The sequence below is a fragment of the Gopherus flavomarginatus genome, chromosome 9 (assembly GCF_025201925.1).
Source record: "Gopherus flavomarginatus isolate rGopFla2 chromosome 9, rGopFla2.mat.asm, whole genome shotgun sequence".
Classification (NCBI taxonomy): Eukaryota; Metazoa; Chordata; order Testudines; family Testudinidae; genus Gopherus; species Gopherus flavomarginatus.
In genome coordinates, this window is record NC_066625.1 from 8,220,521 (window position 1) to 8,479,805 (window position 259,285).

The 259,285-nt window shown below is 43.0% G+C and overlaps 3 protein-coding genes across 10 annotated transcripts; 2 read left to right on the forward strand and 1 right to left on the reverse strand.

Annotated features, from left to right (window-relative positions):
- The first annotated feature begins 13,734 nt into the window (after positions 1-13,734).
- Positions 13,735-21,743, forward strand: TNFRSF13B (TNF receptor superfamily member 13B). The gene is made up of 5 exons (XM_050966599.1): positions 13,735-14,008; positions 14,917-15,057; positions 16,365-16,481; positions 17,140-17,358; positions 21,257-21,743. Exons 1-5 carry the CDS (start codon positions 13,735-13,737, stop codon positions 21,529-21,531), a joined length of 1,026 nt encoding a protein of 341 aa, XP_050822556.1. The 3' UTR covers positions 21,532-21,743.
- Positions 21,744-30,234: 8,491 nt separating this feature from the next.
- Positions 30,235-206,182, reverse strand: USP22 (ubiquitin specific peptidase 22). 2 transcript variants are annotated; one of them, XM_050966575.1, is made up of 14 exons: positions 205,956-206,180; positions 127,833-127,965; positions 102,229-102,342; positions 101,647-101,691; positions 96,699-96,800; positions 63,006-63,175; positions 53,832-53,979; positions 44,647-44,752; positions 42,370-42,528; positions 39,233-39,359; positions 37,226-37,317; positions 35,670-35,732; positions 33,502-33,651; positions 30,235-31,140 (listed from the first exon to the last, which is right to left on the reverse strand). In XM_050966575.1, the coding sequence occupies exons 1-14, from the start codon at positions 206,079-206,081 to the stop codon at positions 31,098-31,100; spliced, it is 1,578 nt and encodes a 525-aa protein (XP_050822532.1). In that variant the 5' UTR covers positions 206,082-206,180; the 3' UTR covers positions 30,235-31,097. The 2 variants fall into 2 exon arrangements, with proteins under 2 accessions (XP_050822532.1, XP_050822533.1); XM_050966576.1 differs by lacking the exon at positions 101,647-101,691 and having other exon boundaries at positions 205,956-206,182.
- A 27,590-nt stretch (positions 206,183-233,772) lies between these two features.
- Positions 233,773-256,833, forward strand: DHRS7B (dehydrogenase/reductase 7B). Of its 7 annotated transcripts, none has more exons than XM_050966589.1 (8): positions 237,430-237,595; positions 240,862-241,027; positions 243,269-243,450; positions 247,395-247,510; positions 249,132-249,342; positions 250,659-250,751; positions 253,135-253,287; positions 255,190-256,833. In XM_050966589.1, the coding sequence occupies exons 2-8, from the start codon at positions 240,885-240,887 to the stop codon at positions 255,393-255,395; spliced, it is 1,104 nt and encodes a 367-aa protein (XP_050822546.1). In that variant the 5' UTR covers positions 237,430-237,595; positions 240,862-240,884; the 3' UTR covers positions 255,396-256,833. The 7 variants fall into 7 exon arrangements, with proteins under 7 accessions (XP_050822547.1, XP_050822546.1, XP_050822548.1 ...); XM_050966588.1 differs by lacking the exon at positions 237,430-237,595 and adding an exon at positions 239,094-239,162; XM_050966590.1 differs by lacking the exons at positions 237,430-237,595; positions 240,862-241,027 and adding an exon at positions 233,773-233,852.
- Positions 256,834-259,285: the final 2,452 nt, after the last annotated feature.

Consider the following 259,285-nt stretch of genomic DNA (forward strand, 5'->3'; position numbering starts at 1 on the left):
GTCAGAGCATTGCAAGTGATTTCTTTCTCGGATGCGCACTAGCCTGTCTAAGTTGGGTTGATCAGCAGGGGCAGGGCTGGCTGCAGCAGTGTGAATTAAAGAGGGAATGGAATGAAAATTCATGGGTCCCCAGAAGGGACCATTGTGATCACCTCGTCTGACCTCCAGGATAACACAGACCCTAAGAATTCCCTGACCGCATCCTGTTCAACTACAGCAGCGTGGGCAGGATTATGGGAGCAGTTCTCCAGTTCTTTCCCTCTCTCACACACACACTTTGCCATGTAACATTTCCCAAATCACTCAAGCCTGTGACATCTACACAGCCTTGTTACTCAGGGACAAGAGCTGCAGAAAGTACTGTTAATATGAGGCTTATGTGGACTCTTGGCCATGCATTCTGCAAGCTGCTCTCAGTGGCTGGGCTGAAGCTCTGGGCTGAGGGGTTCAGGCACCAGCTCTGCTCCTAGTCCACTCCACAGGTACAACCTGTTCATGCAGGAGAGCCAGGCTGTGGCACAACCTCCTGCAGGAGCTAAAAATCACCCCAAAAGCCACCACTTCCCGGTGCACGTCTGAGGCATGTGCCTGTCCACTCTGCCGCCTCCCATACTGACTACAGCTGAAAATCCCACACCCGCCAGTTCCCCCTGGGGAGAGGAAGGAAGAAGCCCCACGTGATAGCTGCTTATCATGCCCCTCAGTGCACTTGTGGGGGTGCCCAGTGAGGAGAGGGGAAGGGAGAAGTCCCCTGTGAATGCAGGGGTGGAGAGATAGGAGGGGGAGCGAAGGGAGCAGGTGAGACATGCGGGGAGGCAGCCGGCCCCAGGATGGGCCGAGGCATCCCGGTAGTTCCTATGGCAGCTCTTGAGCAAATGGCACTGTGCTTCCCCCCAGCCCTCAGGGCTCTGTGCACCAACACCGCTTGCCCAGGTGCCAATGCCCTTGTCCTGTCCCTGACCCACCCTGGCAGCTGGTGCATGTGCTCCTGCCCCTTCCCCAGGCCAGCTGTCTCCACTGTGGCTGGAAGGCAGGACCTTACTGGGCCAGGGAGTCCTACCTGCTTGCTGGCAACCAGCCCAATCTCCTGCACTGCAGGTTAGGGGCTGCTCCAGCCCTTCCTCCAGGTCCTGCTCTTGCCTCCATGAGAGTGGTGGGGCAGAAGACACTGGGAGGGAGGGACAACAGAAACATAGACACTTCCAATATTTCCACTGCAAGTGTGCCAGCCCCTCCTCAGTTCCCCAGCCCTGGAGGACCTCAGTACAAGGGGATATGTGGTGGTAGCTATTCACAGAGTAGGCACAGTGGCTCTGATTTGTCTGCAGTTGTGGGCCTCGTCCACACACACATTCTCAGATTCCAAGCCCAGAAGGGACCCCTGTGATCATCTAGTCTGCCCTGTTGTAGAACACAGGCCCTGTGACTTCCTCGAATTACTTCCTGTTCGATCGAGAGCAGATCTTTTAGAAAACATCCAGGCTTGATCCAGTGAGGGAGCAACCCCCACGACCCTGGGTAAGTTGTTAATCACTCTCTCTGAGCCTTCGTTCCAGTCTGAGATTAGTTCCATGCCTACGTCTGGAAAAATCAAGCTGACATTGTCAACTGCTCGTGTCCACCCAGAGTTTTTATGCTGTGCAAATTCCTATTAGTGTGTGGTGACAACGTGTGTCCCCAGGATGCAGAGGGCAGGACATTGGAAATAGCAAACCGGTTCCTGTCCCCCTTCCGGGAGGGCCCAGCTAGCAGCAAAGCAAAGACTGTTGCTGTTTCCTGTTGGAAGCAAGTATTTTCTGTTTGAACATGACATTCCTGCTGCTGCATCATCTTCTGAGCACCCAGCCACCCCACAAGTGCGTGTGTGTGTGTTCGTGTGCGCACGTGCTGGGAGTAGTTAGTGTGGTAAAAAAATTACTATCCTCAGCCGTGGTGGTTTGGAGCCAGCTGGGCCGTTGCCCTCACCGTACAGTTGCTAGTTTCAGCCAAAAGCACAACCCCCGTCCCTCCCCCAGTGCCTGTTCACATTGCCAAGTGAGCGCAGCTTGCCCTGGAGTGCAGTGTCCCCAGGCCGGCCCCAGATCGCAAATGGAGGGGCTGGAGCTGAGGCTAGAAGAAAAATACCACCGGAGAGCTGGGGCTTCAAAGAAGGCTGCGAGATGCTCAGAGGAAAGCACCCTGGGCCTGCATGGAGACAGCACGTGTCCACAACACACCTCGGGGTGAGAGCCGAGGCCCAGAGCCCCCAAGTCCGTGAGTCAGAGCTGCCAGCATCAGAGACAGTAAAACCCATGTTTGGCCTAACCTGGCTTTTCGTGCTCCTGGTTTTCCCCAGCCCAGCCTGCCCGACTCGCCTACACACTGAAGTCACGCCCACAGAAGATCTAGGTGATTAGTTACATTGACCCTACCCCTTTGGCTCCATGTGTCACACTCTTGCACTGGCACAAGCGACATCGCCTGTATCCCCACAGGTACAGCATGGCGCGCTATCCCAGAGCCCCTTGCCCTGCCTGCGTCCCAGCGGCATTCTGGGTAACGTTCACAGCTCATTGCGGGATGCCTGCTGCCATCCAAGGGTGCAACACCCATCACCCCTCTGCCATACCCCAGAATCCCCAGGGTACTCGGAGAAATGCAGGCCTCCCGTCCGTAGTTGGATGGGAAAGCAGATTCCATGATACCAGAGAGGCTGAATCTGCAGGCACAAGGAGTTGCCAGAGGAGAGTCTGTGCATTGATCAGTTCTCGGAGCAGCGGCACTCTGCGGCCTGGCCCGCAAGCACACAATGGTGGGAGCCAATGGTTCTGGAGAGCTGGGGTGGCCACGCTCCTGGAGCCACAGGCCTGCTCACTCCAGCCCTGCAGCAGCAGGCCAAGTGGCAGATGGTGCAGAGGCACCGGGGGCTGGCACAGATTGCTACTGTTTGCGGGGGGGTGGGAGGACACCAGCTTGCAGAGGGGGTCCTTTGGCAGGGGTGGAGTGCTGCTGGGAAGGTGGGTTTTCAATTAGATGCACACATGTAGCAGGGGGAAGGGCTGCTATACAGGGTGCTTGCATGGCTGGGGCATGTTGGGGACTGTGCCAGGCATGTGCTTGGCTGGGGGGGGCGGGCATCAGGGGCTGTCCAAGGTGCTTGCTTGGCTTGGGGGGCGCATCGGGGGCTGTGCCGAGTGCGTGCTTGGCTGGGGTATGTGTGTCTGGGACTGTGCTGGGCATGTGCTTAGCTGGGGGGGCATCAGGGGCTGTGCTGGGCACATGCTTGGCTTGGGGGGGGGTGCATCGGGGGCTGTGCCAGGCACGTGCTTGGCTTGGGGGGGGCGCATCGGGGGCTGTGCCAGGCACGTGCTTGGCTTGCGGGGGGCGCATCGGGGGCTGTGCCAGGCGTGTGCTTGGCTGGGGGGGTGGCCTGCTGTGCTGGCTGAGAGTTGACATGCAGGTAGTTGAAGCTACAGTCAAATCACCAGGTCTCAGCTCAGCCAGGAGGAACAGACCTGCCCAAAGTGCTTCTCACTTCCTTGTTAAGGGCACGAGAAGGCGGGATCCACAAATCACCAGCTGCTATTTACAGAGGCAGGTTTCCCCTGCCAAGCCCTGAGTAAGAGGGTGGGTGGGACAGATTGTGTGCTCCTGGCCACATGCCCTCCCCCGGTTCATTCAGCAGTGCCAGTGCCCCAGCAGCTCACCCAGCCTCACTGCAACAGCTGGGGTCAGGCCCCAACCTTCATGAGACTGGCTGACAAATCATGAGACCTCAAAACCCGGCAGCTGGGTTCTGTGTATTCGCTTCCTGCTCTCTGTGCTGCCCTTGGTCACGTTTGCAAACTTCTCTCTGCAGCAGGGAGGGCTGGCAGCTCCCTTTTACTGGTAAGGAAAGCTGAGAGTCCCCCATAATCCCCTGCCTCCTGGAGGTAGGGATTGAGGAAACTCCCCAAAGAGTGCCAGAATGGTGCTGAAATCCTGAGAGGTGGCAGCACTGCACAGGTGGTGCCAGGCCAGTGTTAACCCCTGGCTGACAGCCTGAGCCCATAGCCAGCTATTCCAGAGGCGTGGAACAGGGACTCAATCTCACACATTCCCACAATGCATCCTGGTCCCCCACCATATGTGCTGTCCAACCCCCTATACATACAGTGCACCCCCCACCCCCCTGCTATACTCCCCCACAGTGGTGAGCTGCCAAAATCTTAACAACTGGTTCCCTATAAAAAATTCTGATTTAAAGGGGGGAGTGGGGGAGGGGCAAGGGGAGACATATCCGTGGGGCTGGGGGCCCCTGCAGAGCCTGGACCAATTGCCCCACTTGCCCCCTCCCCTCCCCTCTGGCCAGCCCTGGAGCTTGCAGCAGGACCCCCACACACACCTTGCCAGGCCTCTCAAAAAGCGGCAGCAGGACAACTCCAGAGCTCAGCTGAGCTGCCCAGCTGATGCTGGTGGCTGGCCACGCCGCAGCTGGGGGGAAGCGGGGGAAGGGCCGGGGGAGCCTCAGCCTCCCCAGCTGGGAATCCTGGGTGCAACAGGATGGTCCGAACTGTCGACCGGAGTTCTTTGCCCACTCCCAGGCCCTTTAATAAATGGTTCTCCACGGAGGTCTAATTTTAGCAACCGGTTCTTGGGAACCTGTGGGAACCAGCTCCAGCTCACCACTGCTCCCCCACACACTACTCCCCCTCCACTATTGACTGTATCTGGGATCTCTGAACTGGGGAGATCTGCCACCCACTGGGATGCTGGGCGAGGGAAACTGAGCTGGGTCCCTTCAGTGTGATCCTCCCTGTGGCTGCGGTACAGAAACTGGCCTCCTGCATGGCAGCCCTGGTGCCCTTGTCAGCAGACAGCCTGAGGGGGCTTCAGGACTGAGCTCTGCTCTTGCCTGCCCCTTGTCCCTTCTGGCTCTGGCAGGAGATGCCCTGGAAGGGCCACGGAGAGATGCTTGCCTTGCACCCCCCGGTGCTGCACCAGCTCCAGGGCACCTTGGCCAGCACTGGCCTGCCTTTCACGGAGGGCTCTGCTCATGCACCCCCACTGCCTGGATCTCCCAGCTGAAGTTGGGGCTGTTCACCAGGGTCCCCCTGGCTCTTGTACGACGTTCTCTCCAAGGACTGGCAGGGTGATTTCTTCAAGCTCTGCCTGAGCTTGTCTCGGATGGGGGAGGGAGGGGTCTCTTCTAGCCCGTGAGCCCCTCAGGCAGGGATCTCTCACCATCCCCAGCGCTGGCAGTGAAGCAGAACGGGGGCAGGTGAAGAAATCTCAGGCACTGCTGTAGGGGAAATACAGGCTTTACAAAGCCACTTGAGCTGGATTTCCCCACAACTCCCACAAACACCCAACCAAATCAGCAGCGCCAGGTTCATAGTCTACGTCAAGGGCAGGCCAAGCACCTCCAGAGTGAATGCCACAGCAACGCTGCTCTTCGTTGCAGGCCTGTGGACTCAGTTCCAAGTGACTCCAGTGTTCCCAGAGGCACCTGCTCTAGTGTATCACTGGCTAGATGAAGGCATAGGTTACAGGCCATAGGTAGGCCCTGCCCAGGGCCCAGCTCATGAAGCCACTGATCAGGAGCTCCACTTTCATTCAAAGTAAATTGTCACTTGCCCTCATGGGTGCACAGACAAGCTTGGAAATGGGATAGGAGTAACTGATGCTGCCACTGCCCCATTCATCTGAACTGTAAAACCCACTGCCACTCCACGGACAGCTTGGACACTGACAGGGGGTTGGGGCCTCATGTAGGCCACTGTCTTAATATGGCCTAGTTTTCCCCACATGAGGTGCCATCCTCCAAGCTCCTGGCATGTTGACAATTCAGCCCCCCCTCACTTGGACAATGCAGGAGGCTAAGACCCAAACCCCTTGCTCCCCAGAGCAGTGGCTGAGTAAGAAGTGGTGCTGAGGGATCGCGGGCAGGCAAGATGGAGGTTGTGAAGAAGGGATGAGGGGGAAACCTGTCACAGAGAATGTTCCAGAGGCTCCCCTTCGAGTCCCCAAATACCACACCCTCTGCGGCTGAGCGGCCTCAGGTTGGAGCCGACACGTCTTCCGCTCAGTCACTGCAGGAGCTTGGGCAATATTTGCCAGGTCTTTTACCCCTGTGGGGCCGGTGGTGGCAGACTCTGGGCTCTGCCGTGCAGCCAGGATCAGGTTTCTAAGCTTTGGGGCTTTGTTTCCGTTGAGCAGGTTTAGCTTCAGCCCTGCCTGCAACTGAGGAAAAAATAAAGATTTCTCTTTTCAGTTGAGTCAGAAAATGTAAATCTTCCACCAAGGAGCCCACAGGCCCCTGGGGAGGACAGTGCAGCTCTCTGGTGGGGCCACGTGGCTCATCCTTTGAAAGTCCCCTGCCCCCAGCACAGGGCCTGAGGAATGGGCTGCATGTACAAAGCTGCCTCTTGAATATCCTGCTCCACAGCCAGTGGGGACCATATGTGGCCTCAGCTTCTGCTCCCCCATGGCTAGAACTGCCTCGCCCTACAGACCCCCCGTGTGCTCCAGGGGCTCTGCCATGGACCTCCAGGGGAGTTGGATCACTCCTCAAGTTCACAAAGAGCCACCACAGAGCAGCCCCTCTACAGCCACCCTCACTGCTAAGCCGGCATTCGCCAACACCTGACTCCCAGCCCCCCCATGCTCCCTGCACACCAGGATTTGCAAGGGAACAGACAGGGTCAGAGTGTTGCCTCTCATCCCCAGGCCTATGATGGCCACCACTGAATGCCATGAAACCTGGCTGCCTGCCTCCACCCTGGACAATCAGCCTTGGTCACAATAAGGGACTCGGTGACTCTTTGCTCTGTACACATCAGTGACTGAATGGTGCCTCGTTCCTCCCCAGCAACAGAGCAACTGCCATGAAGGGAACAGTGGCAGATATCTGTTAGAGCCCACACCCCGTGGCTGGATAGCTCATCACTAGTGCCTTGAGCTACACCTGGAAATGAACAGCCGGCCAGCACACAGCTCTGGGGTGAGGAGCCGCCTGAGATCAGCCACCAAAACCTCCTGTTCTTTCTAAGTGGGAAGTATTGATGGAATGTAGCCTCATATATATGGCTGCGTGTCTCACTCACTCTCCTCACCTATTCCCTGCAACCGCTTGGCGATGGTAGCCAAACATTTCATGTGGCTCATTGCAAACCCAGGTCACCACTCCAACCCCAGAGTATCACTGGTAGACAAATGCTATACCTATAGTTGGGAACCTAGCGAAATGAAAACTTTCCTCCATTCAGTTCTGCCCAGTACACTAACCTCCTGCCTGGAAGCAGACTCTCCGGGTTGCAATGGCTCCATTTTAACCCCACCAGTAGTGTCTGCCCTAGGGAGAGGGAGAGGCACTTTGGTAAGGCCGTTTCGGGGGAGCTCCTGCCACCACTGCCTGCCCCTGTTCATAGCCCTGTCCAGCTGAAAGAACTAACTTCCCAGCGTACGGACTGGTGGGATCTAGCAGTGACGTGAAGGGTAGCCCTATCCTGCAAAGCAGCATTCAACCCACCCAGTCCTGCTCCCAAAATCAAGGGCTGGTTCAAAAAGTTACTTGTCCGGCACCAGATGTGCAGTGCAAGATTCAACAGATCAGACTCCGGGGAGGAGAGAAACAGGCACTGACATACTAAGGGCTCAGAAATTAAACTCAAGGCTGAAATAAGCCTTAGGATTTGTGGTGTATTCCCCAAATGAGAAGTGGGTAAACTCCGCTTACCCATATTTACCCTCAACTATGCTACTGCCAGGAAAGCCAGCTTAGCTGACATTAAACACTTCACAAAGGTTACGTGCAGAGCAGGAGTTTTGAAGCGAGTAGGGAAAATACCTTCACTCCCCCTAGAGATGCTGCTTCTCCCCCTCACACACCACTCGCTGAACTGCAGCCTGGCTGAGTCAATTCCTAGCTCACTGGTTTCTGCTGTCTCACCAAAGAAACCTGACACATCACTGCACCTTTCCCCAGCTGATTAGCTGGGCTGGAGGAGTTGAATTACTCAGGTAACAGAACCCCCAGCACAAACGAGCAGAAAGCTGGATAGTTTGTAGACTTGTCACAATCGCTTGTCATTAACACAAGTCCTACGTGGGGTGATTTCAGGGGGTGAAGCACTCAGCAGCTTAGAGAGTGAAAACCCGCTCTGCATTGAACGCCGTATTTACACATTGTATTAGCACATCTAATGCAGAAGCTGCCCGGCTCTCTTGCACAGGCCATATTAAGGAAGGAGATTTAAACATTGTCACAGCCTGAAAAACCCCTCTGTGAAAATGGCCTCATGGGGTTTCACATTTATGCTCCTTCGGCGATTTGCTGATCAAATTCACTCCATTTACAAGGCCAAGTAAGATTTTTCAGGCTGCCAGCCCTGCCAGTGGGACTTGCTCTGAACAAAATCAAGCTGTGTTCTTTGTGCTTCGTACATCACCAACCCTGGAATCAGGGCAGGGCAGCTAATTTTGCTGAGACAACAGAGCAGAGCAGAACCCAGCTTGCCTTCCTGCAGCTGCTCTGGCTCTGCAGACCTGTCGATGACAACAAAGGGGACAAGAAGCACTGTCTCGTGGTTAAAGCACAAGACTTGGCACCAAGGGAGATGGCTGTGTGGCCTGGGCAAGTCAGCCCCTTTATGCACTCACCAGCTGGTGCGCCTCCCTGTGGCCAGGTGCGGCATTGCAGGTTCTCCTCATGCAGCGCCCCCTGGCAACAGCTGTGCTGGCCTTGCGGATGGTCGACTTCTCGTAACTCAGCCCTCCGGCCAGGTCACATATAGATCCCCCCACTTCCCGGGTAGTAAAGTCCCATGCCCAAAATAGGTGCATCAGCATCGGCATTCACACTAGCTTCAGGCCCTTGGGACTTCCCCGGAGTCCCCACAACAAACTCATCCCAACACCTCCCACTTGGGCTGATGTTCCACCAAAGCCCTGTTGCAGGTTCCCCCAAGCAACAGCCTCTTGGTTCCTTGCTGGCTCTCTTGGGCTCAGCTGCAGGTCTTCCTCCTGGCCTCACTCAGGCTTTGCAGGTTTTCCAGCCTCCTTCAGGTTTCCTGCTGACTCTGGGACCTCCACCTCCTGCCACCCAGGCCAGGCTCTGCTGTGCTGTGCTGTGCTGTGCTGTGCCGTGCCAGACTTCCTCACCCCAACACTATTCTGAGGGCTTCCTTCTGTCTGGGCCTGCCCTCACAGCCACATGCCTTCCCCAGGTGTACCTAGGCTCTCCCAATTAAGCCCCTCTCCATTTCATTAACCCTTTCCTGGCTTCTGTTCCTTTTTACCTAAAAGCCCTGGGGAGAAAAGTGTTTACAGGTTCTACCGATGCAGAGAAACAAAAGCATTACATGTACCTCAGCTTCCCCAGCTGTAAAATGGGACTAAGCTTCCCTACTCCCGAGAGGTACTGCATGGATCACAGTTTGTAAAGCACCTGGAGCTCAGTAGGTGGACTGTGGAGAAGGATGTTTGTGTCTATCTAATGGTACAAACACGGTCTCATCCTTTTCTCACCTTCTTTCAGTCCGGTCAAGAATTCGGAAGGGAACGCGATGTCCTGTACTGATCATCAGCAGGGTCCTCGCCTGCCTATGGAACTGGAGTCCTGATTAGCCCCCAAATTCAGCCCATGTTCAACACAGGAGCATGCTGTCAGTCCCGTCAGGTGAATGCACAGCACGCTGGATAGAGGCTGTCACCCAGCGAGATCTTAATACTGAGCCTTACGGGGGGTTTATATGTTTACACAAGGGCATTTTCTTTCCTGCCAAAAGTTGTCCACAGTCGCTACCACCAGTGCAAAGCAGCTACTGTAACAGCAGTGGAAGCACAACAGACAAGGTGCAGGTGTAGGCCTGAGACCTGATCAACACCTACCCCCCATATTAAACCAGCTTTGGGTGAAACTCAGGGAGTTCACCCCTAAAACTGAAAAAAGACTGTTCTGCTCCTGCTAAAGCACCCCCACCTCAGGAATGTGCCTAGAGAGTTTTAACCACCAAGGTTGTAGAGACTGCCAAGCACTGGGAAATTAGGAAGACACAGAAAGAGACTAAATAAATGGTAAGATAAACTCTGACCAGCATTTTAATGCTGAGCATCTGCATGAGCAGAGAAGGTCACAACTAAGTTACAATTTGGGCATAAAAGATAAAATGTAAAAAACGTGGGCGGGAAGGACACAGAGGTGCCAGTGCGTAATTGGTTAAATGCTTGTTATTTAGGTGCATGGGATAATATGATCCCATTACATGAGTACAAATGTACAGTAGTACATTTGAAGGAGGGAGCTAGCTTTTCCTATAGAATGTAAATGAAACACAATGCTCTTTGGGAACTGTTTCCGCCCTGCAGGGTGACATCAAGCTGCGGGAACTCTGACCCTTCTGCACAACTGTGATGTCCAGAGGCATCGCCAGGAGCCCGCAGATGAATGAATCCCTGACTGGCTCTCAGGTAAACATCTGTCTGTATATTGGGAGCAGTGAGCATAAGAGATTTGCTTGGTATCCATATTCTGTGTGTTGCTAATTAATAGATGTTTAGAGCACAACTGCCTAAGCCTCTTCCACTAGGAAAAGGTTCCGCTGACCCGTAGAGCCCTGAGAGGAAGGGTGGGTACTTAAATTGACCATGTTTCTTCCTGAGCCCCGTGGGTAAGGATAGGTGCCTGACACACCCTGAGCCCTTGGAAGGGAAAGGGGGGGGGGTGCCTAAATTGATTGAGTCACTCCTTGAGCCCTCAGAAGGGTATAGGCAGGGTGCCCTAAATTGAGCGGGTAACACGGGGTTGCGAGCTTAAATACCACTTTACGTAGCCCTTCCCTGACCAACATTAGATTACACACTTTTCACAGTACAGTGCTTAAGGGTCAGGGAGGGATTCTCCCCAACCTATCTGGTTTTGTTTGACCTTCTTCCTCTGCAGTATCAGGGCTGGCCATGGCTAGAGATGGGTCTTTGGGTGGAGAGGGCCGGGACTCTCTGTCTCAGTTGCTTGGCTGGCTGGTTCTTGCTCACATGCTCAGGGTCTAACAGTTTGCCCTACGTGGAGTCAGCCAGGAATTTCCCCCAGCTCATATTGGCCTTGAACTTGGTTTTTTTGTGTGTGGGTCACTTGCCGGGATTAGCTGAGTATATCTCACTTAATTATTTCTCTGACATCGTGGGGGCCTCGGTCTCTTCTGTTCTCTGCTGGTGGCATATAATAATCTAGTCCCTTGCAAGCTGAAATAATTCGGTCTAATTTCAGCTGCTGGGTTTAGGGGGCAGGTGGTGGCAGTGGCCTATATTTCTCGCCTTACACTCCATAACTCCTATCATGTTGATGGTGGCTGGCACCTTGTCTACATTATGGACCAGATTTTCACCAGAACTCAGCATCCACGATCGTGGCTTGTTAGGGGAGTGCCTTGTGTCTTAACGTAGGGAAATTGTGAGTTACTAACATGCCAGGAATTGGTGCTCAGGTGCACGTAGCATCATTCATGGGTTCTGTAGGACCAGTAAAACTTCTCGTGCATTGCAAATGGCTTCCTCTGGCAGCTCTTTCCATTCCTGCTTCATCGGCTGGATTGTCAAAAGAGCTCAGCTCCCATTTAGGCTCCCAATTCAGTGGCCCAGTGGATGCTGAGCTCTGTTGAAAATCTGGCTGCAACTGAGGGCACAGAGCACTGGAAAATCCGACGCCAGCTGGTGGAGCTGGACCAGAGGTAGCAAACATAGGAGATTGTAGGGAAACATTCTCAGCACTCACAAAGCCTCAGCATACCAATTCACTGCACTGGAATACAACCCGATCAACACCAACTACATAGACCAGCTGCACAGTGTGCTTCACATAGCAAGACCTTCCCCCTTTTGTTGTCTTTTAAAGATGCACTATTCTATGGTAATTTTAGTCTGGAAAATGTTTATTGTAATGTGGTGGAAGAACCTCTCCCCCTCCTGTTTTCTCTTCTTTGCATGTTTGGTTCCTGACCCAGGGGGAGCAGAGCATGGACAGACCGACAGACCCGTGGAGGTGCCATGGTAATGTGACGTGCCTCCAGCAGAAGTCTCCTGCTGGTTCAGCTGAGCTGTTTTCCATGAATTAGCGACTCTGGGGTACCACCAAGCCCGTGTGCTGGAGGCACCTTGCGGCAGAATTCCATTGATGAAGTTGTGGCTGCTGCATCCGCTCCCTTCCTGGCGTTTTCACACCCACCGCAACACGGCACCACGCCAAGGCCTGTCGGGGTTCTGTGGCCATTGCACATCTGGCCCAGGGATGCCCCACCAGAGTCAACTCAATCATTCACATGTCAGGTTCATTTGCGTAGAAAGAATGTGTGGGGAAACCCCAGGAAACACATGGCCCAGGCTCTAATCAAATCTAACTCTAATAATAAACCTCATGAGTAACGAGCAGGCTCAGGGGCTGGAGCTCACAGTGAGATGGCAGGACCTGGGGGAGACTAGACTTGGCCTGAGACGAGACTGAGGGTGAGTATCCTGCCCCCTCTTTTATTAGGCAGCAAGGCTGGGTGAGGGGAGTAGGCTGGGACTGGAGTGGGCAGAGAACAGCAGAGTCTGCTGCTATGGGGCAGCCGTGGAGGTAGGTGGCTGGTAAGATCTCCTGCACGGAGGGGAAGGCAGCCTCAGTTGCTTGGAAGCCTTTAATTTAACTGCGTGCACACTCCACTGCCATTTTGAAAACCCACCTACTGCTCCCTCGGGAGGTTGGGGGAGAATGCATCCATCCTGAGCTTCTATACAAGAGATGGAAGGGGAACGTAGCCCCTACTCGTCCACCACGGGGAGGTGAAACTGGGGCCTCTGCTGTGCCTTTAACATCTCTTCCTCAAGAGAGGGCAGGACGGTGCCACCCTGCTGCACATGGCCAGGCTGGATCGGGCTCAGTGCCTGCACTGAGGGGTTGTTAACACGGTGCTAAGGCCCACGTACTGTGAGTGCCTCTTTCAAACCATCGAGTACCTAGCACCCAGGGAGCTTGGAAAGATTTGGACCCTTGGCGACTGGATGGTAGAGCAGGAGATGAGGAGTCAGGCATCCTGAGTTCCACCTCCAGCTTGGCTACCGGAGAAAGGCAGAGCACTAGGGCCCCAGAGACAGGGTGGTAGTTACCATGGTGCAGATGCCCAGTCAAAGGCCTCCCCTCAGGCCACACAAACTCAGCAGGTTTCTAGAGTTGTGTGTTACAAGCAGCTGTTTGCACACTGGGTGTTGTGAATGCTGGAAGCCACAGTCCCAGGCCAGGCAGGGAGGAGGTGCTGAGCTCTGCCATGTGGCTGCACCACTGAAAACCCCAGCTGTGCTGCCAGGCAGCTCAGAGAAGAAGCCACACGTTTGTTATTGCTGAGGACCTACCTGGGTGAGAAAAGATCAAAGATAGGCACTAGAACAGCAACTATGGGCCAATCCCACAACCTCAGAGCCAAACCCTTTCCAAATATCCCGGGGGCTTGGGATCAGCTTGTGGCATCCGGAATCACCTATGTGGTTTTGGCTTCAAGTTCCGGCTGGACCCCGCCATGATCTCGGAAGCACATGGACAATCTCAGGCCCACGTGGCACCATCCAGCCCTCGTCACTGTCACATTCAAGGGGGCGGAATTCTCCTCACACCCCAAGTGTTGGCTCTTTGGTGGCAGCTTCTTGCCAGAAGAGCTGATGAGCTCAGAGGCCTCCTGAGCCCAAGCCCACTCTGGAGATCAGCTCATTGTTTCTACTTAAATAGAGACTGGCCAATTTCCAGTAGGAATGCGAACAACTGTATTTGCCATTGAAGATGATCCGGTCAGGCTCTCCGCAGCCTTTCACCTTGTGCAGTTTATAGTTGTGCAAAGTAGGGGTAATACTCCACCCTGTCAGAATGGGAGCATTTTACATCCACTTATCTCTGATGTAACGGGCACCCCGAGGCACATGGTGTGGAGAATCAGGCCTCAAGCACCCTGGAAGGGGAAGCTCCTGGAAGTCACAGGGGACACCAGCAAGCTCTTTGCCCTCAGCCTTGGGTCTGGTACCTTTACAGGTAAGCAGACGCTTTGATCTAGGCCTCTTCAATACTGCAAATGCAGCTGGGTTCAGGGCCCCACTTCTCAGCTAGCTGACACTGGCTGTGATTAAAACCCAATCCTGTTTAGCAGCACTGCTGGGAGCTCGTTGCTCAGATCCACAGCCCTGGTTCTGCCCTTTGTTGGGTCCCCTGGAAGCAGGCCAAGCCCGCCTGCATTAGAGCAGTTTGATGGGGCCCGTGATACAAAAGTGCATGGCTAGTTGTGTCTCACTTGAACACAGTTGTCTGCCAAGCCCTTCCTATTTGTAAATTTCACACCTTCATCATGCCTGACCTTTTCATCTGGCAGCCTAGTCCTTTCTGCACATGTTCAATCATATCTGATGAAAAGCCCCCCTCTCTCTCTCTCTGACACACATACACACACGCACACACAATGTGCAGCTCACAAAGCGGAGCAAGGGAGGCATGGTACCATGCCACTGAAATCAATGGAAAATAGGTGCCTAACTACTTGTGTGATTCTGGGCCCTTCTCATCTAAATCCCGAGGAGGATGCAAATAGGAAGGGGTTGCTATGGGAATCAAGATGTTCTCCCCAGTGTCATAGCCTGGACTGTCCTTGGAATAAGTAAAGGCAGGGGATGGGTGGTTGCAGCTCCAGGCCCTCAGTTGATCTGACTCCGGAACAACTCCCCAAGAACACTCCTTTTGTCCAGTCTTACAGTCTTGACAAATGCCTGGCTGGCGGCTTAGGGCACACAAGGGACGGGCACATGTTCACCCCTAAGGCCCATGCAGGAGAATATGTCCACTGCTCAAACACACTCTGTGCTAATTAACCAGGTGACTCCTCTCCAGCACTCAAGGCTACCAGGTTTGGGGTGTCTTCAGATCTCCCCCCATTCCCTTCTGTTTTTCAGACATGCTTTTGATGTGCCCAAGGTGGAAGGCCATGACCAATTGCACAGAACAGCAGTACTGGGACAATCTCCTGTGCCAATGCATCTCCTGCAGAGTTGCATGTAATCGGCCCAGTGTGGAGAGATGCACTACCTTCTGCGGTGAGTGCCTAGGGAGCTGGCTGGCCAGCCACGTGCGTATACTGGGCACTGCACCACATTTGACTTGTGGGTGAATTTGTCTTCAGACATTTCTATTATCCCATTGGGCTGCAACAGGGAGGTGACTTGGCTGAAGGACTTTAACAGCGTGACACTGCAAGGGGCTGGGTGTAGAGGCTTTTGGATAACACACAGGAACTCAGCCCTCACCCCTGGGCGCCAGTGCCTTCCCACTGAGGAAAACAGGGAGGCTGGGGGCCAATATGCTGGTAGGAAGCGGGACAGTACTGAAGAAGCAGCTAGCAACAGGGGTGATAGTGAAGTCCAGCTTCTAACTGGCACTTGAAAATATCTCTGTCAAACTCTGCATTGGCTTCAACTGAGTCGTTTTCTCAGACAAGTATCTGACGCCAGAATGGTTAGGGAAATGCGACAGTTAGTGCCTGCTCCCCGCATGGCTGGCTCAGCCAGTCCCAGCATGCCCCAGGAACCAGTTTGTAGGAGATCTGTTCCTTGTCCCACAGCTCCAGCTGATCCCCCCTTCTCAGGGCCAGTTCCTTGCAGGCCCCCGCAGCTGCTCACCCCTCCTCTGTGCAGGGAAGAGGCTCGCTCTGTGAGATCTGCATCTTAAAACTAGAATGATAATCAGCAGCCCACAGGTTCCAGTGAGGGGGCAGGGGGCACTGAGCTCACCACCACCTGCATCTGGATGGGACACCCTCAGGGCAGATTTCCCATACTGCTCCAGGTGATAGGACCTGGTTATTAACTAAAGACTGGCGTCTCAGACTGGGGGCTTTCCTCAGCCCCTCTCATTCTCTGCTTGTGGGACAGAAGAGTTTATGCTGCTGAGGACTGCACTCCTTAAGTCTAATTCTGGTTTGGGGTTTAGTGTGTAGATGCTGGGGGGGCTTCGGCTAGTGATATACAGGACGATGTGGTAGACTTTTCTGGCCTTAAACTCTAGGACTCTAAAAACAAAACCTTTGGAAGATTTTTCTTCTGCCTTCAGGTTTTTAATCTCTGAGGTCATCCTGGGCTCACAGTTTCAGGCTGTTCTCTGCCCCACGAGGCCAAGGCCTTTACTTTATTAGATGTTCCTGTCTTCCCATGCTGGGGCTTTAGCAAAACCACCAAATATTGTGAGTCTCCTGACAAAACTGGCAGCACTGGTTCTGCTCGGATACCAAGGCTACCCCAGCCCCTGTAAGCAGGCCCCAGCACGTAGCTCTAGCCTCTCCCACAGCAGCAGTTCCTCTCGTGACATATTGAGCAGGATGCGTTTCTCTCTCCCTTTCACTCTCCAGCATCAATGGACTGCATCAAGCAACCCGGCTCCTACTACGATGAGCTCTTGAGAAAATGCATCAACTGCTCGGGCATCTGTGGGCAGCACCCAATCCAGTGTCTCCCGTTCTGTGAAAGTAAGGCTGCAGAATGCACCTGGCAAGCGCTCTCGTGAAGGGTGGGAGGCAGGCTCTGTGCTCATGCAAGCTTTGCTTTGGGGACATTTAAACCTGAGGGCCAAGGTAGGACGACGTATAGGTGCAACTTCTGTCCCTGGCTCTGGGCAGATGGCAGCTGACTCCAAGCCCTCTCAGGAGCTTTTGATTAGACTGTATTAGCTAAGAAGGTGGGGAAGGAAATACCAGGGCATGCTCTTCCCTCAGCCTATGCTATCTGCCTTTGGCTCTCCATCTCCTGCCAAGAACTGTGTTTCCCCCTCCTCCTTTGTACGTTTCTTTGTTTTGCACTATTGTTTGCTGGATCTATCATGCTGTAGTGCTTCTCACCTTGCTGTGCTGCCTTGGGCCAGGGGTGGTGGTGGGGAACTTCTCCATATCCTCAAGAATTGCACACCGTAGGGGGAGGAAGAGTCTTGCAAGGTGCTTACATAGAGAGGGGGTGAAGCTGAACAGAACAAGGGCTGCTCCACTTGCCACATGGAAGGGGACACCCCTGCAGATGGGAACATTTCCAAGGCAGGTTCAGAGTCTTCATCTGACTGCTGTATCACCAGGACAACGAACCCCTTCCTGCCCTGCACTGGACAACATGGATGTGGTTGTGTTTGACTTTCAGATAAACTGGTAACTACCTCATCCAGAATGCCTGCTCTGGAGCAGAAGCTAGGCAATGATCAGGACCAATGGCTGGTTGTCTACCTGCTGCTGGCGCTCTGCCTTTGCACCGTGATCTGCTCTTTGCTGGTGGGCTGGACCCACTTCAAAAGGAGGGGAGCGGAGGTCTCCTGCCAGCCCACCCCTGGGACCTGCCACAAGAGAGAGGATTCCGCAAAAGGTAAGTAACTACCAGCTGCTGGAGAAAAGAGAGAGGTTATGGGACAAAGTCAAACGGGGAGATTGTGAATGGCTAGAAGTACCCACTAACAAACCTGAGCTAGGAGATAGATTCAGACACCAAAGAACATGCCGTCGCAGTCTCTCTAGCTGGGAAGAGGACAGCGTTCCATACCTGCTACTGGCCAGAGGAATGGTTATAGGATGAACTGGTGCTCTCTGGCTGCTGCTCCATGCCCGAGGGAGGAAAGCAGTGACTAAGCTCTTAGGCATGTACCGTAGAGAAAAGGAGGAGGTACAAAGGGTACTGTCGTTCCTGGGGCACAGGCCTGAGTTCTTGTGTCTATCTCAGTATGTCACACAGTTGCAAACCAGGCAGGCCCCTGAAGGGTGTGTGCTGCTTCTCAGGAGCGGAGAATGTTTCTGGGTACGGGTCTGTCCTGGGAGCCTAATGCTGAGTTCTCTCACCTGTCCCCTAAGTGCATCTCTTCGTGAGCCTCTGAAAAGATTTTGCTCACAGAGGGGAAGGCCATTCTGATCATCTAGTCTGACCTGCCAAGCACAGGCCAGAGAATTGCATCCAGAACTACATTCAAGAATGTTCCCTAGCAGAACAGGCCAATGGATTAGCCGTGAACCCAAGAGCCTAGAGACCAGGGACGATGGTCATGTGGTTAAAGTAATGGACTGAGACCAGCACCTGTCTCTCCATTCATGACTATGCTGCAAAGTTCCTGTGTGAATTTGGGCAAGTCGCAATCTCAGAGCCCTAGAGCCTCACCTGTAAACTTCCTCACCTCAGACTGGTCGTTATACAGATGCATTTATTAATAGCTGTGAGGTGCTCAGACACTACAGCTCTGCGGGCCATGTCTGTAGACACATCTAGGCCTAATCCTGGTTCTGACATTGGCTTGGTGCATGATCTTAGCCAAGATGCAGACTCTCTGTACCTCCATTACACCTGTACCCACCTTGGTAAAGGCTTTGAGATCTTGGGCATTTAATGCAAGCTACTCTCTGGAGCCCTTTGAACTGCTAATGCTTATTAAAAGAGGACATTAGCATAGGACATGATCCAGTCACCAGCGTTCAGCTACCAAAGTGCAACCACAGGTAAAGAGAAGACTCTTCAGAATGGGCACGAGGTGGTTTGTGGCACACCTGGGACAGCTGCCACAGAAATGCTTGTCAGCTGAACTATGCAAGCCAAGCCATCACTGTTTCAGGCTCCCCAGGCCTGCAGCTGCCGTACAATCCTGACGCAATCCTCTCGTTCCACGGCAGCTCGCTGCTTGTAGCTATATTTTAAACTGTACAACAGCAGGCATGAAAGCAAGAATTGGCACCTAAAGCTAAGCCTGCTGTCTAGGAATAATCAAGCTAATACAGCGCTTTGATCTAAAGCACCATGCATCTGAGGATCTCAAAGCACATCAGGAACATTAAACATCGTTTATGTGAGGTTCATTTTACAGCTGGAGAAACAAGATCCAGAGAGCTTTAAGTCCATGGCAGAGGTGGGACTAGAACCTCAACTGCCAGGCTGGACTGTGCATTGCTGTTCAAAGGAGCAGAGCTGTGTAGCCACTGATTAACGGCCCTGGGCTCTCCCTCCTCAGGTTGGCAAGGGCTAGGAGGCAGCTGGTGAAATCCCAGGAATGAGAAGTAGTGAAAAATAAGTGTCTCTAATTAATCAGCCAGCCAATCAAGAAACAAGGCTGATCATCCTTTGATAATGATCACAGGTCTGTGTTCGTTTGGTCAGGGCGGTGATTTGGCTGCCCTGGGGCTAATTTAACAGTGGCTTCCCACTTGCTCAGTAGGGGCTGGCTGGGCAGGCTGAATATCAAGGGCTTCAGAGGCAGATCGAGGCCCAAGGCAGCTGCAGGCTCAGGCCCTAAAGACTTGATTGTGGCTTTGGCTGAGCAGTGAGCCAGCCTGTTTACAGGCAGGTGGGCCCTTGCTTTGAAAAATACTCTGGGCAAAATAGCACTATTTTGGTTCCTGATAGCCTGGACATACACAGGATGGGCAGATCCCTGTCCTGGGGAGTAAGCAGCTGAATGAGAGAGAGAAAACAAAGACTAGGGAGAGGCACCCGAGGGCAGGGAAAGGAAAAGAGAATTGAAAACGGTTCTCCTCCATGCTAGCCTGGGACTCAGGAGACCCAGTTCCATTCCCTGCTGTGCCACAGACTTCTTGTGTGACCTCGGGCCGGTCACTTAGGCCCAGATTTTTAAAGATATTTAGGTGTTGCGCTCAGCCAATGGGATTTAGACACCTCAGTGCCTAAATTCCTTTTCAAAATGAGATTTAGACTCTTAAATCAGCTAGTGGTGCGACGGTGAGCGCTGACCTTCACAGATCTGAGTCCTAACTCTGACTGATTGCAATGTAAGTTCGGTGTCTAAATACCTTAGCCCAGGAGTTCTCAGACTTCACTGCACCGTGACCCCCTTCTGACAATAATTACTACACAACTTCTGGAGCGGGGACCGAAGCCTGAGCCCACTTGAGCCCTGCTGCCCCAGGAGGGGGGCCAAAGCCAATGCCCAAGTCCCACTGCTTGGGGGTGGGGCAAAGCCTGAACCCCACTTCCCCAGGTCGAGGGGCCAAAGCTGAAGCCCTTGGGCTTTGGCCCCAGGAGGTGGGACTTGGGCTTCAGCCCAGCCCTAGCAACCCCATTAAAATGGGGTTGTGACCCACTTTGGGGTCCCGACCCACAGTTTGAAAACAGCTGCCTTAAGGCCATCTGGGCCCTGTTCTCTGTGCCTCAGTTCCCCATCTGTACGATGGGGATAACAGCTCTGCCCTGCCTCACAGGAGTGTTGCGAGGATACATTCATTAAAAAGACCATGAGGGCCTCAGATGCACCAGTGATGGGGGCCAGATAAGAACCTAAGATTGATGGTCTCTCCCTTCCATCTCATCAATATGGAAAATCAAACTTGCAACCTAATGGGTCACTTTTAGGTCACTTTTCAGTGCAGAAACGTAATATTCCTATCAGCATTTGTCTGAGGACACTGTGGCACCGGTGATTGATTTTAAAGGGCCTCCTTCAGGTTGGAAACGATTTATTGTATTTTCAGAACAATTATTATTCCCCTTGGTCCTAAGAAGATCCTAGGTGACAAGGACGGAATGCTCTGCCCGTCTCATTTTGAGAATTCTTTCAGCTGTGGGGTAGTTTTTTGCATTTCACTCCATTTGGACAATGGATCAAGGGGCCAGTCACTTGCACTCCGGTTTCTCACATCGCTGCAGTCTTCAAGCTACACACTCAGCTGTGGGAACGGCCAATCAAAGGGCAGTACAACTATTTTAAGTATCAAAGTTATTTATATTCCTAGTAGTGTTGTAATAACCCCCATCACCACTGCCACCCACCTGTATCTGAGGACTATATTACTTGATTCAGCCCCCGCAGCAGAGATCTGGCTTTCCTTGAGATCTACATCTCTACACAAAGTCAAGGGGTTAGACCTAGGCAGCTACACAGCCCTCAGTTTGTTCAAAGGCAACAGGACACATACCATGTACCAGGTTTTGGTTCAGGCAGGGCAGGAAATGGATGTCCTCTCCAGTCCTAGGACGAGCCCTGTATATTCTCCCATCCATTGGTGTTCGACACTGCATCATATGGCACTGGTTCTCCTTGCTCCTAGCTGTTAAATCTCATTTAAAGAAGTCAATAGTACATGGCCTTTTCCTAATGCTGCCCTTCCCCGTCAGCAGTTGCTGTAGTCTCAGGGCTGTTGTGTGGTCACGAAGGAGGTGGCTCTCCATCCAGGATCACACATGGAAGGGGAGGAAGACACGAGCTAGCCTCCTACAAAGATGTGGCACCTGCCCCTTGGGAACCTTTGCTCTAATACAGGTTGTGTCTTTACAGATCACTTAGTGGAAGCGGGGAGCGTTGGAGGTGGCTCCACTGGGAGCAGACTACCAGAGCCTGTGGAAACCTGTGGCTTCTGCTTCCCTGAACAAGGGCCTGCCATGCAGGAGACCAAAGCATGTCACAGCTCCTCCTATCATCCTGGAGCAAGGGCTACTGCCTCACAGGCTGGGATATCCAGCACAGGAAGTGCTGGGGCTATCCCCACCCCTGAGGATGGCCATTTCAAAATCATATGCTCCCCATCACAAGAGAAGACACCGATGACATGAACTCATTGAGCAATGCAGTGATCAAGGAGAGAAGTAACACTCCCCACACTCAGAATAAAGCTGCTTGCATTTGATCCTTGCTGTCAAACACAACTGTACCTTGCCTGCCAATCACGATAGAAGCTACCTTCACACCATGGAAACAGACTGTGGACAGTCACTATTTTCCTCTACTATGGAAATAAAATTCTCATGATTGTTATGCACTCACCATAAAAGTCTCTTGCATCCTTTCCATATAGCATCACACATCCTCTAACCTGACCTCTCCAGGTTCTTCGAAGACTCTAGCGTCAGTGGAACCAAAAATTAAATCAGGCTTTTCAAAGCAATTCTCAAGCAACGGGAGTGACATGTATTTTATAAAGGGGACAGATGCAGAGAAACTGGATCCACTGCAGCTAGTCAGTGCTAGCCCTAGTCCACCAGAGCACAAGTAGCAAGTTCTTCATCCCCATATTTCATAAACTCCCGAGATATTGTGCAGCTTGACACTTCACCCATAGACTCACAGAAATGTAGGACTGGAAGGGACCTCAAGAGGTCCTCTGCTCCATTTCCGTACTGAAGCAGGAACCAAGTATGTACATCATCCCGGTCAGGAATTGTCTAAACTGTTCTTAAAAGCCTCCAATGGCAGAGATCCCCCAACCTCCCTTGGTAACCTATTCCAGTGCTTAACTAGCCTTAGAGTTAGAAAGCTTTTCCTAATATCTAACCTAAATCTTCCCGAGCGCAAACTAAGCTGATTGCTTCTTGTCCTACCCTCAGTGGACGTGGAGAATAATTGATCACTGTCCTCTTTATAAACAACCTTTTACATATTTGAAGATGTTACCATGCCCCCTCCCACCCCAGCCTTCTCTTCTCTAAACATGCCCAGCTCTTTCAATCATCGTTCTGGGTTTCAGCCAGGAAACCTCCCTTCTCCCAAAATTCTTTTCTTAATGATTAAAACGAACAGGGATTTTAAAGAGCTATTTTAAAAGTTGTTATAAATGTCTCGGACCTTTGTCTTCTAGTTACAGATAACATTTGGCCTTGATGCTTCTCCTGCCACCTACCATTATGGCACCATGAGTTCAGATCCAAGCTTCAGTAGCAGCCACTGCTAGCAGAGGAAAGCTAAACTATACTAGCCCTGTAATGGATTAGCTGTGCTGCCCGGCAGGACCGTGCTGCCTTGAGAACTCATTGATGGCTACGTGTTATGGTGACAATAGGAGTATGTTTTTCAGCTTCCACAGGCCTGGTCTACACTACACGTTTAAACCGATTTTAGCAGTGTTAAACCGATTTAACGCTGTACCCGTCCACACAATGAGGCCCTTTATATCGCTATAAAGAGCTCTTTAAATTGGTTTCTGTACTTCTCCTCGACAAGAGGAGTAGCGCTGAAATCGGTATTACCATATCAGATTAGGGTTAGTGTGGCCGCAAATCGACGGTATTGGCCTCCGGGCGGTATCCCACAGTGCACCATTGTGACCGCTCTGGACAGCAATCTGAACTCGGATGCACTGCCCAGGTAAACAGGAAAAGCCCCGTGAACTTTTGAATTGCATTTTCTGTTTGCCCAGCATGGAGTTCTGATCAGCACGGGTGGCCATGCAGTCCCAAATCCAAAAAGAGCTCCAGCGTGGACTGTACAGGAGTAACTGGATCTGACCGCTGTATGGGGAAACAAATCTGTTCCATCAGAGCTCCATTACAGAAGACGAAATGCCAAAGCATTTGAAAAAAATTTCCAGGCTATGGTACAGAGTCCACAGCACAGTGCTGCATGACAAGCGTTAACAGAAAGCCAAAGAATCAAATGGACGCTCATGAAGGGAGGGAGGGGGTACTGAGGACTCCAGCTATCCCACAGTCCCCAGCAGTCTTCGAAAAGTATTTGCATTCTTGGCTGAGCTCCCAATGTCTGTAGGGTCAAACACATTGTCCAGGGTGGCTCAGGGTACAGCTTGTCAATGTACTCCGTCCCCTCCCCCCCATGAAAGAAAAGGGAAAAAAATCGTTTCTTGACTTTTTTCAATGTTACCCTATGTCTACTGAATGCTGCTGGTAGACGCGATGCTGCAGCAGTGAAGAGCAGTATCCACTCCCCTCCCCTCCCCAGTGGCAGACGGTACAATATGACTGCTATCCGTCATCATCAGCCCGTGAGTGCTCCTGGCTGGCCTAAGGTGAGGCTAGACGGGGGCGCCTGGGTAAAAATAGGACTAATTCCCGGTCATTCCCAGCAGATGGTACAGAACGGCTGGTAACTGTCCTAATCATAGCAACTGGGGGCTGAGCTCCATCAGCCCCCTCCCTTTCATGTGTAAAGAAAAGATTCTGTACTGCCTGGACTATCATAGCAGCGGGATGCTAGGCTCCTCTCCCCTGCACCGCTTAATGTCCTGCCTGGACTGTCATAGCAGCTGGAGGCTGCCTCCCCACCATTTTATCTCAGTAACAAGCCAGTGTTTATTCCTGCATTCTTTATTACTTCAATCACACAAATGGCGGGGACACTACCATGGTAGCCCAGGAAGGTTTGGGGAGGAGGGAAGCAACGGGTGGGGTTGCTGCAGGGACACCCCCTAGAATGCTATGCAGCTCATTTCTGCGGGATCTGACATGGAGCAGCTGTGCTCTCCGGTTCTCTAGTACACTTGCCCCATATTCTAGGCAGGACTGACTATTTTTAGATACCATAAAGGAGGGAATGACCCAGGGGGTCATTCTCATTTTTGTCTTTGCGCCCCCAGCTGAACTCAGCCAGGGGCACCCATGACAGCAGCAGACGGTACAGAATGACAGATAACCGTCTCTGCTGTCATGCAAAGGCAAATGAATGCTGCTGTGTAGTGCTGCAGTATCGCCTCTCTCAGCGGCATCCAGTACACATACAGTGACAGTAAAAAAAGGCTGAACGGGCTCCATGGTTCCCGTGCTATGGTGTCTGCCAGGGCAATCCAGGGAAAAAGGGTGCAAAATGATTGTCTGCTGTTGCTTTCCCGGAGGAAGGAATGACTGACGACATTTACCCAGAACCACCCGCGACAATGATTTTTACCCCATCAGGCACTGGGATCTCAACCCAGAATTCCAAGGGGCGGGGGAGACTGCGGGAACTATGGGATAGCTACGGAATAGCTACCCACAGTGCAAGGCTCCAGAAAATCGACGCTAGCCTCGGACCATGGACGCACACCGCCGAATTAATGTGCTTAGTGTGGCCACGTGCACTCGACTTTATACAATCTGTTTTACAAAACTGGTTTATGTAAAATCAGAATAATCCCATAGTGTAGACATACACACAGAAGATTCCTTGAAGCAGAGAAAGTTCTGCAAGGAGTATGGGGCAAGCCAGATTGCCACTTGCATTTCTGAGATGCTAAAAATAGACCTCCTGGGTGGGTGGGGAGGTGACTGGCTCTGACTGATCCATGACACTGCTGAGGTGGCAGCTAGGACAGACACTAAAACCATAGTAGCGACTGGTTAGAATACTCCCAAGAATCACTTTTTACATACAATGCGTTTCTAAAAATTATTTTGAAAACCTTCCCCAGTTGAGTGGCTCCATTACTGAATGGGACTCGTCTCTGGGGGAGCTACCATTTCAGTGACTCAGCAGTGAATAGACATGTCCGATATCACCTTACACCTCACAAAGAGGAGAAATTTCAGGACTCAACAGAAACCAAGTAAAAGTGGAGCACTTCAAAAACTGTTTTAATGTGAGTACTGTAACTACACACATCTTGGTTTGAATTAACTGTTTCTATTTGGTCCTGAATTTCCATTGTCAGTCTGCTTTATGAGATTCAAGAGACATGGTGGCCCAACTCCTTTGGGTGACAGAGACAAGCTTTCAAGCTATACAGAGCTCTTCTTCATGACATTCCAGGCAGCAATTGTCTCTCTCATTATTCTTGTGTGTTGTATTTTTGGCCCTTATATTGGCTAGGGATATTCTCTTTATAGTGCAGTGACTGGGACATCTTTTCTATTGCATGGCATTTACATTTAGAAAAAGGAACCTTTCCAAACTTTTACTTAAAATCTCATTTATCCTGCCTGCTTTCTCAAACACAAGGAGATGTCGAAACGTTGCCAGCCTAAGCGTAACGTCTGCTTACCAGGATGCTGAAACAAACTAACAATATTTTATAACCGGTTAAAAATATGAAGTCACTTGTTTGCAGCACTGCAGTAACTATGTGCGAGGTGCAATACAGTGCTCGAGATCTTTTGTCAGTGAGGTTTAGAATAGATATTTCCTATCTTACTGAGCAATTTCCAGTGTCCCATGCTTAATACACTCTGAATTTTAGTGCTAGGACAGCTTGTTTCCCAGCCCTCAGCTCTGAACTCAAGGTCCTTTTAGAAAGGAGAATATTTTTTTCTTGAGTTCCTTGAACACTACTAGTACAAGCCCACTGTATCGGGAGGGGGTGAAAGTATCAGAGCCAGCACTACCACCATTTAAAGGTCCAAGCAGTTTTAAACCAAGCACCTGTGGTTAAAGGAGAGGGCTGTTTCCTGACTGTTGATGACCAGCTGGGGAAGTGGAGGGAATTGATACAAAATGAGCCAGTCAGTAGATGCCAGGAAAAGCCTGACCTGAAGGTCATTATTGCTCTTTCTAAACCATGTGATGTTTTATAAACCAGGAAGATAAAACTGCAGTTTGATCCAGTTTCTTTTCAGGACGAGGCTTTTGCTGGCAGCACTGGGAAAGCAGGACTAGGAACTTTAAATGTCCTATTTGAACTAACAGAAGTGACACAAGGATCATTTGCAGTGATGCGGCACCAATATTTTGTTTGTGGATGAACTTAGTACTGGTGAAAGTACTTCACTGACAGCCCTGGAAAATGACACCCAGTATTCAGCAACAGAAAGTTGTACAGGTACAAGACAGCTGTGTTAGTGTGGCTCTAAGCATGCAATGGACGGAGTGCACTTAGGAGTGAGAGGAGGCCTCAGGCTCCAAGGAATAACAGTTATGATCTCCCCATCCAGTCAGCACCAACTACGATAGTTGTCAGGTCCTTGTTCATTGGAACCTGGGTTGAGACTACAGACACTTGGTTTTACATAAGCTTCATAGCCTTTGATGGTAATAACTTTCAGCCACCACCACCCTGGGCTGGGCTGAATTGGCCACCTTCTGATGAAAGGCTCAACCTCCCATTACCAAACTCCCAAGATGTGGCACATGAAGCTGTAAAGATCTGACAGGTGCCAGTTTAGCTCAAATGCTCTGGGTTCTCAAGTGCAGCTCCTTCCAATGCATGGGTAAGCATCTTAGTGATGCAAACTATGGTTGCCAATTTTGGTTGGAGATATTCCTGGAGGTTTCATCACGATAATCTTTAATGTCTGGAAACTCCAGGACAATCCTGAAGCGTTGGCAACCCTAAGAGAAACAGCTCAGACACCTGCTTCCCTGACTCCCAGGAAAATATCCTCATTGTTTAAAAAGAGCAGCAGTCTCCTGTGGAAAGGGACAAATATCAAAGAGCTCACTCCGCCACTACCAATACGTTTTCAGTTGGGGCACCAACAGGCTCGTGTGCACGAGGAGGCCACGACACCGTTCACATTCATTCAGAGTCCACTTGCCCTCTGGCAGGCCTCCTCTCTGGTTACCAGGCAACCAGAATGGCAGTGATGACCACTAAGCACTGCCCATTCTCTGGCACTCACTGCAACAGAGGAGGGAAGAGCCGCTGTGGCCCACAATAGCATGCACCTTGCGTAGTCCTTCCAACATGACCACGATAAATGGGAGGGGAACACTCCACGTAACCACACACACGCCTTCCACCTCTGACAGTGTTTAAACAATCTCTGTATGACTATACTACAGAAAAAAGTAGCCTGGGATGCACCAGTCAATTAAACAAGGGGACAAATTATTTACATAAACTCCAAAGTACAACAATTAGAGATGTTGAAGCAACAGACGCAAGAGAATCAATAGACTTTGCATCAAGGCTGCTGCTGTTGCTGCTGTCTAATGACAGGCCCGATAGCTCTGACCACACATGACAGAAGGTACTTCCTCTTTTGAGACACTGGTTACGTTTCCCTCTATTACTAGGAATTGAGCTAGTGGGTGCAAACAGTTCCTCTCATACTCACAATTTATAGTACAAGCCTCTACTGGGCACCACAATGAAGCAGTTGTCTCCAGTAACTCCTGGTCTAGAGGCAGGGAGAGGGGGTAGGGCCAACATGCTATATTGTAATTTTCTCTGGGCTTCATTTTTCTGTCATGTGCAGAACCAAGCACACTGCGGGCCCCTAAACACACCACACACACACACTTTATGATGAACCTGGTTCTCCAATAGCAGTCTCAGTCATTGGTAACTTCTTCTGATCCTTCATCAGAACAGAAGGAGCAATGCAAAGGAAAAAAAAATAGCTGTTTTAAAGAAGTGTTTAAGGTCAGGGGTTGAAACAACAGGAGGATAACCAGTTGGTGAAGCAGGCAGGTTTTAGCTACTGGCTGTCAACAAATTAGGTAGCTGTAACTTGATCAGTAAACTTCTAAATCAGCGGGAAACCATCTTATTGCATGGTAAGACTTTCTTATACAGTAGGAGCTCTGTTGAAGGGGATGTGGCCCCCTCTATGAGACAGCTGGATTAGGAGTGGTGGGGGTGAAACTGGGGCAGGTAATCTCCCAGTTCTACAATGTATGTAACTACAGAGTGTGATCTGCACGTCATTTAGAAAGAGGAGATGAACAAGGGTAGGGCCTATTGGTCTGTATAGAGCAAAGGGCATTCCACTGATGTAGCACTGGTTTTTAGAACAGTGGCAGGCCTTCCACTTCTAAAGGAACAAAGATGATCCCCTCTTCCCTCAATAACCAGGATTCAGTACTGTGATTTACCACTGCTGAAGCAGCAACAAGCCTTTCAGTACAGGATATAGAGATCAATGTTACAGCAAAAACCTGTGTTCAATATGCCTCAAATTCTAGGCTCAAAAGCAGAAACAGAGCAGTGAAAAAGTCAGTGAAGATCCATTAATGCAAAGGATGGTCCTTTCACAGTGCATGAGAGAAAAAGGCAGCAGTGTGGTTTGCAGGGTTGGCCTTGTCACCCAAACGCTTAGGCTGCAAACAATAAGCTCTAGTGGCCTAGTAAAAATAGAATTCATTTGTTTGACTTCTAACAGCTCTCACCATCACAAAGCCAATTGACTCACTGTACAATAATGCTTATACGCCACACGGTGGTGCCCCTTCTTCAGTAACATAGCAAGGTGGTGGTTTGAACTGCATCAGTACACACAGGCTAGGGAATAGTGAAAGGCTGATTCTTGTCTTCCACTGCAAGCTTACTGCATTATTAAAAGGTAGCAGGAAGCCGTTGTTGAGTGCCTACAGAATAGCACACAGCCCTGGCATGGAGGGATCTTCCTTTAGAATCAGCATGCCATCCACTAGTATTGCTCTAGCAGGCTCTCACTGGCAACAACAAACAACATCATCATAATCATGAATTTAAACCCTGCAGTAGCCAATTATGATCTTTACCAAATCAAGCCAGAAGTATTCTGAGTTTATGCGGTGGAGGAGACAGGCTAAGAAACCCTAGAAAAATACTTACCATGCAGGAATAGTACTGCCTAGCTGCCCCGACCCTTTAACATGATCTTATTCTTTTCCCTGTGCATAGACTAGCAAGGTGCTCATACCAGAAACACCTTTACATGTTCTCCACCCCCCAAGTCTTTCATGAAACAGATCAACATGCTCCAAGTCTTTCTTAAGCAGGCAGACACCTGCAAGTTTTCTCTAGGGTAGAGGGACTGGTCTAACCTTTTCAAATTCTATGTTTAGCTTTGCAGCCAAGGTGTCTCTGCCTCGCCCCCCAGTCTTGACCTAGGCCTTGGAAAGGAGAATATTTGCTACTACAATCAAAGCAAGATTGCTTAAGTATGTTTGCAGGAAAAAAAAAAACCGACCTTTTCAGTGTGACCCTTACACAAAGAAATACAATGGCTAAATCCTTCAACAGACTAACATTTGCAAATTTTCCACGAGGAAGCAGCGGCAGCAGCCAAAAAACCAATTTTTCTTTCCTTTTTGAGCTCTGCATTCTGAGGGGTTAAGAAGTAAATAAACCCTTTTCTCATGGACTGCAATTCTATCTACAGTCCTGCTTCCTGGGAGTTAAACATAGTTACAGTCAGTGTCTAGACAGGTAAATGGGCTGCTCTTAAGTGGGAGGGGTGGTGGGGAAGAGAAGGGTGAAAGAGTGGAGAACAAACATATTTGTGACAAAACAGAAGTGAGCCTGCACACCAGCTGCTAAGTGTTAAGGACGTACATAAGGATTGGATTCCATAAAGGGGAGAGGAGTCTAAGGAGTTAATAAATGTGGGAGGAGAGAAGGAACCAATAAAAACATAGCACATACCAGGAAAATGCTTTGTTTACTTTAAAGCCTAGCATACTGCAGAAGTGCTCAATAGCTGCAAATCTAGGCCTCCATACTGCACTCAGCAGCAGCCACAGCTAGCAGATGGCAGATTTGCAATACTAACATCAGGCCAAATGCCACCTCTCTTTGAGGGGACTTGGCAGAACCGGGGGAGGGAGCAAAACAACCAGCAAACAACAAAACCGGTGATTTTAAGAAATCAAACTTATTGACAACGTTGAAAAAAGAACCAAGACCACTGTTACAGTATAAACACGCCAATTCATTCATTTTACTGATGGTTCCATTTATGAATTTCATTCTCGTGAAAAAAGGGAATAAAAGGAAAAAAATTAAGAAAATAGCTATTTATAGAAAAACAAAACAAAACAAAGGGCTCAAACAGAAAAGAATCTGTGCAGATGCTTTGATGAGCAGTCTGATGGCAGATTACCACCTGTGCAGCAGGCATGCTTGAAAACCTGTCTCAGTACTGTAGCTTCAGTTCCACAATCCAGGATTTCTTTTACTTTTGTCGAAAAAAAGAGCCTAATAGTTTCATACTGTATTTATTTAATAACTAAAATTCACAAATAAAAAGATACTTGCAAAGTCCTTTAGTTGTGTCATCCCATTCTCCTCCACTTTACTGCTTTCAGACCCATATGCATCAAAAATGGGCTTGGATTTTTAATAATAACTGTTATATGATTGGTCAGTTGGAGCTGAAGCACCAATGGAGAAGATGCTTTATGGAGATGATGGCACACCCCCTTGCCTTCCCACACACTTTTTGGAGGAACATAGGAGATGTACCAGTGCCCGGACTCCTCTGCTCCCATTTCCCCCACCCAGAGCATTCCTCTCATTTTATATTTCTGCTCTTAAGTGACTGACTGTAGCCTCTTTTTTCCCCCCCTTTCTGTCCTTGCGGGACTGCATACACGTTGGACATTGTTCATTTCTTACTCCGCCAGGCTGTGAGCCAGTGTCAAGTAGGTCTTGTTACTGCTCAGTGCTAGTTGTTGTTTAATGGGTCTTTTCATTTCAGGTAGGTTTGTGTGTCATTTTAGAAGGCTTGCTTATTTTCTTCCTTTCATTTATCTGACAAGCTGCTGGATAAGGCTACTCATATTCCAGGAACTGTTTGTGATAGAACAGCAAATATCTGCAAAAAGGAAGACACAACACAACTTTAACCTTATGCTGTACATTTTAAATCCCAATGACCAATCCAGCTATGATAAAAACAAGGACTATTAGTGCTATTTTTCTTTGACAGCTGGAACAATTCCAGGGAAGTGTGTTAGTTTCATAGGATGACCACAAAAAATAAAAAAAAATAAAAAAAAAAAATCAGCATACAGAATTTCATCAGTAGTTCAATGTGCTCGGTACCTATCTGTCCTGGACCCTGACTACCCTGTTCTGTAACCTAGCATCAAGTCTTGAAAGATAAACAGGATTGGACCAGGTTAATATTTGGATGGGAGACCCCCACGTAACACCTAAATACTGGAAAAAGTGGTGATGGTGATTCTGTAGATGCGCATCTCCCTCTGAGTTGGTAGTGGGAGCCATTGTCCCAGCATCATAGGGGGTGCTGTTGGGTTGAGGATGCCACCTTTTGGATGAGATGTACAAGTAAGGTCTCGACCACTTACAGTCATTAAAAAAATAAAAAAGTAGCATAAGATCTTTAAACAAGAGCATGGATGGAAACGCTTGTGGCCCAGCCAAATCTGACATGTCTACCTATACTCCTCTTGGCAGGTTCAACTGGGTAAAATTCTTCTCCTCTTGTCCTAAACTACTGTGCAGCATTTCTGTGTACTACAGCACAGCTGCTGAGCAGTATCCTTGAGGCAGCTACATTTCAGTGGGGAGCAAAGTGATTCCTGTGCATCCCTTACCCACTTCATACTGGCAGGGTTGCTGCAAGGCCAGTTAAAATATTTCTAAAGCCCTTATGATAGCTCCACATTAAGAGCTGCTACAGAATGATTATCATCTTCCACTTCGCCACTCCACAGGGTTTCCTGAATCTTTCCTCTCCTTCCACAGGTGGAGGTCCAGTCAGAGCCACCATTTATCTGAACAAGGAAAAAATGGGCAAGACTCCCTTCCCAGTCAGTCAAAGCTGTTTCTTAATCAGCTGGAGATGCCACTGGAATGATACAAGCCACCTCCTCTTTTCTTGGACTGGGTAACTGCCTCTACAAATCGCCCAGCCCCAGGAGCAATGCTACCTGTTTCCTAACAAAGAAAAACAAACCAATCTGGTCTACTGACCTTTTTGTTACATGAATTAATTAAAATAATTTACACTAAAAAGTCAAATATTATAGAAGAGATGCACATTGCCAGGCTGAAAAGCAGAAAAGGAAAATATGAAAACTTATTAAAAATTCCAAACCAAGTGCCTGCGCTTGCAGCAATCAGAGGAAATGTCAGGTATAATTAAAAACTAGAACAGAACAGATTTGATCTTTTCAGTACCAAACCCATGGTTGATATGCCAGAATGGAGGCGATTACAGATTTTAAGTTATTTTTTCTTGAAAAAGAACCCAATTCCTGATGCTTCTCAAATGATAAACATATTAACCTTGCAAAAATACTGCTCTATGTAGCATCCACAGTGCATGTTTGAGGGAAGTGATTGAAATGATACTGTCCATGTGAAATAATTATTAAGGCAGGATATGACAGAGGTCTATACAATCTTGAATGGTGGGGAAAAAGTGAATAGAGGTGTTATTTCTCCTTTCTCACAATACAAAAACCAGGGGTCATCTGATGAAATTAACAGGCAACAGGCTTAATAAAAACAAGAGGCAATACTTTTTTACACAACGCACAGTCAACGTGGCTATATATATGTGCACAACTAGATACATCAAAGTCCATTTCCCAAAAGAAATCTGTGAAACAGAAACCAACCCTCAGAAGTGGATATCAGTAGTACTTTTTGGCTATGTATCTAACCACTGTGTTATACAGCCTGTTGAATAAACTGCCCTCAGAGGAAAAAGTCTAGTATAATATGGAATTGTGCCTTATGAAGCTTAAATAGCTAGTCCATATGGTTGTGGTTGGCCAGTGGGATTACGCCAATCCCTATTACAATGTGAATTCATAATACATGTATTTAACAATGAAAGCAACATGCGTAATAACCTATCACACACTCACCACTGTGGCTAGCAAGGCTGTGATGAGGCAGATATTACTGCAGCCTACTGGATAAGCCAGAAGGTGGGTGGACATACAAGAAACTAGTTATCTCGCACAGCGGCACAATGCACCGCTACCTTGTCCTTCCCTTTTCTCCAGTCTAAACAAACCCAGTAGGTTAGACCAGCTTTCTGAAGCACTGACAAACAATCACTCTGGAGAGAAATTGTTTTACACGCTCAAAATCTGATAACTGAAAGTAATAGAGGTTCACCCACCCAGAGGGGACCTTTTATGAATGATAACCCTGCCCCCATTCTTTCCTCCCCATACCCTTTGGGTTCACAACCTACCCTTCGCTGTCTAGTACATCCTTAATGCTAGCCTTGGTGATGATGGCATCATCACATTTGAACCACTGGTCCTTGTGCTGCCGGATGAAGCTGGTATAGTGCCCACTCTCCAAGGTGCCTTGGTGATTAACTACTGCAAACAAGGAATACCTGGGGGAGGAAAAACAGGTAAAGAACTCTTGGATCCAAAGAAAAAGGAGTAGAAGCTTGTGACTGTCTATCCATGTGTACAAAGAACGGATGCCACATGTCACCTCTGTAATTAAACACTAGTGCTCAACACTGGTCGGGGATAGGGCATGCTTTTCTCCCCACCATCTTGCTATTGCCTCTAACTGCCTGTTTTACTACAAGTGTCAGTTTTACCGCTGGAAGCTTTGCTCACAATTGAGTAGTTAACAGACTTTATTTTTAAAATAAATCGATTAGGATGATTAATTCACAGATACGTGGATTATAAAGCCAGAAAGGATCACGGTCATCACCTACCTAGTGTGACCTGGATAACACAGGCCATAGGACTTCCCTGGATTAATTTCAGTTTGCTCTGAGCAGATTTTTTTTGAAAAATATTCAATCTTGAGTTAAAAATGTCCAATGATGGAGAATTCAGTAGAGCCCTTGGTAAATTGATCCAATAATGAATTACCCTGGCTGTTCAAAAGATGCGGCTTATTTCTGATCTGAATTTGTCTAGCTTCAGCTTCCAGCTACAGGATCTTGTTATAGCTTCGTCTGCTAGATTGCAGAGTTCTCTAGTATCAAATTTTGTTCCCCATGAAGGTATTTACAGACTATGATCAAGCCATCGCTTAACCTTCTCTTTGTTAAACTGAACAGACTGAGCTCCTTGAGTCTATCACAATAAGGTAGGTTTTCTAATCCTTTAAATCATTCTTGTGGTTCTTCTCTTTCTTGAATTATGGACACCAGAGCTGGACAGTATTCCAACAGCGATCGGCACTAGTGCCAAATATATAATCTCCTTAGTCCTACTCGATATTTCCCAGCTATAAATCCAAGGATCTTATTAGCCCTTTTGGCCACAACATTGCACTGGGTGCTCATGTTCAGCTGCTTGCCCACCGAGACTCCAAGTCTTTTTCAAAGTCTTTTAGCAAAGTCATTGCTTCCAGGGATAGAGTCCTTCAATGTGTAACTATGGTTTATATTCTCTGTTCCTAAATATACAGTTTACATTTAGCCATATTAAAAACATATTGTTCGTTTGCACCCAGCTTACCAAACAATCCATGTCACTGTATTAGTGACCTGTCCTCTTTATTATTTACCACTTTCCCCATCTTTGTGTCATCTGCAAACTTTATCAGTGAGGACTTTATGATTCCTTCCAGGTCGCTGATAAAAATGCTAAATAATGCACTGCCAAGAATTAACCCCTGCAGGACCCCACTAGAAACACATCAGCCCAATGATTCCCCATTTACAATGAGTTAGCCAGTTTTTGATCCACTGAATGTGTGCCATGTTGACTATGTATCGTTCTAGTTTCTTAATCAAAACGCACGTGGCACCAAGTCAAATGACTTACAGAAGTCTAAGTATATTAGCTCATCACTATTATTTTTACCAACCAAACTTTTAATCTTATCAATAAAAATCAACTAGTTTGATAATATCTATTTTCTATAAACCTATGTTCACTGGCATTAATTACGTTGCTTTCCTTAAATTCTTTATTAACCTAGTCCTGTATCAGCCATTCCACTTTTTTGCCTGGGATTGATGTTAGGTTGATAGGACTATAACTATTCGGGTTGCCCCGTTTATCCTTTTTAATATTAGCACAATGTTTGCTTATTTCCAGTCCTCTGGAACTTCCCCAGTAATGAGTGTTTCAACACTCAGTTGCAATAAACGTAGGAGCATTTAAAGAAAAAGCCTTCCCTTTCATCCTATACCAACGACTTTTACATTCCTCCCTATGCTATTGCTGGTGTTAACACTAGAAAGCCAATAGCCATTCATAGCTTTTAGCAACTAAGCTAAGTAAACATGCAATGATCTTTATTTTGCCAAAGAGCAGGCTTGCTGTTCTGTAAAACATAGCAATGCTTTATCACTGCAGGACATAGAACAGATTCTACTTCACCTTGCAAAAGTCATCCACCTTGCACAATAGGAGAGTACTGGAAGGCACCACTTACTTATTATCATTGTTTAGACTATCCGTTGGCTGTTGGTACTGCCCATTCATTCTGCTCTCTTTGCTGCAACAAAACCACACAAGAATCCAGTCACTTAAAAGCAGTGGTTTCTCAAAGGGAGGCAGTGGGTCACACATGGCACAGAGAGCCTGCATGCTACCTCCAGGGGCAAGTGCAATGATGCTTAGTGGCAGAAGAGGATTGCTGACTAAAGTGTTACAGATATCATATTTGTGCTCACGGTGATGCTGTCTAGGAAGTTGATTTCTCCTCCTAACTGAGGCCCCAATCCTGCAAACACGCACATGCTTAAGTCACAACTTCCCATCCCCAGATCTTAAAAACAGATTAAGGAGAGATTAATTTGGCACTTAACCCTGAACAAAATATAACTACATTAACCTTTTAAACTCCTTTGGATCAATAGCTCTTCTTTTGACTTGTGAGTTTACTTTGCGTTTTTGATTACAGCAATAGGATTACCTTCCTGGTTTCAGAGGTTGATAAAATTCTGATTACAGAGCTCCCTGCTGCAGAAAAATAATTTTCCTGATGTCACAGTGGCTATATTCCTTCATACCTGAAACCTTTCATCAGCACCCAGCTATTTTATCCACAGAGGACTCACCAGAGAATAGCAGAAAAGCCTCAAATACTCTGGAATGTATTGATATAAACTAACCTTCTCTGATATCACACAGGCAATTTAGTGGAGGCTTGGAACTGTCCCTCTTTCTTGGCAGAAATAACTACGTTTGTCTGTAGTAAATAATTTTGAAATTGTTATTAAAACTGTATCAGTACGGATCCTGAATTTAAGAGATGTGTTATTTTTGTGCTTTTGGTATTGGTTAAGATGTGATTTATGTAGTAATAATTTAATTACAAATGATACTTTAAGTATAATACTTGATAATTTATTATCTCAGGTCACTAACTGAACTTTTATAGAAGGATTTTTACACAGGGGTTTGTTTTTGTGACTGAGTTTTGAATAAAAAAAATTAGTCTTGCTATGTCTGGAGAAGCTTACTAGCTAAATCGCTAAAAGCAGACAACCCTAGTTAAAAGTATTTTAATTGGGCTTGAACTTTTTTGACTCTCTAATCTCAGGAGTGGCTGAAGAGGGCTTTACATAAAAAGAGGAAGGGAGATTTTTGCACGTTTTTGTTAACATTAAAAATATTAGGAATGTTAAATTGGATCCTCTCTGATTGCACTGAAGAATGTACTTAGCTGAAAGGACAGCATTTTGAAGAAAGGATGTCTTTGTTAATTATCTACCTTTGAAGTTAAACAGCTGTTAACAGAAAACTAAGTTTTTATAGGACCTTGTTTAAAACGCAAGATCTGAATTGGTTTTACTAAAATGGGTTTTGAAATGGATTTAGTTAAACCAGAGCACACCCTTTCATGGACATATTTACATGGGTTTATCTGTATATACACTGTGTCATAGCCTTGACTCAAAGGATATTCCATCTTCACCACATGCACGTGCAAGACTGGTATCCAGACTAACCTAGCCTCTGGGGGATTTTTAACACTATACGTACCTGGAAGCCATAAATGGCGTCATGTCCAACTCCAGCGGAAAGGAGACATACGTAGTGATCTTTCGCCTCAGTTTGGCTGAGTGTTCAAACCGCTGAAGACAGAAAGTGGAAGTTTCTTTTAGAGAAAAGACTCTGATTTCCTTTCCTTGTACATGTCTTACACATTGGGCAAAGTGTGATGAAAGGAAAGTAGGGAGATTGTCACACAGCCACGAGAGAAGGTGAATAAATTAGGTATTTTTTTGGTAGCTTTCAGGTACCAGTTAGGTCAGCATATACAAGCGCTAACAAATTTTCCATAGAAAATCCTAATTAATGAGGGAGGCGGGGGTAAAGGGCAATCAAAGCATAGTGCTTAGAATGGTGACTGAATATCTAGGGAGTTAATATCAATTGGGGATAAGTTCAAGATAAACGTTTATACTGTGGCCTCAAACAGAAAGGTCCAGTGGGATAGGCACTATATAAACATATAGCAAATGACAGTCCCTGTTCCAAAGAGCTTATATTTGCAGCAAAACTGGTGATAGACAAATGCTACCCTGTGGGGACAGATATGCCTTTAAGGATTCTTCCCCCTTACTGGTGTATTTAATCTACCAACATCAACAAGGCAAGAAATCATCTCAAGTGACTGTCATCATTATGCCAGTTGTCTGTGCACACGAATCCTAAAATCAAAATAAGGAACAAATGGAAGGTAAAATTAAAGAAAATAATCGTTCTCCTTTCTCCTAAAGGGGGAGATGAATTTGTGATACACGTCACACTTTCCTCATTCTTTCTATAAAAGTGGAGAAAGGAAAAAATAGCAGAATGAGATGAATGAGTTTCTATTTAAAGAAGGCCCCTTTCCCTATTTCTCAGTACCCCTGTCCTATTTACACTCCTAGCTAATTAGTCTCCCTTTGCAATGCCATAACAATTCCCTAGCAACAGAACAGGATGTCAAAAACTCTGACTTATATTCTTTTGATTCTCTGTTCATCTTTCTAATTGCATTAACAACACTGTCAGAACATAGGTTCTTTATGATGACTTTGATATTAGTTAAGCCATATTAAATACCTTACAATTTATCATTACAACAACAACTTTTGGAATTGAGAGAGATTGGTATAGTGCTTTGATGCATGAAATGTTACATCTTAACTTTTACCAGAGAGGACAACAAGATGAGTTCCCAAGATCACTTATTTTCCAAAACCTTCTATCGCCATGGCTACATAAATGCTAAATTGTACTAAAACCTCTTTCCTATATTGTCACCCACACTGCCTTGCCCCTGAAGCAGTCTCACCTTCTGGACACACTTTCCACTTTGCTAAGGAAAACAAAGAAGTCAGACACCCATGCTCTGCACTGGCTGCCTGCTTTCCAGTACGGCATGGTCATATTACTTGCAGTTAAAGCCATAAACAGTACAGGGCTGGGCTGAGTGACCACCTATTCCACTGTCTCCCATCACGGCATCTGACCTCAATGGTGAGTTGGAAGTGCTAACTGCCACCACAGTATGATCTTGAGACAAATGGTTGGGATGTTACAGGAAGCTTCTCCATTGCGGCCCTGTAACTTTGGAATGTTTTCCCTTCAAAAAACAGAGTACATCTGTGGCAGCCTTCCAGTTGAAGTGCACAGTACTTTTTTTTTTTCTCTCTTATTCTCTGTGGCTTGTGGGTAGTAGCTGTATTGTACAGGAGGAATAAGTGCCACAAGGGATTTGTTTGTTTGGTTCAGAAATTTTTATTACTTTTTAGTATTTTTTTTGAAAAGGTCTATTTTGATCGGGACCCAGAGACATATCGGCAAGGCTGCATTATACAAACAATGATAATGTCCTTAAATTAAACTCTAACTGGAAAAGCCAGCTGTCCTTTAAGTCAGTTTATGTTACAATAAATGAATTATAGTGAAGTTAGAGACAGCAGAGAGATCTACAGAAACCAACTCACCCCCTAGAGCAGAGTCTATGTTCTTTCATCCACCTGTCCTCTGTGAACTTACTTTGAGATGAAAACAGGCCACAATGGGTAATTTCTTCATAGTGAGTTGTTTTGTAGATTCCTGGTAGCTATGGCAACCACTGCATTTGATTTTGGCACTGCTTCCTAGATGTTCTGGCCTTGTAAACCTGAAAAATATTAAGTGGGAGGATGCACAATACAGGCAAATTGTTTTCAATGCATCTTGGAAACAGTTTGCATTTCCACTTGTAGCCACTTAGCAGCACGCGAGATAAGCTTACATCTTCTCTCAGGAAAGCCAGAGGTGACCTGCTGCACCTTTCTCCACATATTTCTTAAAGTGCAAGACCCACTGAAAATCATGCACAATTTTGCACAGTGCATATTTATAATGTGTTATAGAAAGATTAGGAAATTGGGCAGAGCAGAGTCATTAGTTATAGCTCTATTATACAAGGTAAGTACAAGCCCTGTGTTGAGATAATTATACCCAGAGAACAGATGCTAAGGAAATATGCTTTTCTTCTTTTTGCAAGATAAATCAGAATTTAAAAAGCTACCAACATAGGAGAGCCCTGTTTCAGATTTCCAACTCGGACATTTACATTTGCTTCCACTTGGGCAAGTTGCCCAGAAATGCATCAGTGGCAGAGAAAGGAGATTGAATCATGGCTCATCTACCACAACAGAATAGTTCATTTTGAAATAGCTTGTGCAGACTTTGTTTTCAAAACCAAAAACGTGGACATGGGAATTCTGAAGCAAAGCCAGATGCTTGCTGTGCTCAGTTATATGCCAGTCCCCAGGACGCTCTTCCAGCTCTCAGGCTGGGGTCAGAGCTCTAGAGGCAGAGAGAAAGGTTTGGATGCAGAGTTCTGTTCAAGGGCAAATTATTGACAACTTAAGATTTGCTTTCAAAATTTAAGTTTTAAGAACTTCCAGCCTGTTACTAAAGTCAGGTGGAAAGGAGTGCTTTATAATCGCTTAATGGGGTGCAATGGACAGTTCCTGAAGTAAACACTCAGCCACTGCGTAGACACTCCTAGAAACACAATAAAACAAAAAACGTTCAAGCTCTGGGAATCCTAATATTAAATCTTCTGTTAAAAAAAAAAAAAAAAAAAAAAAAGACTAAGAGGACTGACTTCTAGTTTTTCTTCTAAATTTAAACATTTACAAGCTGTATGCATGTTCCAGTCTCTCTGTTAATGTTGGGTTCAAAGTTATTGAAGCTTCTTGTAATAATACATATTAAACTATAAATTGGGCATTTCAGACTACTACAGACCTGACACATTCAAGTGCCTATTGGTATTGCTTCTGATCAGCAATCCAACTCTGTTCTCATTTTGCTTGAGGCCACTGCGGCTTCCAAAACTAACCCTAGCCTTCCTGATTGTCTTGATTGAGAAACTTGTATTTCCTTTCCCCATTTGAATACTACCTCTAGCTGTTCCTCTGTTTCCGTCAGAAACTTCACATAATCTCCTGCCATGAAGCATGAAATGCCTCCATGTTTCTGGTCTTTGTCACTTTTCTGCTCAGCCCATTTTCTTCCTTACAGCCAGCTGCAAGCTGTACCATCACTTCTATATAGATACCACCCAGCCGTACATCTTCTTGGTCTCATTCTTTGATGCTCAATCTGCCTATCAGCTCTTGGCTGAATCAGAACCTATCTACTCGATAATTCAATGAAATCCTCTTCTTGGCACAAAAAAGCCCTCTTTTACCATGTGACTTTAACTTTGATACTAAAACCAGACATCTTAGTGGTATCTTTGAGCCTGAAGATTCTTCCTTCCACATGGCCTTTTTTTGGGGTGGTGGTAGAGGTGGTGTAATTCTACTTATCATTCTCAGAACATCACCAGAATTTACCCACCTTTGCCTGGATTTTGCCTTTGCAGAAATCTTTATTCAAACATTAGTCACTTCTCCTCACAGTTGTATTAATACCCTGGTTTTACTGAATCCACAATTTTTAAAAACTTCAGGGAGTTTAGAATTCTGGAGCACTATAAAAGTACTCTCTTAGTCCAGGAAGCCAGAATAGATGCATCTGACTCTTCAGTCACTTTTGCTGGCTCCCTATTCATCTGTATGTCCAATTCAAAACTGGGGGCAGTTTTGAAAACTCCATGATTTGCTTCTCTCCCACCCCCTATGGCAATTTTACAGTGGGGGGGGGATGGGGGGAAGGGGAGTTGTGTCCACTTGTGTCTCTCTACCTTACAGCAGAGTTAAGTATCACACTTGACAATGCATTATGCTCTATATGAACATTAAATGTGTAACTAACTGCGCTGTGAAGCTTTTTTTCGGGTACTTGTCCAGCTGTTTTGAGCCTCAGGAGGCTGAACCAGAGCACAAAATGTAGTTCTATCCCAGATGCATCACTTCCCTTGTACAAAACGGTTTAAGTTAGTAGATCTGTTTTGTTTTTAAACAACTGTTATAATAGCTGTGAATGAAAGAGATTTGAGTTAAGGTGTCTTCCTTAACCTTCACTCAACCATATCATGGTATTACAGCTCAGAGCAGGCAAGATTAGTATCTAGTCCAACACCCAGCAATGCCAATTATAACAGTCTGGCTGAAGGACAGTCTCAACTTTACATTTTCTTATTTAATTTATTTTCACTTATTATGAGTGAGGTTAGTATCTTCACAAAGTGCTGCACTGACAGTTCTGGAGACTGAAGTCTTCTATTCACGTAACAAGCATGAGTAACGTAGGCTCTCTCACACTGTGCCCCAGCCAGGCCTGGAGAGCCCATCTGTAAAGGTGAGTGGGCAGAGAACTCTCCATGGCCCGTTCGACCCACGGCTTCTCTGCAGACAGCACCACAAAGGGGGATATTTACTACCAATTGTGTCGGAGGTTTTTGTGATATGCACACATAGCCCTGAGTGCTGGATTGAGAGCCAAACTCATTTCTCATAGAATACAACCAATAGATAATCACATGGCAACTGATGTTGGTCACACTTTGTTAGAGATTAAAATCAAACAAAAAACAAAACCAACCACAACAAATTTAAGTGCATGTTATGTACTACAAGATGGCTGAGGAATATTGCTGTGGTAACATGTCAGTTTGCTTTGCTAGTTGCCATTCTTTCTTCTTTGTGGACAGCAGAAGGGAGCAAGATTCTGTTTGCCATATGTTGTACCTTCGCAAGCAGTCTGTAAGTGTGGTGGTGCCCGATACATGGCTTTCCCCATTCACCACACTGCCGTCACTCCCCGGGCTCAGCGGCCAAAATGGTGTAGAAGAGCCTGGCAAATCCAAACTGATGTCCCAGAACGGGTCTATCGTTGTGGAAACACCACTAGAAAAAAGAATGGAGTTTAGCATTTGACCCAAGGAGTTAAAAGTACCAGTCCAAAACGTATGATTTACTATATGGTATAAACTGGACATTTACTGGAAAAGGCAACCACTTTTACTTCATCCCTACAGGGCGCTCAGACTACATAAAGCATGTCTGACAAAACAGCTGCACTCAGTACTATATTTACACAGCCAATTCCGTTACTGGAGATATATTTAAAAAGCACAAAGGAAAACCACTGATTTTAGGAAATTTACTGCATGTTTTGAATGCAGGATATAAATTTGCTACAGTCTACAGTTTAATGGAGTTCAGTGATTTAGAGCCAAATTGGGTTCCTCTGAGATGCAGAATCTGGCCTGCATCTTGGGATGAAAGTGCTAAGGTGTTTCTATTTAGACTGCTGCACTATCTGTGTTCAGACAGAAAAAAGAGAACATTGAATATCAAGAGTATTTCTGGTGTGCTTGTTGGAACTTCAGAGTTCACTCTACAATCTGCCATGGCACTTGGAAACTGAGATCTTAGAGCATACCAGAATCAGAAAGTACATTATATTCCTGCTCATGTTTCTCTACAAGGCATCTGAAGACAAACCCAGTGGCTACAGGTGATTGGAGACGTTGCTCAGAAAGCTTTAACCTCCATTTCCTTGAACCTTTCCTTCTACCATTCAGATTTGTATGCGATTCTTGCTTCCAAATGCTAACTTTTTTTGTTTATGAAAGAATGTCCCACCTGTGCTCTTTATCTGCTCTTCTGGCCTCCTCCTTCCTCTAAATACCACCTCTCTTGGACTAAAAATCTAAGTTTACAACTTCTCACTTTCATTCAGCTTCACTAGGGCAAAATATTTGAAATGGTCAAAAGAAGAAATATGCAACATTTACAGATACTAATTTCAAGCTGCCAAACTTATTTTTATGCCTTGAGCCACCCGACTTTTTCTTTAACTCCCATCTTTCCTTGTTAATTTTCTTACAAATTCTGACATCAGATATTATTCTTAGTAGAGATCAGCAGTGATGATATCACACCCAGGCTACCATTGTTAGATACGGACTATGTGGGTCCAAAAGACAAAGACTAGCATTTCACGCTTTTTCCCCCATGATGCTCAACCATTCCTACAGTGAAATGTCTGTAGGTCAGTCCAGGAGCGGCACCAGGGTTTTTGGTGCCCTAGGCGGGGGTCCTTCCGCGCTCCCGGTCGGTGGCAATTCTGTGGCGGGGGGGGGGGTTGGGAGGAGGTCCTTCTGCGCTCCCGGTCTTAGGGGCACTTCAGCAGCGGGTCCTAGAGCGAGTGAAGGACCCGCCGCAGAATTGCCACCGAAGACCTGGAGCGCGGAAGGACCCCCTACCGCCGAATTGCCGCCAAGGGCGGCAAAATGCCACCCCCCAAATCCTGGTGCCCTAGGCGACCGCCTAGATTGCCTAAATGGAAGCGTTGGCCCTGGGTCAGTCCTGAAAACTGAGTACAACAACTGATTAAAATGAGCTGCGTACAACAGTCCATCTGCAAGATAGTGTAGACAGTCTGGGGAATGCAAGATAAGACCAAAAAATATGTAGTGGAGCTCCAACTCCCAGAGTGATGTCAAATGACTTAAAGTAAGCCACCTTGTCCCATAACATACAACAGAAAGAATTCTTCCTCTGACTCTAGTAAACTTTTATTTTCCTCTTATTTAAGTTTACCTAAAGCCAGACCTCTAGAAATCTTTGCCTCCAAAACCTAAGGCTCAGAATTGAAGAAAAATGATAAATGTGGCTGCATGTAAGAGTTCTCTTACGTCAAGTCTGGTACACCTGCATATTCCCTATCAAAAGAAAATTTGCCTTGGAAGTCTTCTGATAATGAATTTTGAAATTAACCAAATTTTGGTAGGCTAATGGAACTCTAACCTAAAAAAGCAAAATTCCATAAACGTGTGGTATTTTTTCCAGGCAGATTTTTCACTACATCTTGATCTATGACCCTTGCCTTCTATTTGCTTGTGTTTAGGTGATGCTGTAATTAAACAATACGGTGCAAGAAAAAAGACCCAGTATGACACTGCACTGTTGGACCAGCCCCATCCTGTCTGAGTGCAGAATTAACCAAATGACACTTACTGGCAGACTTGACAAGTGACATCAGACTGCAGTCCGCCTGTGAAGATTTGGTCTATGATGCAGTTACAGTGGTTGGGGTTGTTGGCCTTCTTCCCATTATCGTCACCTGCAGGAAAGCAAATGAAATCTTTGTAATACATTCTCACATGTGCCCCACCAGTTCCTATGGGCAGTTTGGAATCTCATATTCACTATATATTTAAGAAAACAAGGGTTCAAGAACATGCCTCTGGTGGAGTATAAAATACTGTGGAAAAAAGTTTAAATGCAATTTTGTGTTTCAGCAGAGATGAGGCTTTAAGGTAATGTGGACAGCCAGCCAATCTCAGTTCTACTCTGAGATAGCCCACTCTTGCTTTGTAGAGAGATCTGCTTCGCTCTGTCAGGTATGAGGGTTGGTTCCAAAGCTAAAAGGTGCTGCCAAGGCAGCTAATGAAAATGACCATTTAAAAACCACTAACAGGGCCACTGAGTGGCATTCACAGTTGAATAAATGGACAGCCTTTGCTGTAGCAGCAGTGATTTCCACACAAGTACAGCACACAAGTGTGTGCTATTTTCTTACATTAATTCAGAGGATAGGTTATGCAGAGATGAAGATAATGGCTATTTTTAACTGTCCTTCCTTAATCAGCTTGCCAGAGCAAAAGACTAAGGTTGTGTTAAGGCTCCATTAACTTTCAGTCTGGTGCCTATATCCTATCCTTTCATCATAAACACTGTCCTTGTATTCTGAAGTTTTCATCAGTAAGAAAATGAAAGACAGTCTAGCCTCCCAGAGAGCATTTACTATAAGGTAAAGTCATGTCTACTTCAAGCTTATTCATGGAGAGACTGAAGCTTCTCTGCTTTATGACTGGGATCCTAATGGCATTAACTGAATGCATCATTCATAAAGGTTTGGTCTAGCAATCACAATGCAGGTCTGATTATCAAGAACTCTAAAATACAAATCTCTGCTCTGATACACATTCTTTATCCAGCTTTGGGCAATTCTTAGCCTCTGTGCCTCAGTTTCCTCATTACTAAAATGAGGATAATACATTTACTTTTCTACCTTACAGTTTGTTGTGAGGATGAATCAAAGTCTGCGAAGAGCTTACTCCTATATCTACAGTAGGGCGGCTGTTGTTGAAACAACACATACTCATGAGTGGAACCAGTTCACAACAGCTGGTAACTATTTCGTAAAGTAAGTTTTGAAATTTTTTCCAAAAATCTATTATAACAGAGGCTGCTAGCAAAGCTAGAATTAGGTTAAGAAGTGCAAAACACTAAAAATTGCTTTAGACTATATTTTAGTTTCGGAAATGAAATGCTAAGGAGGCTTAGCACTCAATCAACAGAGCTCCTAAAAAAGATTTTCAATCACTAGGACAAAAGAGCAAACTAAAAGCACACAAAAGCAGAAAAAATTAGAGTTACATTTCAAGTACTTTAATTTGGCTCTGACTGTTTACAATAATCTAATAGCAACAGATTTTTAAAACTGAAATTATGGAAAATTGTTGAAAATATAAATTGACGGACTGACAAAAATTCCAACCTGTGCCTAATGTGGAATAAATGAGATAAGATCATAAGAATGGCCATACTGGGGTCAGATCAAAGGTCCATCTAGCCCAGTATCCTGTTTTCTGACAGCGGCCAATGCCAGATGCCCAAGAGGAAATGAACAGAACAGGTAATCATCAAGTGATCCATCCCTGCCCATCCTGGTTAATAGGTGAGAATTACTTAGTCACACTGGGTTTTTTAGGTTAATCATATCCTAAAAGGCTCAGAGAAGATCTCAGAGATTAAGGCAAGAAGCTGCAGACAGGTACTTCTGGTCACTAAAATATACTCAGGAATCGTTTGCAAGAAAGAGAAACAAACGGCTTAAGTAAATAACATTTTAAAAAAAGTTAGACTATATACATTGCAAGTAGATTTACAGTCCAGTTTTAGAACAAAGTGCTCTTGCCTGAAAGTTGCTACAGCCCCTATACCTTGGGAATTTTATGATTAGAGTTTCAACATGTGGATTTCCAAAATACAGGTTTCAGTTACCGTATTCCTGAACCTGGAACCTTCAAGATTTTTAAAACATTTAAGTTATGCTCAAAGTTCAAATCAACCTAATGAATTTTTAAAGAATATAAAACCTTGCTGTTCACCTTTATAAAACACCATTTATAATTCGTAACACATGGATTTTAATAATGATTTAAGATATTTTATCTTCGTTTTTAAATGTGCATTTCAGTTCCCCTTTAAAGATACTGTAGAGATAGTTACGTCACTATAATCCCATCATCTGAAATTGATTCCTCCCCCCCAGCCCGCCCTTTCTTGTTTTGGAGTGGGCAGAAGCAGAGAAACAGGCTCCACAGATTTTCATTGGCCCTCAGGTAATGTCCCCGCTGCATACTTTAATAGACAGCCATTTCTGCCCACAGGAGACTAAGAATACTCCCTTTTCAATTACACAAGTCAATTAGGCTCAGTGATGAGAGGGTCTCAAAAGAATATCTTGCAAGCTTGTTCACAGTTAAACAGAAGGGCATTACTACTCACATCATCTCCCATGACATCTGGTTAGAAAGACGGAAAAAAATAATACTGCCACCTCCTTGCACTTGTCAATCTATATCTATATCTATCTCTCTCTATATAAAAAAAAAGGAACTGAAAAGAGGCAGGGAGAGGAAACATTATGCACCTGAATACTAGCAGCTGCAAATGACTGTGCTGTTGTAGTTAAGGTTGTATTCAGCATATTTACCATATCATGTGGTAAATTCTACTTTCACAGGCTCATATAATAGCCATAAGAAATCACACCATGTACAACAGTAATTTCTTATAAAAGAAATCAACCAAAGTTTCTTTTTTTATTTAAAAAAAAAACAACACACCACACCTCACAATTGCTTGAATATATGCATATACAAATTGCTCTGATTAAATATAAATAAAATAAAAAATATAAATATATGGAGATATACCTATCTCATAGAACTGCAAGGGATCCCATAAGGTCATCAAGTCCAGCCCCCTGCCTTCACTAGCAGGACCAAGTACTGATTTTTGCCCCAGATCCCTAAGTGGCCCCCTCAAGGATTGAACTCACAACCCTGGGTTTAGCAGGCCAGTGCTCAAACCACTAAGCTATCCCTCCCCATTGTGCATTTCTTCCAATTCCCCCTCTCTGCCTCCACTACACTCCCCAACCCCCTTCTCCACAATTCACACTCCCCACATACACCCATCCCCTGGCTGGCCTCCACTGTTAACCCTCCCCACATACATACACCCTATCCCCCTTGCTCACCCACTACACCCAAACTCCCTCACTAGTCCCACTCTTCACCCTTCCTACATCACACTCCAATCCCCCACACTACACTCTCCAACCTCCCCTTCTGGCCCCTACTATTCATCCTCCCCACATACACCCCCAACCTCACTCGCTGGCCCCCATTATTTACCTTCCCCACATACACCCCATGCCCCTTGCTGGCCCACACTACACCCCCCAACCTCACTCACTAGCCCCCATTTATCCACCCTCCCCACATACACCCAGCCCTGCCCGCCCCAGCAGCACTCCTGGCAGCCCCGGGGAGAAGGAGGCTGGGGGCTCCAGGCCCCACCACGACCGAGGCGAAGCAAGATGCGGACCCATCCGCCGCCTGGGCTCGTGCAGCTGCAAACAAAAGGCCAAGGCGCAGAAGGTGTTTCCCCCCTCCAATGTTAAACAGCTTGGATTTAGATTAAATGTAAACATTCTACAATCAGCCTAGTAGTGTAATCATTTCCTTAATTTGGAAAACTGAAAGAGTGGCTACAGTTCACAAGTAGTAGTTCCTTTAAGTATATGAGATGTTCCTTCATATGCATACTAGTTATGTTTATAGAAAGGCCATAAAATAATCATCCGCAAACATTATAGTAGCATTTGCACGTTCGTTTCTCCAGAGTCTGGTACTTCTTTAAAGGTATCACAATGCTTTGTTTTACAACCATAGTTTATTTTTAACTAAAAAAGGGACACATCAGAAATTAATTCCACCAGCTTAACTTTGGGGACATGTGCTATGAATATATACTTGTTCCATACCTCTGTTGAAAAGTTCCATTCTCACAAGCAGGCAGTACTTACTGAAATTTATAAGAAACTCAGAAGACTAGAAGTTTTGCAGATTTCTCTCCCTTACCTGCTCACAAGAACTGGGCAGTCAGGCAGAATGTGTGACAGCATAGTGCAACGTGCATACCCCTGATTCCCAAACCCAGAATTCTGGGCTTGCTGTATGTCACTTAGAATCCAAACTTCTCAGCTACGTGGCAAACCTTGTCAGGGGTAGGTGCTGACAGGTTCTTCAGAATCAGGAGAAAATATATATAACGTCACGCTCAACATCAGAACTGTCAATTTTGACAATGACCCTTTAAAATTATTGAGCTGTAAAAGCTAGAGTCTAAACAGTAATGTTATTTGAATTTAATTTTTGTATGCAGTATTCTACCGTATTTTGAAAATGCGGCTACTGTAATGGATCAGCTTTTGTTCATAGTTCAATCTGCTCAAGACTGTTATATGCCATACTACAGCTCAATATCTCCTCCATTGTAGTGACTCAGGCATGCATCTGCTGCTACCCATTAGTGCCTGTGCTACTCTTTGCTGCTTGGTTGGGGGTGTCCTCACAACAAGAATAGTCAGCCAGTGGGGGCTTTCATCTTTAACAGGGACCTCCATAGGCCTGAATTTCAACCTTTAACTGTGGTCTTGCACATAAAGGTTGGCCTACATATGGAGCTATTCCATACAACTCCACTTGTGCACTCTTATCCTGGGATTAGCAAATCCACACATGGAGTTATTCCAGACTAACTACTGTGCTTTAAATTCACACCCTACCTTAATCTGAATGAAATTTCAAGTGCAGCCAAGACCTAAAGAAGAAAGAGAAACTAACTAGGTACAAATTATCCTATGTTCTGGGATACATACTAGGTAGAAACAAAAAATGTTCAGATGTCATCAGCTCTATTTTTTAGGGGCGCTTGTAAGATAGGAGCTCTTAGGTGCATTTCTTTCAAAGAAGGGATCATTAAGCTTAGACTGATGTCACCTTAAAGCTAATTTTCCAATTTTCAGGCAGGGTAGCATTATACATTTTTACTTTTCTTTAATACAAGTTTAGAGATTTGCAAATCCCAGAGAATCCCACATCAAATACTGGGATGGCAAGTTGCGAACAATGCCTTTACATCTGGATTACTGTATAAAAACGTAAGCAACAGAGGTCAGGTAACTGTTCTACACATTTTCTGTACCTTCTTCAGTTCAGGTCAAGACTTCAAAGTCTGCATATTAATTTGTCATACATGGTTATTTAGAGGTCCAAGTCTCAAAATTATGGTTTTACGATACATGCCAATGGACTGTCTGATGTGCAGTTTACTCCTCAGGCAAATAAAGTGCAAGATGGGAAAACAGAGCAAGATCTCACTGCTTGCCCAAGGCAGTCTGAACTTTAAACACACTTTGTCTTGTTGAGATAAAATCTAATAAAGATCAAAGCCTGAATCTCAACGGTGAGCAAGGTGGTGAAAGTGGCCCTCAGCTACAGAATCTGCAAGTGCCCAGATACGATGCTGCCATAACAACATAACCATTAAAATTACCCTGGCCAGTGAGGCAGATACAAAGCACATTGCCATTTATTAACCTGCATAGTCTGGCTGAAAATGCTTAAGAGCCCAAATAAGGGTTTTTTAAAGCTAGAGGCAGAAGACAGCAATGCACCATTCAGACTTCAGAGAAGGATCAGGTGCCACCATGAAGCTACTGGATTACCTGTTTTCAAGGACAGAGCAGTTTGCATTTTGGAAAAGAGGCAGGGAAGAGTAGTAAATCAACAATTCACCAGTTTTGTCTTCCCAGAGGCTCCCTCCCTTTTGCTAATCCATCATTTTGGCTGGAAAGAGCTCAATCTAGCTCCCTTTCCAACACGTCAACACTGCTTTTTCGATTGGCCCATTGGAAAGGAATGGGGTTCAAGGCACGGGTGCTACACAAGCAGGCCTGATTCTCAGTTATTCTAAGATACTTTTATGCTACCCCTGCAGCAGAAAGGGGCTTTAAAGTGGGGAAAAAACAGATCCCTGAAAATACCCATGCTTAGAGGCCCTTCCTGGCCAATGCAGAGCTGGCATAAAGGGTCTCTTCCAGCCCTGCTCCCTGGCACGGAGGGTGAATCAGGAGCATGGCTGGAGTGCACTGATGTATGATTATTCCATGTTTCCCAGGCCATTAAATTAAACCAGCTTCAGAGTTTCTCTGACTTACGTCAGGGGTCAGGCAGGCTCCTGCATGACCTGAGAATACACAGCTTTTAGCCACCTTAATTATACACTTCCATGATCCCCCTTTCCACTTAAAGTGAAGAAAAGGAGTAACTCAAAATCAGTGCCCCTCTCTCCAGCTTGGGGCCCAAACAAATCCACACCACTCAACACACTCTTTTCCTGAAGACCATCAGCCTGTCCTAGATATGGACCTTTAGCTGCTTAAGTGTATAGTGGGTCTGAAACAGTGCTGCAAAGTTTAATTTTTACTACCACTAAATCTTGGTGGCCTATGTTTTACTATTCAAGCTCAAAATGGAGTGTGCACATAAGATACTCCAAACCTTCCTCTGTTCCCAGGGTGGAGAGGACAGTGTTCTAAGAAGCTGGGGAGAGAGTATGGAGAAGAGACAAAAGATTAATCTACAGCAAATAGCTCCACTACCCCTCATTCTACTAGTTGAGCAATTATGCAGTTTACAGCATAAAGGCACCCTGAAATTTGGGGGATTCCAAACCGATAGTCAGTAGTGATAGAGCGATGCCCAGCAGCAAGGGCTCCTGAACAAAGAAGTAGTGTTTGTGACTCTACACTCAAAATATTTTGATGGTAACGTTTGAGGTAGATTGCTACAGAACTGCAAGCCTCAAAAGCTCTGTCTAGCCAATCTGAATTTACACTACTGGCACAGGAGGAATATCTGATCAGTGCAGTATTAGTATGCATAACCTCACTAGCAGCAGTATCTAATGAGTACATAAATATATGTAACCAGGACAGTTTTCACAATATATAGCTAAACAACCAATTTCCTCCTGAAACAGTTTAAAGTGTGTCCATACTAGCCTCCTGGTTTGTGCAGGAATCAAACAGTTCAATAACTATCTGACTGTACCATTTACCTTGCAATGACGCAGTCTGCAAACCTACATCATCCCCTAAGGATGCCTCCGTTTCTTCAGAAACTGAGCTTTAAAAACCTTCTGAATGCATAGATGTCACGGTTCTGGCATCCACACTTCAAACTATTACAACACTGTAAATGGTGAGCTACCTGCATGGATGTAACCAACCCTTGGATTAACTGTTGCACAGCACTGACCTAAAGCTAGCATTGGACAACATGGTAAACTATATCGTATGGTTGGAAACTTACTGACAGCTTGAAAAAACTCAAGAGATGTGAAATGCTCCCACATTTATCTGAATGAAATATTAGCTCTGAAGCCTAATGACTGAGTATTTTAACAGAGCTGTGCAGCCACTGTACTTCCCTGCTTGGTTGGAAGGGAAAACTTTCTCCTAGGCCTGTGGTGTAAAACACCCTTGGCTTGAATAAATTTCTGGCAGAGTGGGTGGGTGGAGAAGAGTAGAAAGCTTCTGTGATGCACTGAATTGATCCAGAGGTTTTAGCAGTGGTGGGGGAATCTTGGGGAAGGCTCATTCTAGAGTTAGTTCTGTAAGATTTATCACATAGGTACATTACCTAAAGCTACTACTTGACTCTCAGTTGACAAAATATTTTCAGATACTTTAATATTAAACTTCAAAAGAGTATAGGGACCTTTGCTGGCAGCTGTAAGCTTTCTCATTACAGTTTCAGGGAGAAAGTTACCATTCTCTCTTAGACTTGTCAATAAAAGCCCAAGAAACAAAGTGGCTCGTAGCTAACAGATGAAGAAGCATCAAGATTTGTAATATCAATGATTCCGAGACTTTAAAAAGTCTAAAGGAAAAAAGTGTTCAAGTGTACAGACTGCTTCTTCAGGATCAGCAGAAAATGAGGGCAAAGTCCAGATAGAATCTGTTATTTACATACACAGACACCCACTCCCCCTCTTTGGGAAGATACCTTGTCTATTATTAATCTGAACAAATACATTCACTGTAATTACCCAGTATATTCAAACTTGCATTCCATAACGTACAAGGGTATTTCAAAGAAAAGCCAGACTCAAGACATTTCAGTGAAGCAGTGGTATTCTTCCCTCTGACAGTCCTCTTGTAAACCTCCAAACTCATTTGTTTGTCAAAGTACTGTGTACGCCTACAGTGCTCTACAACTTCAAAAACAACAGCGTCTAACATTTATAGCAGCAGATTGTTTTAAGTGCAACAACACCTCAGGTATCTAAATAAAACGAGTGACAAGACAATAAATTTAGACTTATGGAGTACCAATTCCCTTTATGCACATCAAATAACTAGTTTAGCTAACTGTGGGTCTGACAAACAAGGTTACATATACAGTATATTCTCTTCAGTTTACAGATTTTGTGTGTCTTAAACCTTTCTTAAAATCTTGTTAGTTCATCTTTTAAAATGCGCTAATGAACACTTCAAGACTGAATGGATTTTGAGGTAAGGGTTCCATTCGGGGTTCCATTCAGAGTGCTGTTAAAATGCTGTGTATCACGAATACAGTACTATAATATTTAAGCAAAACAGTCTTGGACACTTACTTTGCCTCCTTTTGTGTGTTTAGTCAGTACCTTATTGATGCATTGAATAAAAGTTTAAAATACCTCAAGTATAAATAAAATTTGGATGGCAATTTAAATTACAAGATACTGACTCACATAACCAATAAGGGCAAGCTCGTGACTCAAACCAATATGTGCTCTCTCTCTCTCTCTCTCTCTCTCTCTCTCTCTCTAAATGTGGGTATTTTGGCAGGAGGACAAGTCTGTTTGATAGATGTATGAGAGAAACACAAAAACATATTTAAAAAAGAATTTGCTAAATAGGGAGAATACTGCGCTGGAAGACCCAACTTGAGAAGAGATCTAACTTTTTTTGATTCACTATTCCTTGTTCATTGACATGCCAGTACAAGCCTTACCTTTGCAGTGTCTGTGAAGCACATCTAATGCAGCAATGAGGAACTCGTGTGCATCCTGTTGCTCGTACCCTGCTAAATGCCGTGCATGCGTCCATACCAGGTGCAATAACCTATATGGAATGTGAGGAGATCGGTGCCCAGAGTAAAACTGCTCAAAGCAAAGAAAAGGACATGATTGTTAACATGATACACAGTCGCTGTGCATTTAGCCATAAAAGAAGTTAGTGACTGGAATTAGGCAACTGAAGTTGAACGAAACTTTAGCTGAGACAACCTTAGACTGAAATGTCAGTTTATTTTATTTTTTTTTAAAAACAGATCCTTCAAGTAAATGGTTTGAGAACAGAATACACTGGACACATTATTTAAATTACAGGCACCTTTTATAGTTTTCATTCTTGCAAGTTCCTGGCTTTGTGATGATTAGCCTGCATTATGAATAATGTCATACTGAGGACAGAAATGAGCAGTACTCAAATCTGCTCACTCTGGATAGCACGCCGGAATCTCTAAAAACGTATTTGGTCTAGATAGAAGACATACCCACGCATGTAAGGAGTTAACAAGCATATTTGTACATTCTACTCTTATGTAGAATTAAGGAAAACAACAAACAGTATTGGCCATTGGAAAAAATAAATCAACGTCTACTATTAACTACCCCTAGATACCAATGTATGGTAATTGCTGGTGAGTAGTGGCCACTACACACTAAAGCTTTGTCTATATGGGGAAATTTACGGGTATATACATACCAGTATGTCATGTACTGCTGTCAAAGCAACATAAGCTAAATCAGAAAAGGGCATTTTTATTCCTGAGTAAGTGAGTCCACATGGGAAGTTACACTAGTATAACTATACTGTTATGGTTATAGCAGCATTGTCTATGTGGGCAAATTTACCAGGAAAACTCTCTCTGCGTCAAGAGTTCCTCCTGCAAATATAAAAGTTCAATTCCAAATTTACTAACTGAAGTGACATTTCATTTCAAACAAGTGAAATATGTATCATTTGACCTTCCCTGCCCTTTGAAGAAACATTCTCCAGCAAGGGTGCCCTGCAAGACCATGCTAACTGTTGACAAGACCTCAATAAGTGACACTAATGTTTATGTTTGAGGTATATTTTCCAACAAAACTCTTCCATCACATAAAAACGAATATGCAGAGGATTTAAAAAAAAAGAAAAAAGCAGTGTGTGTTATTTCACTACCGTGTGGAGAAAAGTTTTTTGTTTTTAAATTATTTCCAGGTTTCTCTTTGCTCTTTTCCTGTGAGCTTTTTCACACCAGTAAAATTGCAAAAACTGTGCGACAAGGTGGCTAGAGGAATTGTACTGTCTCTTTTGGGGTTAGCTGTAGGTGAAATTTGGTCTAAAATTATTTTTTCACTAGTCCTCATTTGTGTATAAAGCTTTGCAGTCTTTTGCCAAATTTCTCTGCAAATAAAGTTCTCTTCTTCTATAAGCCCCTATATTCTCAACAAGAAACTATACCAATGCAGCACAACAATGCAAAAAAGCCTTCTATAAATAAGAGGATCAATAGGTAACTCTGATGCCAACAAGAATGACACCAGGAGACTGGAGCGGTAATTGAAATCTGCTGATGCAGCTACTGTTCAACATTATTCAGGAAACTGCAGCAATAAAACTTCTCTGTTCTGTCACTCCTTACAATTAGTCTCAGAGCTCTCTGGTCATTTTAACCAAGAGCACTCTCTATAATTACTCCACTGCAGACACTAGACCTGCCAGCAGATTTTAAATTCTTTAGTGCTTCATTAGGATGAAAGGAATCTAAAAGAAACTATCAAATTATTGGCTATTACCATATGGAAACTGGAAACACACCCAATCATAGTACTGTTAAATATATAGTACAAAAGCTTCACTCAGACTATATTTAGTAATAGTCCCTATGCCTTTTACTTAGCAAATTTTTATTATTTACAGACAAGGATGCTGGAACAATTTGTATACTGGGGGAGCTGAAAGTTATTGAATCAAAACTGTAAATCCTATATATAATGGAAACCACTTCAAGCCAGGGTGATCAGATGCTCCGTTTTTAAAGGGACAGTCCTGTATTTAAGACCTCCTGCAGGTGCCCTGACTTTTCTTAAAAATGGGCAAATTGTCTCATTTTCTGTCCTCCTCCCGCCACCAGTATAGGCAGGTCCCGCTGCCGGCCAGATCCCTGCCAGTGAGTGGGCGGGCTCCAGTGGCTGAGAATGGGGGTGGGTGTGCAAGGCTGGTGGCAGAGCTAAGATGCAGCGCGTGGGGCTGGCCACTCCCCCTGCTGGTCTGCTGCGTGCTGGCTCCTGGCCAGCAAGGCCCTGCCCCACATCCCACTTCTGGCTGGCACTGGCTGCGTGCTGCAGTGGCTGGTGAATGCAGGCAGGCACCAAATGGTGGTCAGTTATGTGTTGCCTCTGCTGCCCATCCGTCGACCCTTTATGTGCTCTCCCTATTGCTTTCCTCTCCTTGCTTTGCCCCTTCACTCCCTTAGTCCCGCTGCTCCTCCATATCCCACCCGGCGGGGCATGTCCTGCCCCAGCACTGTGCAGCAAACCAGCCTCTGGTTGGAGCACTCAGTTCATCAACAACCTGGTGGGCAGGCGCCTTCCTTCCCCTATGGCTGGGCTGGCACCCCAGGAAAGCCCCAAACCCTCCAGCCCAGGCACATGTGCCAAAGCCCCGCACTGCGCTGGCATGGGGAAGCCTCTCCATCCCTCAGCTAAGCTCTGGAGTGGTGGTCGGTGAGTGATTTCCAGACTGTTCCTGCCCCGAACCTGCAGGCTCCACAGCAGCCCCTGGGGAAGGGGCTTAGCACCCACTTCACCTCCCCCCCCCCACGGGGTCCTGCCTCGAAGAAGCACAGTGCTGTTCTATCCCCTAGACACCCCACCCTCCACTAAGCCACCTCTTTGGCGGAGTTCGCCGAAGCCCCTGCAGTCAGGTTCCCTGGGCCCTGGTGCGCAACGCAACCTTAGAGCTTAACCCCTTCCTGCCTGCACTATAGCCGGAGGCAGCTGGGTTACATAAGTGGCCAACAGCAGCCTGGAGGTGTTAGCTGTGTGTTAAGGTAAAGATAAGGTGGTAAATAAAAAGAACCCATCTATGCGATATTTCTTTTTAACAGAGACTCAGTCAACTTGATACTAATTTGAATGTTTGTACTGCATAGTTCTGATTAACTGCCGTTGAACTCGCTTGAATATGAGTAATTTTCACCAAGTGTCCATATTTCCCTGTGCTGAATACCTATTTCAAGCCAGGGAGTGCGGCAGCACCCCTCACACACCTAGTTCCAGCACCTATGCTTACAGAGTACCAACGTAAGTGCAATTCTACAGGCACATTACCTTTGTGAAACAGAAACAAATCAACCAACACCAATATAGACCCTAGAAGGACCTGACTAACTGCATCTTCTACTGCGGTAAATATATATTTTTCTAATTTCAGAGTGCGCTTACCAAAAAAAATGTAGATGCATGTGACAATATGTTGTCCTCATCGTTCTCCAACCTACAAAGATCAGTGTGTCCCGCTGTATGTTGAAAAATGGAAACATAGTTGTGCTTCTAAACCTTGAGCTCATTGGAATATAATTTGTGTGCTTATATCTAAGGACTAAAAGAATCTCACTACGGAAAAACTACTGAAAAATCTTTCATCAATAAATATTTAAGTGTTACCATTATTGTATATTTAATACTTGATATTTTAAAGCTTCGTCATCACTGATTTTTAATTATAACTGCTGTAAGGTTCTCTAGAACTTTAAGTATTTCAGGAGACAGAACATGGAAAAAAGTGACTTTGCTGCATACAAACATATGCAGCCATTTAGTTCTAGAGCTCAGACATTACAAAGAGTTAACAGAGCTAACCAGGTACAAGGCATGCTTATAAAGCACACACTGATCTCTTCTGCGCTTTTGAAGGTGGCTAACAAAAATGCCAGGTTATGCCTTTTTTGCCTCTTTGTGATGTATAAAATGGTCTAAAACACTGAACGTTTTTTCAAAAAACCTTCAAAAATCTGCTCATTTATTCTCTTTGAAATATCAAGAATGTCAAATTTGGTCTTCCCTAGTTTTATTGGCAAACTCTTTGGGGCTCTCAGAGATGTGTACTGTGGGCTTTCCACAGACCTCAACTCAAGGGGCAGTAGTGCAAACTCCTTAACAGACATCTATTTCTTCCAACTGTTTGCAGGCTGAGGTCTCCGTTTTTAGATATGCCCTGCCCTAGTATTTTTACACTGGCTCATGGCTACCTCTAGCAGTAATGTATATAGGATTTCTAGATTTCATCAGACATTTTACACAATTAGCACTCAGCAGCAATATACAGCAACCTCGACTCATTGGACAGAGCTAGAATAGGTAGACCACACAGACTATATCACTGCAGGGATGCTCTTTTCCCACCAAAAATGGATGTGTGGAGGTGTTCCAGCTATGGGAATAAACAAAAGTACTTGGGCAATCTTGCATACATACCAATTTAACATTTTCTCTGCAAGTAAGAGTTCTTATACGTCTAACTCCTGTTTTGGACTCCATTCCAAGTGGAAAAATTAAAAAAGCTTCATTTATGAATTATTTTTCAACTTAACCCTAAATAGACAGGAAGTCTACAGTGGAGGATGGGGGAAGAATATGTTTTGGTTTTTAATACCAATATCTATCCTAGGTCCCTCAACACTCAGTAATGTTTCATGCAACTTGGAAGATCTCAATTTCACAAGCATGGATATAAATTTGATATCTGTTTTAGAAGCAATAATTTATTATGGTTTATGGCATGGGCACAATTTCCACGAAACTTTACTGTGTATGGAACTTTAAGGATACCATAGGCTTGTAAGGCGTTTCTACTGTATAAATCTACACAGATGCTTTACTGAGCATATGGTATTAATTCCCAAAATTTCTTCTACTTTTCTTTAACTCTTGACTTTATAAAAACATTGCCTAGACTCTCAAATAGAGAACAATACTGTACGTGCCCAGTAAAGCCCCAGTCTGTGATGTTTGGTATGAAGGCCTTAAGATACTTTTTCTTCCCTTTTTGGAGGTTTCAGCCAGAATTTATTTACTTTTATTTTCTACACAAACCATTTCAACACAGCCTAACATCTTAGACATTAAAGTAATAAATCTTCTCATTCTCCTCTTTTTCCTGTTTCTATTTCTAAATTCTCTCTACCTAGTTGTACTGTATTCTTTTGCAGACTCACAGGGGTGGGTAATGAAAGGAAAAGAAAAGGCTTTGTTCTTTACATTGTGTGAGTGCATGCACCACAACCTGCAATATCCCCAGGTGTTCCCGCTATTCCACTCACAAGTAGATGGAGACAGACACTCTGCTAATCATGCCATATTGCAAGGTCATTCTGAAAAGTGAATAAATATTGCCTAGGGACTAGACCATCACTGAACTCATTTTCATTGGTAAACCAAAAGGAAACACAAGTGAAAAGCTAGTACATGAATCCATTAAGCCAACTAGCTCAATGAACAGATTCTATATATTTTTATTTTTGATTTTTTTTAAATCCAGTTTCAACTACATTGGCCATTCCCAAATCCTTCTTATTCTTCCTGCTATGCAGTACAACTGGTTTCATTATATTATTATTTCTCTGAGAGGCAAACTGCATGAGTTAAAATGTTAATAGATGTAATTATACATTTTAAAAACAAAACACCAGGAATTTGATGCTGAAATATTTGCAAAGCTGCGCCTAGTGAATTTACAGGGAAAGAACTAGTCCCTTGATGTAAGCAGTGACAAACAGCTGACACCTTCATTGCTCACCATCAATCTATTTCAACCAGAAGGAACTTGTCACTTCCAAACATGCAAATGCAATGGACATTTATCATGGAGAAACAACTTGTACAACATACACAACTGATCCTAAACTCAAAAGCAGGACAACATTATTTCTTTAGGGATCACAATGGGCAAAATTCACCCTGATTTTCAGATTGCAGATCTCACTTTTTTTAGTTTTCTAAGCTGAACTTATTTGCATGCTCTCACTAGAGTCCCTGGCATTCCATTTGGATAAGATCACGCCTTCAGGAAAGGGGGGGGGTGGAGGAGCGATAAAATTAACCCTTGCCCTGATTGTCTGACATTTAATAAGATGGCTTGAGACAACTACATCAATTAACACCCGAGAGAAAGCCAGGTAAAAACCAGATCACACTGAAAACCAGAGACAGAATTTGAACTGCAGTTGCCCTGGTAATTAAATTACAAAAGATTCCTTCACACTGCTGAATCTCTATTGGTTAGCCCTCCCTGATCACTGGAAATGCAACATTCTGTATAAATGCATGTGTGTTTTTAGTGAGGAGACTGGAGATAAGCAGTTCAGTGATTAATTATAAGACATTAGATGGAAATGTGTGTGTGCAGAAATTCAAAATGCTCCCACAGGGAAAAAGGGGCTTCTAATAAAAATGCTGAGAGATTTAACCAATGTAGCCAATAATATAATATTTACTATTCACAGATAGGAGAAAATATTCTGGAGTTGGGTAATCAACAGCACAGTTTTGCTTCTGAGGGACTAGGTGTTAAAATTTTTACTTCTAGGTGCTTGTGTGGTAATTCTCTCTCCCATATTACTTACAGTATCCCTCCCCAACATTAGACTCTTACAATAACCTAAATACCTCAATATGAGGTACAAAGATGGACACAGATCACTGCAGTCCTGTCTCTACAATCTGGTATTTTAAACAGCTGCAATTCAATACTCTTTCATGGTATCATAAACCTCACAATATGAATTACACAAGATTTGGTGAAAACACAGGTATGGATTTTGATTTGAGGAATTTTCAAAACTGCCTGTGGAATAGGGTGACCAGACAGCAAATGTGAAAAAAATCAGGATGGGAGTTGAGGGGTATTAGGCTTCTATATAAGAAAAAGCCTCAAATATTGGGATTGTCCCTGTAAAATCAGGACACCTGGTCACCCTCCTGTGGAATTTAGAAGCATAAGCCACACTGAAATTGATGCAAGTTGTGCACTTAAATCCTCTCCAGGACTGGGACAGTTTTTTTTGTTCCAGGTTTGTACGATGTCTAGCACAATGGGGTCCAGACTCCTATATATTACACTCGTAGAAATAATAAATCCCCAGGCAGCTTTTCCAATCTCACCCCCAATTCATGACATGGTAGTTATGTCCCCCTCTCCCATCCACCTTTTTCAAAGGGACGATAGTGCTAACAGACCACCAAAATTATTACAAACCAATGGGATGAAGTAATGTTTATATCAATCTGATGAAGGCACATCAAGCTGACTGTAGATGATATTACTACCTATATACTTGGCTTTTTACAAATCAAATCAGATTTGCAAATGGATAGCCTACAGAAATTGGTATTTCCACTCAGTGCCTGGAATACTTTCCTATGCAGAGTGGTATCCCCTGCCTGTGATATTCTGATTGACCACATCTAGTGTGAATTATCCTCTAGCTGCTACCTACAATAGCACATTTTCCTTCTCTCCCACCTCTAGTCCAACATCCTCAGTAGTAAATAGGAAATGAGCCCACATACAGGATGTTTAATATGTAATTAGTTAATGTTTGTAAAGCACTTTGAAAGCGCAAATTGCTATATGAAGTGTTAAGCACTATCTCAGAAACCAACAACTCCCTAGTAGAACATTTAAAAAAGGACTTCACTTCCCCACACAAGATTGACTGATCCACAATAAACAAGAGAGTTATCTTTGGCAAAGTGAAACCTACTGAATAGCAGTAAGTAGATTTTAGGTGTGCCTGGATTTCTATGCCATGAAATATAAACATATACTAAAACACACTCTGAATACAGACATTATTTCGAAGCAACATGCACCTACCTTCTAGTAGCATAAACTACAGTTTTAACCAAGGAAAAAAAAGTTCTGAGCATTTAATTTGCTTACCATGAAAGCAGGTCTCTCACGAAGGGGGAAAAAGACACAGGGCAGATGAAGAAAGTTCATCTTAAAACCTAAAATCAAAGTCGCCTACAATCCTATCATGTGGTCTTATATTTCTGAGTCAGAAATAAGACTGCAAAAGTACCTTCAACACACTGACTCACAAAGTAAACATCTTTCAATGCCTATCATGGAGCAAAAGCCTACTGAGAGGAGGTGGAAACTTCAGAAAGGTGTACTGCAAAGCCAGGCATCTTGTTGAACAAAGGGAAAGAGTATATGTACAAACAGGCACTGACCTTTGTTTTTACCGGTGGGTGCTCCTCTTCCCCTTTGCCCTCGCCCACGTGCAAGCGGTGGGAGGGGTCTCAGAGGGAAGAGGCTGGACAGGGGCATGGCCTCTGGAGGAGGCGGCTGAGCAGGGGTGGGGCCCACAACAGATTAATCCAGCCCTGTGCGTGCTGAGCACTCCCTATTTTTTCTTCCAGTCTGTGCTTGAACCCTGGAGCACCCATGCAGTTGGTGCCTATGCATGTACACACTGTACATACTGTACCAACATGGTTGCTTCCGATTATCCTCCTGCAATTAATGTGTTTTGGTATAGGAGAGGCTAGCAAATGTTTTTAAAGGAAGGAATACACAGAATTAAGATCCTTATAGTATTTACACTAACAAATGTAACCCAGTGCCTTAAGGTACAATGGTACATACTGTAGTTTCGCTCACTCTCCTCTCCACCACTAGAGCCTGTTACAGATTCCTACAGTTAGACCTTGGACCTTATACATAAGATGCACTTGCTTAGCTTTAATAGTGTCCTTACAAGGTTTCTTACTCGGTCCTTACTCAGACAACTTCTGATGACTTCAGTGGCTGCTTTGCCTGAATATCATGCATCTGAGGAAGTGGGTATTCACCCACGAAAGCTCATGCTCCAAAACGTCTGTTAGTCTATAAGGTGCCACAGGATCCTTTGCTGCTTTTACAGATCCAGACTAACACGGCTACCCCTCTGATATTTGCCTGAATAAGGACCACAGGACTGGATTCAACTATTCTTGGACAACAAATTCACATTCCCTTTTTATCACTGTATTTTGTCATCTGATAAATGTAAACAAAATTTATGATGCCTCTGCATAAGAAAAATTGTGGAAAGTTACAGGGTGCTGCTGTAGTGGTGAATGGCACTCACCTCCTGAAAAAGTGTAGACATTTCACAGACCAGACATGAGCTGGGGCTTTGCATTTCACATTTGTGCCTGTCGGAGAGGAAGAAATCTCGCAGTAGTGGAGTGTGGGTAAGTGCCTGGACAATACAGTTCATAAAACATGTGTTCCCAAGATTGATGAGCCCTCGTAGACCTGAAAGAGAGAAAGGGAAGGGGAAGTATAACTACTGCTGAGTTAAAAACAAAAACAGAACTGAGCATTTCAGTCATTTGCATCTTTTGATATATTCAAAATGCTGCCCTCCAACGTCTTAGAAGATTTTATATCCTGTAAGGATTTATGACCAGTTCAGCCACTAGTAAACCAGAAAATGCTTCAAGTTTACAATTTTATTATTATTATTTTTTTTTTTTTGCAACTGTGGGTTTTGTGGGGCTAGGGAGGAACCCAAAAAACAAAACCCCACAAACAAAAAAATGAATTGCCGCTTGTGTTACTGATCAAAGAAGCTAATGGTTAAAGAGTATGGTAACAGGCATGCTCCAGACACCTAGAATGACATTTTGTCAACATGCCATAATGTTGATCAACTGAAGCAAACAAAAATATTCACAGCTCAACACAAAAAAGATTTTCTTTATGTAGGGCACTAGGCCAAAAGATGCTTCTGTAATTTTATTATGTGCCATTTTATCTTGCAGTAACAATTTTCTTGTCTGAAACACATCGTAGATAACAAGGGGATTGTTTTTCCTACCCAGCTATGCAGATGAGGAGATGGTGCTGACGGTGGCAGACCGTACCCAGGCCATTAGGCCCAGTTTATAACAGTGCTGATTTTACAGAGGTTGGGAGTCTGAAAACAGCAGTTTTAAAATAAGTAAAAGTCTAAGGATGTTGCTACCCAGCTCAGCTCAAATAAAAGACAAGTGAACATTAACTAACAGCACAGGGGTCTCGGTTCAAACCCACAGAAGCCAAATGCAGGTATGCCCTATAATGCCCATAGATAATATCTTCTGCATGAAAGCCAAGATGCTTAAAGAAAACACCCTTTGTTGCACACCATGAAGAGGCCACAAATAGGGAATGCTTTTCAGTTGCTTGCAAAGCTCATTTGAGAAGAAAACCATGCTCAGCTTCTTGTGTTTGTCCCCAAGACACTGACACAACCACCTCTATGAAGTAGTTGTGAGCCAGAAAGAAAAGCATCATGAGGACGAACATGATTATTTTAAATATACAACGATCCTTAAAGACACAATCACAAAACAAGAGAAAATGCTCTGATATTAGTGACAGGTAAAACAAACGCATTTCCTCTTGTGCAATACAAATGGAGCCGTTGGAGGCACTGCAAACCTGAAAAGAAATGATCTGCCAGAACTGGAGAATTTTCCTGCCATTCCATGAAAAGACACCAGATGGCAATGCGGAGGTGATTAAAAATGCTGCAGTTCTCTTGCAATACACCAGATAGTGCTCAAAAAGCCTTTTAGCTTCCTTCACCAGGAGGGGCGTGTGGTCCCGTTGCTAGGTTACTGTAGACATTATTGTGTTGAACTGCATATTGAATTTAGGTGATGGATACACAGCTGTCCTAAATCATCCCTCCAGCATGCAATATGACACTGCCCTGCCCCTCCAGCATCCTGTTGCTCTTGTTTATTCTGTAGTGCAGCGCATAAAGTTTTCCATTTACATTACAGTAATTTCTGTCGGGCAGGAAGCACACTGTAATCATTTGTTTTATTATCATGCTGGGAGGCAGAGCAGCTGAATGAGCCACATTAGCAACTTGTTAAATAGTTAATTTGTCGTAGCACACTTAAGCATAGTAGGATGCTACAGATAGCAGAATAATCTTCCGACTAGCTCACGCATCTCTGTGCATCATGTCGAGATACAGAGATATTCATGCTGGGGTAAAAGTCATTGTCTTTGATCAACAGTGCTTTCTTAGCCCCCCCGTTATCACTAGATTAGAACTAACTGTATTTGCTGTGCAATGACTGAGGCCTTGGGAAACCCCTGGCAGGGGATATTTAGCACTTGTCTGTCTGAACAGGAGTGCTTGTCTAAGCATGAGAAAGTCTCTTTCCATTGTCCCTTGCAAACATTAGCCCCTATAATTAGTGACAGAATTCAAACCAAGTCTGTGCTGTACAGAAGCCTGTGACGGGATCCCCGGAGGCTCTATTTAGTTGAAAAAATGGTATTGCACATAGGTATTTATATCCTATTACTTTTGTTTTTGGTGTCTGATTTAGTGCTCCCAAATAAAGGTAAACAGTATAGACAGCTTTTTTGAATTCATTTATTGAGCACTGTATATTACATGCCTCTGGCTGAACCTTGCTTTGCTATGATCACAGGCAGCATCTTCTTCAAGATGGTCACCAGAAGACAAGCTGCAGATTTCCCTATTCGGAAGGCTGGCTTGGTTACTCTCTACATGGTTGCACAAATTGTTTTGATGTCAGTTTTGCATGTGTCCAAATGTGGTGCTTCATATGGAGCCATAATAGCTTGACTGAGTTGAGATTTGGCGACCTGTAACACACACAAATAGTGCTGAAATTTAGATACCCCTGACCCTAATGACCACTCTGCAAATGGAGCTTTGTAGAAAAAGATGTGGACTTACTTGGCTGGGGTGACACTCAGTGTAGCCCTCAGGCAGCAATGAATGCAGCAGCCACAATACGATTTGAGTTGTTTTCTGAAAAGAAACAGTACAGTACATTGAATGAGAGGTAAGATACTGCACCACAGACCAATGTTCTCCTGTAACGATTACAGCATCCTTACCTTGGAAAAATACAGTTAAATTTTATGTACATAGGGTCAACTGTGGCTGGGACTTGGTTCAAAATACTCCTGTTTGTAATTCCTGAAAAAGAAAAAAATGATGTTTTAGACATAACAGGTAGCGTAAAATGAAAGACTGTCTTAGTACAGAGACGCCTTATGCTGTACCTGGGCCATTAAAGAAAAAAAAAAATAGAAGGGCCTCTGCTTCTCCTTATAATCTGTCCCAAGAATTTTACTGACTTGTTTTGTGACGTCTAAGCTGCCTAAAATACATGGCAATATGTTTAGCATGCTTCATATCATTAGAAGAATAATAAATCCAGAAACCTCTACTGCATCGTCCCTTCTTGCCTGGGGTAACCATTCTTCTTCATCAGTATCTGACCATAGGACAGTGCCTGTAGGGAGGAGTGGATACATTTGTTAAGACTGCCCACAGCATTCAACTTTGAGCTAACAGAACTGGTTGCTGTATTGTGCAGACTCTTTGCTGTATTTTACAGTACCTTAGCTTTCTATGTTTCCATTCATGCTTGTGGTGCACTGTCTCTGGAGTGGACTTGAGAAATGCAGACACTGAAGATGTACAATACATATTATAGGCACAGACCCGTGTGTTCTGGGTTGTGAGCTCGTTCTGTATGTTATTGATTTCCTTTTTAATCTTACTGTTGGAGAAAGGAAGAATTGGAAATAAATGAATAATACCACTATGAAACAGGCATACCGTAATGCAGGGTACAAATGCAAAACACAGGAAAAAAATTGTGTGGCCACTCTTCAGCACCCTACATCATGTGTCTCTTTTTAGTGGTCCATTATATAATGGACAGGCAGGGTATGAATGAAGCTAGATCTTCAACACCTTGAGCATGGACTGTGCATCTGAGAAATGTATAAATCCCTTTTTCCTTTGTTCTCAAAATTGGGTGCTAACCAGTAGCTTTACCTTAGTAATCTGTAGTTCTTCACTCTTCTTCCATCAACATATTTTTAAAAAATTGCTTGTTGTAGAGAGACCTACAATATTGTGTTACTGTATACTTCGCAAGAATGCGTGGAGAATCAGAATACTGGCTGTTCATACCCACACATACAGGTAACATAAAACAGCAAGAGTTTCACTACTGGGAAATCAGTAACTGTACAGACGAGCATTGGATTAATAGCATTTGAAAGGAGAACCACTGCCAAAGGAATGCTATGAATTCACAAGCACTGCGTGCATCCAATCAAGTCTTTAACATGCTTTCTGGTTAAGGTATAAATTGTGACCATCATTGTTGATACCAGTTTCTGGGCAGATATGTCAAGGCCAGAAGATAGGCCATCCTGACAAAGAGGTACCATGCTGAAACCTATAAGCAGCTGAAATTGGAGAGTCTGAAAGCATGAAGTTTAAGTACAGGTCCCTGTGTGGTCACAATTGGAATGAATAACTTAGTTCTGTGCCTGGCAGCAGTGGCTTCTCTAAGCTCTTTCAAACAACTCTGGAAGCCAACACAAGTAGAGAAAGTACCTGGAGAAATGCTTGAGAAAGTGATCCAAAGGTCATCCCTGAAAATAAACAGGAGGACTTGGCAATGAAGGTTTCCAGAAAACACAACTGGTCATCCAAGATGGGCCTTCCAGACTACATCCATGCAATGACAAGTGCAAAATCATTAATGCACATCTTCCTGAAACTCCATTTCACGAGACACCAACCTACTACTTAGTAGCAAAGAACTCACAGGCTTTCCTCTGCCACTCCTACATCTTCCCCGCACTGTTTCAGGTGCAGACGATACATTACCAGACCAGATAATCGATCATGGACCTCGACCAGGCTTGAACAGAAGTGCAGGCTGACACACCTGTTACTATGTCCCACCATGTCAGCAGACATGTTATCTGTGCTAATGGTGGTCGATATGATTAATGAGATAAAATCATTTTCATAGATTCTGAAGAGGCAGTCGGTACACCAGTGCTCTCTGTTGGGGCATGCTACAGACACTAGAAATTCACAGAGAAGACACTGAGTGACTGGCATGTAAGCCTACACAGGCAACAGCATGACCTTTTGTGAAATTAGTGCACTTTGGCTGTCAAAACCTAACAACATGCATTTTGATTAATTCTGATGCTTCCAAAATGTTGTCTGGATGCTTCCATTTCTTCATTGTTTAGGCTGGTGTGTTTCTTTTGAAATGGCCGACTGTGGTTGTAGGTACTTACAATGCCCCAATCACAACAGTAGTACCTGAACAACTCAAGTTTTGTTGTTGTTGTTTTTTTTAATTTACTGTACCCTCGCAAGACCCCTGTGAGGTAGGGAGTGTTGTTATCCCCTTGCGCAAAATGGCATACAGGTCCAAATCGCACAAGAAGTCTGTGGCAAAGCTGGAAATTGAACACACACTTCTGATCTCCAGTTCAGTGTCTTAACCATAAGAGAAGTCATGTCTCCCTCTTTGTGTTTAATGGTCACTTAACAAGGTTGCTGTGGGCAGAAGGAATTTTGTGGCTAGGAAAAGAGATGCTTAGTAAAAGCGGTTGAGAATCAAGTTAGAGTAGATTTGTATCTAAGATTTCTTGTAGCATGGTTCATGTGCAAACTAGAAGATGACAGCTGTAAATTCATTTAGTCTGTCAACAGTTTAACACAGAGCTACAGTAAAAATTTCATCGCAGCCAAGTTTAAAAAAAATTCAACCACAAGCCTCTAGACTAAATCAGCAACTCATCTTCTCCTTCTAATTACTTTAAGAGAACAAACAACTTAACAGTCTGCTGTAAGGAAAAGGGGTTTCTGCAGATGCTTGGTGTCTGGAAAGGTGTACTAGTTACCTTCTTTAAACACAAATACAAATCTCTCTTATGCACGTAGCGTTAGGATTTGTTTACCACTACTGAATTTGTTTACCACTACTATTTATATTACTCAGTTTATATTTCTAACAGGAGGCTTCTGCAGACCGTAGCCCATATTTTGATATGGAAATTCCTCACAATTAATTCTGAGATTCTACTGACTACTGTCAACATCGTAAGTCACCTGCTTTTGGAGAGATGAGGGAGGAAGAGTAATTTACTGTTTCAGGGAAACAACAACCAGCAGGAATTATTATTAGATTTCATGCCCTCTTTACATTTCAAAATGTATTATCACCAAGATGGATGTTGTATTTTTTTACATCACAGAAATCAGCAGTGCCAGTAAAACTGCAAATTGACATACAATATATATTTCAAATCTTAAAAACGTTCTGACTGCTTTGAGAAACCAATTCTCTCCTTCCCCTATGTATGAAGGTAGGCAGTTAGAGTGCAATATATTGGACCTGTGCTTGTTGCAAGTTAACAGTAAGTTTAACTTCTTCATGCTTGCCCAGATGGTAGGACTAATTGTCATTGCTCCTGGTCAGGTCAGGAATTGCATAGTTAAATGAGGGCACTCTTCGTAGAACCAGGTAAGAGCTGAGCTTCATTAATAAAAAAAATCCACAAAGCTTTGATGGGGGAGACAGAAGGATAGAAGACGTTTGTGTGACCTGGTACGCTGCTGAACTGAAATACCCGCCAAAGGACTGTACTGTGGTGCTTTACTAGGAGGAACCCTGCAGCAACCAGTAGGAGGTTTCGGTCCCAGGATGCCCATAAGAGGAACAGAGGTGGAATGGAACCCTGGGCGAATGTTCTTCCTTTTACACACACTTAAGAAATTCAGGGGAAACCCACCTCCCACACAAAATATAGTCTTGTTCTGTAGCCTGCCAGAGCTGGGGGGGGAGAAACACCACCACCTCAAACAAGTGCCACCTTAACAGGCAAAATTGACCTGTTGGACATGCAAGTTATGTAAACTGTATTTAACATCTGGATAACTGAACTTTTAGATTTTGTAGTTGTAAGGATTAAAATACAAGACAAATGATGCCTGTATAATACAGGAGTAGGTAATTTCCTCTTACTGGCAAATGTGCAAAAGAATTAAGTTTCAAATTGCGAGTCCATAAAGATCTACAAACAAAACCTGGAACATCTGTAAATATCAGGCTGTTATTAACTGTAAGCCAATTTATTTGTACAGTGACCTGCAACCGCGCAAAAATGCCCTGCAGATAGAAGGTAAGCCATTGCAGGAAGGCAGTTATATCCTATTCAGAGTAAGGTTAAAGATGTCTAAAAATAACTCAAAGTGAATCTGCTGTGGCCCAGACGCAGCTTAAAGCCAGATCCATTCTTCTGCAAACCTGGGCCCCTGGGGGACACAGACCACATTTGTCAGTCGAAGGGGTGTACCCATCACCTAGTCTGCAGAACAGGTAGCCAGGAGCAGCAGCATGGTTGTTGCCTGACCCCTGCTATCTTTCTGGGCCAGTCATCTATCAGCTGATCTCTCCTGCACCCACAGGTTACGTGTTGAGCTAGCTAGTGGTGGTGGTGTCACGGAGAAGACAGAGAAAGGGCCAAATGATTGCTCATAAAAGGTAAGTAAAGAAATTAATATATTCTGTCAGATTAGAAACTGGTTACAACATAGAAAACGAAGTTCAGGTATAAATGGTCAGTTTTCAACATGAAAGAAAGTTAACGGGATTGCCCCAAACATTTATACTATGACCGGTGTTAGTTAGCATATTAGTGAACTTGAAGAAGAGTGGCAATGAACAATAAGATGGAAAAGTTTACAGATGTCCGAACTCTTTAGACTAGTCAGGCCTAAACATGTCTCTAGGGAACTCCAAAAGGATCTAACAAAGAGAGGTGATCTGAATAGCAGATGAAATTCAACATGGACAAGAACAAGGAAGTTCATGCCGGAAGGAACAATATGAACTACGCAGATATGCTTATGAGTTATAAACTGTGAAAGTTCAGGAAAAGATGACCAAGCATCTTTGAGGACTGCTCTCTGAAGACATTAGATATATGTGCAATGGCAGTCACAAATACAAACAAGAAAATAAGGCTGAAGCAAGAAACTAAAACAAAAAAATTATTAAAAAAACTGTGCAGTCTGTTCAGTTTTGGTTATCTCATCTTTAAAAGGATACAGCACTAGACAGAAAAGGAACCAAAAAGGGCAATGGTTTTGATGCTTAGAAATATTTCCATATGAGAGATTAAAAAGATTAAGATAATTTAGTTGGGAAGATGAGTAAGCGATGGCAAGCTAGTGGTATATAAAAATAACGAACAGTCTAGAAAAAGTCAATCAGGAGCTCATATTATATCTTGTGCTATGATACAAAAACAAGGGAATACTGAACCACATTAAAAGGCAACTAATTTATAACATACTTTACACAGTGAGTAATTAAACTGTAAATAACTCACAGCCACAAGATTATGATGGAGGACAGACTTTACTAGGCTTCACATAAGAACTCTATAAAATGCCTAGACTATCTAGAATAAAAGCTTATATGGGATATCAGTCTTCATGCTTCAGGATATAAAACAAGTACTAACTGCTTGAAGTCACGAATAATCTTTCCCAAAAGCATACTGTTGCCTAATCAGCTGCTATGGGGAATCTTACATTCTTCTCGGAAGTGCTTGGTATGGGCTACTGAGAGACTGGATACCAGTAAATGGACCTTTGGCCTGAAATGAGTTAGGAGCACTACCTATGTTTCTAATCCCTAATGTGCTCTGGGTTGCAACAAAACATCCATCTCTCATTATCGCTACTTGATTAAACCCAATCTAAGTACACTCATCTCCCATTCTTCTTACAGTGCCACTGAAAAAAAGTGCACATATCCAAGATAGGAAGCCAAATTAAAATTTAACAGACTTCAGTTCTTAGGATCTTATGCTTTCTATTTTAGCACGAGCAGCAGCTGTGTCCTTTGGATTGTGTGTGCTCCAATTAAGAAAACTAAATGTCTCTTCATTCTTGTTATGTGTCATCATGTTAGAGGCAGCATCTACAAGTTGTTTGACTGTTAGTGTTTTGCACCACCCAAATCTATTATGATGCTGTGCTTGTGCAACGCAACTGATGAGTTTCAGTAACTTGCTTAGGCTGTTGCTATTTCCTTGCAACAGAGAATGAGTTTGATATATTGAGTTATCTGCTCAATATATCACGGTAAGGTATACACAAGTAGTAGGCTTTCTGCAGACTGTTGCTGCTATATCTAATGGGAACAAGGTGATGCAATGTATAATTATCCTCACTGCTGGTTAAGGGACACAGTTAGGCGGTTTAGGGCCAAAACCTAGTAACTCTTAACATTTTTAAAAGGAGCAATGAAATAGTTTGTATTTAAATATCCCTTGGAAGTATTTGCATTTTGCTGGAATGGCCAACATGGTCAACTACGGTGAAGGTTTTCATCATTCTGACACTTGCCAGTTTGTAAATTAACCGAGACCACTAAATACAGATTCGTTTTTATTGTCATCTCTAGTCAGAGCACCTTTAATACATTTCTTTCACTGCTCTTCAAGAATAACTTCCTTAAAGGGTTATCTGCATAAGAAAGTTCACGTGTTGTACTCAAACATTTGGTGAAGAGGCATTCAGAATGGATCTTACCTTGGCTGGCAGCTGAGCTTTATAATGAAGCTTTAGGGAAGAGTTAATACAGATGAGATTTGTGTCTTCCCATATTCCTTCCTTGCCTGACTTTCAACCACTTCTCCTTCCCTTTTGGCTCCTTTTCCTCTACATTCAATTGTGCTCTTCCCCCTATCCACAGGGAGCTTTCACTCAGTCACACTGCCCCTTTCTAGCTATAGCCTCTCGTGCTCACATCCCTTCCCTCCCCTTTGACTTCCATCCAGTCTCTCCAGCGGGGCTTCTGTCTTCTCTCCTCCATTGAAATGACCTTCCCCCAAAAGACACAAACAGCCTCTTGCTTGTCAAGCATAAGGGTTACACTATGTTTATTCTCCCCATTCTGCCCCCTTGATTCGCTCACCTTTGGATGTTGTCATCACTCCTTATCCCTGAAATCATCTCCCTGCCCTAGGCTCCGACCGACTCAAATCTCTCCTATAACCCACTTCTTCTGCACAGGATTTAAGTGCAAATCCACCTGAATATACTTCTACCACCACTTCCATTTTTTAACTCAAACAAAACTGCTAAACCAACAAGGAGGTTCTGAAGAACTTCATTAATGCTTCTGCTCTTTGCTGGCTTGTGACTTCCAGCTGGCTTCTGAAGCCCAGCTCACAAGAGAGCTCTAGAGCACTGTGGGAACTGAACAGGTAGTGTCCCTGTATTTTAAATTAGATGAGCTACAGAGTAGAAATAAGCTGGTTGGCCACTACCTGTAAAAAATCAACAACATTGACCTATTCCTAAATTTGGCATGGGTTCATTTTCCCTCTTTAATACCAGTATAAGGGCTTTATTGAGGAAGACAACTAATGTAAGAGCTAGAAGAATTTAAAGGAAGAACAAGTCAATAGGAAACACTATGAAGAACCAGAGCCAATAACAGATGAACTAAACTAGAGGACTGTTTTAGAGCCATTACACACTTGTTCCACATTGAACAGCTGCAAAGCAACTATATTAGAAAAGTATCAGAGGGGTAGCCGTGTTAGTCTGGATCTGTCAAAGCAGCAAAGAATCCTGTTGCACCTTATAGACTAACAGATGTTTTGGAGCATGAGCTTTTGTGGGTGAATACCTACATGCATCTGACAAAGTGGGTATTCACCCACGAAAGCTCATGCTCCAAAACGTCTGTTAGTCTATAAGGTGCCACAGGATTCTTTGCTGCTATATTAGAAAAGACACATAGGAAAGAGTACAAATTTCAGTGGCAAAACTCAATGTTTGGATTTTAAAATGAAACCCATCTATCTGAATTTTTAAATATCATGCAAAAAGTTTTCTGTAACTTTTTTCATTATTTGAGTTATGGTTGAAATAACTGATTGCATAACAGAAATCTTTTGCTAGTATGGGGGGAGGGAGGAAAGGATTCCACAGTGACTATATTAAGATGGTAGCTATGGAGGATCTTAAATCAAAATCCAGCTAGAAAACAACTACACAATGAATTGATATGTACCACCTACACACACACACACACACACACACACACACACACACGGCAATCCATTGCATCTGGATATAGTAATAAAATATAAAGAATTCTCTCCTCCTGAAAAAATACAGGCGACTCAGGTATGCTGCTTAACCTGGAAAATACATATCTCATTAGATTATAGAAGAAAGATTTTCCACATGGGTGGACCTGTCAACAGAACAGAAAGCTCTCAGTTGTTTTAAAAATGTCAGACAACCAACCGAAAGCAACTGGGTTTCATCCTCATTACCAATTTGTTTACCTAAATAACACAATACATTTTTCTCCTCCTGTGCCAGCTGCAGTTGACCTCAGTCAGTCAATTTCATGGAATTTACCAAATGCAACTTGTTCTGAAGCTGAGTAACTGATGGCCAGTTACAAACTTGGATATGTATCTTACATGGCAACTGCAAAGCTGTGACATTACTAGCTTCAAGGAGGCAAGCTTCTTGATGCTTCACAATGTACTTATTTTTCTTAAAGCGTCATTCTTGCCCCCATGATTTTTTAAAGAAAGTAATTCCCCACTTTTTAGATTATCAAAATACCACACAAAAATGTTATATGCATGTCAGCTCACTTTTCTTGGTGTTTAATCTGAAAAAGCCCATGTTAAAATGACAGTTTAAATGCACAACATTCAGGTACCTCAGTTAAGGTTCCTATAGCAACCATAGCTTAAGCCCCTTGTATACATATAGTACCTTACGGAAATGTTGTAGTCACTTTAGAAAACATAATTGGTTATGCCTCAATGAAGCATCCACTCAATAAAAAAAAGTCAGTGGATGACTTGAAGAGATGCAGTCAGCATACATTTTAACTGGCTATTGCACTCCAATACAGTCACCTTCTGACACCTACCTACTAGAACCTGGGGAAGAAACTTAAGTCCACAGCCTTCAGCAGTGTTGCAAATCAATGCTGGAAGAGCTCTGCAGTGACCTTGCATCAATCTGTATCTTCAATTAAAATCAGTACCAAGGTAGTTTCACAGCACTGAGCTGCAGACACAGCTGGCAAACCTGCAATGGTAGCCAAGCTAGAGAAGCACAGTTTCTAATAATGATTACAAAAAAACCTTAAGAACAGAGCTGAGATTCAAAGAGTACCCTTAATATAGCTGGCTAGATACAGAAACTGATTTACTCTCACGCATAGGTTATGCCTACACTATGAGTTGAGGGTGTGATTCTCAGCTCCCGTAGACACACTCATACTAGCTCTCATCTGAGCTAGCGTGGTAAAAATAGTGGCATAGCTGACACAGCATGAACACCAGCAGCGGCACTGGCTAGCTACCCAGAGTACAAACTCTCCTGTACCCTGCAAGTATGTACTCAGGGCAGCTAGTCCATGCCATCGCTGCCCATGCTACCACACCTATACTGTAATTTTTAGTTTGCTAGATTAGATAAGAGATAGCACAACTATGTCTACAGGAACTGGTAATCACACCCCTAGCTCACAGGGCAGATGTAAGCAGAGCTATATAGGGAAAAGGCATGTCTCTAACTATCATCATCAAAGGCCTTCCCCCAGAATTAATCTCTCTCAGTCAGGAGCTGGGATTTCCACCTGGGGTACTCTGTTGTATATTAATGACAGAACCCATAGGCTGGTAACAGAAATGTTTTAATTATTTTAATTTTTAAAAATTCATTGGAGAGTTGTCAACCAAAAGAAAAGTGGTTAGAAATGTTTTTATTCAATAAAGAAATGGAAACAAGTGTGCAGTGCTAAGCAACTAGGAATTCATCTGTATGCTGCAGAAGTTTAGACACATTTCATATATTACTATATATATATATATATATATATATATATATATATATATATATAAAAAATCCATATATATATATATATATATATATATATATATATATATAAAAATCCATATATATATATAAAAAATCCAGTGGCTTCGTGCAAGACAGATTTTAAAGGATAAGTGAATCTACTCCTTAATTTAAACAGCAGGTGACTTACTGTAGAGGTCACTATGCAGTAAATTAAAGAAATGCTGAGCAACACTTCCCATGAGTGAGGCTGTTTCAGGGACCGAATATAGTAGAATGGATGCTTTTTTACGAGTGCTTTTTCTTAAGGCTAGTGTGCCAGGGGAACAGCTCATCAGTTAGTGGTAAGCTTTGCTGAAAATACAATTTGAGCAATACCACAAAGATGCTCACAATGGACACCACACGCAATAACCACTCAGATCTAAGAAGTTAAACAGTACAGAATACCTCAAAGGTAATCCACAATATTAAAAAATAAAATAAAATCCTAGCTTAATTTCTTAGTACTCATTATTTACTGGGGATGGGTTAAGATTTCTTCTAAACAGTGAACCACACTGTTTTCCTGAAAATGCCCCAAGCGGCTGCTACAACATGGAACTCTGAACACAAGCACAAATACTAGACCTGTTCACAAATTTATGTACCAAAAATACAAAGGAAGTAGATAATGCAAACGTATCTAAATTATATAACACAAGAACAGATGCCAATGTTCCTTTGCAGTTATGCAATTTAGCTGTAGCCATATCGGTCCCAGGATATTAGAGAGATAAGATGGGTGACGTAATAGCGTTTATGTCCAATTTCTGTTGGTGAAAGAGACAAACTTTAGATTTACACAGAGCTATTCTTCTGGACCTGATTCTCTTTATACCCTGGTTATCCAAAGAATATTAAATCAATACAACTCCCTGGAGAATTTGAAGTGGGAAGCATACTGTTCAAAGCATTACTGTTTCCCCATATTAGAAGGTTTGACACTCATATATGACTTTCCATTCTTTATTTCACAAGAGAGAAAAATACCAAATTTGAACGCACCGAGTCAAGCCAGGATGTCACTGACATCCATAGCAAAAATGGAAACTGAGGTAAGTCCATATTTCAATGCCAATGTCCTCACCGAACAGTCCCTGGAGAATATTCTACATGGAACAAAAAAAAGTCTCTAGAATACTCTTGCTGTTTATTGATTCACTAAGAAAGGGGCCTTCAAACAGTTTAATAGAAAGATAGTCTAACAGAGCAACTTCTCTTCCATTCATGACTGCACAATCAACCTACTTTCTTATATGCAATTAGGAAACATCCTTTTGGAAAACACAACTATTACTTACCTGTTTAAGTAGTAATAAGGAAGTACTGAGGTATTTTACTTTTTAAAATCTTTAATGTCATATATATTTTGTCCCCTGGGGAGAAGGGGAGGGAAGAAAAATTAATTACACTGATACTTTTGCAATTCATTTTATCACTCATTCTTTTCTTCTCTTCTTGCACACCCTTCCATGCTATTCGAGCATCTTCTTCCCTGTAAATGCTGCCCAGATTGCAGTTCTCCTTGGATGCTGCTCACCCATGGGCTGGTTCTTCCTCTCATGGCAGGACCTGTTTGCTGGCAGCCCTATTCTCTGAGGGTCACCACTCTATTTCCTCTCCTCTTTCTGTAGCAGGGGCCCCTAGAGAAGGCTTCTACAGTGGCTCTTCCTCAGTTTCAGGAAAGGCGTCTAGACACTTTTTCGCCAGGAAGAACCTGGACAACTACAAAAGCCACTGGAAGCAGAAGAGTTAGCCAAGACCATGTTATCTGCTATCTCTCCATATCAGGTTCACTTTTCCCTCCTCCAAAAGCTGCTTTTTTCCTGCTCCCCCTCCCCACTAGAAACAGTGGGTCTTGGCTCTGGAGGACAAGCGAAGAAAATAACAATAAAAGGAAACAGACGCGTCAGCCCTCTGAGCACTCAGTTAAAGCAGGGAGGTGATATTTATTTAGACCACCTAAAACTCAGATTTTGTTAAAACCTGTTGGTACTGTAACACTTAATTATTAAATGAAAACAATATAGTTCTGGGGAAAAAACTTCAAAGACATCTTTATATAGCATAAAGCTACAGTTAAGACCACAAGTAAAAATAAAATCTTCCTCTGCAATGCACCTTTTGCAGCCTAACCAGCTGCTAGTAGCACTGGGATTTGTGGGTAACCACCACATTTCCAATATAGAAGAAAAGGAACATTATAGGTGTAACAACTTCTGGGCTTCAATCAAAGAATGAAAAATGCTCCAGGAGCAACTTTTGAGGACAAGTTCTGATGCAGCATTCATGTAGCTCTGATGATATCATGACTGCCTCCTTTGTCTTCTGCAAAGGAGGATTTCCCATAGTGTAAAGGGGGGAAATGGTGATCTGTGTATAAACCAATGAGATCAGGTAAACTACCAGTCTACATCTGTTTCAGTTAGGACAGGCAAGGAGAGAATATCTATGCTCAGTTGCAAGGGAAGGGGACTGGCACAACCAACACAGTTATTTCTAAAGCTCACAGTGTTTATTACTAATTATATAAAGCCCAAGCTAAGGTCACATATTCAGTTAATTCTGCAGCTGAAAAAGCTGTTAAATATTTATGAGTGTAATAAACCGATATTGATTTACTGTGCAGTCTCCCAAACTCTAGTCTAATCAATTAGAGTTAACACAAAAGAGCTCAAGCTAAGGATTTACACTTCAGACAAAATTTGTTTTGAACCTTTTAGCTGCATATATCATCTGGCAGAAGGGTGGGAAAGAGAATGGTGAAGACCCCGGGCAATTTAAAGACCACATTTTATTTAATAGAAAAAAAAATCAAGTTTCCTACTGTCACTTGCTGTTTAGTGCATTCTGCCTGCCTGTATTTCAAACAAAATTATTTTCTTATCTACATGTATCCAGGGACAGCTAGTTACCTGAGACTCGACTCCTTTTAAGACGTTATGGGAGATTTTCATAGTCAGATCTTGTGATTCAGCGAGCATTACATTCTTGGGAACTTACCTAGCTCATACGTGTCTGATGTTTTGACGTACCTATACTTTGGCTCATTCACTTTATGCTGTCACTTGGAAATGATCTTCCAAGTAAGAAACCTGAGTTCAGATGGATAGAGTTGCTGAAAAGAAACTTCCATCACTTTTGGCAGGCTCTTATTAATGTTCGAGGATGAAGGGATTTTTAAAAATAAAGGGAGGTGGGAGGAGAAATCAAATGTATCTATCTAGCACATATCCAATGCTAATTGGTCTCTGTTTAAACACACCTGAGTAATAAAAAGGGCTGAACAGTTTTTCTGGGGAACATTCAAAAGGGAACCAGAAGGGACATCATAGCATTAACTTCCACTTAAGTAATAAGCTCTTCTTGGAAAAGGCAGACCTTCATAATATACCTACTCAAACATTATCCCTCTAGAGCACTGCCCTGAAAGGAACCACATTGCCAGGCAGACACATTCTGGGTTGCAGGGGAGCAAGGGGTCTTTGTGCCAAGTGGTCTGTGGCCAGGCTTCCCATACAATCAGGCCAGCCACTGCCATCTGCAGCTGGGTAAACCAGCACATGTCAGGATCAGTAGAGAGCTGGTAAACTAATCAATCCTGGTCTTTCCTGACAAGGGGCAATTTGGACACGTCTTTAGTTATTAAGCAAGTCATTTCACCTCTAAGACTGATTGAGGACAAGTGCTACAGAAGAACTGGGTATGAGGATTATTAGTGTTCCACATTATTGCTCCCTTAAGTGGCAAGCAAAAACGCAGTGAGGACAAAGCTTCTTATGCCAGGAGTCATGACTTTGCACCTCTTGCACTTCAATTTAGAATAGAGATTTCACACTTAACAAAAAAGGATAGTGGAGTTAAATAACCGTACCTACAGAGACCTGATTGCACTGACAACCCCGGTAGAGAATCCTCTTGCTTCAGTTTAAATGGCCATGCTTTAGAACACTCATGACTGAAAAACACAGAGAAGGCTGATGTCCCAAAGAGTATCCCCCTCTCACTGCACCAGAGAGAAGCTTGCATTAAGAAGAAAATATATATCCATATTCTTCCTGTCTAAATGTTTAGACACCCTGAGAATGTCAAAATCTCAGAGCTCCCAAGTTCTCAGAGGCTCCTGCCTGAGTCATCAGTGCACACAAGGTGCTGAAAGACGAGCACAGCGCAGAGATTAAAGGGGAGGTACTGGTGTGCCAAGCTTTACTGAGAGTGCAACAATTCCACACTCTAGACTAGAGAATGCACTAATGTGCCAACATGCAGAGCAGGAGCAGATGTGTCAAATCTCACAGCAGCAGGAGGCCAGGTTCACAGGAGGCACCAATGCACAGCAGTCTCAAGAGAGAAAGTTGATGCAGTGCCAAGCCCCACAGAAGGGATCCTGTCCAACTGAAAGGGACATTTAGAGTAAAGCTGGGAGCTATAAGACACTAAGTTCCATAGTCGGAGTTGTAACAAACTCCTCTGGAAGCACTCAGCACTAAAGCCATATCAATGCACAAAGATCTAAAAGAGAACCAGTCTCTTCCTACATGCTTCAGCTGGACACCAATCTATACCAACAGGCAGGGGAAGTGGGTATGTAAATATCTGGAACTCTGAGAACTCAAAATCTTGTGGTGGAAGAATATTCCATCTGCTTATGTCACTGGGACTCAATGTTCTATACTGATGCACAATGGATCTGCTTGTCTAATCCCTAGAGTATCAAGAGATGGAGTCCACTGGAAGAGAGACAGAACAAATACGAAGCACTGCTACATTCCATGCTGAATCTGGCACCGGAGTAACAACAATACACATCTTTCAGTGTACCACAAAGGAGTTCATTGAAAGAATCACATGCAAACATTTATATTGCATGAAGCACACAGATACAGTGCAGAATGAGGCAGAAGCCTTAAGGCAACGGTGCCTTCCCATTCAATCTAAGGATGGAAATGCACAAGAGTGGATTACAAAAATGGAGGAGTTGAATAAGAGTCTGAAGAAACTCTTAAAGAGGCCAAAATTACTGAAATAGGAACTATCATGTCTCAACCACAATGTAGCCCCATGTCGAAGACATCAAAATCCCAGGAACTGCAGCATATAAAAAACAAGTAATTTGGTAATGACAAGAACTCAGGGAAAAAGGATAAAAGATAAGCAACTTCAGAGAAGAGAGGCAAGGGGCCAAGGGAGGTGGAGCTGTGACTGTTAGAAGCCAGTGAACAATTCATGTCTAGTTGTTTTGCCAGTCACATTTATAAGGGCTGGCATGTTCTGGGGCCTCTGAGGTACTTTTAGATGGAAAGTGCTTAGCGAGGAAAGAGCCCTTAAACAAGTCTGTAGGTAACTCAGAGGGTAAAAAATAAAACTCCAATAATTAAACTTAAAAGCTTGGAGAGTTCCTGCATGATCTACACTGGAGGCAAGAATGAAAATACTGCACAGATGGTATCTTTAAAGAACAAGAGTTACTCCCACTAACCTGACAAAATGAAATTCTTATCCATAGCCTTCTTTTTCTCCCCAATATCACACCATATGCTGCATACAAGTTTCTACTCCCACTCAAAACACATTTCACGTTTTAATAACTTAAGACACAGGCTAACTGCCAATGGCTTTTGTACAACAGAAACTATATGCATCCAAATGAATTAATATGCACAAATTATTGCCAGTGATTTGGCACAGAGCAACCAACCAATAATCCACAACACATAAGTCATTCCACATACTGTTTATACATTTTCCTAGTTCCAGTATACGGCATGTTTACCTTCTGTCCATGAGAGGACAAATGCGAACTGCAGATTTCAAGAAATGGAACAGCAGGTCATGGTAAATAAAATCCAAGACCACTCTCCATCTTAATTTTGTTCTCACAAGAGCTACTGGTCTAACAGGAAACTGTGCTGTGTATCTAATGACTAGGAAAGAACTAGGTTAAAATTATATGGTCTAATGTTTGTTCCATTTAAAAAAAAATCTAGGAAACTATTGACTTTCATTATGGACATTCTTCATAGTCTGGCCATGATTGGGAGGTAGCGACAAATTTATGCAAGATTCAGTATCGGGAAAGGTGGTTTTTAAGGGGATTACTGGAATTTGAAGTGATGAGAGCAGACAGCAATGTAAGTATGTTTAAAGAAAAGATTGATGTTTATTTACTCTGGTATACCTGATGAACACAGGTTCTGTCTACCAAAGATGACAACAATGGATGTGGGGACATCTGCATGCTTAACATTCACTATTTGTAATAATTCGATTATTTTAAAGCTTAAGAGGTCCAGTTAATAACACTTTATATATGCACTTGATAAAGATCCTTCACCCTCTACATAGACAACCACTCAGCTGGCAGCTCGTTTTTTTTTGTTTTTACAAAGTACTCCCAACAATTAAGATAATAAAATAATAATTATAATAATAATAAAAACAATCAAAATAATAAAAGATGTTCTAAAAGGACCAGAATCTAAAACACTGTCCAGGTAAAGTAGTTGAAGCTCCTTAAGTAAAAGTTCAGTGACCAAGACTCAAACTGCCTGAACTCCCTCTGGAAATTGCTCAAACAAATAATGAGGAATGGGTAAATCCTTATACACCTCTACCTTGATATAACACGACCCGATATAACATGAATTCGGATATAACGCGGTAAAGCAGTCCTGAGGGGCGGGGGCTGCGCTTTCCGGTGGATCAAAGCAAGTTCGATATAACGTGGTTTCACCTATTAATCACAGGCCCTGCCCCCACTCCACCTTTTCCTGCCCCCTCCCCTAAGCCTGCAGTGCCCTCGCTCCTACCCAAGCTTCCTGTATACCATGAAACAGGTGTGCAAGAGGTGTTGGGAGGGAGAGGGAGGCGCTGATCTGCGGGGGGAGGCCCTGGGAACAGGGTGAGGGAGTTGGTGGAGGGCTGCTGATGTATTACTGCAGCTCTTTGGCAATGTACACTGGTAAATTCTGGCTCCTTCTCAGGCTCAGGTTGGCCACCCTGTCTAGATAGACTAAAAGGATTATAAAGTGCAGCCTTCCTTGTTGCTGTGACAGCATCCATGAACTATAAGAATGAAGCTTTTGCAATATGTCAACAGAATCCTATAAAAGGCTTCCAATAACCTCCAGAAATCAAGGGCCAGCAGTCACCAGAAAGTAGAACCTCGGCATTTCCAAGGGAAACACTATTACAGTATTACTTTGCAAAGACTGTCCAATGCCACACTGATCAGCCAACTTGGCTTTCTACATTAGGTAATAATCAGATTGGATCCCCTATAATACATAGCTAGCAACTCAGATGATACATTAAGAGTTAAGCCCGAGTCTTGGACTACCAGTGCACTGCTGTACATGCTGGAGAAGGCTGCCTTCCAAATTATCTCTTTTACAAGATACATAGGGATTTGAGATGAGGGAGGGTGAGCTAGTAACCACCACAGGTTATAAAATTAAAATGTTTTCTATGCAAATATGCATGACCATTTCCCAATAGAGGATAACAGAATAACTCAACCTCAATTTCATTCATCTGGTTATTTCACATATAGATAATTTCATGAAGTTCTGCCTCACACAGAGCCTTCAGTAGTTTTAGTAGAGGCAGAAGCCTCTGCAGCAACATATTTTTGGTTTTTGCTCAATTTGCACCTTGTAATCCCAAATTTCATGCTCTGCAATATATTATATATAAATATGATCCAAGTCTTTTGATGTCTGTCTTTCTTTACTGGTATCATTTCTCTCTACTAAAACACAGATAAACATCCAAATACTAAAGAAAACAATCATAAATAACCTATACTAGAATTCTTTATAACTTGTATGAAAAACCACTACTCCCAGGAGAGTACTGAACATGCATATATTTTAAAAGAGGTCCTATTAAGATTGTTGTCTTGATTTAAGCCAAACTGTTCTGTGCAGAAGAAAACTGCCTCACAGTGAAAAACCTATAAAGCAAAGCAGCAGCAAATTAAATCTTCAAGCATGACTCAAACTAAATATTTCTGCCAGAACCCATGTGTTTAGCAAGTCATTTCAAATATTCGTTTCAATGCCAATTTGTTGTCAAACTCAGACATTTATCCTCAGGCTTCAAAGCTTACTACCCCCTCAAACAGTACTCCTAGACAATTTGCAAAGTTTTACAGAAAATGGACACTACAAATATGTAGGTTTCTTCCTGTAGGGAGCGATTCCAAGAACACCACCTTAAAATGTATCTCATTTCTAGGGGCTGCTAAAAATACCCTTGATCTACAACATTTCCAGACTACCTAATGACCTCTTTCCCAACCCATTTGCTACTAAGAAAGATCAACAAGAAGAAAAAGGACTGGCAAGATGAACATTGGCTCAACCAACCCACTTTTTTTGAGGGCTAGAATGGAGTCTATGGTATGTAAAACCCAGAGCTATTACTTGATATAAGAATGTCCACATTGAATTAGATCAATGGTCCTTTTAGTCCATTATCCTGTCTCTGACAGTGGCCAGTACCAGATGTTTCAGAGGGAGTGAACAGAACACAGTAATCTATCAAGTGATCCATCCCCTGTCATCCAGATCCAGTTTCTAACAGTAAGAGGCTTAGGGAGCATGCAGTTACTAATAGTTGAGTCACTTGTAGACCTAACCTCGATGAACTTCTCCAATTCTATTTTGAATCCAGTTATTACTTTTGGCCTGCACAACATCTCTTGGCAATGAGTTCCACAGGTTGACTGCATGTTGTGTGAAGCAGTATAGTACTTCCTTGTGATTGTTTTAAACTTGCTGCCTATTAATCCCATTGAATGACTCTTGGTTTGTGTTATGTGAATATGTTAATAACACTTCCTTATTCACTTTCTCCACACCACCCTTTATTTTATAGACCTCTATCACATGCCCCATCACAAACATTTTTTTCCAAGCTGAACAGTTCCAGTCTTTTTAATCTCTCCTTCTATGGAAGCTGTTCCATACCCCTAAACATTCTTGTTGCTGTTCTCTATACTTTTCCAAATTCTAATGCACCTTTTCTGAGATGGAGCAATTGGAACTGCGTGCAATATTCAAAGTGTGGACACACCATGGATTTACACAGTGGCATTATGATATTTTCCATTTTATTTTATTATCCCTTTCCTAGTAGTTTCTAAGCTTTTTTGACTGCTGCTGCAAAATAAGCAGATATTTTCAGAGAACTAGCCACAATGACTAAGATCTCATTTTTGAATGGTAACAACTAATTTAGACCTCATCATTTTGTATCTATAGTTGAGATTCTGTTTTCCAATGTACATTATTTTGCATTTATCAACATTGAATTTCATCTGCAATTTTCTTAAGCAGTTTTATGAGATCCCTTTGTAAGTCTTTGCAGTTAGCTTTGGACTTAACTATCTTGAGTAATTATGTATCATCTGCAAACTCTGCCACCTAACTGTTTACCCCTTTTTCCAGATCATTTATGAATATGTTAAATAGAATTGGGCCACTTATTCCTACCCTTTGTGTCCTAGCTTTAAATCAGTTATTGAACCATGACGGGACTTTCCCTTTTAGCTCGTGACTGCTTACTTTGCTTAAAACCCTTTGGTCAAGGACCTTGTCAAAGGCTTTCTGAAAGTCCGAGTACACTTGGATCATCCTTGTCCATGTTTGCTGATCTCCTTAAATAATTCTAATAGATTAGTGAGGGATGATTTCCCTTCAGAAAACCCATATTGACTCTTCCCCAACATAACGTGGTCACCTATTTGTCTGATAATGCTGTTCTTCACTATAGTTTCAACCAATCTGCCTGGTACCAAAGTTAGGCATACCAGCCTGTAGTCGCCAGGATCACCTTTGGAGCCTTTAAACATAAAAATAAGCATCATGTTAGTTATCCACTAGGATAAAAGAGGATGTTGGGGTCAATTGGTTACATTTTAATTTGTTAAAACTCAAACTCTAGAACAAATATTGGGATAAAAGCTCTTGGTGAAGGAATTGGTGTCCCTCCTCCCTTCAGCTGGGGCTGAAAAAGCTGCCACTCAGATTTCAGCTATAACACTAGCTCTTCAGTCCATCAAGCAAAAGCAGGGGACTAACTTGATACCACTATTCTTTCTAAAAGAGAACAAACTTTTTTTTGGGGGGGTGGGTGGGGAGGGAAGCAGAGTACAGAAAAAACATACTTTGAGATCATCCTTATACACCAAATAGGATCAGTAAAGAGAAAAGCCTTTCACCGTTACAGTTTACTGACTGCAAAAGTAGATTCAGAAAAAAAGTGTGTAATCATTTATCATTAGCTTAGCATTTTCTTTTATCGAGCACAATGAGATACACAGAACGGAATAGAGTTCTTTACTACAGCCACTAACACAAGACTCTCAACGGATTATTTTTTCTTACTCTTCTTTGCATTGGATACAGGAGACCTGACTTTTTAAAAAAGGTTATATTTAAAAAAATATTTATTTACTTCTTTTTTTATTTTATTTTAAACCTATGAGCAACTGTATCATGATCTTAGCTCTTCCCTGGTTTTGCTAGACCTAGTAGATGCCAGAAGGATATGTATTGTTAGCTTCTACACCTTAAGTGAAGGCAAGAGGGATTTAATATCAAGGCTTTCTTCCAACTATTAATAAATGAAGCCAAATATATACCCATTTTTTTTAGATAATTTAGGTCCCAATTCTGCAAGAATTTTAGCACAATGATTAACATCAAACGGGGCTATTCATATGCTTAAAGTCAGGCATTGGCTTAAATCCCTTCCTAAATCTCTCTCTCATCTCTCTCAGTCTTGCCTCTTGTGAGATAATCATTTAATAAGCCCTCTGGTCATTTCAAGCTTTGTCGATGACACGGAATTTTACAAAAAATAATTCTCATTGGTGCAATCACCGAGTAGTAAAAAAATCTCCTTCAGCTAGATCCATTCTTACCACTATGTCAATTAAATTTGCTTTAGCAGGTTTAACTAAATGGTAAAAACACCACAGGGCAAAAGAGCCTTGTCCACACCAGGGCTATCACTGAACCAGTTTTTTTGTTAAATTCCTATGGTGTCTTGCAGACTAGATAGGACACAGCTTTCTAATGTAAAATCCAAGAGAACATGTGTGCATGCGCGTGCTTGTGTACCCATATACTCACACCCACCCGCCACTCAGGCCTTCTTTTTATAATACAAATGAGCGAAAAAGGGGAACAGTCCTAAAATTTATTTTCTTTTGCAGGTCACCTTTAATATGAATAATTTACTTTCATTCTCCTGGATAAACAGCGTGAGTGATTCAGCAGGTACAGCAGCAAAGCTAAGACAGTTCAGATCCTCAGAATTTATTCCTCAGTGTTAGACTGAAATATTTATATTCAACAACCCCACCCCCCCACCTTGGCAATCCCAAAAGTTCTGTCTGGACCTATCCTCAACTTTGTAAGCAATTGGATGTGGAGTCTTGCTTGCTCCAAAGCACTCTCTCTCTCTGCCTCCCAAGCAATCTCTCTTGTGGAACCTCAATGGTCTTCAATCTTCAGCTTTGCTTCTGTTTTTTCTCTTGAGAACTTATCAAGGCTGTTCAAAAGGGTCTCTTTGCCATAACAGCCGCGGCCCAAGAGACAACCCATTGGCTGTATCATAGGAATTGTGGCAAGACACACATGTAAGCAGCCTTAGTGGTATTGCTGAATCACGCACATAGGTTTCCCCAGGAATTTATGCATCTAGTCACATCCCCATTTATTCTTTCAGGTAAGACTGTTGTGCGATTTCAATACTGGATCTTCCAAAATCAGGGGAGAAAAAAGTAAGGCAAGCTCAGCCAATTTCAACTACAATCCCTATGTTCACTACTTCACCTGCTGAATGAAGATCTCTGAAGAAAGAACAGAAGCATCTTCCTCAACTGCTATCACTTATTTAACTAATTCAGAATAGCCTTCTAATTGCATGCACACTAGTTATTGCTTCCATTTTCTCCCCCGGAAAGTGTTGAACTGTGAAATTAAGTTTATAGAAGATTTTGCTTTAAACACATCCACTTCCCACCTTCCAAATACATTCCTGTGCTTCAAATTTTTGCTGTGTAGTTATTTCTTTTCTTCAACCCACTACTGTCTTGAAAGACTGGTTCTCCAATGCAAGGTGCTATTTTTCAGAGCCAAGGAACAGTAAGAAATCCATTACCAAGAAATTTGTCATGTTATGAGTTTATGGTGAAATACAAATATTGTTATTTAGAAAAATTCATGTTCTACTTTCACAGTTTTATTTTATAAACTGACTTGTTAAAACGTGTACGGCTTGTTTACAGTTTGGGCATTATAGCAATGCAAGTGATTCATGATGAAAACTAATCCATATTTCTACTAAATGGGAATGAATGAGAACACAAAATAGAGATAAGCATCCAGTTTGCAAAAGAAAATCTTTTTTTTTTTTTTAATAAAGAACAGGACAGTTAAATAAGTAATTTGCCATAACCTGAAAAACATTATTTCTTTCCCTACCTGCATTTCTAATAGCATGAAAAGTCACTTTTTCTGTTTACTTCTTTATTTGTACACCAATTTTGCCATCTCAAGAAACACACATAACTCCAGAGAATCACAGAATCGTAGGAAGGGAAGGGACCTTGAAAAGTCATCTAGTCCAGTCCCCTGCACACATTGCAACACTAAGTATTATAGGCCATCCCTGACAGGTGTTTGTCTAACCTGCTCTTAAAAATCTCTAATGATGGAGATTCCACAACCTCTCTAGGCAATTTATTCCAGTGCTTAACCACACTGACAAGTTAGAAAGTTTTTCCTAATGTCCAACCTAAACCACTCTTGCTTCAAATTCAGACTATAAGCCTGGCAAAGGTTACTGTAATCAGAAGAGGAAAGAACAAACACTGGTCCCTCATAGAAGACAAAGCATTGTGCTCATATTAGCGGCCCCCCAAAAAAACCTCATGAGGTACTAAACTCTCCATTTTAATAAGCGGTGAGATCAAATATGAAGAGAAGTGCATGTCTTGGTTTCTGCTACAAAATTCTGGATTCCTTTAAAATGCAGGAACAAATAAATGCTCATTTGCCTTAAAAAGCGATGATGCAAAGGTGTCAACAACTGCTAGATGTAACTTCCCTGTAACGCAGTAGCATTAATAAGCTAGGTCAAGAAAAGATAACCAAGTTAAACAAACTAAATATCAAGCGTTTCATTTGGGAAAAATGCTTGTTCATCTCAAAAGATTAACATCTAATTTAAAACGGCTAATACAAAATGAGCTGAAGAAAAAAACAACAGTTGATGGTAATGCAGTGATTCACAAATTCTTTCAGAAATATTGCATTGAATTTTCATATAGTCCATAACGGACTCATTATAGTACGAGGGCTGGCTGTTTCCCTTTCCCCAGACAGTACATCATGCTTTTCTACCATCACTATTCGTTTAAGATGGGTGCATGTCTCTATTTCCACCCCCACTATGCTTGGTATGCCTACAGCTGAAGAAATGGCTCTCAATTCTATTTGCTTAAAAACTATTTGTTTAGATAGATCTCCTATTGGAGATTAGTAGCCTACTTAATATTTTATTTGAAAGATTAAAAAGGTCCCACCACAAACTAGGTACAGATGTGAGAACAGAGTTTGCAGTAAGACACCCTTCTCTAACTTTTGAAGTTCAATTTGCTTGTAAACTACCACAATGGATGTCCTGATGAATTAATCTGTTTCCAAAGTTCAAACAAAAGCCTGAATTCTATAAAAGTCTCCTCCTTCACCTCTTGAGGTGAAAGTTGGACTACTGTTGTTTCTCATGCTATAAATCAAATGAAGAGAAAGCACTCAACATTCACCAGACACAGCAATCCTCTTCACTGAACATAAACGTTTCTCATTTCAGCAGCAAAACCATATCTTTACTTTTGTCTGGTTGCTGGAAATCTTGTCCAACAAAAATCACAATGACACGGTGAAAAGAATGCTATCTCGTAGAGTTGAGCTTATGTAAAGTGCACAAAAATACTATGCACAAGTTGAGACATTATGATTCCCTAGTTTTTGTTTTTTGGAACTTTCACATTACTTTTGTGCCCACATTCTATATACAACAAATAGAACTAAAAATCATCTTGGTGACGCCTCTGAATTAAATTTCTTCTCATATCTTTTTTTCATTTTAAGCTGAACAAGGTACATATTTACATCAGAGCTAGGTGCTATTTTGTTTGCTCTGTGCCCACTTTGCATACTGCAAAATAAGGTAGCCCTGTTCACCTCAGAGTTTAACATCTATCAGAGATCAACATAAATGCTCATGAAAATATATGCTTTTCTGTAACAATAATGTCAATTAACTGTCAGATTCGCCCACATCAATATAATGATCCTGAAGGAAAAGTTCTCCCATAACTTTGATTTATCTGTAACCTGTAAATAGAAATATAAACTGCACCATTAACGTGTGAGATTACACCAAATACCTGAATAGTTTCTGGAAGGTCATCAGATTTGGCAACCAAGGTGAAGTGCATTCAAATGACCAAAGAAATATAGGGATTCTGTTTAACAGCAAAACTGAGAGTTCTCCTTTTAAAAACTGTTAAGAAAAAATTTTCTAGAAGCAACAAAATCTTTTTGAACGTCTAAAGCAGCTACTTGGGTTCTTCCTTCACTGATGGCTGCTCAACTGGGTTTACTAGTGTAGTTTACTTTGAGAAAGCCTTCTAAACATTGTACATGTGCCTTTTTGAGCAAATAAAAAAACCTAATTTTTTTTTGTTTATTTTAAAACAGGCTTCATACTGCAGTACTCAAAGTTGGTGGGAGGACGTAAATATTTGATGCTATATCACAGGATAGTTTAGGATTGGTTAATTAACAGAGGGCATAATTATCAATATTTCAGATAGACGGTGGGTGTAGTTACAAGATAAGATGACTTGATACTATTTATGCAGGAGGCATTTATTTGGGAAGCACTTAAGAGGACATTATGCACCCCATTTTGATTGATTCAAAATGTTATTTAATCTGACAAAGCAGAGAAAAAAAAAGTTAAGAGAACTATTTCATGGGTGGCCACATTTCAAATACCATATTACCCACTAATGTGTCCAACTCACAATTAAAATTTAAACCAGTGTTAAAAGTTCTGTGCTGTGTCAGAGTGTTTTCAATCCCCTTTTCCATCTGAGCTAGTTTAAGAAGTCTCAGACCAAAAAGCAAGTACACCAAAAAGACAGCACATTCACAAAATACTTTAAAGTATTAATGCAGTCCACAACATCTTCAAGTCTTCTCTAGTTAGGCCCCTGTGCACGGCTGCTCATGCATAGTTTATGTAACACTGAAAGATGAAGCAATGCTTCTAGTAGCTTGTCTAGAGAACCAGAAATAATTTCTAGGCCACTGTTCATCTCCCTTTGCCACCTTTACACTGAAATACTACTGCAATATTTATTCCACTCATGCCTCTCCTTCTCACGTCATACTGCTTGGTGTCACACAGCTGCAAAAACCACCTGCCACTGCAATGTAGCTATTATTTGTGTCACCTCCCCCACTCCCCATCATTCTTTCTGAAAAGGATTTGCTCATTCTACTCTAAAGGCTCCCCGCTCTGCCTTATTGCAACACTGAAAATGGGAATCCCGGGTGGCTCTAGCTAGCTAATTATCCATGTGCTTTTAGAGTCTAACTCTTTCTACTGGTTATGTAGCAGAGTCTTCAGCCACAAACTCATTTCATATGCTAATTAGAGACACGCTAGCTAATACCTCAGTCTGCTTAGGAGTACTAATCTTGTGGGTACTAATGATATGAGAACAAGATGAGCTATGAAAATGGCCCCCAAAACATGCTACATCTCCCTCCCACCCAGCCCATCCCCATAATAAAAACCTCTCTTATATGTCTGAATGTAGTAGTTTGATGGGCTAGCTGAGTGCAGTGCCTTCATAGAGCAACAGGAGACAGACTTAAAAATTGAGTTTTCCCTTGTATGTCTGGAAAAAAATTCCAATAGTGGCATTATCTAAATTTTATCTATGCAAATTGTCCTTAAGGATTTTCTGGTGTAATTAGCATGTCAGAAATTTATCAAACCAAACCAGTAAGTCTTGAATCCAAAACCAAGATGTTATTTAATTCTGCAAAGACTAAATAATGATTATCAGCATTTCAAGTTTGCAAACTCACCCCATGTATTATAGGTCTACTGTACTGCCTGTCTAATCTAGATTGGATCCTTAGGGCAGTGACCATGTGTCATTATTTCCATCAGCACCTGAGCTCACTGTTGGCACTTTAGCAATTTGTCCCAAAGTCACTTCAGACAGGCAAATGCAATTGTGAGGATGATTCTTTGGTGAACATCCAGAAAGCAAGAACCAATAAAAGCTTGGGACTTTCTAGCCTGCACCACTACTAGAACTACTTTAATTTGAAGTGGAATCTGCACAATGGCACAAAAAGTGACTCAGCAAAAAATTTACCGTGTGTATATTCATTGTTTGGAAGCAAGTATCTGGTGAGAGAGATACAGATATCCAGTTTCTCTCTGATTTTTCTTCAAACTGTAGTGCTGGTGAGATCCAACAAATCTTGGAGAGCAGTTTTTTGATGATGTATAAAAGAGGTTCTTTACACACTACTAGAAAATTGACAAGTTGCTATGTACAAGGAAATATAATTTTATTTTGACTGAAATGAAAGGTAGAAAGTGAGTTATTAGTTCTTAGTAATAAAAAACTCATTTTATGGCAGTTCATCTACATACTTAATTTATGGTGTCAGTGCAAGACTAAGGATATCGCTGTTGTGCAGAAGTTCAGAAAAACTAGTGCACAGAGCCAGCTAGCTATTAAAGAGGCCGCCAAAGGTCATTTCTCAGCACTGCAAGACAAGAATAGGAAAATAACTTGCAGTGCAAAGCAGACTTTGCTAGGGGGTTAAAAATCCACATGACTCTGAAGAGATGTTGTTTTAAAGACTAATGGTGTAAAACCTAATGGGAAACCAAAAATATGGTTATTTTAGACCTCTGAACCAGCTCCCAGTATGTTACAATCCATGTTAGCGGAGTTCTCACTATGGGGGAAAACCCTATGGCAAGCCCTCTTTTCAAAATTCTCTCATGGATAACCCACACATGTACATATTTTTCCAAGCTATTCCAAGTCTGTGTTGTCTTGGATTCCAGGAATACCATGCCATCCTCATTAGTTACAGTACAAGTGTACCTCAGTTAAAGCTATACAGAACCAGTTTCAGAGCTGTAGTAAGATGAGGCCCTGAAACATAAACCCTTGTATCAGAGGCCCGGTATGAGGCCTAAGGCCTGAACTAAAGTAATGGTCAAGACTTTGCTAACATAAAGCAAAGTTAAACTGTGAGCCAGAGGCAGGCTCTGCTCACAGAAGGTGGCAAGGAAAGGGGTGATGATGCAAAAATACACATACCTAAAAGGTACCAGAACGCTCAGATACTTGCACAATCTACACAGATAACAAGGAATAGGCTGACCCATCCTAAAGGGCAAAAGGGTAATATGATGGATAGAGTTGTTTTGTTCGAACCAACATGTATAAAGTGAGAGGCGGCACCTTACTGTGTAGAGGGGCTGTACCTTGCTATGTAGAGGGGTTGCACCTCAATACGTCAGGAGTGATGTGTAACTTGTTTGTACTTGGGTATAAGAATACATCCCTGGGGCAGTGCCTTTGTCTGGCCTAGGGGACAGTGGAGCATTCCGCTACTGACTGAGCTGTGTCCATTTTCAGGGGGCACATATTCGTAGTATGTCCTGTAGAGTTTGCTGGAAACTATTATTGTGCTTCGTTTGACAATAAAACTGGCCGGATGCCTTCATACCTTATCGGAGTCTGTGGGAGTTCTCTCGGGGTCTTTTGTGCCAGTGATCTACAGAACCAGGGCAGCACACAGAGGGAACACATGCACGCAGCTGACTTATCAACATTGGACAGAGCAGAGCACCACACCGGTGGCATCTGACAACAAGAGGCTCAATAACCATTTCAACATGTCATACCTGAGAATTTTAAAAAATCCAAAATGCAATTCTACATCAAGGAAGGGAGAGGGGGAGAAAGCAAGTATCTGCCTTTTTTCTTTTAAATCAGCTTTACAAAAAGGTAAAAGGAGATTTGGTTAGTCTAAACTGGATTCTCCATGTAAACAGAATCAAATCAACAGGCCTGCGACGCTTACAGCTGATTATCAGCCTAAGTTTCATTATCAGAGCCAATACAATCAGACAGCTATGCATGTTCTCTGACTCATTTATCTACCTCAGAAGATGAAAGAGATGTCTATTATGGATCAATAAAGACCTGATGTCTGAAGAAATGAGCATCAGAAAGGAGAAATGGGAATGTCCAGGTAACTGCGTCATTTCAGTCTACAAACAGGTATATATTTAGCAACAGGCTGGGGATAGAGAGAAAAAGCTGAAGGACAATGACAAATTTTTTTCAGTTAAACCCCCAATGTATTTTTCTGAAAGAAAGCAAGACTTTTGCTTTTAACTGTAGCCCAAAACTGCATTAAGTCTCTTGGGTGCTTTGATTTTTTTCTCTTTTTAAATCTTGGCATACAGACAGCTCCAGGGCTCAGTAGGAGAAATTATTAAAAGCACGCCTGCAGAAGTAAAGACATCAGTCATTGCCCTTATCCCCTGTGTTTCATAAGCACTTTCCCTGCCATGCTGTGTGTATAAGATTTCAATCAGTCAGAACCATCCCTTTTAACAGACTGAAAAATTAAAAGTCTTAAGAATCAGCATCTCATTCCATCAAAATGGAAAGAGAAACAACATCCATAAACGTTTCATTGTTCAGAAAGGTCAGATGCGACTTAATATTTTATCAAACCCACTTTCATTTGTCCTGTAGAATTCATTTAGCCAAGTAATTGGTAAAATAGTTCTTATACAATATATTACAGTTTCATAAAAAAAATCACATCCCAAAATGAACAAGCAATAGAGAACAAACCAGCTCAATTTAGAGTGCTTTCTTAGGCTGCTTGAAGTGTCCAAGGTCCAGGTGTGTTTCAACCCTTCTTTCTGCTCTGCTGTTGCAAAAATAGATGTCCTTTCTTTGACATTACTCTTCTATCCCCAGATCTTGACTTCCTTTCTTGAAGTCACATTATTGCTTCTCAATCCAGAGTTTCAGGTACTATATACATGTATTGTATTATTTATGCACTACTGTACTAGAAACATGTATATAAAACTATTTTATTCATCATTACTCCCAAAGAATTTGAGGGTGAAAAGGTGTGAACATTAGATGATGCACTTATACTTAACAGAAGTTTTGAAAAATGAGGCAACATTTAGGGACTTCACAAACTGCTTCCTGCATCTAGTGACTATAGCAGAGGTTTTTAAAGGAATCTTAGTCATTGCTCTGCTGAGTGCTACAACACCTAACTGACTCAGTCTCATTTCCAAAAGTGACTTAGGCACTTAAGAGTCTAAGTCATATTGAAAGACAATGGAACTTAGGCTCCTAAGTCACTTTTGAAAATGAGACTTAGGCATTGCAATGTTAAACAGAGCAATGCCTAAATAACTGTAAAAATCTGGGCCTACGGTTATCCTAATCTCAGAAATCTTCATAACTGAATATGTTAGCATGCATTAATCTATAAAGAAAACAAAGTCACAGGATTATTACTGGCCAGATTAGTCATCATTAGAGCTGGTCAGGCAGTTTTGATGAAAAACAGAATCTACATTTTGTGAGAACTTCTGCACATTCTCTCCTCTCTTCCCCAGCTGTTTCCCAATCATTTCTCATTATGCCTGCATATCAGATAGCTCTTGGCTCCAAAGTGAGCCAACTAACTTTGTGTGCTACTATTTGATTTGTACAGAATGGTCCATTCTTGCCTTGGAATCTGTGAATCTAGGAACTGAAATCTAAAACAAACAAGATGGAGAACAGACTATGTGCTTTGGGTTCAAAATATGAGTCTAAAGGACACCTTATGGAATTTTCAACATAGAATCATAGAAATGTAAGGCCAGAATGGACCTCGAGAGATCATACAGGCCATTCCCTTGTGCTGAAGTAGTACCAAGTATACCTAGACCATTCCTGACAGGTGTTTGTCTAGACAGTTCTTAAAAACCTTGAATGATGGAGATTTCACAACCTCCCTTAGTAACCTATTCCTTAAAGTTAGGAAACTCTTTATAATATTAACATAAACCTCTCCTGTTGCAGACTAAGCCAATTACTTCTTGTCCTACCTTCAGTGGACATGGAGAAAAATTGTTTACAGCCTTCTTTATAGACAATTATATTAAAGACCTATTAGGTCTGCCTTCAATCTTTCTTTTCTCAAGATTAAACATCCAGTTTTTTTATTTTCCTTCATAGTCAGATTTTCTAAACTTTTTTTTTTTTTTAAAATCATTTTTGCTCATCTCCTCTGGATCCTCTAAAGTAGGAGGAAAGAAGTCAAAGCTCCCATCCGGTAAAAAGACTGAAGCTCTCGTTTGGTAAAAGACCAAAGCTTTCAAGTGAAAGGAAGATGCAATTTGGGCTGTGTCTGAACAAGAGAATTTCCACTGGTGCAACTGCCTTGGTGGTAGCACTAATGGGAGCTCTCGTGTACATTAGTTCTTGCAGCTCCTAGTGTTTTTACTACTTCAGTTAAAACTTCAACTGAACTGGTGGTACCGTCAGTAGGGATTCTTCCCCCATAGAATTTCCTAGTATACACAGGGGTTAAGTGTCTCCTAACTTTAAAGGTCTACTATCTTCAGTATCTGAAATGACACAGCACACATCCTTCTACAGAGAAGAGAGAATGGAAGTTAGTAAACAAACAATGGTCATTAAGATGACATGACACATTTAAAAAGAAAAACCAGTTGTAAGACACAACCTGAGAACATGCATTTAAACCTTGAAAGGCAAGAAAAACATCACGGGGCTTTGAAAGAGCAGTTGGTGGAGAAATCATCGGAGAAACTGTTTCCCTGACTTACCTATGGTGCAATTTGTGGTTATTTTTCTCCGCTTGGGGTTGTGTCGTAGCAATTCTAACTCTCGTTTGGTTGGCTCCCATGTTGAATACTTCTCTCCAATGCCTGAGCAGATGAAAAGAAAATTTCAGGGTGCTGTTGGCTAGAACAGCTGAAAGGATACTTTCAAGAAAAGATTGTAATGCACTGTCCATTAAGTTGGATTCAGTATACAAAAAACTACAATAGCCAGCTTGCTTTTTATTACTGTTCAGAAAGGCAGCAATTGACCTTGACAATATGTTCCCATAAACATGGGCTAAAAGCACACAAAAGCAGTTACTTGTATAGAATTCCTATCTGTTTCCAAGTAACAGTCTTCCCACCAATGGATGAAAAAACCTCCAATTAAAAAGAACCCCAGCATGAAGGCCAATCCAGTGTTATTTATTGTTTCAAGTGTCCATGATTTTCTTTGGGCTCCAAGGGGTCATATTGCCAGCACAACTGCATGTCTTGGGGCTAAGCACAGATTGGCTGAGATATAGGGCAATGTAGACAATTGTCCCCACATCTCTTCAATGAAATGACAAATATGGTAAATAAGCCAAAATAGATCCAACGTACCGGACAGCTACAGTCTTACTCTTAATAGATGCAAAGCAGGTTTTAGAGGATTTGGAAGATACTTAATAGTGTATTCCCTTATCACATATTAGGGGGTATGCTGCTGTAACTCTCACTATGCCATTGTAGCATTGGGTAAAAGCAAACAGACTCTAGTAGAGTGAAAGTCGAATGCTCTAACATTCCCCAGAAATATAGTTAGATGTAGTGGGTTTTTTTTTTTTAAATTAACTCCCCACTACCCAGAGTCAAACCTTATTTTCTCTAGAGCCATAGCTGAAATTTGTCACATTAATTATTTTCTTAAAATAATAACCCCCAATGCTATGTTTCAAAAACATTTATTTTGTTTGGGGGACTGGAGGGTAGAGGGGAGTCAGGAGAGCCAGTAATCAGTGGAACAGATTAGATGTTGACACAGAGGTGTCTACAGTATAATCTGAAATATGAAAACTACAACAACAATAAAAGACCCAAGAGCTGACCAGCTAAAGGCTGCTGAGCATTCTATGCAGCAAAGAGAGAAATTGCTATGCAAGGCCAGTTATAGTAAGTCACAAAAGCATTTTGGCATTAAAAAAAAAGACAGGCAATCTATTCTGAAATTGAGGATTAAAGTCAATTAGAGTTCATCTTATTCTGTGCAGAATGCGCATCGATGAAACAGTACTGTGCTAGAGAAAATAAATTATAAATCATACACATGAAAAGACGGAGAGTAGAAAATGTAGCTGGAGGCTTACACATTCTGCATGGTACATGTTTCATTTTTAATAGCTCTTTGATCTTCATTTTCAGAAATAGCTCTGCCTGTCAGAAGTTACCCATCCAAAATGTCTGAGTCATAGTTACTCTTGACCCTCAAGGTTCCTGCATATGACTGAGGTCTCATTCTTGGATTCATGAGGACAACAAACTTCAAATCTACGTAGATTCACATATCTCTTTACTATATTTGACTCAACAATTTTTAATGAAGAGCACAAGAACTAACAAACACTCCTTCCCTTTTCCCAAGGTTCAGCATTAAAGGAAAATACAAGGAAAATAAATAGGGAAACTAATTACCATGTAACAGATTGAGGAGATTAAACAGCTGCAATGCTTTGAACACACTATACAGTATGCACAGGCAAATGCTGAATGAAGCAGCATTACAGAGACACATATGGACAGTTCACATATGACAGAACATTGGCTTGCCACAAACTTTTCAATAGACAGCTTCAGCAAATCTTTTCAGATTAACAATATTTCTGTGTTAATTTATAACAAACGGTTTTGCAAGCAAACTGTCAGAATTTTATATTATTTCCAACGTTTTAGTACTACCAGCTACTGGACTGGCCAGTTGCAAGCCTGGTAAGTCTAAATTTCAGTTATGCTACAATTTAAAAATGACCAAGCCAATTTAGTATAGTTTATCAATAGGTACTGTACAGGACTTTGGTTAATTGTTTAATGAGACTGTTTAAAAAATAAACATCCAATATGTACAAATATTGGTTTATTGCATAAAAGTGAAAATATTAACACTAAAGCCCCAATCCTGCACACAGAAGTGCCTTAACTTTATGCATGTGAACAGTCCCACACAAGTCAATGGTACTATTTATATGCATAAAGTTAAGCATGTTGCTTGAGTGTTTGTCGGTTTGGGATCCAAGGGCTTAATAGCGAATCCGAGTCCTCAAGTAATTTTAAAGTAGTCAAGGTAAATAAAAGAGATCTGACAGCTTTACAGGATTCTGGGTGAAGCAATTAAGTCTTGTTTAAATAGGAATTAAAAAAAAAAATCACACACACAAAGTTAAATGCCAGGACAAACAGCAAGAGCAAAACAGGTGTGACATCTCTCTTACAGGAAACCTCTCATTAGAAAGGTCATAAGTTTTGTTCCGCAGTAGAGTTTAAAGCAGAGATAGGGAGCTGAAGGAAGCAGATTCAAAGATTTCCTGTTCCCTTTACATTTATTCTTTTTATAAAATGTAAGGAGAAAATTGAGGTGTGCCCCAAAACGTGGAAAGATTGATTCCACTCTTTGGCAGTGGTTCACATTTTTTCCAGGAATGGTGGGGCAGGGGCATAAAGAGTGCACTAAAATCTGCAACATGAACAATCTTAAATAGACTGAAAATCTCAAGGCATGTACAAATTACCACTTATGGTTAAGGGAAAGCAATGTTATTACTGGAGAGAAAACTCACTGTTTTCAAAATGGTGCTGTAAAACAGCTATTTAGAATTGCATCTTGGCATATGAGATCTTGACCTCTCCATTCAGAAATCATTTTAAAGTTTATTTAGGTATTTTAATAGATGGCCATATATCCAGGTATTTAGAGTTTTCAGAAGCTTTATTGGGTTCTAGTTTTTTAAATTAAAAAAAAACAAACACACACTCCCCTCATTTTGCAGGCACTCATTAATATAGATTAATGACTTTGGTATTCTGAAGTAAACCCAGATTTTGAACATTAGTTAGGAGGGGAGACACACAAAATACCCAAATACATTTTCTTCTCCTCACTATTAAATATGCAAACATTCAATACTTGAGAAATACAGGAGAATTACAACATTAACACTGTTTTGTTGCTCATAGTTGCATCTCAGAATTGAGGATTTAATCTTGAACTATGGCTGCACTTGTGGGTCTGGCTACCCAGAACATCCTGTCTTCAAACTTGTTCTGATATTATTCCAGTGTTTTCAATTCTAAAAATTTTAATCACAAGTCTTGTGATATTTGGGGTTTTTCTTAAAAGTCTCTTTTCCTGGAGTCATGTTATCACATTAGAATCTCAGCCTTCTTTAAAAAAGTTTCTAGCTCTCATGGTTGTAGAGAAAAGATTGAAAAGGTGAAGGCAAAGTATAGTAAATTCAGGTTTGCCTTCTGTTTTTTGTGTCTTTAACCTTCTGCATTTTTAAGCTCATCTCATAATTTGAAGTGTGCGGTGGAGGATGGAGACATTCAAACAGTTTCTGAGCAGTACTGTGAACTCTAGAATCCTATTTGGAGATTATTTATAACTCTGCTGTCATTTAAATGACATGAACCACTGTACAGTGCAGGTTCTTGTGGATGAGAAGACAATTCTCTACTATTCCTCAGTATGCACGTGTTTTCAGCATTTCTCAACAAAATGTCTAAGTGAATTGCATCACAAAGGAAAGTTACAAAATGAAACATTTTAAATGAAGAATCCTATGCCACAGCTTTAAAGAAAATATCTATACTGCATATTTCTGTAATTTAAATTCAGGAACAGACGTAGCTACATTTTATATCTTAACAGTTTATTCCTGTTTTGGACCCCTACATCTGAAAACGTGGTACATAACTCTTTCTGGACTGTTCTAAAACCGCCAATGTCCGCTGGAAGGCAGACTTGTGTGTCTTGGTACAGAAAGTACAGAGATACTGTTCCTGGGGACAGTGAAATTAAGAAAATGCTCTTTGAATTTACTCATTAAAATGAAGGATAGGAAAAGTCCATAAAATTCCTATTATGTCCTGAGCAACTGTTTTGCTCTTGTGGTTGATTAACTCTTGGGCTCAAGAAAGCAAATTTTAAACAGATTTGAGGAGTTAAAGATAGAGGAGCACAGACCAAATGCAAGGTTTAAAAATACTTTCCCCAATAATTGCAACATAATACTCTGCAGGAAAGCATTTCATGCCATGATTTTCTTGTTCTAAGATCCTCTACTACCTTCCCTTCCTGATTGAACTGCTTCAAAATACTCTAGTAAGGAGCAAAAAGGAGAATTTGGTTTTTTTTGGAGTAAGTCAATATGCAGCTGTTTCATGATACACCAAGAATGTTCCAGTTAAGGTCTGCTTAATATACCTACAGCTGCTACTCTTAAAAAAAAATGTCTTAAAGTGAGGGTGGGAATAGTTTACTTGCATTTCAGCCCCTGGCTAGGTCTATCACACTGGAAAGGGATGCCATAGATTCATTAATTGCAGTGTATAATTGTGTATAAACAAACAGTCTGCCTTCAAAAATAGACTTCCTCACTTTAAGAAAACACATTTCTAGAAACCATTAAAAATGGAAGATGTTAAAGCTTCCACAAGAGATCCTTTAAACGTTATTCAGATTGGTTAAGAGAATCAATATGTCCTCTCCCCACCACAAAAAGAAAATATTTGCTTTGCAGTAGCTCAATCAAGGGAAGGATATGGGAAATCAAGTACATTATTATTACTGGATCCCTGAAACATAACCAAAAGAAGAGGAAAACGATCTGCATTATGAGATTCATGTCTAACATGGCAGGATAATCAGCAAAGGGACGCTTGTTAGTGAAGTGCGTCACCAGCCCACGTGTCTTACCTGTCATTGTACACTGGTAGTGAGAAACCACTGTTGGGGTGAAGGCTAAAAAAGAAAAAATTAGGGAAAGCAAACTGAATAACAAAACAAATGTGTGTACATATATTTGTGTGTAAATATCTTTACACATATACTGTGTGTGGACAATCAGAAGATGGGTGTGTGTATGTAAGCTGGCACACTCTATGAAAAAAATCACAGACAAAGGTGGCATTTCATGTGAGGGGAACAGATTTCTTGCCTGAGATACCTAAGATAGTCTAAGAGGTAGATTGTTACGTTTTCTACCTGATATAGATCTCACTCTGATGACATGAGGTAAGTTGTCCATGATCATGATAGAGGATTTTATATTATGTTGTAATTAAAAAAAATAAAAAAATTTGTTATAATTTAGTGTGGTGCACATATTAAACTAACAGTCTAGCTCCTGGACAGCAATATCTATAAATCTCTCCCCCACAGTCTGCACTATTGTCCCTAAAGATCTCTCTCTTCCCCTTACTGGTTTTTGCCATTGACAAATGGGAGGGACAGGTATGATTAAAATAAATATAAGAAATTCAGCCAGGAAAACCAAACCTTGTAATTTCCAAGCCTTCCGTTGTTCCTCTTTGGCAATTTGTTCCATGTCTTTGTCGTATATGTAATCTTGACACATAAAGCAGTATATACCCCCATACAAAAGGTCTATGGCTGCAAAACAAAAAGGGGAGTGAGGGGGGAAAAAAAAAAGGAGAGAGAGAGAGAGAAAGTGAGTTCAAATCTAGAAGAAAGAATGCCAAACGTGGAAGCCTATCTTCCATGTATTTCTTTCCTGCACAAAAATGTCTGTGCAATTAGAAATTGGAAAACCTGTTGCAGGATTTTTCAGTTACAGTACAAGTTATCTAACTGTTAAAGGCAGAGGAAGACGACACCAATGGTAAAGTGTTAGCTGGCTCAAGTTTGCCTTGTATTCTGCAATAAGTAATTACAATGCAAGATACAAGTAATGAAAAGCCATAATTAAGGCAACTGATTACTAGGCATGCAGAGTTAGTCTTATACTACAATCTGAAGAGTTGATATGCTGGGGAGAATTTACTTTTTCTATTTCTAAAACAGAAAATGCAGGGTTTTTTGTTAAAATTCATTAAATAGCTTCAAAGTGTACATTTAAAATCTGAATGAAAATTCAAATAGATTAGGCATTAAACATTCAAGTATATTAAAATTTTGAAGTGCTTTTGTTCAGGCCAATGATCTTTTGCAAAGTTGTTTACTGCTGACATTAGCTTTTTCTTTCAATTTTAATTTGGACAAACTAAATTATGACCAATGTTGCAAAAGTCCTCTTTCTTTCAGTTCAAATAGTAGCAGTAACTGAAAGGGCTGTAATAAAAATAAGTGTCAGGTGACCAGGCAAAAGACATTTTATTAATACACTGGATAAGATAGAAATAAATTTAGTAATTTTAATCATAGCAAGCTGTTGATTCTCAGTTACTTAAAACAGATCAACCATACTGTACTTAGGGAAGTGACAAAATTCAAATGGGTGCTGCCAAATGATGAATTTGCTAGCTATGAACAGCAACAGAGCATCATTTGCATCCTTAGGACAATTAAGAACACCATCACTATTTCCCCTAAGATGCTGTTTCCTCCATTTTTCTGATTTTGAATTTCCTTTATTCCCAGCTAAAGATGACAAAATTTAAATTATTTTTCTACAATGGAAACCATTATCAAATTAAGAAGATTAATAGGAATAGTTTTGGTTGATTCTACAGTAGATTTTAAAAACAAAATACAACTGGGATTGTGCTGCTCACTACCCCCAGACAAAGTGGGGATCCCCTTCTGGGGTCCCCCCTAGGATGACCAGATGTCCTGGTAAGTCCTGATTTTGAGGAGTTTGTCCCGTGTCTCACCCAGACAACAGTCGGGACGCCATTTGTCCCAATATTTTGTTTCCTGGTCTTCGGCGGAGAGTCCTTCATTCGGGGATGGTCTTAGGCAGCAGGTGCGTCTGTCTTTGGCGGCAAGGTTTATTATCCCCTGCCGAAATACTGCCAAAGACTGTCCGTGACTGAAGGGCTCTCCACCAAATTGCCACCGAACTCCTGAATGGGTGTTAAAAAAAAAGCCCCCCCACCACCAGAGGGTCCTGATATTTTCCCCTTAATATCTGGTCACCCTAGTCCCCCCACACCCAGTGCACCAGGGTTCATATAGTTAGTTTCCTGCCTAGCCCCAGCCAGTCCAATTTGGGAGACAAACTGCAGGTGGAGTCAGCCCTTTGAAGCCAAGAAACTCCATTAGCTCACCTAGAACTCAAAGAAGCACCATTGCCAGAACTTTTGGAACTTCCTGACCAGCTCTCCACCCTCCTCTTTCCCCCTCCCCCCTTTTTTGATTCTAGACATGTTTTCTTCCTTGCTGATCGAGAGACATTTTCTTCAAACCACCTCAACCCTTTCCTCAGTGTGTCTCTGCTGCAACTTCACTCTTTATGCTCACTATATTCCCCTCTAACCTTCCCTCCCTCCCCTCTCCATATAAGTCTTCCTTTTTTCACTCCTATGCTTTATTAATTCATCCTGTCCCCTTGCTCACACTATAACCCACTATATACACTTTTAAAAAGGGAAACTTATTAAAAAAGGAATTAACATGGTGTTTACCAGCCATCATTCTGCTTATATGCTATATCTTTTCCCCACGCTTGTCTATCTTTTCTGTTAACACTGTAAACAATTGGGGGCAGGGACTATCTCTTACATTGTGTACTTGCCTAGTACAATGTTGTCCTGATCCCGATTTGGGGCATTTAGGCACTACTAGAAAACAAATTAATAATAACGCCTTTATGAGAATATCACTAAAGTGGCTGAGAGTCTAACCTGAGATGATACCCTGGAATGAAATAGTAAGAAATGTTAGAAGATCATATTTAAATGGCAGAAGTAGTGGTATGAATTGTACAATATCTGCTTACGCTAGGGTTGTACTTTACCAGTGTTATCTAGTCTTCATTTTCTTCAACAATAAACAGTTCTGAACAATGTATGTACCTCTTTCACTTAGATGATTTACTTCTAACCCTACAGTATTGGTTCTGAAGCCAAAATCAGGTAAAGTTGTACAATTATTCAGGGCACAATAAGGCTACTGGACCCTTCAGATCTATTAAGCACCCTATAAACACTAACAACAGGAAAAGCGTTGTTATCCTGGATGTTGGGGGAATGGGGGAGTGACAGTGAAAAATTCCAGTTAACTGAGAGTTATACTTACCAATGGAGGGAGGGAGTTTGGGTGTGGGAGGTGGCTTAGGGCTGGGGCACAGGAAGGGTGCGGGGCGTGGGCTCTGGGAGGGAGTTTGGATGTGGGAAGGGGCTCAGAGCAGGAGATTGGGGCGCTGGATCCGGGTGACTCACCTCGGGCAGCTACTTGCAAGTGACAACATGTCTCCGCTGCTCCTAGGTGGAGGCGCAGCCAGGCAGCTCTGCATGCTGCCTCCGCCCACGGGTGCAGCCCCCACAGCTCCCACTGGCCACGGTTCCAGGCCAAAGGGAGCTGTGGAGCCAGTGCTCGAGGAAGGCCAGGTTAGCACATAGAGCCCCCGTGGCCATTCCTCCACCTATGAGAAGCAGGGACATGTTGCCAATTCCAGAGAGCCACGTGGAGCCAGGTAGAGAACCTGCTGATGCCACACCAACCTGACTTTTAATGGCCCCCGTCAGTAGTGCTGACTGGAGCCACCAAAGTCCCTTTTCAACTGGATGTTCTGTTGGAAAACCGGACACCTGGCAACCCTGTTGAAGATTTGTATTGGGAGATACCAGAAGAGCAGGTTTCTAGAGCACCGCTTTTACTATATATTCAAACTATCTTTAGAGCCAATAGTCATGTACTGCATAGAGTGTGTTTGCAGTTATATATTTGTCAACAATCTGATTCTACACAGCTGGGTGCCAAAGTCAGTAGGGAATCCTGTAGGAGACATCCATACTGAAGAGACACTCCTCATTCAGAGCAGAGTAAGAAGGAAATCTATGGAATAAAAAACAAAGGACAACAGAACCACCAGCTGGAAGAATTTCATAATTGTTCCAATGCTTGATTAAGAGCTCTTAAAGACAAGTCCTCCTTCAGAATCCCTATGTGCATAGTACAAAGTCTGTTGTATATACTCCAATACTTTATATCATTAACAAGATGATAGATTTGGGGTAAATTATATCAAGTACCAAGGAAACAGCTCAAACATACATGCTTCATTACAAGAGAATGGAAGGACAGGAAGTTATATTACTATTAAAGATAATGGAATTTATCTTCCATAAAAAGTTTTAATTGGCAAATAATTTAAGATTCTAAATGAGCTTGTGGTTTTCAACTTACTTGCTATGATGCTTTTTTACACATTAATTTATCTGCCTACCCTAACCCTATGGAAATAAACTAAGCTATTTCCATTGGAACGAATACTTATAGCCTACACTGTTAAACCATGTGAGTTCTCTTGCTACACATTTCTTCAGCTGCCAGTGTACACATCAAAGGCATTGTGACATAAATGTCTCCATTACAGATCCCAATGAGGTCAGACTACTTTTATATACATAATCAAAAACTAGAGCTTAATGCTATTTTAACTGCAATGATTTCACACTCTTTGCAGTTAAAAAGTCTATTCCCTTAAAACACACAACTCATTAATTAGCATTAGCTGAATCTATGTATGCACATCAACAGCATAGTATTTTAGCATTACTTTTTAGTACTTCTTTCAAGCATTTGTAAAAAGGGTGTATTAAAGTTTTTGTTCCCTTTCCCCCAATGAAAAAAATTGGTTTTTGTTGCATCAAATCATCATCAGTGGCCAGACTGGAGAGTAAAACCATCTATTTTTTCTAAAGCTCTGTCCACCACCACAGCTCCACCCACTACTAAAGCACCTAGATAGAATATCTTATTTCAGTCTGGAACCTAGCTGGGTGCATCAGTGCCTCAGGTTCCTTGCTAGGGTGCACTCTACTCTTCCTGGACTGCTTCTCCTGTTTATCTGCTACTACTCCAGCAGCTTCAGGGAATGCTCTGGTGCTTCCAAGCTATTTGCAGACAGGCACCAAGCTCTCCTTTCCTAAACACATTCCATTCCTCCAGTACCGCCACCTCCTCCTACTGCTGCTATTGCTACTGCAACCAGCCCTCCACCAGAGCAGAAAATTATACTTGTAGCAGCTCCTAATACTGCGGCTTCCTCACAAAAACGACCCATACTTGTAAGTGGCTCTGGTAAGGCTCCCTCTACTGGCACATGCTAGTAAGAGCATGAAAGCAGTTGACCTATGCAGTCTCAGACAGCTGCAGCGTTGAAGTTTTGCACCAGTGGCCAGCTGGTACTGACAAGGGTGGAGAGATGTTAGCAGGGTCAGGAAAGGTGTTGGGATAATGTATGGGTACATACCAACTGTTTCTGGGCCCTGATCATTATAACAGCAGGATCTGAAGCATCAAAAATACTTTAAAACTGTAATTTTCACTCCATGCATCTGAAGTGGTTTTTGCCCAAATAAATTTGTTAGTTTTTAAGATGCCAACGGACTCCTCATTGTTTTTGTGGATACAGACTAAAACAGTTACCCCTTGATACTTTAAAACTTGTTTCTTCTTAGATATCAGACAACTTTTCTTTGGTTGCCGCTTAATTTTCAAATAAAACCAATACATATTTTGTTTTCAAAAGTACAGCAAACTTTATCAATTAGTGCTTTTTGTGTTTATATTGTATACAGTTTTTGTTAACCTTCTATTCCACCATATGTGCAGAAGTCATTTGCATGGGCCACAGACCTTCCAACAGAAGGGGCAGAAAGTATGTGGAGCTGACTGCATGGACATAGAAAAGAGTAATATTGTAAATCCTATAGAGGAATATGTCGTCCCCCCCCCATATGGTTATTTTATCACAATGTTATTTTATCGTGAATGTAATACCCAGACTATTCTCCCATGTGTCCCGTAAATTGTTATTTTTGTAGAATACAACTAAAAAAAAACAGTAAGTATGCAAAACAAAGCCTTTGATAGTGCTGTTAGATGAGTTGCAAAAGGGATAGCTACACACTTAAATTCAGTTTTACTCGGAATAGCACAGGCAAGGTATAGAATTTTAATATATAGAAAAGGAGGAACTTTCCAACATATAGCATTTTTTATATCTTCCATACTAACATTTTTCCCCTTAGAACAAAAGGCCCAACTTGATAATACTACATTTGACAAGATCCTCAACTTGATCTCCTAGCACACCTTTATGTACACAACTCATAACAGTTTAGAGAAGTGGTGCCCAAACTTTTCCTGTTGCACCCCCTAGCCCTTTAAAAGTAATGGAATCGGTTGTCCCCCTGGTCCTGTCCCCTGCATTAATGTACAGCCAAGGCTTCCTCAGCAGAGGAGTCTGGGCTGACAGTGGAGCTGGGGGCAGAACTGAGGATGGGGGAAGGTGCTGGGGTTAGAAGGGGAGCTGGCCTGGGGGCGGAGAGGGAGCGAGGGTAGAGCTGGGCTGGTGGCAAAGCCGGGTGTGGTGGGGCTCTCTCCCCATCCCCTGGGGAGGCTGGCCCAGGCCCCACCACACCTCCTGTCCCAGAACATTCCTGTGTCCCCCCCCAAGTTCTGGAGAGTTCTGAAGGAAAGCAGCTGAGAGGTCAATAGGGTTGCCATTTTTGGTTGGATGTATTCCTGGAGATTTCATCACGACATAACCTTTAATTAAATATTAATATTTAATTCTTGGAGACTCCAGGACAATCCTGGAGGCTTGGCAACCGTAAGTATTAAATTTAGGGAGGCCAATCCTGCCTCCCCCATTTTCCTCTTTGGGCCAACTACAGTGTTGCATTCCGGCGTGAGTTTCTTGTTTTGCCAAATGAATCTGCCAATGCCCCCGTGACAATGTTTAAGCGGAGAAACAAGGAGACTGTGGGAGTTAGGTTGCAATATGTAAAAAAGCAAAGGTGACCACTTCAGAGTCAGTGGATCTCATTCTGCTAAGTCTTTCCATGCACTCAGGTCACACGATACTTGACTGAAACTCAACAAAACTAGTTCTGTACAACTCGACGTGGACCACTTCACAGAAAGGTGTGTTATCTTTTCACCAGGGGGCTGTGCTAACTAATCTTTATCATTCCAGTTTCAGTGTATGTTCCTGCAAATCAACCGTGACCACTTAATTTTTGTTGCTAAGTACTATTTATATTCATGTACTGCATAATATACACAGCAAGATAACATTCAGGTTTATGTCAGGGAATGCCTCTTGGAAAGTTATTTGTTTTTAAGCAGATAGTAAAATAATGAAACACAGATGAGAAAAAAATGAATATTAAAAGTGTGATTTGCAAACTAATTATGAATATTTGCGTAATTGGGTGAAAACATGTTACTCTGGCCTTTAATGAAGAGAGCTCAGTGAGGGATCAGGCCCAACAGAGATGGAACTGAAAATTTACTGACTCTTTTATGATGTATAGATGTAACCACACCTCTGTCCCCAATTATATGCTTTTCTCCTCCCATTATGCTTTACCATAGCCTCAAAAATGTGTTTGATACATACTCAGTTTGGGTGATATACATCTGAGAGGTTTTTTGCTGAGCAACTCCGTAATAATGAAAAAAACTTACCTTGCAAGCAAAAAAACAAAAAAACACAACCCCCCCTCCCCCCCACACACAAACAGACAAGGAAACCTACCAACCTAAACAGGCTTCAAGAGTGGTTTTCAACCCCAAATCACAATGTGTTACAAATCTATAAAACATTTCACTTTTAAACCAGGAAAATTTTCATCATTTTTCCCTAAACTTTTTGGGTCACTGTAGGCATTGCCAAAAATATCGTATCATATATTTTATTGTACCACAGACCTCAATCGTTCTATGATTAACTACATTCATTTTTCTTGGAAGCTTCAAATGCATTTGTATAGCCTGTGCCTTTCAGATTCAAGACGAACAAATATAGTTAAAGGTAGCATTGAAACAAACCTACTCCTCCAACATCCCTGTTCAAAACACCATTATCTGCATTCTATTTCTCTCTGGTGTTTAAAGTACTACATTAAAGGATGGGCATCACTAATATAGCACAAAAATATGGAGACATGCTTCTCTGATATAAGCTGCATGGAAAACAAAGCTAACATTGTGAGCTTGTTGTCCTTCTTAAATGTTTGAAAAGTACCTAGCACAAAGAGGACACTAATATAAATAAAACTTTCCCCTCAGAAAAATAATTTGAGCCCATATCAATTCATTAAAAAACTTATTTCCCTTAGCAACTCATTGCATATATGGGTCCATCCCGCTAGAAGGAGCTATCAAAACTTCAATGTGGGCATGAGCCATGGATCTCTCCTTTGTAAAATCTCCCCTTTATAAATTAAGTCAAGCAGCTATCAACTTTATGTAGGGTCTTGGCTATTTCTAACCATGAAATATGAAAATGTAGCTCTCTCCACATCCATTGTAAGAACAAAAGTCATAATGTTCATGTTTCTGTGGTCCGAGTTCTCATATAACTTTGATAAACTCGTGAGAGAACCAAAACAACACCACTAACAAAATGAATGCCTTCTCATTCTATTAAGAGCCTCTAGTATTGTTAGACAGGAAAGACAAAAAGATTAGTTATGGTTAATGGTGAGTCTTTTGCAGAGGTCATGGATTCCATGACTTTTCATGACCTCTGTGACTTCTGCAGCTGCAGTGGCTGGTGTGGCTGACCCTAGGGCTGCCTGAGCCACAGGGGCGGTCCTGAGGCCAACCGCACCGGCTGCTGCTCTGGCGACCCGATGCAACTGGTCCCGGGTGCTACACTGGAGCAGCGGTCTGGGAGCAGCAGCGGAACCCTAGGTCACCCCCGCCTGGAGGAACGGCAGCAGTAGTGGGGCCCCGGGCTGCCCCCCTGGCCCAGAGCAGTGGCGGCAGGGCCCCAGGGCATCCCCACCCAGGAGCAGCAGTGGTGGCAGGGCCCTGTGCTGCCCCCCACCCCCAGGAGCAGCAGCAACCACCAGAGCACCCTCCCCCTCCAGCATCTAAGATTTAGTATGGGGTATTTAGTAAAAGTCATGGAGAGGTCACTGTCTGACTTTTTGGCTGTGACCTGTCTGTGACTTTTACTAAAAATACCTGTGACTAAATCGTAGCCTTAATTATGGTAACCTTTTCACAAAATATGCTTAGTCTAATAACATGCCCCGAAACTCACCTAAGGTGTTATTTTTAACAGCCTCCTGAATAACAATGGTCTGACATCCATTGGGAAGGACATTCCAAACTTCACCCCACATTTTGAGGATCTGGTGTATTAGGACAACGATAGGCACATACTGGCCTTCTTCCTGTTTCCCTACTCGCTGCTGAGAGGCTTGGAAACACTTTGCATCATTGCTAAGAATTCTCAGGTTGACTGAGTGAACCTCAGACCTTTAGCACAGTAAGTCATAAAAGGAATCAAACCTGTAGACAGATCCACCTGGTGTATCAATTGAACCACAAATCTTCTTCATGATAATCAAAAGGTAAGTACAACTTTTTATGGCCTTCTCCTCCACATTCCCCACCCCAGCCTACATGTTAAAATATGGCAGGTGTTCTGTTGGCATAGAGAGGTGAGAAGCAAGGTTTCTCACACCACCCACAGGGATGGGGGGGTTGCAAATTTCCATCATCATTTGCAAGTTAACAACCTACTTGGAAGCTCAATACTGCCCCCAGGCTATTACCAGAGTGATTAAATTGACAATACTAAAATTACAATATCATCCATCCTTCAAATTCTATTAACAGCATTTAAAAATATATATATCTAATTAAGATTGCTTTGATTTACAATGAAGTTGCAAGGTAAAAAGCAACAGGAGTTACAACAAACACACCTTCAGCATCTTCCAAAAACAAAAAAAACCCACACATTTTTAAAAAACGTTTTATGTTTTTGAAATGCTCAAACTCCCACATGAACACACACACACCCCTCATTGCTATAGCAACTGTTCACTTATGAGTATGTCAGTGCTACACAGCTGTTATTCATAGATCATAGAATATCAGGGTTGGAAGGGACCTCAGGAGGTCATCTAGTCCAACCTTCTGCTCAGAGCAGGACCAATCCCCAGACAGATTTTTACCCCAGTTCCCTAAATGGTCTCCTCAAGGATTGAACTCACAATCCTGGGTTTAGCAGGCCAATTCCTCCCCTCCTCATGTCAAACAAGCATTGTCCCTCAAGCTCTCTTTTTTTTTTTTTTTTTTTTAAATAGGCTATAGTGATGCTTTCAGAAATATGACAAACCTGTTTCTCTCTCTACAGAAACACTCGCATTCCTCTAGTCAGTCTGACTATATTAAGAATTGTGGAATTAAATGGTTGGAACAAAATCCAATAAAGCAGACTGAGGCTCTCCCTAGGTCTACAGCTACACGATAATGTAAATGGAGTATGAAACTTTACAACTGCTATACAGCTGACCCTGTCCACACAAGCAGGACAACTCTTTTGCCACATAATTTGAGATAGGAGTTTGGGGAACAATGTTTTTCAGCCTTTGCCAAAAAACTATCACTGGGCCTACAGCTTATGAAAAAAACCTAAGTCTTCAAACTGCTGTACCTGGGATTGAACCATGGGTGGAGGGTATAATAGGCCACGGAAGGCCGAGGGACACCTGGGCCACACTGGCCCAGCCCCCTCACCACTTGCTGCTGCCACTGCCTGCCTAGTACCCACCTTAGAATTTTAAGAACAAAATACCTCGTCCAAACCATGGGAACAGCCACAGGTATTAAGATGGGTCCCCAATCTGCCAACCTCTTCATGGACCATCTTGAAGAAGAATTTCTGCACAAATGCAACATGAAACCAATGATATACCTGAGGTACATCAATTACATTTTTATCCATTGAACAGACAGACAATCTAAACTGCCTCAGATTTCCACCGCAACTTCAACCACCGTCACCCATCCATTAAACTCTTTCATAACCATTAAAACCCAAACTGTCAATATCAGATATCAAACAAATATTAATTAAATATTAAAAATCGATCTCAAGTTCTCAGGTAGCATTTAATTTTTTTTTTGCCTACCTGTAAATCTCAATGATTACTGATGACTTTGCTGTTTGCATGTGTACAGCGAAATCAATGCTTACCAATTTAAAAATCTAATCCTTCCAAGACTATACATAGTGAATGAAGTGGCTGAACTCTATTTAGTTTCTATCTTTCACATTCTAGGATTGTCCCATGCACTGCTCACCATCCAACCTGTGCAGAGGTCCCAAATCTGCTCAGTTATGCCCCTGTAAATATCAGAGTCAATCCATTAGTTTCAACAGAGCTACTTCAATTTATCAAAGGGTAACTGCAAACGAGGTACTAACCATCATCTAATTTACTATACATCATTCAACTTAGGCACTGAATGAGGCAGCAGTTCCTGTGGAAATAATAGTATAGGATTATGAATATATTCTAACTCAACACCACAAGGGAGAAAAGATGCATGGGCATTCTAAATTCTGGTATTTGTTGCTTTGCGGGGAGGGAAAGAGACCTAGCATACCCCTTACTTTTTCCATCTCAATTTTTTCAAACAGCGTCTTTCTATTTTAACTACGTTTATGTATTGCCTTCCTCTGTGTTTTTAGGCACGTTGGGGCCTAATAGCTATTATGAGCCTGTCTACAATGCAGCAACAGCAGTCCAGAGATCTAGGCTAAGAATCAAGAAAACACTTAAGCACCCATTGAAATCATTCATTTAAGTATATGCTGAGATGATTTCATAACTAGGACCACAATCCAGCAATGTGTGCCATAAAGTGGACCTTAACTATGTTCTACAATCAGGTTAAATTTTGTATATTTCTGGGTATGGAATACAGTTAAGGGCCTATCTGCACCAGTGTCTCTGAACTCTTGTAATTATCACGTAGAGAGGCCTCCTAGTGCTTCTTGATTTGAAGGACACACGTGCTGTTCTGGACAGATCTTGTCACTTTGATTACAAATAAAAGGTTTAATGTTAAATGGCCAGTTTGGGTTTTGAATACTTAGAGTGGGATTGAGTATTGCTTGGGAAAAAAGATGCTTATTTCAGTTCACTTCTGATATGCACATGCATTTCGAATAGGATGAACATGACAGTAATTTTTTTTGTGGGGAGGAGGAAAAAAATCAGTCATCTGCCTAACTTGGCCCTTTAATTTCCATTTCAGCAGCATATGCTGTTCCCCCCACCCTTTTCTTTTTAAAAAAAAAAAAAGTGCACAGCAATGGCCACTGACCAACTGACAGACAGCAGCAAAACAAATGTTTCTTCCCCCAACTACAAAGACTTTGATCCCATAGCCTTAATAAAACATCACTTTGAAATGACATTTTCTCAGAGAGAGAAAAAAAGAGTGCAACTTCTTAGAGCGCCCTGTGAAAGAAATAATAGTTCAAATCTGTGGCTATGCGTCACTGGTTAATGACACCATATTTTGGACAATGAATTTAATGTCGTAAAAGCTAAGCTGCTTCAAAGGATTATTTCAATATAGAACTGTAAGAACTGTTACTGTTCCAGAAGTCTTCAAACAGACTGGACTAAAGAAATAAGCTACAAAAAATGTAAAGGCTTTTGAAACCAAGCCCATTAATATACTCCATTGCCTGGCAAGGAAGTACATGAAGGCCTGATTTTCAATGAGTTGGTTGCACGATTACATGAGCTGAACACATACCCATGTTCTGCTTACAAGTACCATGAATGGGTGTGGAAATCGGTATTCATGCACACGAATGATCATAAAGTAGCTACTAGGGTTGCCACCTTTTTAAACGTTGCTAACTGGACCACCAAGGCCTCAGCCCCTTCTGCCCCCTCCCGCCCCTGCTGGCTGCCCAACAGTTCTCACTTTAAAGCTTTTTTTTTTTTAAACCAAGAATCTCTAATAACTCCACTGTTTGCAGCAACCTTCTGAAATTCAACAGAGAGAAGGCCTTCAGGCTAGAGAATTACCTTTTCTTTATCCTATGACATTTCACTCAGGTTTCAGCAAAATAGTTAAAGGAAATGGTGACTTTTTTTTAATCTTGTTGTAGTCCTCATGAAAATTTTAGCAGAATGCCAAAAGCATGGCTGCCCAGTTTTGTGCTGTTGCACGTGTGACATTTTATGCAAGTTATTTAATGAGCTATTTGCATATTTTATATAACCACACATTTAACTCATGGTCAACGAAACCTTGCCACAATAGCAATGGCAGGCTATTGAGAGCACAAAACATGGGAGCTGTGGCTGAGGTAGATGGGTGGGAAAGCTGTGGCTCCTGTGGGGAAAAAAGGCCTTAACCAAAGGCAGGAGAGCTATTCAGGGGGCTGGGAACAGGTGTTAGATGATGCTAGGAAAGGTAGTTGTGTGGGCACCTGGTGCAACTGGTTGTGGGGGGAGGGAGGGACAATGCAGCCTGAGGCTAGTATCAGGCTTCTCACCTCATGTGGCTACGTAGCACAGCGCTGCTGCAAACACACCTAAGCAGCCCCTGCCATGCCAGCCCCAATCAAGGGGGATAGATTGGGACTGGTTGAAAAGCATTATGTCTGCTGGCAATTGGTAACATCTGCCAATATGATAGGCAGGAGCTACAAAGGCTAGGAAAGAGCCAGAAGGAGGGAGGTAGCCAGAGAGAGAGGGGGGGGTCAGTCAGGGAGGGAGGTGGAAGCCCTCTAGCTGGTTACTAACCCAGCCTGCGGTAGGCGAGAAACCTGTAAGGACTGTATATAATTGGACACTGGTGATGGGAAAATGCTTAAAGAATAAAGGATACCTGTGTTGCACAGAGCTGAAGTCTCCCTGGATTTATTTGGGAGGGCAAGCAGGCCCACAAGAGGAGGGGTCAGCCATGCACCCTGAGACAGGCTGCCTCTGCCTCCTCCTGAGCTATCATTCCTGGCTGGGATCCAGCAGGGGGAACAGCAAGAGAAATGGCGCCTGTCCACTTGTTCAGAGCTACAGCAGTTCCAGGTGGCCAACAGGCACAACTGCAGAGAAATGCCTGCAGCTTTCCCACATCTCTCAACTGTGTAAGATTCAGGCTTCACTGCAGGAATGAGTTCCTGGGATACCAGATTGTGTTGCATAACTGCACAACACTTGGCAGCTTGCAAAATAACTGAACATGAATATTCTAAAGAGGTGGGATGGCCACTACACCATCGCCACTGCACACTGCGCTGAGAACAATTTTAATTATGGCCCCTCATGCAGCATGGTTATACAATCTTTAATTACATTATCAAATAGTATTGTTTCCACTGGGCCTCCTCCTTATTCAGTCCACAAGTTGGATGCACAAGGGGCCAGAATTAAAGTTGCACAGGCAACCAAAAAAAAAAAAAAAAAAAAAGATTTCCTAGTTCATGACTGTAAACTACATAACTTTCTTTTAATGTAGATCTTTCGTATGTAATTATGTAGAGACACAACCAGTACATCCATTTTAAGATAGTTATGTTTCATAAACAAGAGAATGAATCAAGACAATCCAGACTTTTTTTTTTTTATTTAAACTCTTTCAAGATTAAGCTCCCCCTCCAAACTTACCGCCCCCAACACACATCTTCATGGGCCCCAGTTTTACGTAAGCTTATTCTACTTGCTATTCTTAATATTACCAGTTTCTCCACAAAAAACATGTAACTTGTTAAATAATGAATACGTTCTAACATGATCTGACTTTCAACTCAGAAATCAAGTATGTTTGAAGTAGCATCTACTTAAGTGGACAGGCAATATTCAAGTGTTCCTTCTTCAACTTCTTTGCTAATACACCACGGTCCTGACATCAGACTTAGCTCTTCAGCTATTCTCCAAGTCCTGAGCCTTTGTGTAGACTGCCACTTGCACCAAAAATTACATTGTCGTACTCTGATATAGAGAAATAGCCACAAAACAGTAAGTTGAAACCAGATTTATTTTCACATATGATTATAGCCATGATCAGAAGGTAAAGAATTAACACACTACACCTCCACCCCGATATAACACGAATTCGGATATAACACGGTGAAGCAGTGCTCTGGGGGGGCGGGGGCTGGGCTGCACAAATCTGGTGGATCAGAGCAAATTTGATATAACGCGGTTTCACCTATAACACAGTACGATTTTTTGGCTCCCAAGGACAGTGTTATATCGAGGTAGAGGTGTATACTACTCATTACCCTCCCTGCTCTTCTTCTGATCTTTTATAAGCTTTTCCACACACTTAAAAAATATAATTTTTCCTTCAAATTTATGGTTCTAGAATTCAAAACCTCTATCCCCACAGAGGGTTAATCAGAATGCCAAAGCAACAGAAAATTCCAATTACCGCTTGAGAGAGGTACTAGCCCTTAGTTTGATGTGTGATATTTTCAGTATTGATCAAAATTAATTTCAATGAAAATTCTCTCTTCCTTCCCTTTTGTTAGAGACATTACTGGAAACCCTCTTTTGTCAGTTCTCAGACCCAGGTGAAAGTTATTATGCATATGCCTTTAGAAAGGGCAGTGATGAGAAAAACCTTTGAAATGGGGTAAAAATGTTAAAGCCAAGAATTCTGAAAGTATTAAAACCCCCTTTTCATTCTTCATTTCATTCCAAAATCTTCCAGAAATTACCATATCCACAGTAGAAGAAATCATTTCTTTTTTTTAATTAGAGATCTACTCTATTAACCTTGTTAGATCGATTTCCCAAATTCCTCAAAGAGCAAGGACAGAGTTCTGCCCCTTTTAACTATGTAACAACTCAATTTTCCATGCACCATTTCTGGGGCTAGCTTTGTGGTGCTACCCCAGCCACACATCCTCATGGCTATACATTATTTAAAAAATAAAAAGTTTTCATTGGAAGATGCCTATTTCATCATAAAACAGTGCTGAAACTGGTATCTTGCCTTCCACAGAAAAAAGGCTAGTTAAAATACTGTCCTAAGCAACTTCCACTTCATAAGGAGGTAAGAGTGGGCGCTCCTTATACAGCTTTTAAAGGTTTTTCATTTGCACAAAAATTGTGTATTGCACAAGTAATGCATCAACTAGTGAAAATATCTGCCTATTATGTTTTTATGCTATTAGTTTTCTCTATGCTAAATATACTGCAATGCAGAAAACGATAATAGGCAGAACTTCTTTTGTTATGCAGAGTCTTATCTCTTGTTTATCTGTGTATAAACAATGGACATAGAATGTATTAAAGTACAATATTGTCAAATGAGGCATTAGATTGGCAGGCAAAGGTCAGAGTACAGGTATTGCTGTAGCCACTGGTCAGGACTTCATAATCCACTTCATAATGCCTGGGGAAAACAGACAACAGATATAGTAAGGAATGCACTGTAAGAGTGATACGGTCCTGTGGGACCCCAAAGACTGTAGGTGCTATTTACAAAAACATTTTTCAGTGCTCAGATGGTTGTTGCAGCTGAAATCTACACAACTTCTTAGAACTGTGATTAAGTCTGCAATTCCTGCTACTCTCCATGGAGACCAATGCTGGCTCAGAAAAAGTCACTAAGGCCTGGTCTACACTTAAAATATAGGTTGACATAGCTAGGGCAACTCAAGGGTGTGAAAAATCCACAACACTGAGCACCATAGCTATGCCAACCTAACCTCTGAGGTAGACAGAGCTAGGTCAGCAGAAAAATGCTTCCATCAACCCAGCTACCGTGGTGTTCTTACAGAGACAGATAAACCCCTTCTGTCACCACAGACGAGGTTATCCTGGCACAGCTACAGTGCCACGGCTATGCTGCTATAATGCCTGTGGCGCAGACATGGCCTAAGTGCTTTAAAATAATTCCTGTTCACTTTCAAGTTTTTAAACATTTAGCCCTTTTTTGCCTACCAGACACCTGTTCTCATGGAAACAGTAGTAGTAGCAGCAACAGCCAAAAACTACGGCTATAAGAATATTTTTACATTGGGTTTCATCTGTAATTGCAACACTAAACACTGAAAATGGCATTTTTAAAAAAAGCAGTCTTCAGAATTTAAAAGCCAACAAGCCTGTCGTGCCCTCTGAATTTTTAACGTGTTCAAATGTCTTTACACGTAAGATGTTTGCGTATGATTGTGCCATTGTATACAACAGCAACAGAATCCTTAATGGGAATAATATACTGCTGATTAACCACACAATTCTGTAAATTCTGTTGTGTGTTAAACTCAGCTCTCCCCCTTTTGCAGACAGTCTAAGTCCTTTGGGCAGAGTGTGCCCTAAAAGCAACTTCTACCCCAGCTCATTTCTAGATTGTGTGTTTTACAACACTAACAGAAGATATATTTAGTTATTCTGGATACCAACACCTTTAGCATTCTGCACCACAGACCTGAAAGGTTTCTATTTCCCAAAAAATCAGATAGATCAGCAGCAATTTGTTAGACACACAGTGCCTTTTAAAAAGAGTTTAATAATATTGCTCTTCTCGAACATTAGGACATTTTCAATATATAAAATATTTACATGTACCTATAAAAAATCTTAAATTCAGGCAAGTAAATTATCGATATCCTTCATTTAGCATTTTAGCATTGCAGTTCTGAGTTTATCGTACACAAAAGGCATATACAATCTTTACATATAGATTATTACAACAATCTGTACTGCAGCCCTGAGGGTAGTTATCTAATCCTGGGCTCATCACAGACCTTGAAATTCTCTCAGATTAAACCTTGTACACCCTGACACAGACTGATATGCTTCTCTTGGCCAACAAGAGAGTCCTCAAGCACAATTCTATCCCCTCTACCTCTTCTTTTACTCTCTAAATCTGGCATCACCCCTGACTCTGAACCTCTTTTTCTCTTTCTCATGGCAGTAAATATGTCTATTATTGTAGCATCCTGGCCTAAAATGCTACCTCAAATGCCTTAAACACACCCTTACTGTAGTTCTGTCTTTCTCCCCTCATTCTATCGCAACTCTCTTCTCTAGCGTTTTCCTATATCCCAGCTCTCAAGTTTCAGTGAACACTGAACTTCCAGCATATCTTCACACAGAATTACAACTACTTCAATCAACAAAAGACTAGTAGCATCAAATTAATCAGATACACATTTCCATATTGCCCTCATTTTACAATTTTGTTTATAAATTTGATTGCTGTTACAAAAAGTAATATTTACAATCAATGGTGTTGGAACAATTTTACAGTGGGGGTGTTGAAAGCCATTGAACAAAACTGTAAACCCTGTATATGATGGAAACTACTTCAAGCCAGAGGGTACTACTGCACCCCCCAGTATCCCTCGTTCCAGCACCCCTTTTTAAAATATACATGGGACTTCTAGGGCCTAAATTAATCTTCTCTACAACAGCTGCGTAAATGAAGAAATGAGATAGATATGAACGATCTAGTATTTTAAACCAACTTTCTTCAGTAAGAAATAGTAAATCAATATGCTGATTTCTGAAGTAATCAGTACACAGAACTATTTGTCTTCAAAAGTTGCCTTGTCTTCTAGGAAGCAAAATGCAATTTGTTCCATAGGCAGATAATAGCTTCCACATAATATAAGTAGAGATAGTTGCTGTGTGTTCAGTGGTTTAGAGAATAGTTTTTACAAGGTCAAGAAAAACTGCTACATGCTTCCATGTTTTATTAATCTGCCTATCCCATTTTACCAAGAAGCATATCATCATCTCAAGAAATATCTACATGAAAAATAACTTACATTACAAAACCAAATTTGAGCCAACTTTGGTTCTGAAAATAGTGAATGTATACACAATTGGACATAATGTTCTTTTTAAATAAAAGCATAAATATTTGATATTAAAATCATAAGTCATAAAATATGCTGATACATATAATTTATGTACAATTTTCCAAGGGCATTACTTGTTAGTGTGTGAAGGTTTTCATATACTTTTGAAGAGTCCTGCGCAATTGGAAATGTTCTAGCTTTTTTCACACTTTTGGTATGGTGCATAAGCTATTTTTATATTTTTAATACTTTACATCATGCTGAAATATAAAAACATTCTCCTGGTTTTTAACAACATGGATCAATTTTTGATTATATAACGATGTTATTTCATTAAAAGTATTCTACCTGCAAATAATAAGGGATATGACACCTTGATATTATTGCTTTCTTTATTTTCAAAATAAATAAAGCTATTTTCTGTAAGGAAACCTTAACAATGAAATAGTTTTTTGTGCCGTTTTTAATACACTGAACTATTCATTCTTATAGGAAAATTAGGGTTATGGACTAGTGGTAGACAGCCACAGTAAAGAGTATTTATTTTGCTTTATTTTCCCCCTTTAAAATACTTTTCCAGATTTGTAGAGGTTTCCTAATCCTTTCAAGATATTGGTTTTTACAACACAGCAAGTCTCCTAAATAGGTTTGATATGCAAAACACTTCTCAATTTGAATGAAATTACAACTGTAATATCTTATTTCCAGTTTAGTTAAATATTCTAAGTGCCCTTATTAAACATAACATTTAATGTGGGAAAAACAAAGCCCCCTTGATCTCTAAGAATAAAATTTGCTATTTAAAATCCTTAAATTCTATTTAATAAAAATATGTATTCAAATCTACTAGGAAATGTTTATTAAAGACTCTGGGTAAATATGTCTATTTTTCATAAATTTCTTCTCACAAGAGACACACGATGGGCCCCATCTAATGAAATCTGCTTTTATCTGTTAAATCAGCATTTCACTACTTATCTTTTGCCCCCCCCCCCCTTTTTTTTTTTTTTTTTTTTAAGTAAATTGGAATGTTCATACTCAGATAAATCTAGGTATTTACCCAAGTATGCGAAATCTTACTTAAGTAATAATTGGTTCTAACATTACGTCAAAACAGCAAAGATAAATGTGAACATTCTTGTCTTGTTCGTCTTATCAAAGTAAACGGAGGAAGACATGACATCATTTCTCAACCGAGATGTCCATGGTACTGCATAGAGCAGGGGCAGGCAACCTATGGCACAGGGGCTGAAGGTGGCACATGAACTGATTTTCAGTGGCACTCCCACTGCCTGGGTCTTGGCCACCGGTCCAGGAGGCTCTGCATTTTAAATTTAATTTAATTTTAAATGAAGCTTCTTAAATATTTTGAAACCTTATTTACTTTACATACAACAATAGTTTAGTTATCTATTATAGACTTATAGAAAGAGACCTTTGAAAAACATTAAAATGTATTACTGGCATGCGAGACCTTAAATTAGAGAGTGAATAAATGAAGACTCAGCACACAACTTCTGAAAGGTTGCTGACCCCTGGCATAAAGTATGTGCTGCCATTGTTCAAATTCTGTATCAAATTCAAATGTGTCTTTCTAGCTTTTATAAGACACATTTGTTCCATGATAATATCAGAGTAAATTACCTATTCTATTAGCAAAGACTGTAGCTATAATTTGTGTCCATGTGAATTAGCAAAATGGGTCAATTGGAGCTGCAGCCAGCAAGAGATTTAAAGAGTAACAAGAAGGGTTATACTGGTATGTTAGCAACAAGGTGGTGGTCAGGGAAACCGTGAGACCCTTACTGAATGGGGGGAGGGGAAACCTAGTGACAGATGATGCGGAAAAAGCTGAAGTACTCAAAGCTTATTTGCTCTGGTCTTCACAGACAAGGTCAGCTCCCAGACTGCTGCACAGGGCACCACAGAATGGGGAGGAGGTGAGCAGCCCTCAGTGGTGAAAGAGCAGGTTAAGGACTATTTAGAAAAGCTGGACAGGCACGAGTCCATGGGTCCGGATCTAATGCATCCAAGGGTACTGAGGGAGTTGGCTGATGTAACTGCAGAGCCATTGGCCATTATCTTTGAAAAGTCGTGGTGATTGGGGGAGGTCCTGGACGATTGGAAAAAGGTAAATATACTGCCCATCGTTAAAAAAAGGGAAGAGGGAGAATCCGGGGAACTAAAGACCAGTCAGCCTCACCTCAGTCCCTGGGGAGAGGAGGGGGAAAAAAAAATAAAAAATAAAAACAAGGAATCCATTTTGAAGCACTTGGAGAGGAAGGTGATCAGGAACAGTCAACATGGATTCACCAAGGGCAAGTCATGCCTGACCAACTTCATTGCCTTCAGTGATGAGATAACTGGCTCTGTGGATATGGGGAAAGCAGTGGACGTGATATATCTTGACTTTAGCAAAGTTTTTGATACATGGATAGAATGGACCATAAGGTGGCTAGACTGTCAGGCTCAATGGGTACTGATCAACAGCTCGATGTCTAGTTGGCAGCTGGTATCAAGAGGAGTGCCCAACGGGTCGGTCCTGGGGCTGGTTTTGTTCAAGATCTTCATTAATGATCTGGATGATGGGATGGATTGTACCCTCAGCAAGTTTGTGCATGACACTAAGATGTAGGGAGAAGTATATATGCTGGAGGGTAGGGATAAGGCCCAGAGTTACCTAGAGAAATTGGAGGACTGGGCCAAAAGAAATCTGATGAGGTTCAACAAGGACAAATACAGAGTCTTACACTTAGGATGGAAGAACCCCAGGCACTGCTTCAGGCTGGGGACTGACTGGCTAAGCGGCAGTTCTGCAGAAACGGACCTGGGGATTACAGCGGACGAGAAGCTGGATATGAGTCAGCAGCGTGCCCTTGTTGCCAAGAAGGCTAACGGCACATTGGGCTGCATTAGTAGGAGCACTGCCAACAGACTGAGGGAAGTGATTATTCCCCTCTACTTGGCACTGGTGAGGCAACATCTGGAGTATTTTGTCCAGTTTTGGGCCCCCCACTACAGAGAGAATATGGACAAATTGGAGAGTGTTCAGCGAACGGCAACAAAAATGATTAGGGGGCTGGGGCACATGATTTATGAGGAGAGGCTGAGGGAACTGGTCTTATTTAGTCTGCAGAAGAGAAGAGTGAGGCAGGATTTGATAGCAGCCTTCAACTACCTGAAGTGGGGTTCCAAAGAGAATAGAGTTAGGCTGTTCTCAGTGGTGGCAGATGACAGAACAAGGAGCAATGGTCTCAAGTTGCAGTGGGGGAGGTCTAGGCTGGATATTAGGAAACACTATTTCACTAGGAGAGTGGTGACGCAGTGGAATGGGTTACCTAGGGAGGTGGCGGAATCTCCATCCTTAGAGGTTAAGGCCCAGCTTGACAAAGCCCTGGCTGGGATGATTTAGTTGGTGGTGTTCCTGCTTTGAGCAGGGGGTGGGACTAGATGACCTCCTGAGGTCCCTCCAACCCTAATCTTCTATGATTCAATACAAAGTATGCAGTTTATTAATTATTAGTAGTATTACTATAGCACCCAGGCATCCCACTCATGGACCAGGATCCTATTGTGGAAGTTGCTGTGCGACCAAAACAAAGTGTCCCTGCAAGAAGTTTGGCCCAGTTTCTGAATTACTATTCTTGGTTCTTTTAGGGTTTGGGGGAACTTAAAGTCTCTGTCAACCCACACTTAAACTCTCAAGTTCTAAAGGACTGTGGGCACCACCACATACACACGCACTCTCTCTCTCTCTCTCTCTCTCCTCCCACTCTCACTCTCTCCAAGCATATGCTTGGCATTTTATAGTAAGAAGGGAGATAAGGATGAAGAGGAAGAAAATTTATTTTTAAAATGAAATGTTTTGTTTTTTGTAAATCACAGTTTGGTTTTTAGAACTTGTAGATTGTTCTGTCACTGAGTGTTCAATACTTCATCGTTTGCTGGAGGGAAAGAGAAAAACATTCTATTTATAAAATAGTTGAAAAGTCGTCAGGTAGAGGTGAATGAATGAATCTGATGTTTGCAGAATGAAGTATCTTCTTTACTCTTGTAAATGTAGCTCATTCCTATTGAACTTGGGGATGTGATTCTCATATATGATCCTAATTTATGCTTTCCCTTTAAAAATTTGAGATAACTCTTGCAGATTCCAGGATATTTTGTTTATCGTATTACATACAGACCCTTACAAGATCTTATTTTTGTGCCCAGAGGTGATGGTCCTAATCAAATAGCTCTTTCTAGCTTGATTCTATCAGTTCTGACTTTAAGAAAAGTAAGCCACATTGTTTTATTTTTGTAAAAGACTGACGTCAAAACTCTAGATGGTCAATTAATTATTGTCTGTCTGTGTCTTCTAGATCTGCATGTAGATTTTTTTTTTAATTAAATAACTCATGGAGTTGTTGCTCCAGTCCACCCCAGGAGTCCCACGCTAATCCTTTAGGAAGAGTTTCCTCAATTCTTCTGTGCCTTTACATCATCTCACCATACCGATACTCAAGCCTTTATCCTGCATAGCTCACACCCTCTGGAACAGCCATCAAGTGTCTGTCCCTCTGCCTTATTATCTGATTTAGAATCTTAGCAAAAAACTTCTTTCCTCCATTGCCTGTACATTTTAATTTCCTTCTCCTTTAATTATTAACCTTATATAGTAATTTGCCATAAAGCATTTTAAAGACATATTAGTTATCTTGGAATACCATTTGTAAAATTATTTTTAAGAGTTGTTCATGGGATTGTGTTATAGGAAATATTCTCAGTTTCAATTATTTTACACGCCTGTAATTCTACCACCAGTAAAATTAAGCTGTTAATTTAAAATCTTGAAATAGGAATGTCACGCGTACGAGCACAGAAAACCCTAAATAAAAAATCTAGACATGGATCCAGTGTCAGATCCATGCATAACCAAGGTTTACAATGGATAATTCAACCACGTCGGCTTCACATTTTTAACCACCTCCAGTTACTCCTTTCAACAACATTTACATCAATCAGATCAATAGTTTTATTAAACATACAGGTAGGGTATTTGCATAATAAGCCATTATATGAGACAATGACATCATTTGCAAAATCCTCACAGGGGTGAGTATTTGACAATGCTGTAGGCAGTAAGGCAGAAGGTGGAAAAAACCAATGTAACAAATACATGTTGCATACCTTGTTGCTGTACTTGTGTTGGTCCCAGGATATAAGAGAGACAAGGTGGGTGAGGTAATACCTTTTATTGGACCAACTTCTGTTGAAGAGAGAAGTTTTCACACTTACACAGAGCTCCTGTTCAGGTCACCTTGAGCGCTCTGTGTAAGCTCTAAAGCTTGTGTCTCTCACGAACAGATGTTGGTTCAATAAAAAAAGTATTTAACAGCAAATACATAAACATTCAAAATATTTTTTAAAACCCATTATTTACAATGAAGAAGTTCTCTCCATCTGTGGGGCACAGTGCAATTCTAGCTTAACTTTAATTCCTTATAATGTCAGCTGACTCAAAACTACAGTCTCGTGAGATAATTACATATATTATACATGTTTTTATGCAAGGGTGTTAGCACAGTTTGCATGCCTCCACAGCTAATCTCTACTCCCTAAATCTTGAAGAAAAGTACTTAAATCCTAAAGGATAAGGACAGTTATGAAAAATTTATAAGTAGAATTATCTTCTATTTTAAACAAAAAGCTGTGCTCTTTTGATAAATATAGAAATGCCACTAAGGATACAGGAGAATTCAATGTTCTCTTTTCCTCTTAAAAAAAGTTCAGTTTGCAAACAGAAAATGTCAGAATCAGTAAGACTTGCACCAGTTTTGCTGGTGCACAACATGAAAGTCCCAGATTTTATTTTATTTTTTATATATAAAATAAATCCGCATTTTTCTTACCTTTGCCCAAAAGCAGCTGGTCATTCATTGTACTAGTCTGCTGAAATCTAGATACTGAGGTTCAACACTCAGCGTCAATTAGTCAGGTTGTGTTAATCAGGTAAATATAAGGCAAAGGACCTCTTTTTGAGTAGTCCTGCTTCAGGAGCATAGTATGTCAGTGTGATGCACACCTCCAACAGAATAACTAATTATGGTGCAGGGAAACCAGCAGAAACTTCACAATCCAATATAACTAGAATCTTAGTAGTGGAGATCACCAGGTCTTGAAAGAGGGCAGCAAATCATTTTTAGGGCAGTGCATGGACCCTCATGAGCTACCTACATGACCTTCATCCCTATAATTTTCTTTCTTTCTGCCCATGTTCATAAAAGGGGAAAATATAGGGTTGAAAACCGATCTTAAATATGCCAAATTCACAGAAACTTCAGGTTAAAGCTTCTAAAAAACTGATTTTCCACTGCCTCACTTTTTCATAAAGTTTTGCTCAAATGGTTTAAGTGTTGTCTGGCATGTGGAATCCAATACTTTTAGTCAAAAATTATGCTTTTTCATCTGGGAAAGAGCCCACAGAAGATTATTTTTGAGAGCGGTTATAGTTAGGAAACTAACCCTGAAAAGTTTGATATTGATGTTCCAATGTCACATTCACTCACTCGATTTACAAAATCAAAAACATTCTTAACTACCATGATTATAAACACAACTTGTTATCCAAACATAAGAGTGGATTTTTAGTTTTCTAAATTATTCAAGAGCGAAGACTGCAGAATCTGAGCTTCATGGGCATTTTGCTGATGCTGTTGAAGTAGAATGAGAGGAAGCTCTTCTACTATCAGCTTTACACTTCTGACAGCAGCTGAACATTTTTCTTGTTGTTAATCTAACTACATGACTAAATCATGTAAGGACAGAAGGGCAGAAACCTGTTTTGTTTTTAATCTGAGAGACTATTTTTTCTGAACATAACCACACTAATTTTCACTGTGAAAGTTATGATAAATATCGATTTGAAATTTTGTTTTTCAAAATATTAGAAGAAGATCACACATTTATATTAGCTAGTAAAAAATTTAAGATAAAAACTGAAATACCATTAAAAAAACAAACATTGCTTTTTAAACTTAAAAACCAAGAACAGTTACTGCAGGGGGTTTTTCCCTTCAATTTTTTTCTTCATCCTTTTAGTCAGAAACATCAATTGAAATAACAAGTTGCAAGCATGAAAAGTTAAATTATAATAAGGAATGCATCTATGTGGCAACAATGAGAGTTTAAGCTACACTAGTACACTGAGTTTAGAGTAGTGCAAAAGACCTAGTCAATGTAAACATTAGATGGACCTTCCCATTTAAGAAGCTAGTTAGTGGTATAGCCACATAGACTGAAGCCCGGGGGATGGGATGGGGGAGAAAACCAAACCAAAATCAGACCACCAAACATTGGGTTACAAGGACTACTGAGGGATTCCAGAAGGATGGCTCACCCAAGTTGTGTCGTTTTGTCTTTGCGTGCTCGTGAATATGTTTCTTTGTAAAACAGCCAAAGAAGACACAATAGAGGCAAGAGTGGAGTCTGTTCAGGTGGGCACCACACATGTGACAAATGCACGACTTTGCCTGAAATACAGAAATGGACAGTAATTATGAACAGGAAAAAACCTATTTACACAGGTCAGTATTCTATTAACTCTTTAATCCATTTATGTTGCATTTATAAAGAAGCTATCTAGAAGCAGAAATAAAACTCCAAACGACCAGTTACTTGAGTGTCTGAAGTATGCCAGACTGACAGCAGGGATAGCTGAAGTTCTGTCTCCACAGAAACTACAGGTAGTGACAGTACAAACTACTCCACTGCCCCAACCCATTTCAAAACCTTAATCTGGAGCAGGTCACTTCTAGGAATAGCTAACATCCACACCTGTTCACAGTTGCTAGCTTCTCTATTGTGCATACCAACAATAGTGTCAACTGCAAGATGTTTTTGACATCTTGCATCTGGAGATGGTACATCACCAACTGACTTCATATAGGTCAACCAGCTACATAAGTCTTTTGGTCACTAACTAATCTGGGCTGGATTTGAAAAAAGTTTTTGGAAGATTAAAAAGACTCCATTTCCCTGCACCATCCAGTCCAGAAAGATATTTAATGACAACTGATCTGGGTCATTTAAAGCGAAGAACACACAAACCTAACATAGTAGTTTGCTCTCCTGTTGCTATGGTACATTTTAACTAATAACTCTGGCAAAGAAGTGTTCAAATACTGGAAGGTAGATTTTTAAGTCTTGATCTGATCAGAACTCTTCTTTAAATTGATATTCCCTATTTATTTCTTCCATTAAGTGCCCAACTCAGATATGTCAATAAATCCACTGAGAGACTTCTATTACTCCTAGTTGGATGCAAACAAATACAAAGAATTTAGAGATAACAAGGCCAAGAAAGCACCACAAACTATTTAGCAGTAAATATTTTAAGTTTCATGTTCTACCCTTGGTTGCACACTGATAGCCAAAATGATTCAAGTTTAAATCATTCCTTCGTAGAAGAGTGATGTGGACAACAATTCTAGCAACAAATGAGTAACTGAACCTAGAAACCAAGAGAACGGTGTTCAAATTCAGATATTAACTATTCTGTAAAAGATCAAAAGCTACGAAGATTACTTCAAGATAACAGGAGCACCACTACAGTCAATGACTATGGAGACAGCACTTTTTTATGCTGGAATCCAATGATAGATTTTCCAGATGTTAACTGATCAAATACAAAACTCAAGGTTCACTTTTTAAATGCAATAATCCACTAATCTATACAGTATGTATCATCCACAAGAAATCCCAAAGAGTCCACCTTTAACAGTATTTGTCCAGGCTGACATAATTGCTGTCAACACTCTTGGTGTAAAAATCAGTCAAGTAGTTTACCATTTAATGCACTGAGACTTCTTTTTAGCTCTTTCAAAAGTGGTTTTAAATCTTGAATCACAAATATTGTGAGTTCAAAGTTCCCAAAAGTCCTGTTTGATTAAAGTAGATCAGTTAAATTTAACAGCACACATGTACAATAAAACATTTTAAATTAAGACCAAAGCCTACCACCACCACAATTTATATGTAAACAAAGATGTTGCAAATCTGTCATACTGATGTTTAAACAGTGCTCTTTGGCTGCAAAAGCTAAATATGATCAACCTATCCATTAGAGATTGTTGCTATGACAACAGCTCAGACTCAGACTAGCAACTGGCTATTTTACTTCTTAGCAAATTGTAGATGAGAAGCCTTTTGGCATTAAATGTATTGTAAATGTAAGACACGAGTGTGCAGAAACTGCTGAGCATCTTACAGTTTTACTGCCTTTTAGCTCATCCTATTGTAAATACGCTTGTTACGTAATTTTAATTCAGTCAAAATTAAGCAGAACAATGAAACAGTGAATTAATCTAGTATAATTATGAAGTAATTCACAATCTTGATTTAAAAAATCACCACAAGACCTACGTTAATATGTCAAGAGTTAGAAACATCGGAGACGAGACTTGAGTCTTCAACATGGCTGGGCTCTATTCGTATAAATTATCGATACAGAAGACAGTGGTGACTAAAAGCAAGACCTTACTGTTAACTATTCTTCTGCCCAGTCTCCAAAACGGACCTAATCCACTAGACATACTAAGCTATAGACCCAGGGCATGGCACATATAAGGAAACTGGTAATCACAAGGCACTTTATGAATCATTCGTTAGCTCAGGATAAAGAAGCCAATTTCTCTATGGCTGCTATTTTCTACGCTCAGTATTGCAACACACTCAACAGTTGAAGGAAAAGGGCAGGCATGACAAATAAATTGGGTTGTTGACTCTCTCTGGTGTCTTCAATTGTCAGAAGTTTGTTATTAGTTTACTACCTAAAGAATAGCAAATTAAAACACTGGGGCAGAAAGTTAATGCACCAGCCTGACAGTATCCTGAATTGACAGTCTTCCTTTGCATGTCAGTGTCTGTTCCAAAAATCTCTTTCTGGCTTCAAGTGCAGTGAGAACAGCATGTTGGGTACATGGTGAATTGGTATAGAAAGCAGTTTGTGTCATTTAACAGTGGTCCCTAAGCAATGTAGTAGATTTGAAAGACAAACTTCTGTCCCTGTCCATGTGGACAGTGGCTATAATATAAAAGACAGACTACAATAAACTTTAGCTGTTGTAAATCAGTCCTCTAGATCGCCAGCTATTTGAGAAGTAGCTAAACTCAATTTTCACTGAGCTGAAAGTCAGAATAAATAATAGCCTTTATTTACAAGTTTTCAGGAACAGAGATTTAAGGAATCTTGCCCTTATTTCCATGCTAAACAATAAATTGAAGCACATTCGGAAGTCAAGCTGTTTTCAGATGTGGGTTTGGAAATCACCCAAAGACTTCATCTCCTGTGGCCAGTGAACAATATTTCAGTAGATTCATTAAATGAGCGGAAATAAATAATACTATCAAGAAGAATGGGGGCAGCTTGAGGGGTAAATGATCTCAAGGTAGACTTTTTAAATACAAGTACATGGTGTAATATTTAAAGCCATTCCAAGAGTCACCATGATGCGTTGGCAATATCAGTGGTGTCTGTCATAGAAGACTGTGAAGAACCAGAAATCTACACTTGTTTCTCCCATTTTAAACATATACCCCAAACTAAACACCCCTAATATACACAAACACAGAACAAAGGATGTGAAGAGATGAGGGAACAGCACTTGCCACTTGATTTTTTTTTTAAATGTATGTCAAAAGCACCTAGTGCCTTTGGATGGGTGCTTCACTTGTCTAAAGAATAAAGAGTGACACACACTTCTCTAGAAGGCTTATATCTAAGCCCAGCAGATAAAAGTACTCGGAACAAGGTGGTATTCAGCAGTTTCCAAAGAGGGGTGAACTACAGAGACAAGGAGGAGCTACATTCATTTTGGCAACAGAATTTTGACATGGGGTTCTTGTGAGCACCCAACAAGTATTACAGTAATTATTAGGCATGAGAAAGGGGTAACTCCAGAATAAACAGGGGAAACTTTACTAATAAACCAAGAAGCTAAAGGGCGTCTGGCAGTAGATTTTTTTTTTTTTTTTTTTTTTTTTAATACCAAACCAACAAACATCATCATACCAGAAGGAAGAGTACGTTTATGTTAAAAGTTCCTTTGCTTTAACATCAGAATTACTACTACTAATAGTTTGCATTTCCCTAGCACCTACCATCTGAAAATTTCCAAGGGCTCTAACAACAAACAAATTCAGCCTCAACACCTTCTGGGGTGGGTAAATGTTCCCAATCCTCTCTAGCCCCACCCCTTTGCCAATTTTCCAGATTCACAACATGAGTTACAGAGAGGTTAAGCAGCTTGCCCCAGATCACACAGGAAATCTGTGGTAGAGCCAGGAATAGAGAACTCAGGTTTCCTGAATCCCCAGTCCTGCCACTCACATGTAAACAGAAATGAAGAGCACTGTAAACTTAAGGTTTTGTTTTTTTAAGTTGTCATGTTATCTGGAAAACAGATTCAATCTGAGAAAACACACACCTAGTGTCTGAACCAAAATGGAAAGATTCCCAAATTGATTTCAATGAATCCTGGGTCAGGACCCTAGTAGGAGAAATTAAATGCTTCCTCAGCAGACAGTAAGACCTCAACTAATGGTAAAGACGTCACATTTACTTTAGTATATGTATTTTAAATAAAAATGCTCTAGGTTCATCTATACTGTTTTTTATAACTTTCATTAACCTTGCAACATGTAGATTGTAGTATCTGTAAGCACTTTTTAAATTCTTTTGTAATTTCTTTAGTTATCCATATTTCCATCAATATCCTTGTGTCTTGTACAAGGACAGTACACAAAAGAGGCAGGAGGCGACATGGGAAGCTTGATCCTTTTCCCTGTGCCTCTTTCTCAAATGACAAACGCATAAATAGTCACAAAAGACTGGTACAAAAGATTATTGGCCCTTTCTACACACTTGAGATGCAGGCCAAAAAGCAATCCTAATGGTGAAATTTCTTTTGCGTTACAGCCTTGGGGGAGTAGAAAGCCAATATTAAACCAAGACAGGCAAGATTTATTACTCCAGAGGTGACAGGAGTATGCTGAAAATAATAAACTCAGGTCAAATCTGCCTTGTGATGTTTCTGGCCATCTTAACAATCACCACTTTGCCTGCATGTACCACCAGACTCATTGCATTGCTTCTCTAAAACAGGTAAACCAGAAGCCCTTTTCCTTGTCATTAACCCGGCCGATTATATTTTACAGGTGGATTTCATATAGCCAGGAACTGAAGAAAGACTTGAAACCTAACAATTGGCTTTTAACTTTTTAAAAGCAGAAGCAATTTTCTAACAAGGAACTGATTCTGTAACTATTTTGTGATCTGGCATCTCACCACTTCTCTTAGCAACATAAGGATGATCAGGGCAGCTCTGGGAGACAACATGTTTTTCATGCCTCAACTTTTTTTTTTAAACTCAACTTAAAAAACAAAACAAAAAACACACCTGTTTGCTCACTTCCTGGGAAGAAGTTAATCATCACTATCCCTCTTCATAAGAGAAACTAATGTATCTTTTTGGAGAAGATTTTTTCCCCTCTATGTAGTGTCATTTTTGTACCCAGTCCTACTAGGGTTGTGCGCGCACTGCATGTCAGTAACAGCATATTTCATATGCATTTAGAAAACACACATGAAGTCTGTCCCCAAAATAATAATATTAAGATGATTCAGTGAACTATACTTACCTCCAAAATTGGCTTATTCAACAGATTTATTCAGGTTCTTTGTGTTTGTTCTTTTTGGCCTGTAATAATGGAGTAGTTATAGGTAGCAAAGGAGTTTAGCCATTTCAGTTCTACTACAAGGCCAAGGTAAAATTGAATAATTTGTTCTATACTGGTAGGCTAGTTCCCACTACTGTAACACCAGAGACAAAATACATCATGTGTAGAATACACTGTCAACTTTCTGCTTATGAGAGCAGGATGGGGGCAGATGGAAAGTGCTCTTAGAACTTTCCTATAAAGAGAACATCTGGCTCCAATCAGTTGTGCACAAATTAGAACACGGAAATGCTGCTAAGTTTAGAGTTAAAAATGAAACAGCCTACCTCGTTAAGTGACATCATACTTCTCAATTTAAGTATGAATTAAAATGTACCATTACAGCAACCTACACAGCATAGTTTGCTCTCCTCTTCTAATTTCTGGGGTCAGTGAAAAAGACAGTTACTCACCTTTGTAACTGTTCTTCGAGATGTGTTGCTCATATCCATTCCAGTTAGGTGTGTGCGCGCCGCACGCACGTTCGTCGGAAGATTTTTACCCTAGCAACAGTTGGTGGGTTGGCTGGGCGCCCCCTAGAGTGGTGCCGCTATGGCGTCTGATATATACCCCTGCCGACCCAGCCACCCTTCAGTTCCTTCTTGCCGGTTACTCCGACAGAGGGGAAAGAGGGTGAGTTTGGAATGGATATGAGCAACATCTCGAAGAACAACAGTTGCAAAGGTGAGTAACCGTCTTTTCTTCTTCGAGTGCCTGCTCATATCCATTCCAGTTAGGTGATTCCCAAGCCTTACCGTAGGCGGTGGGGTCAGAGTGAAATGTGGCAGAACGTAAAACTGCTGAGCTAGAGGCTGCAGCATCTCTTGACTGTTGAACCAGAGCATAATGCGAAGCAAAGGTATGGGCCGAGGACCATGGAGCTGCACGACAGATCTCGTGGATAGGTACACGAGCCAGCAAGGCAGCAGATGAAGCCTGAGCCCTGGTAGAATGCACGGTGATGTGGCTTGGGGAAATATGAGCCAAATCATAACAAGTGCAGATGCACGCCATCACCCAAGATAAGATCCTCTGAGAGGAAACAGGTAGGCCTATCCTTCGGTCTGCTACCGCGACAGAGAGTTGGGGCATTTTACGAAATAGTTTTGTCTGCTCAATATAAAATGTGAGCGCTCTACAGACGTCCAGGGAACGCAACTGTTGCTCCCATTGCGTTGAGTGTGGTTAACATGAAAGGCCGAAACCACCTTAGGGAGGAAAGCCGGGTGTGGTCGTAACTGCACCTTGTCTTTGTGGAACATAGTGTACGGCAGAACCACCGTAAGAGCTCTGAGCTCGGAGGCTCCTCTGGCCGATGTAATGGCTACGAGGAAAGCGGTCTTCCAAGATGGGTATAGCAGCGAGCAGGTCGCTAATGGCTCAAACGGGGAAGACATAAGTCCGGTTAAAACCAGGTTGAGGTCCCAGATTGGGGCTGGGTGGCGTACTTGAGGGTATAAGCGCTCCAAGCCCTTGAGGAACCTTGAAAACCATAGAGTGAGAGAACACGGAACGACCACCTTAGTCTGGGTGGAAGGTAGAGATGGCTGCCAAGTGTACCCTCAGTGATGACACCGCTAGGCCCCGCTGTTGTAGGCCAGAGGTAGTCCAAAATAGAGGGGATTGAGACCTCAGTAGGAGTAAGATCAAGCGTTTCGCACCTGTAGGAGAAACACTTCCACTCGGCCAGGTACGTTGACCAGGTGGAAGGTTTCCTGTTACCCCGGTTTAGCCACGCAGCAGCCACACCGTGAGGTGAAGAGACTGCAGGTCTGGGTGGCGAAGCCTGCTGTGGTCCTGAGTTATGAGGTCTGGGTGGAGTAGCAGGGTAATTCGGTTGGCTATCGACAGGTCGAGCAACATGGTGTATCAGTTCTGCCTGGACCACGCGAGTGATCATGGTGATGCGCGCTCTGCCCCTGCGGAGTTTCAGCAGGACCCTATGAACCAGCGGGAATGGTGGGAAGGCATAATGGAGTTGGCCCTTCCACAGCATCAGGAAAGCGTCCGAGATCGATCCCGGGGAGAGACCGTGGAAGGAGCAGAACATCTGGCATTTCCTGTTCTCACGGTAAGCAAACAGGTCTATGTGGGGAAAAATCCTCACCTCTGGAAAACAGAATGCATCACATGGGGGTAGATCGACCACTCGTGAAACAGGAAAGACCTGCTGAGTCGATGCGCCAAGGCGTTCCAAACGCCTGGGAGAAAGGACGCTACCAGATTTATCGAGTGGGCTATGCAAAAGTCCCAGAGATGGATGGCCTCCTGACAAAAAGGGGAGGACCATGTCCCTCTCTGGTTGTTTACGTAGCACATAGCCATTGTGTTGCTTGTAAACACTGAGACACCACAGCCTCGCAGCTGCTGCTGGAACCCCTGGCAAGCCAGGCAGACTGCTCTCATTTTTGGACATTTATCTGGAATGCCAGCTCCTGAGAAGACCAAAGGCCTTAAGGTTGAAGGTGACCGAGGTGAGCACCCCAGGCGAGAGATGATGCGTCCGTTGTCAGGGACATTGAGGGCTGGGGCGGATGGAACGGCATCCCTGCCCACACCAGGGAGGGAGTTAGCCACCGTTGGAGGGAGCCTAGGGTGCTCATCATGACCATTGGGTCCCTGTCCGGGCGGTACACCGAGTTAAGCCAAACTTGGAGAGGCCGGAGGAGGAGCCTGGCGTGTTTGGTTACAAACTTGCAGGCAGCCATGGGACCCAGGAGACTGAGACAAGTGCGAGCCGAGGTCGTTGGGAAACTCTGCAGACCTCGGATGATTGTTGCCATTGCCTGAAACCGCGGCTGTGGTAAGCAGGCTCCGGCTAGATCGGAGTCCAGAATAGCTCCTATGAAGTCTAACTTCTGTGTGGGAACCAGAGTGGATTTTTCTATAGTGATCATCAGGCCTAGACGTGTGAACAGGTCCTTGACGATGCCCACATGCTGAGTGATTTGTGTCTCGGAGTCTCCTCGGATAAGCCAATCGTCCAGATACGGAGAAACGCATATTCGACGTCGGCAGCAGTAGGCGGCGACTACGGCCATACACTTGGTCAATACCCGTGGGGCTGTAGAAAGGCCAAACAGCAGGACCGTAAACTGGAAGTACTGATGGTTGGCTAGAAAGCGGAGGTATCTCCTGTGCGGAGGGAAGATGGCGATGTGAAAGTACGCGTCCTTCATATTGAGGGCGGCACACCAGTCTCCAAGATCCAAGGACGGGATAATGGTTCCCAGGAATACCATGCGGAACTTCAACCTTACCATAACTGGTTGAGTCCGCGCAGGTCTAGGATAGGTCTGAGACCTCTGTTCGACTTGGGGATTAGTGAATAACGAGAGTAAAACCCCTTGCGCCCCTTTCGTCCATCGGCATCTGCACCTCTTGTAAGAGGAATTGCTCGTGAGAGGGGTCCCTGAAGAGGGACAGGGTTGGAACAAATTGGAGGTGGTACCCATACTCCACCGTGTGTAGGACCCAGAGATCTGAAGTTAACTGGGACCACGCCAGAAGGAAGTAGGAGTGGAATCCCGGCCTGTAACTGGTACACTGCCCTCGGGCACACCTTCAAAAGTTCATCTTTGGTCCCGGTGGTGATTGCAAGGGACCTTGATCTTGGCCCTCTTGGGGTCCTGACGGTCGTCTGCGACCACCTTGGCCGTGCCGCCTGCCAAAGTCCTGTCTCTGGCTAGGCACAGAGTACAGCGGTGTGGCTGGGGACAGAAAGGCCTGTGTTTGGTCGTCGGCATATGCACACCGAGAGAGCGCATTAGGACCTTGTCGTCCTTCAGGCTTTGCAGCCTGGGGCAGTTTTTGCCGCTAAGAGGCCTTTACCATCAAATGGTAAGTCCTAAATGGTATACTGCAGCTCTGGCGGGAGGTTTGAAACCTGAAGCCATGAGATGCGCCTCATGGCAACACCCGAGGCCAGAGTCCTGGCTGCTGAGTCTGCTGCATCCAGCGGGGCCTGGAGGGAAGTTCTGGTCACCTTTTTCCCTTCCTCCAAGAGGGCAGCGAACTCTTGGCGGGAGTCTTGAGGGAGAAGCTCCATAAACTTACCCACCGTCACCCAGGTGTTATAATTATAGCGGCTAAGCAAGCCTTGTTGATTTGCCAACCAGAGCTGTAAGGCCCCTGCAGAGTACACCTTGTGGCCGAGTAGGTTCATTCGCGTAGCCTCCTTCAGTTTTGGGGCTGGCGCCTGCTGGCCATGCCGTTCACTCCCCTTAACAGACTGAACAACTAGTGAGCAGGGAGGACGACGGACATACAAGTAGTCGTACTCTTTAGAGGGCACCATATATTTACGCTCGACTCCCCTGGCCGCAGGAGGGATAGAGGCTGGGGACTGCCATATAGTATCAGCATTCGCCTGGATGGTCTGAATAAACGGGTAGGGCCCCTCTAGTGGGGCATCCGCCGATAGAATGCCCTCTACCAGGTCCTCTACCTCCGGGACCTCCTCCACCTGGAGGTCCATATTGAGTGCTACCCTCCTTAGGAGGCCCTGATGGGCTCTCAGGTTGTTAGTGGGCACATCAGAATCGCGATCCTGCGCATAAGAGGTGGCCGCGTGGGATGACACTGATTCGTGTCTGGATGGCCATGGAGGCTGAAAAGCCACGGGCAGAGTCTCTGACTCTATCAGACCTTGCCCAATTCGGCACTGGGGACCGGTACCGGGAGGCGTACCGGTACCTGGAACGAGATCCGGACCTGTGACCAGAGCGGTGCCAGGAGGTCGACCGAGATCTCGGGGCTCAACGTCGGGAGCGGCTACAGGAGTTACGGTGCCTGTAGTGGTGCCAGGAGTTGGAACGGTGCCGAGAGTAGCGGGTCGGTGAACAGGATACCGACCGGTGCGGCAAGCACGACCGGTACCGAGGAGGAGAACAGCACTGGGACTGCAAGTGCCGACGGGACCTGGAGCGTCTGTGGGACCGTGATCATGAACGGTGCCACTCTGCTGTGCCGACAGAGGATGGTCTTATCAAGGGAGGCTTGCCAAGAGACTGTATTACCCACACCTGTGGTGCCAGGGGTTCAGGCAGCATCGACTCTGTCATGACAATGAGATCCCCCGCTGTTGGGAATGTGTCTGGCGTGGAGAGAACAGTAAACTCAACCACAGCGCGTACCGGGGAGCTGTCCGGCACCGGATTTGACGGCCCTCGTGGGACAGGGATCGACGGTGCCAAGGTCGTCGGTGCCGGGCGATCCGACTTAGATGAGCTCTCTGGCTGCGGTGCAGTTGGCACAGAAACAGCAGGAGCAGGGAGCTCAACCACGGTGCGTGCCAAGGAGCTGTCAGGCACTGGATTCGATGGCCCCGTGGGACCGGAATCGACGGTGCCGACGTCCTCGGTGCCTCTGCAGGTGTCGGTGCTGGGCGATCCGACTTAGACGAGCTTCTCTGGCTGCGGTGCAGTTGGCACGGAAGCAGGAGTTGTCTTAGGCTCTCTCGACCTCGGAGAGAAGGAGCGGTGCCGAGTCGACTTCAGTGCCGGCGACGGCCGGTGCCAAGAGGCCTTGGCAGTACCGGCACGGTCCGGTGCCGAGGAGGCGCTTCTGCCCGCCGATTGACCAGCGCTCGGTGCCGAAGGGGTAAGTGAAAGTCCCGCTCCTTTTTGTTCTCGGCTTAAAAGCCTTGCAAATGGGGCACTTAGCTGTCAAGTCCGATTCCCTGAGGCACTTCAAACAGGAGTTGTGCGGATCTCCTGTCGGCATCGGTTTGTGGCAGGCCAAGCACGGTTTGAAACCCGGTGAGCCGGGCATGGGCTCCGGCACTGGGTCCGGGGAAGGGGCTACTCCCAGAACCCTGCTAACTAAGAACCGAAGGGTGGCTGGGTCGGCAGGGGTATATATCGGACGCCATAGTGGCGCCACTCCAGGGGGCGCCCAGCCGACCCACCAAGTGTTGCTAGGGTAAAAATCTTTCAACGAACATGCACGCGGCGCGCACACACCTAACTGGAATGGATATGAGCAAGCACTCGAAGAAGAATTGATGATTCTGCCTACAGTGAAAAGTGAAAAAAGGGAAACTGAAAGTGTGCTCATCGTGTTGTGAAAGAGGCTCAAGTACAATCTTCTCAGGCAACTCCTTGTCTTCACCTTACACAGACTGTCAAAACTTCCTCCTCCAGCACACCTTCAACCTACAGTGAATGCATGTCAGCTGGAGTAGGTTCTGCCGCCATTATAAGAGACAGAATTCCAATTCTTCCTGCAGAATAATACGTGAGTTAAACTTAACTATTGTTGCTTTTCCTTTATTCATATCAGAGTGTGAGCATAAGAGAGAGTGACACAAACCAAGCCGAGTGGTTACACTAGGGAGGCCACAAGGAAGACAAAATTCACAACGCTGGATGCTACTGCTGGAACATCCGGGTGAAAAATGCCTTTAGTTCTAAAGAAAGATCTCTGGTTAGATTACAGAACTGGGAAACATCAGAATGGTCTTCCATTATCAGTTCTGTAACAGTAAGCCAGCCTTACTATTTGATCTTGGGCAAGTTATTTGAGCTCTGAGACTCAATTTCCTCACCTGTAAAATGCCATGAGTCTGAATTCATTAGTGTTTGTGAGACGCTCTAATATCATGGTGACGTGTGCTGCAGAAATACTTGCGAATTAATAAAAATCGCCCTTAAAAAGGGAAGTGTTTTCTGTACCTGCAGTTGGTTTGTTATAACGGTATCATTCACAGCTGGTTTTTCTTGCTCACCTGCCATCCACAAAGGCAGCTGGGGCTGAATACATTGGTTTGGTCCAGACTCGCTCCCTTTCTCCCACCCACAGCTAGAGATCTGCTGTTGACACAGAAATAAGGGCTGTCTTGAAATGACAGAAAAGATCATTCATATAAAATGTATCTCAAAACAAGATGAAAGTGAAACATCCAGGTCAGGTGAATCCTTGTGTCTTTGGACAAACTAATTTTAGCTAGGTCATTCAGACAATGGTAAATTCAGATGTTCTCTCTCTCTCTCTCTCTGAAAGGTAAGCTGTTCATGGGGAATAGCCAAAGGCTGAAACGGCATTGCCACAAACTGGTGGTATTGACCCTGGATTGCAGATATGGAAAACTCACTGGTGGCAAGATGTAGAACATGCAGATAAACATCTGTTAGATCTATGGAACACATGCAGTATAGAGGGGCTATTTCCTAACATGACAGTGTAAGAAAGAGACTGAGAATCCATTTGTTAAACTATCTTGCAGAGGGATCAGTTGAGAGCAGATAAGATTAGATCCAGTTTGGTTCTTCAATTCTAAAGGGCCTCCAACACCTTTTGAACAAACACATCTGTTTTGCCGGAGACCATGATGAATCTGGACTAGTTATCCTGGAAACCTTCACCCAAGTAGGAAATTTCCCTACGACCAGCAAATTCTGAATGGATGATCTGCTTCCTTTTCTTCACCAAACTGAGCAGGAGAATAAGAGGAAGTGATGTGGGCCACTGGCAATTACATCCTATCTGAACGATTGCAGAGCCTATTGGGTGGTTCTGGTGACAGCGCAAGAGAAATAACAGTATTTCAGTCCCTCTGAGTTGGCAAGGATTCACTGTCTATTGCTCTTATAAGGAGATTCTGAGACATCTTCACTGAATGGTAGTTGATCTAATTTCTAAATACTACCATGTAACAAACAGACAGATTGGCCTGGTTTGGAAGAAGGCAGATTCTAAGATCTGGTCTACACCTAAAATTTAGCTTGACCTAGATACATTGCTCAGAGGTGTGAAAAACTTCATGCCCTGGGCAAAGTAGTTAGGTTGACACAGCTAGGTCAATGGAAGAATTATTCCATCAGCCTAGCTATTGCCTCTAAACGGGGCAGATTTATTACAGCAACATAAAACCCTCTTCCGTCACTATAGTAAGTGCCTACACTACAGGGGCATAGCTTCAGCTGTGCTGCTGTTATAGTGTAGGCATACCTCAAGTAGTCTAAGCCCAACAAAAGAAGTTGCAACAAGGTTCCTCTTAAAAGCCCCAACACATTGTCCACATGCTAGAGTATTACAAAGAAGGAACCTAGTCCTAAACTGGTAGTATCACATGCAATGTGGGATAATAGGGCTGCTTTGATAGATTTCATATGCTTTTTGGAATCCTCCAAAGCATTTCTTTAGAACAGGGGTGGCCAACCTGTGGTTCTGGAGCCACATGCAGCTCTTCAGAAGTTAATATGCGGCTCCTTGTATACGCACTGACTCCGGAGCGGGAGCTACAGGCGACAAATTTCCAATGTGCCGGGGGGGTGCTCACTACTCAACCCCTCATTCTGCTTGTTGTGACCAAACATGCCATAGCTTCTTTGAGGCTGTATAACATACTTCCTTAATCCTTTTCTTATTGGAGGCTTTTAAAGTTTGATTATTTCAAGGACTGTATTTCATTATTTGCCCCAACTATCAATTGGGATCCTCTTTTTAAGCAATTATACTTAATATCCCAAAATTATACCATGGTTTATATCTTTCAACACTTCTTTCTTGTGCCATACAATTCCTATTCCAGAGTGCAACAATTATTTACAATGAAAACCAACAAAATCCTTATAATCGTCTAAATTTGGAGGACATACTTCATATATTCTTTGATCATACTAAACATTTCACATTTACGACCGACTAGAACAAGAGACATTTTCCACATATAAAAAGATGTAAATCTGACCCATAAGGCAAACAAATGTGCAAATTCTAATATGGGATGAAAGAGACTATTCATGATATATTTGATTTACAAGCAAACAATGTATAATTTATAATTTGAGGTGAAAACATATGGCTTAGATTTATAGGGGTAAAAGTTTGCCCAATTTAGCCTTCAACCTAACAGCCACATTTCTAGTTTAACTTGCAGCTGCATTGCCCATCTCTTCTTGGTCCATTGAGCATGCAATAGGCCATTTTGCAGAGGAAATCAGAGTGTGACTCACTTGGTAACTTGGAGTTTTTAGGCTAGGCTGGGAGGGACAAAGATTTATACATATGCAAATAATGAGAGATTCATGCCTATGTCTTTTAACAATATCCTCATTTAGCCATTTTAGTTTCTATAGTGGGGGAGGGGAACATCTAACCTTGGCTGATGTGAGTGTCCTCAGACAAAGTGTGTCACACTATGTGAATCATTCTCTTATTGTCTTCATAGGTGGATCTTATTCTGGGACAAAAAAGTGGGATAGCTTTTCCGATTTTTGAAGGCTAGAAGGAATCATTCGTTATCATTCACGGTATACCAATCCCATATATTCCTTACAAGAGTGAGATTTCTTTCTGCAGATGGCTTGTCCTTTTGCTGGGAGAACTTTGGATTTAGAGAGTGAATCCAAAGCTTCTGATATTGGAGTTTGATCTTGTTTGGATTTCCTTTTAGATTCTTCAACTGCTGATGCAGAAGGATTTCAGTGTCTGGATTTATCTGCTCTTTTGCTTTGGTCTTCCAGGGGAATGGGGTGGGGCTTCCTAACTGCAATGCACTGTTTACAAGATCTGGGGTGAGGATGGAGAGATAAGGACTTCCTATCTGGAGGAAGATTTAGGAATGTTCATGTTCTCCAGTCTTGTTTCAGAGTCTGACTGCTCCCTTTCAATCCAGGAGATGTTAACCAATACACTTGCTAGCTGCTAATAGTTCTGAAAAACAGATTACTACCTCCTCTCCCCTAATTATTTTCCCATTGTTTTTTATTTTCAGTTAGACATGCACTTGGGCATAGATTTTAAAATCACTTAGTAGAATAATTTCAAAACTATCTACAAATAACTAGGAAGTCCAGCCTCACTGAAAAATCTACAGTAGATCTGTGGTTAAAACTGGCTCTCAGACAAAACCATTTCTGTATAGTGATTCCACCTTACTGGAAGAAAACAGTACATCTAGCTCACTTGATAGTTAAACTTTACATTAGTATACCTAGTTTACACTCATATTGGCTCCTGAATTTACAAACTAAATAAAGAAAGGTAACGTTGCTTGATTTAATGTTAAAATCAGGTTACAACACAACAGAGTTAGTTTTCTTAATTTCACTAGGAAATCCCAGTTGACTGCTCAATTTGGGCATTTAAAGTGAAAAATATAGAGCTTGTTGCTAATGCAAGCACTGGGACAGTTAAAGCACCAGCCAAAGACTGGCATTAAAGACAGATAAAACTCAACAACTTGCAATACCTCCTGGCTGAAGAAGAGCGTTGGCAACACACTAGAGGCTCACTAGAAGAATTCATTGCAATATTAAAAAAAAACCAAAAAAAAAAAACAAACTACTGGATAAAGTTCCGTCCATCCCCCAACCCTTTTGAAACTTCGGTAAAATCTGCCTCCCAAAATCTGGTCCTAGAGAAGATAAACTTGACAAATTTCACCTGGAAAGACAAAACACTAACAGTTATTTGTGCCACATACATACAATATCCAAGATAAACATTATTGAATTCAGTTAATTTAACATCTTTGAAGTTCATTGTATTAAAAATGCAAACGTTTATGTACTATCATGGGATTGTATGGAACTTCCTTAGCAGGAAAGAGAAGACTAATGCAATCTCTGGGAGATATTAAGAACTTTTGTGGACAATATACATAAAGAGAATTTCTTAAGAAATACTTGGGGGTGACAGAAATGCGAACTATCCTCTTCAAATCCATTCTTTTGAAACTACACCCTGGGGAGAGAAACTGAGGCTGTGTAAATGCTTGGGCTCAAGCTAGAGCCCAAGTTCTGGGACCCTGCAAGGGCAGAGGGTCCCAGAGCTTGGACCAGACTGACCATCTATACATTAGAGTTTTAGCCCTACAGCCCAAGCCCTGTGAGCCCGTATCTTCTGACCCAGGCCAGCCACAGCTGTGCCACAGGTCTTTTATCCCTGTATAGATGTACCCTGTGTCTACTGATTACCTCTTCCTGAAATATCTGTTCCAAAAACCTCCAAATGAATAACAGAGGGACTAAACATTTCATGAGCAGGCTAGTTCTGAGCTGAGGTTATCATCAACTATTATGAGACCCCTTTGTGGGACTAATCACCTGCCAGAGCCCTTGTTGGAGTTGGGATGATCTCTGGTAAGCTTATTAGCATGTGTGTAGGTTCTTTTATTGTTTTTAATGTTTAATATTTTCTCTGAAAAGCTTTTACCCTCAGAATAAATATGTTCACGCAGGAAGGGATGTGTGGTAACTTGCAACTGTGGGCAATCGTTCTGTTATTAGTCTCTGAAGAGGCAAGAGAAGCCTGCTTTGGTAGCCTGTCTTTTTCTGGGAATAACACAGTGAAGGTAGGGAGCCATTCAGTCTGGAGATACTCCAATCAGAAGGGAGAGAGATGTGTCTCTCCACCCAAGAGAGGTGATGGACAGCGGCACTAGAAGCTTAGAGAGGTGCCCTTGCTGTGCCATAGAAGGAGGTGCAGTAGCCCTGGACTGTGACAGTTATAAACAGCTGAAAACGATCCCTTAGAATGGAAGTGTTTGTGCAGACTTAATGGAGTCTCTATACGCTTTACCTGAAATGTGTAATAGTTCCTTTTTATTATTTTATTTTTTACACTGCCTCCATCCCTCACAACCCCCTTCAATCCTTTCCTTTTATTTTCTCTGCCTCTTTCATTTCTCCTGTTCTCTATCATAACAAATATAACCAACATTTATTGTCCTGGACACTCTCCATACTACTCTCTCCCTTACCTTACGCAAATCATCACACAGTTATAGGGCCACTACCTTCCAACAACAGGGTAGAGAAGTCTTAGGTATTAGTGGAAGGTAGCAGCAGGAGGCTCCTCAGACGACTTCTCCTCTCTTGCACAAGTTTTAGGCAGGGAAGCAATGGTGCTATGGTTCAGCCTGGCAGCTCAAGGACCCCAAGTCTTATGCCACAGCTAGTTGTGGGGGGGAGGGGGGGGAAGGACTTGAGTGCATTTTTAGGCGTGGTCTACACCTCAGACCTAGGCTGATTTAGCTACATTGCTCAGGGCTGTAAAAAAATGTCAAGGACTGCAAAATGTAGTTAGGTTGACCTTACCATCACTGCAGAAGCATCTAGGTTGACAGAAAGGGATGGATTTACTACAGCGGTGGAAAAGCCCCTTTGGTTGCTGTAGTAAGTGTCTACAATACAGCAGCATAGCTGCAGCTGCAGACTAAATATAAAAACGACACTGACTAAATTTAAAATTCCAGCTAATGTTATGAAGCAACTAAAATCCAGCCACAGAGCAGGGGGGTTGGGGGACACAGAGGGGCACTTAAAAGAAATCATTTAGTTTTCAGCAGTAAAATGAGTATTATACCTTTACTACAGACAGCAAGTAGTGATCAGAGATCTTAAAACTGAATGTGCAAGCTCAAATTTCACAATTAGTTCTCTTTTGGCAGATGGCCCAGCCAGTGCACTAGGAACTTGCACTACACACCCATTATTTACAGGTGTCCATAACTTGTCATCTAGTCTAGGAAGGATACCTTTAAGAGCCCATGGTGCTTTGTAAGCATCTATTTAAATAATGGATATTGTTTAGGGGAAATCACACATCTTTTTATATTGAAGGAAAAATTCTGTTTACAGAACAAGAGATGGGAAATATTGTATCGGGGAAATCACACATCTTTTTATATTGAAGGAAAAATTCTGTTTACAGAACAAGAGATGGGAAATATTGTATCATAGAAAGATTTACAGATGCTTTAAGGTTCAAATGCAAATCTTTCCTTTCAAAACCAAGTTTAGAGAATATATAATGAGGCATGTATACATTCGCTGTGTTGATTTTATCTATTTCCTGCAATGCACCATTGCAGTAGCCAATTTCACACGAGCACAAGATGACTGCCAATACCGCAGTAGTGTGTCCTAAGATCTAGTACAAAAATCTATTACTTTACCTCACCATTCTCCTGTGTCAGCAAATCATGAAAATGTTTTTAAATGTCCTATTAGGTAATGTATTGATCTAATCTTTGACCACATGACTTGAGAAGTAATTCAGTAGGCAAGGTAAGAAGACATGCACTCTGCACAAAGTCATGTAGGTATTATTCATCTCTGCCCATGTTGCAGAGATACTTTGTGCAAGGCAAGATACAGAGAGGAATTTGATTCCTCATATGAAAATAGGTAAGCTCTTGGGAAGTCTATCGTGTTACTTTGATGAGAATACTCTAGGCAGCATTTTTTCAGAAAAAGAAACTTAGGGATATATAGATCAAAGCCTACCAAGTCCTAGAGTGTCTCATTTAGACAAGCATAGCTATTTCAGCTCTATTTTCTTTAACCACTCGAAGCTGTCCATAAAAAATGTGAACTTAATTAGTCCACATCAAAGTCAGTGCAGTTCTGCTAGTAGCAAAGGCTGATGGGAACTGCTACGGTACAGATTCTCTATGCCATGACTTATTTATGAGACAAATACACTCAGCAAAAATAAAATAAAAGAGGGAGAAGATGGAGAAAGAATAGAGAGGACAGAATGAGAGACAGGCTGTTCCTGTTAGCAGCTATTTGTTTTATTAAAAAAATAACGCTGTTTCAAGCAGGCTGGACCCAGTGTCTGGCCTACTCATAAAGTGTTATTCTGATGGCGAATACCCATCAAGTGTTTTGTTTTTAAAAAACTGCATACAAACTATATACAACTATACCAAGATTTCTTAAGTGTTCCTATAGACTGATGCCCTTCCCCCCAGTCCCCGCATTTACTGCTGCAGAGCAAGCTAGTGGAAGGTGCACAAATTAATCCCACTCCTAGAACTGTTCCAACAGCTGTGGACATCAGTGATGTAGGTGACAAACATGAAAGTAAACAAGGTAAAAAATGATGCTGGCTTATGCACTGTAAAAGACTGGAAAAAAACGTGTCTTTTGCTGAAAAAAAGTTCTATTTCCCTCCATCCTTCAAAGAGTCTCCTAAACAATGGAACAGAGAGAAAAAATGAAATTAACTTTCCTTCATGAAAGCTGTATTTGCACAAGAGGTTCTACCATTATGAGCTGCCCCTACCTCCTGTCTCCCAACAGACTGGCCAATTTGCTGATATGGATTTGGGCATCTCATCCGCTGAGCTCCTTAGGTGGATACTTCCTTAGCAACTAACCTGAAATATAAACTGCTAAAACTGTTGATAATTACTGAACAGGTAGATAGTCTTGATCACAGGAAACCATCCTGATATCTCAGTTGGATAAGCACCTCACAAAAACACAGTTTTTAGACGGCAATATATATTTATATTTTATTCTAGGGCTTCCTGGACTGAGACCAAAGGGTTTTGCCTATCCCATTACTCAGAGTGGGTCCACAACAGGTAAGCGGGAGGTCAAGGTACCATTGTCTTGGACTACTAATGATACTTCAGCCAAAGACAGCATCTGAGGAAGCACCTTGAAAATTAAAACCTAACTACATGGCTGCTACCTAGCAAATCCATAGAGTGAAAGCAAATTCTCAAGGGGCCTGAGAAGAAGCTGTGTGCTCAGAGTAGAGGATGCTTTGACACCAGAGAGCCTCTGCAGCCTTGTACACCTCAATACAAGATTTAGTAATTCACTTTGCTAGGGTACAGCAAGAGGCTCTTTGTTCTTTCTTTGTATCTTTGAAAAACAGAAACTCATGATCCTGAAATCCTCAGTTCTATGGAAATATCAACACCCCTCTCTTTTCAGAAGATATAAGATTAAGGCAGATATCCCAATCCTTACAAAACTACAAGCAGGGCCGGCTTTAGGCTGATTTTCCCGATTCGAGCCCCACGCCTAAGAGGGCCCCATGCCCAATAGGACCCCATGTCTTAGGTGCCTTTTATTTATTTATTTTTTTTTAAACACATCTGGTGGCGGTCTGGGTCTTCAGTGGCACTTCAGTGGCAGGGGATCCTTCACACACTCCAGGTCTTCAGTGGCATTTCAGTGACGGGGTCTCCAGAGTGAGTGAAGGACCCCCTCGAAGTGCTGCCGAAGACCCGGACCGCCGCCAGATATTTGAATCAGGCCCTGCAGTTCCTAAAGCCAGCCCTGACTACAAGTCCACCATGGGCACCATTCTCAGAGTCATTGTGCCTGGGAAAGAGACGAAAATGAGGGAATTTTCCAAAGGAGATAGCTACCAATTACCACTTGTTGGGCTAAATAAGGAAACTAGTATTAAAATGAGGGTGGATGAAATAAAATTTTCCCCAAAAACTCCACTGATTCTTTGGGAAAGGACAATTTCTAGTGACAAAACTTAACCTTTCCCTCACTTAAAAATCTTCACTAAGGTCACATAGTCAAAGAAAACTTCATTAACTTGGAAGGAGGTGGAAGAAAGATGCTAGTTCCCTAGTGAAACATTAACTAATACTGCAATATTTTAACACCTGATGCTTCACATTAAAAATTTATTTGTTCTGTAAAGCTTTCATTTCAAAGAGCATGTTTTGGAAAAAATATTAAAAACTTGAATTAGAAAGTTATTTATCCTTGATATCAAAAGGGGACCAATCATCATGAAAATATATAAGAACCCAGGCAGTTTCTATATGTTTCTGTATTGCAAAATTTACTTAATTGCTCCACAAAAAAGGTTACATTTTAAATTTAAACATGTAGCAGTAAATTCTCAGCCACATCCTTGGTTAGTGGTTAGGCCCCAGCCCAAAGGGGTGTGTTTATAACTGACCCCTTGTCAACCAACTATCATCTGAAAATATTTAGAGGCCTGAGGGTAGAATAGTTCATGGCTTTCTACCCTCTGGCATCACACCAGGGGGAAATTTCACCCAGGACGTGGAGTAAATTAAATACTTCAGAGGAAGGTATAAAATGCAGGCAGTGGGCAGATGTAGGATAATCTGCACCTCCACATATCTCATCCTGACCTCTAATCGTTTAGATTGGCTTACGTTCTGAAGCACAAGGTTTAATATCCTTTCCCAAATTCTTGATTGGATTCATTATAGCAACTCTGGATAGTCTTGATATCCATATAAATAGCCATTAAAAAAAAATTTATTGGCCTCATCAACTTCCTGAAGCCAGAAGTTCCATATTTGTCACTTTGGAAAGTTTAGGCTAAAGGCTTTTGGTATCCCACCCCACTTTTGAATCATGCAGGGAAGAAAGAGTGGGGTGACACTGGGCTTATTTGTTGGTTCAGAAGATTGCACTCCCTTTTCCCTACTTCACTAATTGCATCATATTCTTCCAATCCCTTTAAAAAAAACCGAACAAACTAAGTGGCATGTTTAACTTACCTAGGGAAAGTGTCTCCTCCACTACATATCTGAATCCTTAAAAGCCTAGAGAACACAGGCCCAAGGTCATTCTTGAAGTGGGGTCTCCACAAAGTTTACTAATCAAACACAGATGTGACTGATGTTTATAATTTATAAGTGAACGGAGCTCAGTCAGGCCCTAAATCAGTCTTCTGATATTTATATAAAAACTAGTTTCACAGTACAGCAGTGTTTTTGGAGACCTTTAGAGTCTACTGGGTAGGCTCAATCTTCATCTCAGCAGAAAGCCCCAGCAACATCTACAATTAGTACTAGAACAGAGTGATTATACATATATGGGATTTGAAAATTTCACCTCACTCCAGCAAAGTAGAAAACGTTGAGTGACGTCAACTTCTTTAGACCCTAGGTTTTTATTTAAAAAAATATTTTTTTTTTAAATAAGAATTTAGTCCTTAAGGCTGTGAAGACAACCTTCCAAACAGAACCTAAGTTTAATCAATAGTGCTGGCTCCTGACTGTACTAATGCCTCTGCTGCTTTCTCGAGCCTTAGCGTGAACACTGAAAGGCAGACGGCTGATTTTCAAAGGTTCCTAGTATCTGCAACTTACACCAACTCCAATGACAACAGCAGGACATTAGCACCTCTGAAAATTAGGCCATCAGTGCATCCCAATATAAATGTTACACACTGAAAAACAGAAACATCACCACTCCTGATGAATGCAATTGTGGAGATCTGACAAGACATCGTGTGCCAAGCTACTAGACAATGTTAATTCTCCTGCACTAGTCTCCTGTATTTATGAGGTGGGGAAGTTGGAATAGTGGTAAATAAACATTGCGCCAAAACCGTCAGCTAATACAAATATTTGCTTCAACAAAAGGCTGCACACTTTAGTTTTAGCACCATTTTACATTCCACCAGTATTATTTCCAAATCTTCCTTTCTACTAGGCTGTCTGATTACATAATACCACACACTGAAAACAAAAATTAGTAGATTACAGTGTTTGGTTTCATTAATGGACATTGTACTTGGATTGTCATTTAATGCAGAAAGCGTAGCTTAAATTAAAATGTTGATATAAAATTAGTTACGACAAAACAAATACAGCCTCTGCAGCAGCCGCCAGCTGGACTCAGTGGCTAGGAAGCTTCTGAGCCACTGCACATTATTCTTTAGCAAGAAGTTTCTACGCATCTGCATTCCAAAAAGGCAGGGCAGAAACAGTAAGCTTTGCAACAGGAAATAAATAAATGAAACCCACCATGGAATAGGCCTGCACTAAGAAGACAGACCAAAACTAGCTTCTCATTTTCCTGTGGTTCTTGTAACAAGGCTCATTTTTTGCAGTTTTATTGGCAATTGCTCAGAATTTGTTTCTACAGAAATGACAGTCTCAAAAGAAGTTCCACCTACTCTCAACTATTCCAAGAGAAGGAGGCGCAGGGCTGAAGAAAAGAGATTAAAAAATAATGAAGTGCAGGTTACTACTACTTTTAGGACTAAGAATATTCTCACTCCTTGGTACCAAGCAAAGAGTCTACTCAAGATCCTAAGCACTATAAAATCTGCCAGTTTAAATATCAGTTTCTTGTTAGAGAATTAGGTTTCACATAATTCTAATGCTACTTAATACCTAAATAATGATGTGCGGAGTGGAGTGGGAAATGACATTCTGCTGAAGTGCTACCCAAGATTGGCAAAATAAGAACTAAGACACCCTCAATAAATCAAATAAGAATGATGCTCAATACTTTTAGCGGGTTCTTCAGAGGAGCGTGAAGGGAAGAAAACCAGGAAACAGTTAACAGCCACAGCGACGATTGTCTTCACCTAAACGTTTAAGAACTCACTCTGAAAGCACTGTTTGTTGTTTAAGTTGTTGTCGAAATGCATTCAAGGCTAGTAATTTTAAGAACTCCTTTTCAAAACTGTTTCAAGTCTTGATCCAGTCAATACTAAAAGAATTGAAACTGTTTCAAGATATCATCAGCGCCAACCTTGGGACAGGACAGAACACAATACTATTTTACTCAGTCTTCTATTTTTTGGTCTATGTGTTATAGATCAGAGTATATTAATTTATTCATATCATTCTTACCACAAAAGTTTCATTGAATAATATAGAACTAGAATCCAAATCTCAAGGTAGCAGAGTAAGAATCTGGAAATAAAGAATACAGGAGAAAAGTTATTTATGTTGGACAGTAACTGAAGTTCTTTGAGATGTCTGTTCCTACAGGTGGCTGCACGCATGCTCGTGTACTATTGAGCGGAGAGATTTTTCTCAGCTGTGTCTGCGGGTCTGCATCTGCACCTCTTATACCCTGTGCTCCAGTATGAGGGCACAATGTGAGGTGGAAGATCTGCCACCACTTTGTCCAAACGACTCTGAGACAGAGGGGAAGGAGGGCAGGTAGTGGAGTACCCATAGGGGGACACATTTCAAAGAAACTCCAGATAATGTACAAGGTAAGAAATCTCTCCTTCTCTTCAAGTAGTGTCCCTATGGGTGCTCCATGTCAGGAGGATGTCAAGGAGGTGGATTCAGTATGGGCCATAGAATAGTGTCACTGAAAGCTGGAGGCAGGCACAAGAGCATAGTGTTGGCAAAAACCTGTGCACCGAAGACCAGGTGGTCGCCCTGTAGATGTCTGAGGTAGGTATGTAATCAGACAAAAAAACAGATGGAATGAGCAGTCATTCTTGGAGGGGGCAAACCTCCAAGACTTCATAAGAGATTAAGATGTATCCTGAAATCCATTTGGACAACCTTTGGGTGGAAATCAGATGTCCTTTCATTCATTCTGCCATTGAGATGAAAAGCCTAGGTAAATCCCTAAAGGGCTTAGTCCTATCTAAATAGGAGGTGAGTGTTGTTCTTATATCTAGTGTATGGACGCTACTTTTTTTTTGAAGAGTGAGGATTGGAGTAAAACGCCAGTAGGTGAATCTCCTGATTCATGTGGAATTCTGAAGGAACTCTAGGTACAAAGAAAGGGTGGGGATGCAGTGCCCCCTTATCGTGCTGGAACACCACATGTGGTGGATCAGTCATCAAGGCTTCAAGCTATCCTACCCTCCTGGCTAAAATGATAGCTATCAGGAACAAGGTCTTAAGAGACAAACGAAGGAGGCATTTCCATTTCTGCAAGTTTCCCTTGTGGGTTTTCTAATATTAAGCAGTATTATTAGTACCTGTGGGGAGCAAACTTGTTCTATACCAGAGAGCCATTTAATAGTTCTGCCCTGTGATAAAGCACCAAGAGGCTGCGGTGGATGATAGGTCCAGACTCCTGGGCAAGGAGATCCGATGTTAGGGGAAGCGCTAGGACTATTAATAGCCATAACCTGTCTCAGTCCCAATGGTGCTATGATTATAGCTATTAATTTTTCCTGATTGTTCTGGATTTTGAGCATGAAAAGCGTCAGTGGATAAGCATAAGCAATACATGAGGCCAATGAATGACTAGGATATCTCCCATCGAGTTGTGGACGTGCCTCCACTTGAGCAGAATATAGTAGTTTGCACTTTGCACTGGATGGCGTCATAAAGAGATCTCTCTCAGGATGACTCCAGGTAAGACGTACCTCTTGGTCAATGCAGAAATGCCTGCTAAGGGAGTTTGCCACTGTGTCCTATAGTCCTGGTAGATAAACTGCTGAGATCTGTATGCAGTATGATATGTACCAGTTCCATAGTTTTACAGATTTGAAAAATAAGGACTAGGATCTTGCTCCTTATTAATGATTGATATATACTGCTGCTCTATTGTCCAGGATTATTCTGATTGGATGGCCCCTGATATGGGGTGGGAAGTGCTTGCAAGCATAACAAACCCTTCTGAGCTATAATATGTTGATATGGAGGATCGCCTCCTGAGGGGTTTATTTGCTTTGAGCTGTGAGGTTTTGGAAGTGTGTACCTCAGGCCAATCAGTGAAGCATCTGTAGTCGTAATCCCTGTGGGAGTAAGATGCACATTTTGTGTAACTCCTTCCACCAGTTTAGAGAATTGAGGACCTTTCCAGGCATGGACTCCCGCTTGGAAAGACTACTCTTGGTCAAGGATTAGCCAGCTCTCAGCCAGGCTTGAAGACAGAGTATCGTCTTGCAAAGGAAGTCTCAAATGTGAAGGCTATCATATGGCCCAGAAGTTGCAGATAAGCCCTTGCTATGGTTTGTGGGCTCTGTTGTATTGTTGAGACAAGACTGGACATTGTGGCAAATCTTTCCTTGGGTAAGTTTGCTGTGGTGGTAGATGGATCCATAGTGATCCCAATGAAGTCTATGCATTGAGCAGGTTTGAGGGCAGACTTTACCTGCATTGAGACAGAAGCCCAGTAAGTGGAAGAGATAGGACCATGATGGTTACCATCTGTAACTTGAGAAATGAGCAACCTTTTAGGAGCCAATCGTCTAGATAGGGAGAAAGTTATTCCCATTTTAAGAAGGGGGCCTGCAGTGGCCAAGACAACCACTGATAACTATTCTCTGACTATGCTTCTACCAACAATTGTGCACCCACCTTATAGTAGGTTCACCTAAGCTACATTTCTCTAGTTTGTTTATGAGAAGATCATGTGGGACAGTATCAAAACCCTCATTAAAGTTTGAAATATACTACATCTACTGTTTCCCCCACCCACAAGGCTTGTTACCCTGTCAAAGGAAGATATTAGGTTGATTTTATGTGATTTATTCTTGACTAATCCATGTTGGCTGTTACTTACCACCTTATTATCCTCTAGATGCTTACAAATGGATTGTGATTATGTGCTCTACTATCTTTCCAAGTATTGAAGTTAAGCTGACTGTTGCATAAATTCCCTAGGTTGTCCTTATTCCCCTTTTTACATATAGTTACTATATTTGCCCTTTTCCAGTCCACTGGGATCTCTCCCATCCTTCAGAAGTTCTCAAAGATAATCACTAATGGCTTAGAGATCTCTTCAGCTAGCTCCTTAAGTATTCTAGGGTATATTTCACCAGGCCCTGCCAACTTGAAGACATCTAACTTTTCTAAGTAACTCTTAACTTGTTCTTTTTCCTCTTTTAGTCTCAGATCCTATCCCATTTATACTGATGTTCACTATCTTGGTCATCCAATCACTGCTAACTTTTTTGGTGAAAAAAGTTAAACAAAAAAGGCATTTAACATTTCAGTCATTGCTGTTTTCGGTTATTGTTTTTCCCTCCTCATTGAGTAATGGGCCTACCCTGTCCTTGGTCTTCCTCTGGCTTCTAATGTATTTGTAAAGTGTTTTCTTGTTACCAGTTATGTCTCTAGCTAGCTTAAACTTGTTTTGTACTTCGGCCTTTATAAGTTTGTCCCTACGTGCTTGTTTTATTTTTTATATTAATCATCTGTAATGTGACCTAGTTTACAATTTCTGAAGGACTCTTGAATTTCAGGTCATTGAAGATCTCCTGATTAAGCCTGAGTAGTTCTTTACCATACTTCCTATATTTTCTACATCTTGTAATAGCTTGCTCTTCTGCCCTTAATGAAGTCCTTTAAAAACTCCCAACTCTTCTGAACTCTTTTTCCTTGGACTTGCTTCCCAATTCTCAGAGTTTGTTGAAGTCTGCCTTCTTGAAGTCCATTGTCTTTATTCTACTGTTTTCCCTCCTACCATTCCTTAGAAATCATTAACTATCATTTCATGATCACTTTCACTCAAGATACCCTTCCACCTTGACATTCTCAACCTGTTCCTCCATATTTGTCAGAATCAAAACTCTAATAGCTTGTCTCCTCTTGTTCCTTTCTTCACTTTCTGTAGTAAAAATTTGTCTCTAGTGAATTCCAAAAACTCGGATAATCTGTGTCCTGCTGTATAAATTTTCCCAACAGATGTCTGGGTAGTTGAAGTCCCCCATCACTACAAAGTCCTGTGTTTTATATCATTTTGTTAGTTGTTTTAAAATAGCCTCATCCACCTTTTCTTCCTGGTTAGGTAGTCCACAGTAGACACCTACAAGACATCACCTTTGTTTTTCATCCCTTTTATTCTTACCCAGAGACTTCTAACAGGTCTGCCTCCTACTTTTATCTTAACCTCAGTGAAAGAGGATACATCTTTGATATACAAGGCAATACTCTCCTCCCTTCTTTCCCTGCCTTTACTTCCTGAACAAGCTATACCCTTCTATACCAATATGCCAGTCATATGAATTATCCCACCAAATTTCTGTGATACTAATTATAACTGTGATTATTCACTAGTATTTCTAGCTCTGTTTATTCTCCATACTTCTTGAACTAGTATACTGACAACGAAGATGTTCATTAGATTTCCCCTCTATATTCCCTCATCCTTCCTCAGTCCCTGCTGTGATTGCTTGTTTTCCCCCTAAATTCTGACCCTTCACCCAGGTCTCCATGTTTTAAACTTACCTGTGGGCTTTTGTTTCCTGCCCCTGTCTAACTTAATTTAAAGCCTGTCTCATTAATCAGTCTGTATCCAAAGATACTCTTCCCCTTCCTTGATACGTGGACCCCATCTCTGCTCAGAAATCCTTCTCAGAACAGAATCCCATGTTCGAGGAAGCCAAAACTGTCCTGGAAACACCATCGATGCAGTCAGACATTCACCTCCAGGATCTATGTCTCTCTGCCTGAACCTCTACCCCTGACCAGAAGGATTGATGAGACCATCACCTGCACCTCCAAACTCCTTCACTATTACTCCCAGAACCTGGTAGTCACTTCTGATCTGCTCAAGGTCATGCCTTGCAGTATCATCAGTGCCCACATGGATGAGCAGTATGAAGTAGTAGTCAGAGGGTCAGATGATCCTCTGCAACCCTGCTGTAATGTCTTGTATGCAGGCCCAAGGGAGGCAGCACACCTCTTGAGATACCAATTATGTTAGTACCATTTGGAAATGTCTCTCTGCACCCTCAAAGAGTTTGTGTGGGGCTAGTGACCACGTTGGTATAGAAGATTAATCACCATTGAAGACGATAGGATTGGTGGGTAAGTAGGCACTGGGAAGTGATCTGGAATCAGCAGAATGTCTCCCGGTACCCCTCAGTAATGGTGATTTAAGCACTTCTGTGATCCAAAGGTCCTCATGGAAAAAGGAGCCTGGATGGACACTGGGGACTCTCCATAGGGACCCTCAGGAGTCTGCATGTCAGGTGGTACTGGAGATGGTACCGAAGTGCAATTGGAGTGGCCTTCATGTGTTGCTATGAAACACAGTACTGATGACCATTTCAGCTTGGCTCTGGAATCCTTGTGTTTCAAATGCACTGTGTCTGGCGCCAATGCAGGTGTCACTCTAGGTTGTTTACCTGACTATTTATTGGTTCATGGTGTGGTCTTCTTAGCTGATGCCATAGTCTTACTACTGGAGGGGATAGGAGCTTTAGTGAGGGGGGAGGGATAGCTCAGTGGGTTGAGCATTGGCCTGATAATTGTGAGCATTGGCCAGGGTTGTGAGTTTAAATCCTTGAGGGGGCCATTTAGGGATCTGGGGATTAGCCCTGCTCTGAGCAGGGGGTTGGACTAGATGACTTCCTGAGGTCCCTTCCAACCCTGATATTCTATGATACGCTTACCAGGACATGACGCTTCCTGAGACACAGACTCAAGGGGTGACTTTCCCTCTTTCTTATCCCATTCTGGAGAAAAGGGTCATTTCTTCTTTCAGGCTCTAGATAATTTTGAAGTCTCCTCAGGGGCTTCGCTTACTGTTGCAGCAGAGATGGTCGCCATAGCTCTCTCAGCAACCAGGTCCAAAGTACAGGTGGGTGAATCTGATCCCAGGGGTCTCAGAGACCACTCCATCAACAGGAATTTTAGTCTGCCCACCCTCCATTTGTTAGATCTGCTTTTAAAACCTGAGCAGATCTTACATTTGGAGAGGATGTGGGTCTCTCCCAGGCAGCAGAGGCAATTTGAATGTCCATAACTGAAGTGGTGGCGGTGGGGGGGAGGGCGAGGGAGGAGAAACCTGTGGCAATTCCGGCAATATTTGAAGTCTGGGCTCTCAAGCACAGCTTGCACTCAAGGCTGCGAATCAAGGCCTGAGGCAAAAAACAAAGGCCCAAATTGGGCAAAAGAAGAAAGGGGACGGGGAACCACCTCTAAGTACAAATTGTGCTAAACAATAAAAAGGAATGAAAGAAAATACTAAAGAAAAGACTAGTCAAGAGACATGGTAAGCTATGTAAACAGCAAACAGACACTGTCTCAACCTGCAGGCGACTGAGAATGAATTTGAGTGGCAGCAGGTCCGTCCCCTCCCTATATACCCCTGTACCACAGCATGAGGGTGTCTAGGGCACAGACCCACAGACACTGCTAATGAAAATCTCCAATCAAGAGCACATGAGCGGGTGCACATCCTGACATGGAGCACCAATAGGGATGTTACTTGAAGAACTTATTAAAATCATACCACATTTCAGCCAATATTTCACTAGTTAATGAACCTCAACAAAAGATAAAATCTATCCTTCAAAAGGAAATGCTAATGGACTCTACTTCAGTGGAGGTATTCAGCACAGTTATAATTAATGCCATTAAGTGTTTCAGATCAGCAAAGCTTTCAAACACAATAATTCTGCCTTTCAGATGCTCTGTTAGAATCTCTGTGCCCTGTAAGCAAGTAAACTTAATACGCTGTAAACCCTTTTCTTCTTTTTGGAGAAGAAGAAATTAGAGAGATACCTGCTTAAAACTTTAAATCTTTTATGCACAGCTAGAGATTTAGAAAGGTGGCATATCAGGAGCACAAGAGACTCTCCCTACCAAACACCTGGAGCAACTCCAGCTTTCTGAACTTAAACTAAAAACTAGAGGATAAAGAAATCTCTCTACGTAAGACAGAGGGAAAACTTAATATTTTACAGATAAGATTCAGTTATTTTAATCATTATGACATACGGGTTCTTCGGTGTCCCATAGGGGCTCCGTGAAGATAAAAAGGCACTACACACAGGTAATGCTCCTAAGGCAATGTTCCCAATTGTGACACAGGAATAACTGGAGTTAAATCACAGCATGTTTTCCAGAACAGGCTTTCCGATTCCACTCTAGGACTGCCAACCTGAGTACAAGATAACTGGGAAATGCCTTGTCAGCCCTAAGTCTGTCAAGGGCAGTTAAATCTAACTTAAGCTCAGTGCCTTAAAATTCATTCTACTCTGAAAATTGGCAGCTTCTCACTCCAAAGATTTATACCATGTATATCCACTCATATGTGGATTTTAGTGAATGAAAAGTTCGAGAGATTGTTTACATATTTGAAGATCTGTAAAATTTAAGATTAAATGTTTTTGTGAAACTTGAAGGGGAAAAATTAATAGAAACAGAAGAAATAAGATCTTGGGCCAAAACTGATCACTGTAGCTTGGCTCCCTTATTTGAGAAGTGCAACCTGAAAACTAAATGTCCTTGGCTACATTTTTGTAATACTAAGATTACTGAAAGTTATTCATTCAAATCACTGCTGTGTGCCAGCAACCTTAATTTCAACTTCAAAAAGTGGCATGTGTGAATTTCTTTAGGATAATATAAAGTCAGAATCTCTCCTCCAGCAGACCTTCCTTCTGCCAACCCAAAAGGTATGTCTACACTGCAATAAAACTCCTGCGGTTTGCCCGGGTCAGCTGACTTGGGCTCCAGGGCTATAAAACCGCAGTGTAGACGTATGGCCTTGGGCTCTGGGACACTCCTGTCATGGGGTCTCAAAGCGTGGACTCCAGCCAGAGCCTGAAAGTCTACACAGCAATTTTATAGTCCAGCAGCCCGAACCCTGCAAGACCAAGTCAGCTGACCCAGGCCAGCCATGGGTGTTTTATTGCAGTGTAGACATACCCTAAAAGGTTTACAGTAGGAAAAACCTACTGTCTATTAATTACAACATAACCAACTAACTACAGTTCCTGCACACCATTCTGTAGAGGGTAGTTCTTATGCAGCAGACACACATTCTGCTCCCTACTTCCTGTCAACTTCCAATGTTCAGAGAACTAGAGCTTTCCCCCAAAGTGCTGGGTGAGTGTGGAAGAAGAGAGGAGAACAGATGGCTGGTAGGAAGCCTGGGAAGCAGCAAAGCCAAGGGAAGAATATGCTTGCCACTCTTTTACCACCACTATCCAGCTCCCATGGAGTGGGTAATGAAGAACAATGAATTCCTTCCCCACTCCATATGCTGCTCCCTAGCCCACATGTAGGAGTTTCAAAAGTAGTAAAAAAAAAAAAAAAAAGTTTCCCTCCTATCCGAGTCCTAATGCACAAGGGCCTCCAAACTGTCATCATCACCAAGCCAATACACCAGGCTCATCACCTCAGTTAAACTAAAATCAGGCGTTGGGATCTGGCATGGCCCCCAACAACCTGAAGTTCAGAGGTGTTGAACAGGCCCCAATAAATCTAAGCCTCTTAAGAGGCTATAGAGCATCCAGTGAGCATCCTGGGTACCTCAGTAGATCCATGGAGATAAGAGACAGAAAAAACTATCAATGTCTTGGGGTTCTAATGCTTGTTTATGGAATAACACCAACATTCCTGTACATTTTTTTACCCTTGAATTACTGATATACTCTCAATCTTAATGCCATCTCAAAGGTTTTTGCCCATCAATACAATTACACATGCTTCAAGTCCTTGTATTTCCTATAAGAAGGTAAGAATAAGTATAAATACTTCAAACATATTATTTTGCAGTGACTTCAGTTTGTCCTCTGGACTGGACATGAAAATTCCCTGAACCTTTAGTTTTCATTTCTCCATTCCAAGGGAATGAAAGATCACCTCTATGTGATCTTTTAAAGGTACTCAGTTAGAAATTTTCTAAGCACTGAACTGTGTGCTGGACTGACGAAAAAAAGATGACAAAAAATTTGAATCAAAAATGTCTTCCGACTCAAAGTAATGAAACCAACTAACCAAATCAATCACCTTGTGGTGTGGTAAGTGAAGTGAGCAGAGTTAAGCATTAAGTTATTCAGACATGCTAAAATTTTGTAAGCCAGCTTGAAGGAGTTTTAACATTTCAGAAAATAATATAAAAACAATCTATTCTCCTCCTTACAATATTGCTGTAATGCAAAAATACACCAAGAGATCAGAACTGTTCAGTCACAACCGTAAGACAGAGGAATGCAACTTATTCCCATGTCTTCCTTTAACCATAGCGTTTTTAAAAAGGTATCTTGGGAAACAGGGGCCTTTCATTTCAACAAGCTGTAATTGGCTATGCAATGTCCATCTAAACCAAAAAATGCTTTGAGAGAAAGGCAGATAAATCATTCTATTTTGAAAGAGGAGAGAGGAAAGGGAATACTTAATCTGAAATTCTGAAAAGACAATATGAAAAGATAATTACGGTACCTTCTTAACACTGAACTCCAGGAAAGTATTTAAAATTTTGAACCTAGAAAATACAATGGCTGAACATATGTGCATTTTCTACCATGGAAAAATATCTACTGCTTTAGTAGATACCATGCTCTATCTATGTCTGCTTAAATTAATGTATTAAAGTTCAAATGTGTAAAGATTATCTATTGGACTGAAGTATGTCAGCTTCTATACAACAAAGATACTTTTAGGAGGCTAGAGAGACATCAAAAGAAACTTTGAGGCATTTATCAGCTACACAGAGCATTATTTGAGAGTGTACACCTGACAAATTAGTAGCATGTGGTGCTTTAGTACTAGCAGCATTTGCACAAATTGCTTACAGGAGGAGGGGGAGGGGAGGAAGACAGCTTGCTGCTGTATGTGTTCTGGGCAATAGCCGATAGGTGCTGGCTGCACTGCACGTGACTGTCTACTGATTCATTCAGACAAGACAGCAACTATAGTTTTGTCACATTTGCAAGGTAGAAAAAAGAAGAATGAATTCAGATTCTATCTGACATCACTAACAGCAAGTACTGAGCCCACAGGGACATATTTGTTACCACTAATGACTATCTAGAAAGAGTGTTTAATTTACTACAAAAACTGTAGAACAGTAAATTCACTAATAACTTAAAATCTTGTGTTTAGAAAAACGAATTAGCTCTAGACAGGAATTTACTATTTAACTGAACAAACCAATCTCCGTTAAGCCTGTGCAGGTTTTTTGTTTTAATAAAGAGCCAGTGAGATTTTTCTTAAATTGTGTAATTAGAGGGAAAAAAGTGATTGTGCAGCTTACAGTCAATTCAGAAATCAAGACCACGGAGCGCTGAGGTGTTTGATAACTGGAAGGTGACAGAGCTAGAAGAAAACTGGAGTATTTTGGTGAAATCCACATGAACTGGGTTTTAAATTTGTGAAGCAAATTGTGATCGTTGTTTGGATACGGGTACAATTAATTACCTAAAGTCAAGACATTGTGGTATTACTTAACTGCATTTCGGCAAAGCTCAGTGCAGCAAAGCAGAAACTGGGTTTGTATCTAGGTAGCTCTTTCAGGCAATAAAGTACAAGGCCAGGTTTGAGTTTGAGCCAGTGACCTTAGAACTCTGTTTAGTGGAATTGTGCTCTGAAAAATATATTGGATGTTACTGAACGTTTAGAGGCTCTTTGATTCCAATGGCCACAGGACACCAAGTTCTGTTAATATCAGATCCTATCAAAGGTTTGCTGAGTAGAAACTGGGAAATTAAGAACAAAATTTCCTAAGGATGAAAGGTAAAAGGAAAAACCCTGATGTCCTTCCAGACAGAACCATGTGACAGTTAGTTATGTTCTTACCTCTATGCAGAAACTGTTCCCTGGAAAAGATTGGGGGGGGGGGTGTCTACTTTTTGACCCCTGTGCATCAGAGTGTAAATTGGCCAAAAGCCACTTACCTAAACAAATAGGACTGTACGTGCCATGGAACTCAGTTATGCACTATTTTCCAACTGAATACATTCTTTTCCTATATCTGTGAAATAAGAAGTTTATCACCAGCATGTCTTGGAGGAGACTACCCTACCAGCATGCTGCCAGCTGGCCTGAGGCAGATGCGTAGGCACAGGTATCCACCCAGGGACAGAGGTAAAATCAAGACCAACTGAACCTGGACCTATAAAGTATTGTAGTGTAAGACTGGATAGCTGAGAAAATGGAAGAGATGAACATCACACATGAAGCAGCAAGTAGTGCTATGAGAAGATAAACACCCAGGACAAGAACAATCTGTTTTGCTCAGGGTAGAAGAGTTGCCCATTTTAAGATGAGCTAGAGCAAATCTGAAGGACATTCCATCCTCTGTAGCCTGCTCGATGTACTCCTATTTGTGAGCATGGAAACACTTCATAACTTAGTCATAAGACCAAAAACAATAACAATGAACCAGACAAACCATGGGATATGAGGAATAGGATCCAAAGATGCTTGATATCTTGTCAAGATCTTTGAGGAAAACCAGATTCCAACACGGCCAACCTGCTTAGGCAGAAGGAAGCAGGTATGCAGCTTTTTATTTAAAATTTACCAATGTGAGTTGTTTTTTCCAGCCTGGGGGAAGTTCTGTGGGTTCTTATGAATGTCACTAGCAGTGGCATGTATAAAGGACAACTTACTGCCTCATGAGAGCAGAAGTGTCCCCTATCTTTGTGCCTGTGTGGTGCATGCAGCAGCTGCCAAGCCCATCTCCAACACTACCAGTTTAGTTCTCCTTCAATTTCCAAGTCTTGCCATCCCCTGGGATATACCCCTTTTAGCCACATGGCCTAGACAGGATGAGAGTGCCCATTTCACCATGTCCAAGAGCAACATGGCTCAATTAAAAAATGGCAGATTACGGGTAAGAGGAGGGAGAGAAGAGAGAAAGAAAAAAAAAGCATCAAAAAAAGTGACATATTGCAAAAATTACATATGAAAAAGCATTTACATTGAATCTATACTGAACCATGTCAAAACCAGTGCCTAATTAGGTTTCTAAACCTGTAATCAAGCTTCATCTACTTGAGATACGAAAAATATAGAACTAAGCAGATTTATTTGATGTAATACCTTTTCAGCCATCTAAACGGCATTTAGGAATCAAACTGACATGCAACTAAAACAAAGTATAAACAGCAGTGGGCAAAGAGAAAAAAAAAACCTCTCTCCCTGGGCAACAGGAGCTAGTTACTGTGGTAGTTTGGAAAAGGGACAGGGTGTCGCAAAAAGTCCTTATTTAATTTCCCTGCTGAATGACCAGATGTTTACTGGATGCCATAGCACCGAAAATACAAGGAACAGAAAAAAAAGAACAGAAATTAGATTTGGGAAAATGGTACACAGTCAGGCACTTGTGGAGGAGAAGTCCCCTAAAAAACATATACAAGCTGAGTGAAGGGTGGCTACCAGGGCATGGAATGGAATGGAATGCAATGCAATAACAAGAGACCTATTAGTGTTGTCAGAAGGTCTTTGCTCAATCACTAGGTTATGGAAGTTTCCAGTCTTCTTCAAAGTGCTCACCAAGACACTCTCCCAGCCAGAGAACATGGAGGTAGAGAGTTCTCAGAAAGTTGTTAAGGAAACCTCTGCCCTGAGCAAGGAAGAAACAGCACTAGGGAGCAGTGTAAGTGCAGTTTACCAAGTATACCTGTAGAGGGTGTTGACAGACTGCACTTGGGGGTGGAGAAATAAACAGAATTAAGAACAACTTCTAGCATACTCCAAATACTTGGCCAAGGCCAAGGGCTTGTCTACACTAGAAAGTACTACTAGCCTTGTATGGACCCCAATCATGTGAACAGTTATATCAGTATAAAGGTATTATCACTATAGCTATTCGTATGGGGGAAGGGAATAAGAAAACTCGCATAACTGCATTCGCACTAGGGCTTTTACCAGTACAACTATCTTGAGTAAAGAAAAAAACAAAACAAAACACCTGTATTGAATAGGGATACCAACCAGTAACATTTTCAAATGTAGACCCAGGCCTGGAAAAAAAACACTGCAGAGTAGCAGATTCCTATGCTGAAGAACCACAGGTTAAAACTTACTTCACTGGCCCATTCTCAGTTTCCATCATCAGTCTGGAAGTGTGTGCCTGCAGCTTTTCTAATTTGGGTAACATGCTGACTGCAAATTGTAAACAGCCTCAGGTTCAGCCACTTGTTTGTCTAGCTGTGCATAGGTTGATGCCAGTCTGGCTGGCTACCCTGCCACTCTTCTGTTCACTGAAAACATCACCTTGGCTTTCATGGAGTATGAAAAAATTAATACACTGATATGATAGTTGCTACGTTAGTCACTGAACAGACACTGCGTGTTAAATATCTCTCAAAAGCATACACTATCATTATCCTGCACCTGCTGAATGTATTCCAAGAACTGAATCTGCATCTCTGGGTCTGTGTAATTAGGAGAAGTTTCCATTAGCTATGGCTAAAGCAGGTATGCAAGATCATCCAGCATCACTGTAGTGAGAGAAACATCTAGATCAATGTAATTCAGTGGGACTGGACCTCCCATTCTTGGGAAGTGTAGTTTTTGAAAATTCTATCATAATGCACTTTTGCTGATTATCCTATATACATACACACACACACATCCATGAATTCACTGATTATCAAGGACTCACATCAGAACTGATCAGTATCCCTGTTAGTATACTACAGGGCTTGTTTCAGGGCCAGAGGAAAAAAAGGGAGACAGAATGGGTGAATGGGTTCCATTAATGTCTCCCACAGAGTTGAGGAACTCCAACTCGCTAAAACCCCAGGGATCTACAGCACATTGGCCACTTTGATCGCATGCCCCTACAAGACAATACATAGTACTGCAAAGCCTCCACTGAACTGGTGCCCAATTGTACAACAACTGTTTGGGGTAGATAGGTTCCACAGGGCCATTGATATGGTCTTCCACGATGGACATGACCTGATTTCTTTGTGGTCTAGAGCTGCACTTTCACAGATAGGAGGGAGGGCTGGCGGCAATAGCACAGCAAAAACAAGTTTGGGAACCTCTGCCCTAGGCCTTAGAACAAATGGGTCCCAGTTTGTGCTCATGGTCTGCACCTAAAATCACTGCTCCATTTGCTGAAGATCTGCCAATACAGCACACAGCAGCTAGTTTGGTTGGTGATGGGTGCAAGACAGTTACACCATAAACTCTTGAATTATTGGTCTCATTCTCCGCTCTCCACAAGTACAACTGGAACATCTTTTACCACCTCACTACAGTGGCCTCAGAGGCTTTCCAACTGTTATTCAAAAGCTGTAGCAAAATTTCTCTTGCTAATCAACAACAGTCTTTACTGCTCAACCTGGCCTCCACTTCTAGAGGAGAACTAGGAAGTGGTGCTGACACCAGGAGATGTATGGCAGTCTCCCCAAGGACTTGTAGAAGTTACTCAAGAAACACTGTGAAATTGACCCCATCTCCCACAATTCCCTTGGGTTTCCAGAAGGAGCTAAGGGTTAAGGGAATGTGGATATGGCATACCTAAGCTGCCATTTTGTGCTCCAGAATCTCAGCTTTCATTTTATAAGTAGTAATTCTCTAGTCCTTATGGATGCACAGATAATTTTCTAAATTGTGAACAACATAGCCAACACAGTGATGTCAGACTTTTTGTAAGGTCAGGCAGACAACAGCTGAGAGGTAAGAGCTGTCCCTGTACATCTCAGTGCAGGTAAAACTCAAATGCGCAATGATAATTTAGATGTCCACATTGTTCTCTCTTTAACTGATAGTCAAACATGTAAAAGAGGAGGAGAGGATCATATTTTGAGCATCCACATAAATTACTGTGTCTCATAAGGAACTCATCTTGGCAGGCTGGGGCTATTACCACTTCCATCCCAATCTGACTCATGGAAGTGGCTTCAAGTATATGAGAGCCATATAAGACAAATATGGAGGGAAAAAAAGATGGGGAAAAAGATACAAAGGGAGCAGTTAGTAATCCTACTTGGCTGAAGTAAACAAGAGGTAAAAAGAAATGGTAACAAGCCAGCAGACAAGCAACAGGCAATCTATTTTAACATGCCTTGTAAGCAATAAGGAGTTTAAAATATAATGCTATACGCAAGAAGATGACAATGAAGAGGTTTTGAAAGGAGTTGAATATGGTCAGGACAGCAGGCAAGTTACATATCATCTGTGGCATTCTGAGTAGACTGAAAGGGTAGGGTAAGGGAAAGTAAATTAGGGAGACCGGAGAGCAGGAGCTAGTAGTAGTTAGATTTAGACACAATTAGGGCTTGAATGAAGACTATGATGGTACAAAGTGACATACTTTGAAGATGCTGCGGAGGACAAGCATGTAGGATGTAGCATTAGCAACAAATCTAGGTGAACTGGAGCAATGTGAAGGATGGGGAAAGAGCATTTTTGTGGGTTGACAGATTAACAGGACAGCAGCAACAAGCTGACATCTCCAGAAGAGTCTTTATAATCTCTCTCTGTGGCAGAACTAACACAAGTGGGATCCTCCTAGGACTAAGGATTTAGTCAGGACATGGAATTCAGGGCTTTGGCAACGCAGGCATGAAAGCCTGGTTTACAAATTTACCACCCACTTCCCTAAATGCCAGCCTCTACACACAGCCTTAAGCACTATAATAATGGCAGGTGACAACTTATTACAGCTGTATGTGTATTGGACAAACACACACATAAAATGCTTGAACTGGCATGTTTTTATTTAAGTACCATGATAACCATACATTGTCTCAGGTATTGGTATCATTAATATTACAACTAATTCAGATGTAACATAAGGCACTCAAAGTATGTCAATCTACTGTAACTGTACATTCTGGCATCTTATTTATTCAGTAAGTGGTAACTGCACTGTTTTAGAGAAATAGTTAATTTGTTCATGCTTATCAACAAACACTTTGTGACTATAAAACAGCATTTTCATTTCAAAATTTTGTAAGTTACCAATGCACACACAGTCTTAAATTCCAATTTAATGTAGTTTTTAATCTGGGAATGTAGGTATGTAATTTAAATCAAAGATTTCAAGCCAGTAAGACATTAATAAATTAAAATTAAAATAAAAACAAACAAAACAAACAAACAGGAACATGAAAACAACCCCTCCCCCACCATTTATTAAAGAGAATAAAAAACATTAAAAATAGAAATTAAGGGACATTCAATTTTATCCTAATGATGTTTACAACCTCCTCACTTGATTCCACAACACACTGGACAGTTTCAGTTAGAACAAAATCAGTTTTATAGAAACTAATGTTTTATACCCAAACTAGCCTGAAAGTGTGAAAATGCTATACACATAAGTTATTAAACTATTTTCAGCTTAGGAGACATGCATTTTCTAATGTCAGTAACAATAATGGCTAACTGGAGTATTGCTTAAATTCAGCCAAATAAAAATGCAAAAGAACTTTAGCCAACATCACAATAGGGGTGGGGGAGAGGGTTCAGAGTCAAGTCCAAAATACTGTATTTAAACCTCTCCAGGATCTAGTGAAGAAGATGCGATAAATTGACAGCCAAGTGCTCTCTCATCAACACCAGTACTCCACCAGAGCGAGAAGCGCAGGCGGAGTCAACGGGGGAGCATCAGCAGTCAACCTACCGCAGTGAAGATACCACGGTAAGTAGCTCTAAGTACATTAACTTCAGCTACGCCATTTTCACAGCTAAAGTTGCATAACTTAGACAGACTTAGCTTGCGCTGCCCCCATCCAAGGGTAGACCAGGCCTCAGTAACGGGAGGAATTGCTGAACAGAGGATGATCTTACATAAAACACACTGTAGTATCTATGCACAATGGAGTGAAAAAAGGATAGAACAGCAAATTTAACTGAATCCTTATTTTGGTTGATTTAATTTAGATCTTTATGTTAACTGAAATTTTAAAAATATTAAAAAACAAACATTCTCCACTGCTTTGAATATTAGTTATCCATAGATTTTATTGGGTTCTTCAGTTGTGATCTCAAATGAATTCTGAGGCAGAAATACATCTTACTGTGTTTGTAAAACCCCATGCAAGCTTATGGTGACATATAAATTAATAATCATAATGGAACAGTTACAATTTAGAGATATCACTGGGGGGAGAAGGGAGAGAAGCACTGTCACAGAAGACTAGTTTCTGCTGGTGAAATAGATACCAAACCATAGCAGAGACCTTTATTTTCTAAACAAGACATCAATCTTACAAGATTACAATTATTTTCTAGTTTAACAGACCAAATGACTGATGTAGGTTTAATCATTGTATGATAGATGTTAATGCAGTAGTGTAACTATTGTTCACTGTACCATTACTAAATAGCTGCATTCTGATTAGCATGAACAGCCCTTTCATAAGAATACAGTTTTAAACCCTATTGTTCTTTTATGATTAAGAAGTGTTTGGGTGAAGATTTTTCCCTTTTTGTGATAATACATAGGCCAACTAACTACAATATCTGACTGCCATGCATGCTATTTAGCAAAACTTTATCAATTTTTTAAAAAGACACTATTAGTAATGTATTATATATCAAATACCTAGGTATCTAGGATATACACCAGTCTTCCTCAGAACTTTTCCCAGAAGTCTGTCACCCAGCCAGGCCAAAACTGGGATGGAGGGCCAGAGAGAAGACAGCAAAAATTAAAAAGGACAGGCCCTTGGAAAGAACCAAGGAAACCTCGGCCTTTTATTTACAAGTACACCAATGTACTTTTAGCATGCGTATAATTTTTTCTACTAATTTTAAAGAAATATATAATAATGTCCAGGTTAAGCTTCCAACACTGCCTCACAGGTGCTGACTGAAACATACACACTAACTCTCCCCCTTGGAAACTGTTGCTCCCTGGAAAGGTATACTCACTTGATCTTCTGATTTAAAAACCATTACTTCTAACTGGCTTTCCATCAGCCAGACTAAGAAGATATGGAGATTCTCTCTAAACAAAGGCTGGTCTTGGAAGCAAGAGGTCTTAGGCAAGAAGACTTTGTCTACATGGGAAAGTTTTACACTAGTGCAAAAACAGATAGTCCAAGTTTATTTTACAAACTTTTACTGGCATAGTTACGTTGGTCAGGGATGTGAAATGGTGTGATCCGATCAACACAGTTGTGTCAGCAGAAACTCCTGGTGTAGAGTTATAACAGCAAAAGCGCACCTTTTGCTGGGATAACCTCATTCACTCAGAGGGGTGGGATGGCTGGAATAAGTTACACTGGTAAAGCACAGTTTTGCCAGTATAAAGGTATGTCCACACTAGGAGTGCTCTGTCATTACAGTATGACACTAATAGCTATACTTGCAATGAGCTCCTAGCATAAACCTGGCCATGGTTAAACAGCTGCAAACTCCTGTGTGAACACACACACACACACACACAAAATTTAAGAGGTTTATTTTGGTTTTAACTTTAACCTATTCCTAATCAATTTAAGCTAAACGGAATTAAGCCACTCAAACCAAAACAAGAGAGTCTCCACACAGGAGTTTGCACCAGTTTAATTACTGGTCTAAATTCATTCCTTAGGTTATACTGGAGCAAGTTTCCTGTATAGACAAGGCCTAACACAACAGAGTTTCAGATGAGAAGGGACCATTACATCATCAAGTATGACCTGCTGCATATCACAGGACACTAAACTTCACCCATGTACCCTTAAGATGAACCCAGTGACTTTAGTTACACTAAAGCATTTTAGCCTTCAGGAAACTAAACTGATGTGTGCCACAGCTACGGAACAGGAGTGACCAAGGTTCTACCAATGCCAGAGGTCCCTGTAATGGTAGGGAACTGATTAGGCCTAGATTAATATTTTTTGCTTGCAATTTGAGAGAGAGAGAGAGACAGACAGAGAGAGAGAGACAGAGATGTGCAAGTACAGTAGATGCCACTTAATACCAATCCCAATATTAACAACTTTCACTGAACAGAAACATTTTGCCAAGAATCAATTCTGTCCTATTAACTTTGATGTTAATAGGATTTGGATAAAGGCTACAGGCATGCCACCTATTAGCAACTTTATTAGAAGATAGGTCCTACCTTCACTCAATATGCTGGGCTCTGAGCCTGCACAGCAAATATGGGGAGCTGTCTGTCACTGACAAAGTCAGGGTTCTGAAGTCACTGTGTGAGCCTCGTGCTAAGCAAGTGCAAGCATCTGAGAAGTTTGGGGTGTGAAAAAGATTTGGAAACATTGTTAAGAATGGAAGTACAGTAACATTTTACAGGAGCAGGAGGTCAGGGCAAACCAGGGTCAGGAGCAGCAATGCAACGCAACTGCAAAGATGGTAAAATTTTCATTTCTTCAGTTTTATTTTAAAACAAACGCTTTCTGTTCATAAAATTGTGTGCTCCTTCACTGTCTCACATGTGGAGCATTGACTAAACACATCAGGGGTTCTCAAACTGGGGGTTCAGGGCCCCTCATGGAGTCACAAGAGGTTATTACATGGGGGGGGACCAGCTGTCAGCCTCCACCGCAAACCCCGCTTTGCCTCCAGCATTTATAATGGTGTTAAATATAAAAAAAGCGTTTTTAATTTATAAGTGAGGGTCACACTCAGAGGCTTGCTATGTGAAATGGGTCACCAATACAAAATTTTGAGAACCACTGAAATATATGATGCACAATATACCAAGATTTAGGTTTGCTCTACTTACTATGTAAACAAAATTATGATACGTTTGGATTATACATTAATTTTTCAACAGGGAACCAAAACCTAAAACAGTTGCCCAGCTTCTATACTATGCATCATCTCTCACTCTACATATATGTATGTGCCTGAAAACAATGCTTTTCACTTATTTGCTGCTTATGTAGCAACCACAATAGCCACTTCTGGGTGGAAAATGAGGGGTTGCTAGTAACTGGAATCTACATGGAGTCCAGCACCATAACATGTCTTAGAAGATTCTTGTAATTATTATTGTAGGCAAACAGATAAGTAGAAAAATGAGTACTAGTGAAACAAGAGGCTGAATTGGAGGATAGAGGAAACTCATTTTTAGAGGATGATAAAATATTTATACCTGAAGGACTTAGATAAACTGCACGTATTAAAAATGAGTAACCTACTGCAGTATAAAAACTTATATTGTCTAATTACCACAAGATAAGGCAGGCTGTACAGTAGAACCTCAGGGTTATGAACACGTCGGGAATGGAGGTTGTTCGTAACTCTGAACAAAAACTTTATGCTTGTTCTTTCAAAAGTTTACAACTGAACATTGATTTAATACAGTTTTGAAACATTATGCAGAAGAAATATGCTGCTTTCCTTTTTTTAAAAGTAATTTGTGTTTAACATAGAACTGTACTTGCTTTTTTTTTTTGGTGTGTCTGATTGACCGATCAGTTCGTAACTCTGAGGTTCTACTGTAGCGGTTACGGCACATGACTAGCTGTCACAAGATCTGGGTTCTTTTCTCAGACCTCACAGTGAGACTTGGACAAGTCAATCTCTACATCTCAGATTTTCCTCATCTGTAAAAACAGGACTTGCATATTGGCCAGCACACCAGAGTGCATCAAGTATTTATTATGAACACTTGTTAAGGATGGAAGGTGCAAGAGAAGTGTAAAATATAAACTTATTCCTGGAGTCTTAAAATCCAAGGGATTGCATATTTTGTTGCTTCTTTAGGCAGAGTTCATTGCACACACCAGGAGCTCCTTGCATTCCTCCATTCTCCCTCACAAACTCTATTTCAGGGAGTTGCTCCAGGGCAGGAAGGCAACAGTACTTACACAATTTTTTACAGATGACCCCAAAAAGGCTGCATATCTAAATAGAGTGTTATCTTTGATTTACGTTCTCTATCACCTGCAAACATGTACAAAGTGCACTGAGAAATAAACAGCAGTTCTGTAGTAGTAGTTCAGAACCTAAGGGGTTAACAATGCTGAGAATCTGTTCACAGATAGACTATAAGGCCCCCACCTGTGTGTTTTTGATGTCTCACTTTGGGAAATATACCCTCATAAAATGCTAACATATCTGAAATCTCATGAGATTGCTCAAATTGTGAAGCAAGTATTTTTATATTGCATTGTTTTTCCTGTAACTGACATATCAATAAATGTTCCTGCATGTCAAGGCTTTTTTTTTATTATTATTATTTAAAAACCACTGGATGCTACTAGCTTGACCAGGAGTGGTCAACCATGATGGGGGAAGGAGAGACTGTGAAGAGGACCAGCAAAAGGGGGTTGGGATGCTGGCATGGCAGAAGGCTATGGAAAATAATTCCTGCAGAGCTGATATTCCCAGGTGCGGAGGACATTTTGGGCATGTGGTGGAGGGGTTGCTGGAAGCAAAGCAAGCTTGGAAAGGCTCCTACTTCACATCCGACAACGTGGCAGCATCCATTAGACACACAAAAGTTCGTTAAACCACCTGTACAGTTATATTGTAATGCACCACCATAAAATATTCACTGGCAGAGGTTCCCTCCCATCATAATCAGGCTTGGTGTCCACCTAGATTTTGGGAGCTGTTTGTTCCTCCATGTCTGCCTTGGGCTCTTGCTTGGGGAAGAGATCTTGGCTTCAGAGGAAACTGCCTCATCCTCAGAGTCCTGACTGGGAACTGTGTGGCACTGTCCACAGCATAACTTGGTTCAGTGGTGGTCTCATTGGCAAAAATCCAATCCAATTCCTCAAAGTGGGAGCAGATATTTGGAGAACTTCCAGAAGCTCTGTCCCTCTCCTTGTTTTTTCATAATTCTGCTGGAACACTTTTCCTTTACTTCAGCATTGAGAAGTGTCCCGTGAGTGACCCCAATGGTCATCTGCATTGCTATCCACTTGTGTATCTTCATATTATAGTGGCTGCTGTTAAGGCAGGCTCGACTGTCTCCTCTCCTCAAGTCCATGACTTCTGCACAGCTGCACACAAATGCATGATTCATGGCTGCTATAACTCTTCAAGAGTGCAGAATGACAAATAGGATGCTCCTGGTTGAGTGCCAGCATTTAAATAGGGAGGTGATATCCAGTCAACATCACCCCAGAACAGCACAGGACACAGGTAAAATAGGTTGGTTCTGTTGTGAAGCAATGCAGCGTGCAATAGCAGTGTGAGGGCTGACAAGTTAATCCATAACACAGATGCGTCCACACAAAAGCTTTATTCCCCCCCGCACTAACTCATTCTGAAATTAACTTAATCACTTTGAAAATGGATTATCCAATTCGCAAAAATTGGGCAGTTAATTTGAAAGAATTGTATCGTGTGGCTGCAGGACATTTTAATTAAACAATTTAGTACACAAAAACACTTATGTAGACAAGACCACCTTTTGATACCTTCTAAATTAATATTTGTTCACATGGTTGCCAAAAAGGTCAAGTAAAAAGTCTAACATATTAGACAAGTGCTAGGATAATGAACCCAAACCCAATCATTCATTCACAGGCAGGTCAGGAGGGTCTGGAAGCACTATAAAGACCTCAGCCTTCTGCAGTGAGCCAAGATTTAAGAGCAGCGTAGGTCACCTCCAAAGGAAGGGTAGAACTGTCTGGGTTCTGGAATCCACAGGATGGAGACAAACCCAAAGGCTAATGTGACATACCCAGAGTACAAACCAGACTAATGAGTAGCTGTGTCACCTGTGCCCTTCAACCTGGGGTGCCCTTTACAAAGCTTTATGGCTGTATCTTTTAAAAATGAATACAAGTAATGAGGCATAAGATAAAACACAACTAATGCCTAACTTAAACTATGTTAAATTCAAAGCAAAGTTTCGCTCACCATGTGTTTTCAACAGTCTTATTGGCCCAACTTCTTTTGCCACGACTCTTTCCTCTGTCTAATGGCTGTTTCCTTTGTCCCTTCTTGTGCAGTGACTGGATGGACAAAGAGAAGTGGAGGGGCATCTGCCCTTACTTTTTATAATCCTGTCCCCGCTCTCAGAAGCATTTCCAGCTGGGAATAAAGGCAACAGCCAGTCTATGTGGAAGGAAACTCCATGCTGCTTCTTTGCTAAGATGTAGATATTTTTGCCCCTGCCCCTTTTCCTGTCAAAGAATAGCCATTTAGCAGGTCTTGTTTACATCTGGCTGAGGTGTCAGCTTGCCTTCTGTCTCTGAGGAACTGGCCTGAAGACTCTGTTTATGGTTTCAATGCAAATTAAGCAGAGCACACAGTCTTTTGTTTGAGAAAGACCTGTTTGCCAACTTCTGTTTGGGCAGGGCCATGGTTTGGAACATGCACCACCACATAGTGGCATCTTATAACTTTATGTACAATGTTGCCACACCAGGACAATAATGACCAGCAAATTATGAGTTTTCAAGTGATACCTCACCAGACGTACCTTGTACAAAGGTTATTACAATAAAAAACACAGGAGTATATTCTGTCACAGCTAGTAATAAGCCAATAGCAACAAGGCAGCATGCAAACATGAGTATATCATGAATGTGTTACTGTGCAAGTGAGGGGAGACATTTTTATTTGTTAAATCAATGATTATGTCCTTCACTTAGCAAAACAAGAAGATGGGAAATGCACATCCTTTATAATAACTTATGTGCTCAAAGCAGGAGCATTAGGCTACCTTAAGGAATTAAAATATTTAACTGCTGGTAATTTGCAATTATATCAGTGTGATCCAAACTGATGACCAGTCTCATAGCTCACTAGCTCAAGACTGAGGGGAAAAACAACTGAGGAGAGTTGGCAGTTTTTCAAAAGGACACTATTAAGGGCCCAAAAGCAAGCTATTCCGATGGTTAGGAAAGATAGAAAGTGTGGCAAAAGACCACCTTGGCTTAACCACGAGATCTTGCATGACCTACAAAATAAAAAGGCGTCATATAAAAAATGGAAACTAGGTCAGATTACAAAGGACGAATAAAGGCAAATAACACAGGAATGCAGAGGCAAGATTAGAAAGGCAAAGGTACAAAATGAGCTCAAACTAGCTATGGGAATAAAGGGAAACAAGACAACTTTTTATCAATACATTAGAAACAAGGGGAAGACCAAGGACAGGGTAGGCCCACTGCTCAGTGAGGAGGGGGACACAGTAACGGGAGACTTGGAAATGGCAGAGATGCTTAATGACTTCTTTGTTTCGGTCTTCACTGAGAAGTCTGAAGGAATGTCTAATATAGTGAATGCTTACGGGAAAAGGGTAGGTTTATAAGATAAAATAAAAAAAGAGCAAGTAAAAAAATCACTTAGAAAAGTTAGATGCCTGCAAGTCACCAGGGCCTGATGAAATGCATCCTAGAATACTCAAGGAGCTAATAGAGGAGGTATCTGAGCCTCTAGCTATTATCTTTGAGAAATCATGGGAGACGGGGGAGATTCCAGAAGACTGGAAAAGGGCAAATATAGTGCCCATCTATAAAAAGGGAAATAAAAACAACCCAGGAAACTACAGACCAGTTAGTTTAACTTCTGTGCCAGGGAAGATAATGGAGAAAGTAATTAAAGAAATCATCTGCAAACACTTGGAAGGTGGTAAGGTGATAGGGAATAGCCAGCATGGATTTGTAAAGAACAAATCGTGTCAAACTAATCTGATAGCATTCTTTGATAGGATAACGAGCCTTGTGGATAAGGGAGAAGCGGTGGATGTGATATACCTAGACTTTAGTAAGGCATTTGATACGGTCTCGCATGATATTCTTATAGATAAATTAGGAAAGTACAATTTAGATGGGACTACTATAAGGTGGGTGCATAACTGGCTGGATAACCGTACTCAGAGAGTAGTTATTAATGGCTCCCAATCCTGCTGGAAAGGTATAACAAGTGGGGTTCCGCAGGGGTCTGTTTTGGGACCGGCTCTGTTCAATAACTTCATCAACGATTTAGATGTTGGCATAGAAAGTACGCTTATTAAGTTTGCAGACGATACCAAACTGGGAGGGATTGCAACTGCTTTGGAGGACAGGGTCAAAATTCAAAACGATCTGGACAAATTGGAGAAATGGTCTGAGGTAAACAGGATGAAGTTCAATAAAGATAAATGCAAAGTGCTCCACTTAGGAAGGAACAATCAGTTTCACACATACAGAATGGGAACAGACTGTCTAGGAAGGGGTACAGCAGAAAGATCTAGGGGTCATAGTGGACCACAAGCTTAATATGAGTCAACAGTGTGATACTATTGCAAAAAGAGCAAAAGTGATTCTGGGATGCATTAACAGGTATGTTGTAAACAAGACATGAGAAGTCATTCTTCCGCTTTACTCTGCGCTGGTTAGGCCTCAGCTGGAGTATTGTGTCCAGTTCTGGGCACCGCATGTCAAGAAAGATGTGGAGAAATTGGAGAGGGTCCAGAGGGTCCAGAGAAGAACAACAAGAATGATTAAAGGTCTTGAGAACATGACCTATGAAGGAAGGCTGAAACAATTGGGTTTGTTTAATTTGGAGAAGAGAAAAGACTGACAGGGGACATGATAGCAGTTTTCAGGTATCTAAAAGGGTGTCATCAGGAGGAGGGAGAAAACTTGTTCACCTTAGCCTCTAATGATAGAACAAGAAGCAATGGGCTTAAACTGCAGCAAGGGAGATTTATGTTGGACACTAGGAAAAAGTTCCTAACTGTCAGGGTAGTTAAACACTGGAATAGATTGCCTAGGGAAGTTGTGAAATCTCCATCTCTGGAGATAGTTAAGAGCAGGTTAGATAAATGTCTATTAGGGATGGTCTAGACAGTATTTGGTCCTGCCGTGAGGGCAGGGGACTGGACTCTATGACCTCTCGAGGTCCCTTCCAGTCCTAGAGTCTATGAGTCTAGCAGTGCTTTGCAATGCTGTACATGACACACTGCTTAGTTTTGATCTCTTGTTTTATTTATACAGCACCAAATGTGCACGGTGCTTGACAGACAAATAAATATATGGCCCTTAGGCCTGCAACAGAGAAGGGAGAATCAGGGAGTACTGTTTCAGTTCACCATGACAAGGCAACATGAAGCATGTTGCTCTAAAAGCAACCCTTGTGAAGTAAGTAGTTGCATTAAATTGACTCCAAAATGAATCCTTCCTACCTCTTGCTTAGCTAACAAGATAGTACGGCTGCTATAATTTGGGGGACACACAATTAAGATGCAAAGAAAAAATGGGGAGGGGAGAGGAAAAGGGGTGTACAAAATACTCCTGGGATAATTCTGTGCCAAAAAACTAAAAAAATCTGCATTTTTTATTTATAAAAACAATACAATCATGCCAGTTTGTTATTTTTGTAATTTATTTCAATATACTTGTCAGCAAGAACTTCTGTAACAATACAAAACAAAACAAAAATTCAGGAAATGATTTGACAAACAGATTCCTTACTAGGCATATTAATACACAACTGAATAATAATTCATTTAAAGTACAATACAGAAATGTATTTCCAGCACCTCTCAGAAGCAGTGCAAAGGCTTGGGAGAATCAGCAGCAATGGAGGAGCTGAGGGAGAAGGACGCAATTGTTGAGAAGCAGCCTGGGAGTGAACCTGGAGAGCTGGTGGGTGTGGGTGGGAGAAGTATGGAAGAGGGTTTTTTTTAGCTGCCCCTGTCCCATGTGTCCCTGCATCCCCACTCCCATTCAGCTGGACATAGCTGCCCTGTCCCCATGTAGCCCTGCACCCCCACTCCCATTCAGCCCTGGCTTAATGCTGTCACCCCACTAGTTCCTGTATCCCAGTCTGTTTCCTTACTCGCCCTTCTGAACCCTGGTCTCAGACACACATACACACACCCCCAGCAGCCCTGTGTGCCCTGTTCTGTCCATCCTTCCCCCCCATCTGTGCCCCCTCACCTGGGCTTGTGAGCAGGGTGCTGTGAGGAAAGCAGGCTCTGCCCCCTCCCTCTCTTCAGCTGGCTGCCCCAGCTGCCCTCTCTTCTGGCACCACATCAGACCCTGGTGGGCAAGAGGTATAATTGCAGCCTCCCTTCACCTTGTCAGAATCAATTATTCTAAGGGGAAGGGGAAGGGGAATCTACAGGGGACATTAATTCTGTGCTTGTATAGTGGCTCAGAATTCCCCCAGAGTAATAAGATAGGTAGTGCTCCAGAAAGCTTCTCCATCACACCCTTTTGCCTGAATTAGACCTAGAGGGATTATCTCCAAGTAGTGCAAAGGCAATGACATTCTCATCAGAAATGCACACACCTGGCCGCTAAAGAATCCTGGCAGTTAGGATAAAACAATATGCTTTTTCCATTGCTATCTATTCGCTGCCTGACACAACTAACTTCAGTCAGAGTTGCCATACTGGTGACCAAGCAGTGACACTGATTATAGGATCCTGTTTTTCCAAGAGTTATCCAGACTTTCAAAATGTATTCAAGACGAAGTAACTTAGGGTCCTTGCGGACCCCTGCTCCAGTACAAGAATGCCACTACCCATCTCCTCTTCAGAGCTCTACTGAACACCTCTCTGCCACAATGTTCAAAAGACAATTCAGACAACTAATGATGGCTCAAAGGCCACTTATTAGGGTTAGTTGACAATATATGGCCAAGACCATCAGGGGTGGCTCCAGGCCCCAGCATGCCAAGCGCATGCTTTGGGGCAGCCTGCTGCGGGGGGCACTCTTCCGGTCGCCGGGAGGGCGGCAGGTGGCTCCGGTGGACCTCCCACAGGCATACCTGCGGAGGGTCCGCTGGTCCCGCGGCTCTGGTGGACCTCCCACAGGCACGCCTCCCGGTGACAGGCAGAGTGCCCCCCGGTCCACTGGAGCCACCTGCCGCCCTCCCGCCGTGCTTGGGGCGGCGAAATGTCCAGAGCCGCCCCTGAAGACCATCTTCCCTCAACTTTTGTATGTCATTTCCCTTCTTAGGGTCTGATTCTGCAAATACCACTGTACACACTGGATTAGCCCAACACGTAAATATTTGCAGGACTAAAGCCTTAGATTGTAAATCCCCAGGGACAGGGCATGTATCAGTGCAGCGTTTAGCACAATAGAGTACCAATCCCAAACGGGAACTTCAGAGTGCTACTGCAGTAAGTATTACAAAATAAATTCATAACCATAAATATTGCATGCTGAAAACTAGCTATTTTATTGGCCAGTTACTGGATATGCTGAGTCACTGTGAACTGAAAGTGAGAAAACTCACAAAACTCTATCCTCCTTTCATCTGGAAAAATATAAAGAGTCACAAGGAAAAGCAAATGAAGGTGCAGCAGACAGACTGACCATCCTGGGTATCAGTATACAAGTTATCAAAGAAAATATAACCCTTCTACAACATTTACTGCTGCAGAAGGTACTACTAAAAAGCAGGGAACTGGAAAATGCTTATTCTCCTTAAATCTAAATCCCTTCCTCCCTCCCTACACCAAAATATAAATAAACCTTTCTTAGGAGGACAAACCATAATTTTACATCATTTTCTCTCTCTCTTACTAGTATAGCAGCAGGGTGTTTCACTCTAATAGTTCTTTACTAAAGCCAGAACGTTCCTATTGCATAAAAATGTTCTGATTGCACTAGTTTTACAGCTTAGCTTTCTGGCTATGGAACTCTTCAAACAATTTTCTCCAGTATAGCATATAACTACCAAATCTGGCAAGAGGCAGGCTAAAGCATGCATTATCACTCTAGTCTGCAAAAAGATTAACACCTACAGCCTTGGAATACAGAGCAACGATCAGGCCTGAAAGGTTGGGCGAATAAAGAGAAATTAAGAGGAAAGAGTGAGTGAGCAATGCATATGTTTGTTAAAACCATAAGCAACACAACTAATAACCTTTAGGCAAGAAGCAATGCGACACCTAGTGCAGTAGGAACACTAAGTGAAGCTTTAAGAAAGAAGAATATATATGAAAAATAATTATAGGAACTGAATTTCAGGTAACAGAAAGTTATCCAAATATATACACAGGGCGGGCAGGAGGGGAATTGAGTCTCGATAAGCAATACAAGTTTTCAACTGGCTAGTACAGAAGCAATAACGGCAATTGGCCAATTTAAGTATACAGTTCGCATATTAAGACCAACAAAATGATCAAATAATTCTGACATGAAAGGATACAGTAAATATAGCATAATTAAAAGGAAATTCTAACTCTGTATTACTACTCACGCCGAAGTGCACAGATAGCTAGTCATATAATATTAAAGATTTAATTAAGAGTCTATTTAATAGCACTATGCACCACTACACCGAAGAATAACCTTGGGCTGGCTGGAACCTTTGAGGAGACAACACTCCAGCCCATCTCTGCAAGAGAGGGCAAGTGAATGGTCCCATTGCGTAGCACTGTCAGAATATTCTGTCCCAAATGTTTCTGGGGTAGTGCAATCAAACAAATAGCCCCAAAGAGAAAAAAATTGGAAATTAATCTGCATAATATATTTTGTTATCCTAGATTACATTCATGCTAAAACAAAGATTTCGGGAAAGAAAGTATGCCGTGGAAAGAAGCAAGCACAGTGGGGCTGCCTTTCTGTTTGAGAGTCTTCTTTGAATAGCACCCTTTCTTTAGGCCTCATGAAGCAATTGGTTCTTCAAAATCTTATCCAGATCCTAACCCAAAAGCAAGATTGCTGATTTAAGAAATGGTTTCTTAGCAAGAGATAAAGTTTCAAAAATGCTTCAGGGTACACAGATTCTATCAGGCATCAACCAGTTCTTTTGTGCAAACTCTGCTGTTTCATGAACCAGAAGGGACCTTTGAGAATCTACTCTTGACAACAAAAGAAAACACATAGTAAATGATCTTCTTCCAAAATCTTAACTTGAAACAATGAATTTGTTCTTGTGTATGGAGTAGCTTGGAGCAATGAGGTGAGCCAACATTAGACCTGAAACGTCATCACACCATGTGGTACGGACTGGAGTTACACTGGTCATTGATGAAACTACTGTACAAAAGAAAAAGCTGTGTTCTGCTCCAATAGAAACTAAAATCTCAGTGTTTTTCAACCTGATTGATTGCATATATTAAGTGTCTTTGGGAAGAGAAGCTTCTGAAGTTTTATTTCAGATAGTATTAAGAAAAATAGACAACTATAAATATTTAAAAAATATTTGACCAAAAAAAGCACTCAGTTGCTAGAGACAAATGCTATTTTTCAAAGCTGATCAGTCTCAGTATGGCCAATGGTAGTTTTCACTGCTGAATAATATATCAGAAATTAGCATATTTGCTCAGGATTCAGGCTGAGAAGTTATGTTATTGTTCTGACCCTATATGCAAGATATGGTAACATAACATCCTTTCAATAGTGCAGAGAAGTGATAATTTTAACTATTTAATTTTAAACATAAGTATGCAGGGCTTTCTGGGTGGGTCCTACATTTTACACCCTTTTCTCTAAAACAGCGAGAGAGAGAGAGAGATTCTCAATCCCTTCTCTGGGTGCTCTACACTGCTGCAGCAGCACAAACTAACCAGAATATCAGCTTAACCAGTCAACTGCGGATACCATACATGGTGTAGAGCAAGCAAAGCTATCTCCTATGTAACCTCTCTTCCCAACAATGTATGGGGGGTTGGGTGGGTAGGTGTTCTGCTGGAATGCTGGTGCTCTCCAGCTATCCCCCTCTGGTATACTGGCCACCTGGGGGGACAGCTAGCTAGCACAGTTTAGTAAAGACCTGAGACTGGGCCAGAGCAGCCTTGAGGATTGGGCCAAAGCAGAACCAAAGAGCACATATAGTTATTTTACAACTCCCTCACTCTCAAGTGCACTCAAAAAAACTCGGCACAGGTGAGACTCTGGACCAGATACTTTAAACCAAACTTCTATAAAACATTGTAATTGAGTTTTATTAGAAAATACATTACTAGCATAAACTATTATTTAAACTTGTAGCCATGCTGATGTGAAAAGGTTTAGAGGATGGTGTTAATAAATAATTTCCTTTTCTTTAAAATACTGGTCACTTTGATTCACTAAAATAAAGTGCTAAGTGAAATACAGATTTAACTCCTCCTAGCTAAATCATAGAGAATAGGCACTTAGCACTCCTGGGTTTCTTAATTTTTAAATAGAAATCTGAGTAGAGGCAGGTTGTTTGAGCACAAACATATCTAAGTATGCTCTAGCACAAACATATCTAAGTATGCTCTAGTGACAGCATGCCATAAAACAAGTTTTGTATACTCTGGCCTCTGCACATGAAAGTCCAGTGCATCCTAGAAAATGTGCAACATTTAAAATTGCAGGTACTATCACCCAGTTAATATTACTTTGCATTTATAGAGTCTTTCAAACAAAGTTCGGCGTTTGCCTCATCTTACAAAAGGGGAAACGGGCACATGGAGAACATTAAGTAACTTTTCCAAGGATCACGGAGAAGTCAGCGGCAGAGTAAGGAATAATACTCAGGATCAGGCCTCACAGTCAACTTCACGAACCTCCAGCAAGCCTGCCAAACCTGATAAGCCCCATCCAATGTCATCTTTGACTCATACTTTAAATGATCATGATGATCCCTTCTGACCTTAGTCTGACCTCCTGCATATTGCAGGCCACAGAACCTATCCACCCACTCCTGTAATGGATCCCTAACCTCTGGCTGAGTTACTAAAGTTCTCAAATCATTATTTAAAAAGTCTTCAAGTTACAGAGAATCCACCATTTACACTAGTTTAAACCTGCAAGTGACCTTTGCCCCCATAATGCAGAGGAAGATGAAAACTCCCCCCAGAGTCGCTGCCAATCTGACCCAGGAGAAAAGTTATTTCACGACCCTCAAATATGGCAATCAATCAGTTAGACTCTGAGCATGTAGGCAACACCCTGAGAAAGAATTCTCTGTAGTAACTCAGAACCCTCTCTATCTAGTGTCCCTGCACCAGCCTTTGGAGATATTTGCTGCTAGCAGTTAGAGATTGCCTACATGGCATTGTAAGCAATCTCATGATACCATCCTATGAGAAAAGTCCTCTGTCCATGAATGTCTCCCATCCCCAAACCCTCCTTATAGCACCACTGCCTGAACCATCTGTTGATCACCATAATCTTGTCTTGCCTTTGTTCTCCTCCTCTAGTTACAGGTAGAATCCCACCAAAGATCACCTGAGCTTTCATTTCCTTAAGAGTCTTCCCCAGCCTGGCATAGTCTCCCTTGATACATTCCAGCAAGAATCTAGATGTATCATTTGTTCCCACATGAAGAACATCAGTAGATTCTTTCCTGCTCCTGCTGACAAAGGCAGGGAGATTCAGGGGTTCATGCAGGGGAGGGCATTATTAGTTTAATGCAGAGACTACCAGGAAACAAAGACTTGCTTACTTTGTAAGGTAGGCCATACTACACACTGCATGGCACTTTTCTCCAAATGTTTTTTTCAGATTTTGTTGTGTATCCATGTCTCACAGAGAGACTTGCATAACTGGTTTTGAAATCTTTACTCTGAACTATTAAAAATTGCCAGCTAGTATCTGAATAATTTCTGAAAATATGAAGGCCATCCCCTCCCCACACCTTCAGGTAACTTTAGCAGGCTTCCTCTATCTCTTTTGAAGATTCTGTTTGAACCACAAGCAAGCATAGGATGTTACCCTAGTTTACCTAGTCTACACACAGGTATAACTAGAGATGTGACTTTAAAATCAGTTTAGCTAAACTGGTACAGCTTTGTATGTAAGCACCTTTAAATAGATTTAAACCTGGCTTATCAATTTAAATTAAATTTACAGGGGCAAACTAGACTGATCAACAACAGGCTTAAACTGCTAGAAGTAGCCCACACAATGGGTTATTTAAATTGGTTAAGGTTTGCATGCAGACAAGCCCCTAGAAGCACCTGAAAAGACAGCAGTTTATCACACAAGTGTCTCCTCAGCCATAATATACCATAATGCTGCTACCACAACACTAATACAAGGGGGGGAGAGAATAAAAGGAATTACCCAACCAATATTTTTCTTTGTTCCCTTTAACATTGTTGGTATTTGCAAGATTATGATTTCTCTGCAGGATCAAATCAAACTAAAGTGAATTATTCTGAATAAGAATGCCTATACAGGAGTTTGCTACAGTTTACCTAAACCACTTTAATTTCACACCTTTAAGTAATCTGGATTAATTTTCCCTGAGTATCCCTATGTAGACAAGCTCTCCGTCTAATAAATTTGGGGGAGGGGAGAGAATGAAACAAAATACCTGCCTGGTATTGGAGCCCTCTCTGAATCTTGGGATAAAATACAAAACTAAGTTTAAAACTCTTGTGTTCCAATGATGACATGCTCTTTCTGCAGCCTTTGGCAAGTTGTAACTTTATTCCCTCAGGTTTCCCCATCTGTAAAATATTTACTGCAGGGATGATTGAAGATTAGCCAATGTTATGAAGCAGTTTCATTAGAGCTCCATATACTTTATTTTTAAAGTGGCAATATTTCAGTGGATATACAGTCCCTCAGAAACAAAGCTACTCCACATAATCATTAAGGAATTTAAATCAGTCTAGATTTGGCACAACCATCTTCTCATTTTAGGATGCAATAAAGAAGGCAAGTGTTAAAACAGATTGCTTTGTATGCACGAATTGGAATCTTAACCTTGCTGAGAGACTTTTGAAAGTGGCATTAATGAGGTATTAAAGAGACACTGGATTCAGCTGTAATGGCAAATTTTAAAAACATTAAACATTAGCAAAAGCCTTAACAGGAAGAGCCAGTTGGGAAGAGCCACCAAGGGAAGTGATAGTGGCCTATCATTGCATAATATAGATCTATGCTGGATAAAGCACAAAAAAAGTATGTTAGGGAACAATCCTATGGTGGCACAAACATGATTAAGTTACCTCATAAGCCTTGTCCATCTTTACATCCTATGATTCACAAAGAGCCTTCAAAATTAGTGTCAGTCCTTGAGACTAAGATAAACTCTCATAAGCCTTTAAAAATGCAGATCATTCTTGAAATCATTACCAGGGTATCTTAAGGAAGTCTGCATTTTCACATGCATTTAGTATACCAAGGTAGTAGATAAACAAATACCTTCAATGCCTGATATCTTTATATCAGCTTGAACATTTAAGTGACTTAAAATCCACATTAATGTTCTAAGTATTGCTTGCAGACTTGCTTGGTAGAGCAGTTATATAAACATAACTAATGACTTTTTTTTTCTGGGAAACAGAATGCAGACCCAGATTTAGATAGTGGAATACAGCAGCCCTGGTTCCCTCCAGCCTTGCACAACAATTCTTGGCACATGGTCTGCCTAGAGAAAAACCATTTCTTGGTGCTAAATTAACAACATTTTTTTTACAAACCTAAGATTACACACACACACACACACACCCACCCCACTATGGTCATCTTCTTAGATTCTGTCTTGCACAAACAAAACATCTCACCACAGGTTAATATTTTAAGTTATTTAATTTTATTTTTAAATTTCTTAGAAGCTCCTCAGCCTACAGAATCCCTCATACACAAGTACTCGCTCCTCAGTATTCAACGCTGAAGAAACAGACTCAGATACTGAGGGCAGAAGGGACCATCTAGTCTGACCTTCTGCAAATTGCAGGCCACACAGAACCTCACCTGTCTCCTTCTGCAACAGGCCCACATCCTCTGTCTGAGTTACTGAAGTCCTCGAATCATGATTTAAAGACTTCAAGTTACACAGAATCCACCAGCAAGTGACTCATGCCCCATGCAACAGAGGAAGGCTAAAAAACCCAGGGTCTCTGCCAGTGTGACCCAGGGGAAAATTCATTCCCAACCCCAAACATAGGGATCAGTTAAATTCTAAGCACGTCAGCAAGACCCACCAGACGCGTCTGAGAAAGAATTCTCCGTAGTAACTCAGAGCCCTCCCCATCTACTCCCCCAGCTCTGGCTGTTGGGGATTTTTGCTATTAGCAATCTCATCATACCATCCTCTCCATAAACTTATTGAGAGCAGTCTTGAAACAAGTTAGGTTTTCTACCCCACTGCTCCCCTTGGAAGGCTATTCCAGAATTCACTCCTTAGATGATTGGCAACCTTAGTCTAATTTCAAGCCTAAACTTGTTGATGGTCAGTTTAAGTTAAGTTAGCCCTTAATTTACATAACTCTTCTCCTTCCCTGGCTTTTAGAGAGAGTGTAACCGTATCTCCTGTCAGCCTTCATTTGGTTAGGCCAAACAAGCCAAGCTCAGCTCCTGGAGCACATAAGTGACTTCCGTAGCAGCCAAATGTTCTCGTTCTCTCTCACACAGACACACACACACACACACAAAAGGAACAGCGCAGCCTCTTAGAACAGAGGCTATAATGCCCTGACCCAAACTCTGAAGAGCCACAGCCAAATCCAGGAGTCACTGTGCTGATGCTGCAGAAATGCCTGGTGGGAATGTCAAAAAGGATTATCATCCATCTAGACAGTGCCACAGACACTTGGTGCTTTACAGACAGATCCCTGCCCTGAGGCATTTACAATCTAAAGTTAGACATACATAGCAAGTGATGCAAGGAATAAAGGATGAGATATGGGATGACATGGTTTGCAAGTTAGAGATCATAAGAGTGACTAGTTTTATGTACAAATCTCACTGGCTCCTTTATTTTTTTTAAGTTTGTTCTACTCAAGGTTGGAGAGCTTGTCCAAGATAGAGGTCAGCAATGAAAGTTACCAAAGAGCTACAGTTGAGGATTATTTGAACAAGGGAGTTCCTTTCTAGGACTAGTTCTACTAAGAGATTGGATAAAAAATTGAAATAACGCTGTTCATATTCTATATGAAGTCTGAAGATATAGGTACTAGGCAGAGCTCTGGATCAGAAAATATGGGCAACTTTTAAAACCAGACACATGGCAACAAAAGAACAGAACTTCTCGGTGTAAAAGAAACTTTTTGGATCGGGGCTGCCAGTGGATGCTCAGTAACAGCCATAAGCAAAAGAATTTCTCCCTGCCTGCATCTGCACCTCTAAGATCAGTACAACAGTCTTTCAGATACAGAATCTGATACACTTACCCATGCCTGTGTTATTTCAAGGTGACCATATTACAATACTCCAGGGGTTCCCAAACTATGGCACATGAGCTTGTTCAGCATCCCTCTGAAGCAGCCATTTTGTGCTTCAGAATCTCAGCTTTCATTTACAAAATGAAGTTATGGTTATTTAGGTCTACATTAGAAACTTTTACTGGCAATTTTGGTTAGAGGCATGAGGGTGAGTTTTGGGGGGGGTGGAGGAGGAGGAAGAGGAGACATGGGATACTTCTATACTGGTAAAAACCCTATCATAGGCACAGTTCTACCAACATCCTGACCCAGGCTGCATCAGACCAGTGGTCCACCAAGCCTAACTATCTCGTCTCCTGATAGTGGCCAGTGCCAAATGCAACAGATAGAATGAACAGAACAGGGCAATTATTAAGTGGTCCATTCCCTGCTGCATTGTCAGAGGTTTAGGGACACCCAGAACATAAGGCTGGGTCCCTATCTTGGCTAACAGCCATTTATGGGCCTATCCTCCATGAACTTATCCAATTATTTTTTCAACTCAGTTATACTTTTGGCTGTCACAACATCCCATGAGAATGAGTTCCACAGGTTGACACTGCACTGTGTGAAGTAGTACTTCTGGATGTTTTAAACCAGCGGCTTATTAATTTCACTGGGTGACCCCCCGGTTCTTGTGTTACATGAAGGCATATATAAACATCTTTATTCACTTTCTCCACACCACTCATGATTTTATAGACCTCTAATCATATTCCCTCCTCTTAGTTGTCTTTTTTCAAGCTGAACAGTCCTAGACTTATTAATCCCTCCTTGTATGTAAGCTGTTCCATACTCCCAATCATTTTTGTTGCCCCTTTTCTGTCCTTTTTCTAATTCTAATACATCTTCCTTGAGATGGGGTGATCACAACTGCACAGTAGTTTATTTCACTCGTCAAACTGGTATAAGCTATATTGGCAAAAACACTTAAGTACGCAATACTTACATTGGCATAAGATTTGCCAGGATAGCCGTATCAGCAAAACTTTTCTAGTATAGACCTGGCTTAGGAAGACCTTATACTGTGAAGTCAATGCAATGCTGTTCCTTCTCCAGCCTCCAAAAAGCCCCAAACAATAGCTCTGAAATGCAAAACTGCTTCATTCATCTTGATAGGTTATAATGGTTATTCAAACCCCATGGAAGAGAGGAGGGTGAGCCGAGCTCAGGACATCCAGAGAGCAATGTCATTTTGAACACAGGTACCATCTACTGGAGACAGTACCTGATCCAAGCAGCTTGCATGGACAGAGCTGAGGAGAGTACCTCCACTGTATCGCCCCTCATCGTACTCTCCAGTTCAAGCTCTATCTTCAACAGAGTTGCTTTTCTCACAAGACTATATAGATTTACGATCCGAGGGCGGTGTGTGTGTAAATAACTTTCTTCTTTTTTCTATGCCACCATATGGCAGGGCCAGCTTGCTCCTGCCCATTCAAGCCCATAAATGGCTAAGATCTTTTGCTACTGAAAAATCCCATGCTGTTTATTTACAACAGAGTTCCCACCACCCTTACACAATCTACAGCCTTATACCTACACTTCTAAGTAGGCCTCAGCTCCTGAAGCAAGCAGGTCAGAGATCTCTTTCTTCTGCTTCTTCCTTCTCACTTCCTGGGCCTTTTGTATCCTCTCCCTAATGGCTTCTTAGTTCTCCTCAGCCCACCAATAAGGTACAGTTCTTCTTAACGAGGTCTACTCTAGAGTAATCAGAGTTACAGTGACCAAAGTGCTGGCAACAGTAGCAGAGCCAGCACTCTGTCACACACCCGAAAAGGGCTTTATACTACCTGTATGTAGGTGAGTGTTATAGGAGGCTGAAGTTTTGCCGATTCCATGATTTCCATTCTTTAACATAAATTGTTTTTGAAATTTTATGGTTTTACATTTACATGGATGGCAGATCAGCTCAACATGTCTCCTTGAGAGCTGCAACATTCGACACCAGGCTGAATGATATATACAAAAAGAAGATATATAATTCAAATAAACAAAGCAACAGCACACTCCATGATCTTTATTTCCAAATGGAGATCACGACTCACTGCTTAAAAGTGATACCTATAGATTCTGGAGAGCTGGGTTGGGTGCATAAAGTTTCAGAGTGCAAATGTAACATAGTGTACTAGACTAGCATGCAATTAGAAGCCAAGAACTCCTAGTCCTCTTCCAAGCTCTGGCACCAAGTCACTGTGTGGTATTCGGCAAGTTAGTGCGCCATACTGGAGTATAAGATTAAGTTACTTATGTCACAGGTTTATAAAGATTAGTTGGTGTCATTAGAATTGAGCACAGTACATCATCATGATTATTATTTGCATTAGCCCTAATATCTACACTAGCATATCTGTATTTCTTTGAAGAGGTAGGAGTGAAGAGCATATGTCTGACTTACTACTGTATGTGTTACCTTTTGTCAGTTTCGCCTTGCCCATCACTTGTTCTTCAATAGCACAACAAACCATAGTATTAAGCCATTCTAACACTATAAAGTATGTGCCACATTTCGAATACTATAGACAGCCAAGGAAATACTGCCCAGAGATGTGCTGACATCACCAATGATGCTACACAAAAGGAGGTAGACAAGAAGAGTCATGTTAATTTCAAGCTCCATTAAACACAGGGAAGGTGGGAGGGGAAGAAATCAATCAATCTCTACCAAGTGGGAAAAGAACTGAAGATTTGTTAAGGAAAGAAGCTTTAAAAAAAATTAAGAGGATATTACTAACAATGGAAATGTTAAAAATCCTAGGTGGTAAACAATTTGTTTGTTTTTACAATCCGTTGTACATCCTCCTTCATCTTTCTACATAGAGAGATGCTGGATATATCCCGTATAGCATCCAGTAAAGAATATGTCACATCAGACAGCCTGACAGCCAGTTACTCACTGATAAGTTAAATTTAAGGTTCTCTGGCACCAAAGTACACTTTGTCTGTGCTATTAAACAAACAGGTCTCTGGGTTGGATAAGGCACAATCTGTACTTTAAACCAATCAGAATGCAGATCCATTGTCCAATGAACAGCTGTACACATCATCAATATTTGGTTGTAGAACTGATGTCACAAAATTGATGCCTTCACCTCATTTTCCATAAACATCATTTACAATTTATAAAATCAGAAGTTCATTATTCTGCAACATTCTATTCCATTTCTGTAAATATTATGAGTGTCCAACAAGGTGAGCTGTCCCTTTAAGGGTACCTCTACACTTTGTTTTCAAACCCACAGCAGTGAGTCTCAGAGTTTGGGTCTACAGACCCACGTTCACACTATGGCACTAAAAACAGCTGTGTACGTTCAAGGCTGTTTTTAGTACCATAACACGAGCCTAAATCTGTAGGCTCTGTACCCTGGATTTTGGAACAGAGTAGACATATTGGGAGAGTATGTCTATACTGCAACTGAAAACCCGTGGCTGGCCTATGTCCGCTGCCTCAGGCTAACAGGATATTTAATTTCAGTGATGTTGGGGCCTGAGCTGGAGCTGTACTCTGGGATCCTACCCCCTTGCAGAGTCCTAGAGCCTGGGCTCCACCCGAGCCAAAACATCTATATCACAATTAAATAGCTCCATAGCCTGAGCCCCACAAGCCCAAGCCAGCTGAAAGGCCAGGCACAGGTGTTTAACTGCAGTGCAGACATACCCTAAGAGTCTTACAGCTCAGTCTCACCTGTGCCAGGTGCAGCCAGCCTCCCAGGTGAAGGGAATGAGTCCAGGGGTCACGTGATGGTAGCATGTGGCTCAGAACCAGAACTGCTGGAGAATATAAGAGCAGCCTGAGCACAAAGAGAGACTTTCCTTAGCTCCCAGGCGGAGAGCCTGGAGAGAAGAGGTAACAGCTAAGGCAGCTAAAGTGTGGGGAGCAAGTTTGCTTCAGAATGTAGAAGACTAAGATCACTGCACATAAGCTGGAAGGAAGTTAGTTTTTCCTTTTGAACTTGTTAATAAACCAGACACCAAGAAAGGATACTGTATGACCTACAAGTGCCCATGTGAAGTTACTAGGGAGCCCAAGAGGGAGAAGCTGAGGCACCAGGCAGACCTGTAGTCAGGACAGCTAAATCCTTGCTACAATGGGCCAAATTAATCTGATGAGACTTCACTGACCTCAGAGAAATTACGCCAAAGATAGATAGACCTAACAACTCTAGTTAAAGAGAATCTCAAATCTTAGAAGCTTCACTTAAAAATGTATTCATAGTTACATCTGTGAAGCACATATTTTTATCCAGAATCTTTCTTACAGTGACATATAAAGGGAAGGCAGTCTGATTTGCAGTTTGGATAAGAAACTTCATGAAATCCACACAGCTGCAGACAATGCACTGAATAAGAGGCATGGGTATTGAAATATTTGTGTTATATAATCGTGAATTTTTTTTTAATTTGTAATTTGAGGGTAGAATGAATGGTGCTGAGGTCTAATAAAGCAATCTGCACTGGCAAATGAATGTGCACTATAATAGGATTCATTTTCTGTGATGGGATTTCTCTCTACTGAAATGCATTGGAAGGAGATCAGATTTCAGGAAATGTTAACTGTTCCATTGTATATTTCTCTCTCCAGAGTCTAACGTGGATTATCATGTTGTTATACAAGATCAGGGTACTACTATTCACATCCGCAGCTCTTGAAACTATTTATACAGACAATTTTCAGTTTTAGGTGAATTACTTACGTTTGTTATAAGTGAAATGAAATTTGTGGTAACTGGCAGGCTCCATTGTAATAAAGAGTCATTTAAACCACCAAAGTATATCACTTGCTGGAGCAGTAAGTGGGAGCAAATCTGGGCTTCTGCCACCTCCATCCCACCCAGGATATGGTCTTAGGCACCCGCAACCCACCCTTTGGGGGGAAGGAGGGGAGAGAGAGTGCGCGCGCGCGCACGCCACATGGGACACATACTCCTATCTCCTCTCAGGGGCGCGCCAGAACTGGCAAGGAAAGAGGGATTTTAAGGGCACATCTTCACAGATCTAGAAATCTCCCATTCAGACAGAATGCTTATTTCATTTCAGTTAAAATAAAAGAACGACCATGGAAGAGGACACCTAGGGGATGGCAACTCAATGCACGTCAGGTAGGTTATACGTAAAAGTATGCTTTAACAAAGGAAAGGAATTTTACATTTTAGACATTAAGATGCCTAAAGGGGACATAAGTAAATAGGAGGATTTTAATGTTTGGGAAGATCAACAGTAAATGAAATGAAATAAATAGGCATGGTCAAGAAAAACTAAACCCACCATCTTCATCACTTTGTAGATTTTATCCCTCTGCCCCAACTCCTTCCCTGGACATGTACCTTGGGTGACTCAAAAATTAAAGTTGTTTATCTGTAACAGCTCTTAGAGATGGACTCCACCAATGAGTGCGTGTGAATGTGATGCACCGGCACTACAGTGCTGATGGTGGAACAACTCACTGCTGTACCCACTGGTGCACTCACACCCTTTTTGACCCTCCCCTCACCATTCTTGAGTGTCAGGCTGTAGTGGGGAGGGGGCCATGGTGGTCCAGCAGCCTCAGTCCCTCCACTGCCTCATAAGTAAGGCTTCGAGTCTGTCATGGAGGTCACAGATTCCGTGACTTTCTGTGACCTCTGCATTAGCTAGTGCTGGCCCAGGGGCTGTCTGCAGCAGTTTGGGTGCGTGGGAGGGGGTTCTGGGCTAGGGAACCCCCCTGCAGCTCCTAGGTAGTGGAGGGGTCTCCACGCACTGGTGGTGCCCACAGACCCCACCCCCGCAACATCCACTGGCTGCGGTTCCCAGCCAATGGGAGCTGGAGCAGCCAGCACTTGTGGCGGGAACAGCGGAGGAGCCCCTGCCCTGGCCCCTGCTGCCTAGGAGCTGCAGGGACATGGAGCCGGATAGGGAGCACCGCCAACCCCACAACCCCAGTACCAACGGGGGTCCCAGGGCGCGCACCACAGCCCGCTGTCCGTTCACTACTTTTACTAAAAATACCTGTGACTAAAACATAGCCTTACTCATAAGGTCACAGATTATAAATGGAACTTGGAGGAGAAGGTGAATGAGGAGTGTGAACGTGCAAAATCCATCTTGAAGAACTGTAGTTACAGGCAAGTAACCTTAGTTTCTTCAAGTGGCCTCTACACATTCCCATTCATGGGGTAGTTTGATAAATAGTAAGGTCGGACATGGAGTCCTAATTGAACAGTGACCAGAATAGTGCTCTACCAAAGCAAGCATCTGGTCAGGATGCTAGGACTGTTTTGTAAATTGCGTGACTAGATCTCCAAGCAATAGATATGCAAATTTCTACAATCCAAATATACTTGAGGCATGCCAAGGAGGCCACCTTTGCTCTTGGGGAAAGTTATCTAACCCCTAGTGGGAGAGGGGACAGAGGCTGATCTGAAGCACGTGTTGATACATAATTCAACTCATATAGTTTGAAGTAATTTCCTGTCTTTTGTTATTTAATGTTGTCATAAACAGATAGCTAAGGGTTAATGTCTCTTACACCTGGAAAGAAGTAATTTGAAACACCTGACCAGAGGACCAATCAGGAAACAAGACTTTTTCAAATCTGGGTGGAGGGTTTTTTGTGTGAGAGTCCTTTGTTCTTGGGTCTTCTGCCTGTATGCTCTCTCGGCTATGAGAAGTGATTTCTGTTTCCTGCTTCCTAATCTTCTGTTTCCCAGTTGCAAGTACCAAAGATCAGATAAGAATTTGTGTGTTCTTTTGTATTTACATGAATATAGTTGCTGGAGGGCTTTGAATTGTATTTTTTGAATAAGGCTGTTTATTCAAAATTATTTTAAGCAAATGACCCTGTATTTGTCACCTTAATACAGAGAGACCATTTTTATGTATTTTTCTTTCTTTTTATATAAAGCTTTCTTTTAAGACCTGTTGGAGTTTTTCTTTAGTGGGGAACTCCAGGGAATTAAGTCTGCAGCTCACCAGGGAATTGGTAGGAGGAAGAAGTCAGGGGGAAATCTGTGTGTGTTAGATTTACTAGCCTGACTTTGCATTCCCTCTGGGTGAAGAGGGAAGTACTTGTGTTTCCAGGACTGGAATTAGAGAGGGTGGACTCCCTCTGTTTAGATTCATGGAGTTTGCTTCTGTGTATCTCTCCAGGAACACCTGGAAGGGGGAAGGGAAAAGGTTTATTTCCCTTTGTTGTGAGACTCAAGGGATTTGGGTCTTGGGGTCCCCAGGGAAGGTTTTGGGGGGGACCAGAGTGCCCCAAAACACTCTAATTTTTTGGGTGGTGGCAGCTTTACCAGGTCCAAGCTGGTAACTAAGCTTGGAGGTTTTCTTGCTAACCCCCATATTTTGGACGCTAAGGTCCAAATCTGGGACTAGGTTATAATAAATGTATACAAAATAAAAAGATTTGGTGACTTTCTACCTAAACAGAACAAGAGGTTAGAAAGCGAAAGTCCTTCTTACATCGAACATGTGAAGTTCTGTTTGGACTCAATGAGCATGGGGTCTTGGGAAAGATTATTGGCAGATTAATGGATTGAGATAGGTATCAATTACCACCTTGAAGCAGGGGAAAACCAGTCTGTCATTGTGGAAAACTGAAAGATCATCAGACACCAGTGCTTGCAGTTCTCTTACTCTTATGGCAGATGTTACAGCCTTAACAAACAGGTGAAAACAACAAACAGGCAGAGGCTCCCTAAACGGAATAAAGTTTCATGATGGAGTTAGATCTTTAACTGGTGGATAGATGTTCACTAGACTTGCGTTAAGTCTCTTTAACTATGTCCAAGTCCTATTTTCAGTTACTATGCAGTAAGCTGATATGGCTACTAAACTGACTCAGCTGAAAGATTAGAAAGCTACAGGTGAAGGCAAGTATTCAAGTACAGACTGATGTGATGGGGTGGTATGTCCCCTTGAGGGTAGTGGTGCCTAAGTCAGCCCATTCTGGTAATGTAACACTGCTCCTTTAAGATTCTGGGGAGGTCTTATCTTCAAAGAGCAGCAAAAGATTGGGAAAGAAGAAACAATCCTAGGAATAAGTAGTTTTTGGGAGGCTTCCCATTACAGTCTCTTTAAGGGTCCAAGATCAGAAGCCTTGCAAAGTGGGCAGGGCAGGCAAGATTCCCCCTTCTCCCGGACAATTGCGATATGCGTCAGGAAGAACTAGCCTATATGCTCATCACAGAGCAGACATCAGCAGAAGGCTGGCCTGCTGAACCCTGCAGAAAAAAGATCCATCTGAAGGTGAAACTGGCTAAGGCCCTATGGCTGGCCTTAACCACTGCCCCAGCTTCAAGGAGGAGAGCTGTGACTGGGGGGGGAAGGGGAGGGGGGGGGAAACTCCTGCTCTAAGGAGCATGCTACCTGTCTGAATCACGTTTTTAGCTCCAGGAGAAGAGCTGAAGGAAAAATTCTTGTCTGAAGAAGGCAGCTATCCCTGGGCTGGAAACAAGAGAAGGCAGGGCCTGGGTTCCCCAACCTCCTCCCCAGACCAGGAGTGGAAGAGCCAAGAACTGAGTCCCAGATGGAGGCCAAGAATCGGTGTTAGAGGACACTAGACTTTGGGTTTTCTTATTTTTGAACTTTTCTGCTAACCCCAAAAGACGAATGGACTGGAGGGTAATTTGGCCAGAGGGCCAGACCACAAAAGCAGCTGACTTTTGGGGAACCTGGATAAGGGGGCACTAGAGTGAAGACCCCTGCAACCACACATCCTGGCAGGAGGAGGCACTCTGGTGACGACTGCCCACCATAACTGGAGTGGAGCTGAAGTTGGGTCTATGTTATTGGACGCCCAGACTTGAAACCTTTTCCACTTGAGATGACCGCACTTGCAAGTGGATTGTTTCCTGGAAATTTATCAAGACATCTTGCACTTTGTGAACAGGGTCTCTTTAGATCTCAGTCATATGGCTCATATTGTTAAGTGCAATGAATGAGAGTTCAGGGGATAAATCAGTAGTTCTCTGGTCAAAAGCCAAGAGAGGGATCTGGAAACCATTAGGGTGACCAGACAGCAAGGGTAAAAAAATTGGGGTGGGGGGGGTGAAGAGGGGAAATAGGCACCTTTATAAGACAAGGCCCCAAATATCAAGACTGTCCCTATAAAATCAGGACATCTGGGCACCCTAGGAAACCATTGCCCCAGCATGGGCAAGACCACAGTCAGCTACTTTGGCTTTGCCTTGCTTTAACCTTTATCACTCTTTAGATGACAGAAAACAGGGAAAGGGCACCAAGGAGACCTAGTCTCAGACAAATATGAATGTATCCAAAATGGACTGTCTTCTCCTGCTCTTGAGCACAACCCGGAGCACTTGACTTTGTGCCTTGCTGCGTACAGATCTATTTCCAGATACTTGCTGTCTGGAGTTCTCATCTGTCGCTGTCTTTAGAGACCATTTGAGCAGTTTTTTTGTCCCTATTCAGTTGATCTGCTAGGTTGTCATCTTTGCCTGCTAAATTCAGGGAAATGGGGAAAGTGTGATGGAGACTAGTCCCAGTGCTTCCTTCAACAGCTGATTGGAATTAAATTCTCTTTTCTTGTTCACACACTATATACCATTGTGCCGTCCATAACACTTAGACAACCTTGTCTAGCAGGTGAGGAAGAAGTGACTTGACATCCAGCGAATTTCCCGCAAGTGTACTATGTTCATATATAGCTTCTTCAAGTGGTTCCAGTGACTGAACTGCTAGTTGTTTGAAGTGGGCTGTTCACCCCAAGTTGAAAGCACCGATGGAGCTGGTGGATTGGATGCTTACCTTTTAAGGACACTGTGATACTGTGTCTATCATGAGGGATAGGAGCCCTTCTCTTGGGAAAATCCATTTCAAGAACTTGTCAAATAGTGTTTGCTACACAATGTTGTACAGTTCTCATGTTGAGTACCTCATAGGAGGTTGCACCTGTAGCTCAGGCCACGAGGCCCCCTCAGTCTCAGGAAGAACATTGTCAGGTTTAAGTTCTCTCAATGTCTCAGCGTACTTGATATACTTTTCAGAAACTGTTCCTCTGGAAGGAAGTCTCTTCCTGCTTGAGAGTCCAGAATTGCCCAAGAGGGAATTCTTTATGTAGAAAGTAACTTTTTTCAATGTATTCTGAGTCCCAACTCTCAAACAGGGAGCATGTAAGTCACTGTTGGACAGACTTTTTTGTGGGGATCCCTTCACAATTCAGTTATTTAAATAAGGTATGCATATCCCGTGCCATTTTAGTTTCATGGACAACACCACTAGGCACTTTATAAATATCCACGCGACAGCAGAAAGGCTGAAGGGAAGGACTCTGTATAACAATGGTTGCAAACTCCCCTGCCCCCCATACAGAATGTGAAGTATTTCCAATATGAAAGCCTGACAGCTATCTGGAAATACATATCCTGTGTATCAAGAGAAGTGAACCAATCTTGCATAAAGAGGGAGGAAATGTGAACCTTCTGAAAGAGTTTCACTTTCTTGGATCTAAGATGGTATCAAAGCCTCCATTCTTCTTTGTAATCAAAGTACAGTATCTAGAACAGAATCCCCTTGGATCTTCTTGTATGGCTCCCGCTTCCCAGAGTGGGCAAAGCTCTGTTCTTAGGAGGTTCTCATAAGAGGGGTCCTCTGAATAGGGAGGGGAAATGAGTGGTGTCAGATTGTATGGAATAAACTCTCTGTACTGTTTCTAGGATCCATTTGTTTGTGATGGTGGTACTCCAGTTGTTGTAAGAGAAAAATCGATCCTGAACTGCGGGGAGATAAATGGCTTAAGTCTCATGTCAAACTTGTGGTCTAAAGTTTGAGCAGAAGATGAGAATGTGGTCCACCTGTTCTTTGCACAGAGATTCAAGCTTTTTCTCCTCTGCTGCAGCTGAACAGGAGGTTGCTGGTTTTGATATTAACACAACATTAAGCACCAACCGTCTTCTTTATGGTTGATAAATTCCTAGCAACTTACCTGTTGATCTAGCGTCCATCTTCTCTAGGATTTCATGCACTCTTGCCCTTAAACTAGCACCTTCATATTTGCTCTAGTTTCAGCAGGAAGACCAGATGCTAAGCCATGCATGTCATCTTAGTGATGGCTGAAGCTTCTGCTCTTGTTGCAGTATTTGATAAATCAAATGACGTTCTTAGTGTTCATCTGCTAGTTATCCTTCTGCTACTAAGGCTCTAGCCACTTTCCTTTGCTCTTCAGGCAGGTCCTAAAATAAAGCCATTTTATCCTAGAGATGATACTAATACCTGGACATTACAACCTAGTAATTTTGAAATGCTAATGTCTAAGGGGGCAGAGAAGAATTTTTGCTCAGAGTGACCACATTTTTGCCCTCTCTGTCAGACTGTGCAAAATGTACTTAGCTTCTTTTTGTCCTTTGAACTGCATCAACCACCAGAGTTGAAAGTAGGTGTGCGGGAAAAATCCCTCATATGACAAGCTTTAACAGTTACATATCTTCTTTAAAATGGCCTGGTTAGACTTGGCTGGTTTAGAAGAGTTGTTGAAAACAGAGATCATACAGTGATCTTGCTGTTAGAAGAGAAACCCAGTCTATTAAACACCAGATTAGATATCTCCTGACATAGATAGGATTGCTCATGAAATGGTAGTCAAAATAGCTTCCACTTTAAAATGAATGATATCTTCAGAAGAGGAAGATGCTGTTGAAACTCCTACACTACAAGATCTCTGACCATCAGGCTCCAGATCAGTGTCCTAGTATTCAACTGCTCCTATCAGTTCTTCCTATGAGTGCTGCTGCTGCTTCTTCTTCTTTATACCCTGGTGATGTAGACCGATCTGGGAGCACTGTATCCAGTGTATGAGGCTTCCCCGGACTTCTAGGAGGGGACTGAACAAACTCATCCTTGCAGGAATCTATGTCCACATAACATCTAGACAAGGGAGGGAAGTTGACAAATATGCCAGGTTCCTTATCTTTGTACCGAATAAAGTGAGGTTATTGTCTGTTTATATGAACAGCGTGTAGTATCTGTGTAATGCTAGTTTACAGTGACGGGAACAGAGGTTCTAAATTAACCTGTCACCATTAGATTTAATACCAGACTGTGGATCTGATCTCAGATCTGAGGCAGTAAGTGGGGGAAAGCTAGTAGCTTTGGCATCCCTAAAACAGAAAAGGGGAAAACAAACTTCCTGGTGAACCTGTAGGAGTTCTAAGAAGACAGAGTGAAAGGTCTGGGGAAATCTGAATCTGCTCCATGATCCTGTGTCTTTCCACCCTTGAAGAAGCTAGAGCAGTAAGTGGCCCTGAGGCTTTTCTTTTATTCCCTTTAACACTCTGATCATGGGATGTACAGATCTGCATAACCTCCATCTCAGATTCTAAGTGCAAATGCGAGAGATGTACCTGGACAAATATTGTTAGAGATACCAATGACAGCGTGTCAGAACCAACACCCAGAGCCATTTTGCTTGTTACTTAAAAAAGGGTCATTCCCCTAATGTATTTGCCCTGTGGCTTACCCTTGGAACCTAGGCCAAAAGTTATCTTTGGAACTGACCTCAAAGGATCAGACAGAAACCCAGAACTGTGCTTGGCCCTGCTAACAGGAGCAGGATTTTGTACCATACTCTTACTTGGAATGGGACGAGTCTGATCCCAAAGGATCTTCCCATTAGGATTGCCTCTGTTAGCAGAGGCAGACACCTGTAGGGATCCATTGTATCTGGAACTAGGATCTGATGGCTCAGGAACCCTCAGTACCAGAGGTTTTGCATTCACTCCAGGAACAGAGGATGGAAATTTTAGAGAGATCTTGTGTTTTTTATTCCTTGAGGAGCAAGGGTCCAATCCAAGCCTCAGTCTGACTCATGGATCCATTGTTACAGAACTGGAGCGTTGGCCTCCTGAAGCAGTAAGGCTTGGAGCCAGTTCTGATGCTCTTTGAGAGCTCTTGGGGAGAAAGTGCCACATACTGCACACTGCAAAGGAGAGAGAGTCCTTTCCCTAAGCAAGCTAGACGCCTCATTTGGGTATCCAATCCAGGAAATATAGCAGGACAATACACCTACCTTGAATCCTGGCCTCTTTGCCTTTGTATCAGCCGTAGCATCTGTAAACCTGCACTGAGGTGCAACCTTAAGGAGGCTTGTGGGGGCGGGGGGGGGGGGGGAGGAACTGCAGAGGAACCAGTCAGTAGGAGCAGGAGAAGGGACTGCAGCACTGGGATGAGGGGGGTAAAATGGGGAGCAGCTGGGGCCACTCCCCCCTAGAATTCAGAACTATACAGGGACACACACACACTCTGGAAGCACTACGACCTGTCCTGCCTCCACCATGCAGCTTTGGGTGGAAACCTGCAGAGAGGAAGCCAGCCCCAGATACTCCAGCCAGCAGGAGCAGTCAAACCAGAGACTTTTAGACATTCAGAGAGCTTTCTACAGTTGACTGGACTTTTTCTGCCCAGCACTGATTGCTCCAATCTTCCCCTTCCCTGACTCTTCATTCCATACCTACCCTGTCCTCCTCACATACATTCCAAACTCTCTCCAGCTAGTTAATCCCTCCTTAAGTAAACTTAGCCCCCCCTGCAAATCATGGCATTCACATGATGTTTGTGTCCATCACGTTGTTCACTATGTTATACCTAAGGCTATGATTTTCTCACGGAGGTCGCAGAAGTCAGAGAATCTGTGACTTCCAAAGACCTCCATGACTTCAGCCCCAATGGCTGGGATCTGCAGGGTCCCACCACCTCCCACAGTGACAGGGAGCTGAGTTACCTCCGCTGTCTGAGGTAGTGGGCCCCCAAGCGCCGAGCCACCATGGGCAGCAGGGGTACCCCGCAGCTCCCTGGCCGCTGCAGCAAGGCAGGGGGACCACCTCACAGATCTGAGCCCCCAGCCACCATGCAGCTGCCCCACCCCTTCCCATTTTATCATGGATGTTTTTAGTAAAAGTCATGGACAGGTCACAGGCAATAAAGAAAAATTCATGGAAGCCTGTGGCCTGTCCCTGACTTTTACTAAAAATATCCATGACAAAATCTTAGCCTTAGTTATACCCCTTCCCCCATACTGTGTCTATGTCCATCTAGATCGTAAGTTCTTCCATTTACTACTCTGTTTGTACAATGCCTAGCACAATGATGCACCGTTCTTGGCTGGCCCCTAAGAACTATTGTAATAAAAAAAAAGTTTATTCATGTTTAAGAAAATAAGATAGAATCTTACAATAGTCCTGAAATTTCCATGGAGCTGAGTCTTCAGAGAGGCTCCTGGTCCATCTGCTGCTGCATCTGGAAAAAACTGAGGTGGCTTGAACACCCATTCCCACAGCACCTCTCTCTCAAAGTGTTCAGGAATGGTGAAGTGAGGAGCAGTGAGTGTGCTATTCAACACTCCATACTCAGAACTACGTTGCCGGAGCATACCATGAGTTGGAATGTGCAGACGCCACTCAAAGGAGGAGGATTTAATAGAAACTGAGTTGAATTGTGAACTGAAGTATCTACAACTGAGAACATACAGCTTTTATCTGCCAGTACATGCACAATAATTGGTTCATTCCCTAACCATAACCTTAGAGAGAAAAATGTCACTGCAGTCTTAAATACACAGGAGTTAATACTCTGGGAGAGATTAAACAGAAATTATCTGGATTAGAGATACAGGGCCTGAAAACCTTTCCCAGGTGGGAGACGGGACGTATGTGTCAACAACAGTGCCTGACCCGACTGCCAGTTATGCTTTGACTGATCAGCATAAATGTGAAACAATCATGCATTAGAGTACAAATAGGACCCTATATACAACATGACTGTGGCCAAGCAAACAGCTACAAGCTTAATTTTTATTACACAGTATTTGCCTAAAGAATAGAGGTAGTCCACACCAAGCCTTGCAGGATGGGGGTGAGGGGAGGATGTTTACCTGCAAAGTCCAGCAGTCCTGCCCAACCAGAGCTGGGGTCCAGCTGTTCCTTGAGTTCAGAAGGCCCCTACTTAGCACACTAACTGCTCAAACCACAAAAATCCAAGCATATGATTATGATGAACTGACTGAGGGCAAAAATCCAACCCCCACTCAAAAGGGGTTCTCAGCACTGCACAAAGATTTGCTTACCTGAAGCTAAAGCTTCAGGCAGGGCTTTAAGTGTTTGCCTCCCCCATAGACATGGAATTTAAAGCTCCAAGAAACATCACTGAAGTTTAAACTTATGTTATATAAAAGTGAAATGCCTAAATGATGAATGAGACTGGACAAAAAATAGATTGGTCTGTTTACATTTGTTTCTAGTCAGTTATTTTGTTTTTCATCCACTAACACAAAGTTAGATTTGGGGAGCAGATAACAGATCATGTCCTTTTAAAGGACCTATGTAGAGGCCCATTTAATTATAAATATTTTCAGGTCTAAATATATTGGGTGAAAATCCAGGCCCCACTGACTTCAACAGGGCCAGGATTTCACCCACTATCCCTGTGAGTGAAAAGTCACTTGGCCACATATTTGTTTATGATCTATCTATCTAACAATGTTTTGACAGAAGCTTGTTTGCCTTTCAAGCTAAACTAATCTGCTGTTTTTTCATCCACAGAACCCTAGCTCAAGTCTGATTTTCAAGACATCTTAAACTACTACTGGACAGTGATCATCACACCCCGTTTAGTCAAGAATTACCAATACAGATATCCAGGACCCAGGCATATACAAACACAGAATCCTCTCTCATTTCTCATTAAGATCCTGATTGAAGACAAGCGTAAAGACCTAGTTCACACGTTCAATCACACTCACCACAGCTTCACAAAAAGACATTTTCCTTTGGATTTTCTCCTCACCTTTAATTTGCATTCTTCAAACCCTTGCCAGCCAGGTCTGCTCTCCAGTGGAGTTTTGCCACCAGCATAGCTAAACTGATTCATTTGGACTAGTGCAGACCCCTAACTCAGAAATGGTACACTGGTGTAAACTGTGATTTGCACCAATTCATCTCCCCCAGAGTAATCTTACACCAATGTACCCTGTCTATGCTAGTCATCTGTACTGGTGCAAATGCATCATTTAGTTATGCTAGTGGCTAAAAGAACCCAGCGTAGACAAAAGCCACAGAAATATTTGAGGAGTCTGTACACAAGGGGCCCTACACCAAGACTGATCAGTTATAACTGTATGTGTAATAGCCATTGCTTGTTTCTGATTAAAAACATAACCAGGAAATATACTCAGATTCTTTAGAGAGCTACCTCTTTAAAATTTAAACTGTTCTGCTTAATATTCTGTAAATGTAGAGTGTATTGGATTAAGAGTTTAAGACCATATAAGCATATTTGTAAAAGAAATAAGAGTAAAGACTGGAAACAAATGGCAAAAGGCAAGCAGTGTTGAAATGGTCTTTTAAAACATAATGCAGCACACAGTATAAGTAACCTAGTAAAGCAGCAGCAATGGACAGTTTCTGCCCCCTGTAGTTTCTACTGCTATCCGGATTTTTAAGACTCAACACTGAAAAATAAAGATAGCGTCCAAGAAATCTAAAGAATGATAGACTGATGATCACTGGATAACCAACCACGCAAGACAGTTTTCATGGTAGGTTTTTATGACCAAGAGAGGGTTTATTCAATCAATCTTCATATTAATACAAAACCTGACTGTGATTTTGCATGATTTCTACAGCAATAAATGAAGAAGATTTTGTGACTGAAATTCTTTCTGCTGAAAACTCAGTGACATAATTTGAGAAAACCAAGGTCCAGTTTTTCTGAAGTCATTCTTCTATCCACCTCTACATACTGATCAGGATTCAGACATAGAACTCTCATCCATGGAGGGGCACATTCTTAACATCAAAGCTATGCCACATTCATAGCAACATACCACAGACCAATATGGAATTATTTTCCAATTGCTAGAATGCTCATTCAAAATTAGTTTAATTATTGTTAAAATAATTTCTATGTGAAGAGGCAGGAACTATTCATGTTCTTAATCAAAACAAATTTTTCACTCTAGCAGTAAGACTCACTAACTGATATTGGTCAGTCTTTCTACCTCACATTTGCCTTTTGACTTTCAAGATATACTAGACATAACTATCTATCATGAATGTATGTTTTCATTTAAGCCATTATACACATATAACAAGTCATGTTTTGGCCTATTTTCCTCCCTTTAACACAAAATTACTGCAGGGTACGAAAAAGTTTGTTACTAAAGCATTAGGGTACATTCTATGACAAGAGGAGCATAAATATTCAAATATGCCTGTAGCTAGATTTAATACTGCTTGAACATTAGATAACTAAATAGTTTTACTAAATATATAAGTGTGGTTAAGTGTCCCATTTGCTGTCCCTTTTGGAAAAAACATCTTATAAGCCAGACAGGCACAAGTTGCACAGTCCTTTTATAAGCCTTTTTAATATATCTAATTTCTGAATGTTGTCTTTTATTCTATTTTTATGAGTGATCTGATTGAATGAAAAGAAGTTATAATCACAAGACAGGTAACTGATTGCTTCAATAAGAACAAGCTTTACTCCTTGAGTTGCTGTTGCAGTCTCTTTTTTCAATCATTAACGTGATCACTGAAAGAAATCTGCAAAGTCACTAGTTTACTCTGAGGAAGGAAATCTATGAACAGTTAACAGATCAATCTTGCAGAAACATATCTGTGTACATGACCAATTTTTAAAATATCAGTTAAGCAGTAATTGACTTGTTTTACACAAGTGTTCCCGCCAGTCTTCTCCAATATATTCATTATGCTATTTGTGCAGTACATTCTCTATACATGTGCAAGAGCAAAGTACCCTCACTCTTGCTGTGTATAAAATACTGATTCAATTCTTTCCCCCATACACACTTTTTCCTCACACCAAACTAGGAATCGTCTCCTGAACATACAAATCTGCAGACGCATTTCCAGTCATTGTGTCTTTAAGCCTTTACTAAGTACACATTACGTGCAAGCGTGATTTGCAAGCTCCTCTCTCCTTTCCCACTGCTCCATAAATTAGATGCAGGACAAGCCTCAGTCTCTGTATCCCATGCTTCCTAAACGCTAGACTCTATCTGCTTAAGTGCCTATGCAGTAGCTACATTTAATAATTTACCAGTGGGTGACACACTGAATTAAAGATCCACTTCTCCCTTTCAGTTTCCTTATCCCAGCCTGTCACTTACTGTACAAGCCCCTGATCGGAAGCAGCCTATTCACTGCAGGAGGCTGCCTCCCAGTGCCCAGAGCTCGGCTGCAGGCCGGCCATGCCCATCTGCCCCGGGCGCTCTCCCTCCCCCGCAGACAAGCAATGCAGTTGCCTGATTCCGGGAAACCCTCACTCCCCCCAGCACCTGGGAGGAGGCGGCGGCGGCGCGTGGCCCAGCCTCCCACCTCTGGATGGGAGAGGAAAGCCCTTGCGGCAGCCTCCCCTACCAGCCCAGCGCAACCCCTCCGCCCAGGGCAGGTGTTTGAGGGGATCCCCTGCTTCCCCGTCCGTGCTCAGAGAGGGGCTGAACGGCGCTTCCTCCTGCCCGCAAGACCCCGAGCGTCCCCCCGCCCCGCTATAGGAGACCGCAGACACCCCACTCCCGCCGCATAGGAGAGCAAGGCGGCCCCTTGGGGGGGGCAGGCAGGGGTGGAGCCGCCCCCCGGGATCGAGGCCCGGGATCCACTGGGTTGGGCGGAGCGGGGTGTGGCCCTGCCACCCCCCCTCCCGCGGGCTGAGGCGGAGGGACGCGCGCCGCCCCCCCAGCCCGGTACCTTGCGCTTCCTGGTCTCGGCCGAGCCGCTCCACACGAAGCACTGGTAGATCGCCCGCAGGTTCTGCTTCCAGTTCTCCACCTTGAAGCCGGTCACATGGCAGCACCCGGCGGCCGGCGGACTCATGTCCGACCCCCCCTCATCAATCCGCCCGCAGACGGGCCGGGCCGGCGGGCAGCGAGCCGGCCCCTTCCCCCTCGCAGCCGCACGGACACGGGACGGGGCCGCCGCTCGCGCGCTCGCTCCCAGGCTCCGGGGCGCCGGCGCCGGCCCCCTCACGCCGCCCGCCGCTGGCTCCGGCGGCGCGGCCTCCCCCGCCCCCGCGAGCTGCAGCGGGGCGCGGGGAGCGGCTCGCCCCCAGGGCCGGGCTCCCCCCGGCTCCGAACAAAGCGCGGCGGCCGGGCGGCAGCGCACAAAGATGGGGCTGGCGGTGGCGAGGAGGAGGCGGCGGCGGCCGCTGCCGCCCCCAGAGTGGCCGCCGCTGCCGCTAACTCATGGAGGCCGCTGGGAGGCGGTGGGGCTCGGGGAGACCCTGGCGGCGGAGGTGCTGCCGGGAGGGGGGAGGGGGCTCGTCCGCCGCCGCTGCTCCCCCAGCCGGCCGCCCGCTCGGCTTCTGTCTCTTTAAATCGTCCCCCCTCCCCCCGCAGCGCCTAATGGCCCTAGCTGCGAACTCAACCTAGCCCGCCAGGCCCGGAGTGGGACCGACCAACAGGGAAGGGGCAGGGGGCGGTGTTGGCCTGCCCCTCTGCCGGGCGGGAGCCTGGGGAAGGAGCGCGACCGTTGGTCGGACGCCTGTCACTCCATGCCTGAGTTTCGCCTCCTCCGGCGTCTCATTGGCGTGTGGCCCTATCCACCATGACACCGCGGGAGAAGGCGGGCACTGACAAGATGATGGACAACGTAAATAAACCAATGAGGAGACCAAGACGGGCCTGGGTTGCAATCAGCGCTGCCGGATTGGCCGCAAGTCTCCCGTGGCGAGAAAGAGGTCTAAAGGGATTGGCTGAACGGAGTGTCAGGGTGGAGCCGCCCACAGCATCAGGCTGCGTTGCGGGGCAGAGCTGCTGTCATATCCGCTTACCCCTGCAGCTTCTCTGTTACCCCAGTGATTTCCTGAAAGGGGGGAGAGGGGAGAGGCTGGGCGCTGGAGCTGCTCCCCCCTTTCTCCTGCGGGGCAGGATACATTCCACCCCACACACACAGAGGCTGTAGAGCTGCTCTTCTCCATGGCACTGGCCACAGGCCACTGAGCCGCTCTGCCCCGCCACAGGCCCACGGCACCCGCTGCAGGCCACAGAGCCGCTCTGCCACACCACAGGCCCACGGCACCCGCTACGGTCCACAGAGCCGCTCTGCCACACCACAAGCCCATGGCACCCGCCACGGGCCACAGAGCCGCTCTGCCCCACCACAGGCCCACGGCACCCACCACAGGCCACAGAGCCTCTCTGCCCCGCCATGGGCCCACGGCGCCCACCACAGGCCACAGAGCTGCTCTGCCTCATGACAGGGCCTGTCACAGAGCCACTGTGCCCCGCCACAGGCCCACGGTGCCCACCACAGAGCCACTCTGACCCACCACGGGCCCACGGCGGCCACCACAGGCCACAGAGCCGCTCTGCCCCACCATGGGTCCAGAGCACCCGCCACAGAGCAGCTCTGCCGTGCCACAGGTCCATGGCGTCTGCCACAGGTCACACAGCCATTTTGCCCTGCCACAGCACCCACGAGCCACAGAGCCACTCCGCACTGCCACAATGCCCACTACAGGCCATAGAGCTGCTCTGCCCTGCCACTGGCCCAAGATGCCCTCCACACCCAGTTAGCGTGTTGCTTGTGGCACTGGCCTACGGATAGGCCCAGGTTGGCAGTCTATGGCTCTACACCAACTGAATAATTCGGAGCACATGCAGATGGAGAGGGCTCTCTCATGCCAGGGTTTCCCTCCTATAACCATACAATACAATTATATAAATACAGCCCCTAGTTCGTTAACCTCCCCTGGCCACAAGGAGCACCATGCATTATACACTCTGAAATTAGAGTTGGGCTGTAGCTTTTTTCACATAAGCTGCAAGTCTATGTATGCATGCACCTTAGGAATTCAAGTATCTTGATATTCAGGGAAACCAAAATGAGTTCAAATATTTTAGAATTTGTGTTTGTTTTCAGCCTCTGAGAAACATTTGTAGAACCTAATACAATGAGATCTCATGATTTTATGGCACTGATATGCTAAATGTCTTACCATAGCATACCATGATATGATCAGTTCTGGTATTACTTCAGCCCCATCCTCTAAATGAATACATAAGGAAATGATAAGCGAGTGAAAAAACATGAAAACATTTGAACCTAAACACAGCTCTTATAGACTGTATTTGCCACACACTACACAGTTAATGTACTTACAGAGTTACATAACAGTGGAGGGAGACAACGGGCATAGATAAGAGGGGAAAACGACAGGCTTTTGGGAGAGATTTGTAGAGACAGAGGTAGAGAGATACCGGAGGCTGTTTCAGACAGCAGGTGCTGCAGAGGACATCGCTCTTGCACTACCAATGGGAAGATTGTCCAGTAAGAAAGGTAGTGCTAAAGCGCTTGGTTTGCCAATCTTTTTCAGTTCATGCTATTATTTAAGCACTTTCTGTAGGGATCCCAAACATTAAACGCAGCTGAAACTGCTATATCAAGGCTTTTTAATACATAAAGCACTGTGAGGATTAATTCTGCTCTCATTGAAGTCAAAGAGAATTGTGACTGCATATCACACAGCAGAATTTTGTCTCGTTATCTAGAGTTGCCACTATTTGAAAAAAGAAAAAGGGATACTTAGTCGCTGTTGTATGAAAATTATTGCAAATTATTTAATAAGCTATTTGCAAATAATACGTATATTTCCATAAATTTCCATTTTAAAATAATTGTGGGATTTAATACTAGTGAAATGCATGGTGTTGACAGCTCTAGTGAATGAAGTTCTCTGTTTATCTACAGGCCTCCAGCAGAGAAAATTTCCCACACTCTGCCCTGCCACTGTGCCCATGATCTGGGGGTAACTTCCTGTAGGGATAACAGGAGCAGTTCAGTCGTCATGGCTCATGTAGTTCTTAGCCTCTCTGCTGAAATTCCACAAAGCCAAAGGGCAGCTGAGGATGATGCCCAGTCCTTCCCTTGTCCCCATATAATAATTATCACTAGAAGGCCATCACTGTGGGAGTACAGGCTATGCTTTTTTAAATAATAATAATAGCAAATAGTGCTGCTGCACATTTCCCCCACAATGCCCTCCACCCCTAACATAATGTTTGCTTCTGTCTTATGCAAACACAATGCTTTCAGTCACAGTTGCTTGAGTGGTACACCTCTTCCACCACCCACTCACTCACTCACACCAGAACTCCCGTGAGTCATAGCTAGTTTCCTAGGCCCCAATCCTGCAATGACAGCTGTGTGGGCAGTCCTCTGCAACTGTGTGGCACCCTGTTGACTTCAATGAAAAAACTAATTCGATAGTCTCAATGTTAACCCATTTTATGTATCACAAAAATACCATATAGTTTGCTAAAACATCTCTCATTCTCTGCAGTCTGATAAGGTCACGTATGAATGTAAGGAACAGCAAGAGGAAGCCAGTATACTGACTTCATCATGTGTGAACTAAAATAAAACCCAGCTCTTTCAGATATGGCAAAGATGCCCCAGTGTTAATTCCACAAAAAGGACCAGGAAGAAAAAACTACAAACTCACTAATGGTCCAATCCTGCTCCTATAAAATCAGTGACAAAATTCCCCTTGACTTCAGTGGGAGCTGAATTGTGCCTTAAACACATTAACTATTGTATGTTTCTCTTACCATCACAAAACAACACAAAACCAAAGAAATGTCTCACATTTCATGTTCAGGTATGCTGTTTAATAAGCATATTATCTTGATCTGAACAGCAAATCTGTAGCAGACATATTTGAAAGAGACATCTCACCTAAGAAATGTCAAATACAGTTTTTTTAAATAACCTTGATCTTAAGATCTATAAATCCTTAGCAATGAAAAACCAACAGAAAATATACTATACATTTATTAATCAAGCAACTAGCAACTGCCTCAAAAGAAAATTTAAGCAAGCTATGACGGCACTCAGATATCATCTGTTAAAATTCAAGAAGGAAATAAATGATAAAACTGAGTTCTCTTGGATGTTTCTCATCCAGCTACAAAAGAGCCATCAAATAATTTTATCAATTAGTTTTAATTCAGAAGCCAATCTTTAAACTTCCAGTGGTCTCTCTCTCTCTCTCTCTCTCTCTGTCTCTCTCTCTCTCGCTCTGTCTCTGTCTCTGTCTCTCTCTGTCTCTCTCTCTCTCTCTGTCTCTCTCTCTCACAATGTGCCTGTTCTCCGGAACTTTAAACTAGCTAGTTATCTATCCCTAGTTCCCATCACTGTAAATCAAACCAGTACATTACCTGTGATCATTTATGGGGAAACAAATACATGTTGTAGAAGCACATTCACTGGCAGAACTTACAACATGTGACATAATTTCATCGGTACCTGTGCCTCTCATCTGTCATCATGTGGTGTCAGCCTACTGACTGCAATCAACAGTTCCCTCCTCCCTTCAGTAGGTGCTGCAAAAGGAATAGTGGATTTTGTATGCTGGTATAACTTGCACATCACCTTTCATTAGAAAGCTGGTCATACATGACAGCATGTGCTTCAATGCGACAGACAGGCAAACTGAATAATTAATTTGCCAAATAATATATCAGCTGCATTTAGCAAGTCAAAAACTTTTGGCAGATATCTGTGCTATTCAAATTGGAACATTTTCAACACTGCTGATTTTGGGTGTTGAATGTGAGACACACGCTGCCCAATCTTCGTTGGTACAGACAACGCCCGTGAGGTCAATGGGAGTTGAGGGTACTCATCATCTCCGAAAGGCAGACCTGAAGAATTGTAAGTCAGATGCCCAAAAATTGAGACACTGAAAATTACTGAACACTTTTGAAAATGATAGCCTTCGTTTTCAAGCTTTAAGTCCCCTGAAATTCTTTCTGGCACGTTATTTCCTCTGCAGTGACCTCTTCCACAGAGAACAGAGCCAACCACCACCAGCTGTAATAATTTGGTGTGGTACTGAGCTACTAAGTCATAGAAATCACAATAAGAATCTGTCCCAAAATTATATATAAGGACAACTCCTCAGGCTTGAGATCAAGATCAAGTGCTTCCTCAACGAGTGCTGCCAAAGCTTGAACAAAGATCTAGAAGAAGGGATCAGTAGTCCATCAAGTTGTTAGTCCCTATGCTTTCTATCTTGAGAACACATCAGAAACTTTGCAGTGAAGTATACAAGTTTCTCATTCTACTAATATCTTTCAGTTGTTACAGCCCACACAGTGAAGGTGGCATAACACAGCTAAATGGCAGTCAAAACAAAATGAGAGTAGAAAATGGTGACATATTTTTGTCATGTAGTAATTGTCAAATCACAACCTCCTTGCTATATACACAAGAGTTTACAAGCTTGCTCTAGTTTAAGTTACTCTTGGGCATAGCTTAGGAACATTTCTAGACCGTAACCTTTTTGGTGCAGCAGACAGATTGGGAAAAGATTTGCCTCTGGGGGCAGGAAGCGGCACCAGTCACACTTGGGTCTGTCGGACGAATTTTTATTTTGAAAGCACTGAAGATTATGCAAATTGGTGCTTGTCCCTGAATTATGGTGGAATATAAATGTTGATAGTAACTGAGCATACTGCAAACATGCCGCAACTTTGCCTCTAGAGAGCCACCAGTGTTACATGATATCTCAGCTGGGAAGAAGCAAAATTCTTCCATATGGAAAAGAAAAGCAACTGAATCCTTCCAGCCATGCCATCCCAGGGGGGAGACTCCTGGGCTTTACAGATCAACCAGGAACATGAAGCAGCAAGTCTCATTTTATTCCCTAGACATGCTTTCCCACTGAGTGTTTGCACAATTTTCCTACACAAAAAGGATATACTGTTTTAATTTTTCTCAGGTGAAAATTAACCGTTTCCCTTGGAGGCTCCTAGACATTTGAACAGCATCAAGGTTTTTGCTAGGACTCTTGACTGAAAACCTTAATTGAGGATGAGAACAGTGTGCAGTAAAGCCTGCATTTGGTCTTTTAGGCTCCATCTGCAAGGTGCTGAGCAGTCTGGTCCCAGGATTGACTTCAACGGGGCTACCAATGGACTTGCGCAATTTGCTGGCTTGAGGCCAGTGTGCTCACCGTCTTGCACGAGTCTTTTGCACGCCACTACAGGATGGTAGGACTGAGACAATGAAGCTGTCAGTTTTGTTAGGCACAGATTGTCATAAAGCAATGTTACGGAAGATTACTCTTCTCCCTGTGCCAGGGTGGCTAGTGGAGGCAACTGAGCAGAAGCACCTTCAATGTAAATTGGAGGGAGCCGATAATAGGACATTCTCCGGTGACAGGTGCCAGACTTTGGAACTCGCGCTCCCTTTGGTTCTCCAGGACTTGGATTTGTTATGCACACAGAAACACTGCAATGACCATCTCTTTTCCTAGGCTTCAGGGAACAGGGTAGGCTGAGTTAGAGCCAGAGCTAGGCATAAGCAGACTAAGCAATTGCTTAGAGCCCTGAGTAGCTCAAGGGCCCCCCCTCACTTTTTATTATAAGAACTGGCCTGTTTTAGTATTGTGGTGGGGAGGGAATATTCCTGCTTAGGATTCCCAATGGACTAGCACTGTCACTGAGGGGTGAGGTTGCTTTATGTTATTATCATCCTATTAGATGATGGAAATGTATTTATTGTGCTTTGTGTTGGGTCTTCTAATTCATTGGACAGCCACTCAGATCACCGGATGGGGGACTAGAGAATAATCTAAATAAATAAGCAAGTATTTGCAGTAATTGGGCTATGCACGTATCATCATAGGCATAAACAGCCTCCTTCCACAGCTAGGGGGAAAACAAGACATTATCATGGATTCATATGACAAAATGTGATTAGATAGCACCCTGTATTCTATCGAAAGCACCTTATATCCTACGCCTTATATCCTACGTCACACACAGTTCTGACAGCAATGAGCAGGCAGAATGAGCAGGTGAACAAGCCAAATACTGCAAAGCCTGAGATCCCCTGGAAGGAATAAAGGATAACCAGACCTGGCCCTGGAAGTCTGCAAAGCCTGCTGCTGTGGTCCCCACTTCTGATTTGGGAGATTGAGGAATGTCGGAGCTAACCACAACTGTTATTTTTCAGTTGTTTTAAATAAAAACAAAGTCCCTAATTTTTTTCTGTTGGGGAGATGTCCATCAAACTATAAGCCAATAGAACCCCATTGCTAGGGTTGAATTTTAGTCTCGGAATTTTCACTAATGATCGAGTTCCTGATCGCCAACCATCCACAAAAACCACGACCTAAGGGGCTCCTCTACTTTTGGGAGGACCCCAGATGAATTCGTGGCCATTGGGGCATTGCTGATGGCACGCCCTCCAAGACGGCTGCTTGCAATTGAGCTGACTCTGATGAGCAACCAGTTTGACTTCTGGCTACCAGGAGTGACAGCTCAATAGCTCAAAAGCATGAGACTAAATAGAGGACTGAGAGCAAAGGATTTTGTATTCTAATCTAAGCTCTGACATTGACTCCCTCTGTGGCCTTTAGCAAGTCACTTCACTTCTCTTGCCTCAGATTTCCCATCTATAAACGAGATAACACTACTCACCTATCGCACAGGGGCATGGGTGCTGATGGTTGTAAAGCACTGTGTAAACAATAACATTAATCAGATCATTTCCACCAGCTGAGGATCTGGCCCCTATCAGGAACTACAGATGGGTAGCTGAGTGCATAATTTAGCTCTGAGAGGCTGAAAGAAGGTGTACGTTGGAGTTGGCCGCATGGGCGGAATGTGAACGCCTCCTTCGTGGAGGTTAGCCCCTCAGCCACGCTCCTGCTGCCCGAGGCTCTGCCCCTTCTGCCCCCCTCACCCGCTAGAGCCCCGAGGGCCCTGCCCTGAACCGCGGCTGGAGGAGCACTGGCCAAACCGCCCTGGGCTGACAGCAGCCCTTGAGCACCATCCTGACCCCCGGGCCGCCTTCCGGCCCCAAATGCCAGCCCAACCCCTAAGTCACTGGCCAGCCGCAAGTACCAGCCCACCCAGCCCGACACCTGGGCCACCAGCCAGTCCCAAGCACTGGCCCAAGCCCCAGGCCATAGGCTGGCCCTGAGTGCCAGCCTGCCTGATCCCTGGCCAGCATGCCCGATCCCCAGTTGTCCCTCCAGACCCCCAGGCTTCTGGCTGGCCAGCCCTGAGCCACTCCCTGCCCTGAGCCGCCCTGAGCCACCACTGACCACCAGCTAGCTGAACCCTAGCTCCAGGCTGCTGGCCTGAGCTGAGTCTCTGCCAGCTTCAGGGGAGAGGGGGAGCCAGAGCATGGCCTCGGGCCAGGCTGTGGCCACAGCCTGGATTAGGGGAGGCTTAGCCTCCCCTGGCCTATGATACCTGCCGCCCATGGTTGGCTGGAAGGGCTACATTCACATATGTGTAGACAAGGCCTTAGACTCAGACTCCTTTACCTCATTAAACTAGTGTGCAACTTACACATCACCTGTGAATTTGGCCTGTTTACAATTCTTTTGACCAATTTAACATTAAATCTTTTTAATGAGTTTCTTTACAATTATCACTTGTTTGTTTAGGTTTTTTTTAGAGTATCCTAATGCTACTAATACAAACCCAGGTGTATCTAAACACAGAGAAGCTAAAGTACAGGTTGCAGGAGGGAAGAGGAGGCACCAAGAAGACAGTCTGTGTGCACCTGGCTGGAATGCTAACTGCAGCATCTCTGTAAATAATTCTCTTAATAAAGAACCATCTTAGTTTTACAAACATGGAGTCCTTTCATGTTAATCTCCAGCTTGCTGTACAAGAAACACTGCTAGTCCTCCAGTGCCTTCCCACAATTCTCCCCCTGTGGCAAGAATGGACAGACAAATTCTCTTAAAATTAACTGGGAAAGAATTCATAGAGCGGCTCAGCTTAGGGCAGCACAAAGAAGCATATGATGTGCCCCCAGAAGTGACTGCAGTGCCAACATGGACACAGCAACTCAAGTGTTATTTCTAAGTGTGGCTGATCTCATTTGAGCAAGGCTACATCAAAAAAGTAACTCAAGTGTAGATAACTTGAGTTAACTCTGCAGTGAAAACATACCATAGGTGTTCTACGTTCCTGATTGGCACATGCAGCATTTACAGTCAGGACAGTGATGTGGCTACATACGACATTACTCAACCTGGTGAAATAGTTTGAATAAAAAGTGTGTGATGAAAAATGGCCTCTGTTTTTAAACAATTTTGTTGTGAAACATTGTTGACTTTGTTGATATTTTTCATTTTTGGCTAAAATATGTGTGTCTTTTTATTTAAAAAATATTTATTGAAAACATTATCTGAAATTTTATTGAAATGAGTATAGAATGTTTCCTCTGGTTTTTGGTAAATGAGCATTCACCCAGCTACTGAGCTAAATAATCTTATACTAGTCCCAGCTTTACCTTCTTCCCATAATTGATTAATTTTGTTTGCATTCTGATCCATTAACAGAAGCATCTAATTACTGCCAGATTTCCACATGGCACTGTCATTGTGCAAAGGGGAAGAGGAGCTGCTTTGGAAATCTACCACACAGTGAGTGAGGCACCATCCAAGCTGTACACCCATCTGCACAGGTACCACCAAGAGGATGTTATACTCTGAGGGACAGGATGGGAGGATGAGTGAAATGCTGAAGGATGTAACCAACCTAGATAAACAGAAAGGGTTGCCCTTATGTTTCTGGAACCCATTCATTAGTACCTCCTTAATGCTGTCCTGGGGTGAAATCCTGGCCTTGTTTGAACTCAATGGGAGTCTTGCCTTGGATTTAAATGAGCCAGAATTTCACCCTGATATTAATCAAATCAGTTATCCCCGGACAATACTCCAGGATCTGGCTCCAGTTAAAAACATAGTAAAGTTCACTTGTTTAGTCTCAGAAGGCAGCACAGGGTATATGGCTAGAAGAATTAAAAAATCGGTTCCTCTGCAGGCTGTTTGTGTGGAGTGATTGATCCATCCAGTGACGTTTCAGGAAATATGTGGACAAACTGGGAAAAGTCCAGAGAAGAGCAACAAAAATGATAAAGGTTAGAAAACAAGACCTATGAGGGAAGATTGAAAAAAATGGGTTTGTTTAGTCTGGAGAACAGAAGACTGAGAGGGGACATGGTAACAGTTGTCAAGTACATACAAGGTTGTTACAAGAAGAGGAGGGAGAAAAAAATATTCTCATTAGCCTCTGAGGATATGACAAGACACCATGGGCTTAAATTGCAGCAAGAGCGGTTTAGGTTGGACATTAGGAAAAACTTACTAACTGTCAGGGTGGTTAAGCACTGGAATAAATTGCCTAGGGAGGTTGTGGAATCTCCATCATGGGAGATTTTTAAGAGCAGGTTAGACAAACACCTGTCAGGGATGGTCTAGATAATACTTAGTCCTGCCATGAGTGCAGGGGACTGGACTGGAAGACCCCTCAAGGTCCCTTCCAGTCCTACAATTCTATGAACAGAACTGATACCATTTTCTTTAGGATATAAATGTTGACCATGACATCAGTGGATCCCGTCATCTTTTTGGGGGGAGATTTTCAAAGGCACAAGGGCATCCATCTCTTTGAAAATCGTTATGCAATAAAATCTTTGTTTAAAATGCTCGCACTGTCACTGTCTGTGCTTTCCCACCCCCTCCTCCAGGCACTATAGCCCTGTGCATTTCCTATTTCTCAAGCCAGGGGAAGGTACCTTTGCTAGATTTGCTAGTCAGCACTGCTCAACCCAAGTCCTCCTTTGAACATAGTGACTGTCAAATGTAATGCACCATCCCAGAACTACGTGAGGCCGAAGGCTTGTGTATAGAACACTTGGTTCACAGCAAGCTGGGGTGTAAATCTACCTTGCACTAGCCTTCTGCACACTAAGTGTCTGTGTTGACCCTGCTGCCATGCACCCAAAGTTCCCGAATGCGCTTTGAGCTACTCTGTTTTGAAATGGGAGTTTAGCATGTGGCAGGCTTGTTTGAGGTAGATTCACACCCCAGCTTGCCACAAACTTAGTGTTTGTATACACAAGCCCTGAGTCTTCACTGCAAAAGAGGAGGTTGTTACAGCAGGTTATCCAACACATTAAGTATCCCACTGTAAAATCACAGAAGAGACAAGGCACTGTAATTCTACCACGACATCACCTATGGCAGGGGTGCACACACCATTCATTTATTTTTTTGGCAGTGAAGTGAAGACAGCACCATAGTGCCACCTGATCAGCATACAGACAAAAAGCACAGGGAAGGATGGTCACTATAACAATACAGCTACTCTGTCTGGCAAGAGAAAGACATTCGAGCACATGACAGAGTGGAGTCTAAGGACTGCTGCTCCCTTTACTGCACAGTCACATGGTATCATGTTGCACACCTGTGCAAAACCAGGCTCCCTGCCCCCAGGGGAGCAAAACCAAAATCTGTCTCTGGGATCTGATGATCTTTAATTCCCACCATTTAAATAATTAGCTTCCCAAAACTATGAAAACAACCTTTATTTTCTGGATTAATGAAGGAAGCTGGGTTCCACTGAGTAAGCCTATTAAGAAGCTGCTAATGCACAGTTTGATTTCATTGCCTGCAGCTGAGCACAGAGCAGCATGGGCTCCTGGGAGGGCGTGAATGCAAGGAGGGCGATGCTGGAGGGTTGGAGTGGAAGGCAAGCAGGGAATCCCCAGCAAGTCAGGGCTTTGTGGTTTTATTCTCAGGGTGGCTTTGTTTGTGTGTCTGGAGGGTTTTCTTTGAGGTTGTTGGAAATGCCATGTGGCTCATAAGGAGAGTAAAATCCTGAGATATCCTAAGGGCTGGGTAATTTGCTGCAGACATTGACCAATCAAAGTCAGTTTACAAAGGGAACACATAAAGCAGGCTAACAAACAGAATGAATAAAGAGAGAGAAAGAAGCCTAGCCTCTGGGCAGTCACGCAGCAGCTTTTGCCCAGGCTTGGTAGCTAGGACAGTAGAAAGTGCTGCAAAGTGCTTTAGTACAATGGCTTCCACACTGTGGGTCGCTGCAGCTGGACTGAACCATGCTTGCCCTCCCTACATGTGGCTTGCCAGCTGGTTGTAAACTGGTTCCTAGGAGCACATTGTAAGGGCTTGCTTCATGCTTCCTGCCAGCAGGTGTTGGTTTAAAGGTTGTGTTGTTTTAAAACAACTCTTCAATTCTTTGTTTTCTGTATACAGGGCAGTGATATGCTAGGAGCTCAGTGATCCCTACAGAAGAAACTAGGGTTGGAGGGATCTGGATAGCTCTATTCTATGCCCCAGAAACCCCACGTAGGTTGACCAGACGTCTCGATTTTACAGGGACAGTCCTGATATTCAGGGCTTTGTCTTATATAGGCACCTACTACCCCCCACTCCATCACGATTTTTCACATTTATCTGGTCATCCTAACCCCACGCCACATCACAAACAGCTCAGTATTAACAGCACCTCTGCCTTGTGCCTCACCCGAACTATTCCATGCATTGTCTTAGGCCCCAGTCCTGCAATCTTTTTTGCATGGGCAGACTCCAGGGCCACAGAGCCCCAGTGAAATCAATAGGTCTCTACATTTGATTCCCAAACTGGGGTTCATGAACCCCTGGGGGTTCACAAAATGTTACAGGGGGTTCTCGGGAAAAAATTCCCTAATGGCAGACAGAGCTGTCCCTAGGGACCCTGGACAGCACGGGGCCAGCAGCCTGGAGCCCCTGAAGTTCCAAGAGCGAAGCAAATCAAAGCAAGCATCTCTATCATACTGAGGAGATTTAAACTTCAAGACTCCTTATAAGAAATGGAAAGGGAGGTGGATATTTTTTTGCTGTTTTTAAAACTAAATAGGCAGGTATTATTGTTTTTAAAATTATTATGAAGAACAAGTTTAAGCTTTGTTGTAACGTTCGTTGTTTGCCTGGACTACTCAAGACCTGAATGATTATGTAGGAGGAACACTTTGAGCTGGCTTCTTAAATACCTTCATGCTGTTTCAAATCTGATACTCCTTGATGAAACATAGGAGCCTTGTCTTATACCAGGCTTATTCAAAGTGATACAAACTATGGAAGTGAGATCTTGGAAGAGTATTGCTGTTTTCATAATGTAATAAAAATAGTGTAATTATAAATAATAATTAATAATAAATAGTGTGTAATAAGCATGTCATAAGAACAAATTTTATATTTCCAAGATCACTGCTTTTATAATTTATACTCAGGTAAAGGAGAAAATCCCTGGAAATATTCATTTTTAGGAGGGGGTTCACGAGACTTGACATTTTAGTGAAAGGGGTTCACAGGTTGTTAAAGTTTGGGAACCACTGACATAAGAGAACATAAGGGCTGCAATACTGAGTCAGACCATAGTCCATCTTGCCCCAGTATCCTGTCTCCAACACTGGCTTGTACCAGAACTTCAGGAGGAGTGTATAGAACAGGGCAGTTATTGAGTGATCCACCCCAATCTTGAACTCCCAGCTTCTGGTAGTCAGAGGGTTAGGGTTGCCCCGAGCATGGGGTTGTATCCCTGACCATCTTCATTATTAACCATTGATGGACCCATCCTCCATGAACTTCTTTAGTTCTTTTTTGAACCCAGTTATACTCTTGGCCATCACAACATCCCATGGTAATTTGTTCCACAGGTTAGATGTGCATTGTGAGAAAAAGTACTTCTTGTTTGTATTAAAACTAATCCCTATTAATTTCATAAGGTGACCCCTGGCTTTTGTATTGTTTGAAATTTCTCTATTCACTTTTCCCTCACCATTCATGATATATAGACCTCTATCATATCCCCCCTTAATTTGCTCTTTTCTAAGATGAACAGCCCTAATCTTTTTAGTCTCTCCTCGTATGGAAGTTGTTAGATACCCTTGTTCATCTTTGTCCTTCTTTGAACACTGTCCTATTCCACTATGTCCTTTTTGAGATGGGGTGACCAGAACTGGACACAGTATTCAAGGTATGGGTGCACCATGGATGTATACAGTGGCTTTATGATATTTTCTGTATTATTTTCTATTCCTTTCCTAATAGTTCCTAACATTCTGTTCACCTTTTTGACTGCTACTGCACATTGAGAGGAAGTTTTCATAGAACTATCCACATTTACTCCAAGATCTCTTTCTCAAGTGGTAACAGCTAATTTAGAACCCATCATTATACAGGTGTAGTTGGGATTATTTTTTCCAAATGTGCATTACTTTCCATTTATCAGTGTTGAATTTCATCTGCCATTTTGTTGCCCCATCAACCAGTTTTGTGATATCCCCCTGTAATTCTTCACAGTCAACTTTTATCTTAACTATCTTGAATAATTTTGCATCATCTGCAAACTTTGCCACTTCACTGTTCACCTCCTTTTCCAGATCATTAACTAGTATATTGATCAGCACAGGTCCCATTACAGTTCCTGGGGGGACCTTGCTGTTCATCTATCTCCCTGGTGAAAACTGGCCATTTATTCCTACCCTTTGTTTCCTATCTTTAATCAGTTACTGATCCATGAGAGGACCTTCCCACTTATCCCATGGCTACTTAGTTTCCTTAAGAGCCTTTGGTGAGGTACCTTGTCAAATGCTTTCTGAACATCCAAGTATGCTATATTGACTGGATAATCCTTGTCCACGTGCTTGTTGACTCTCTCTCAGAATTCTAATGGATTGGTGAAGTATGACTTCCTTTTACAAAAACTATATTGACTTTTCCCCAACAAAGCATGGTCATCTATGTGTCTGGTAATTCTATTCTTTACTACAGTTTCTACCAATTTGCCTGGTACTGAAATTAGACTTACAGGCCTGTAATTGCCAGGATCTCCTGTGCAGTCCTTTTTAAAAAAACGGTACATTGGCTACCTTCAAATCATGTGATACAGAGGCTGATTTCAGTGATAGGTTACACAGTTCTGCAATTTATATTTGAGTTCCTTCAGAAATCTTGGTTGAATGCAATCTGGCCTTGGGGCCTTATTACCTATTTAGTTTATCAATTTATTCTAAAACCTTTTCTATTGACATATCAATTTGGAACAGTACTTTAAATTTGTTGCACAAAAAGAATAGCTCTGATATGGGCATCTTCCCCACATCCCCTGCAGTGAAAACATACATGGATGCAGGGATCTAGGGGCATGGAATAACTTGCAAAATCAGGGCTTTAAAGGGAAAAATAGTTACTAAAACAAACATCACGTCAGGCATCTCTTGAGATTCCAAAACAGGGAATAACCAGGAGCTCACCCAGCTGTTCAGGAGGATTTCTCAGTCTCTCTCTTCTGCCACTCCTCCTCTCCCTAGTTCTGTTGGCCTCTTCTTCTGCTCTGGTCTGTTTGCTTGGACTCACATTCCCTTCTCTGAGAATGTTCTTTGCACACACTTCACACTGTTAGCTTTTCCTTCCTGCTGACTCTGGAAAAGTACCACTCCTTGCGTACCCCATTCTATCACACTCCCCTTAGCATAACTGTGGACTCTCACTGCAGCAGGGGAAATTACCTCCCTCTAATGACTTTGCATTTTCCTGTCAGAGTTCTCACACGCTTACCCCTCATCCTTTATTAATATTCCCTCCTTGTTTCTCTCTTCCCTGCAAGGTATGGGCATGTGTGCGTGCACAGGCACTGTTGTCAGTTTTCTATACTCTCTCCAACTGCTTAGTTCAAACGGCCACTCTGCAATCATCCAAATCAAACTGCCACAGCCCAAATCCAACCACCACTACCCAGCAGCCACTCCCTAACTGTCCAGTTCAAACTGCCACTTCCTGACTCATTCCCCCACTCTCAGCTAACTAGGGACCTTCTGGAACCTTCCAAAACCCAAGTTCCTTCCATTTTCCTGTCAGAGAGACATCACCCAAACACTCTGCCTGCTGTCTGACTAGAACTGCAGAGAGAAAGAACATCAGTCTAGCTCCATTGGGCTACAACAATTTATATCTCTATGGCCTGATTTTCAGAGACGTTGAACCGCTACAGCTCTCATTTTGAGAGGTAGGTGCTCAGAACCTCTGAGAATCAGTTCCGAGGTTTCTAAAGCTGACCACGCAAAACTGGAGGCCACTTTTGAAAATGTCGCCCTTTAAGCCCAGTCCATTGGATCTTGCTGTCTCCTGTGTTATACCAAGACATGTTGAACCATTCATTTCAGGGAAGTTACACCAGCGTGAATTTGACTATATTTGTCCAGGAATCTGAGAAATCATTACAAACAATGGAGAGCAAATACACAATTGAAGTCATTAAAAAGTCAAATCCTATTTTGGAATGATGTCTAATGTAAATGAATCACTTATTAGACAATGCAACAATCAGCTATTCAGCTGCTATTCATTATCAAAAACAATACAAGAGGATCAGCAGAGCAGAGCCATGTACTAGAAGAAGCCCTTTAGGAAAACACACAGAACCAGGACTGGATTCTCTGTTTGCTCTTCCATTGTAATCTGACAATAGTTTGCTAATGTCCAATGTCAGTTATGTTAACAAATTTCATCTTTTTTCAAACACAGAAAGAATCAGTAGTAATATTGGCCTTCAGAAATGAGCTGAGTTTCTTCCTTGTGTTAGGAAGAACTATGTGCATTAAGACTGAGATTTTCAAAGCCCTTGGGTGATCTGAATGTCCAATTTCAAGTAGGCAATTTGATAATCTCAGGGTAGATGGCATAACCAAAACCCTGGGTACAGGTGGGCACTAAGTTCTGTGGCAAAGTCCTTGGCATCTGGTAGAAATCTATTAAATGTTACGCCAACATCAGATTTGATAAAATCTTGATGTTTTTACTTAATTCAGTATTTAAACGATTAACAGAATCAGTACAGCTGCCCCTGTGTTACTTAGTTTGATATTACATTGTATTTATTCTAGGCTGTCCTCACATTTTCAGTTTCCACAGCTTTTTGCACTGGCAGTGCTTAATGGCATTTTAGGAATTGCTGGGTCAGAGGGCTGTTTTGGGAACTGGTTAGAGCAGCGGTTCTCAAACTAGGAAGGCCGCTTGTTCAGGGAAAGCCCCTGGCGGGCCGGGCCAGTTTGTTTACCTGCTGCGTCTGCAGGTTCGGCCGATAGCAGTTCCCAGTGGCTGCGATTCACCGCTCCAGGCCAATAGGGGCTGCAGAAAGCGGCCATGCGTCCCTCACTCCGCACTGCTTCCTGCAGCCCCCATTGGCCTGGAGCGCGAACCGTGGCCAGTGGGAGCTGTGATCGGCTGAACCTGCAGACGCGGCAGGTAAACAAACCGGCTCGGCCCACCAGGGGCTTTCCCTGAACAAGCAGCGGCCCTAGTTTGAGAACAACTGGGTTAGAGGACAATCCAGGCTTCTGGCATCTGGAGAGGATTAGAGATTTGGGAGGCAGCTAGGAATCTGGGAATCAGCACGTTAGCTAGATTTTTCTGTTACAAGGCTTGGCAGTAAAAATTTTAATGTTAGCATTTTAACATTCATCCTTAATTTTCACAATCAATGACCCATTGAAATGAATGGTGGAGTTCATACCACTCAGAGATATTCACAGAACCATAGAAATGTAAGGTTGGCAGGTTCCTTGAGAAGTCATCAAGTCCAGCCCGCTGTACTGAGGCAGGAACAAGTAAACCTAGAAGACTATCACTGACCAGTGTTTATCAACCTGTTCTTAAAAACCTCCAAAACGATGGGGATTCCACAACCAGCCTTTGAAGCCTATTTCAGCGTTTAACTACCCTAACTTAGGTTAGATGTTAGTTTTTCCTAACATCTCATCTAAATCTCCCTTGCTGCAGATTAAGCCAATTACTTCTTGTCCTATCTTCAGTGGACATGGAGAACAATTGACCAACAGCCCTTAACATATTGTTATCAGGTCTTCCCTCAGTCTTCTTTTCTCAAGGTCAGGCTTTCTAAACTTTTTATCATAACAACATAATTATTATTTTTGTTGCCCTCCTCTGAACTCTCTTCACATCTTTCCTAAAAGGTAGTATCCAAGATTGGACACAGTACCCCAGCTGAGGCCACATCAGCACCAGGTACAGAGAGGGACAATTACCACCACTGTCTTACAAATGACACTCCCTGTTAATACATCCCAGAATGACAGTAGCCATTTTCACAAGTACATCATATTGTTGATCCATATTCCATTTTTGATCCACTATAACCCTAGAGCCTTTTCAGCAGTACTAACACCTAGCCAGTTATTCCCCATTTGGTAGCTGTGCATTTGAATTTTCCTTCCTAACTGAAGTACTTTGCACTTATCTTTATCGAATTCCACCTTGTTAAATTCAGACCAATTCTCCAATTTGTCAAGGTCATTTTGAATTCTAATCCTATTCTCCAACGTGCTTGCAAACCTCCTAGCTTGCTGTCATCTACAAATGTAATAAGAATACTCTGCTACATGATTCAAGTCATTAATGAAAATATTGAATAGTACCTGACCAGATATTATTTCAGGCTTTCTGCAGACTCAGGCATTAGATACTGCATTGGTTCAAGTCCATTCATGTTTCAAGGTTATCTTCCCAACCATGAGGACTAGATTAAAAAAAAAATTAGATTCTGGAGCAAAATTCTACAGTAAAGGATGAATTCTATGGCAAACTCAGTGGCTGTGAAACATGAGGAGCCCTGGTTATGACTCTATATAGAATCTGAACTTTAATGTACACTTTTAAAAAAACAACAACATCTTACTCGCTCAACTATCTAGTACTAGCTTACTATCCCAGAGCAGATAGCTAGATACTGCACCAAATCCCACAGCCCTTACACATGCTAAACACCCTTGGAAGTAGCTGGGAGATTTGGCTTGCCATTGGTTGTGACTGAAAGTGAGCACCATGTGACAGTTGGCTGGTGGTTCTCACATGAGATGAGTTGCCAGGAGGGGATCCTGAGGGACAATTATTCACATCACAAAATCCATCGTTGCTATTGGTGCAAATTGGCATCCTGTGGTGGAAGATAAACATCCTAAGGATCCTTTTGAAAAGAGAACAATATCAAATTAGCACAAGAATAGTATTAATACACACTAATATATACCATTAATATAACACTAATAATTCAGTGCAACCTGTACAAGAGAACAGTCTATTTGGCACCCCCTTTTTTTTGCAAACTTGGCTTCAAGTATCTTGACGTGAACTCAGTAAAAGGAAATGATTTTTGTTGGTCCCTTGACTGGCCTTTTTAGATAGGTTTCACTGTAATTAACGAACCTCACAGCAGTGCAGGGAGACTTAATTATGAGAGTTACTGTGGGTGCATTGTCAGACAGCTGCAATCCAGTTCTTTTGGATAAGACACCTGGATCTGATTGAGATGAACCTATTGACTAGATAATTACAGTCTGTGAAGTGCTTTAAGATCCTCATGTGAACAGCAGCATGGACACACTCCAAGCAAGGTTCATTAAAAGCCCCTTGTCTCCACTCAGGAGCTTGGTTTCTTTAAGTCTTGCTGTACACCTCAGGATACACACTGCAAGATTTTGTATTTATTTTTTAGAAAAAAGTAAGTGACTCACCAGTTTCAAACGGTGACATTTCAGTCCTGAACTATTCTCAGAGCAGCTGGCTCCATGACACAAAGAAGTGGGGGAGAGAGTCAGATTGAAATGTGAAAGCTACTCAATCTCTTCCCCCACACAGGTATGTTGCTTTGAGCCTTCAGAGCCATGTGATTGCAGACAATCTGGTAAATTCTACACAGGAAAAAAAAAATTGGAAAAATCTTTCTGAGCCAGAGATAAAAGTCAACTTTTGCTAGGCTAGTTTAACAGCATGGTTTGATCTCTGAACCCCAGCCAAGACAGGGAAATTCACTGTCCTCAAAAATCTACCCCTTGAATTTGGGCATTGTAGTTCTGGGCTGCCCTCTCAAAGAGCCATCATATGATGCAGATGCAAGGCTTAGTCCTCTGCTGCACCCAGTTAATGGTGGGTGACGCTTGAGGAGCGGGGGAAAGTCAGAAGAAATCCATTTGCAGCTCCCCAGTCCCACAGATAGTTCTACATGATCCCCGGTGTAGTTTGGAGCAGCCTCAGTGTATGTGCAATATCATTATCATAAGTGTAACACCCTACATGTGCGCACGGTGTCTCTCAATGCACATCAATGGTGTGGGTACGTCAGTATGTATATGACATGGCAGTCCCAGCGGCATGTTGTGGACATGGGCATCAGCATGGCTGATCATTTTGTCACAGGAGCTATGCGGATAAATTAATTAACATTTGGGATGCACTCAGCTATCAAGTAGCAAAGAGTCCTGTGGTATCTTATAGACTAACAGACGTATTGGAGCATGAGCTTTCATGGGTGAATACCCACTTCGTCGGATGCATGAAAGCTCATGTTCCAATACATCTGTTAGTCTATAAGATGCCATTGACCCTTTGCTGCTTTTACAGATCCAGACTAACACGGCTACCCCTCTGATACCAGCTATCAAGGTGATAGACGCATAAGCAGATGCCACCTTGCTGCCACACATGCATCAGGGGCATGTTTGCAAACTGCACACATCAGCATGGCATGAGATCACAAACTGTAGACATGAAGTAGGCAGCGTGAGCGTGTCAGCATGAATGCAACATCACAGCTGTACATGTCAAAGAAAACCTCTGGGCAGTCTCACATGGGGCCAGTGCAGGATGGTTTTCTACTGGGTACATTGCACCAGTGCTTATGTAGGGGACAGTGGATGTATTTAACCTGTAAAGTGCTGTCTAGATTTACAACACTAGACAAATCATTGCTCACAATGATGTGCTAAAAGCACACGCCTTGCTATGCCTTGTACAGTACAATCTAGTGACAGATTCTGGTGCGTGCTGGCATGGGAGATAGTCATCCAGAATCGTGTTCAATCCCAGTTGCTAGGATAAAAGAGAAGGCTTCTTGTGTGGCATTCTTTGCACAACAGTGCCCCTGGTGCTGAGTGGCAAATCCAAGCCCATTCCACTCCCTCTCCTGGGGGCAGCCTTATTAAAATCAATGCTCATTCAGGGAAGAGGCGTGTGCCTGGTTGCTCCGAATGGTGTGGCATGCAGCACCGGTGACCTTGAGCAGGTATTAGCCTCATGAATACAAAGATGGATATAAAAGCCCTGGGCTCCCCTCAGCCCCCTTTTTAAAACACAATTTCCTGCTTAAGGGAGGGAAGTGCCACGGGCTGTTAAATGAGTGGCTCTCTCAGAGCTGGATTTTTTGCTAACTTCCCTCAATGCCCTTCACCAGCAGGGAAGGGGGAGGGGATTCGCTCTTTGAAGCCACTTCCTTGCGGGAATAGAAAACACGGAAAGAATTCAATTCTCCACCACAGCCAAGTACCATTGATACCTGATTCGAAAACCAGAGGCCGAAAGGCCGGCAGGCAGGCTGGTGGATGGCTGCTAGATTGCAGTAGCAGCCGATTATGACTGTCCGCCATCCAGCATCAATAAGTGTCCCCCCCCCTCCCCCGCATAGTGTTAAAACAGAGAAGGCAGAGGAGGAAGAATGGAGACCACACGAGTGAGAGAAAGGAAAATTAGGAAATTCAGGGCAGATCAAAAGCCCCATCTAGTGGAAAAGAAGAATCCTGCAGTTCAAACCTGTCCTGGGTGAGGCTGCGAATGGAATCTGGCTTTCTACAATGCCTCTCCGATGATTTACACTAGAGGTGGGCCAATAAAAACGCACCACAGCGATGGACAAGAAGACGGGCAATAATACAAACAATCAAAAGCAGTCACAAAAGAACTCTTAATACCGTCAGCAAGCTTTGCCTTCCACCAGAGGATCTCAAAGCGCCTTAAAAACAATAATGAATTAAACACCCCAGGAAGGCTCATAGACTTTAAGGCCATATGGGACCATTGTGATCATCTAGTCAACCTCTGGCACATCACAGGACACAGAACCTCACTCATTCTGTAATCAACCCATAACCTCAGGAAGAGAAGCATTGCCATTTTATTTCATTAAACTAGGGAAGAGAAAGGTTAAATGATTTGCTCAGGATCACACAGGAAGTATGAGGCATATTTGGGAACAGAATCCAGGGACCCTGACTGCTATATCTGAATGTTCCGCTTTGTCAATTGTGAATGAATCTTAACCCCTTAATAGCCTAAGGAGGTGTGTGTTGGGGGAGGGTATTAGTATTTATACAGTTCCATAGGTGTGCTTGTTGCTTTTCCAGCATGCTCCTTCCTCCTAGAAGCTTTCACAATCTAATGTCTTGTCTACATGGGGAAGTTAGTTTACTGTGCATTAAGGTGTGAATTTAAAGTGAGCTAGCTATTCTGCACTAACTCCCCATCTGGACACTCTGACGGTGCACTAAGCTTAGTACACTTTTGAAGTGTATTAAGCTAATGCACACAAAGGCACTCATAGTGCGCAGTCTGAGTGTCCACATGGGGAGTTAGGGCAGAATAGTTAGTTAGCACTGGCTAGAGCACACCAGTTACTGCTGGCTTTTTTTCCTTGTGTAGATAAACCCTAAATTAGACATCACACAAAGAGAAAGGAGGGACGGAACAGAAAGTTATGTGATGTATTTTGTTAATGTATGGCCCATTGAAGTCAATAGGAGCAGTATGTGCTCAGCACCAGTACAACTCTGCCTTAAGCTAGCTTTCAAACATTAAAACACCCAGAATTAGTGGGCACCTCTGAAAATGTGGGCCTCACCTTTTCCATGTCTCAATTTTTTGATCTCTGCAATGGGTAAAATAATACTTCACTGGGCTGTTGTGGGAGTGTGAATCTAGGTGCACACAGTTCTGCAATATCCATGATCAGAATTCTTTTCATTCCATTCCCCAACCCTTGGTCTCTCTCTCTCAGTTCTGTTTTCATTCATTCATTCTCATGAGCCCAGAGTCTACACAGGTGGAGAGGAGGAGAGATCTCAGTTTTACAGCAGAAGTTGTGATAAGAAAAGCTCTACCCAAGCTCCAGCCCTTTGAACATTTACATTTTCTAGCTTGAGACACTGTGAAAACTTGAACTTTCAGTCCAGGCTTATTCAAGGACTCTTACCCTGAGAAAGACTTTGCTAACCTGTGGAGGAGCTCTGCAAAAATGTTATCACTTAGCAGGGGTTCTCAAACGTCATTGCACCGACCCTCTTCTGACAACAGAAATTACAACATAACCCCAGGATGGGGGACCGAAGCCTGAGCCCACCCGAGCCCCATCCCCGAGGTGGGGGGCCAAAGTCCAAGGGCTTCAGTCCAAGGCAGGGGGCCTGTAATTTGAACCCCACTGCCCAGGGCTGAAGCCCTCGGGTTTCAGTTTTGGCCCCAGGCCCCAGCAAGTCTAAGCCAGCTCTGACAACCCCATTAAAATGGGGGACAATCTTATAGTGATAATCTCATGCTCTTAAAGGAGGCTGCTAAAGCATTTCTTAAGGGAGCAGCCACATTTTATGATTCTGCTAAGAGAAAGATGATGAAGAGACTGGAAGAACTAGAGCACAAAACTATGGCCCTAGAGAATCAGATTAAGAGACTGTGTATCCAGCTCAATGATGCTTGCAAAATGAATTAGACAGCACTAGAACCACTTATAACTAGATCCTAAAAAGAGATGATGTTGCTCTTTTGGTTTTCGAAAACACCTTCTGTAAGGGGAGGAACAGAACTGGCAGAATGCTTGTCCGGGAGGCACTGAAATGTTAGAAGGCTTCCAGCTCTTAGCTGTTCTGGAACAACAAGGTTTGAAAGAGGGGCTCAAAAGACAGAATAGATGGTAATAAACATTCCTGTGGAAATTTTTAAAGAGCATAATAATTTTTGCCAAATTGCCATGTGTGTTCTCCAAGAGAGAAGCCTCGGTTACAAGAGATAGCATCAAATTAATCTTTGGTGCTTGAAATCAGTGGTATTACTCCAGGGATTAATTTAACCCAATGGGTTTAATGTGTGACACTCTAGGGAATCCTGATGCTGCTGAAATCCAGGACCTTCTGTTTCATTTTGCTGAGTTTCCATCTCTAACTGCAAACACAATCTAAAATGTATTCCCTGGATTGCTACTGGCAAAGCCACCATCAGGGCTATCCATTTCGGAAAGAAGCCCCTGGGACGTCGTTGAGTTTCAATCCGACTTGACAAGTATCTGAAAAGCAGACAGGTGGTGATGCAGTGGTGACTGTAGCTTTTTCTAGTTAAGTGAAATAGGGTGGCAGATGTTACGCAGGTTACCATGGAGGTTAGAAGTAATCAGCTCTCAGGCAGCTGCACAACGGCCTGTGAGAACGGAACTGGGTTACGCATGGAAAAGATAGGCCAGAGGTGATCTTTGCATCTCTGAGTTTTAGGAGTCTGTAATGACCATTGTTTCCAGTGGCGTTACTATGAAATAATTTCAGTTGTTTTAACTTAAGAAGTTGTCATTTTGGGGGTTACATATAGAATAGTATGCTATTCTTTCCTCTCCTCCCCTAAAGTAGTACATCGGTCACAAAAGTTTTTATAGTGAAGTGGATCAACCTCACTCCCATTCTTTTTCTCTCCAGAATTTTGTTCTCTTATTTATGGACAATCCCTAACTGAAATTAATCCACGTCACCTGTGTATCTCCCGTATCTGAAGAGAGGAACAATACAAAATAATCAGAACATAAACTGTCCTTCAAACAGCACTAGTGGAGAGCTAGGCTACCACTTGCTGTCATCTATGGGGATACACACTTGGGATTAGCTTGCTTAGCCTATGGATGGTGCTGCTGTGCCTCTGGAAACCATCTGCAAACACGCTTTCCTGGCTTTAACTAGGAGAGACAAGAAATTCATGGGGTAGTTTAATCTCTGAGGACCAGAAATAGGAAATGGCTATTTGAGAGGGAAATGCTGTGAAGTATTTAGTAATTAAATGTTCATTTTAAAATCGGAGCCACATTTGATGCTGTTAAAAGAGAAGGACTAATGATATGGCCGGGTAAATGAAGAGAGGCAGGCCCAGCACAGCAAAGTGCTGTGAAAGATTTCCCCTTCCTCCATCTCTGCCAGTGCATCTCAATCCTGACCTGCAAACCTGTTTTTATTCCAGTCTCAGGCTTCCTCACACAGCTCTGTCAAAATACCTCAACCCTGACTCGCAACCACCACTCCCCCTTGCTATTCCAGCTTTGAGGCACTACCCAGCTGCTCCAAAGCAGGTCTGTTCTCTGCAGCAGCACACCTTTATGTGGGTCCTGGTCTTTCTCAAACAGCTCTGCCAGTGAATCTCAGTCTACAAAACTGAAATGAATTTTTGAAGATAGCACTAAGTGTAGTGCTAGTGAAAAGTTACAACCTGGTAGTCTTAGAAACTGGAAGCGTCTATTAATCCACAGAACATGTACATCATGGAGAGTAGCAGGACAAGTTTCTCACACAATGACCAACCCATGGGCCTTAACCCTGAGAGACTCCACATTTCCATGGTGCAAGGGCTATTCACAATACTCAGCCCATTCAGTGTGAGGGGCTGCAAGGAGTTCCAACAGTGATAGGGATGTTGGTGTTCCTTCAGAGTCGTACTGAGACCCTCAAATTCATTTCACATAGGACACTGGACAATCACTAAAGACCTAGCCTGGAGTCAAACTGCTGACCTAGCGCTGAAAGGCTCCACATCCCATTATCAATCCCCTGAAGTGTTAGTCTATAAGGTGCCACAGGATTCTTTGCTGCTTTTACTGAAGTTTATTGCCTCAGCAGAGAGATTTAGTTAATGGAGACAAAACTGAAAACCCCCTTTGTGTTTGCAGGCCCCATCCCGTCAAGAAGAGGTTGAAATGCTAGTGTTCCAGAGTCTGGATTATGAGTTTATAAGAGTACTGAGTGAGTGCTGAAGACTCTTCAAGGTACAAACACCTAGTCCTGTAGTTTAGGTAAAAATTATCTGTGGTAGAAAACAGAGTATTGTCCCTCTTCTGAAACCTATAAACCTAGCAATCCTCAGGAGTTTCTTTTCTATGCAAAGATGAAGTACAGAGTTCAAAGAAGATTCTTCAAATATCAACAGGGATAGAATCCGTGCAAAAATCTCTTCTTCAACCCAGCTGGTCTCCTTAAGTCAAAAGAAAAGGTGTTGAAAACTGGTTAAAGATGCCTCGGCACCAGATGGTGCTCCTGAAGTTTGTCTCTGGGATGCAGTAGTCCGAATGAAATCTGTCTATTAGATGCCCTGTATTAAAAATCATCTTTATATAATGCAGGCCATTTGGGGCCATTTTTGAAGCCTGTCATTTTGACACTTCCAGTTCAGCTGTTTTTCAAAATTCTGCTCAGGGATAATTTTGTCACACCTTGGCATTAACCCAAGGCACATGATCGGGAAAGTGGGAGTCAGTTTATGTAACAGTGTGTTAACTGCTGTTCAGTTCATCACATAAAAAACCCTCAGAAATTGCCTTATAGCTCTGAAAACATACCCATGGCTTCAGATAAGCAGTAATGTTATCTGGCTGTTAAAACAAAATAAGTTCAGTGGCACAAACATATGAAACCATGTATATTGCTTTTAGCTTGTCTTTCCTTTATGTCCTCTTAACACTTGTCATTCTAGTTACTGGGGCCTCAGAACTCACAGACTGCAGGATGCTCTTAAAATATAATTTTACCCAGGGGTGCTGGAACTAGGGGTTCTGCTGCACCCCCTGGCTTGAAGTGGTTTCCATCATATACAGGGTTTACAGTTTAGTTCAGTGACTTTCAGTACACCCCACTATAAATACTGTTCCAACACCACTGGTTTGAATATCCGCTGATATTCTCTACTCCATATATAGCACTGCGATACTATCTCAATTCTCCTCCACCTCCAATGGAGGATTCGCCATAGTAACACATATCTAATAAGAGTAAGGAGCACAAAAATGGGGATCCGTTTGGACGCATATTGAAACCTACAGTGGCCACAGCATCACTACCAGGCCCCATAATAATGCCCCCATTACCACACCTCTCCCTCAATAGATACTGACTTCCCCTCCCTGAACTAGCTTTTTGGGGCTGAGCAAGCAAGGCTGGTGTCCTGCTACCCCTTTCGTCTGGGTGTGATTTAGGGCAAGAGGGACAGACACAAGGCCTACTCCTCCTCTGAAGTCATTGCTGTCTTTCTACCCCTTCTGTTTCCTCTTTTCCCACGTGCCCCGTTATTTCGCTCCCTCCATTAGGGGAGGCACCACTACTCTTTCTGGAGCCAAGGCTCCATTGCCGGCTCTGTCGCTTTTCACCTCAAGGGCCCCCCAAGCCCATGGCTGCCCACTCCACCCTGCCGCAGAGGGGCAGCAGGAGGAGGAGAAGGAACCAGAGGCCTTGTGGCCTAGGCAGAGGCTGCACACCACAGCTCCCAGTGCTGGGTGGGAACCCCCAGAGCTACCAGGGGATGCCCTGGAAATCCAGAACACGTTTCCCGGTGATTTTAAGCTTCACACCTTGTAACACTGACACAGCCCCCGCCCTGTGCCTGGGTAATGTAGGGGCAGACCCCGAGCTTTGGAATCCCAGCGAGGCAAGGGGACCAGCTTATCCTGGACACGGGGCGGGGGTGTGTGTGTCTTTCTCTGCCTAGCGGAACTCCATGGAGGAGCCTATGTTTCCCGCCCGAAGCGTAAGTGAGGTCGGACTCATTGGTCCGTTCCTTCAATCATCCGCTCCGGTCCGAAGCGGGCAACATCCGCCTCGCTCCTGGTGACGCGAAGGGGGCGGGGAGCGCGTTCATTGGTCGGCCGACGAATCCCGGCCACTTCCGGCTGTGGTCATGGTGACCGGGATAGCCAGGTAGGGTAGGAAGTGGGGCGCGAGGGTCCCGCCCCTGCAGGGCAAGGTGGGGGTCGCGGGGGTGGCCCCGGCTCTGGGGTCGGGTCGGGTCGGGCTCCGTGTGGGGACTGGGCTGTACCAAGGCTACGGAAGGAAGGAAGGAAGGAAGGGCAGGCGGGGGCGGGGGCCTGGCTCTGGAGAGCTGCTGTTCCGGCTGGGGGCCCAGCCCCGTGGGCTTTGGGGCGGAGCGAGCCCGGCTGAGACTCCTCGTGCAAGGCGGGGAGATGGGCACTAGCAGTGGGGCGGGGTCCTTGCTGATGTGCTTGTTCCCGTCGCCTCCCTCCAACAACCCCATCTCGCTGGGCGTGGGAGGGAGGCCTCGTAAAAGGGTCCTGCTGAGGTTCACGACGCTGCAGCCTTGCGAACCCTAGGACGTTGGGCAGAGGGAGACGCGATCAAGCCCGTCGGCTGTAACTTCTAGGTGTTACTTCTCTTCCCTGCACACTTGTTGGTAATAGGAACTGAGAGATCGTGAGAAAGGGCAGGGGACGGAGAAATTCCTGGGAAAGCAGCCCTAGAAGTGAGCGGCTGCCTGCAGCTGTGCTGCAAAAACTGCTTTTTGGTATGGCAAACATCATGTGGCTCTCCCCGGAGGAACACTGGTCCACTTGACATTAGTAGATCTGATGTAGAATGACTTCTGCTGTCAGATTATTATGGTATGGAGAGATTAGAGAAAAGGGGCATAAAGATAAGTAGCCTAAGGGACTGGTAAAGTCTGTTGTCTGGAACCTGAAAGGGAGAGTGGGCATGAAGACTAGTGTGTTGCAGAGGCGCCACTGGAGAAGGAAGGTGGATCTGGCCAGTTCTGTTGGCTTTTCTTTGCTGAGTTAAATTTAGTTATGACAATTAAAGGGGCTAGTTCTGTAACTAAGTGTGAAATTTGAAAAGCTTAATTCTGAGATGTAATTGCAATCTATGATATGAAGAATTTGTGTGTGGTGACCAGTTCTTTAGCTACAGGAGGGTACAAAATCAAATTACTATTAACGGACAGCTGTTAATAATGTATAGTCTTGGGTAATGGGATAAGGAACATGTTGACCTCTAGGTTACCAATTCAAATGCATCCCAAGACAGTAGTAGTGACCAAAAGTCATTGCTGTCTGATGGCTGTTCAATGGCCTATATGACATAGAGCTGCATCTCAAGCCAGGTCTACATGAGAAACTTTTGCCAGTCTATAAATGTTAGTTTGAGGGAGTAGCTGTTTGCATTTGGGGGTTTTTGACATTTCTATGCTGACAAAATTCCTAGTGTAAAGGCAGTTATGCCTACCCAAAAATTTTTTTGCTGGTATAGTTTATATCATTTGGAGAACAAACTAAGCTTTGCAGTAAAAGTACTCTTTTGACAGTGAAAGCTGTGTCTATACTAGTATGATTTGCCAGTAAAGCTATTCTGGAAAACCTCTTTTAGTGTAGGTCTGGTCTTTGTTTGGGTCCTAGTGGATACCTGTCAACATCAGAAAAATCACAGACTACCTTTGTTGGTAGTCTCAGCAAAGAGGCTATAAACAGAATGAGTTGTACAAACTGAACTACCCCATAGATGTAGTCCGTAGAGGTCAAGAAGGCTGGTAAGACAGTGTGTGAGGAGGGAAGGAAATTGCATCACTGCTGTCCATACTGTATCTTAGGGCTTGTCTACACTGGCACTTTACAGCGCTGCAGCATTCTCTCAGGGGTGTGAAAAAAAACACCCCCGAGCGCAGAAAGTTTCAGTGCTGTAAAGCACCAGTGTAGACAGTGCACCAGCGCTAGGAGCTACGCCCCTCATGGAAGTGGTCTTTTTAGAGTGCTGGGAGCCACTCTCCCAGCACTGTGCTGTGACTACACAAGCAACGTTAAAGTGCTGCCAGTGTAGACTAGCCCTGAGTCTGTGAATAAAGATAAATGTAGGGCTCTCAAGCCAATACCTTTCACTGCTGTTATACTCACTAATTATAACTTAAAGAACACAAGGGAGGAGGGTGAAATTGGAGATAGGTTAATTTCATCAAAATATTTCAGATGGTGTTTGGTCTGACAGAATAATTTTTAGTAAGATATTCTTTTTGGCTTTTGAATCTTTTTTCCCTATATTTGTCAGTGTTTGAAATTGTGCACTACTCCAAGCACCTCAGCAGAGGACTTAAAAAGGGGGATTTAGAAATTAAGTTGTATGATCAAAAAAAATTGCTAAGATTAAGAATGATCTGTCCTGAACTCTCAATCTGGCAGTCAAGTGCTGAAAACATTCTTTTTTTCCTGTCTCACATGGAGATCACTGTATTGTATAATGTCCACGTCAAATCATACGCAACACTGTGACATTTCCTATTGAAATACAGATATTGTTTGACTTAAGATACGGTTTGTAGTAATGTCTACAAGATGGGCAGCTTGTAGAAACAAAGGTGCAAAACCTCAAGCCTCAAAGTAATACAACTATGTCCATTTAAAAACAACCCCCCTGAAACCACTGATCTGATCTGTTGCTTTCCATTGTGTTCTACTATGTCCAACAAAATTCAAAACCAAGATCCTTACCACTTATGGTTCTTAGAGCACCCATGGTGCTCTTTGTAAGAGTAAGAGAGTTAACCATGACATCCTGGCCAAACTCCAACTTGGGTTATTGCAGGCTCTCTCCCTAAATTCCCTCTGCCTTTTCAGATGGATACAGAAGTTCTGAATTTCTGTGTCGTGTTGGTGAGTTCTGTGGAATGGCCACCGAGTGCCACGTTAGAAATTTTAGTGATAACTGATTGTCTTTGACTAGTTTTCACATTATTTACAGTTCATAGGGTCCTTTGGAACAAATGGTGTTATGTAAATGTAAACTACTGGTTTTAGGTAACTTAGTTGTTTACATGTGTAGGAGTGCGTGGCCACCCTTCTCCGTCAGTCTTGGAGGGAGGCCATGCCCCCTCACTCAGGTCCCTAACAAGGCAAGGGTTACTGGGGAAATAGCAGTTTCTAAGGCAGGGGTGGGCAAACTATGGCCCCGGGGCCACATCCAGCCTTTCAGACTTTTTAATCTGGTCCTCGAGCTCTTGCCAGTGCTGTGGCTCCTGTAAGCAGCGGCATGTCCCCACTCTGACTCCTATGCATAGAGGCAACCGGGGGCTCTGCACACTGCCCCTGCCCCAGCTACCACCCCTGCAGCTCCCATTAGCTGGGAACCGTGACCAATGGGAGCTACAGTGGTGGCGCCTGCAGACTGGGCAGCTCACAGAGCCACCTGGCTGCACCTCCGTGTAGGAGCTGGAGCCTGCACCCCTGACCCCCTCCCATGCTCCAGCCCTGAGCCCCCTCCTGCCTTCTGAACCCATTGGTCCGGTCCCAGCCTGGAGCCCCCTCCCGCACTCTGAACTCATTTCTGGCCCTCCCCCAGAGCCTGCACCCCGAGCCGGAGCCCTCATCTCCTCCCGCAACCCAACCCCCAATTTCGTGAGCATTTATGGCCTGCCATACAATTTCCATACCCAGATGTGGTCCTTGGGCCAAAAGGTTTGCCCACCCCTGTTCTAAGGGCTTGTCTACACTACCGGCAGGATCGACGGGCAGTGATCGATCCAGCAGGGGTTGATATATCGTGTCTAATGTAAATCGATCGCTGATCGCTCTAGCGTTTATTCCGGTACTCCACATCAACGAGAAGCACAAGGGGAATGGATAGGAGGGTGTCTCCCGTAGACACACCACAGTGAAGATGCCACGGTAAGTAGATCTAAGTACATCAACTTCAGCTACGTTATTCACGTAGCTGAAGTTGTGTAACTTAGATCGATCCCCTCCCGTAGTGTAGACCATCCCTAAGGCCCTGGTCCTTTAGGCAGGGCCAGGCACTAAAGAGTCCAGGGAGTCAGGCCCTCAAGCAGGGCCTGAGCACCAAACAGTCGGACATCCTGGCTCTGGCAGACAGCAGACCAACACAAGTCTGTTGGCCTAAGGTAGGGAGGGTGCTATCCAGGGGTGGGGTTGGCAGCAAGGGGTAGGGGGACCCTGGCCCACCCTATTGCACCAGGTCCCAGCCCAGAGCCCTAACAGTGGGAGAGGTTTCCACCACTGGGTCAGTGGAGATGCGACTCAAACACTGACCTGGATTCAGGCAACAACACAACCTGACTATCATCTGGTATCCCTGGGCTACTTCCTATACTCTCCTCATGGTATACCTGTTGTTCGGGGTTCTCCTCCAACTCCCCGAGATACACTGCTAATGGCAACTCTCTGGGTCCTCATCACTGTACAGGTCTCCATTGGGTTCAGTCCTTGGCAGGACGCATCTGTCTCCTCCAGCAGTTCCAGCTCAAATGAGCTGCAGGGCCTGCCTTTTATTCTTCCTGTCCCACCCCTCTGCTTCCGGCAGGGTGGGTGTGGGTGTCCTGGCTTTGCCCATCGGGAAGCAGGTGCGGGAGGCCAAGCCCCCTTGCTACAACATGGATTTAATCACTTCACTGTTACACCTGTATGTTTTTCTTATCAAATTCTGAATTAGTCTTTGAACCTCAGTCTGTCATTTGCAGAGAACTCTCATGTGGTCACATGGAAGTTCTGAGTTTGTTACCAACTAAAAATTGCTGTTCACTTTTCATAAGATCATTGTAGCAGTTTAATAGGTGATGTTTCTATAGCAGTTTTTTGAAGTCTTTGCTGATCTTAGGTGTGATTTAAATTTCTCTCCAAAGCAGTCAGCTCAGTAAAGAGATTAACTGATATGAAACATAAACAGCTCTGGGCCAAACACTTAAGACACTGGGACATGTTAAGGATGGAGAAAGGAGGGTTTTGTTTTTGTTTTTGAAATGTAGTGTGATCCAGTTTCAGGGTCTCTACTCCACTGGAGAGCTGAACTACGCTTGGAACATGCTCGTACTCTGCAGAGATCTCAGCTAATCCATGAGTCTTTCCTTGCCCCTGCAAAGTACATAACATTCATTATTCGTCCTGGTAGCTGTTCACTTCAGTCCCATCAGCACCAGCTTAAAAAATTCAGCTGCTCTCTCTTCAAAGATTATTTTTGTTTTGTTTTTTTTTCTCGTTCTTCTCTATATCTATATAAGCAAGGGGACCTAAATGATTCTCGCACCTCCAAGGTCACAGACAGTGTTCCTGATGTCTGTTGCTAGAAGCTGTTCTTGGCAATTTCCTGCCAGTGTTGGAGTGAAAGTGGCTGCTTGGCCCCCTGCCACTTCTCAATTTAGATTTGTCTGCCCCGTGTCACCAGACCAGAGGGAGACACTATCACAGGAAGCCACTGCTGGCAAGGGAGCTCTTTTCTAAGGTAGGAGATTGTACTTTCTTCAGACCAAAGACAGTAGCTATCACAGTACAGGGCTGCACTTCTTCCAGGACAGTCACTTCCCTACATAGGGGCTCTTCTCTCTTTTTGTTTTATTTTTTTAATGAGACTCTTCGCTTTCTAAAAATACCCTCACAGTTGCTACCATTTGTCACGTAAAGGACAACGTGATTCTAGGAGGCTGGAGTTACAGGAGAATAGGTATTATGAGAGACAGTTCTTCACCGTGTAACTGTCTTAGGTTTGCGGTTTTTCATAGAGCCCCTTGGTACTTTAACTTGTCTGTGGGGCTTTAGTGCTCTCTTGTACTTGATAGACAGGCCCGTTCACTCTTTCTGATGCCTTCTACCTTCTGTTTGTTTTGTTTTGAGGGGGGAAATTATTTGCATGTGTGGCTGTGATCAGTTTTATACTATTTTGTCTTTTTGACAAGTTCCCAATAATTTGTATTTGTTTATATTCATTACATTTTTATTTACCCTCCTATTCTTCTCCCCCGCAATCTGTATGTTCTTCTGTGCTTTTGGGGGTTGTGAGAGTTATGATCAGTGATTTGCGACAGTTATGAGCTTGGAGTCCCCTCTTCTCCAGATAATTTGGTGTCATCTTAAACCTTCCTTCTAGCTGTCAGAAAAAGGTAGTAGATCCAAGTCTTGGAATGGTTATGGTGGAATCTTGAACTTTGAAGTTGGAAGTCTGGGGAATGTCCATTGCATCTTAAATTAACCAGCACGGTTGATATATGGGCTGCCTCCTCAAATCTCTTCCTGAGATCCCTTTAGTTACTGTGAAATTTCATCAGGTTGTAGGCCTTCTGACCTTCTTTCCACAACCTTGAGTATTACAACTTGACATTTTGTGCTGAGGATAAAGTCCTTGTTGATTCTTAGCCTGCATTCCTTCCCCAGTTCACAACTACTCATTCCTTCAACCCCTCCACCAAGTAAACCTCAAGAAAACTGATCAGGGCACATTCTGATACCCTGTTGTGTCAGCAAAGATGCTGTGCTCAGTGAAACTGATAGTACCATGCTTAAAAAATGAGAGCACACCCTGTACTGAATTCCTTGGTTTCTGTGGCCATTCGTTCCAAGTTGGGTCTGCCTCCACACTATCTGTCAATTGTTATCTGTATCTAAACTCTCACAGCACGACACAACTACTAAGGGCTAGATCCGTTTCCCATTAAAAGGGAATTCTGTTGACTTTAATGGGAGCTGCAGTAGTGCCCAAGGTGAGAGGTAGTCTTGCCTTTCATGAACCACTGAAATCCTTTCCATCAGGAAGTTAGTCTAACTGGCAGCTAGTAGGAGCTACTTCTGTCCACCCCTTTTATGTATTTAGGGACTACCAAGCAGTGTCCAGATTCCCTCTGGTACTTACAAGCACAGGCTATTCCATATATTGACCAGAAAGCAAGGTAGGATAGGGTTTTCTATTCAAGCTATGACTAGTGAGTGAAACCCTCCCTGGAGTTTCCAACCCCAGATGCCAGGAGAGTAGCTCCCTCCTTGAATCAATCCTAAAATGTCCTGAATGGTGGAGTCATCAGGCTATGCATTCTGTCCTTATTTCCATAATTCAATTGCTTGACAGTTCCTTAATGTTTTTAAATTCCACTGGCAGTGTTGGTCCCTGGTGATGTTCTTGATTGAATGAAGGACCTTTGCTCTCCCCATAGAAATATAGACTGTAGAACGGCGAATGGAATGCAGTAACCTGGTGCCGTGTTTACTTGGGGCAAACTGTCCTCCAGCACCAAGAGACCCAGAGTGGACTAAGGTATTTTCTCTGTTGACCATGGAATCCGAGACGGTTGTTCCTTGGGCGCGGATGTTTACAAGATGGTTTGTAGTTTTTTACTTCCTATCCATTTTCTGTTGGTGCTGCCTTTTGCTTTAATTGGATTCTCAAAAACCACAAGTGAAGAAAACAGCAGATCAATGGGAGCTTTCACCAGCTAATAGGGAGCCACACATACACAAGTCACCTTCTTCTGCACAGCCTTTTTACCTCAAGTCATGTGACTGTGAGGAATGGGGATAGTTGCTGGTATCCATGTTGTTACGTTTTTTTCATCCTCTTGTCTGGTTAATGGTTTCGCTGTTGACCACTGCTGCAACTCTTATGCCATAGTGATGCTTTCCAAAGCACTGAAGTGTTCCAGCACTGCAGATGAGATGTACTTGGTACATAATGCACCAAAGAAAGGGCTAAAGTGTGTTTGTGAGCATAAACAAAAGCCTTTGTAAACATGACGTCTCAGCATTCCTCTTCCGTATTTACTGTTTCAGTGAAATCCACATTAAGCTTGTTCAGTTTTACAAGTCAGAGAAATGAGTGGGGTTTTTCTTTTACCTGTAGGTTGATCCTGAAATTGGAGCAGAGCTTAGTGATCTAGGTCTAAGGTACTTTAGCAATTCTTTCCTATTCTTATACCTCTCCAAGACAATTAAGATCAACCATGTTGTCCCTGATCTCTGTCCTAAGGTCTCAAGCCTGACTGAGTTGGGGCTTTCTTTGTCCTGGGATTCTTGTTTATAGAATTCCATTTCAATTCCATCCTCAGAGTCTCTCAGTGGCTGGCAAGTCTTCCTATTCAGGTAGGTATGTCTGATCATTCATATCCCCCTGTTTCACCAGTTCTTTCTTCCTGGAAATTGTAAAATCAAAGTCCTGCTGCTGGTTGTGCATCTGGTCCACTGTGATCTTGAGGTGGAGATTAGGACACTTGTCCAGTTTCCCCATGCATAAATATGGAAATAATAGAAAATGGGCAACAAAAACTAATTAGAGGTACAGAAAAGCTTCCAGATGAGGGAATCAAAAAGACAGAACTGCCTAGATTAGAGAGGAGCTGATAAGAAGTGATATGATAGAAAAGAATAAAAAGTGTGGTGTAAAGAGGTGGTGAGTCAGGCACTCATTTATGTTCTTTCAGAATGCAAAAACAAGGGGATGCTCAATGCAATTAAAAAGCAGATGACTTTTTTGGTCAGTAAACCAGATGACTGATCCCCACAACAGCCTAGTGCAGTAGGTAATTCTAATCAGTGTGAACTTGGATGCTGCGGAATTGCTATAGATAACAGATGGGAATTGTCCATATCCTGTAGAATAGGGTGGTTAGCACAGTCATTGTAAAACTGGTTAGAAGGTATTATGTCCGCACTGTACATATGGGGAAACAGAGGCAAGAGGTTAAGGGCCAGATTTCCAGAATAGCTCAGCTCCCTTATAGGCACCTCAATTAAGTGGCCAGCTCCCAGTGAAAACAATTTAGATGCCTAAATGGGAATTGGACATCTACCCTGCCATAACTTGTTCCAAACACAAAGGGCAGTGCCAGGGCTCTTGCCTCCCAGTTTGGCACTCAAACTCTAGCTCATGGCCTCCTCTTGTTCTCTGTGGGTATGTCTACACATTAAGGAAAAACCCGTGGCTGGCCCATGCCAGCCGACTAAGGCTCAAAGGGCTCAGGCTGCAGTGCTGCTGCATAGACTTCCGGGCTTAGGAACTCGCCCACCCCACAAGGTGGATTGGCTTATATCCACCTGGAATAACGTACAGGTACTTGTCTGTTATGATCAGCGTTTCGATACTGTGGTGATGAATGCTATAGAAAAATCCAAGATGTTTTTATAGTACCATAGATGTGCAGACACTTCCCAGCCCAAGGAGCATGTGGTCCAACTGTGTCATGCAGAGAGTGAACAAAAATGTAAAACGAGAGAAAAGGAGGCTGTTGGAAATGGAATCTCTGAGCCTAACTTTGTAACATGGTACCTTAAAATGTCCAAAACCAAATGTCCTGTTGTGATGCTCAAATTGGCATTTAAGTGTTTAAAATGGGCATTTACATGATACTACCAATTTTGTACATGATTTTGACATTTCCCTGAATGTGTCCACATGAAAAGTGGGTCCTCTGTGCTGGAGAGGGGCCAGGATGTGGGGCAGAGAGTGGATAAGTGTATGTTAGTGTCTTAATCTGGTCAACATCCTAAAAGGAAAAAGAGTCACCAACAGGTTTCAATCTCTTCCTAGCTTTGCTGGCTGTGAAATGCTCATTTGCTTTCATTTTGTAGCTCCAGGAAGAACATTCACAGAGGGAAGCTCATGGATCTCACCTTCACAGCCATTGTCCCACTGCTTCTCGGCAGCGTGGGGCTCTTTGCCCTCTTCAGGCTGCTGCAGCGAATGAGGATGCGAGCCTACCTCCAGGATGCAGTAGTGGTGATCACAGGAGCTACATCTGGTCTGGGGAAAGGTGGGTCTCCAAGCACACTGCAAGGTGGCGGGAGGCTGGGATACAGAGGAGTATGAATGAAGAGGAATTGTTTGTTCGGAGCCACACCCTTGTGAATATGTAACCGCACGGAGCAGAATGTTTCTGTGCCTTTGCACCTTGGAGAGGTAATGGGAACAGCTGTACATCTAAACCAGTCACGGCCACCCAAACTACACACTTCCACATAGGATACCAGACCTCAGCTCTTACTAGAAAGGCCCCTATTGTTTGTTTATATAAACTTGAGAGCTCATTGAAGTGGTAGCAGACCCTATACTGTCAGGGGCCTTTGCCCACCTAACATACTGGGAAAGCCAGGAGAGCAGACTGATAGATCCTACAGATACATGCAGGCCTTTGGAGCTGTGCTCCGGCTCTGCTCCCGCTCCAGGCAAAAACCTGCAGCTCCACTGCTCCGAAGCTGCTGCGCGCTCAGCACCAGGCTCTGCTCCAAAGCCCTGGATACATGGAAAATTCAAAGACTATTATATCAACTTTATAAATGCTAGATGTATTTGTATGGGCTAAGGATTATATTCTGGCTCCATGGGAAAGATACAGGAGTTTTATAGAGGGACTAAATCATTGGAGGAGGGGGGGCAATTTAATCCAAATCTCTGGATTGGTAATAAGTTTGGAGAAGCATCACATTGCATAGACTGGTTTGACCTGATTAAAGAGGTCTAGTAAACAAAGAACTGAAAACCTTATCACATGATGCCCCTGACTTGGAGAGAGAGAGAGGCCACTCACATCTGATCCGAGAACTTACATGGGACTGTGAGGGACAGGCCCTGCAAAAGGACCTGGCATCTTTTAAAACTTGCTAGGGTCTCTGTGTGAAAGATGGGTGACCCTTGGTAAGCTAGACATGTGTACATGAGTTGTTCATTGTTTCAAGATTTGTCTTCTCTGAAATGCTGTTGTTCTGAATAAATACTTTGCTTTATGAAAGCTGGCTGGTCCCTGATTAACCCTGTCATTGTCACTGAGAGAACAGGACTGCAGGCACTGAACTAAAGTCAGGCCTGCTGAGGGGATTACAGAGAATCGCCAGAGAAATTGCACCCTAAATCTCCAGTCTATAGGGAGAGTGTTGTGGGACTCCCTAGAAGCCCGAGACCTAAGTGGGGCAACCTCAAGGAGGATGTGAAGGGCTTAAAGGTGCAATTACCTCAAGAACTGTGACACAGATCATTTCTGTAAGACCTTCTGGAGCTGGTGGTCTGGACTTGTCTCCTCTTGTACTTCCAGATTATCTTTTCCCCATTCTGTTCCTGTCCACAGTTATGGGGCATGATTCTATGCATGCTTCTCTCTCCTTGGGTACAAATCCCAAGTGGGCAAATTTTAAGTTCAAACACCCCACCCTACTACTGTCAATGGGAGCCAAGAACTTTAAGAAATGCAAAGGTGGTGCATTTGAACAGCCATCAAGTATGTGACCTGGTAGCTTTTGTCAGTGGGAGACTTAGCGCAGCCTGGGTGGATGTGCTCTATTTCTTCTTCCCAGAATTGCCTTAGAAAAGCTTCTTGGGCTTACAGTGTCCTTTCTGCTATCTTGTGACTTCTCGTTGTCACTTGTACAGCTTGTGTATGTCCTACCTTTTTGTGTGGATTTGTCCTTGAGGAGCAGCACCCTCAGTAGCGGAATGGTCAAAATATACTGGATGCCCATCTCAGGCAGTCAGAACTGAAGAGCTGCAAGTGTGAGGAGTATCATGTTTCCTGATTGGAAGAGAGTCAGAACCAGTGTCCTGGGACAGACCTTTGAAGTCCAAGTAGTGTATTGCAATTTAAAGACCATCACGTTTATTGGGAGTCGCTTTCCTACTTGTTGCTTTTCCACTAAGGAGCAAGAAGGGATCCTCCCAGCCCAAAATTCTTATCCCTTTTTAAAATTTTAGTTCCACTCACTATGCAATCAGTTTTCCTCTCTTATTGGCTCTGTTGCATTAAAACCCCAAGCAGAGCTTATGCCATCTTTTTCCTGGGGCTATTTATACATTGACACATCTAATTACCCTTGGCATTGTATTGTTCCACACCCTTAGATGTCATCACAAAGCAGTCCAGCGTAATTAATAAGGGATTTACTTCATTAGGTCATGATCAAAGGGCGTGGAAGGACCTAAAGCTGCACTAGTAGTTAAGAATTACACCAGAAATAAATAGCCCTGAGAGGGATAACATCACGTTATTTTTTTGTTGCCTTTTCTTAAGGGTTAGAATAATAGTAGCTGGATGGATAAGAGTTATCATCAGGGCCCTACCAAATTCACAGCCATGAAAAACATGTCTCAGACTGAAATCTGGTCTTTTGTGTGCACTTACCCTATATTATACAGATTTCACTGGGGAGACCAATATTTCTCAAATTGGGCGTCCCGACCCAAAAGGGAGTTGCAGGGGGGTCACAGGGTTATTGGGGGGGGGGGTCACAATATTGTCACCCTTCTGAATTGCCTTCAGATCTGGGTGGCTGGCGAGCAGTGACTGTTAGCTAGGCACCCAGCTCTGATGGCAGCGCCCTGCCAGCAGCAGCGCAGAAGTAAGGGTTGCAATACCATCCCATGCCATCCTTACTTTTGCATTGCTGCTGCTGGTGGCGACTCTGCCTTCAGAGCTGGGCTACCGAGCAGCTACAGCCGCTCTCCAGCTGCCCAGCTCTGAAGGCAGCGCCGCCGCCAGCCAGCACAGAAGTAAGGGCAGCAGTACTGCAACCCTCCCTACAATAACCTCGCAAACCCCCCACAACTCCTTTTGTGATCAGGACCCCTAAATTACAACACCGTGAAATTTCAGCTTTAAATAGCTGAAATAATGAAATTTACTATTTTAAAAACCCTATTATGAAATTGACCAAAATGGACTGTGAATTAGGGATGTAGAATAGTAAATGGTTAGCCAGTAAGCATTAGTCTTACCAGTTAACTGCCCTGTTAACCACAGCCATGCCAACCGGCCGACAGCCCCAGCCCCAGCCCCAGCCCCAGCGGTTAACAGGTTAAACAATATAATTTTAATAACTGAAACGGTTAACTTTTTAAAACAATATTTACATCCCTACCATGAATTTGGTAGGGCCCTAGTAATCACCTCACTGCAATGGCAGGATGCATTCTCCCTTCATAGAGAATGAAGCTGCAATTATACATAACCCTAGTTCATTTGGCTAGGAATGATTTTCCAAGGCCCCTGATGTTGCAGATGCCTGAAGAGGCAGTGTGTCCATGTGTTATGTTCCTCCTCCCCCTCTCTCTCCAGCTTCCAATGGCATAAGTCATTTGTTTCTAGTCCAGGAATGTTCAAATACTGGACCTTAAACTACAACTTTGATTTACAGAAAAACTAATTGAGATCCTTTTTCGAGGTGATGATTTCCATTGCACTGGCAGCTAGAGGCTAAGGCCCCTGTGTGCTGGGCACTGTATACACACAACAAAAAGATGGTCCTTGCCCAAAAGACCTTACTTTACATTTTAAGACTAGGGACAACAGGTAGACATGGGGAACGTAAGGGGACAGTAACATAGTTATGAGCAGTGACCAGAACACACCAACTGCCAAACAGTTGTCAAGTGTTTCTAAAAGACAGAGCTTCTCTCTTACTCCAAGGCCTTTCTGCTGGGACTCGTGCTTCTGAAGCAGCCTAGCTTTTCAGACAAAAGATGAAAAATTAAGATACTACTTTAAAAATAAAAAGCTTTTCTATTAGAAATGTGGTATAAAGAAAATGCATCTTGCTATAAGTTTAAGATTCTGTTGGCATGTTTGTGAGATGATTTGGTCACATAATCAATATGGCCACCTCCAACCCATGCTAATGGGATCTTTAGTGCACGTCTCCAGCTATAAAATAGATACGAAATCTGTTCCTGGCATTAAAACATCTGCTCTTCTTTTATCCCCTTCCTCCAAAGAATGTGCAAAAGCTTTCCATGCAGCTGGTTCCAGACTGGTGCTTTGTGGCAGAAATGGTGAGAGACTACAGGACCTGGTGCAGGAGCTCTCTGCCAAGGACAATCACGCAAAGAATGTAAGTATAGGGAGAGAACGGGCTATCGCATCCTGGTACTGGGATTGCTGTTCATGCCATTACAAGATATGCAGAATTTCTTGTTGAATGTATTGAATGAGAAAGTTGCAATCCTGCCGTTATCAGCAGTTTATGCTGCATGTATAGGAGTATAATCTAGTGATGTGTCCTGTCTTGCAGAAAATGTTCATGAGTCAACTGTCTTAAAAATGATCCATGATTTAACAAACCATGTGTGTGCATGCAGGATGTAGACCTGTACCCCTGGCAGAGTAACTTAATTGACTTTAATTTTGTTTTTGATCTCTACTTATAAAATTGATTGGATAAAAGGGTAGTATCTGGCCACTGAAGGTGCAGGCACAATCCCAGGATAACAGTACAGGCTGGGACTCTTTGACTATATCAGACTCATTTTATCTAACAAAGTAGTAACATACTGGTGCAAGAGAGATTCCAGGGGGATCGCACATGCTCACTCCCTGCCTGACAGCTGGTGTTGGGAGCAGGCCAAAGTGCAGTGCACTCCAGCTATGCTGCACTGGTTTATTGACCCACAGAGGGCTGTTACATGGTGGCACAACTTAGAACTGTCATAGGGAGGTGCAAAGGTGACTTAAAGCTGCCTTTTGATCGTCTCCCTCACCTTGTTCCTGCACCAAGTGCAGAAATGGAGCAACATAGAACTGAGGCCCTTAGCTGTATCTCCTTCTGTCCTATCAACACATCCCCCCAAGCAGGGCAGAACAAACTGGAGGGATGTGTGTATGGTACCTCCATGCACTCTGACATCTACTTCCACAACTCTAAGCAACACAAGAATCTTCTGCTGTGCCCTTGGGCCAGTTTCCTCATTAAATAGTTCTTTGTCTTTGGTATTTCCACCCATCACATCACCACTAACCCTTCCCTAATGCAGAAGGGTGATCCATGTTTATAAAGTGTTAACAGTTTACTGTGGCTCAAATCCCCAGTAGTTTGAGGATGTGGATAGGAAAGAAGAGTGGACTCTTCGTGATAGACTTCCGTGGGACAGTCCCTGACAGGATATCACAGGTAGAAAATTGATCTCCACGCCACTCCATTTCATTACCCTTGTTATTTCCAGTGCTGGGAAGATCAAGAGGTGGCCCAGTTCTAAGGATCATAGAGTTCTAAGATGTGGCCAATGGCAGCCACCCTCTATACCAGTAATACTCAGACCTCAATATTTCAGGATCAACATAGCCCAAAAGAGTGACAGAAGTATGAATTCATTCTTTAATTAACCAAACCTCAGTCTAAGTATCACTGCTCCATGCTGTGGATGTGTGATCTGAGATTGACATGGTCCCAGCATGCAGTTCTTCAGATTTGAGCAGAAAGCCTTGTGGAGCAAGATGGAACATTGCATGCTGGGATCTGTAGTTTCTTTACCAAAGGAAATGGAAATTTACTCTGTTGATGATTGTGGGTTCCTTGCAAGTAGCCACTGCAGCCTATGATTGGACAAAGGCTGGGTGCTCCTGCCTTCTCAGCTTTGAAGGTACAGTCCTCTTCTTTGCACCTTCTCCCTAAGAAACGGGAACGAATGGGCAGGAGTCCCAAAGAAATCTTTTCCTAACATGTAGTTTGTTCACAGATACACAAACCTTTCACTGTGATCTTTGACCTCTCTGATACTAAAATGGTGGTAAGTGCTGCTGAAGAGATCCTGAAGTGTGTGGGTCATGTGGACATACTGATCAACAATGCAGGGATCAGTTACCGAGGCTCGATATTGGACACGGGGATGGATGTGGACAAAAAAGTGATGGAAACCAACTACTTTGGTCCTATAGCATTCACAAAAGGTATATACCACGTATCCCTTCCTCGTGCATTCAGGCTGGGCTTAGCTCGTCAGATTGGGATTACCCCTGCCCGTTGTCCTTGCCTCGCCAGCTGTTCTAACTGCTCACCATTGTCCTCCACTTTACGTTGCCACCCCATTCTTAATCCTATTAAGATTCTTCAGAAAAACCCTCTTGAACTCTGTCTTTGCTCTCTCACTTCTCAGAGGCCCTTGCACTAGAATAGTTTCTTCCGTAATTGTTGCGTACCCATATTTGTGTATCCCTGGTGACAGCCCTAGTTTTAGTCTGGTTTGGAAAAGTTTCTGTGTAGACAGCAAAACTAGGATCCGTCTGGGAAGTGGTTACCTGACAAGTTTAGAAATATTGAAACCAAGAGCAAAAGCTCCTTTATGACTTCCAAGAGGAGTTTCCTTCTGCCAAGCCACAGAGGGTTAGAAAAAGACAGACACACCCTTCTTTCTCTACACAGAAGTGATTTGCCTCTCCTCCCCTTGTAAGGTTTCTGTTGCTCCCTGGTGCATCCTGCCACTTTTGCTGTAGAATGTAAACCCTCCAGTCCTGCCTAAAATTGCCCAGAATTCAGATGGGCTCAGCAAAGCCTGTCTTCTGTGAACTGTGCTTAGTTGCTTTGGCTTAACTAGAATCTGTTGTGCTCTTATCCATGACCTTGTGCAGGTGTGTGTGTGTGTGTGTGATTGTAGTGCTTGATGGTCAGGATCAGGGCATGCTGCGTTAGATGCTGTACAAACATTTGGTAAAGTCTATCTACCTTGCTCTTCAAACCGCCTTTGATTCTAGTTCAGTAGATATTTCAAGAGATGCCTTGTTCTCCCCTCTGCCCTGGCAGAACCCCAGAAAGCACAGCCAGTTTGCTATCCCAGCTGAAGCTGCAGTTAGTGTTCAGGTTTAAAATGATAATCATGGTGCACACAACCCTTTTGACTCCCAAGGAGGATGGTTCATGAGTCGTTAGGAGTGTGTAAAATAGTTCATGATGCAAGGGGCCTCTGGTATTGCAGTCTCAAGTGGAGCTGGAAGATTTTGGGGGGGGGGGGGCAGGGAGGGGAAGAGAGAAGAACCAGGAGAGAATGGATGATCTTGGCATTGCTTAATCTGGGGCCTAACGAGGGGCTTTCATTTTAACATGAGCATCTTGTTAACCAGTGTCCCCTGGCCCTGCTCCTAAATTGGATCAGCAGACCTTAGATGATCCCAGGTTTCGTAGTGGCACTGCTCTGATAAACACTGATTCTGGGTAGCAGTAACAGCAATTATTGTTTTTCTGAATGAGTCTCCCCTCCCTCTCTCTCTAGCTCTTCTGCCCTCCATGATCAAAAGACAACAAGGCCACATTGTGGTGATCAGCAGCATTCAAGGCAAAATAAGCATTCCTTTCAGATCAGCATGTAAGTACAGGACCTGTATGCAGGATGGGGAATAGGAGTCCGGGGCTGAATATTTGGATACTATTTCCACTGCTCTCATCCTTGGAGGAGGCACTATGCATGGAATGCAAGAGCTGTGGAACATTCTCAATGTGGGCTCAACCCTCTGACACAGTGGTCAGAAGTGTTCAAGGGAGGGGAGCCTTGATCACAAGTCTTAAAATCTTCATAGACTGAAGCACTGCTCTAAAATTCTCACGGGAGGGCAGGCCAGGATCCTTCTTCCTTACCCTGACGGCTTCATGGCATCATCCATACTAATGTCTGAGAACCCCTGCAAACTTTAGTTACTAGGATTTAGTTCATAATCATATTGCCGTTTATTCATGCTCTTTTCCTGGCTGCTGCGTGACAGTTCTCCCTGGGTGTAAGGATCCTGGAACGTAGAAGCATATCCTGTTACTTAAAGAGGACAGTAAATTGTATGCTGCCTTACCAAAAAATGCATAAGCAGATAAGGTCTTTGGCATGAAGAGCCTGCAGTCGAATCTGGACACATAAGGGTAATCACTCAGACTCAAGACGAGAGCCATCTGTGAAAAAGTTAGTGTAGGAGACCTCAAGGAAATAGGGATTTGAAAGGAGAGAGGGAGAGTGCTTGAAACACGGGAAATCGGAGACCATTTCAAGCATAGACTGCAGGGTGAAAAGAAGGTACAAAGCTGAGAGATACGAGGGAACAGAGAATAAGGAGGAATGCAAATGAGTAGAACTCTAAAGAGTCTGGTAGGGGAGGAACTTGAACTTGATGTAGACGGAGAGGGGAAGCCAGTGAAGGGTTTCAAGAAGAGGTTGTGATGTGGTTAGAGCAGCAGCAGAAGATAACAATGGTGACGTTTTGAAAAGCTCGTGCTCCAATACGTTTGTTAGCCTATAAGGTGCCACAGAACTCTCTGCTGTTTTGAATAGATTAAATTGAGGGAGAACAAGATGAGAGGTGGAAGCTGAAGTAGCTGATACAATATGCCCCAGGCACGGACCTAGGTTTTGGAAGTTGGGATGATGAAGGGGATACGGATTTTAGAGACCACATAAAGGTGACAGGACTTAATGAGAGACTGAATGTGGGGTGGAGTAGGGAAGAAAAGAGATGCCGATTATCTAGTCTTGCAGACTCCATGATGAGGGAGGATTAGAGTGTTCCTATTGGACTGGGAAGAGAGACTTTGGGCAGAGGCTCAGTTGAGGTGCGGGGATGCATGGAAAGGAGGTGAACAAATCCTGCCCTAGGCTGTATGACTTCTCTCTGCTTCCACCTTGTTGTGTGAGCAGGTTTTTAATTAAGTAAATGTATTTGAAAGAAGCCATTCCCTGGGCCTGCTATATGCCTGGTCATAACAGGCCCTGTTGTCGGGAATTATTTTCCCGCTCTGCCTCAACACAAGAACAAATGGATATAAACTAGACATTAGGAAGTTTAGTCTTGAAATTAGATGAAGGTTTCTAACCATTAGAGGAGTGAAGTTCTGGAACAGCCTTCCAAGGGGAGTAGTGGGGGCAAAAGACATATCTGGCTTCATAAACTTATCAAGCTTAGTCTTGGAGGGGATGGTATGATGGGATAGCCTAATTTTGGCAATTAATTGATGTTTGATTATTAGCAGGTAAATAGGCCCAATAGTCTGTGATGGGTTCTTAGATGGGGTGGGATCTGAGTTACTACAGAGAATTCTTTCCTGGGTGTCTGGCTGGTGAGTCTTGCCCACATGCTCGGCGTTTAACTGATCACCATATTTGGGGTCGGGAAGGAATTTTCCGCCAAGGCAGATTGGCAGAGGCCCTGGGGGATTTTCACCTTCCTCTGCAGCATGGGGCACAGGTCACTTGCTGGAGGATTCTCTGCACCTTGAGGTCTTTAAACCTTGATTTGAGGACTTCAATAGCTCAGACATAGGTTAGGGGTTTGATACAGGAGTGGGTGGGTGAGATTCTGTGGCCTGTGTTGTGCAGGAGGTCAGACTAGATGATCATAATGGTGCCTTCTGACCTTAAAGTCTATGAGTCTAACCATGTATTTCCTCAGTTGCTCTTCTGTGCTGAACTCCAGCTCTCTTATCAAATGTGAGAAGCAGCATTGATTGTTCTAGGGCCTTCTGCCCAAGTCAGATATGAAGCCCTGTATCCTGGCCAGCTTCCAACTTGGGTAATGACCTTTTGCCTTTTGAAAATGCCTCTAACTTCCATTAAGAGTTGCTGTTCTTCACTCTTGTAACAAAGCAATAGAGTGTTGCAGTGTGCTGTTAAATGGTGCTGTGCCCTAGTGCCAAAGGGGTTGCAGGTGAAAAAATTAGTGTGAACCCTGCTCCTCCTCCCTCTGACTGCATGCCCAAGCTGTGTTTTGCAGATGCAGCCTCCAAGCATGCCACCCAGGCCTTTTTTGACTGCCTGCGAGCGGAGATGGAACAGTATGAAATCGATGTGACTGTTGTGAGCCCTAGTTATATTCAGACAAATCTGTCTGTCAATGCTGTAACTGCAGATGGATCTCGCTATGGAGGTGAGGATTGGCTCTCTGTACTCATAGGAAACAAGATCACTTCTCTGCTAAGAAACTACTCTCAACGCCTCCACCTCGGCAGTTTGCCAGCTCTCCATGTTGCAGGCAAGAGAGTGATTGCATTAGCAGAGTTCTACAAAAGGGTTGCATCGGCCTCAGGAGTTTGGGGAATAGGGTTTGCCTCAGGGAATGGCTTTGGATGCTGGCTGCAGAGGTGTCCCCAAGGAGTAGCACTAAAAGCTGAGATCTCTCTCAAAGAATAAATTGCTATTTGGGGGTTATACAGGGACCTCAAGGGGCTTTAAATTGTACATAGGAGCTGGCATTTTTAACAAGCCAATTCTGTGGCATGCCACACCTGTTTGAAACAAGCTTAATTGACAGTATCAGAGGCATAGCCATGTTAGTCTGTATCCGAGGAGTCCAGTGGCACCTTAAAAACTAACAGATTTATTTGGGCATAAGCTTTCCTGGGTAAAAAAAAAAAAACACTTCTTCAGATGCATCTGAAGTGGTTTTTTTTTTTTTTTTTTTTTTTTACCTACAAAAGCTTATGCCCAATGTGACAAAGTTCCTCCTCTACCTTGGTGGGTCCTGCGCTTATTGACAGATTTGCTCACCTCACAGATTTACCCTGTGGGTCAGGAAACATCCCAGATAGCTTCCCCTCTGGTAGAAGCCACAGTCCAGGTCAATTCCTCCTGTGTTTGATTAGGAGTTGGGAGGTCTGGGGGGAACTCGGGCCCTCCTTCTACTCTGGGTTCCAGCCCAGGGCCCTGTGGACTGCAGCTGTCTAGAGTGCCTCTTGGTACAGTTGTGCGATAGCTACAACTCCCTGGGCTACTTCCCCATGGCCTCCTCCCAACACCTTCTTTGTCCTCACCACTGGACCTTCCTCCTGGTGTCCGATAACACTGGTACTTCTCAGTCCTCCTGTAGTATACCTACCCACTCTCAGCTTCTTGCACACCTCTTGCTCCCCAGTTCCTTGCACGCACTTCCTCTCCTCTGGTTCCCTTTGGCCTGACTGGAGTGAGCCCTTTTATAGCATCAGAGGGGCCATAATTAGAGTCAGGTGATTTCATTAGCCTGGAGCTGCCCCTGCTGTGGTCACTCAGGGAACAGAAAACCGCTTATCCAGTGGCCAGTATATCTCCCTTCTACTACTCTGCTGTTCCCAACTGGTCTGGGTCTATCACATCAAAAAAACCCACCTGTTAGTATGTAAGGTGCCACCAGACTCCTCATTGTTTTAATTCACAGTGTTTCTTACAGTGTTGCTGTAGCCATATTGGTCCCAGCATATTAGAGAGAAGGTGGATGAGGTAATATCTTTTATTGGACCAACTTCTATTGATTAAAAAAAAAAAAATTACCTCCTCCACCCGGGGTCTCTGTTTCTTACAGGGATACAAAGAATATACAATAGAAAGGAGGCAGTTAGTTGAGAGGGACGGAGACACACGAGTTCAGATTACTGAATTATAGCTCCAGCTGAGCTTTGGGGAATATGGAAACTCTCCATATTCTCCCTCACTTCAGCCAGTCAATATGCACCTGGTATTTATGCAGTCAAATGGCAGCAAGTGAAACTTGTGAGCGCGTTCAATATTGGAGCCTCCATCCATAACTGAATTAAAATGTCTAATAATGCTTCTGGTGGATCATATGGTTCAGTGGTGGAGCAATGGCCTGGGATCTGGGAGGAACCCATCTACTGACGTGAGCTCAGCCATCACTCCAAACTTGGGCTCCCAACAAACCCACCTAAAATTGGTTTAAGAGCAAGAATCTTATTGACAACAAAACACTGTGTGAGCTGAGCTTTCCTGGGGAAATAACCCTTCAGAAATGAGTGGTTACCTGCTGCCATCCATGCTGATTTCCCTTTGCTCTTTACAGTTATGGACAAGAACACCATTGAAGGCAGAACAGCTGCAGAGGTGGCTCAGGTGGTTCTTAATGCAGTGGGGCAGAAGAAGAAGGAGGTGCTCGTCGCTGGCTTACTGCCTTCCCTGGCTGTTTACCTGCGAACTCTGTCCCCCCGACTCTTCTTCACCTTCATGGCATCTAGAGCAAGGAAGGAGAGGAAAGCAAAGGACTCTTAGTCAGAGCTCAGCTCCCCTAGGCATTGACTAGGAAAAGAAAACGAACTCAGGCATCTTGGCTTTGTCTATGGATGTGTTACTTCAAGAAACAAATTTAAAAGGTTGCATCTTACCATTGTGTGCAGAGTTGGAAGTTCCATGCAGATCACGGGAGGCCCACGGTGCCAGAAAACAGTGCCTCGCTGTCACCTAGAGGTGGCTTCATCTACTACAGGTGAACTGGCTGAAGCTGCAGGGGATGATAGCTGAGGAGAACCTTTCCCACTCTCCCCACCCTCATTTTGAGTTTTATTGCTCTCCAGTGAGTGGGAACCAGTGCTGGCTAAGGCCAAGCACAGGCAGATAGATGGTTGCTTTCCCCACACAGTGCTCCCAGGGAACTTCAGTCCTCACCCAGGAGCTCTCCAGAGCAGAGTCTGCCCCCAGTCCGATCCAGAAGTTATCCCTTGGGTTGGAATGGTCTGCTGTGTCCCTAGTACACAGCATCACTTGATTTAAGCCAAAATTAACTGTTCAGTGCTGCTTTTTAAACAGTTTAAAGTGCCCAGGTCCGGGTTAGGAATGACACCATGGATATCTGCACTGGATGGAGCACGAGTGACCCATTAAGCCACCTAGCCTTCAGGTCAGTTTTTGTATTAGCCTTTTTCTAAAGTAGCTGTAGAAAGACAAGCCCTCCACAGCAGTGTTCGGCTCCAGTACACGTTGCTGCCAGGTAAGCACTGAACCCCTGTGAAAGGTGGTGGCGGCGGCGGCATCATCATCGTGAACCTTTGACTGTAAAACACTCAGACCCTAGCATTGTTCTGCTCTGTGCTTAGAGCAAGGAACAAGCTGTGACCCCTTTGGTGCCAAGCAACAAGCCTTGTGATGACAAGGGGTGGGAAGTGAACCTGTAGGTGCAGCTAATGGAGACAGACCCATATGGTTTTACCTGTTTTAAAGCCATTGTGTGTTAATTGGGACCTGTTACCCCAAAATACAGTGTGGAAGCAGTATCCTGCTAAACAACTTCAGCATTGAGGCTCCAGGGAGAGGACACTATCTGTCTCTTCTCCCATTTTCCCTGTGCCCAACGGAGCATCTCCCTCACAGAGGGAGGCAGGACACTCATCCCTTCTCCTGAACACTGGTTACTAGTGGGAAGGTTAGAATCTGTACCCTATAGCAGGGTGGTGTTGCTCAATTTTCCATTTGTTTGATAGGTCAGGCAGAAGGGGAGCGGACTCATTCTTAGCTTCCTTATTTAAAAAAAAACAAAAAACTGATAGCAGAAAGAGTAAAATCCATCCATACCCAATCCCTGCACTCAGCTGCTAGCCCATCCTGTGCTTATTCTTAAGTCTCCATGTCTGCACACTTTCCCACTCTTGCATGTGTCCTGCCTGTAAGTGCACCTCAAATGTTGGCAATAAAAGTTGCACTCTGTGTCCCCTCAGGGTTTGAAATGAAGTGTTTTGTGCTGCAGCCCCTGTCAGGCAAGGCAGCTGAAGCCAATTTGGGGGCATTCCTGTGCTGGTGCCCTGCCAATGGGGCGTTAAAATGACATTCTAGCACCATACACCTTAGTCCTAGCCCCTGCTGGCTTGGGCAGAGTCTCACTTGGAGAGTAGCCCTCTCCAGCTTCTATTCAGGCAAGAGCGAGTTGTCGTGCAGGGCAGCCTTTTGCAAGGGTGAGGGGCTTGGAGGGCCTTCCCCTCTGAAACCTGCTTCAGGTTTTCCCCTTGAAGTACTGAATTGCTTCTGCTTTGTGGGGACCCTTGCCCCTGAAAGCCCTAGCAAAACATTATATTGTAGAGCTGGTAACAGGATAAACATTACAGCTCCTTGGAGGGCTGACACCACAAGCTTCCTGTGTAAAATCTCAGAGCTGAAGTTATGGCTAGTGGAAGCTTTCTGGTGCACTCCCTGAAGCTGAAGGGTCTCCCAGCTAAGACTTAAATCCAAGGCGTTACCAAGCAGTGTTGTCTGTAATCACTTCCTGCTTGGGAGGGGAGCTTCCCTTCTACTGAGGGGAATTTGTTTTCTGTTTACTAGCTTAAGTTTTCAGACCTTCCTACAATGGATATGTTTTGTGTAGTTCTTGCTACACAGCCAGTATGTCATTTAACCTATCTGGATCCTTGCACTGTTAGTGGAATACAGCACTTCTTACTGGTCTTTTCCACCTGCACCATCTTCAGCCCCTAACAATGGTTCCAACAGAACAGCACACAAAGCACAAATTGGCAAATTACCATTGTAGATGCTGCTTGTGAGCACCACAAGGCTAGGTACACTGGCACATCACACCAAGCAACTAGGAATGTTACCTGATAATGAAAGAGTTTTAGAACTGCACTGTACACCGAACATATTTACGGAAATATCATTGTAGCAGCCAGCTGGGATTCTGCACATTATTCATATTTGTAAAATGGTTTTTCCTCTTCCTCATGACGTTTACGATACTTCGAGCACCACACCTGCAGGAATGGTGGCCAGGCAGCAGTAGGGACTGGAGTACTCATTCTGGGGAGGAGGCTGCCCTCGGGGGTTCCTAACCCCTGCAGGACAAGAGAACCTCACGTGCACGGGTTACGAGCTTTACACAAAGGCATGGGGATAGCTCTTGTAAGCAGGGCTGGTGCAGAGCCCATGGCTACCTGCACAACTCATCCATTGTGCAGGTTACTGACCATCCTTTGTGCTTGTTTTCATCCCCTGACTTCCCTTGGTGGTATCACCTACATCCCATCTCAGTTAATTGAATAAATGAATCTGAAGGGTGTGTATGTGTGAGAACCAACACAGCCATCCTAAACCTCAGCTTCTATAGCGACTCCTCACTGTCTCCTCTTGTTGATAATCTCATTACAGGAAGAACTGACAGTCTCAGGCACAGGCTACTGCTTCATTCACATCTCACACTGTGGCTTTCAGATGGCACAGAATTAATTCACTAGCAGCCAGGGGATGGTGCTGCATCCTGTCAAATCACTCGAGGTAGTTCTGGGCTATTTCTCCCTATACATACCATGGTAGAGCATTTCGTTTCCGTCCCACCTACCCTTTCTATAACAAGAGCTTAACCCAAAACACTACTGATGCTTAGGAGGAATTTTGTACAGGAAGAATCAATTTTTAGCACACCCTCCAGAATCTGCCCTTCCACCTGAGCTGGCAGCTAGATCCTGCTTTCACTGTTTATGCCTGCACATTTCTCTTGTGTTTCATGTACTGAATTCTTCTTGTGATTAAGGTGCAATCTGTTTTGCTAGGACAAAAATTCATGATAATTGCTGGCTTTCCTTGATACTGATCTCTGAAATTTAGTGCTCAAGGGAGGTGTGTTTCCATATGTCCTGTCATGCCTTGGATGGAGTGACAGCTGTTACTGTACAAAATGGAACAATTGCTCACTGAAGCAAGTAGGTCCAGCTGCCTGTTCACATTTCAGCTTGTAATAAAAAACCCCACCTTTGCCCCCCTTCTTTTTTTTAAATCACTAAACCTCAGCTGATCCAGATGCACATAAGGAGAGCCAGGTAGGGTTTAGTTCCAAGTCACACCGACCCCTCCTGGGCAAGGGAAGGCATGACACTGACTGGTACCAACACAGAGGCTCCTTGGCAGTGAAAGGAAATGAGTGATCTTGCCAGTCCTCCCTGTCAGGTAGGAATTTCTGCTTTGTACAGCATTGCTAAAGGAGCTAGGTGCAGGAGGCCAAGCCAGCTAGGTCCCCTCTGCCAAGTGGTACATTCCAGATTACTTTGATTAAGGCAAGACCTGAGAAATGAGAGAGTTGGAAAAGCGTAACTCAGAGGCTGGGCACAAAGCATTTGTTTCTTCTCCCTCTACAAAAAAAAAAAGTGCAGGCAGCTGCTCATTGTTGCTATAAATAAAATAGC

Excerpts from the sequence above, each read along its gene's own strand:
- TNFRSF13B (XM_050966599.1), top strand. The coding sequence starts at position 13,735 with ATGCGAACAACTGTATTTGCCATTGAAGATGATCCGGTCAGGCTCTCC. Across the intron at positions 14,009-14,916 it reads TGGGTCTGGTACCTTTACAG|ACATGCTTTTGATGTGCCCA; the intron begins GTAAGCAGACGC and ends TCTGTTTTTCAG. Across the intron at positions 17,359-21,256 it reads GAGAGAGGATTCCGCAAAAG|ATCACTTAGTGGAAGCGGGG; the intron begins GTAAGTAACTAC and ends GTGTCTTTACAG.
- USP22 (XM_050966575.1), bottom strand. The coding sequence starts at position 206,081 with ATGAGTCCGCCGGCCGCCGGGTGCTGCCATGTGACCGGCTTCAAGGTG. Across the intron at positions 96,801-101,646 it reads CTACCAGTGTACAATGACAG|GCATTGGAGAGAAGTATTCA; the intron begins GTAAGACACGTG and ends TCATCTGCTCAG. Across the intron at positions 33,652-35,669 it reads AGTCTAAACAATGATAATAA|GTATTCCTTGTTTGCAGTAG; the intron begins GTAAGTGGTGCC and ends TTCCTCCCCCAG.
- DHRS7B (XM_050966589.1), top strand. The coding sequence starts at position 240,885 with ATGGAATGCAGTAACCTGGTGCCGTGTTTACTTGGGGCAAACTGTCCT. Across the intron at positions 241,028-243,268 it reads GCGCGGATGTTTACAAGATG|CTCCAGGAAGAACATTCACA; the intron begins GTTTGTAGTTTT and ends TTCATTTTGTAG. Across the intron at positions 249,343-250,658 it reads TCCTATAGCATTCACAAAAG|CTCTTCTGCCCTCCATGATC; the intron begins GTATATACCACG and ends CTCTCTCTCTAG.